General features: G+C 43.8%; 10 protein-coding genes and 1 long non-coding RNA gene across 16 annotated transcripts; 3 read left to right on the top strand and 8 right to left on the bottom strand.

Annotated features, from left to right (window-relative positions):
* Positions 1-1,735: 1,735 nt before the first annotated feature.
* LOC122692348 (olfactory receptor 10A6-like) lies at positions 1,736-2,679 on the bottom strand. Its single transcript, XM_043899908.1, is given in 3 exon segments — positions 1,736-2,365; positions 2,367-2,559; positions 2,561-2,679. Coding segments are annotated over 3 exon segments (942 nt in total).
* Positions 2,680-13,423: 10,744 nt separating this feature from the next.
* LOC122692289 (olfactory receptor 10A3-like) lies at positions 13,424-14,377 on the bottom strand. The gene has a single exon (XM_043899774.1). It carries the CDS (start codon positions 14,372-14,374, stop codon positions 13,424-13,426), a length of 951 nt encoding a protein of 316 aa, XP_043755709.1. The 5' UTR covers positions 14,375-14,377.
* A 9,307-nt stretch (positions 14,378-23,684) lies between these two features.
* LOC122692233 (olfactory receptor 10A3-like) lies at positions 23,685-24,629 on the bottom strand. Its single transcript, XM_043899643.1, has one exon. The coding sequence runs from the start codon at positions 24,627-24,629 to the stop codon at positions 23,685-23,687; it is 945 nt and encodes a 314-aa protein (XP_043755578.1).
* A 5,082-nt stretch (positions 24,630-29,711) lies between these two features.
* Positions 29,712-30,656, bottom strand: LOC122692169 (olfactory receptor 10A3-like). The gene has a single exon (XM_043899513.1). It carries the CDS (start codon positions 30,654-30,656, stop codon positions 29,712-29,714), a length of 945 nt encoding a protein of 314 aa, XP_043755448.1.
* A 10,431-nt stretch (positions 30,657-41,087) lies between these two features.
* LOC122692115 (olfactory receptor 10A3) lies at positions 41,088-42,032 on the bottom strand. The gene has a single exon (XM_043899378.1). It carries the CDS (start codon positions 42,030-42,032, stop codon positions 41,088-41,090), a length of 945 nt encoding a protein of 314 aa, XP_043755313.1.
* Positions 42,033-55,523: 13,491 nt separating this feature from the next.
* On the bottom strand, positions 55,524-56,468 carry LOC122692053 (olfactory receptor 10A3-like). The gene has a single exon (XM_043899268.1). It carries the CDS (start codon positions 56,466-56,468, stop codon positions 55,524-55,526), a length of 945 nt encoding a protein of 314 aa, XP_043755203.1.
* A 13,750-nt stretch (positions 56,469-70,218) lies between these two features.
* On the bottom strand, positions 70,219-73,265 carry NLRP10 (NLR family pyrin domain containing 10). Its single transcript, XM_043915130.1, is given in 6 exon segments — positions 70,219-70,283; positions 70,286-70,300; positions 70,303-70,612; positions 70,614-70,757; positions 70,760-71,065; positions 73,116-73,265. Coding segments are annotated over 6 exon segments (990 nt in total).
* A 9,672-nt stretch (positions 73,266-82,937) lies between these two features.
* Positions 82,938-90,232, top strand: EIF3F (eukaryotic translation initiation factor 3 subunit F). Its single transcript, XM_043903998.1, has 8 exons — positions 82,938-83,438; positions 86,454-86,524; positions 86,765-86,844; positions 87,279-87,416; positions 88,771-88,862; positions 89,240-89,376; positions 89,506-89,619; positions 89,999-90,232. Exons 1-8 carry the CDS (start codon positions 82,982-82,984, stop codon positions 90,074-90,076), a joined length of 1,167 nt encoding a protein of 388 aa, XP_043759933.1. The 5' UTR covers positions 82,938-82,981; the 3' UTR covers positions 90,077-90,232.
* Positions 90,233-110,238: 20,006 nt separating this feature from the next.
* On the top strand, positions 110,239-199,215 carry TUB (TUB bipartite transcription factor). Of its 3 annotated transcripts, none has more exons than XM_043903921.1 (12): positions 110,239-110,491; positions 183,097-183,148; positions 183,623-183,779; positions 186,674-186,817; positions 188,008-188,175; positions 189,350-189,471; positions 189,882-190,079; positions 190,357-190,469; positions 191,380-191,497; positions 193,716-193,814; positions 194,040-194,211; positions 194,672-199,215. In XM_043903921.1, the coding sequence occupies exons 1-12, from the start codon at positions 110,436-110,438 to the stop codon at positions 194,803-194,805; spliced, it is 1,533 nt and encodes a 510-aa protein (XP_043759856.1). In that variant the 5' UTR covers positions 110,239-110,435; the 3' UTR covers positions 194,806-199,215. The 3 variants fall into 3 exon arrangements, with proteins under 3 accessions (XP_043759856.1, XP_043759847.1, XP_043759866.1); XM_043903912.1 differs by lacking the exon at positions 110,239-110,491 and adding an exon at positions 173,740-174,057 and having other exon boundaries at positions 187,951-188,175; XM_043903931.1 differs by lacking the exon at positions 110,239-110,491 and adding an exon at positions 173,743-174,057.
* RIC3 (RIC3 acetylcholine receptor chaperone) lies at positions 199,072-262,619 on the bottom strand. 4 transcript variants are annotated; one of them, XM_043903964.1, is made up of 6 exons: positions 262,411-262,619; positions 227,240-227,466; positions 226,021-226,096; positions 223,728-223,821; positions 215,509-215,657; positions 199,072-204,261 (listed from the first exon to the last, which is right to left on the bottom strand). In XM_043903964.1, the coding sequence occupies exons 1-6, from the start codon at positions 262,532-262,534 to the stop codon at positions 203,864-203,866; spliced, it is 1,068 nt and encodes a 355-aa protein (XP_043759899.1). In that variant the 5' UTR covers positions 262,535-262,619; the 3' UTR covers positions 199,072-203,863. The 4 variants fall into 4 exon arrangements, with proteins under 4 accessions (XP_043759899.1, XP_043759882.1, XP_043759892.1 ...); XM_043903947.1 differs by having other exon boundaries at positions 199,072-204,300; positions 262,411-262,618; XM_043903957.1 differs by having other exon boundaries at positions 199,072-204,300; positions 215,509-215,654; positions 262,411-262,616.
* LOC122694787 lies at positions 243,330-262,210 on the top strand. The gene is made up of 3 exons (XR_006341239.1): positions 243,330-243,505; positions 246,862-246,869; positions 262,199-262,210. It is a non-coding gene; the product is annotated as an uncharacterized LOC122694787 (long non-coding RNA).
* Positions 262,620-288,358: the final 25,739 nt, after the last annotated feature.

Genomic DNA, 288,358 nt, shown 5'->3' with positions numbered 1-288,358 from the left:
TATCTGTTTTTAGATAAGTTTTACTTAATTAGCCCTTATAAGAGTTATGAGAAAGAAATTTCAGGATATCAAGGGATGAGATTCAATTAAAGTTTTTTGTAGTTGTTTCTTTGATGTCTTACCAAGAACACTATTGTACAACATTCATATATTATTCACAAGATTTCAACAACCTGCTAATGAAGTTTCTCTGTTTTGCTTTATTTTGTTGAAAGTTGAAGTAAATCTGCACTATACTCCCATTTTTGGCAGGGGTACATACGGGTATAAAGAAAAAAGTTTTTTCCCATCAAAATCGATGGTTGTGTCATTGGACTTCCCTGGTGGTGCAGCGCATAATAATCTGCCTGCCAAGGCAGGGCACATGGGCTCAATCCCTGATCCAGGAAGATCCCACATGCTGCAAGCAACTGAGCCACCACGCCACAACTACTAAGCCCGTGCTCTAGTGCCCGTGAGCCACAACTGCCAAGCCCATGCGCTGCAGCTTGCTGAAGCCCCAGCACCCAGAGCCTGTGCTCTGCAACAAGAGAAGCCACAACAATGAGAAGCCCACACCTCGCTACCAGAGAGTAGCTCCCACTCTTCACAACTAGAGAGAGCCCGCACAAAGCAACGAAGACCCAGTGCAGTCAAAAATAAATAAATAAAATTATTTTTTAAATGCTTTCAAAAATCAATGATTATTTCATAAAGTGCTCCAACCTCTTTTTTTAATCTCACTTTAAGCTGAAACAAACAGTGGTACTCCTTTGGTGTAGATTCAATGTCACACATTTTCTGTTGTCTTCTAGCAACATTAAAATAGGAAACGAGAACGAGATAGTATATTTTTGCAGTGTCTAATTATTCTTTCTGGAAAAGATATGCATAGATTGATATGATTCATGGATAAAAGAAAACAGGCACAATTTATCATGTTTATATTCTACAAGAAAAAAAATCATATGCTGTTTGACAAATGTTGAGGTGCTGAGGGCATTTTTGCTCTATAACAGAAATTTTGACAAGATTTCTAGACCATGGCTTATAAGTGAAAATGAAATATGATAAATTACTCTCAAAAATAGTAACGCACTAGAAGAATATATTCTAACATAACCAAATGAAGTATAGTTTTGGATTATAGTGTCTGTAGGTCCTTGAATAGAACCAGTGTGGTCATTCTCAATAAGGAGCTGTTTTTTTTCATCTCATGCATGGACATATTTTCACTCAAAAAATAAAAAGCTCATCTCTCTATTTGTTGGTTTCCTGGAGATGAAACTAGTCAGTAGGGCAGAGTGGGCTTTCAGAATCAATACAAAATTGTTAATATCATTTTTTGAAGGTTTGGTAACATTAATGAAAGTTTTCAAACTCAGATGTTTACTCCATGAAAACCATACTGTGAAACCTATTCTACAGAAATTAAAGCAACAATGTTTGTGAAAGTATAAAACTAGTTTCTTTATTTAGCATTCTCTAGAGGAACAAAAAATTAACACACACCCACATGGCCACCAGTAAACAATTTTTTGAAGAAACTGTGTGACACCTAATATTAAGGAGTATTACACATCTATGAAAAAAGAATAAAACTATTAATATATAAAGATGTTCTACTATATTGTCAAATTTGTAGAACTCAAAAATTAAGCATATTCATACCAAGAAATGCAAACAGTCTTTACCATTTATTAAATTTAAATAAAGTCCAGTACTGCAGTAATATCACATAGACCTCTCAGCATAGTCAGAATGTACGTAAATCCACTTTTCTTTGCCATAATTTTATCAAAGCTCTTTTCAGCTCACTGTTCCTCAGACTGTAGATCAGTGGATTCAGCAGAGGTGTTAAAAGTGAGTAAGACAAGGACATCAACTTCTTGGTTTCTGGGGAGTAGCCAGATTTAGGTTGTAAGTAAGTCATACTGGCTGTGCCATAGAAGAGGGTAACAGATGTGAGATGGGAGGCACAGGTGGAAAAGGCCTTTTGCCTCCCAGTGGTTGATGGCATCTTCAGGATGGCAAAGAGAATTCGAATGTAAGACAGAATGATCAACATGAAAGGAAGCATGATAATCAAAATGGTGCCAGTGAATGCATAGATTTCAAACAAAAATGTGTCTGCGCATGCCAGCTCTAGCACTCCTGGAGTTTCACAAGAGATATGATTGATTTCACTGGGGCCACAAAAGGGAAAACTAGAAACCCATGTCGTTTGTACAGTACCTAACACAAAACCCAAAGTCCATGAACCTGTAACTAATTTCATAAAAACTCGTTTGTTCATAATCATTGGGTAGTTCAGAGGAGAGCAGATTGCAGCAAATCGGTCATAAGCCATTGTCCCTAGGAGAAAACATTCAGTCCCACCAAAAAAAAAGAATAAAATACATCTGTGCAAAGCAGCTCACAAACGAAATTGACGTTTTTTCATTGGAGAGGACCACCAGCATTTCAGGCATAATGACTGCACTGATACTAACATCCACCACAGACAAGTTCTGGAGGAACAGGTACATGGGAACATGCAGGCTCTGTTCCAGGGAGATGATGACTATGACGACAGCATTCCATCAGTGTCAGCAGATAAATAATCAAGAAAATCCCAAAGAGCTGCCCTTGGAGTTCAGGAAAGTTAGAAAAGCCCAAGAGGATAAACTCAACCACAGAGCTTTGATTTTGCCTTTTCATTTCAATAGTGGAGCATATTTTGCATTTATGGGCATAGTATATAAATTATGAAGTCACATTTCAATAGCTATGCTTTCATTCAACCCTAGATATTCTTAGGAGAAGATATAAAGAGGAATTCATCCTGACAGAAGTTCAGTTTGGCAATTTTGGAAGGTACCCAATTATTCAAATTAATGAATCTTTTCCCAAAAAAAAGGAGGAAGTGAAGAAGTCTGGCTCAGAAATCTTGTCTGAAAAGTGCAAAATAATATCAAAATTGTTTTCCAACTTGTGTAGCTTAAAAATGAAAATAGTCTTAAAACAACACAAATGTTTTATAAAGTATAAAAGTTAACAACTGGAAAAACAAACCCAAGAAATTTTTTATAACAGTCTAATAATTCAATGATACAGCACAGTCAATTGTTATTTATTATAACTTTTTGTCTAGTGCAAAATCCCTCTTGTGATTCAGTTGAATATGAAAACTCTGCAGAAAAACAAAAAGGGACTTGTGTTTCAGATCTTGCTGCTAAGTCACTTCAGTCGTGTCTGACTCTGTGTGACCCCATAGACGGCAGCCCACCAGGCTCCCCCGTCCCTGGGATTTTCCAGGCAAGAACACTGGAGTGGGTTGCCATGTCCTTCTCCAATGCATGAAAGTGAAAAGTGAAAGTGAAGACGCTCAGGCATGTCCGACTCTTAGCGACCCCATGGACTGCAGCCTACCAGGCTCCTCCGTCCAATGGGATTTTCCAGGCAAGAATTCTGGAGTGGGTTGCCTTTGCCTTCTCCGTGTTTCAGATCTTAGGTGGTCTGTAAATAATGTGAAGTGACTTCAGTTTATTGATTTTTTCATAAACTGCAAAATAATAGTCAATTATCTTGCAATTGGCCTTCATAGAAAATGCAGGGTTAATTCTTTATGGTTCATCTTTGTCATGATGATTTAAGAAAAGTCCAATTTTGATCATTCTGAAATTGTGATTTAAATGTTTTTTCTCTATTTTTTCTCTTTTACTCTCCCTCTCACCAAGAAGTTAATCATTAATTATTCAACAAACACTGATTAAAAAAAAACGCTGAATACCTACCATTTTCTAGGCTCAGTAATCTCAGGTACACAGTTAATCCCACAACTCAACGAAGAGCTGGAAACACTACATAAAATAACATTCTATCCTTGTCTCAGTATTCTCTAAGTCCTAGCTCTGTCTTTGTCCACTGTCCATTACAATCAATTGTCAAAAAGTTCATCCAAGCTTTTCCATAACATCTTACAGAAGAGATATACATATGGATTTAGATTATACATATAAATATGAACTCTAACTCCCTCACTAAAGTATTAACTCCAGAAGTCAAAGATTTTTTTGTTTTTTGCTATACTCACAATGTCTATAACAGCCTCAGGCCCATAATAAATGCTAAACCAACTTTTGATGAATAAAGGAATAAAAAATGAATAAAATCCAAAAAACCTCTAAGGAAAAGAGAGTCTAAAAGGAAAGTACACAACACTTTTGGGAAGCAGAGGTGATAACAAATGCTTCAGACATTCCAGTGAGGTATGGATTACTTCTGATTTGGGACAAAGTACAAAGAAATATAATCATAGAATGTCATCAGTGGGAAGTACCTTAGGTGAGATAAAAAGTAAAAGGAGGAGAGATGACCTGCTCAGAGCAAAGGTTTTTGGTGACAACTTAGCGTCCCATTGAAGGCCTACTGGCCCTTGTGTGGTGACTTGAAAACCATCAGGAATATGATGTGGAACCAAGGAGAACAGAAGGATACAGCAAGGTGAAGACATTTAATGTCTTGGGTGCAGATCAGTAGGACATTAGTAGACACTAGAAGGCAAGTTGATTTGTTCTGAATAAATCATCATTAAAGTTGAATGTCTGTATTAACCATAATAATTATGTTTAGGATATAAAAGTCACCTAAAATTAATAAAATATACTCACAGGATCAAACATTTAAAATAAATTTCTAAGAAAGAATAATGTGTATTCAGTGCCAATATTTAAAAGTGGATGGACTTTGAAATTAGAAAATTCAGAGTATAATATAAATAAAATGAAAACTTTTTAGGACTGATTTTAAGCATGTTGTGGAACAAAGTGTGAGTGGTAAAGAGCAAGTGATCACAGATGTTCCACAATATTCAACTAAGACTATAATGCTGTCTTGATAACTCACTGACACAAAATACTTGAGCAGATCACTCCCTTCTCCAGGTTTCATCCTTACAATGGAAAAAAGTAGGAGCTGGACTTCTTAAACAAGTTTCCTTCCAGTTGCAAACTTCTAAGATTTTATTTTAGTGCATGCAAAATACTTGACACTTCTAATGATTGCCTGAACTTTTCTCTGAAATGAGGAGAAAAATAAATTGGCCAGCATCAACATCAGTTTAATGACTCAAACATTTCATCTGTGTCTAGTGATTCCTGAGCACTGAGACATCACTTCAACAGCATCTGCAACTATCAGCGGGAGATGAACTACAAATGGAACACCCACTAATGAGCACACAGCAGAATTTTCACTTTCTTACCTATTGAATCTGTCAATTTAAAGTTCACACTACATTGTCAGAAGTTTCACCTCTAGTCAAAATCCATCTCCTCATAAATACAACTCAATCATTCAGTGTACTGATGCTAGAACATTATATGGCATTGAATCATATGCCCTGGAGAACCCATCCCTGGAGAACTTGGAATTACTTTGTACATGCTTTCTTGTATTTTTGCATAACTAAAGAGACTTGAACTTGGGCCCCTCGGGTGAGAAAGCTCAGGGTGACTAACCCGGAGCACCACTCCCTCATATTCCTACAGGGGCTAAACACCTCCTTACACAAGAAACTCAATTTCACCAAGACATCTCCCAATAGCAAGTAGAAACAGAGGCTGAAAAAAGCTGTAAATGTGAAAGAAGAGAGTGGTGGGGTAAGAGTGTGAGCAAAGGCAGGTAAAGCAGAGCAGAAGGGTAGTTGGACGGAATGTATGTTTTGTGCAGTGATGGAAAACAAGGCAAGTAGATTGAAGCCTCTTTGTAATAAGTTTGGATGCCAAATCTCCAGCCCTATTCAAGAAACTTTGATCATTTGTACTAGAAATACAGTCACTAAAATATTTTTACCAAAAATGTCACTACAATCAATATCATAGATAGATCTTTTAAACTAGGAGTCAAAAGCTAGAATAGTTTGTATGTTGTGAACAAGTCATTTAACTTCTCTGATTCTATTGCTTTCTCCGTAAAACAAACATAACATTAACATTACATATTCCAAAAAAACATCTACTTCTCTTTCACTGACTGTGCTAAAGCCTTCAACTGTGTGGATTACAATAAACTGGAAAATTCTTCAAGAGATGGGAACACCAGACCCCTTATCTGCCTCTGGAGAAACCTATATGCAGGCCAAGAAGCAACAGTTAGAACCAGACATGGAACAACAGACTGCTTCAAAATTGGGAAAGGAGTACATCAAGGCTGTATATGTCACCCTGCTTATTTAACTTATATGCAGAGTACATCATGCAAAATGCCAGGCTGGATGAAGCACAAGCTGGAATCAAGATTGCTGGGAGAAACATCAGTAACCTCAGATATGACACCACCCTTATGGCAGAAAGTGAAGAGGAACTAAAGAGCCTCTTGATGAAGGTGAAAGAGGAGGATGAGAAAGCTGGCTTAAAGCTCAGCTTCAAAAAGCTAAGACCATGGCATCCAGTCCCATCACTTCATGGCAAATAGATGGGGAAACAATGGAAACAGTGACAGACTTTATTTTCTTGGGCTCCAAAATCACTGGACAGTGACTGAAGCCATGAAATTAAAAGATGCTTGCTCCTTGGAAGGAAAGCTATGGCAAACCTAGTCAGTGTATTAAACAGCAGAGACCTCACTTTGCCAACAAAGGTCCGTCTAGGTTTTTCCAGTAGTCGGGTATGGATGACTTCCCGGGCTTCCCTGGTGGCTCAGAGGTTAAAGCATCTGCCTGCAATGCAGGGGACCCAGGTTTGATCTCTGGGTTGGGAAGATCCCCTGGAGAAGGAAATGGCAACCCACTCCAGTATTCTTGCCTGGAGAATCCCATGAATGGAGGAGCCTGGTGGGCTACAGTCCACAGGGTCACAAAGAGTCGGACATGACAGAGTGACTTCACTTTCACTTTTCTTCAGATATGGATGTGAGAATTGGACCATAAAGAAGGAAGAGTGCTGAAGAATTGATGCCTTTGAATTGTGGTGCTGGAGATGACACTTGAGAGTCCCTTGGAATGCAAAGAGATCAAATCAGTCAACCCTAAAGAATATCAACCCTGAATATTCACTGGAAGGACTGATGCTAAAGCTTCAATACTTCAGCCATCTGATGCGAAGCATCGACTCATTGGAAAAGACCCTAATGCTGGGTAAGATTGAAGGCAGAAGGAGAAGGGGACGACGAAGATGAGATGGTTGGATGGCATTACCGACTCAATGGACATGAGTTTAAGCAAACTCTGGGAGATGGTGAAGGACAGGGAAACCTGTTGTGCTGCAGTCCATGGGGTCACAAAGAGTCAGACACGACTGAGCAACTCAACAACAACAACAACATTACTTATGAGAATCAAGGACTCACAGATCATCCTAAATTGATCTAAACAATTAAGGAGACCACTGGCTCAGTCCCAACAGAGTGAATAGATGACTGAATCTGCAGGCGTAGCTTTTCCAGAACTGGGCAATGTGATCAAAATGCAGCTTACCTTTGTCTACTTCTCATCACTTCAGGTTTTTGGAGCAGGTTCCACCTTCAAGGAAGCTTTTTCAGGACTTCCTTGGTGATCCAGCAGCTAAGACTCCATACTCCCAATGCAGGGGAGCCGGGTTTTATCCCTGCTCAGGGAGCAAGATCCCACATGCTCGACCTAAAGATTCTGCATGTCATGACCAATAAGACCCAGCAGAGCCAAATAAATAGTTTTTATTTTAAACGAAGCTTTCTCCTCCTGTCAGCAATAGGTTTCCAACAACACTTAGAGATTCACTCTATTTAATCTGTATCCAGTGGGAAATATACTATTAATAGTTATTCTAACTGCTTGTGTGCAATCTGTGTTTCTGACACACTAAAGATGAAAATCACTACAAGCAGCACATCTTGGAAGGCAAAACCAATAATCCTGTTATTGCAACAAGGAGAATTAGATGCAGAAGACATGCTACTATACATAGAAAACCCTAAAGACTCCACACAAAAACTACTAGAGCTGACAAATTCCACAAGGTAGCAGGATACAAGCTTCCCACTTTTGTGGGAAAATGTCTGTTCAGGTTCTTTGCTTCTTTTAATTGAATTATTAAGGGTTTGCTATTGATTTGTATGAGCTCCTTATTTTTTTTAATATTGACCCTTCATCTGATAGATGGGTGTAAATATATTTTCCCGCTCCATAGGTTGTCTGGTTGTTGATCATTTCTTTGGCTATGCAGAAGTTTTTTAATTTGATGTTTAACATCAATGAAATTTTGCCATATGTTTTCTTCTTGGAGTTTTACATTCTCAGGTCTTGTGTTGAATCCATTTTGAATTAATTTTTGTGAGTAGTGTAATACAGAGTTCCAATTTCATTCTTGCATGTGAATATCCAGCTTTCAGTATTATTTATTGAAGAGACCATCCTTTTCCAGTTGAGCATCTGGGCTCCCTTGCCAAATAATGTGTTCATATAGGTGAGGGTTTATTTCTGGGGTCTCAGTTCTATTCCATTGGCTTATATGTCTGTTTTTTATGCCTTTACCATACTGTTTTGATTGTTATAACTCTGGAATTTAGTTTGATACCAGGAAGTGTAATGCCTCCAGCTTTGTTCTTCTTTCTCAGGATGCTTTGGCTACTTGAGGTCCTTTGACATTCCATATACATTTTAGGACTGTTTTTTCTATTTCTATGGAAAATGTCATTGGAATTTTGATAGGGGATGCATTGAATTTATCATTTTGGGTAGTATGAACATTTTAATAATATCCATTCTTATGATCCATGAACAAGGCATATTTTTCCATTCATTTGTGCCTTCAATTTCTTTTACCTATGTTTTATAGTATTCAATACATAGATATTTCACCTCCTTGGTTAGATGTACTCAAGTATTTTACTGTTTTTGATGCTATAGTAGATTGGATTTTCTTTACCTCCTTCTCAGATGGTTTGTTCTTCATGTACAGAAATAGAACTGCTTTGTGAATGTTGGAATGGTATCCTGCAACTTTAATGATTTTGCTAATTAGTTATAAGAGATTTTTGCTGGAGTCTTTGAATTTCCCATATATAAGATGATATCATCTGCTAACAAAAACAATTTTACTTCTGCCTTTCCAATTTGGATGCCTTTTATTTATTTATTGTCTAATTGCCCTGGCTAGGACTTCAAATACTGCATTGAACAGAGGAAGTGAGAATGGGCACCCTTCAGTTGTTCTTGATCTTAAATTTCCAACCTTTCTTCATTGAATATGATGTTACCTGTAGACTTGTCATATAAGAACTGTATTATGTTGAGGTACTTTCCTTCAATACTCATATTGGTGAAACTTTTTATCATGAAAGGATGTTGGATTTTGTCAAAACCTTTTTCTACATCTGTAGAGATTTTGATGTGGTTTTTACCTTTCATTTTGTTAAGGTGGTATACCACATTACTGACTTGCATATGTTGAATTATTTTTGCATCCCAGGAATAAATCTTATTGATAATGATGTATAATATTTTTAACATGCTGTTGAGTTCAGCTTGCAAGTAATTTGTTGAGAATTTTTTTTTACACTAATATTCATCAGGGATATGGCTTTTAGTTTTTTATTCTTGAAGTTGCTTTATCTGGGTTTGTTATCAGGATAATACTGACAGGTAAAATGAGCTTAGGAGTGTTCCCTCCTCTTTAATTTTTAGAAGAGTGAAAATTGCCATTTAATTTTTCATTAAATGTTTGGTAGAATCTACCAGTGAAACCATCTGATCTTGGGCTTGTAGGAAAACTTGTAGGAAAGTTTTTGATTACTAACTCAGTTTCCTTACTAGTAACTGATATATACAGATTTTCTCTTTCTTTATGATTCAGTCTTGGTAGATTGTATGTTTTAAGGAACTTTTCCACTACTTCTAGATTGTTCAGTGTTGGCTTAGAATTATTCATAGTAGTCTCTTATAACTCAAATATATTTCTATGATATCATTTAGAAGGTCTCCTCTTTCATTTCTGATTATATTTATTTGAGTCCTCTCTCTTTTTCTTCGTGATTCTAGATAAAGGTTTGTCAATTTTATCTTTTCTAAAAATCAGCCCTTTATTTCATTGATCTTTTCTACTGTTTTCTTATTCCCTATTTCAGTTATTTCTGCTCTCATATTTATTATTTCCCTTCTTATACTAACTTTGGGCTTATTTTGTACTTCTTTTTCTAGTTCCTTGAGGTGTAATGTTAGTTGTTTTGTCTGATATAAGTGCAACTATCATTGCCTTCTTTGGTTATCATTTGCTTGGAATATTCTTTTCCACTTCTTCACATTCAGCCTAGGTGTGTCATTAAAGCTAATATGAGTCTCTTATAGGCAACATATCATTGGATCTTGATTTTTTAAATACATTCAGCCATTCTATGTCTTTGATTAGAGAATTTACATACATTTAAAGTAGTTATCAATTGGTAACTTATTATTGCCATTTTCTTTATTATTTCCAGACTTTTTGTAGTTCCTTTGTTCTTTTCTTCCTCTCTTGCTGTCTCCTTTGAGATTTGATGACTTTTCCTGGTGGCATGCTTTGGTTTCTTTGTCTTAATCTTTTGTGTTATCTACTACAGAGTTGTTTTTTTTTTTTTGGTGGCTATTACGATGTTTACAATGTATATAAGCTTACTATGTATATAAGAAATACAACGTCCTATTTTAAGTTGGAAACAACTATGTCAGTATACAGATATTATACTTTTGCTTCTCTGCTCTCACATTTTAGGTTTGGATGCCAAAGTATACCATTTTTATACTGTGTATCCAATAAAAAATGGTTGTGGTTATAGTTATTTTTAATAAGAGTTGAAAGTGATTCATAGATCATCATTAGTATACTGGAGAATCCGAAGGTTACGATGCACTTAACTTCATTTTTGTTTTTTATATTCTTAGGTTCACACTGTCAATATCCTTTCATTTTACCTTAAAGAGGTCCCCTTAGATTACTAATTCGAATGGTAATGAACTCCCTCATTTTGTTTTTGTGGGGGAAATAAGTCTTCTACATTAGTGAAGGATGTTTTGCTGAGTACTTCTATTTGTCAGTGTTTTCTTTTTTTCTTCTTATAATATTTTGAATATATCATCCCATTCTTTTCTGGTCTGCAAAGTTTCTATTGAGAAATCCATCTTAAGTGGAAAACCTTTTGTGTGACAAATCACTTTCTCTTACTCCTTTCAAAATTCTCTCTTTGTCTTCAAATCTTAACAATTTCATTATAATGTGTCTTGGTGAATTCTTTTTCAGCTCAACTTATTTGGGGACTTTTCATCATCATGAATCTGGCTGTTCATTTCTCTCCCTAAGTTTGAAATGTTTTTAGCCATTATTTAATTAGACCTTCTGTTGCTTTTTCTCTCTTTTCTTACTGTGATTTCTACAACATATATTTCAAGTTATAGTCTCTTGAGAAATTTTGGAACAACAGAGACAGAGCCTGTTGGAAGAATTTGTATTTGCCTGTTTAATGCCCTACTGAAAAGTATACAACATTCAAATATTATTCAAACTAATTTCAAATATTTGATGATGAAATTTCTTTGTGAAAATCCAATCAATTTTATACCTACATTTCTGATTTTAATAGAGGTAACAGCAATTAAAAACTTTTTTTCACAACTGAGTGACAGCTTTGAATGGAAATAATGTATTACCTTTTCATTATCATTCCAAGAACAGAAATTAAGGACCATAAGAGCTCATATGATGTCATAGATTCAATAAATGTTCCCTCTTTATTCACCAATAGAAACATTCAAATATGAAGCAAGCATGAAATGTTTCAAATATTGTAATTTGGGATATAATTCATGCTGAGAAAGACCACACAGTGATGTGACTCAAGAATCATTGAAAATATGCCCAATTAGTTAATCACACTACTTTCACACAATAAAAAATAAAACCACCCATTGTTTATAAACAAAGTGTCTAGAGGTAGTATGGGTCTACAAAAGCAAATTTAATATAAATCTCTAAAAACAGATGCCTATAAGTGAAAAGGTACCAGTACTATCAAGTGATATTTCAGGAAAGTTCCCATGGAGTCCTCTGGTCACCAACATTGGATGAGCATCTTGAAAAATACCAAGAGAAATACTGTTCTGAATTATACCCTGTTTCAGCCCATGAATGAGAGCCATGTCTATCTCCCCCAAACAGCTGCACTTTGTTTACTCACTCATGGAACAGCTTTCACTCCAAAAATGTAAACCTCATCTATTTATTGATCTCTTTAAGCTCTACCGTATTACTGCAACAGACTGGGCCTTCAAGTCTACCTGACAGAATTACAATCATTTTAAAAAGTAATTCTATAATAGCTATTAAAATCTATAAGCACAACTGATCTTCATCCCATCAGGCCCACTTTGAGGAATGTATCATAGAGAAATGAAACATCAGTATATCTGAACATATGCAAGTAGGTGTTCATTGGAGCTTTGTTTAAATGACCATAGCACAGTGATGATTTGGATATTCATATAAAGTAACAGATGCCTTCTGATGCAAAGAACTGACTCATTTGAAAAGACCCTGATGCTGGGCAAGATCGAAGGCAGGAAGAGAAGGGGACAACAGAGGATGAGATGGCTGGATGGCATCACCGACTCAATGGACATGAGTTTGAATAAACTCCAGGAGTTGGTGATGGACAGGGAGGCCTGGGTGCTACAGTCCATGGGGTCTCAAAGAGTCAGACATGACTGAGTGACTGAACTGAACTAATATAGTAACAGATGAACAATTATATTAAATGTCATCAAAAATTATGTATCTATGAAAAATAAGGACAACAATAGATTGTCAAAAGAGAGGGATCTCACTGAAATGTTGTGAAGTAATTAGCCTCCAACTAATAAAAAAAATAAATAAATGAATAATTAAAAAAAAAAAGAGAGGGATCCCTGATATATTTTCAAACTTGGAGAACTTTAAATATATTCATATCAAGAAATGCAAACTATTTTCACCATTATTACATTTAAATAGACTTTAGTAGCAGTGACCAATATCACAGGGCTTCTCAGCACAGCCAAAACGTATGTAAATCCATCTATATTATCTTATGTGAAATAGATCGCCAGTCCAGGTTCAATGCATGAGACAGGGTGCTCAGGGCTGGTGCACTGGGATGACCCTGAGGGATGGGATGGGGAGGGAGGTGGGAGGGGGTTTCAGGATGGGGATCACATGTATACCCATGGCTGATTCATGTCAATGTATGGCAAAAAGCACCACCATACTGTAAAGTAATTAGCATCCAATTAAAATAAATAAATTAATTTAAAAACAAAAACAAGTTACAGACTGGAGAGAAAATATTTGCAAACTATATATCCAACAAAGAACTAGTATTTATAATATATAAAGAACCTTCTAAACTGAACATTAAAGAAGAGATCTCTGTTATTTTTTGTAACTACATGTGAGTCTATAATTATCTCAAAATAAAAAAATTAATTAAGAAAGGTATGTAAATCCACTTTTCTTTGCCATAATTTCATCAAAGCTCTTTTCATCTCACTATTTCGCAAGCTATAGATCAGTGGATTCAGCAGAGGTGTAAGAAGAGAGTAAGCCAAGGACATTAGCTTCTTGGTTTCTGGGGAATAGCCAGATTTGGGTTGTAAGTAAGTCATATTGGCTGTGCTATAGAAGAGGGTAACAGATGTGAGATGGGAAGCACAGGTGGAAAAGGCCTTTTGCCTCCTAGTGGTTGATGGCATCTTCAGAATGGCAAAGAGAATTCGAACATAAGACAAGAGTATCAACAAGAAAGGAACCATAACAATCAAAATGGTGCCAGTGAATGCATAGATCTCAAACAAAAAGATGTCTGCACATGCAAGCTCTAGCACTGCTGGAGTTTCACATGAAAGATGATTAATTTCATTGTTGCCACAAAAAGGAAAACTAAACACCCATGTGGTCTGCACAGTAGCCACTATAATCCCTGAGATCCATGAGAATATAATTAATTTCATGAAAACCCTTCTGTTCATAATCATTGCATAGCTCAGAGGATGGCAGATTGCAGCAAATCGGTCATAAGCCATTGCTCCCAGAAGAAAACATTCAGTCCCACCAAAAAGAAGAATGAAATACATCTGTGAAAAACAGCCTGCAAAAGTGATCATAGTTTTTTCATTGAAGAGGACCACCAGCATTTCAGGCATGATGACTGCACTGAAACCCACTTCCACCACAGACAGGTTCAGGAGGAACAGATACATGGGAACGTGGAGGCTCTGCTCCAATGAGATGACAACTATAATGATGGCATTTCCGATCAGAGTCACCAGGTAAATAACCAAGAAAATCTGGAAGAGCTGCCTTTGGAGTTCAGGAAAATTAGAAAAGCCCAAGAGGATGAATTCAACCACAGAGCTTTGATTTTGCCTTTTCATTCTGGTAGTACAGCATGTGATATTTTATGGCAAAAAATGTAAATTATGAAGCCACAATCCAACAGTAGAGAGTTCAGGTCTCCATTCACCTCAAATAATCCTGGTAAAAGCTATAAAGAGGAAGCTATCTTGACAGAAGTTATTTTGGCAATTTTGAAAAATGACCAGTTACAAGAAATAAACGTATCTTTCAAATATAAAAGAAGAATGAACACTTCTGGCTTATAAATCTTATCAGAATAGCACAAAATAATATCAAAGTTCTTATTTTCTAGTGCAATTCATACACTATGTATTTTGATATTTTAGCATAACTTGAAAGCAAACATAAATAACTTATGTCACATTCCTATTACATTGCTCTCAGTTTCCCCAGTTTTATATAAGCATGAAATCTTATATACTTACAGAAAGTAAAGTATCAAAAGTGACAAAAGAAAAAAGATACCCACAAAAATTTTATAACAACCAAACAATTTAAAGTTACAGCACAGTTGATACATGTTTATTACAAATATTCATAGGTTAAAAATTGTTGTATGTGACTCGGTTAAATGTGACAACAGTCTGCAGAAGCATACAATGGAGGTTGTAGTATTACTTATATTGGATGATCTGTAAACTAAGTGAATAATTGACTTCAGGTTTATTGATAACTTCCTCAACTGGTCATGGCAAATTGCTTTGATACTAGCTTCACCATGGTCCATTCTTATGAACCACGATGACTTAAGAAAAAAACTTAAGTTTTGATAATTGTGAAACAGTGATTTTAAAGATTCTTTCTCCCTCCCTCCCTCCTTTCCTCTCTCTCTCTCCCTACTCTATCACTAGGTTCATCAAAAAGTTCATTTCATTATTTCTTATTCAACAAACACAAAAAGAGCATCTACCATTTTCTAGGCTCAGTAATCTCTGGCAACTTTTGATTTCACAGCTCAACAAAGAGCTGACAACACTACATAAAATAGCATTTGACTCCTGGGTCGGGAAGATCTGCTGGAGAAGGGATAGGCTACCCACTCCAGCATTCTTGGGCTTCCCTTGTGGCTCTGCTGGTAAAGAATCCACCTGTAACACAGGAGACCTGCGTTCGATCCCAGGCTTGGGAAGATCCCTTGAAGAAGGGAAAGGCTACCCACTCCAGTATTCTGGCCTAGAGAATTCCGTAGATTGTATAGTCCAAGGGGTCGCAAAGAGTCGGATACGACTGAGCAACTTTCACCCTTCTAACTTCTATCATTTACATCTTGCCCAACATCTCCAGTGTGAAAACTCCAGGAAGGCAAAGATTTTCTTTTGTTCTTTGTTGTATTCACAATGTCCATAAGAATCCATGACCCATAATATATGCTAAATATGCGATGAATGCAGACAACAGGAAATCGAGACAATGTTTTAAAGGCATAGAGTATCAGAAAGAAAAATAACATCAGCACACCATCCTATTGGGAAGCAAAAGTGTTTTAGACATGTCAGTGAGAAAAACATTACTTCTAAATGGAAAAGGAAAGTGAATAACCATAATTACAGGTGTCACGTGTGGAAGATACATCAGGTGGAAAGATCAAGACGTCGGTGAGACTGAATTGGTCAAGAAAAAGGCATTTGATGACAACTTACACTGGAATCAAGACCTACTGATCACTGTATGATATCTTGAAAACCAGTGGAAGTTCACTGTGTCAGATGAAAAGGACAGAAAACAAGTCTTCAGTACAGATCAGTATCACATAAGCAGACAGTAGAAGGCAAGCTAACTTATTCCTGTATTTGACCTTAATCATACATTAACATCAATGTCTGTATCATCCATAATAATTATATTTGTATGTAAAGATTCTCCTAAATTTAGTAATTTAAACTGCAGGATCAAATACCTAAATTTCTAACAGAGAAAAAAATAATGTGTATTCAGTTCCAAATATTTTAAAGTGGATAGATTTTTAAACTAGAAAATTTAGAATATTATATACACAAAATGGAAAACTTTTAAAGGACTTTTTAAAAGCATGTTCATGATGGAAAGAGCAAATAACCACACATGATCCACATTTTATCTATAACTTAGAAGATCATAATCCTGTCTTGATAACTCTCTGATATAGAATACTTGGGCAGATCACTCCATTTTCTAAGTTCGAGTCCTCCAACTGGAAAGGTAGGAAGTGGACTCATTTACCAAATTCCCTTTCAGTTGCAAAGTTCTAAGATTTGATGATTAGTGCATGAAAAGTACTTACATCTCTAATTACTACCGAAAGTTTTTCTCTGAAAAGAAAAAGGAATTGACCAGCATCAACACCAAAGAGTCTACCAATTCAAATGTTTGATCTGTGTCTGAGCACTGAGACGTCACTTCAACAGCATTTCCAACTATAAGATGAAGATGAATTGTAAGTGAAAATCTAACAAGCACACAGCAGAACCTTCACTTTTGTACCTACTGGCTCTGTCAATGTAAAGCTCACACTACTTTATTAGATATTTCACCTCCACTTAATAGCCACCTTCTCATAAATACAAGTCAGAGATTCTGTGCATTGATGCTATAACATTATACGACATTGAATCAAATGCCCTGGAGAATCCATCCCTAGAGAACTTGCAATCACTTTATACATGCTTTCTTGTATTTTCACATGATAATTAAGGAGGTTTGAACTTGGCCCTTAAGGTAAGAAAGCTCAAGAGGGCTAAACTGGAGCACCACTCCTTTGTATTCCTACAGGGAACAAATACCTTCTCACACAAGAAACTCAGCTTCACCAAGACATCTCCCAACAGGAAGTGGAAACAATGACTGAATAAAGGATGAAAGTGGGGAAAAGAGAGAGTGGTGGGGAGAGGGTGTGAGCAAAGGCAGGTGAGCCAGAGGGCAAGGAATGATTGGATGGACTGTACAGTTAGTGCTGTGGTGGGAAATAAATTAGTATAAGTGGATAGAAGACTCTTCATAAAATAAAAAGCATGGATGCCCTCTCACCCAACAAGAACTTTTTATCTTTTGTAGTAGAAATATAGAGCCACTGAAAATTTTATGAGAAAAATGTAATTAAAATTTATTTCATTGACAGAGTCTTTAAATCAGCAGTCAAAAAATCTGGACTAGCTTGTCCAATTTGAGCAAATCACTTAACTTTCCCGATTATATTACATTCTCTGTAAAATAATAATTAACATTATTGATCTCCACTGCATATTTGTGAAAATCAAGGAACTCAGGGATGAGTCTAAACTGTCTTGTACAATTAAAGCCATTGGTTCAGTCCCAAAAGAGTGAAGAGTGAATGAATCTGCAAGTTTGGCTTTGTCCAGAACTGGATGGTGAGTCTGGAATGCAGGTTCCCTTTGTCAACTTATTGTTGCTTTCCTGGTGTAGGTTGTTCCATTCTCAAGGAGTCTCACCTTTCCTGGCAATTATAAGGCTGCCAACTACACTTAGAGTTTCATTCCATCTAATCTCTGTCCCATGGGAAATGTACCAGTTACTCTGAGGAGAAAGGACTTTCATTACAGAATCCAATCCAAAGAATGTTTCCGTATCTTTCACTATGTGGGATAACACCCTATTTATGAGCCAGTCATGTGCACTAGGTATGGGAAATGCTACTTAATATATGATTCATAACCCATCAATTCCATGGGGGCTTCTGAAATACTGAAATATTCTATTTCTTGCTGTAGGTGAACTCATCAATATGTAGAGCTATGATTTGCACACTTTCCCACGTGTACATTAGAATTCAATCAAAAGTGTGTAGAAAAATTGCAGATACAAGCTAAAGGGGATAAAAAGGAAATAATATTAATATCAGGCTATATCTTAAAGGCAATAGTACTAAGGTGAAAAAAATAATAATCTGGAGATTTAACACACCTTCCTCAATGATTGACAGACAATATAAACAACAAAGACATAGAAATGAGAATACTTTAATAATAAAATTTTTATTTATAAGATGATAATGAGAGAGTAAATATAAGCCAGAAACAACACATTTTATGTGGCTAACTATATTTTCCTCTTAAAACATTTATAAAATATTTACAAAAATTGATTATGTGTCTGTCATAAAGAAAACAATCAATAAATCCAAATCTTGGCATTCACACACATAATACACTTTGCAATAAAACTGCAGAACAACAACCAAATATAGTGAAAGGAAACTAAGGTCTTGGACATTCAGAAATATTCTGACATTATCTTTTGCTAACTCAAAGTTGGACATGAACTATAGACTATTAAAAAATGAACTTTTGAATTAAATGACCAGATTTTCAAGTATTAATGTCTTGAAAGCTTTATTTCTAGTCTTGTCCTAAATTCTGTTCACCTTCAGCATCCCCCATTTCAGGTAGCAGTAGCTTAAATTTTCTAGTTACGCAAACCAAACACCAAGGAGTCATCCTTGAATTCATTTCCACTGCCCGGTCTCCAGCACTGCAGGCAGATTCTTTACTATCTGAGCCACCAGGGAAACCCTTTCCCTCCCAGTTCAGTTCATCGCTCAGTTGTGTCTGACTCTTTGTGACCCCATGGACTGCAGCACACCAGGCCTCCCTATCCATCACCAACTCTAGGAGTTTACCCAAACTCATGTCCATTGAGTCGGTGATGCCATCCAACCGTCTCATTCTCTGTCATCCCCTTTTCCTCCCAACCCATAGTAAATCCATAATCTATCTAAAGTACTATGTTCTAAGTATGGTGTATCAAATTTGAACATTCTCACTCTTCTTAAAAGGGCTTCCCAGTTGGCTCAGTGGTAAAGAACCCATCTGCCAATGCAGGAGATGTAGGAGACACAAGTTCTATTCCTGTGTTAGGAAGATCCCCTGGAGGAAGACATGGCAACCCACTCTACTATTCTTGCCTGGAAAATCCCATGGACAGAAGAGCCTGGCAGGGTACTGTCCATAGGGTCACAAAGAGTTGGACACGACTGAGCAATTGAGCATGCTCTCACCCTTCCTAAAGCTAATATCCTGATCCAAGTTCCTTTTGTCTCCCAGTTGAATTATTGCCATAGCCTTTGAACTTCCCCCTTCTTCCTCCCATGCCTCTGCTCAGTTCAGTTCAGTTCAGTTCAGTCGCTCAGTTGTGTCCGACTCTTTGCAACCCCATGAATCGCAGCACGCCAGGCCTCCCTGTCCACCACCAACTCCCAGAGTCTACCCAAACCCATGTCCATCGAGTCGGTGATGCCATCCAGCCATCTCATCCTCTGTCATGCCCTTCTCCTCCTGCCCCCAATCGTTCCCAGCATCAGGGTTTTTTCCAATGAGTCAACTCTTCACATGAGGTGGCCAAAGTATTGGAGTTTCAGCTTCAACATCAGTCCTTCCAATGAACACCCAGGACTTATCAATCTCCTTTAGGATGGACTGGTTGGATCTTCTTGCAGTCCAAGGGACTCTCAAGAGTCTTCTCCAACACCAGAGTTCTAAATCATCAATTCTTTGACACTCAGCTTTCTTCACCGTCCAACTCTCACATCCATATACGACTACTGGAAAAACCATAGCCTTGACTAGGCAGACCTTTGTTGGCAAAGTAATGTCTCTGCTTTTAAATATGCTATCCAGGTTGGTCATAACTTTCCTTCCAAGGAGTAAGCATCTTTTAATTTCATGGCTGCAATCACCATCTGCAGTGATTTTGGAGCCCCCCCAAAAATAAAGTCTGCCACTGTTTCCACTGTTTCCCCATCTATTTCCCATGAAGTGATGGGACCAGATGAAAGCACCCTATCCCACTCACTGCAGAAGTCAAACTTACAAACATAGATTAAAATCTTTTTCCCTACACTTCCCTGGTGGCTCAGTGGTAAAGAATTTGCCTGCCAATGCAGGAGATGATCTCTGGTCTGAGAAGATCACACATGCTGCAAAGCAGCTAAGCCCATGTGCCAGGACTGTTGGGCCTGTGCTCTAGAGCTCAGGAACCACAACAATTGAGCCCACACGCTGAAACTCCTGAAGCCCCCACAACCTAGAGTCCATGCTCGGCAACAAGGGAAGCCACCACAATGAGAAACCTCTGCACTGAAATGACCCAACACAGCCAAAAATAAATAAAATTATTATTTTTTTAAAAAAAACTCTGTTCCCCCATTGCTCTTGGAGCTCATCTCCATTACATCCTCTTGCTTACTCTCATCCAACCAAGGTCCCTTGCTAGTTTTCAAATCCCCAGCTATGTTCTCAACCCCACAGCTATTGCTTTGCTTTTCCTGAACATGGCCTCTTCCTTTCCGAAATGCTTATTCCCTCATGTCCCTTTGCCCAAGGGGTATCTTCTCCAGGAGACCTTCCCAAAAAAACCTATTTAAATTGAACCTCAAACCCAACTCTAATATCCTGATTTATTTTTCTCCACAATATTCCTCAGCAGAGATACATCTAAATCATGAGGACGGGTTAAAAATAAAAAGATGGAGAAAGATATTCCAAAATGCTAATCAAAGGAAATTTGTGTAATTGTATGATTGGGTTGGCCACATAGTTCCTTCAGTTTCTAAGTAAAATAAAAGACATATTTTTCATTTTCACCAAGAATTTTTAATGAACAACATATTCACTGTTTTGTTCTGTTACCTTTTGCCATTTTTCAGGCGACTTCATAATTCCATCTTCCTGAAATTTTTATCTTTTTGAGCAAAGAACTGTTCCAGGTGCCTTTTATACCCTTCCAGGGAATTGAAATTTTTTCTATTAAGAGAATTTTGTAGACCGAAATAAATGGAAATCTGAAGGTGTAATGTCTGGTGAATACAGTGGATGAATCAGAACTTCCCAGTCAAGCTGTAACAGTTTTTGCCTGGTAATCAAAGAAACATGTGGTCTTGTGGTATCCTGATAGAAGATTATGCATTTTCTGTTGACTAATTCTGGATGCTTTTGTAGAGGGCTGCTTTCAGTTGGTCTAATTGGGAGCAGTACTTGCTGGATTCATCATTTGGTTTTCCCGAAGGAACTCATAATAGAGGACTCCTTTCCAATCCCACCACATACACAACATCACCTTCTTTGGATGAAGACCAGCCTTTGTTGCAGTTGGTAGTAGTTCCTTTCACTTGCCTCATGATCTCTGTCATCCCAGATTGCTGTATGGAATCCACCCATCATTATTTGTTTTAATAATAGAACACTTTAATTACATTTAAATAGAGAATTGGACACACATATATGGTCAAGAAGGTTGTTTGTTTGTTTGTTTGTTTGTTTCACTTAAACTATGTGAAACCCAAACATCAAAGTGATAAACATAAATAAGCTGGTACAAAACATTTTCAATGCCTGATTTGGACATTTTGAGTGTGTCAGCTATCTCCCACATGGTACAATATTGATTGTTCTTAATTAATGTCTTGATTTAATCACTATCAACTTCAACTGGCTTACCCAACTCTAGTGCATCATCCATGGAGAAACCTCTGGCACAAAGCTTCACAAACCACTTTCAACACCTTTAACCTGTCACAGCACCTTCTCCATACACTGCACAAATCTTTTCTCTGCATTTCAGTTGCATTTTACCTTTCTTAAAATAATAAAGCATAATAAGCCAAAAATATTGCTTTTATTCTTCCATCTTCAGTATTGAAGTGACTACACAAAAATTCACCAGTTGTGTTGTTTTCTTAATGCATGCTAATGTGGCAACTATCACAATACAATCTAGCAAAATTGTTCCAAATGAAGTTAAAGACAAGTAAGCACTACTAGAGCCAGCTTGTGGAAAATACCAAACGAACTTTTTTGTCAACCCAATACTGCCAGAAAAAACAAACTGCAGAGCATGAAATATTACTAGGGATAAACTGAACTGAACTCTTCAGGACCTTCTTGGGTATATGAGCCCCCACTCTCCACCCTGTGTGTGTCCCCTGTGTCTTGAAATAAAAGACTTTGCTTCAGGCCTCCCCTAAGTGTCAAAAGCCTGTCTTAACAGTTAATGATTATGAAATGTGATCATGTAGTAACATGATCAGAATAGCTGTTAGACTGAGAAACTGGTAATAATTTGGACTATAAATCAACCACATAGCAGAGTGATTGAACTCCCAGTTTCCTGAAAGATACAGATTTAGTTCTGACACACATTCCTAAGTTGTTTGGATAGAAAGCTGACCCCTACCAGATAAAAACTGTTAACCACAGCACATAGTCCCAAGACCAGTTGACCAGGCTGATGATGCTCAAAATTTCACCTTAATACAAAGAAATCTGAGAATTGAGCACAAACTGATCATGCACCCTCTAGCCCACCTTTTCATATCACCTTAAAAATCCTTCCCTGAAAGCCATTAGGGATTCAGGTCTTTTGAGCATGAGCTGCCCATTTCCTTTGCTTAGTACCCTGCAATAAATGCTGTACTTTCTTTCACAACGATCTAATGTTCACAGATTTTCATTGCTGTGCACTGGGCAAGTGGATCCAAATCTAGATCCAGTAATAGGAAAAAAGAGTCATTTTATAATGAGAAAAAGTTCAGTTCTTCAAAAATATGTGAAAATGCTAAACTTGCAAGTATCCATTAATATGGCTGCAAAGTATATCAATCAATTATTTCTTTATGAATGAGCACCCAAAACTTTCTTTGTCCTATCAATTCTTCACCTTGGGCCACTTCCTAGGTCCCATTTCTATTGTAAAAATACATGAAAAAATACCAAGAGAAACTCTATTTTGAATTATAATCTGTGTGAGTCCATGAAGCAAAACAGGTTGGTCTCAAAACAACTGTCCCTTGTTTGCACATTCATGGAACAAGTTTTCATTCCAGAAATTAAAATCTCATCTATTCTTAGTGTCTGGAATTCCACCCTATTAGTGCAGCAGAGTGGGCCTTCGGGTCCTTCTGAAGAATTTATAGTCACTGTGAAAAGTAATTCTGTAATAATTATTAAAGAAATTTATACTACTAAAATTTATAAACACATATACTGTTCATCCCATCAGGTCTAGGCCTATATCCTACAGAAATAAGATGTTAGTAAATATGAACATATGGAACTAGTTGTTCATCAAAGCATCATCTTAAGGACAATAATCTGGTAAAATTTGAATGTACATGATAGAGGAATAGGCAAATAAATTCCTATATCATATGTCATCAAACTTAGGCACCTAGAGAAAATGAGTGTGAAATCCTTTAGAAACATATAACCTGACATATTTTCAAACTTGGGGAACTCAACAAATTAAATATATTTATATCAAGAAATATAAACTAGTTCATCATTATTACATTAGAGTTTGGTCAGACAGTGAATATATATCACACAGCTTCTCAGCAAGTCAAAATGTATGTAAATCCAGTTTTCTTTGCCATATTTTTATCAAAGCTCTTTTCATCTCACTGTTTCTCATGCTGTAGATTAGTGGATTCAGCAGAGGTGTAAGAAGAGAGTAAGCCAATGATGTCAGCTTCTTGGTTTCTGGGGAGTAGCCAGATTTGGGTTGTAAGTAAGTCATACTGGCTGTGCCATAGAAAAGGGTAACAGATGTGAGATGGGAGGTACAGGTGGAAAAGGCCTTTTGCCTCCCAGTGGTTGATGGCATCTTCAGGATGGCAAAGAGAATTCGAACATAAGACAAGAGTATCAGTGAGAATGGAACAATAACTGTCAGAATGGTGCCAGTGAATGCGTAGATCTCAAACAAAAAGGTGTCTGCACATGCCAGCTCTAGCACTGCGGGAGTTTCACAGAAGAGATGATTAATTTCATTGGGGCCACAAAAGGGGAAACTAAACACCCATGTGGTCTGCACAGTAGCCACTGTGATCCCTGAGACCCATGAGAATGTAACTAATTTCACAAAAACCACTTTGTTCACAATCATTGGGTAGCTCAGAGGATGGCAGATTGCAGCAAATCGGTCAAAAGCCATTGCCCCCAGAAGAAAACATTCAGTCACACCAAGAGTGAGTATGAAATACATTTGTACAAGGCAGCCCACTGTAGAAATCTTCATCTTCTCAGTGGAAAGGATCACCAGCATAACAGGCATAATGACGGCACTGATACCCATATCCACCACAGACAAGTTCTGGAGGAACAGGTACAAGGGGACATGCAGGCTCTGTTCCAGGGAGATGATGACTATGATGATGGCATTTCCCATCAGAGTCACCAGGTAAACCACCAAGAAAACCCCAAAGACCTGCTCTTGGAGTTTGGAAAAGTTAGAAAAGCCCAAGAGGATGAATTCAACCACAGAGCTTTGGTTTTCCATTTTCATGTCAACAGTGGAGCATATATTGTTTTTAAGAACATAGTTATAAAACATATTGTATAAACTATAGTACAAAGTTACAGTCTAATAGCTCTGAGTCAGGGTCTGTAGTCAAACAATCTGGGCAGAAGATGTAAAGAGAAGCCCATCCTGATAGAAATTTAGCTTGGCAGTTTTGGAGAATGACCAATTATTGTAGCTTAGAAATCCTATCTGATATATACAAAATAGTATCTAAGTTTTATCGTAACTTAGTTTATCGTACTAATAGTTTGGAATTTAAATTTAATGTTAAAGTAAGTAGGAATATATTATAACTTAGGTGTCATTCATATAATGTTTCTAAAGGTATCACCTATTTTTCTAATTTTATGTAAATATGAAATTTAAGACCACAAAAATAAAGTGTCCAGGCTCATATTTGCTTGTGCTGATGAGAAAGTTGGGACATAAATGAAACGTAAACGTGGGCCTAGGCTATCGTCATTTCATTCAAAAGGCTCTGGACAGAGAAATATTTAAATATTTTCAAAAATGGAAAAGATAAGACAATTTGAACTTCCTTAAATATAAAATTACAGTAGGTTCTTACTGCTACAGAATCATATACTGACAATGAAACTTATGTTACATATATTTTACCATAATAAAAATGTTAACAGATTAAAATTTTTAATTAAAAATATATTCTCAAGAAGTCACAAAAGGAAAAAGATAACCCACATGTAATTTTATAAAATTTTAATAATTCTAACAAAGATGATATGTAGTTGTTATAACTATTCATTAGTTCAAAATGACTGTGTATGACTTGGTTAAATGTGACAACACTGCAGAAACACACAAAGAGGGTTTATTTCTGAGGTTCCTGCCTTCAGTGATCTATAAGTATGTGAACTTCCTTTACACTTGTTGATTTTTGCTCAGACTGTACCTGGACAAATACATAGAAAATTCATCCAGATGAGAAATTGGTAGGGGGGACAGTTCTCATTGGTACGTCCCTATAATCATATGTTTTAAGGAAATGCTCATGTTTTACTCATTATAAACTTTTAATTTAAAAGTTTCCCTTCTAGTTCCCTTGTGCTGCCCTCTCTTTCTTCCTTCCTATTAAATTTCCCATCAAGGTGTTCAGTTAATCATTAATCATTCAACCAACATTGACTGAGCATCTGCCATTTTTAGCCTCCATGCTCCAAGGCACACTTTGGACACCAGAGCTCAACAGAGAGCAAATCACACAACCTAAAATGGGAAACAGGGCCTCACTCCCTAAGCCAGTAGTTTTAACTCCTACCTCTCGTACCATGCTGTATTTTTTCATTATCTCCTACAGACATTGTATTTACTACTTTTATATATACATCTATACAGACATGGACACACACACACACACACATATATATATGCACAGAAACACAATAATTTTTTCATTAAATATAAACTCCAGGAAGACAAAGATTATGTTTTATACTAAGAATGTCTACAATAGTTTCTGACCCACAACAAATGCAAAACCAATTTTTTCTTGAATAAATGAAAACAAAATTTAGGAAAATGCAGACCCCACCTTTAAGGAATATTCTATCTACATGAAAAGTTAAATCAGTATAAACACTATTGGGGAACAAGATTAATTACAATGATCTTAGAGTTTTCAGTGAGGAAAATGTTAGTCTAAATGAGGAGAGATGAAGAACTACATCACAAGAAGTCAGAGGTGGAAGGGCAATTAGACAGGAGGAAGGCTGACTTACTCAAGTCAAAATGTAATTGATGACAACTTAGCACTACAATGGAGGCCTTCTAGATTTCTGTGATAGTTTGAAAACCAGGGAATGACATCTGTGGGAGATGAGGAATCCAGGAAGGCAGAAGGAGCAAGTGAAAACATAAAATGTTGCCTTGGGTACCAATCATTAAAATATCAGCAGACAGCCATGGTGGGTTGACTTATATATATCTGAATTTGTCTATAGTCTTGTATTAAAATCAAATGTCTCTATCAACCACAGTAATTATATTTCAGTTGTCAAAAATCACCTAAATCAATAAAAATAAGATCAAATATTTAAACCCATTTCTAGTGGGGTAAAAAAAAAGAGAAATGTGTATTCAGCTAAAAAGTTTAAAAGTGGATAAGTGCTGAAAATAGAAAATTTAGAGTATCATATAAACAAAGTGGAAAAGCTGTAAAGAACTAATTAAAAGAATATATGAAACAAAATGTTCATGATGGAAAGAGCAACAAACCATAGGTGTTTCACATTTTTTCTGTAACTTAGAACATCCTAATGCTCTCTTGATTATTCTGACATGGAATACTTAGGAAGATCACATCAACCTTCCAGGTGAAAAAGGTCGGAGTTGGACTTATTTACCAAGTTCTTTCCCAGTTGCAATCTTCTAAGTTTTCAGGCTTAGTGCATTCCAAGTACACATCTCAATTACCCCAACTTTTTCTCTGAAAGAAAAAAGAAATTGAGCAGCATCAACACCAAAGAGTCTTACTTATTCAAATGCTTTATCTGTGTCTAGTAATTCCTGAGCACTGAGGCATAACTTCAATGGTATCTCTATCAGTAGAAGATGAACTACAAATGGAAAACCCACTAACAAGCACAGCAGAAACTTTACTTCCTTACCTATAGACTTTGACAATAAAGTTCACTATTTTGTCGGAAGTTTCACCTCTAGTCAGAAGCCACCTTCTCATAAACACAACTCAGTGATTCAGTGCACTTCACACTGAATCAGAACATTATGACACTAAATCATATGCCCCAGAGAATCCATCCCTGGAAAACTTGCAGTCAATTTGTATGTGCTTCCTCAGGTCTTTGCACAATAGCTAAAGAGGCTTGAACTTGGGCCTTCAGTTGAGAAAGCTCAAGAGAGCTAACCTGGAGCACCACTCCCTCATATACCGATAGGGAACCTCCTCACACAAGACTCAGTGTCACCATGACATCTCCCAATAGCAGGTAGAAACAAAGACTAAATAAAGGTTTTAACTGGGGAGAGAAGAGAATGGTGGGGTGAGGGCATGTGCAAAGGCAGGTGAGCCAGAGGGTGAGGAATGATTGGGTAGAACAAACAGTTTGTGCAGGGCCTCATACAAGCTAGGTCAAGAAGACGGAAACCTCTTTGTAAAAAGCCTGGTTACCCTCCCACCCCCCCTTTCAACCAAGAATTTTGGATCATATGTACTAGAAATGTATAGCCACTTTAAATTGTTTAGAAAAATATCATTACAAACGATTTCAAACAGAACTTTTAAACTGGGAATCAAAAGACCTAGACTTGGTTGTATAATTTGAGCAAATACTTTAACCTCCTGAATTGCATTATTTTCTCAGTAAAATAAGCATAAATTATTGATCTCACTGAGTATTTGTGAAAATCAAGAGCCTAAACTGTCTTGAACAATGAGACCATTGACTCAGTTGCAAAAGAGTGAAGAGATGAATGAATCTGCAGGCTGGGCTTTGTCCAGAACCAGATGATGAGGCCAGAATGAAGGTTTCCTTTGTATACTTCTTGTGTGTGTGTGTGTGTGTGTGTGTGTGTGTGTGTGTGTTGTATACTTCTTATTGCTGCTCTTCTTGAGCAGTTTGTTCCATTCTCTAAAGAAGCTTACCCCTCTTGGCAGCAATGAATTTGCCAACAACACTTTGAAATTCATTCAATCTAATCTGTTTCCAGTGGGAAATGTACCACTTATGCTGAGGAGAAGGGATTTTCATCACAGAATCCAATTCAAGGATCCCTCTCATATCATTCATTATGGTTGGATAACACCCCATGCACAAATGTGTCAAGTTCACCAGGCATAGGGAGGCCTGCTTAATATGTACTTTGAATGATTCATACCTGATCAATCCCATCTCAGGGATCTTTTTTTAAACACACAATCAGGTTTCTATCTCCACAACTCATTTTTGGTAGAAATATGTCTTTTGTCCATAAAGACTCTTTTCTGCAAAAATTTAAAAAAAATTTTAAATGCAAAGGATGTTTTGCCCGTTTACTACTATCTCTGGAGCAGAAACTAGGGACAGTAGGAGCTCCTGTAACACGATTCAATGAAAGAGTCCTTCTCTATTCCCAGTTGTTTAGTCACAAAGTCCTGTCCAACTCAGTAGCAACATTAAAATTAGAAGCAAGCATTAAATCTTCCAAATATTGCAAGATGAGAAATTAATCTTGTTGGAAAGTTCACAAGCTATGGTCTGCCTCAGCAACCACAGAAAACATGCACATTTATTTACCATATTGGTTCCCACAGGAAAAAAAATCATCTATTGTTTATAAGAAAGGCCAACAAAGGGAAATTTAGCAAATGTGTTAAAAACTGGTCTACAAGTGAAAAAAGTATGAATATTATCAAGTAAGACTTTAGGAAGTTCCCATGGAGTTCTCTAGTCACCAACATTGGATACATATGTAGAACAGGAACAAGAGAAATTCTGTTTTGAATTATAATCTGTGTGAGTCCCTTAAGTAGAATGATTTGGTCTCCCAAAATAACTCAACTTTCTTTACATGTTCATGGAATAAATTTTCACTCTAGAGATTAAATCTCATCTGTTTGTTGGTCTCTTGATGTTCCACTTCAATAGTTCACCAGAGTGGGACTTCAGATCAGTCTAAAGGAGTTACAAAGACTTTGAAAAATTATTCTGTAACAGCTATTAAAATCTATAACTACACATACTCTTCATCCCAAGCTTAATTTGAGGAATCTATCATACAGAAATAAAATGTCAATACATATGAACATATGGATCAAGTTTTTTATTAAAGTTTCATCTTAATGACAATAGTCCAGTAACAACATGGATGTTCACAATAGAGGAAATGATGAATAAATTGTTATATCATATGTCATCAAAGTTATATATCTATGAAAAATGAATGTGAATACACTATCTAAAGAGATACATTTCCTTAATATATTTTCAAACTTGGAGAACTCAACAGATTAACATGCTCATAGAAGGAATGTAAACTATTTTCACCATAATTAAATTTAAGTACAGTGCAGTCAGACAAGACCAAATATCACATGATTTCTCAACACACTCAGAATGTATGTAAATCCACTTTTCTTTGCCATATTTTTATCAAAGCTCTTTTCATCTCACTGTTTCGCAAGCTGTAGATCAGTGGATTCAGCAGAGGTGTAAACAACGTGTAAGCCAAGGACATCAGCTTCTTGGTTTCTGGGGAATAGCCAGATTTGGGTTGTAAGTAAGTCATACTGGCTGTGCCATAGAAGAGGGTAACAGATGTGAGATGGGAGGCACAGGTGGAAAAGGCTTTTTGCCTCCCAGTGGTTGATGGCATCTTTAGAATGGCAAAGAGAATTCGAACATAAGACAAGAGTATCAACAAGAATGGAACAATAACTGTCAGAATGGTGCCAGTGAATGCGTAGATCTCAAACAAAAAAGTGTCTGCACATGCCAGCTCTAGCACTGGGGGAGTCTCACAGAAGAGATGATTAATTTCATTGGGGCCACAAAAGGGGAAACTAAACACCCATGTGGTCTGCACAGTAGCCACTGTGATCCCTGAGACCCATGAGAATGTAACTAATTTCACGAAAACCATTTTGTTCACAATCATTGGGTAGCTCAGAGGATGGCAGATTGCAGCAAATCGGTCAAAAGCCATTGCCCCCAGAAGAAAACATTCAGTCACACCAAAAAGAAGAATGAAGTACATTTGTGCAAAACAGCCCACTGTAGAAATCTTCATCTTCTCAGTGGAAAGGATCACCAGCATAACAGGCATAATGACGGCACTGATACCCATATCCACCACAGACAAGTTTCGGAGAAACAGATACAAGGGGATATGCAGGCTCTGTTCCAGGGAGATGATGACTATGATGATGGCATTTCCCATCAGAGTCACCAGGTAAACCACCAAGAAAACCCCAAAGACCTGCTCTTGGAGTTTGGAAAAGTTAGAAAATCCCAAGAGGATGAATTCAACCACAGAGCTTTGGTTTTGTCTTTTCATGTCAACAGTGAAGCATATGTTGTTTTTATGAACATGGCTTGGAAAGTACAAAGTCACAGTCCAATATCTTAAATCCAACCAATCTGGGCAGAAGATATAAAGAAGCGTCCATCCTGATAGAAATTTAGCTTAACGGTTTTGGAGAATGGCCAATTATTGTAACTTAGAAATCTTGTCTGATATATACAAAATAGTACCCAATAATAGCATCAAATTTTTATGACAAATTGAAAGCTAAGTAGTTTAAAAACCTGATTTAGTGTTAAAGCAAATAAGAATATTTTGTAACTTAGATCCCATTCATGTAACATTGATCAAGTTATCATCTATATTCCCAATTTTATATAAGTATGAAATTAAAGACCACAAAAAATAATGTGCCTGGGCTCACGTTTTCTTTTTAGAAAGTAACGACATAAAAAGAAAGCAAATGTGGGTTAGCACTCTCCTCATTTCATTCAAAAGGCTCTGGACTAAGAAATATTTAAAGACTTTTAAAATGGAACAGAGAGACAATTTGAGTTTCCACAGGTATAAAAATTCAATATATACTACTAGAGAAATGTGCACCTAAAAATGATAAATTTTATGTAATGTATATTTTAACACAATATAAAAATTAATAGATTAAAGTTTTAAAATTTTTTAAATGAAAGTATCAAAAGAAGACAAATGGGAAAAGCTACCCAGAAATTTTTTATAAAAAACCTAATAATTCTATGTACAACAAGGGAAACATGTAACTGTTATGAATATTCGTTAGTTCAAAATGACTGTGTATGGCTTGGTTAAATGTGACAGCAATCTGCAGAAATACACAAAAATGGTTTGTTTTAGATGTTTCTAACTTAGGTGATCTGTAAACTATGTAAATTAATTCTAGGGTTACAGATTTTTGCTCAGACTGTTCCTAGCCAAATATATTGGGATTTGCCCAGATGAGAAATTTGGAGGGTCATTTCTCCATGGTACATCCTTATGATCATGATCATTTAAGAAAAAGCCCATGTTGTAGGAATCTTATACTTGTAATTTTAATGAATCCCTTCTCTCACTCGTCCTTCCTCTCTTCTCTCTCCCTATTAAATATTTTTATAAAATTGTGCAATTAATCACTAATTATTAAACAAACACTGATTGAACGCCTACCATTTTTAGCCCCTATGCTCTCAGGCACACCCTGGATACCAGAGTTCAACAGGGAGCAAACCTCACAGCCTAAAATGGAAAATAAGGTTTCACTCCCTAACGCAGAACTTCTAAATCCTACCTCTCATACTGTGCTCTGTTTTTTTATCTCCTACTGATATTCTACGTATAGTTTTATATATAAACTAACTCTTTCACTAAACATAAGCTCCAGGGCAACAAAGATTATGTTTTATATTCGCAATGCCTACAACAGTCTCTGACTCATAGCAAATACTAAATCAATTTTTTCTTGAATAAGTGGAAAATGCAGACTCTAAGAAATGCTATGTTTACATGAAAAGTAAAATCAATATAAACACTATTGGGAAACATGGGGTTTAGACATTTCATTGAGAGAAAGATTATTTCTAAATGAGGGATGAGGGTGAACAACTACTTCACAAGAAGTGGGGGGTAAAAGGGCAATTAGACTGGAAGGAGAGGGGAGGAAGGCTGACTTGCTCAAGTCAAAGTGTATTTGATGACAACTTAGCACTAGAATGAAGGCCTGTGTGTGATGTTTTGAAAACCAGTTAACTGGGAGATGAGGAACCCAAGAAGACCGAAAGATACAACAAGCTGAAGACACTAAATGACACTGAGTACAGATCATAGAATGTTAGCAGCCAGCAGGAGGCAAGTTCACCTATTTCTGAGTTCCATAGTCATGTGTCAAAATCATATATATATATATATATATAATTATCACTGATTCGCATTGTTGCACAGCAGAAATCAACACAAAGTTGTAAAGCAATCTTCCACCAATTTAAAAAAAAAGTATTCAGCTATGAATTTTATAAGTAAATAGATTTTGAAAATTAAAAAGTTTACAGAATCACATAAGCAAAGTAGAAAACCTTCAAAGGACTGATTAAATGTGTATATGAAACAAAATGTTCATGGTGGAAAGAGCAACAGACCATGGCCAATCTATCTTTTCTATATAACTTAGAAAACCCTAACGCTGTCTTGATAACTCTCTGACATGAAATACTTGGGTAGCACACTCCTCTCTGGATCTCAGCCTTCCAGTTGAAAAAGGTTGGGTTAGACTTATTTACCAAGTTCCTTGCAGTGACAGTCTTTAAGATTTGATTACTACTGCATGCAAAGTACTTTACCTCTAATTATTGCTCCAAATTTTTCTCTGAAAAGAAAAAAAAATTGATGAGCATCAACATCAACTGACTCAAACATATAATCTGTGTCTGGTGATTCCTAAGCCCTGAGACAATACTTCAACAGTGTCTCCAACTATCAGTGGAAGATGAACTGAAAACGGAAAACCCACCAACAAGCACACACCTGAACCTTCCCTTTCTTACGTATTGAATCTGTCAATTTAAAGTTCACAGCGCTTTGTCTGAAGTTTCACCTCTAGTCAAAAGCCACCTTCTCATAAACACAACTCAATGATGCAGTGCACTGCTTCTAGAACGTTATATGATATTGAATCACATGCCCCAGAGAACCCATCCTTGGAGAACTTGGAATCACTTAATACATGCTTTCTTGTATGCTTGCACAATAACTAAAGAGGCTTGAACTTGGGCCCTCAGGTGAGAGAGCTCAAGAGGACTAACCTAGAGCACCACTCCCTCATGTTCCTACAGGGGATAAATACCTCCTCACACAAGAGACCCAATGTCACCATGACATCTCCCAATAGAAGTGGAAGCCATGACTTAATAAAGGTTGTAAATGGGGAAGGAAGAGAGCAATGGGGAAAAGGTGTGAGCAAAGGCAGTTGAGAAAGAGGGGGAGGGATGACTGGATGGAATGTATAATTTATGCAGGGGTGGAAAACCAGGTAAGGCAGGGAGATGGATATCTCATTGTAAAAAGTCTGGATATCCTCCCCCCCTCCCAATAAACAACTCCTGATCATTTGTACAGGAAATATAGAGCCACTGAAAATTTTTGAGAAAAATGTCATTACAAATGATTTCAGATAGAACTTTTAAACTGAGAATCAAAATATCTGTACTTGTTAGTATATTTGGAGCAAATATTTTAACTTCCCTGATTATACTACTTTCTTTGTAAAATAATCATAAATTATTGATCTCATTGAGTATTTGTGAAAATCAAGGGACTCAAAGATGAGTCTAAACTGTCTTGTACAATTTAAAAGGTCATTGGCTCAAAAGTATGAAGAGACAAATGAATCTGCAGACTGGTCTTTGTCCAGAACTGGACAATGAGGCTGGAATGTAGGTTCCCTTTGTCTACTTTTATTTCTTCTTTCCTGATGTAGACTGTTCCATTTTCTAAGAAGTTCAGCCTTCCTGGCAGCAATGAGATTGCCAACAACACTTAGGGATTCATTCTATCTAACCTGTATCCAGTGGGAAATGCACCACTTTTGCTGAGGAAAAGGGATTTTCATCATAGTATCCAATACAAACCCCTCCTATATCATTCACCATGCTGGGATAACACCCTTGCATGCACCAATCACATGCACCAGATGTGGGGAAGCCTGTTTATGTACTTTTGGTGATTCATACCCCAGCAATCCCATCACAGGGTCCTTATAAATGCTGAAATGTCCTATTTCCCTGGTGGCTCAGATGGTTAAGCGTCTGTGTGCAATGAGGGAGACCCAGGTTCAATCCCTGGGTTAGGAAGATCCCCTGGAGAAGGAAATGGCAACCCACTCCAGTATGCTTGCCTGGAAAATTCCACAGACTGAGAAGCCTGGTAGGCTACAGTCCATGGGGTCGCAAAGAGTCAGACATGCCTGAGAGACTTCACTTTCACTTTCACTTTTCACACCAGCAATCCCATCACAGAGTCCTTATGAATGCTGAAATGTCCTATTTCTTGATGTAGTTGATGGATGGTAACACAGATGATGTGCAGTTCTGAGATTTCATCAGGATGTAGGGCCATGAGTTATACCCCTTGCTAGGTGTACATGCCATTTCCTGGAGAAGAGGCGGCAAGAATACACATTAAGGCTATTCTACCCAAAGCAATCTATAGATTCAATGCAATCCCTATCAAGCTACCAATGGTATTTTTCACAGAACTAGAACAAATAATTTCATAATTTGTATGGAAATACAAAAAGCCTCGAATACCTAAAGTAATCTTGAGAAAGAAGAATGGAACTGGAGGAATCAACCTGCCTGACTTCAGACTCTACTACAAAGCCACAGTCATCAAGACAGTATGGTACTGGCACAAAGACAGAAATATAGATCAATGGAACAGAATAGAAAGCCCAGAGATAAATCCACGAACCTATGGACACCTTATCTTTGACAAAGGAGGCAAGGATATACAATGGAAAAAAGACAACCTCTTTAACAAGTGGTGCTGGGAAAACTGGTCAACCACTTGTAAAAGAATGAAACTAGAACACTTTCTAACACCATACACAAAAATAAACTCAAAATGGATTAAAGATCTAAATGTAAGACCAGAAACTATAAAACTCCTAGAGGAGAACATAGGCAAAACACTCTCCGACATAAATCACAGCAGGATCCTCTATGACCTACCTCCCAGAATACTGGAAATAAAAGAAAAAATAAATAGATGGGACCTAATGAAACTTAAAAGCTTTTGCACAACAAAGGAAACTATAAGTAAGGTGAAAAGACAGCCCTCAGATTGGGAGAAAATAATAGCAAATGAAGCAACAGACAAAGGATTAATCTCAAAAATATACAAGCAACTCCTGCAGCTCAACTCCAGAAAAATAAATGACCCAATCAAAAAATGGGCCAAAGAACTAAACAGACATTTCTCCAAAGAAGACATACAGATGGCTAACAAACACATGAAAAGGTGCTCAACATCACTCATTATCAGAGAAATGCAAATCAAAACCACAGTGAGGTACCATTACACGCCAGTCAGGATGGCTGCTATCCAAAAGTCTACAAGCAATAAACGCTGGAGAGGGTGTGGAGAAAAGGGAACCCTCTTACACTGTTGGTGGGAATGCAAACTAGTACAGCCACTATGGAGAACAGTGTGGAGATTTCTTAAAAAACTGGAAATAGAACTGCCATATGACCCAGCAATCCCACTGCTGGGCATACACACTGAGGAAACCAGATCTGAAAGAGACACGTGCACCCCAATGTTCATTGCAGCACTGTTTATAATAGCTAGGACATGGAAGCAACCTAGATGCCCATCAGCAGATGAATGGATAAGGAAGCTGTGGTACATATACACCATGGAATATTACTCAGCCGTTAAAAAGAATTCATTTGAATCAGTTCTAATGAGATGGATGAAACTGGAGCCCATTATACAGAGTGACTTAAGCCAGAAAGATAAAGAACATTACAGCATACTAACACATATATATGGAATTTAGAAAGATGGTAATGATAACCCTATATGCAAAACAGAAAAAGAGACACAGATGTACAGAACAGACTTTTGGACTCTGTGGGAGAAGGAGAGGGTGGGATGTTTCGAGAGAACAGCATGTATATTATCTACAGTGAAACAGGTCACCAGCCCAGGTGGGATGCATGAGACAAGTGCTCGGGCCTGGTGCACCGGGAAGACCCAGAGGAATCGGGTGGAGAGGGAGGTGGGAGGGGGGATCGGGATGGGGAATACATGTAACTCCATGGCTGATTCATGTCAATGTATGACAAAACCCACTGCAATGTTGTGAAGTAATTAGCCTCCAACTAATAAAAATAAATGAAAAAAAAAAAAAGAATACACATTAAGAAGGACTATATAAAAAAGATCTTAATGACCCACATAACCACAATGGTGTGATCACTCACCTAGAGCCAGACATCCTGGAGAGCGAAGTCAAGTGGGCCTTAGGAAGTATCACTACAAGCAAAGCTAGTGGAGGTAATAGAATTTCAGCTGAGTTATTTCAAATCCTAAAAGCTGATGCTGTGAAAGTGCTGCACTCAATATGCCAACAAATTTGGAAAATTCAGCAGTGGCCATAGGACTGGAAAAGGTCAGTTTTCACTCTAATCCCATAGGAGGGCAATGTCAAAGAATGTTCCAGCTACCACACAATTGCGCTCATTTCACATGTTAGCAAAGTAATGCTCAAAATTCTCCAAGCCAGTCTTCAACAATACATAAATCAAGAACTTCCACATGTTCAAGCTGGATTTAGAAAAGGCAGAAGAATCAGAGATCAAATGGCCAACATCTGTTGGATCATAGAAAAAGCAAGAGAATTCCAAAAGAACATCTACTTATCCTTCACTGACTACACTAAAGCCTTTGTGTGGATTACAACAAACTGTAGAAAATTCTTCAAGAGATGGGAATACCAGACCACCTTACCTGCCTCCTGCAAATCTGTATGCCCATCAAGAAGCAACAGAACCAGTCCATGGAACAATGGACTGGTTCAAACCTGGGAAAGAAGTACATCACAGCTGTATATTGTCACTCTGCTTATTTAACTTATATGCAGAGTACATCATGAGAAATGCTGGGCTGGTTAAATCACAAGCTGGAATCAAGATTTCCAGGAGAAATATCAGTAACCTCAGATATGCAGATGGCACCACTTTTATGGCAGAAAGCAAAGAAGAACTAAAGAGCTTATTGATGAAGGTGAAAAGGAGAGTGAAAAGCTGGCTTAAAACTCAACACTCAAAATATTAAGATCATGGCATCTAGTCCCATCATTTCATGGCAAATAGAAGAGGAAACAATTGAAACAGTGACAGACTTTATTTTCTTGGGCTCCAAAATCACTGCAGATGGTGACTGCAGCCATGAAATTAAAAGACACTTGCTCCTTGGAAGGAAAGCTATGACAAAGCTAGATAGCATATTAAAAAGCAGAGACATACAAGTGCTCAGGGCTGGTGCACTGGGATGACCCAGAGGGATGGGATGGGGAGGGAGGTGGGAGGGGCGTTCAGGATGGGGAACACATGTAAATCCATGGCTGATTCATGTCCATGTATGGCAAAAGCCACTACAATATTGTAAAGTAATTAGCCTCCAACTGATAAAAATAATTGGGGGGAAAAAAACCTTAAAAAAAAAAAAGCAGAGACATTATTTTGCTGACAAAAGTCCATATAGTCAAAGCTATGGTCTTTCCAGTAGTCATGTATGGATGTGAGAGTTGGACCATCAAGAAGGTTGAGTGCTGAAGAATTGATGCCTTCGAATTGTGGTGTTGCAGAAGACTCTTGAGAGTCTACTGGATTGCAAGGAGATCAAACCAGTCAATCTTAAAGGAAATCAATCCTGAATATTCACTGGAGAGACTGATGCTGAAGCTGAAGATCCAACATTTTGGCCACCTGATGTGAAGAGCTGACTCACTGGTAAAGACCTGGATGTTGGGAAAGACTGAAGGCAGGAGGAGAAGGGAACAACAGAAGATGAGACGGTTGGATGGCATCACTGACTCAATGGACATGAGTTTGAGCAAGCTCCAGAGATGGTGAAGGACAGGGAAGCCTGGCATGCTGCAGTCCCTGGGATCACAAAGAGTTGAACACAACTGAGTGACTGAACAATGACAGCTGTATTAGTTTAAGGTCTACAACTTAAAGCTTTCATACATGTATATATTGCAAAACAATTACCACCAAAAGTTTGGTTGATATCCATCACCTCACACAGTTACAATTTGTTTTCCTTATAAAATGTCCTCTCTTGGTGACTTACAATATACAATACAGTATTATTAACTACAGTCACCATACTGTATGTTACTTCCCCAGACTTTATTTACATCATAACTGGAAGTTTGTACTTTTTCACAACCTTCACCCATTTATCCCCCCCCCACTCCTCAACTCTGCCAATCATTATCTGTTCTGTTTCTTTTTCAGTTATTTTAGGTTCCACACAGAATTGAAATCATACAGTATTTGTCTTTATCTGTCTGACTTATTTCACTCAGGATAATGCCCTCAAGGTCCATCCATGTTGTCGCAAATGACAGGATTTCCTTCTTTTTATGGCTAAACAATGTTCTAGTATATATGTATGTATGTATGTACATATGTATATATCTCATTTTTTATAACTGTTGATAGACACACTTAGGTTGTTTCAGCATCTTGGCTAATGTAAATAGTGCTGCAGTGGTCATGGGGCAGCTACCTCTTTGAGAAAATGATTTTTCTTTCCTTACAATATATACTCAGAAGTGGAATTTCTAAGTCATACGTTAATGCTGAGCTTCCCAGGTGGTGCTAGTGGTAAAGAACCCACCTGCCAACGCAAGAGACATAAAGAGATGAGGGTTTGATCCCTGGGTCACGAAGATCCCCTGGAGGAGGACACGGCAACCCACTCCAGTATTCTTGCCTGTAGAATCCCATGGACAGAGAAGCCTGACAGCCTCAGTCCATAGGGCCACACAGAGACAGACACAACTGAAGCGACTTAGCATGCATGCATGCATTTTAATACTAGGTGCAACTATTTGACTAACTCCACACTGTATTCCATAGCCATGCATCAATTTATATTCCTACCAACAGTGCACAAATGTTTCCTTTTCTCCAATCCTCATCAACACTTATCTCTTGCCTTTTTGATAACAGCCGCTATAATGGGTGTGAAGTGATCTCGTGATTTTGATTTGTAGTTCCCTTGTGATACTGGGAGTTGGTGATGGACAGGGAACCCTGGCGTGCTGCGATTCATGGGGTCACAAAGAGTCGGACATGAGTGAGTGACTGAACTGAACTGAACTGTGATTACTGATATTGACCCCCTTTTCATGTACCTGTTGGCTATCTGTATGTCTTCTATGGAAAATTATCTCTTCAGTTCTTCTGCCCATTTTTTAATCAGATTGATTGTGTTTTCCTGTTGAGTTGTGTGACCTTTTTGTATATTTTAGATGTTAACCCTTTTCTAGATGTATGATTTGCAACTATTTTCTCCCATTCTGTAGGCTGCCTATCATTTTGTTGATGGTTTCCTTTGCTATGCAGAAGCTTCTTAGTTTGATATAGTCCTGCTGGCTAATTTTTGCTTTTGTTGTTTTTTATTTTGATGTAAAATTCAAGAAATGAATGACAATGGAAATAATGTTATACCCCTTTAATACTATCCCTGGAGCAAAAACTAAGGACAGTTTCATGGGAAAGTGGTTCAACAAAGCAGCTACTTTCAAACAGAAATGTTAAGACAGGAAGCAAGCATTAAATGTTCCAAAAGAAAAAAAAGTTCCAAAATTTGCAAGAATAAGAAATTATTCTGGGGAAGATCACACTGTTAATGATGTGACTCAAGGACCATAGAAAATAGACCTAAATGGTTATTCACTGATTTTCTCACAAAAAAAAAAAAAAAAAAACTATTGTATCTATGTAAACAAAGTGTCTGGGGGCAATTTGAACTTAGAAAGGGAAATTTAACAAAAGTTTCTAAAAACAGTGGTCTATAAGTGAAAAAAAATATACTACTAGTATCAAGTGACACTTTAGGAAGTTTCCATGGAGTTTTCTAGTCCCCAGCCTTGGGTGAATATCTGGAAAAATATCAAAGGAAATCCTGTTTTGAATAATAATCTGAGGAGTTCATGAAGTAGAAACTGTTTGGTCTCCCAAAATAACTGGATTTTGTTTACTCATCCAGGAAGCAGGTTTTTCACTCTAAACTGAAATCTCATCTATTTGCAGGTCTCTTGAATCTCCAGCCTGTTACAGCAGCGGAGAGAGCCTTCAGAAGAGACTGAAAAGTTACAATGATTTTGAAAAGTAATTCCCCAATAGCTATTAAGATTCATAAATACACATACTCTTCATCCCATCAGGCCTAAACTGAGGAATCTGTCATACAGGAACAAAAAGTCAGTACATATGAACAAATGGAAGTAGTTCTTTATTTAAATTGCATCTAAATTACAGTAATCCTGTAACAACCTGAACATTTGTGATAAAGGAACAGATAAATAAATTGCTATATCACATCATCAAAGTTGTGCGCCTATATGGAGTTCCCCAGTGGTCCAGTAATTAAGACTCCACCTCCAATGCAAGGGACACGGATTTCTATCCCTGGTCAGGGAATTAAGATCCTATATGCCCTGCAGAGCGGCCAATAAAAAATAACTTGTACACCTATAGAAAATGAATGTGAACATACTATCATAACAGAGGGATCCTGATATATTTTTAAACTTGGAAAAATCAACAAATTAAATATATTAGTATCAAGAAATGTAAACTATTTTCACCACTATTAAATTGAAATAATGTTCAATCTGGTAGTGAATCAATATCACCTGCATTCTCAGCACAGTCAGAATGTATGTAAATCCACTTTTTTTCGCCATACTTTCAACAAAACTCTTTTCATCTCACTGTTTCGCAAGCTATAGATCAGTGGATTTAGCAGAGGTGTGAGCAACGTGTAAGCCAAGGACATCAGCTTCTTGGTTTCTGGGGAGTAGCCGGATTTGGGTTGTAAGTAAGTCATATTGGCTGTGCCATAGAAGAGGGTAACAGATGTGAGATGGGAGGCACAGGTGGAAAAGGCCTTTTGCCTCCCAGTGGTTGATGGCATCCTCAGGATGGCAAAGAGAATTCGAACATAAGACAAGAGTATCAACAAGAATGGAACAATAACAATCAAAATAGTGCCAGTGAATGCATAGATCTCAAACAAAAAGGTATCTGCACATGCAAGCTCTAACACTGGGGGAGTCTCACAGAAGAGATGATTAATTTCATTGGGGCCACAAAAAGGAAAACTAAAAACCCACGATGTCTGCACAGTAGCCACCATGATCCCTGAGACCCATGAGAATATAACTAATTTCGTGAAAACCCTTTTGTTCATAGTCACTGGATAGCTCAGAGGATGGCAGATTGCAGCAAATCGGTCATAAGCCATTGCTCCCAGAAGAAAGCATTCAGTCCCACCAAAAAGAAGAATGAAATACATCTGTGCAAAACAACCTGAAAAAGTGATCCTAGTGTTTTCACTGGAGAGGACTACCAGCATTTCAGGCATGATGACTGCACTGAAACCCACTTCCACCACAGACAGGTTCAGGAGAAACAAGTACATGGGAATGTGGAGGCTGTGTTCTAGGGAGATGGCGACTATAATAATGGCATTTCCCAGCAGAGTCACCAGATAATCAACCAAGAACACCCAAAAGAGCTGCCTCTGTAGTTCAGGAAAATTAGAAAAGCCCAAGAGGATGAAGTCAAACACAGAGCTTTGGTTCTGCCTTTTCATGTCAACAGTGGAGCATATAATGTTTTAAGAACATAGTTTACAAAGTACAAAATCACAATCTAATAGTTCTGAGTCAGCATCTGCATTCAACCCAATCAATCTCGGCAAAAAATATAAAGAGGAGCCCATCCTGATAGAAATCTAGTTTGACAGTTTTGCAGAATGGCTGATTATTGTAACTTAGTAATTTTGTCTGATACATACAAAATAATATCAGAGTTTTATTACAAACACCATGTAGTTTGAAAATCAAATATAGTGTTAAAGCAAACAGGAATATTCTGTAACTTAGATCCCATTCATAAAACACTGCTAAAGGTAACATCTATTTTCTCAACTTTATGTAAATATGAAATTTAAGACCACAAAAAATAAAGCTCATGTTTGCTTATGCTAATCAGAACATAGGGCCATAAGAGGAAAGCAAATGTGGGCTGGCACTGTCCTCATTTCATTCAAAAGGCTCTGAACTAAGAAATATTTAAAGATTTTTGAAAATAGAACAGGTGAGACAATTTGAACTTCCATAAATATAAAAATGCAATAGGTACTTACTACTTCAGAACTGTACACTTAAAAGTAGTAAAACTTACATTACATATATTTTACAATAATAAAAATTCAATGGATTAAAATTTTCAATTAAAAATAACACCTCAAAAAGTGACAAATGGAAAAAGATAACCCACAAAAAATTTTTATAAAATTCTAATAAGTCTAAGTACAACAAAGATGATATATACTTTTTTTAAACTATTCACTAGCTAAAATGACTGAGCTTGGCTTGGTTAAAAGTGACATCTCTCTGCAGAAACACACAAAGAAGGTGTAATTTAAATGTTCCTACCTGAGGTGATCTATAAGTATGTGAAGTGGCTTTATACCTATTGATTTTTGCCAATAGGTCACATATATTGGGACTTGCCAGATGAGAAACATGTGGTGTCAGTTCTCATTGGTGGAATCTTAAGACATAATGATTTAAGGAAAAGCCCATGTTTTACTCACTGTAAACTAGTAATTTTAAGTTTCCCTTCTCTCTCTCTCTTTTGTTCTCTTCTCTTTCTCACCATTAAATTTCTCATCAAGGTGTTCAATTAATCATTAATTATTCAACAAACACTGATTGAGCACCTACCATTTTTAGCTTGTATACTCTGAGACAAACCTTGGATACCAGAGTTCAATAGAGAGCAAACCACACAACCTAAAATGGAAAATAGGGTCTCACTCCCTAAGCTAGTACTTGTAACTCCTACCTCTCACACTGTGCTCTGTTTTTTTCAATAGCTCCTACTGATTTGTATTTAAACATATATTTGTGTGTGTATCACACACTATCTCTCTCACTAAATATAAATCCCAGGATTTCAAAGATTATGCTTTATACGCACTATGCCTATAAGAGTTTCTGATGCATAACAAATGCTAAACCAATTTTTTCTTGAATAAATGAAAACAAAAATTAGGAAAATGCAGACTCAAGTTAGGAATGTTCTATCTACATGAAAAGTAAAATCAGTATAAACAGTATTGGGAGCAAGGGTAATAACAAAAGTATAAGATACTTCAAGGAGGAAAAGATTACTTCTGAATGAGGGATGAGGGTGAACAACTACCTCACAAGCAGTCAAGGGTGGAAGGGCAATGAGTCAGGAGAAAGACAGGAGGAAGGCTAATTTGCTCAAATCAAAATGTATTTGGTGACAGTTTAGCACTACAATGGAGATTTTCTGGTTCTGTGTGACATTGTAAAAATCAATGGGAGTTAACTATGGGAGATGAGAAATCCAAGAAGACAAAGACAGCAAGTTGAAGGCATGTAATGGTGTCTTAAATAAAGGTCATTAGACTATTAGCAAACAGCAGAAGGCAAGTTGACTTCTTTCTAAGTTTGGCTATAGGCATGTACTAAAATCAAAAGTCTATAAATTATTTTTGTTGTCAAAAAACTCTTAAATTAATAAAAATAGACTCTACAGGCCAAGTATTTAAACTAATTTCCAATGGAGAGAAATAACAATGCGTATTCAGTTACAAATTTTAAAAGTGGATAGTTTTTGAGCACTAGAAAATTCAGAGTATCATACAAACAAACATATAAAGAAGGAGAAGAGGGTGACAGAGGATGAGATGGTTGGATGGCATCACCAATGCAATGGACATGAACTTGGGCAAACTCCAAGAGATGCAAAGAGACAGGGAAGTTTGACATGTTGCAGTTCATGGAGTTGCGAAGAGTCAGACATGACTTAGCAACTGAACAACAATAACACAAAGTGGAAGATGAAAAGCATGTATAAAACAAAATGTTTATGATGTAAATAGCAACTGAATATAGATGCTCCACTTAATAACTTAGAGACCCTATTGCTGTCTTGATAGCTCTCTGACATGCAATACTTAGGCAGATTGCTCTCTTTTCTAGATTTTAGTCTTCCAGTTGAAAAAGGTCTGAGTTGAACTTATTTACCCATTCCTTCCCAGTGAAAATCTTCTAAGACTTGATTAGTACACTCCGAATACACACCTCTGATTATTGTCCAAACTTTTTCTCTGAAAAGAAAAGAGCAATTGAATAGCATCAATACCAAAGAGTTTACTGATTCAAATGTTTCATCTGTGTTCAGTGTTTCCTGATCACTGAGATCACTTCAACAGCATCTCCAACTATCAATAGAAGATGAACTGTAAATGAAAAACCCACCAACCAGCATATAGCAAGAATCTTCACTTTTTTACCTTGAATCTCTCAACTAAAAGAGCCTAGAGGATCAAGTGGTGGAGTAGAAGAACTTAAGTTCACCTCCTCTCATGAGCACACCAAAATCACATGTAAAACAACCATCAGTGAAAAAGACAGAAACCTATCACAAAAGATCTTCTACAACTGAAGACATAAAGATGAAACCACAATAAAACAGGTAGGAGGGGTGAACCTGCAATATAATAATGTTCGTGCTACGTGATCAGAAGTTTTACCTCTAGTCAAAAGCCACATCCTCATAACACAGCTCAGGGATTCCGTGCACGGATTCTAGAACATTATATGACATTGAATCACATGCCCTGAAGAACCCATCCCCGGAGAACGTGCAATCAATTCATATATGCTTTCTTGTATTTTTGCACAATAACTAAAGAGATTTAAACTTGGCCCCTCAGGTGACAAAGCTCAAGAGCACAAAACCTGGAGCACACCTCATATTCCTATAGGGAATAAACATTTCCCAACACAAGAGATTCAATTGCACCATGATGTCTCTCAATAAGAGGTGGAAACAATTGAATAAAGGTTTAAAATGGGAAAAGAAGAAAGCATGAAGGGAGGGTGTGAGCAAAGGCAGGTGAACCAGAGGAGGAGGAATGACTGGATGGAGGTACAGTTTGCAGTGATGAGCTATAAATTAGGACAGGTAGATGGAAGACTCTTTGTAAAATGTCTGGCTGACTTCCCACCCCACCTCCCACAAAGATTTTGATATTTTGCATTATTATACTTATTGAGTATACCTGAAAATCAAGGGACTCTGGGATCAACCTAAGCTGGCTTAAACAATTCAGGAGACTATTGGCTCAGTCCAGCAGAGTGAAAAGATTAATGAATCTGCAGGCTGGTCTTTGTCCAGAACTGGATGATGATGCTGGATTGCAGGTTCTCTTTGTCTGCTGCTTATTGTTGCTTTCCTGGAGTAGCCTGTTCCATTCTCAAGGAAGCTTACCCCTTCTGACAGCAATGAGGCTGACAACGCTTTGAGATTCATTCTATCCAATCTGTGTCCAATGAGAAATGTACCAGTTATTCTGAGGAAAATGAATTTTCATCACAAAATCCAATCCAAAATTCCCTCCCTTATAATTCATTATGGTGGGATGACGCCACATGCATGAACCTATCACAAGCATCAGGCATGGGAATGGATGCCTGATATGAGAGTTCCATGATTCATACCCTGTGAGTCCCATCCCAGGGCCTTCTGACATACTAAAATATTCTATTTCTTGATGTAGGTGATGGTAACCCAGGTATGTGCAGTTTGTGAGAAATCATCAAGATGTAGAATCACAATTTATACATGTTCCAGATGTACATTTCAGATACATGCAAGGGGATACAAAGGAAGGAAGATTAATATCAAACTATATTTCAAAATCAATACTAATAAATTTATTTTTAAAAAATCAAAATAGAGATTTAACATATTTTCTCAATGATTGGCAAAGCAAATAAAAAACAAAGGTATAGAAATTGGAATATTTTAATAACATTTTCATTTAATGTGGTAATGAGAGTGTAACTATGGAACAGAAGGAACACTTTCTACCTTGCTAACTGTACATTTTCCTGCCAAAATATCTCTGGGATCTTTACAAAATTGATTATTTGTCAGTGAGGAAAGATCAATAAATGCAAATATTTGATAGTCATACACACAATATACTTTGGAATAAAACTACAAAACAACAATTAGCAAAAAACCCTAAAACTCATTATTATTATTGTTAAAATAATTACCCTTAATAAAACCCAAACTTATTATTGTTGTTGTCATTATTATTATAAAAAACCTAGAACATGGCAAGCAGGACTAGTATAGGAATCTAGGTTTACTCAGTCCTTGCTGCACTTTCCTAGTATGTTCAATTAACCATGCTTTCTTTCCTTTATGCATGTTACCTTAGCAGTGATGAGCAATATACTTAATTTTTTTGCTGTTTTGTGTTTTATCTAAATTTATCAAGAAATAATTGACAAAATATTGTATTAGTTTAAGGTTCATAATTTAATGCTTTCATACATGTATATGTTGCAGAATAATTACCACAGCAAATTTAGTTTAATCAATCACCTCACATAGTTACAATTTTTTTTCTTCTGATGAGAAATTTCAAGATGTACTCTCTTAGCAACTCATAGGTATATAATACAGTGCTGTTAACTATCATCATCATCTTGTATATTACTTCCTCAGAAATATTTATCCTATAAGTTTGTACTTTTTCATTTACCATTTTCCCCACTCCCCCTCAACTCAGCTGCTCACCATTTGTTCTCTGTTTCTCCAAGTTTAGTTATTTTAGATTCCACATAGCAGTGAGATCATACAGTATTTGCCTTTCTCTGATTTACTCCACCTAGCATAATGCGTTTGAGGTCCACTATGTTGTCACAAATGGTAAGTTTTCCTTTTTTATGGCTAAATAATGTTCTATTGTGCATGTATTTTTATGTAAATACCACATTTTCTTTAACTGTTCATCCATTGATAGACACACTTAGGTTGTTTCAATGTGTTGGCTAAAGTAAACAGTGCTGCAATGATCATGGGACAGCTATCTCTTTAAGACAGTGATTTCCTTTCCTTAGAATATTTACCCAGAAATGGAGTTACTGGGTCATATGTTAATATTAGGTGTAATTTCTTTGAGCATCTCCATACTGTTTTCGACAGTCATTCATTGATTTATATTCTCACTAGCAGTGTTCAAGGGTTCCTTCCTCTCCATATCCTCACCAACACTTATCTCCTGCTTTTGATGAAAGCCATTGTAACAGGTATGTAGTGATCCCACTGTGGTTTTGACTTGTAGTTCCCTTGTGATTAGTGATACTGACTACCTTTTCACGTACCTGTTGGTCATCTGTATGTCTACTTGGGAAAATTGTCTATTCACTTCCTCTGCCCGTTTTTTTTAAATCAGATTGGTTGTGTTTTCCTTTTGAGTTGTGTGAGCCCCTTATATGTTTTGAATGTTAACCCTTTACCAGATATCTAATTTGCAAATAGCTTCTCCCATTTCATAGACTGCCTATCATTGTGCTGATGGAATGATTCCTTTGCTGTGCAGTTTTTTAGTTTGATATAGTCCCTCTCGCTAATTTTTGCTTTTATTGTTTTTTCCCTTTTGTTGTCAAATTCAAGAAATCATTGCCAAGACCAACATCAAAGAGATTATCCCTTAGAATTTCTTCCAGGAGCTTTTTCTTTCAGGTCTTACATTCAAATCTATAATCTATTCTGAGTTGATTTTTGAGTTTAGTATAAGATGAGGGTCCAATTTTATTATTTTGCTTGTGAACATCCAGTTTTCCCAATATCATTTATTGAAGAAACTATTCTGTCCCTGTTGTGCATCCTTGGTTCATTGTTAAAAATTAATTGATGACATATGCATGAGTTTATTTCTGGATTCTTTATTGTGTTCTATTTGTATATGTGTCTTTTTATGCCAATGCCCTACTGTTTTGATTACTATAGTTTGTAATATAGTTTGAAATCAGGAAGTGTGGTTCCTCTAGCTTTGCTCTTGTTGATCAGGATTGCCAAGACCACACTTTTCCCAGAGTTGAATATTGAACAAGGATCTATCCATCTCTGATCCATGAGGATAACTCCAGTGGACAATCCAGAGCTCCCTGTTGGGGTGAGAAGACTTTTCCAGGTCTCCTTGGCTGTTGGGGTTTATTCCTGCCCAGTCTTGTTTCAGCATTTTTTTATTTTCCAGATGTTTGCACTCCTAACTCCATTTCAATATCTGCTACCTAGAAAAGCCAGGGAACACAGACAGTACTCAAAGAAGTTAGCCAAAGGAGGCCATAAAATAGGATTTGGTAACTGAATCTTACCATCTGATGGATCTTATAGTTCCCATTCATTTTGTTATGTGAAACATGGACATCTCCTGGCACAACTGAGAAGTTCAGTAGTAAAAGCTTTCAGATGGTGACCTGGAATAATGTAGCCCTGGTGGGAAATGTCTGGATAGTGAAATGATTCAGGTATTGAAAGGTAGGAAGGAAGACGGGTTGATAAATCAAAGAATAATAGAATTATACAGTTGTTACTATATTACTTTGATCCCTGCAGATAGATAACAAAAAGGTGACCGTAATCATCACCGTAGAAAACGAAGTATGAGAGCCAAAGAGTCTTTCAGTACTTCACAAGAACCCACATCTCTTGCTGTGGCCAAGCAGAAAAAGCTAAATCAAATCCAGGGTTTTAAATGGCTAGACTTCAAAGATAGTTCAATGCTTAATCAAGAAATGTCTGTTGTGCCAAGGTTGGAGTTGGAATTGGAAAAAAATCTAAGAGTTTGACATATGGATGGGAAATCTGGATAGATATCTCCAAGGACTTTCCCTCCAAGATATCTCTGAACCTTCTGATGATTGAGAACTTGCCAATCCCTCCCCATTAAGAGCAAGAAGACTACATAAGGTAGATTCAGGAAGATAATCATGAATTACCTTCATCTCTGCTCTAGGAATCCAGGCCTATTAATACAGTTAAGTCATATAAACCCAGTCAGAGACACTAGACCAGATAATGAAAAAAGAGACTGTATCACAAAGGAACTGCAAGATCTAGCTGGCCTATACCAATGGAGGTCAGAAAACCCATGGTACTGGAGCCTGAGGGTACTGGATCAGGTGGCTAGTACTGTACATTAGACTGGAGAAGGAGAGTTTGTTGCCTTGGACTGGAAAGAAAAGAAAGGAAGTTTGGCAGTGAGGAGATCTAAGATTGATACATGTAGATGGACACATAGAGTAGGCATGAAGTGTGATGATCCTTGTGTCCTACATTAACATCCAATCAAGTATATTAAATGATTCAGCCAGTTTCTGTTGGCAACAGCCAAGTGATGGCTGATATGCATGCATGAGTGTTTGTGTGTGTGTATGTGTGTGTGTGTGTATGTATCTGAAGGATATAGGTCTCTAACAAGGTCTCTGAACACATATGTTTAGTTGACTGTCAGCCTGGGGAGCCAGCTTTGAACCCAAAGAGAATGTAGATGGCTCCCCTGAATGCTAGAATAGTGCACAGACTACTCTGAAAGTCAAACAGTTCCCATAAGGAGAGGAATTCAAGAAGATGTGAAACTACTGCTTGTTATGTTTATTACAGGGGAAGTCAAACATCACATTTATGATCAATCTAGACAGCATGTTAAAAAGCAGAGACAAGTGCTCGGGCCTGGTGCACTGGGAAGACCCAGAGGAATCGGGTGGAGAGGGAGGTGGGAGGGGGGATCGGGATGGGGAATACGTGTAAATCTATGGCTGACTCATATCAATGTATGACAAAACCCACTGAAATGTTGTGAAGTAATTAGCCTCCAACTAATTTAAAAAAACAAAAAACAAAAAAAAAAGCAGAGACGTTATTTTGCCAACAAAGGTCCATCTAGTCAAGGCTATGGTTTTTCCAGTAGTCATGTATGGATGTGAGAGTTGGACTATAAAGAAAGCTGAGCGGTGAAGAATTGATGCTTTTGAACTGTGGTGTTGGAGAAGACTCTTGAGAGTCTCTTGGACAGAAAGGATATCCAACCAGTCCATCCTAAAGGAAATCAGTCCTGAATATTCATTGGAAGGACTGATGTTGAAGCTGAAACTCCAGTACTTTGGCCACCTGATGTGAAGAACTGACTCATTGGAAAAGACCCTGATGCTGGGAAAGATTGAAGACAGGAGGAGAAGGGGATGACAGAGGATGAAATGGTTGGATGGCATCACCGACTCAATGGACATGAGTTTGAGTAAACTCCGGGAGTTGGCGATGGACAGGGAGGCGGGGCATGCTGCAGTCCATGGGGTCGCAAAGAGTTGGACATGACTGAGCGACTGAACTGAACTGAACTGAAACATCACATACTCTCTGAGATACTTAAGATGATCTTTGTTCTGAGATAATGAAACTTGTGACAGATGTGTCATATTTGAAGTCAGAGAAAAGTGAACATCCCCTATAACTGGCTATACCAACATGTCAAGAGATTCCTAATATCTTGTGAGTCCCCTGATCCAATCATTTTATTGACATGGACTACATCATGAAAGAGCTGAATACAACAGAGCATTCTAGGCAACTTGGGCATGGATTTTTGAGAAAACAGTTTATTGAACAATCTCTTCCATCCAGATCCCTCTTCCCCTCAGATCCCTCCTAAGATTTCCTCTCAGGGACTGTTCTACTACCAGCTCCTGCTTAACTCTTGTGCCTGTCCCGTCCTCTAGGTCTGCTCTAGGACTTGAGACTAACATCTTACCTCAGACTGCCATCTTCTTATTAGTTAGAAAAGTATTATTTAGCACTTATTCTATCCCAGGCCCTGTATGAAGCAATTGGAACACAGGGGTGAAGAAATTCATATAGTCACTACCCTTGGAAAGCTTGTATTATGGAGTGTAGCAACCAAACAATAAGAGATCACACATTTATTAATAATTATATAAAGAAAACTCAAGCTAATAAAATCTTTATAATGGAAATGAGAGAAGTAGAATCTACAAAATGTATCTAAAATCAGCCAGGCAACTGTAAATTCAGAAGCAAAAAGAATATTAATCCTGTCTTTTACTACAGTTTCAAGTTACATATGTCAAAGTGATACAAAGCCCCCAAGAGGAAAGACTCAGCAGCAGCTCCTCTAAAGTTTCTAAGCCACGTGTGTGGGTCACATGCTAGACTCTCAGGGGACACCTCATAGTCAACCCTGTGGTCATCAGAGGGACCTGTTAGACCCTCACCCATAAGATGTTACCCCAATATAGGTACTTTTCTTCATTCTCCATGTTTTCTCTGCTTCCCACTGTTGGGGAAGGAAGGCAAGTGGAACTCTTCAGAGGTAAGGAAGATGAGGAGGGTCTGTCTTTAGAATAAAACGTGAAAAAAAAAAAAAACAGATTTTATGCTGTGAAGATTAACTTCTTTGAAGCATTTGTCTTACATTAATCCAATTAAGCTAAGAATGTCTGCTCTTCCTCACCTGTGTCACTTTATAGACATTTCTGGCTGTTCTCTTGGCAACCAGGTGCAAGTTATCATGAGGAAAAGAAAATCCCATTTTGATGCATTAAATAAAATTTAATAAAGGACTATGAGGGGAAGGACAGGATATTCGAAAGGTGAGTAATGTGGGTAGGGTAGTTGTGGTTTGGGGAGTCAAGGATGTCATCTCAAGGGAAGAACATATTTTAAGGGGAATATAAAGAAAGAATATGAATTAATCAGTAGCAAAGTGGAGTGAGAAAAACATATCAGATGAGAAGGAAGGCATTTTTTTACCAGCTCCAGGCAAGAATGGGATAGTGACTTCATAAAACTGAAAGCAGACATTGCACCAGAAACGGGTAGATGAGTGGATGACTGTGTGAGTGGGCAGAAGTGTAGCATGAATTAACAGAAAGAATGGGCAGGGACCAAATCAAGCTGGGCTCCATAGCCATGTTAAGATTTTATTTCCTACATATCGCAGAAACCCACTGAGATATTTTAAGCAAGAAGAGACATCCTAATTACATTTTGAAAGTTCACCTTTTTCCTCTCCACACTGATTGTGGTTGGAAATTTTGGTGTCACCTGCAAGGCCAGGAGAGCATGATTTCAAGAATCTTACTAGCTGCCATGAGGTTGAAGCTGGTGTTTCCTGAATTGCTACTTTTTGGAGTAGAATTATAAACTAGCTGTATTTTGTCACAGTTGGTACCAAATGGAGAAACAATGTAACTCTGAAATGATCACATGTGCGATCAAACTTTGCCCCTTACCAGATCAACTTCTATTCCTCCCCTGGGATGGAGACAGAGATAAATGTGACTTCTGTGATCTTCCAAAGTTAGTGATCATCCAGTAAACTGTAAATTCATCAAGGTCAGAAACTGTATTTCCCCGGGCACAGTCTCATTAAAACTCATCTTAACAAAAACTCATTGAATGAATGAATGAGTATATGCCAATGAATGAAAGTGTATGCCAAAAAAAAAAGAACAAAAATCAAAACAAAGCTGTATATTTGGCTTGGGTTTAGGCTTCAGAGATTTTTTTTTCCTAAATGGCCTTATTTAACTGGCCCCTCTAAGGGCTGTGAGAAGGAAACTTCACTCAGAGACAGCATTTGATTAAAAGGACTTCCAAATGCCTGTTTAATGCCTTACTGAAAAGAAGATTATACAAGATTCAAATGTTACTCAAACTGGTTACAACCATTGGATGATGAAATTTCTTTATTGTGTGTATGAAATTCCAATTTCACGGTTTCACACTCCACTTTTTTGGCAGAGGATCTAGTAATCACAAATTATTTCTCACAGCTGAATGACAATGGAAATAGTTTTTATCGCTTATTATCACCCATGGAGCAGAAACAAAAAAACAGCAGAAGCTCCTGTGATATAGATTCAATAATGCACTCCCCTCTGTATGTACGAATAGCAACATTAAAGGAGGAAGCAAGCATTACATGCTCCAAATATTGCAAAATGAGAAATTATCCAGAGGAAAATCAAACCACTGATGATATAACTCAACGACCTTAGAAAATATGCACAAAGTCAGTTCAGTTCAGTTCAGTCACTCAGTCGTGTCCAACTCTTTGCGACCCCATGAATCCCAGCACGCTAGGCCTCCCTGACCATCACCAACTCCTGGAGTTTACTCAAACTCATGCCCATCAAGTCGGTGATGCCATCCAGCCATCTCATCCTCTGTCACCCCTTTCTCCTCCTGCCCCCAATCCCTCCCAATATCAAGGTCTTTTCCAATGAGTCAGCTCTTCGCATGAGGTGGCCAAAATATTGGAGTTTCAGCTTCAGCATCAGTCCTTCCAATGAACACCCAGGACTGATCTCCTTTAGGATGAACTGGTTGGATCTCCTGCAGTCCAAGGAACTCTCAAGAGTCTTCTCCAACACCACAGTTCAAAAGCATAAATTCTTCGGCTCTCAGCTTTCTTCACAGTCCAATTTAGTTTCCCACAAGAAAAAAAAAAAAAAACCATCCTACATGGATAAACAAAGTGTCTATAATCTGAGACTATAAAGGGAAATTTAACAAAAGTCTCTAAAAACTATGGTCTACAAGTGAAGAAAGATACTAACAATATCAAATTGAAAGGTTGTTGCTGAACGATAAGACGCCAGGATTCTTGGCCTCCGGAGGAGACGAATTCAATCCGGGGCCAGGGACGAGGCTGGATCGCACAGAGCTTTGTGTAATAAAGTTTTGTTAAAGTATAAAGGAGATAGAGAAAGCTTCTGACATAGGCATCAGAAGGGGGCAGAAAGAATACCCACCTCCTAGTCTTTAGCTGTAAGTTATATAGTCACTCACAGTCTGTTAATGAAAAGAAAGGAATGTCGTAGAATTTAGAAAGGCACCAGATAATTCATCCCTGGCCATAAAACGATTGACTTGAATCTTGTAGAAGGGCAGATTACCAAACAAACAGTTTCATTTACATAGATTAGGGGAACAATATCTGAGTAAGTAGGTTAGGCCATTTGGCAGAACTTACAGAGTCTGGGGTAAATTAACATAGCTTTACGATAAACATTTCCATAAAAAAATGTATTGGTTAACTCAAGGTTTGAGAATAGTTAGCTTCAGGTGAAACCCGGTGTCATGGCAACACAGCATTTTAAGAGAAACCTCCTTTTAAATTTGTATAGAGAAGGAGAAACATATCACTGGCTTGTTTCCTCCTGCCGCTTAAGAGAGATAAAAATGTCTGGCACTTGCAGCCTATTTCCTCTGTTTGGAGACCCCTGGCCTTCCTGCCTGTTACCCTCTCAAAATGAGACTTCAGGAAGTTCCCATGGAATTCTCTGGTCCCCAACATTGGGTGACTATGGGAAAATATCAAGAGAAATTCTGTTTTGAATTATAATCTGTGTGAGACCCTTAAGTAGAACAGTTTGGTTCCCCCCAAACAGCTAAATTTATTTACATATTTATGGAAGATTCTCACTGCAGAATGTAAAATCTCATCTATTTTTTGGTCTCTTGAAGCTCTACCCTATTACAGTGAGCCTTTGGATAAGTTTGAAGAATTACAATGATTTGAAAAGTAATTCTGCCATAACCATTAAAATTTATAAGCACATATTACATCCATCAGACTCACTTTGAGGAATCTGTCATAGAGAAATAAAATAGCAGTACATATGAGCATATGGAAAGAGAGAGAAAGTGTAAGAGTTAGTCGCTCAGTCATGTCCAACTCTTTGGGACCCCATGGACTGTAGTTTGACAGACTCCTCTGTCCCTGGGATTTCCCAGGCAAGAACACTGGACGGATTGCCACTCCTTTCTCCAGGGGATCTTCCTGACCCAGGGATCAAACCCAGGTCTCCTGCATTGCAGGCAGATTCAATACTGTCTGAGCCGCCAGGGAAAACCATGAACATATGGAACTAGATGTTTATTGAGCCTTCACCTTAATAGCAATAATCCAGTAATATCTTGGATATTTATAATAGAGAAACAGATAAACTGTTGTATTACATGTTATCAAAACATTATCAATGAAAACTCAATGACAACAATCAAAAGAGAGAAATTCCTAATGTATTGTCAAACTCGAAAAACTAAGCAAATTATATATGTTCATGCTGAGAAATGCAGAATGTTTGGTCACTTGTTAAATTTAGTTAGAGTTCCGTTGAGCAGTGACCAAAAACCCCAAGCCTTCTCAGCACAGTCAGAATGTATGTAAGTCCATTTTTCTTCTCCATAATTTCATCAAAGCTCTTTTCATCTCACTGTTTCGCAAGCTATAGATCAGTGGATTCAGCAGAGGTGTGAGCAACGTGTAAGCCAAGGACATCAGCTTCTTGGTTTCTGGGGAGTAGCCAGATTTCGGTTGTAAGTAAGTCATACTGGCTGTGCCATAGAAGAGGGTAACAGATGTGAGATGGGAGGCACAGGTGGAAAAGGCCTTTTGCCTCCCAGTGGTTGATGGCATCTTCAGGATGGCAAAGAGAATTCGAATGTAAGACAAGAGTATCAACACGAAAGGAACCATGATAATTAAAATGGTGCCAGTGAATGCATAGATCTCAAACAAAAAGGTGCTTGCACACGCAAGCTCTAACACTGGGGGAGTCTCACAGAAGAGATGATTAATTTCACTGGGGCCACAAAAGGGAAAACTAAAAACCCATGAGGTCTGCGCAGTAGCCACCATGATCCATGAGATCCATGAGAACATTACTAATTTCAAGAAAACCCTTTTGTTCATAGTCACTGGGTAGCTCAGAGGATGGCAGATTGCAGCAAATCGGTCATAAGCCATTGCTCCCAGAAGAAAGCATTCGGTCCCCCCAAAAAGAAGAATGAAATACATCTGTGCAAAACAACCTGAAAAAGTGATCCTAGTTTTTTCACTGGAGAGGACCACCAGCATTTCAGGCATGATGACTGCACTGAAACCCACTTCCACCACAGACAGGTTCAGGAGAAACAGATACATGGGAACGTGGAGGCTCTGTTCCACAGATATGACGACTATAATGATGGCATTTCCCAGCAGAGTCACCAGATAATCAACCAAGAACACTCCAAAAAGCTGCGCTTGGAGTTGAGGAAAATTAGAAAAGCCCAAGAGGATGAAGTCAAACACCGAGCTTTCATTTTCCCTTTTCATTTCAGTAGAGAAGTGTGTATTGTTTTTATGGACCATGTGTGTAAATTATAAAGTAAAAATCCAAAGCTGAGAGTTCGAGTATGATATTCTTGACAGACGATACAATGATGAGTTCATTCTGGCAAATCAAGTTGGCAATTTTGAGAATGGCTAATATACTGGAATGGGGACTCTTCCAAACACAAATAAAGAAGTGAAGCATTTTGGCTCAGAAATCTTGTTTCAAAAGTAGAAAATAACAGCAGATGTTCATTAGTAATTTTTTGCTAGGTGGAAAATTAATCTTTTCCTTAAAATATACACAGACATTATATTATTTAGAATCTATTGTCTGTGATAATACATTGATGTATGCATCTTTGGTCTTTTCAATTTCATGTTTATATACGAACTATTAAATTAAGTATTTCAAATAAACAAATAACAAAAAACATCTGGAAAAATATTAAATTACTAATTCAAAATTAAAACAAAATTTTGGTGAATATTTACTATAAATGCCAAGGTTCAAAATTAATTTATAATAACTTTCTTTAAAAAAAAACATACAAATAATATACCCCAACAAATACAGAAACACTTAAAAGAGGTTAGATTTAAATGCACTTATCTCAGATAAACCTAAGTAAATTGTTTCAAGCACTCCAGTTTCTAGTCAGAGTAGATCTGACTAATTATACTGAAATTTGCCTGACTGATAAACTTTAGAGGTCCATTCTCCATGGCCTATCCTTACGACCATTGGAGTGACTTTCAAGGATATTAAAAAAAACACCATTTTTTGTCATTCTGATCCTGTGGTTTAAATAACCACTCTCTCTTTCAATCTCTCTCGTTCTCTCATTTCCCCACTACTCTCTACCCCATCATTCACTGACTCCCATCACCCTAGTTTCTTTTCTGCCATAACACTCATCACCAATTGAAATACCACATACTTATTAGAGTTTCATGCTTATTATTTAACTCCTCCTTCTGGGATATAAGCTCCAGGACCACAGGAACTTTGCTCTGTTGTTCACTGTATTCTCAGTGCTGGAATAGATACTAAATGATATAATAGACAATAAACCAATATTTGCTGAATAGATGTAATAATGAATACTAAAATTAGGAAAACCCATGGAATGGGTTTTCTGCCCTTGAGGAATGTAGTATCTAAAGGAAAAATAAATCAAATTCAAAACGAGAGCCCCAGAATGAATCCATGGCTTTTGTAGAAGTTTGAGGCTTCTTGTGGGATTGGAACTACCACTAGATTGGAGGAATGAGTCCAGACTGCCAGTACCTCCAAGATGAGTCCTTGCTTCTCCTGCACTCAGGTTCCCCTGTGTGGTTGGGAGCAGACAAATAACCCAAGACATCTCTTCTGGTTCTGACATGAGTGTTGCTCTGATTAGTTCTTGGAAAACTGCAGCCCTCAAAGCTTCCCCTCCATGCAGATGACACACAAGCTGAAGGAAGACTGGAATCATGGTGGGTGATCATGTAGGAGGCACACATGCCGTCTCAGTCCTGTGGGCGAGCCAGCCCCAGGCAGAGCTGACCATCCTCCTCCCAATCTTCCTGAGCCCCTCTCTGGGCAGAGCACCTCATTCTCCCCTGATTTCCCCTCCAGTCATCCAGACCAACTCTCCCCTGCCTCTAGCATCCTCCTCACTTTTGGACGCTTTGATCTTTAAAATCTGGAGTCCCTCTGGGCTCAGCAAGTTCATCCCTACTTTCACTGCTCCGGCTCACTGTCTCTTTTCCTCTCCTTTCAACATCCCTCCCATCGTTAAATGGTTTCCAAACTGGCTTCTCCAGGTTTTGTAACTTCTCCTCCAATCTACCCCTCATACCCCTGCCAAAACAATATCATCCTCCCTCCCCAAACCTTCAGAGTCTCCTTCTGTCAGTAAAATAAAATGCCTTTTCTCAGCCTGTCATTTAAGGGAAACCAGAGTCAGGACAAGTACTCTAGAAATTTAAAGAGGGAAACACTACTTTCGAATGGAAAAGGAGAGTGAACAGCCATAAACAGAGGATGTCATGGTAGAAGGGCCATAAAGTGGAAGGAGGAAGGCTGACTTGCTGAAATCAAACGTATTTATTCAATGACATATTAGTACTAGAATTGGCCTTTGGAGGGTGCTTTGAAAACTAGCAAAATTTCACTGTAGGACATGAGGAAGCCAAGACAGAAAAACAGGCAAGCTAAAGACATGTAATGTTGTCTTGAGCTCAGATCATAAGGGCAATAGCAGAGAATAAAAGGCAAGGTGATTTACTGAATTTAGCTATAGTGATAAATTAAAATCAAATGTTTGTATCAACTTTAATAATTATATTTTGGATACCAAAAAACTCCCCCAATTAGTAAACTCTACAGGAAAAATAAACTTTTTAAGTATCATTTCTAGTAGGCAAAATTATATATTAGACTCCAGGTGTGTAAAACCAAATGAGTTTTAAAAATAAGAAAATTTAGAGTATATTAAAAATATACAAACTCCTGGGGCTGATAAAGTTAGAAACAATTTTTAAATGTGCTGCCCTCATTTAAAAAAAAAAAACTAAACCTGAATGGTCCATCTTTTCCTTTTAATATAAACTAAAATGATGGCCTAATTCACTGACATGTTCCTCTGACTCTAGTGTTAACTTTCTGTAAATGACCTTGGGTAAATCACTTCCTCCTCTGGATTTCATCTTTCTCTATGACTAGCCTTATTTATGACCATCTGCCACTCCAGCTACAAACCTCTATAAACTGATGATTAGTGCAAGCAATCATCTAATTATTATTGCCCAAACTTATACGTGAATATGAAAGGTGGTGTAGTAGGCATTCTTACCTAAGCACTGATAGACATCTCCAAGTATCGTCGAGAAAAACTGTAAATAGTAAACCCACTGACAGGTACATAAATAGACTCTTCAATTCCTAACCTAATGATTGTCTCAATTTTCATCTCATTTAAACTTATATTTCACTTCTTTAGTTGAGAAATGCTCCCATAAACAAAACTCAGTGATTCAATGCACTGATTTTATATTATATGGCCAAAAAATTGTTTGCCCTAGGAGAATCTTTCTCTAAAGAACTTACTCCCACTTTATATAGACTTGCCCATAAAACTATCCCATATGGACCTAAGAAAATTCAATTGCACAAACTTGGAGCAACATTCTCAGTTTCTACGGGGAATAAACACCTCTTCACTCAAGAGGCTCAATTTCACCATGACCTCCCCAATTAAGAAATACTCTAGTAATGGGAAACACATTAAGTTGATTGAGGTTACTTTGTAGAAAGCCTGGATGTCCTTACCAATATGTTTGATACTTTCTAGTACAAATATGGTAATACTGAAATTTTAATGGAGAAAAAGTCATTCAGATGATTTTATAATTGGGGCTTTTTAACTTGAAATCAAAATAGCTGGAGTAGTTTTATGACTGAGCAAATAAGTAACTTCTCTGCCTCTATTACATTTCTGCTACAATAATGTTACTAATTTCACAAGGTATGTGTTAGAACCAGTGTTCAGTCTATGCTGAAATGAACACCCAAATTATCATGTTGTACACCTTAAATTTTCACACTGTTATATGTCAAATGTATTTCAACAACAACAACATAAAACCTCCCAGTAAAAAATAAATAAATAAAATTGTCATCATTACTGCTGCTATAAATTGAAAATTGTCATTACATTTATATTATGCTTATATTTTATACAATATTTATGTATATTATATGTACAATATATTAACAATTAATATACACTATACTATATTCAATATTTACTATATTTTATAAATATGCCTATTTATATCTTAAATATACTCTTTAATATATTATTTATATATATTTGTATAATAAATTTATTATTATATTTATATGTATATAGTAGTAGCAGTTCCAAGTCTTATCATCTCTCTAAAGTGTTATTATTATATGGTTTTAATTTTATAATTTTTATGAATTTATAATTATTATTTTATAATACTACATATTTTAAAAACTGATGCTCAGAAAAGATAAGTAACTTAACAAAAACATACATACATGTAGAAAGTGTCAGATCAAACATTTGGAACTAAGTCTTTTTAGCTTTCACTGAGTGTCCAGTAAATCACTCTGATTTTCACATCAGTGATATTTTATGTATATTCAACTAGCAACAGTGAGAACAAGTAATTTATATTTATCACTTCTAGGCCATCAGAAATGTTCTACTATCTTTGGTTGAGTTGACTGATTGGAAAAGACCCTGATGCTGGGAGGGATTGGGGGCAGGAGGAGAAGGGGATGACAGAGGATGAGATGGTTGGATGGCGTCACCGACTCGATGGACATGAGTTTGGGTAAACTCCGGGAGTTGGTGATGGACAGGGAGGCCTGGGGTGCTGCGATTCATGGGGCCGCAAAGAGTCGGACATGACTGAGTGACTGAACTGAACCAAATTGATCTTTGGTATGGTTTTGACATGCTTATGACACCAATATAAGTTTTTTTGTTACATTTGATTTTGTCACAGGTAAAATTCCTTCTGAGGCATCATTTCTACCTGGGGAAGACCTGATATATCTCTGTTTTATTGTCTCTGTCCACAGAGTGGTCTGGAAAAGACACACTAAAAGCAGGAAGCAGGAAGAGCTGGGCGACCTTTCTCCCCAAGAACCCACCACCTCAGATATCTGCCAGTCACTTCCCACACGGTAACCATGTCCCAAATGTCACTGGACAGTACAGGCTATTGTCAGGTGTAGCACACCAACCCAATCTCAAAGCTGTGTGGATTTACTTACATAAATTCAGTCTTTTCCTGGCAGTTCAGTTCAGTTCAGTTCACTCAGTCATGTCCAGCTCTTTGCAGCCCATGGACTGCAGCACGCCAGGCCTCCCTGTCCATCACCAACTAGCAGGGTTTACCAAACTCATGTTCATTGAGTCGGTGATGCCATCCAACCATCTCATCCTGTCGTCCCCTTCTCCTACCGCCTTCAATCTTTCCCAGCATCAGGGGCCTTTCCAATGAGTCAGTTCTTCGCATGAGGTGGCCAAAGTATTGGAATTTCAGCTTCAACATCAGTTCTTCCAATGAACACCTAGGACTGATCTCCTTTAGGATGGACTGGGTGGACCTCCTTGCAGTCCAAGGGATTCTCAAGGGTCTTCTCCAACACCACAGTACAAAAACATGAATTCTTCGGTGCTCAGCTTTCTTTCTAGCCCAACTCTCACATCCATACATGACTACTGGAAAAACCATAGCCTTGACTAGATGGACCTTTGTTGGCAAAGTAATGTCTCTGTATTTTTTAATATGCTATCTAGGTTGGTCATAACTTTCCTTCCAAGGAGTAAACATCTTTTAATTTCATGGCTGCAGTCACCATCTGCAGTGATTCTGGAGCCCTCAAAATAAAGTGTCTCACTGTTTCCACTGCTTCCCCATCTATTTCCCATGAAGTGATGGGACCAGATGCCATAATCTTAGTTTTCTGAATGTTAAGCTTTAAGCCAACTTTTTTACTCTCCTCTTTCACTTTCATCAAGAGGCTCTCTACTTCCTCTTCACTTTCTGCCATAAGGGTGGTGTCATCTGCATATCTGAGGTTATTGATATTTCTCCCAGCAATCTTGATTCCAGCTTGTGCTTCTTCCAGCCCAGCTTTTCTCATGATATATTCTGCATATAAGTTAAATAAGCAGGGTGACAATATGCAGCCTTGACGTACTCCTTTTCCTATTTGGAACCAGTCTGTTGTTCCATGTCCAGTTCTAACTGTTGCTTCCTGACCTGCATACAGATTTCTCAAGAGGCAGGTCAGGTGGTCTGGTATTCTCATCTCTTTCAGAATTTTCCACAGTTTATTGTGAGCCACACAGTCAAAGGCTTTGGCATTGTCAATACAGCAGAAATAGATGTTTTTCTGGAACTCTCTTGCTTTTTCGATGCTCCATCGGATGTTGGCAATTTGATCTCTGGTTCCTCTGCCTTTTCTAAAATCGGCTTGAACATCTGGAAGTTCACGGTTCACATATTGCTGAAGCCTGGCTTGGAGAATTTTGAGCATTACTTGACTAGTGTGTGAGATGAGTGCAATTGTGCAGTAGTTTGAGCATTCTTTGGCATTGCCTTTCTTTGAGATTGGAATGAAAACTGACCTTTTCCAGTCCTGTGGCCACTGCTGAGTTCTCCAAATTTGCTGGCATATTGAGTGCAGCACTTTCACAGCATCATCTTTCAGGATTTGAAATAGCTCAACTGGAATTCCATCACCTCCACTAGCTTTGTTCGTAGTGATGCTTCCTAAGGTCCACTTGACTTCAATTTCCAGGATGTCTGGCTCTAGGTGAGTGATCACACCATCATGATTATCTGAGTCATGAAGATCTTTTTTGTATAGTTCTTCTGTGTATTCTGATAGACACAGTGCCTGATGAACTATGGATGGAGGTTCGTGACATTGTACAGGAGACAGGGATCAAGACCATCCCCATGGAAAAGAAATGCAAAAAGGCAAAATGGTTGTCTGAGGAGGCCTTACAAATAGCTGTGAAAAGAAGAGAAGCAAAAAGCAAAGGAGAAAATGAAACATATTCCCATTTGAATGCAGAGTTTCAAAGAACAGCAAGGAGAGATAAGAAAGCCTTCCTCAGTGATCGATGCAAAGAAATAGAGGAAAACAACAGAATGGGAAAGACTAGAGATCGCTTCAAGAAAATTAGAGATACCAAGGGAACATTTCATGCAAAGATGGGTACAGTAAAGGACAGAAATGGTATGGACCTAACAGAAGCAGAAGATATTAAGAAGAGGTGGCAAGAATACGCAGAAGAACTATACAAAAAAGATCTTCATGACCCAGATAATCACGATGGTGTGATCACTCACCTAGAACCAGACATCCTGGAATGTGAAGTCAAGTGGACCTTAGGAAGCATCACTACGAACAAAGCTAGTGGAGGTGATGGAATTCCAGTTGAGCTATTTCAAATCCTGAAAGATGATGCTGTGAAAGTGCTGCACTCAATATGCCAGCAAATTTGGAGAACTCAGCAGTGGCCACAGGACTGGAAAAGGTCAGTTTTCATTCCAATCTCAAAGAAAGGCAATGCCAAAGAATGCTCAAACTACTGCACAATTGCACTCATCTCACACACTAGTCAAGTAATGCTCAAAATTCTCCAAGCCAGGCTTCAGCAATATGTGAACCGTGAACTTCCAGATGTTCAAGCCGATTTTAGAAAAGGCAGAGGAACCAGAGATCAAATTGCCAACATCCGATGGAGCATCGAAAAAGCAAGAGAGTTCCAGAAAAACATCTATTTCTGCTGTATTGACAATGCCAAAGCCTTTGACTGTGTGGCTCACAATAAACTGTGGAAAATTCTGAAAGAGATGAGAATACCAGACCACCTGACCTGCCTCTTGAGAAATCTGTATGCAGGTCAGGAAGCAACAGTTAGAACTGGACATGGAACAACAGACTGGTTCCAAATAGGAAAAGGAGTACGTCAAGGCTGCATATTGTCACCCTGCTTATTTAACTTATATGCAGAATATATCATGAGAAAAGCTGGGCTGGAAGAAGCACAAGCTGGAATCAAGATTGCTGGGAGAAATATCAATAACCTCAGATATGCAGATGACACCACCCTTATGGCAGAAAGTGAAGAGGAAGTAGAGAGCCTCTTGATGAAAGTGAAAGAGGAGAGTAAAAAAGTTGGCTTAAAGCTTAACATTCAGAAAACTAAGATTATGGCATCTGGTCCCATCACTTCATGGGAAATAGATGGGGAAGCAGTGGAAACAGTGAGACACTTTATTTTGAGGGCTCCAGAATCACTGCAGATGGTGACTGCAGCCATGAAATTAAAAGATGCTTACTCCTTGGAAGGAAAGTTATGACCAACCTAGATAGCATATTAAAAAATACAGAGACATTACTTTGCCAACAAAGGTCCATCTAGTCAAGGCTATGGTTTTTCCAGTAGTCATGTATGGATGTGAGAGTTGGACTGTGAAGAAAGCTGAGCACCGAAAAATTGATGCTTTTGAACTATGTTGTTGGCGAAGGCTCTTGAGAGTCCCTTGGACTGCAAGGAGATCCACCCAGTCCATCCTAAAGGAGATCAGTCCTAGGTGTTCTTTGGAAGAACTGATGTTGAAGTTGAAACTCCAATACTTTGGCCACCTCATGCGAAGAGTTGACTCATTGGAAAAGACCCTGATGCTGGGAGGGATTGGGGGCAGGAAGAGAAGGGGATGACAGAGGATGAGATGGCTGGATGGCATCACCAACTTGATGGACATGAGTTTGAGTAAACTCCGGGAATTGGTGATGTACAGGGAGGCCTGGCGTGCTGGGATTCATGGAGTCGCAAAGAGCTGGACATAACTGAGCGACTGAACTGAACTCCATGTATTCTTGCCACCTCTTCTTAGTATCTTCTGCTTCTGTTAGATCCATACCATTTCTGTCCTTTATTGTGCCCATCTTTGCATGAAATGGTCCCTTGGTATCTCTAATTTTCTTGAAGCGATCTCTAGTCTTTCCCATTTTATTGTTTTCCTCTATTTCTTTGCACTGATCTTTGCGGAAGGCTTTCTTATCTCTCTTTGCTATTCTTTGTAACTCTGCATTCAAATGGGTATATCTTTCCCTTTCTCCTATATTTTTCACTTCTCTTCTCTTCACAACTATTTGTAAGGAGGCATCTGAGGAGTCAGAGAGCCGTTATGCTTTTTTGCATTTCTTTTTCTTGGGGATGGTCTTGATCCCTGTCTCCTCTACAGTGTCACAGACCTCCGTCCATAGTTCATCAGGCATTCTGTCTATCAGATCTAGTCCCTTAAATCTATTTCTCACATCTACTGTATAATTGAAAGGGATTTGATCACACCTGAATGGTCTAGTGGTTTTCCCTACTTTCTTCAATTTAAGTCCGAATTTGGCAATAAGGAGCTCATGATCTGAGCCACAGTCAGCTCCCAGTCCATCTTTGGCTGCAAAGAATAAAATCAATCTGATTTTGGTGTTGAGCATCTGGTGATGTCCATGTGTAGAGTGTTCTCTCGTGTTGTTGGAAGAGGGTGTTTGCCATGACCAGTGTGTTCTCTTGGCAAAACTCTGTGAGCCTTTGCGCTGCTTCATTCTGTACTTCAAGGCCAAATTTGCCTATTACTCCAGGTGTTTCTTGACTTCCTACTTTTGCATTCCAGTCCCCTATAATGAAAAGGACATCTTTTTTGGTTATTAGTTTCCTGGCAACCCTTTCCCAAATACTCCCAAGAATACCCAGAAGCATTCACATTTTAACCTGCTATACATCCTCACAAGTTTGTGAGTTGTACAAGAGGTCTCTTTCCTTTTGAGTCCCAGGGAAGGCAAGAGGTGGGGGTGGATTTCAGTGGTAATTGGAGCTACAGCAGTTGATACCTTACTCCACCTGGCTCAACGTCTACCGCCTATTCTACCACAACCCTCCTCCAAATGGGGTGGCCAGATTGAGCAAATAAAAGCACAGGATGCCCAGTCTGAACCTGAGGTTCAGATAGACAACAAGTAATTTTTCAATATAAGTATGTCCCATGTAAAAAAGATATTCATTGTCCATCTGAAATTCAAATTTAACTAGACATCTTATATTTTGTCTGATTCACCTTCCACCTGCCACTCTCAAACCCCACTCTTTCAGAAAGGAACCAAGAGCTGTTTCCTATGTACAGAGTTCTTTCCTTTTGACTATAGCTTTTTCTTTCTCATGGCTCACACCTCCTAGCCCACAAAGGGAAGCTAAGTAAGGACCAGATGAGAAGAGCAGCCAAGAGACTAGAGAGTGACCCAGAGCTTCCTATTAAGAGACCCACTTCCTTTTAAGAGCACACCAAAATCAGATTTCTCTGGTGGCTCAGTGGTAAAGAATGCACTTGCCAATGCAGGGGACATGGGTTCGATCCCTGGTCTGAGAGAATCCCACATACCGTGGAACAACTAAGCCAGTGCACCACAACTGCTGAGCCTGTGTTCTAGATCCCGGGAGCCACAACTACAAAAGCTCAAGCACTCTGGAGCCTATGCTCAGCAACAAGAGCAACCACCACAATGAGCAGCCCCCGCACCACGGCTAGAGAGTAGCCCCTGCTTGCCACACCCAGAGAAAAGCCCACACAGCAACAAAGACCCAGCGTAGCCAAAAATAAATGAACAAATAAAATTGTTTTTTAAATACTCATTAAAAAAGAGAGAGAGCACACCAAAATCACAACTATCTGCAGAATAACCATCAGTGAAAAAGATTGGAACCTACCAGAAAAGACCTTCCACAGCTAACGACATAAAGAAGAAATGAGACCAAGACCCATGGTGGGAGGGACCACCCCCAGCTGGGAAACCCACAAACTGGAGAATAATTGTATCACAGAGGTCTTCCCACAGGAGCAAGAGTTCTAAGCCCTGACATCAGGTTCCCCAATCTAGAAGGTCTGGCATTGGGAAGACGACCCCTCAGGGTATTTGGCTCTGAAGGCCAGGAGGGCTAAATTGCAGGAGCCCCTCAGGACCAGGGGAAATAGAGACTCCACTCCACAAATTCCACACACTCTGGGACTCAGGGCAAGAGCAGTAATTGATAAGAGCCTGGGCCAGACCTACTTGTAGGTCTTGGAGAGTCTCCTGGAGAGGCACCTGCAGCTCGCCGTGGGGACACAGACACCAGCAGCAGCCATATCTAGGAGCTCGTTCTACCCTGAAGGAGGAGCTGACAGGCCGACGCCATTGTGTGGGCTCCTTCCTCCAGCATTTAGAGCCAAGACCTGGCCCCACCTAATAGTCTGGAGGCACCAGTGTTGGGATGCCTCAGGCCAGACAACTAACTGGGCAGGGATACAGCCCCAGCCTTCTGCAGACAAGCGCCTAAAGACCTTCTAAGCCCACTGTTACCCTGCCCACCAGAGGGCCAAGACGTTACTCCACCCACCAGTAGACAGGCACAGGCCCCTCCCACCAGGAAGCTTGCACAGACCTCTAGACCAGCCTCAACCCCCAGTGGGCAGACACCAGAATGTAGGCCAGACCCTCCCCACTGGCAGGGCAATGCAAACTTCAGGACACTTCAGATCTCATCAAACAAATCAATCCTAAAGGAAATCAACCCTGAATATTCATTGGAAGGACTGATGCTGAAGCTCCAATACTTTGGCCACCTGAGGCAAAGAGCTAACTCATTGGAAAAGACCCTGATCCTGGGGGAAATAGAAGGCAAAAGGAAAAGGGGGTGGCAGAGGATGAGATGTTTAGATAGCATCATTGACTCGGTGGATGTGAATCTGAGGAAACTCCGGGAGATAGTGGAGGACAGAGGAGCCTGGCATGCTGCAGTCCATGGGGTTTCAAAGAGTTGGACACAACTTAGCAACTGAACAACAGCTGTGTTCAGTTGACCCCAACACAACTGTGTCAGGAATCACTTCCCCATCTCCTATAATCGGTCTGAAATGGGCCCTGAGATTCCTATGCCCTGCCGCCAGACTCCAGGAACCAGCTCTGCCTGCTGGTAGTCTGGCACTAACCCCAGGCCCTGGTTTCACCTGCCAGTGGGTGGGCAGCAGCCCCAGAGTCTTCAAGACCCTGACTCTGCCCACCAGTGAGCCAGCAGTAGCCTGGGGGCCTCCTAGGTTTCCACAACCTGACACCTCATTATCAGGCCCTGCTTAACAGCAGCCAGCAGCATTCCCACGAGGCAGAGTCTGACAACCAACCAGACTAGAGGCCAAGCAAGCCTTTATCTGTGTACAGTATGTATACACTTGATAGGTATGCAGTATGATATATTGTCTGCTCAGAATCCTTTCCTTAGGGGATCCACTTTTTATTCCCTGTTTCAGGAGGTGCTGGTCGTTCCTTACTCAGCCCATCGAATGTGACCTAGGCCATGAGAGTCGCTCAAGTCAGAGTTCATTGTCCAGACCAAAGAGATTGTTCAAGGCTTGACACCTGCTCAGGGTCAGGTCAGAATCCTTCTCCAACTTCCCTGCAGGAGCTATTCATAAAGACTATTCCCTCCCTGTGGAATTATTGGCTGTAAGAATGGTTTAGGTTGATGCCCCTTGTGGCCATCTTCTCTGACAGATAAGAGCAAAAGGCAACTATATAAAGAGCAACAGAGGGGAAAGAGAGTGGAAGCCCAGATAACATTGTTAGAAAGAGCCAGACAGACCTAACTAGAAACCAGCTTTAAAAAAGAAAAGAAAGAAAATAGTGGGTCTTTTAATTTTTGCTCAATCTAGTTTGATTTGAATGTGAATTCTATGCAAAATAGCATATCTAAACTTCAGTTGGATATTATATTCATTTTTTTAAAAACAGGTATCCTTGTTCCCATGAAAAACCAGCAACATGACTGGGCGCCTGTTTTGTTGTTCCCCAAATCTCTACGACTCTCAGGAGTTGGTCTGCTGAGACCATTCAAACTCTCTAGGGGCCAACACAGACTAGCTAAGTGGGTTCCACTAGCCTCTTCAGTAATCCAGTACAAACTGCTCTTTAATTAAGTACATGTGCACACGTTCAGGCTTCCCAGGTGGTGCTAGTGATAAAGAACCCACCTGCCAATGCCAGAGACATAAGAGATGCGGGATCAGTCCCACATCTGAGTCAGGAAGATCCCCTGGAGGAGGGCATGGCAACCCACTCCAGTACTCTTGCCTGGAGAATCCCATGGACAGAGGAGCCTGGCGGGCTACAGTCCATAGTGTCGCAAAGAGTTGGACACGACTAAAGCCACTGAGCAAGCACACACACACGCATGCAGTTTCTTACACAGATTCTGTATATACGCATAGTCTATGTGTTCAACAGGTATGTATATAATTATCAAATGTGGATCCACCAAACTTTCCGTGTGAAGAGTTCATAATAATTAGTGTCATGGGGTCCCACATTGATCACTCAGGGCTGAGTTGACTTGGATTCATATATCTGAGCACGTCCAACAGCTTTCTGGAACTGGTCCATGTGAACTCGACTTGTGAGGAGTCATAACAGCAATAAAACTGTGTGAAAGGCAAAACGAGGGGTGTCTGAGGGCCCGAGGCAGTGTTAAAGCTCTCAGCTGCAGGGGGGGGACTGCGGAATGGGGTTAGGTTGGTGGTGCCTGGACAGTCTTTGTAGACCTCTGCTCTACACCATGGGCTGAGGTGTGGGAGACTAGAGAGCTACCTAAAGAACCCCAGAACCTGATGGGGTCCCTGACTGAACTTCAATTTCCTCATCGTAAAATGAGGCCTGGCTGGCTTCCCTGGTGGTCCAGGGTTAAGACTCTGCACTTCCAGTTCCGGGAGCATGGATTCAATCCCTGGTTGGGGAAATAAGGTCCCACATGCCAGGTGGTATGACTGATGAATATATAAATAAATAAATAAAAATTAAAAAAAAAAAAAAAAGAGAGCTGGGAACTGACCACATCTACAGCTAGAATTCCCTTTTTCTTCTTTTCTCTACAGAGGGAACCAAAGCCGAAAAAAGAGATTATGAGTTAGCACTTAGAACTGACTGATATTTCCAGAAAGAAAAGTCAGTTAAAGGCACCTCTGGGGATAGTCATGATATGTTATTAGCATGGAGCTAAATCAAGTCACAGTAAACTTCCAAGACTAAAGGTCTGTGACAAGCCTTGGCTTATTTCCAACGTGGAAATTTGAAAAGTTTCTCGAAATTTGTGAAGCCACTATTTATTTAAGCTACAATTGATCACATTACACCACAGTATAGACTGGGCATTTCTGAGATCTCTCTGCCTCTCTCTATCTGCCCTTCAGCCAAGAGCAGACAACCAGCAAATTCCTAGAACCTGACATGCTTTGTAGAGAACATCATTTGCTTGCACAATGTCAAGGGCATTTCTAACTTGCTTCTCATCTGTGAAATAGGAGCTTAAATAACTCCTCTTCTTGTCCTCAGAGAAACCTCTGAGAATGTGGTCAGAGTGTGGTTGTCTCAGCAAGGGCTCTGAATTCCACGAAGCCAGGGTCTGGGTGGTGATGAGAAGGGAGGACCTCAGCAGTACCGTCCTCCTGACTCAAGGGCACAGCACTTCCTCCATGGGACGGGACCTCAGCCTTTTCAACCTCTCTGCCCAAGGGCCCCTGGGGCTCATCATAGCCATCCAAGATGAACTGGGGCCACTCCAGCTGCCTCAGAATCTCTGTGACAGCTGCTTGATTGTCCCTACAACACCAGAGGAGGAGCTGGTCCAGTTTGCCCTCTGCCAGCAGGGCCACACATAAGGACCCACTCTACAGCTCACACATAAGACATCATCAAACCAGCCTGGGTACAGGGTGCCAGTGGTCTAGTCCAGCACCATTTTTCTGGCCAGGGTTATCTTTCCTATGCCAGCCGACCCCTGTAGCGCCACTCTGGGTGGGACCTGGGAGGGCTCTTCTCATGGATCAAATAGAGCCTCCACTGTGACAGAATCCAGCTCCAGCTCCAGCTCCCGGCTGGAGCAGGGAGAGGAGTCTGGGCTCCGTGAGCCGGGCGTGACCACCGAAAGAAGCTGGTCATGGTTGCCACTGATGCCCCCTTCTTGACCCTCCTGTAAGTGGCGCACACGCTCTCGCGTCCATAATCTGTGCTAGACAAGTGGGGTGTTAGGTAGTGAGATGGGAATAAAAAGAAAGTAATGCTGGCCTCTGTCCTTTATTCTTATCTTTTGTGCTCCACTCTGAAGATTATACTTCTAGCAACATGAAGAGGGCCCACTTCAAGTATGTATATGTGAGTGTGTGTATATATGTGTGTCTGTGCATATATGCATATGTGGTGTGCTTGTGCCCAGCTATATGAGTGTGCAAGGTTGTGTTCTGTGTATGTGTGGGTGAGTGGCTGGATGTTCGCACAGTGTGAGTGAATCCTTATTTCCCCACGTGCTCATGAAAGCGTGCTATGGAAGTTTGTGTATTTTTGCCGAGGGAAGGCATCAGTGTGCACCAGCATGTATGTTTGTAAGAATATGTGTATATGCAAAGTCACTGTGTGTGTGAATGTCTGAGTGTTCATGTGAAATGTCCCCATGTGAATTGGTGAGGACAGAAAGAGGAGAAAGGGAAACTGGAGAATGGTGACTTCATAGGAGCCCATTCCTGGTAAAGGTAAGCCAGGTGCTAAAGATAAACCAGCTTCTGAGCAGGAGCCCCCCAACTCCTAGTCTACAGAACCCTCCTGTCTTTGTGTCAGAGGAGCTCTCGGGAGTGAAAGAAGCCTGTGGAGGAAGCACTGGTTCCACAAACCCTCTGTTCTCAACCAGCACCCTAGAAGGGATGGGGGCTGTTTAGGTGACATGCCTGCCCCACCCTCTAGGGGGCATCGGTCCACTGGTTCCTTGTGAGAAGCAGCCTGAGCTGCCTGTATCAGAGAAGCTGGGGAAAAGTCTGAGCCCACTGCTTGAGGCTGCTTCTTCTAGTTAGCAGAAACACCTTCACCAACACCACCCCCAACTTCTAAGCTCCTCATACTTTCTCCTCCTCTAGTATGACAACTGGAGACCGGGAGGGCATTATAATCATAAGATACCCTAGTCTTTCTATTAATCACTCCCTACCCTCCACCTGGCAGTGATCATGAAGCAGGAGATAGATGGGCCCCAGGCTGAGGACCTGAAGTCTGTTCCCTATGGACAAATGTGTACGTATATGCTCGGTCGCTCAGTTGAGTCCAACTCTTGGAATATAGCAACCTCATGGACTATAGCCCCCCCAGGCTCCTCTGTCCATGGAAGTTTTCAGGCAATAGTACTACTGTGTGTTGCAATTGCCTACTCCAGGGGATCTTCCCGACCCAAGAATTGAACCCACATCCCTCCCATCTCCTGTATTGGCAGGCAGATTCTTTGCCACTGAGCTTCCTGGGAATCCCCTGTGGGCAGATACTCCAAGATACACATAACAGCAGGGGCAGAGAGGAGCCAAGTCCTGCCCAGATAAAAGATAAAGAAAATACATATTTCTCAATTCTTGAGGTCAAAGAGACTTTCCCAACTACCCATGCACAGAAAAGCTCTTGGGGGGCTAAAAAGGGAGGGGGTGTTACCCCATAATAGATGGTGTCAACTTTCCCACAGGCCTCTGCACTGAAATCCACCTTGGCTAAGAGTGGAGGGCCCTGAGGTATACCAAATACAGACTCAGAGCCAGGCAATATAAGATGACTGGCCAGAGGAAACCCAGAAGAAATGCCCCATATAAAATACACAGAAGCACAACTCTCTCTGACTCCATCCATGTGTGCCTATTCACACATACTATTTTTACTTCCTAATAAACACTTGTTTCACTATTTTCCATCTCTTTGTTGAAATTCATTTCTACAAAGCAGACAAGCCAGGGCCTTGCCACTAGCCACTGGCCCTCATGGTCTAGTGGTTGGAATTCAGAGCTCTCATTGCCATGGCCTGGCTTCAATCTCTGGTCAGGGAACTGAGATCCTGCTTCCTGTTACTGCTGACCAAGGTCAGCCAAAATCAGTCAGAGCCTTCAGCTCAAGGCCACTAGGACCCTGAGGCACTCGGACTCCCAGGCAAGGGCAGAGGGCAAGAGTGAGAGAAGGCAGGAATTATAGGCTAAGGGAAGGGGAGTCTCTGGAAATACCATGGACCGAGGGAGAGTCCCAGGGCCTCCTCTGTCCCCTGCTGCATTCGCCATCCAGACAAACGTGGTTGAGCTGTCCATGAGTTCCAACAGGTTCATGACCATCGAGACCATGAGCACCACTTTCACAGCCTCCTGGGCTCCATGCATTACTTTAGAGTCAATGTAAATCCAATCTAAATTCATCTTCATGAACTTAATACCAAACCCAGACCCATTACACTCATAAATTTAAATACAAAAATCCTAAACAAAATATTAGCAATCTGAACCCAGTATTGTGTGGAAGAAGTAATATGTAGTAAACAAATTGGGTTTAGCTCAAGAATGGGAGACTGTTTTAATTTTTTTAGTCTATAAATATTAACCTCATTAACAATTAAAGAAATAAAATGTATAATCATAATTAAGCAAAAAATTTTATAAAATTGAAAACTATTCATAACTATTTTGAAGAAACTTTCTTAGTGAACTAGATATTGTAGAGAATTCCTTAAACTCATTAAGAATTGTAGGGAAAAAAAAAAGAATTGTAGGAATAACCTAACCTCATCAAAGGAACCTACAAAAATACCCCCAAGAAACATTATTCAAAAGGGTAAAGATTAGAAAAAGTATTCCCTTTAAAATCGGGAACAAGACAGGCACAGTTGCTATCACCACTTTAATTCTATTGTTCTAGAGTCTGTAGCCAGCACAATAAAAAAAGTGGAGGGGGGAGGACAAAGGCATAATGATTAGGAATGAAAAAAATGAAAGCTATTTTCTGCAAATAATGATTATCTGCATAGAAAAACAAAAAAAAATTAATAGATAAATTATTAAAAACAACAGGTGAATAGAGTTGACAGATGAATAAACTGTTGCACTTTTATGAATTAGTAATAAAAAATTAGAAAATATAGTTATAAGTACAATATCTACAAAAGCAACAAAAATACAAATAACAAAATATGTGTATACTCTACACAAAAAAATTATAAAATTTTACAAAACTACATCAAATAAGACCTAAATAAATTACATCCCATATTCACAAATAGGTCAACTTTATATCACAAAGTTGTCAGTTCAGCTCTAATAGATCTTTAGAGTCAATGCAATCTAAATCCATCAAATTTTACAAATTTATAAAAACAAAAGTAAACAAGTGGGACCTGATTAAACTTAAAAGAGTTTGCACAGCTAAGGTAAAAAGACAACTCGCAGAATGGGAGAAAATAATAGCAAATGAATCAACTGACAGAGGATTAATTTCCAAAATATGCAAGCAGATACAACTCAATACCAGAAAAACAAACAACCCAATCAAAAAGTGGGGGAAAAAACCTAAACAGACATTTCTCCAAAGAAGACATACAGATGGCTAACAAACACATGAAAAGATGCTCAACATCCCTCATTATCAGAAAAATGCAAATCAAAACTACAATGAGATATCACCTCACACCAGTCAGAATGGCCATCATCAAAAAGTCTACAAATGATAAATGCTGGAGAGGGTGTAGAGAAAAGGGAATGCTCTTGTACTGTTGGTGGGAATGTAAATTGATACAGCCACTATGGAAGACGGTATGCAGATTCCTTAAAAAAACTAGGAATAAAATCACCATATGACCCAGCAGTCCCACTCCTAGGCATACACCCTGAGAAACCAAAATTGAAAAATTCACATGTATCCCATTGTTCATTGCAGCACTATTTACAATAGCTAGAACATGGACGCAACCTAGATGTCCATCGACAGATGAATGGATAAAGAAATTGTGGTACATATGCACAAGGAAATATTACTCAGCCATAGAAAAGGAACGCATTTGAGTCAGTTCTAATCAAGTGGGTGAAACTAGAGCCTATTATACAGAGTGAAGTAAGTCAGAAAGAGGAAGATAAATATCATATTCTAATGCATATATACGGAATCTAGAAAAATGGTACTGAAGAATTCATTTACAGGGCAGCAGTGGAGAAACAGACATAGAGAATAGTCTTGTGGACATGGGGAGAGGGGAGGAGAGGGTAAGATGTATGAAAAGAGTAACATGAAAACTTACATTACCATATGTAAAACAGATAGCCAACAGGAATTTGCTGTGTGACTCAGGAAACTCAAACAGGGGCTCTGTATCAGCCTAGAGGGGTGGGATGGGGAGGGGATGGGGGGAGGTTCAAAAGGGAGGGGATAAATGTGTACCTATGGCTGGTTCATGTTGAGGTTTGACAAAAAACAACAAAATTCTGTAAAGTAATTATCCTTCAATAAAAAAATAAATTTTTAAAAATTTTTACGAATTTACCCTAAAACATATAGGAAAGAACAAAAGGCCGAGAACAGCCAAAACACATTTAAAGAAAAAGATGGCAGAAGGGAGGGAGAACCTGCCCTACCGAACACTGAGACATATTCCAAAACTACAGCAATTAAAACAGCCTATTATCCAGATTTCAAGACTTTTTTTTTTTTTTTTTTTTTTGGCTATATTGTACAGCTGGCAGGACCCTAATTCTCCAACTAGGATTCGAACCTGGGCCCCCAGCCGTGAAAGCCCAAAATCCTAACCACTGGACTACCAGAGAATTCCCAAGACTTATTCCAAAACCAGAGATACAGTCATTAATAAATCATTATATTTGTGCAGAATAGACAAAATGGAAAAGGAAAAAAAAAGAGCCAGAATTAGTACCTGAGATTTATGAAACTTTGATATATAAGTATCATGGCAGATCAATGAGGAAAGAAATAGCAATTCAAAAGGCAAAATTTTTAAATTCCAGATAAATTAAGGGGTTAGAACAAAATTTTTTAAAAAATTAAAATATAGAGAAAATATATGCCTATCTTTATGATATTCAAATAGGAAGGATTTCTTAAACCAGACCCCAAAAGCTTTAACCATAAAGAAAGTATTGACAATTTTTACTGCACTACAACCAAGATTGGTTCTTCAAAAAATACCTCATGGGAAGTGAAAGGAAAATCTATAAACTTGCAGAATGTATTTGCAACATTTATGACTGATAAGAGATGGGTATAAAGGTATGTAAGGAAATCCCTTTTAAAAATAAAATAAATAATATGTAAGTAAATAAATAAGCAACCTAATAGAAAACAGAGCAAATGACATGAAAAGATTTTTCATGGACGAAAAAATACACATGGCCACTGACATATAAAGAGATACTCAACTTCATTAGTAACCTGGAAAATGCAAATTAAGCCCACAAGTAGATACCATTAAATATTCATTCAATTAGGAAAAATTAAGATGTGGCAGAGTTCATTCATCAGTGAGTACTTTTATATATTGCTAATAGGACTGTAAATTGGTAAAACCCCTAGGAAAACAAGTTGCTTTAGAGGCTGGAAATCTGGGACCAGAATGCCAACAAGGTCAGTTTCTTTTGAGTGCTCTCTTCCTGGCTTACAGACAGTTATCTTCTCACTATATCCTCACAATGTAGACTTCTTATAAGACCACAATCCTATTAAATTAAAGTCCCAACCTCATAACCTTATTCAACTTTAATTACCTCTTAAAGACCCTATCTTCAGATAAAGCCACATAACCATTGGGGTTTAAGGCTTCAGCAGACGAATTTTGGGAGGCCACACCTGGACAAGTAACACCAGTTACCAGGTGTTCAAGGCCACATATACAGAAGGATGTTTAAAGCAGTGGTGTTCATAATACCAAGAAAGGCAAGCAACCCCATGCCCACTCAATAAGTTGGAAAATAAATTTTGATATATTTAAACAATAAAATATTACACAGCAAGGGAAATGAATGAACTATAGTTAAATGCAATACCATGAATACATCGTAGTGAACTGAGGTTGGGAAGAAAAGATGATTCCAGAAGTTTACTACTTTCAGTATTATACTCTTATAGAGTTCAAAAGCTAGCAAAATTAAAGAATATATTATTTAGTCATATAATTTAAATAAAACCATGATTTTAAGCAAATGATGATGGACACAAAATTCAGGTAAAGTGTCATTTCTCTTTCTCTTTTTTTAGGATTTATTGACTAGCTGCTCTGGGTCTTAGTTGCAGCACACAGATCTTCGATCTTCATTGCAGGATGCGGGGTCTTTAATTGTGATGTGTGGGATCTTGTTTTTTTCTTAGTTGTGGCATGTGGACTCTCCTATTGATAATTGTGGTATGTGGGATTGAATTCTCTGACTAGGGACTGAACTCAACCCTCTTAGCCACTGGACCACCAGGGAAGTCCCTAGATAGTCATTTCTAAGGTTTGGGCAGTGAGGCAATGAAATATTGGGAAGGAAGACATAGTATATATAAAACAGAAATGCTAGAGCCAACCCATCCTGTCTCACAAAAGCCAACTGTTAAATTTTCTGGAATTTTGAGAGCCAGTTGTTAGACTGCTCATAGTTTGCAATTAATCATGCTGGGAGTATATACACCACGGAAATAAGTAGACACTAAAATCAGGGCCGTATTTTTTTTTCAGGTAGCTGGTTGTTAAACACTTAGTAGCATACCACTGTCTGCACCTTGGCATGAAGTCAAGGGGGTTGGCCAGGCTCACTGCTGCTAGAATCTAAGCACCCTGGAGAGGCAGGAGTCAGGGATGGTTAAGGTTAACAAGCCAGAGAAAGAAGCTACACTGACCCAAAACCAGGGGGAGGGAGGGAAGGCCAGAGGCAGGTACAGAAACAAAGATATGAATATCAGAAAGCCAGAGAATCGAGCGAAGGGAATGCCAAGCCAAGAAGACAAGAAGGAGACGGGTCTTGGAGAGCCCTGGAGACAGGCAAGTGCTATAAGCCATGGGTCGCCTGGTCAGGCCGGCTTTTGACAGGGTGACCAATCAGCTGATGGGGTTTGGTTGCTGTAGAACATCCCCCCTGCAGGAAGCCGGTCTGCAGCAGCCACTGAAAGTGCCTCCAGGCAGAGGGCTTTAATGTCACTGAATTTCAGTGTAACAGGAATGTCTCAGGCTAGTGGAGCCTGGCTGAGGAGCATGGCTTCCTGAAAACTGCCTGGAGTGGTCAGGGACCGACTGCTGGTGGGAAGCCACCCACCAGCCTGCCTGGGCCAGTCCCAGTCTGTAGAAGCATGGGGTGACTGTCCACTAAGGAGTAGTTCCTGGGGTCTCTGCCCCACAAGGGCAGCCAGAAAGTGGAAAGTCACTCAGTCGTGTCTGATTCTTTGTGACCCCATGGACTGTAGCTCACCAGCTTCCTCTGTCCATGGGATTTTCCAGGCAAGAATACTGGAGTGGGTTGCCATTTCCTTCTCCAGGGGATCTTCCTGACTCAGTGATTGAAACTGGGTCTCCTGCATTGCGGGCAGAGCCTTTACTGTCTGAGCCACTGTCAGGGAGTGGTTCCTGTAGGCTCTGTCCCACAAGGGCAGCCCAGGTAAGTCCCAGTTGCAGAGTTGAGAGGGCCTGGGGTGCCCCCTTGAGGTTCTCTCATGTTGCTGTTTTTATTCAGTCGCTCAGTCTTGTCTGACTTTGCAGCCCCATGGACTGCAACACACCAGGCTTCCCTGTCCTTCACTGTCTCCCAGAATCTGCTCAAACTCATGTCCGTTGAGTCAATGTTGCCATCCAACCATCTCATCCTCTGTCTCCCACTTCTCCTCTTGCCTTCAATCTTTCCCAGCATCAGGGTCTTTTCCAGTGAGTCAGTTCTTCTCATCAGGTGGCCAAAATATTGGAGCTTCAGCTTCAGCATCAGTCCTTCCAATGAATATTCAGGGTTGATTTCCTTTAGGATGGACAGGTTTGATCTCCTTGCTGTCCAAGTGACTCTCAAGAGTCTTTTTAAAGCACCACAGTTCAAAAGCATCAACTCTTCTGTGCTCAGTCTTCTTTATGGTCCAACTCTCACATCCGAACATGACTACAGGAAAAACCATAGCTTTGACTATAGGGACCTTTGTCAGCAAAGTGATGTCTCTGCTTTTTAATATGTTGTCTAAGCTTGTCATAGCTTTTCTTCCAAGGAGCAAGCGACTTTTAATTTCATGGCTGCAGTTACCGTCCACAGTGATTTTGGAGCCCAAGAAAATAAAGTCTGTCACTGTTTCCATTGTTTCCCCTTCTATGTGCCATGAAGTGATGGGTTGTCACTGAAGCTGGGGCTCCCTTCACTCCAGCCATTACTGGGGTGGGGGATGGGTGCACCAAACTATAGGTCCACCTTTAACATGAGCCTGCAGCTATGACCCTGGGCTTGTCAGGCAGGACTGGCAAGCATGTTCCTCAGGACAGCCAGGAACCCACGTGTGATGGAGAATCTTATATGTCAGTTTTACTGGGGCACAGGATCCCCAAATATTCAATCATATTTTTTTCTGGGTGTGTTTGTGAGTGCTCTTGGATGAAATGAACATTTAAAATTGCTAGACTGAGTAAAACAGATAGCTTTCTGTAATGCCAAAGGCTTGAATAGAACAAAAAGGTTGACCCTCTCTCAGATTAAGTGAACTCTCCTGCCTAAATGTTGAATAAGTCCACGCTCATGCTCAGTCATGTCTAACTATTTGTGACCCCATGGACTGCAGCCCGCCAGGTTCCTCTGTCCATGGGATTTTCCAGGCAAGAATACTGGAGTGGGTTGCCATTTCCTCCTATGTCTCCTGCATTGCAGGTGGATTCTTTACCTGCTGAACCATTAGGGAAGCCCTTGTTGAGCAAGAACACTGGTCTTTTCCAGTCTTCAGACTCAAATTGAGACCTGGACTCTTGCAGGGTCTGGAGTCTGCCAGCTTTGGGACTAGAAGTACACATTGGCTCTCCTTGGCTCCAGCTCATCCACCAAAGATCTTAGGACTTGTCAATCTCCTTAATCACCTGAACCAACTCCTTATCCTAAATATGTATTTCCTGTTGGTTCCTCTGGAGAGCCCTAAGACTCCATCCACTATGTACACAACACATTTCCCATGGTAAGAGGACAGCCCATTTTCTCTCCCCCCATGCCTTCTGCCCTTCTCTAATAAACCTGGACCCAGAGTTTCTGTTTGTATGGTTCAGCCTGCCTAGATCCCTCAATCAGCCACTAAAAAGCCAGCATCTGGATGTATGAATGCCCTGTCCCAGCCAGTCAGCATCCTTGAAAGACCACACCAATGATCCCTCTCCTCCTGCCCCTGAGCAGAGGAAAATCACAAGATTGACTGGATCTTTGAGATCTCTGGGATAAGCTGGGTCCTCAGATAATGGGTCAATGCCTCGGAGGGCTCACTGTCTATCTCTCTTCCTAACACTGTCCATCCCCCAAGGTTGAACTTGACCTTTGCCTGGCCATTCTCACCAGATGGTCTTGCCTCCACTTCCTTGAGAAAAGCATTTGACAGAAGTTCCTGCAATGTCCCTTCTCTCCCCCATTCAAAGTGTCTCTGAATCTTGATTCATCCTTTTCTCTGTCCCTCCAAAACAAAAAGGGTCCTTAAGCCCCTGATATAAAAGTTCCTGAGGGTGCAGTGTCCACAGCCAACTCAAATCTACACATGGAGATAAGGTCCCAAGTTTCTGCATGGTCATTTGGGAGCAGCAACACTTCACTGGAGTGGTTCCTGCCTCTAGTCTTCTTCCCATACGATGATCTCAGGGGACCAGCCCTGGCTAAGGCAGACCGCCCCCCTCCCCCACCCCAGGCACCCAGAAGGCAGGCCAGAGCCCAGGGCAGCCTCTCAAGCAGGTCCCTCATGCCATGCGAGACCATCCCTCTAAACTAGGCTTTTCCCATCTGGTCCTCCTTCCTCCCTTGGAGACAATTAGCCTTGTTCGCACTTGTATATTCAATCTTTCTTTCTCCTCTAGATCCTTACCCTTGATTTAAAATACACTTGAAACTCTTCCAGCCTAAATTGTCCCCATCTCAATCCTGCTGTTCCCTCTGTTACTGCTTTAAGCGTCTTCTTTCCTTCCCAGGCAGTTTCTTTGAGAGAGTAGCCAGCACTCTTACATTGAGTCAACCTGACCCTTCCCTCACTCTTGAATTCTGGCTTCCATATCCAACCCAACCTGGAATCCACTGGCACTGCTCTACAGGGACTGCTAAACATCTATGTCATCAAATGCAAGAATCACTTCAATCATCCAGAGGTTGGCTCTTCACCTGTGTTTGGGGTGTCAGCTTAAAAAATATTCACAACCTAAAAAAAAAAAAAATATTCACAACCTAAAAGTTAAATGTTATGTTTAATTCAATGAGAATTTTTAGGACTTCAAGCCCAGGAGGCAACATCTCAAGCAACCCTGATAGAACTGCTCCAAGGAGGCCAGGCAGGGGGCCAGGTTACACAGTTTTGTGTAACAAAGGGCTGGTAAGTCTGAATAACAAAAGATTTTTGTTAATTAAAGGAAACCAGATATCTCAAGGAATTTAGCACTTTTATTTGTATGGGAAGATGCAAGAGTCTAGGCTCACTGAAATCATTCCTTTGATATGCATCCACCTATCTGGGGCCAGTATTCTGTGTTTTCACATCCTGAATTTCCTCAAGGCTCACAATGGGGCGTGGCTACAGTCTGAGGCTTTTAAATGGCAGGTATTCTTTCCTTCCTAAGTTCCCTCAGGCTCATCAGCTCACCGTCAGTGGTGGCTGCAATCGCTAATGGCTGTGACTTCCTTTGTTTAGTGATATGTCAGGAAATATTCCATTTCTCGAAGGGAATGGAAAGAAAGAATGTACCCAGAATACCCACAGGAGAGCAGGATCATGGGAATTCTAATCACAAAAGGTAGATCCAAGGAGAAAGCAGTTCTTGGGCATGAGAGTCCAGGCTAAGTTCAACCTCACCCACCCACCTTGACAGCTGGAAGCTGGCACTTGACCCAACTAAAGGATTTGACAAGTTTCCTCATAGGCAGATGTTATCATACCCCTCACACAATAAAGGAAACTGAGGCTCAGGAAGTTAAAAATAAAAACCCTCTAGATTGCCCAAAGTTACACAAGGAGTGAGGATCAGAGCTCCTTCCACACGTAGTGTTGCAGAAACCAGTAATCAAGAAATCAAGCACCACACTCGGAGAGTTGGAGAGCTCAGGTTTGTTAAGCCAGCGGGCCCAGAGGAGTTAACTCTCCAAGCTCTGAGCCCCGAACAAAGAAGTTACAGAGTTTTTAGACAGACTACAGTGGACAGCACTAGCTGCCAACAGGCTGGTTTAAACTAAGGCATTTCACACGCGCGGGAACAGCAGTCAAAACGGGGAGATGAATGGCTGACCTTTATATGGACAGGCATGATTAACCAGGATTGCAGGGGCTGGGCAATTGCAAAGAGCAGGACAAGAGTGTGTGAGATAAGCTCTAGTTCCTAGGATTGTAAGTCCCCACTTTCAGAGACTACATGACCTACATTATCCAGACTTTGCAAGGAGCAAACTGAGTTACAGAGGCAGAAGGAGCAGGAGGTTATGTAAAATTTTAACTTTTCCTCTTCACTAATTCATTCTATAAAGTACTTATTTGTTTCTCTCTACTAGAACGTAAACTTTTCAAAGACAACGGTCTTTGTTCTGCTCTCTGATATCTCCTAAAAGTGTCTGGCACATATTCAAATTGTTTAATGAATGATCCACTGTATGGACACCTTAGGATGCAGTCAAGAACAAAGCCCTTTCCTTGATGCCAATTATACCACTGAAGTGCCAGCTGCGACCTTTGCACCGCTCTCTGGCTCCATCTGGTGGCACTCTCTCTCCTCCCCGGGCGGTCCCAAGTTTTCTCGGAACTAGTTAGCTTGGGTCTCGCTGAGTGCGCATCGGACCAAAATCAAAGAGCACAAACTCAGAGCAGGAAATTGTAACTCTGAGAGGCATCGTCAGTAGCCAGTAAGCAGAAGCACTTAGTTCACGTGGTACAGGTTCAGCCTATGGCGCTCCTAATGTTCTCCAACTGGCTCTCTTCCGGTTTTGGCTCCTTCTCTCTCGACAAGATGGCCACACCGGCAGTACCGGCGAGCGCGCCTCCCGCCACCCCATCCGAAGCCCCAGCTGCGGCCTCATCTCCGGCCACGGCCCCGGCCCCGGCCCCAGCCTCAGCCTCGGCTCCGGCTCCAGTGCCGGCCCCGGCCCCGGCTCCAGCTCCATCGCCGACTCCCGCGTCATCCTCAGACCCGGCAGCGGCTGCCACCGCGGCTCCGGGCCAGACCCCAGCCTCAGCGCCAGCCCCAGCGCAGACCCCCGCACAGTCTCTGTCTGGCCCTGCTCTCCCAGGCCCCTTCCCCGGCGGCCGCGTGGTCCGGTTGCACCCGGTCATTTTGGCCTCCATCGTGGACAGCTACGAGCGACGCAACGAGGGAGCTGCCCGGGTTATCGGGACCCTGCTGGGTGAGTGGTCAGGGGAAATTGACGTTCTCTTTTACTTCCCACCTCCTTTTATCTTGTTCCCCTCTATTCTCACTCCCTTGTAGTTATTTGTTGAATAAGTATCGTGTGACAAGTGACTAACATTTTATTTTTAATCTTCGCAGTAGCATTTCGCTTCAAGTATGATTAGCCCCAATCGCCGAAAAATGTGTTCACACCCTTACTGGGACGTCAAAAACCTTTTGACTCCCTAAACCCAAGTGGCCAAGTTTTTTCCTCTTACCTACTACTGGTCTTTATTTTCCGAGTGTTAACCGAGAAGTTTTTTCTAACTAGTTGGCAACGGAGTGGGGACATCTTGTAGAAAGATATCCCTCTCAGCTAGTAAACCAGTTTGGCAAGAACCCATTTGAATTTCAATATTCTGCTTAAACGTCTAAGCCTGATCCTTCTTTCCTCGCTCTGTCTAATACTAGTCACCAGTGAAATATAGACCCCCGTTCCCCCAGTGTAGTCTCTGATTCTTCGTTTGGACACAAACAATTAATACAATACAAATCTATTCTTTGTATTAACCATCACATGGAAAAAATAACGTTTTTCCCTGCCATGTTCCAAATTTGAGGAATGGGTATTTTATGTTAGAGTAAAACCGAGAAGCCCAAAAAGGGATTTCTGACAATGTATTCTTTTCTCTGGGGACTTCTGGTCCCATCAAGTTAATTTTCACTCCATCTTGGTCACAGATATGGGGCACTTTTGTGATTCCACTTTAGTCGCATTTATGCTTTCTCTTTCTTAACCCTTGAACGTGTAATAGTTCCCATTGTAGAAGACAATTGGTGTTTTGAGAAGAGGACAATAGTTGTAGCCAGACTTCTGCAAACATTAGGGAAGTCTCTTTCCTTCAGGGACTTGCTGAAGACGCCTGACTGTGCTGACACCGACTAGGTATGAAGCAGCTGTTGGTTGCTGTCATTCACCACATCAGGCACACTCCTGACACACTTAGAGTGTAGCATTTTACGGAAACTTCAGTTGATCCATTATCTTACAAACATTGCCATAGCTATCTCAAACCAAGCCTTTGTATTCTCTTTGCTTGTTCTCCTTATTTTTTTCCTTTAGGTTCCACTCATTTTCCAGGTTCCCAGGAAAAGTTTTCACTCTGTCCTTCATCTCTCATACCCCCACCCTCACCTCTACTCATAATCTCCCAAAGTGTGAAAATGTTAAGTCTGCTCAGTCCTGTCGGACTCTTTGCGACCCATGGACTGTATGGTCTGTAGCCTGCGGGCTTCTCTGTCCATGGAATTCTCCAAGAATACTGAAGTGGGTTGCCATTTCCTTCTCCAGGGGATCTTCCTGACCCAGGGATTGAACCCGGGGCCTCCTGGTTGTAAGTAGATTCTTTACAGTCTGAGCCACCAGGGGGGTCCCAGTCTCCCACAGTATGCCAGAATTCTGTCACGATGCCCTGCCTTGAGCTTCTGTAATAAATGACTCTTGCATCACTGACTTGGCTCTCAAGAAATACTATTTTATTCTTTCGGCTACATTGGCAGATTTCTCAAATTCACTAGATCTATTAACTAAAGAAACAATTCTCAATTCTCCACCCTAGATTTGTACTCGGTGCCCCCAGATATTGCAGTGACCCGAGTTAGACCAACTGTAATCTAGATTTTCAGCTCCTCTTCCAGAATGGAATCGTGGTACAATGCTAGATGTTACAGAGGCAATGCTTACCGAAGAATGAAGCACAGAATCTGCTTGCTAGGAATATAGAAGTTTTAAGTTAGAAAGCAATTCATGGGACATATTCCATTTGGGTAAATTAAATCACTAGTACCTTTTATGTGCCATAAAACTATTAGATACTTAGAATTCAAAGGCTGATAAAACAAATGCTACTCTTAACCTTAGATTCAAGATGAAGATATACTCTTATATGCAAGTAACTGTAGTATAATGAGACAAATGCTCTAATAGAAGGGTGCCATAATGGCATGCAAATATAGAAGACTTGACTATTTCAGAAGCTCAGAGTGGTCAAGTCTGTTGACAAAAGGTCAAATAAGATAGAGTATGTATGCATATTACTATATATGAAATAAACAACAAGGACTTACTGTACAGCGTAGGGAACCATGGAAAAGAATCTGAAAAAGAATATATGTGTGTATATACAGGTATAACTGAATCACTTTTCTGTACACTTGTAACATTGTAAATCAACTGTACTTCAATTAAAAAGAAAAAGTATCACTGGATTTGGGGATATAGTTTCAGCTAAGAGGACAGAAACCACAGTGAAGTGGGATTAAACAGACACTGATGGGTCGGGAGCATCATTGTAGTCTGGTGGAGAGGGAAGCACCGGAAGCCTAGTGAGAGGGACTAATAGGTTAGGATAAAAATGGAGCAATCAAGGGACTGGGGTTTTTAGTGAGGTCAAGAAACAAGGTAGCAGGAATAAAAATATCAGAACTAGAAAAATAAAAGTTTGTGGTATGATGTTTAGGGTTCACAAGGAGAAGTTTTCTGGATGATGGTAGGGTTAAGATTATGACTGGGACCATATGGCTGCAGGGAGGTCCAGGGGAGGCTCCCTAAAAGTGTGCTCTGAGGATGGGGCTACTCTGTGAGTGGTCTACATAGACACGGTTAGAATCCTCCAGGCAGCTCTGCAGGTGAAATTCTATTGAGGAGGAAATCCAGAGCCTGAAAGACGAAGATCTTAAGAGTGAAGATCTGGTGTAGGACAGGTAGCAGGAAGTGAGGCAAAAGGAGACCCTATGAAGGAAGAATAGACGCTGTTTGCTGATCGTTAAAGAAGAGAGTTGGAGATAACTCTGGAGTTCCATTTCTCTGGAAAATCCAGGTTCCATTGGTGCACATGGCTGAAACTTGGACGCTTCTGAGTCCAGTTTGGATTTTTGTTGTTGTTCCTTGACTTTGAGGAGACCTCTTGAAAGCATTTGGGGCAGTTGGAAGCCCAGGGTTTTATAACACTTGGACCATTCTCTCTCACAGGAACCGTCGACAAGCACTCAGTGGAAGTCACTAATTGCTTCTCAGTGCCACACAACGAGTCAGAAGATGAGGTGAGTGGGGATTTGAGATCCCCATACGGTCTATAGTTATTCGTTTGCCAGACTCTCTGTGAGGCCCTCCTACACCAAGGGTGTCATGCTCATAGCTAGAACTGCCATTCAAAGGGCCTTGTCCCATTTGGACATACTTGCCAAGCCTCTTCTCGTTGTTGGGAGTGGCCTCTTGTCTTGTTCACCCATTTTGCTGTGGACTTGTGGCTTCTTAGCTTTCTTTCCTGCCCTTCTTCTTAGGTGGCTGTTGACATGGAATTTGCTAAGAACATGTATGAGTTGCACAAGAAAGTCTCTCCAAACGAGCTCATCCTGGGCTGGTGAGTTGGGACGGGGGTGGAACATCTCAGTGGTTGATTGCCAGTGCCTTTTGCCACCTGACTAGGTAGCGTACTTCCTTGTTTGGAGACAGGGTATTGAATGTGTATTATCTCAAGGAGCTGGGAATTCTGTGTGTTTTGCTGGCAGTTTTGATCCTGTGAGGCCAAGAATACTGATTTTGAGCTGCAGCTTTTGCTGAGCAAGTCGTTTTTGCCTCATTGGTGACTTAGAGTTTTTCATGAGGTTTTAAGTCAGCCTTGTTTTATTTGATTTAATAAAATTATCAGTGTGCTTTTTTTTTTTTTCTTTCACTGTTGTCCCTGGGGGTATAACCACCACAAGAGTGTCAGGTACCCAGAGACACCCATGCCACCATCCTGCTTAGTGTTGATGTCACGTGTAGACATGAGTCCGCAGCTCTTCTGTTTTCCAGGTACGCTACAGGCCACGACATCACGGAGCACTCGGTGCTGATCCATGAGTACTACAGCCGAGAAGCCCCCAACCCCATTCACCTCACGGTGGACACCAGCCTCCAGAACGGCCGCATGAGCATCAAGGCCTATGTCAGGTGACCAGGGGCTTGGGCCGCAAGGGCATGGAGCCTCCTTCGTCCGTGCTAACCCTGGGTGACACCCGCCTCCACCCCATGCCGGTGTCATCCTTCAGCTTGCACCTTGCTGCCTCCTGAGGAAGCCCCTGCCTCATTCTCGGCAGTTATCCCTGGAGAGGTTTTACTCAGAAAGAAACTGTCCCTGAAGTTACCACTTGCTGACCCTTGCCTGCCCAGACTTCTGCTCATTGCTCATAGCCAGTTTCCAAGGGCAGCCCTTTAGGTATTTGAGCAAGCTTGTTTTTCCTGTCATCTTTTCTAGAAGCTAACTCATACACAGCTCCTGCCGCCGATCCTCACATGGTGTGCTGGCCAGGATTCTTCTCCATCTTCACTGATTTTCTGAATTGCCTTTAGGTTTGTCATTAGCCCTAAAACTGTGCATAGAACACAGGGCAGTACAGGTTAAGAGTGGCTGTCTTTATCTTGAACATGTCCGTCAATCCTGGTTATAGTACAGTGTGAGTGACAGTCACATTGCTCTGTTGGCACATTGAGCTTGCAGGCAACTAGAATGCTGGGTGATGGGGGGTGTTGGGCTGGATGATGGGAAAGGCTGTAGTGGCATGCCAGAAAAGCGGCAGCTATAGGAGCTGAAAGGATGATATTTTCTCCTTGGAATGACGCCCTTTGTTAGTGCGTCTCTTATTACATTTAACTTTGTGCTGTTTCTGTGTCTGACACTGAAGTGGCTGGTTAACCATTGTGTGGTGGGACAAAGGTGGTACATGTCAGTTCTTACAGGCCAGTTATTGTACCACTAAGTTCTAGTTGTTGCCTGATTTCTTAGCCTTTCCAAATATTTCAGACTCCTGCAGATACCATGATAGTGTATAGTTGACTCAGTAAAGGCAGTCACCTTTACTGAGATTAATTATTGCACCCAGTCTAATCTTGATGGACCAGAATAGGTTTTTTTTTTCCAGTGCTGATGAGTACTTTTCGGTCCCAGATGAGACCTGTCCTGTCACTTCTTTCTGTGGGGAAGGATGTCTAGGCACTGAGTTTCACAGGGATATTAGTGTCCTGTCCTAGTCACTGAGATCTCAGTGTGTGAAGTAATCCTATGGAAAAGGGTCCAGGCCCTGTCCAAATGCTAGTCCATTCTCTCAGGCCAAGAGTTTGGTGTGTGGAAAGAGCTAAGGGAAGAAAGTGGCTTGTTCTCTTTAGACCTCTGGGCTTCATCTGGTCCAGCCTTCTCATCTCAGAACCTTGGAAGCCATGCTCTTGATATGACTGCTTTCCTAGCCGGGACCAAACATGGAAACTGCCCCCCGAAGCCATCTGTTAACCTTGACTTCTGTCTCCCCAGCACTTTAATGGGTGTTCCTGGGAGGACCATGGGGGTGATGTTCACCCCTCTGACAGTGAAATACACATATTACGACACTGAACGCATTGGCGGTAAGTGACCTCCCCATTTCTAGGTCCTGGACATTTTTCAAGGGAGGGGATTTCTATATAACAAGGATGGAAGACCTTGGGTGGGTTAAGAGCAACCCTTGATCTAAGGTTTGTGTGGGACTTGAGGAATTATTTGAGTTGTTAGAGGTGGGAAATCATCAGCCCCAGAGGCTATGTGGTCACTCATATAAGACCAAAACCAGCCATTAGCATCCTGGGTGCAGGGGTTGAACTCTCTCAGAAGGAAGAAAAGCTAGTGAGGGCTGAGCAGGGGGAGTTTGGGCAAGCTGACTGAGTCCAGAAGGAGGTAGTTTGAGCTCTCTTTCCTGATGGGATGGCTGAATTCTCTGTCTCTTCTACCCCACCCACTCCCACAGTTGACCTGATCATGAAGACCTGTTTTAGTCCCAACCGGGTGATCGGCCTCTCCAGTGACTTGCAGCAAGTGGGCGGGGCTTCCGCTCGCATCCAGGACGCCCTCAGCACAGTGTTGCAGTATGCGGAGGACGTGCTGGTGAGGATGGGAGGGAAACAGGAGGAGGAGGGCGTGGGTCTCCACTGTGAGACGGCAGGGGCTGCGCTGGCGAAGTCACGGTCTCAGAGACAAAAATTAACGTGCCGCATTGACTCTCCTGGTGCTCAGTCTGGAAAGGTGTCAGCCGACAATACTGTGGGCCGCTTCTTGATGAGTCTGGTTAACCAAGTACCCAAAATAGTTCCCGAGGACTTCGAGACCATGCTCAACAGCAACATCAACGTGAGTGTTGTCCCTGGGCCTCTGGGAGCCTGCACCTCAGCACGTACACGTGTGAAGGGGGTGGGGAGGTGGCCTGGAGAAGGCAGAGGACGCAGGGCAGCGCCTTTGGCCCCCTTGCAGTCCAGGCTGTGAGGAAGAAAGCACAGGTGTTCAGAGATTCTCCTCCTGCTCGCTCTTTGCTTCCCATGGCTCAGGGGTATCAGAGATGAAAAGGTGTTCTCAGGCATTTCCTTTTTGTCTTCCTCCTACTCTTGATCAGCCTCTCCCAGCTTTCATTTGCCAGGACTGCCTTAGCCTCGGTGACCATCATACAGCTGGCCAGCCTTTCTGCTTACTCTCTGCCCAGCCCTGCACTCATCCTGGATTCCTTCTCTTCCAGGACCTGTTGATGGTGACCTATCTGGCCAACCTCACACAGTCACAAATTGCCCTCAATGAGAAGCTTGTGAACCTGTGAAGGGGCCGCGGGCAGCCCTCCTGCCACACTGGGCCCCAGCCAACCCCAGGACCCAGATGGAGTGAAGGAGAAATGGTGTCTTTGTGATCTGAGTCACACTGAGTCAGTCAACTGCTTGTGACTCTAAATAAACATAGACTACCTTTTGTAAGTGAATTCCATCTAATGTGAGTTTCCCTCTGGGTGGAAGGGAAAAGGCAGTTCTGGAGCTCACCCAGGAACCAGGAAGTGAGTACTTTGGTGGAAGCTGGGTCCTGTGTGTGTGGCCTGAATCCAGGTCTGGATTTTTTTATGTCACTGTCTGCTTCATGGTTTAGTGGCCCAGTGAAATAATTGCTCTCATAAAGCAAAAATATAACATAATGGGAACATAAGGGCTGACCAGAGTCTGTCAGAGTCTATGTAAGACATGATATCTGAGCTGATGTGTTTTTTTAAACAGGAAATCTGAAAAGGGTGATTGGGACAAAGGAAGTACATGGAAAATTGCTTAACCTGTTTAGAATCTAAGAAGGCAGGAGCCAGACCACAAGGGCCCACAACCTGTGGAGGTTGGATTTTTATCCGGGAAGTTGTGGGAAGGCATTGGGTAATTAGATTTGGATTTCAGGAAGATGACTGGGTACTGGTGTAGAGGTAGGAGGGAAAAGGAGAAAAACAGAAGGCAGAGAGATAGGCAGAGGGTCACCATGATTGTCGGGAGATGACGCGAGCCCAGGTTCAGGCCGGGCCTTGGGGATGGTGACAGACTTGGGTTCAGGAGGCAGACTCCAAGGAGGACCTGGAGTCAGGTTGACACTTGGATGGTGAGATGGGGGCAGTCTGGGATATTGCCTGGTTTCTGATAAAGGTGACAGAAGGGCTGGTGATATATGAAAACCCTGGCTACTCGAGAGTGGTGGAAGCTGAGGATGCAGAGGTAGGGTTACAGGGTAGTTTACCAAATGGTAAAGTCTTAAATGCAAATAAATATGACTTATTTTGTAAACTGGGGCCACACCAGATGTTTTGAGGAAAGGCTGAAGAATTCAAGTTACGTGTTGCCTCATGTAATACTTAGCAAATGCTAACCAGTGTGCTAAGCAAGAGGTCCTGGTGCCTGCTTAGAACCTGCAGGGGGGCAAAGAGACCATCACTTTGGGAATCATGAGATGTTAAAGGTCGTGGAAGACTTCCAGTTAGGAAATGAAACCTAAGCTGGACTTGAAGAATGAGAAAGAGGCAGATTGAAAAAGAAAAGAGGAAAATAGGGCATTCTAGACAAAAAACAGCATGTGCAAAGGCTTGGAGGAAGACTGTCACCTAATGTTGCTCCATTGTTGCCCACCCTGGCCACAGAGTTGTTGTAAGACAAGAACACTCCTCTGTGCCTGCAAGGATGCTTGATTTTTCTTTTCCCCAGGCTTTGCCTATATGTGCACAAGTTTGTTTTTCCTGTGAAATGTGTTTTCGCACATTCTCCTTGTGGTTGTGCCTGTGCCGGAAACGCTGCAGTGTTTCTGGGTGTGACACCGTGTGTTCCTTGAGTCCTGTGATACCACACTTCCCTGGTTTTCTCCCAGCACCCTTAGCAAACTGCTCCTTCCTCCTCTGATACCCCCTGTCCCATCCCACCCCCAACGAGTTCCATTCCCCAGGGTTCCATCTTGGGCCGTCTGCCTGGAAGAGCTCAGGAAAGCCTGGGACTGATTACTCCCTCTGTGTTGATGATGCCTAGGCTCCAGTGCTGGCTGAAATTCAGAACTGGTTTCCTGGTTCCAGAAATAGTATATCTCTCACCTGGATGTCTCAGAAGCATCTTAAATTCAGCATGTTTCATATTCAGTTGAGTCTCTTCCTCCCCAACAAATCACTTCCTCAGGGAATAACACAACCATGTATGCAGTTGTCAAAGCCCAGAAACCTTGGGTGAATCCTTAATTCCCCCACCCACCATCATGCCTCAAACAGTTCATCACAACTCAGCCATCCTTCTTGCCGTCTGTGATCCTATGATATAATAAATAAATTTTTTCATCCATGTTGCTAGATTCCTGGCATGCAGTTCTTAAACCTGTTGGAACCTAAGTAATAAGACCTATAAAGATAATCTTAGCCCTGACCAGCTTCTTTCAACTGCACCTGAGTTTATGTTAATGGAATGATGTTTGTAAAGCAGCTGGATCACCACAGAATGGGGGCTGGTTGCCAGGTAAATCAGCCATGTGATTGGAGCTTAGAACGTTCAGCTCAGGGAGGGGAGAGGGGCTGAAGTTTGGATCAATCCATGAATGACCACTGGTTTAATCAGTTGTGCCTATGTGATGAGGCCTCCATTGAAAGCCCAGAGTTTGGAGAGCTGGATTGGTGATCAGGAACATGTCCAGGGACAAGACACATACCAGGAAGACAGTGCACATAAACTCCACGGGGACAGGGACCTCTGTGCTCGAGACCCTCCAGGCTTCACCCTGTGCCTCTTCATCTGCCGTTCAGTCACGTCCTTTAATGTCTTCTAACAAAGCAGTAACGGTAGGTAGACTTCCTGAGTTCTGTGAGCTGCTCCAGCAAGTTGACGGAATCTGAGGAGGCGGTTGTGGGAATCTCCAGTTTATAGCCAGTGGACAAGAAGCTCTGGTGTCAGCCTGTACTTGTGATTGGCATCTGAAATGGAGGTGGGAGGGGGACATGGAGGGGAGGCAGTCTTGTGGGACTGAGACTTTAGCCTTAGGATCTGGTGCTGACTCCAGGCGGATGGTGTCAGAACTGAGTTAGATTGGAGAATGCTCAGCTGGTGTCTGGGCATCGCTTGGTGTGAGGAAATCAGCTGCACTTCCGGTCGTAGACGTGTTTGATGTGGTAGTCAGTGTGGAGTAGAGGGAGACGGCTGCCCTGTTGCCCCTCTTCCCATCCGTTCTCACAGCAGCCACACTGCCCTTATAAATCCAACCAGGACAAACCGATGATGAAGTTCATAGGTGTCTGTCTACTGCCAGGGTGAAGTCACACTTCTGCCACAGTCTAGGCTCAGCATGGCCTTGCCTGGCTCTTCGGCTTCATCCGTAAACTCACAGGCTGGACTCCCTTTGCTCTGCCCTCTGCCTGGAATACAGCACCTCTAGCTGGTTTAGTACTGCTGCTCTAGGTTAGTCTAGATGCTGCCTCCTGTTGGAAATGCTCCCGTGCCATGATCCCACAGCTGTCTCCTACTTAGCATCTATCTCACCATTTTGGACTTGTCTGTTTACCCTGTTAGAACGTAAGCTCTGTGAGGGCCAAGGCTGACTGTTCTGTTGGCTGTTAGATACCAGAACAACCCAAACATTCAGTTCTCAGTAAATGTGTGTGACATGAATAAATGAATGGATGGCTTGTAAGATAATTACCTTGAGACACACTGGACATAGTAAGTTCATCGGGGGCATTGGGATCCTGTGGAGAAGGGCCAGAGGGAGGGAGCCCACCAGACAGGTCATTTGTTTAACTCATCCTACAAGTATCAGTATTTTGTGATGTTTATGTGTGCCAGACGTAGTGTCAGAAGCTGGGGATACAGAAGTAGGTGAACCATGTTCTCACCCCCTGCCCCGAGTTTCAGTCTTAAAGTGGAGAGACCAAATAGGACAAAATGGATTAATTGCTATTAAAAAAAAAAACAGGAATGTCTTCGGAAGACACAGTAGAGGGCAGGCTTAAATCTGCCTGAAAGCTCGAGAGGGACTTTAGTCTTGAAAAACGCTGGGAATTGACTGGGCACAAAAGAGGAAGTGCTTTGAAGAAAGTGGGGTAAAGATCAAAATATTACTCAGCTTTATAATGGTCTGTGTATAGGGAGTTGTGTTTCCAAGGATGTAGCAGCCTAGAGGTAAAAATAGAGTTGCCATAATAGCCACAACAGTTTCTGTTACCCTGTCCTCTCTGGGGACACCTGCTTCCTCAGATCCTCCCAGAATCTCAAGTTCTTTGAATCAGGAGTCAATTTTTTGAAATTTCAACTAGATTTTATGAAATGTGGACAGACTAAATAATTTTTTTATGTTGGACATGTGGGTTATTTCCAATCTTGTGCTAACATTCCTTGGTGAACAACTGTGTGTGCAGACGTGACTATCTGGCTTTACACATCTTTGGGGTGATCTGTGTCCCCTACTCTGTGACACATGTTGTCACCCAGGAAGTCCACACAGTACCGCCCACCCTCTGCAAGGAGAAGAGACCTTTGAGAATAAGTCACAGCTTCCACTCGTCCTCTCTCCGCTGTGGAGGGACGGAGTGAGAGGCTGAGGGGACAAGAGGCCATATAACCCCAGCCTCTGCCCTCCACGGGTCCGTAATCACCATAAACCTCTCCTCCGTCAGCCCAAACCAGAGTCCTTGGGTGGAGGGCGGGGGGGGGGGGAGGGGGGGGAGTTGCTTTGGAGAGCATGGGAGGGACATGGAAATCTGCACACGGTTCCCTGTTCTAACTCCAGCCTGCCTCCTCAATTGAGCCTGTGGGCTGCTTGGCTATAAGCAAGGCCTTGGGCTCTGCTGGAGTCCCTGGAGAGGGAATAACTTTAGAGCTTTGTCCCTGGGAAAAGCTGGGCTAGGGAAGTACTGGGAGGCCTTTACAAAGAGGTCTCTGGCAAGGACCAGAAAGTTCTGGATCCTGTGAAGAACATGGCCCATAATCACTGGTGGACCTAGAGGGAAGCGGGCATAGGGTCTTACTGGATTTTTGCTCTGGCCAAGAAGGATTGAACAGATACACTGAGTCACCCCACTTCCTAAGGCGGGGAGTCTGAGGCAAGGCTTCAGCAGGGGGTGGCATCTTGTTTGGCTCTGCTCAGCCTGTTCTAGGCAGAAAGACCATTTCATCTTCCAGCACCCACAGAACTAGAGATGGTCAGGCTGTGCTCCAGCAAGCCTTGCTGTGGCTGTGACATCAGCCATCTGTGCATTTCTCCCACATACTAGCCGTGGTCAGCATTGCCAGGAATGTTCAAACAGGGCCCAGCTGCTGGATCTGAGTTGCTTTTACACTCACTAATGTCTAGGAATCCATTCAAGCTCTTAAAGGGCTAATAAAATCCTGCTTTGTCCCCTTTCTCCCCGATGATGTCTCACAGAAGGGAAAACAGTTGCATTTGGTGCTGATCTAGACTATGATTAGGTCAGTTTGTTCCACGATGGTCCGTCTGGTCCATCTTAGTCTATCTTCTTCCTCATTCAGGCTGCTAGTCCTGTGTTGATGTTTCTGTCTCATGATGATGACCATCAGTTCTGTAACAGTCTCTGTGTCCATGATAACGGACCACTTAATCCCATGAGGAACACTGCTGTAAGGCTGAGGCTTTCTGAGTCATGGCCACCAGAGGGCGCCCTGGCACCAACTGAAGTCTTGGTTGCCAGTTTACAGTTTTCTGAGTAGGTTTTCCAAGGGCCTGGTAAAGAATGAGCACCTGCTTTGGAGAGGCTAGCTTGGTACAAAATAGGTGGCCAAACTCCTGGAGATGCTCCTCTTCATAAGTCTCCTAGGGCCCACTTTCATTCCCATCAGATTGTAATCTACAAATCCTTCTATACAGAAATCTTAGAGGTTCCACTTTTCAGGAGGAGCTCTCGTCCAGGCCCCGACTATCAAAATGAGGTTTCTAGGGCTTTCCACCCAGGGTAAAGAGTGGTACCAAAGCTCATGAGTAGTCCTGGGCATCCTAGGAAAGAGCCTAGCCTGTCAGTGTGTTACTAGAGTTTGGGGCAGGTGAGTGAGGGGCCCTCTCCAAACTCGAGGTTGGAAGACATGGTATGAGGCAGGATCACATCCAAACAGTCCCAGGTGAGACTGTTCAGCTGATGGGGGTGTGAGAGATGGATCGAAGTAAGGGGTAGCTGAGACGCCCCAAATTTGGACCTAAAATGCAACTGGAGAAGGGACCTACTTAGTTTGAGTCCTCTGAAAGTAAAATGTGTGGCAAGGACTTGGGCGGGGGGGGGGGTGGGGGGGGCAGTAGTTGATGGGGAAGGTGATCTATTTTAGATTCCTAGAGTTGTCATTTAAAAAGTACCACAAACTTGCTGTCTTACTCTCGCAGTTCTGGAAGCTGGAAGTCTGAAGTCAAGGGGGTTTATGGGGTTTATGTTTATAGGTTTATAGGGTTATGTTCCTTCCTTGTCTTTTCCAGCTTCTGGTAGGCCCATTTGTCCCTTGGTTTGCAGCTGCAGCACTTCAATCTCTGCCTCGATCGTCATATGGCATTCTCCTTGTGTCCTGTGTCCATATATCCCTCTTGTAAGGACACCAATCATACTGGATTAGGTCTCACCCTACTGAGCTCATCTTAATTTCATGACATCTCCAAAGGTTCTATAGCCAAATAAGGTCACATTTGCAGATACCAGGGCTTAGGACCTCAGCATATCTTTGGGGAAGAAGAGGGCACAATCAACCAATAGTATCCTCCAAGAAACAAGTCAGTGGAGACAAGGACGGGAAGAAATAAAATCTATGGTATTAAGCTGGTCATTTCCATCTCACTGAGAAGCCTCTAAGGAACTATGTAAAATACCCCCTGAGAATTATCCTGCAGAAAGACTTGAAGACTGGGACATTTAACCAGTTCTTCCATTGGCTGAAGAATTTCTTAGGAGATTAACTTCCCCATACTTGCAGGCTGCATGCACAGGTGGACTGGGCATACTTTTCCAGCTAATTAGGAGAGCTTGAAGTGGGATGCGAGCACTTTGCAAAGAGCTGTCCACAGCTGTGCTGAAGTCAGGAAGATTATGGGCTATGGCACAGGGAACCAAAAGTGTCTGCAAAGATAAACCCTTTGCATTGCTCAGATCTGCTCATGACCCACGATAAGTCAGTCCACTCTGTTGTTGACTTTTTTTTTTTACTGTGCTGCACAGCACATGGGATCTTAGTTCCCTGACCAGGTATTGAACCCACTCCCCCTGTATTAGAAGCATGGAGTCTTAACCACTGGACTGCTGGGGACTTTTAAAGGCAGTGGTCAGCTGCAAGCTCTACGTTTAAAAAGGAAAACTTTCATCAGGAGAGTCAGTAGATTAAAGTATAGTAAGTGTAGTTCCCCTGCTGTGTTTGCTCCTAAGCCACTATTAATATTTATCATCTCTTTCCCCCACAACCCAGCCGCCAAAGGTGGTCAGATTGCTTGTCCTGAGGGTGTGAGCCTTTGGCTTTGCCATCATCAGGTGCTGTTGGCTGTGGTTGCCTAGTTGCTGCCATCACCAGGCCTGAAAGCACCAAGAGCCACTCCAACACCCAGGTGTCACCTGACCCCTCCTTGGCCCCATCAGAGGGACTATCCTTACCTCTTCTGGACAGTCAGGGGTGGTCGCGCCCTCAAATATAGCAATTCTCTTTTACCTGATGGTCCACTGGCATGGAGAGCCCAAAATGGAGAACTTTTCTTGTTAACCAGTGGAAGACGTCCCCCCAAGGACCAGAATCAGTCACATAAATGGGGAACATAGTTCCTGCAAGGAAGTCCCTAGGGTGATGATGAAAGGGGTCGATTCTACTTCACCCCTTGACTGCTTGGCCCCATGTGTTCTAACTGCCAGGGACGCAGCACTATCAGCCGATAGCTTAATACATGTACTATATCCTGGAGGACAGTGACCTGATCCAGTGTTGTCATCCCAAAGCTGGCTCCTAGGTGAAGTCTTTGAAAGGGCATTCCCACTTTCCACCCTTGGCTTCCAGGTAATGAAGAATATGGTAAGACCCCTTGTACAGAACCATCGTCACAATCCTTCACCATAAAACACACCCTTCAACTGAGATATCACTCTGCAGGATCCCGGGTTGATAGACATTCTATAAATCACTGGAGAAAACAGCAGGGAAGATGAGTCCATTATTCAGAAAAGCTTTCAGTTCCAGTCGAGACACCCTGCTGCCCTCTGCAGGGTGGCGAGAGTCTGATGCAATCAGCTTCCCCGGTGTTGGGGCAGTCTCCTCAAAGAATGACAGCATAATAAGGATCCAGTCTCTGCAGTGAGCATTCAGCAGTAGCAGTACGCAAATCTGCCTGGGTGAGAGGAAGCCCTGTCTCAGGGCCTAGGCCGAGCTTCCATCTCTGTCACCTTCCCACTCTGTTCGTGGGCCCAAACTCTTAGTCAAGGATAGAAACTGATACCCACCAGACACGTCATTCTTTGCACCTGGTTGTTGAGGGCCCCCTCCTCTGCAACAGACGCTTTCTGATGAGCATTGAGATTCAAAAATCTGCCCAGTCTGAAGCCACTCCTGTTAGTCCATCCACACCCCTTTCCCCCAGACTTCCTTCTCCAGTACTCCAGTCTTGCTTCATCCAGGCCTCTGACCACCCAGTTGAGTTACTCCCCACTGCCCAGAAGTCCATGTGTATTCTCCCCTCAGGCCGTGCCTCCCTACCTGCAAAGCCGATGGCCAAGTGTACTGCCAATGAGAAGGGTTTCTCTCACCACTCACATTTAGCACTACTCCTGAGTGGGTGTGTGATATTGCTGCAGTTCTTTTTTGTTTTGCACATCATATGAAGCCAACCCATCCATAGGCCGAGGCTCAAATTTTTGTCCCCCTATAGCTATGGCAGTTGGAAACACCCCCACAGGTGTGAATGTGAGCTGAGAGAGAGATTGGTGCAATAGGGGTAAGACATGGAGTCTAAACCACCTTTCCACACACTCTGTGAACCTGACCCAAAAGTACCACTGTCATCATACAATGAATCGTCCATTCAAGACTAGTGAACATAATCACCCTGCTAATGACTGGGCCAACTTAACGACTGCTGACCCAGACTACAATGGACATTTCTGGTCATGGTGCCTTGATATCCCACTTTCAAGTCTTTACAGGCCATACCCGGGCCCCATAGCACACCATGAGCTGCTTTTTCAAGTGAGTAATTCTGTGTTGCCGAAGGCATGGCTTAGCTCTCAGACCTAAAAGATCTCCTATTGGAACTTTCCATAGACTCCACTCAATGTCCTCATCTAACACAGAGGCCTCTGGCACTGTTAGACTTTTGGGTCATTGAACCCAAGACTCAAGGCAGCTGGGACCTCAGCTTGAACCTGCTGAAGATGCCTTTCTTGCTTTAGTCCACATTTAAAGCTAGAAGAGATAGTGCATTCTCTGGTCTCATAGAATAAATCCTACCTCCCAAACCCCCTGTCACTCAATAAACTGCCAACATAGTTCCTTTCTAAGGCTGGGTTCTCCAGAACCAGACTCTGAAGCACAAGTGATCTATTAAGGAAGTGCCCCCAGTGATATGATGGTAAATGATCAACACCCGGCTCTTTGGAATGAAAATACAACCTTGATATATGTGTACTAAGGCGTTTCAGTTGTGTTTGACTCATTGTGACCCTATGGACTGTAGCCCGCCAGGCTCCTCTGTCCTTGGGATTCTCCAGGCAAGAATACTTGAGTGGGTTCCCATGCCATCTCCAGGGGATCTTCCCAACCCAAGGATCAAACCTGCATCTCTTGTGTCTCCCACATTGACAGGCAAGTTCTTTACCACTAGCGCCCCTTTCCGTAAATACTTCCACCATGGTAAGTGCTCCCACCATAGCCAATTTAAAGCTTCAGACATGATGTTTCTGAACATGAAGTTGGGAAGAGATGCTAACAATTGGCTCTTGGCTCTGGTCAGCTCCAGCGTGCTGCTGAAATGTTGCTACAGGAGACAAGGAAAGGAGTGTGTGCAGGAGGACAAGGAAGTAAAGCAAGAGCGTGATCTCAAGGTCCCACCGAAGTTAGAGTCACCTGATCCTACTAGCAGGCTCCAGTGTACAAGTTTCACCTCAGTGATACATGTGGCCAAGACTAGGATGGTGTTCTTTCATACCTGTGCACCTATTAACTGTTAGGCAAGAGCCACCCAGCATGGAAGTAAATTCCTAGGTACCTGTGTCTCTATGTAACTTCATAGTATGAAGACAGTCCCCTGAGGAAGAGGCACAGGTGTTGGAGTTTAGAAGCAAAAGTCCATCAAAGCTGTTGGTGAAAGTGAAAGGTGGGCAGGACACACAGAAACAGGAAAAAGGGACCCAAAAGGATCTGAGTGAGGCACCAATGCTGTCTGCACCAACTCACTGCAGAACCATCACTATATCCAAGTTATAGGGAGCATAGCATCAAGGCAAACATATTAGACCAACTCCAGCTGCCCTTGCCTGAGCATACAATCCTGAATCATTGAGAGTACTCCCAAGTCAGTAAATTCTCACCTGTCTAACACTGTATTCCAACCTCCCCACCCCAATCCTAGCCCAGCACCCTCAAGATCTGCTCCTGCACTTCTTCTCCGTGTTCCTACTACTATGTACCAGATAGGGTTAATCAGAGAAGGAGAACGCTTTCTCCAAAAGAGAGTGCCTTACTGAGGTAGTCATCCCTGTAGTAACTGGGGCTCACTCTTAGAAGGAAACCATGAAGAGCCACATAGAAAGGCCACCCACCAGTCCCCCCACTAACTGGGTGTTTGTCTTAGGGTAACTCTCTTATGGGCTTCCCTGGTGGCTCAGTTGTAAAAGAATCCACCCACAATTCAGGAGACCTGGATTCGATCCCTGGGTCAGGAAGATCCCCTGGAGAAGGGTATGGTAACCCACTCCAGTATTCTTGCCTGGGGAATCCCAGGGACAGAGGAGCCTGGTGGGCTGCCCTCTACGGGGTCGCACAGAGTCGAACACAACTGAAGCGACTTAGCAGCAGCAGCAGCAGCAAGCAGATGACACAAAAATTGGGAAATTTGTCAGATTGGGCTTTTGTTCTGTCTTAAAAACTAAGAATACCTGGCAACTCTGGGTCTTCCTTCCACATGGTAGGTACTGAACAGAGAAGTGGCTTCTGTCCTTACAGGAGCATGTTTCTCCCATCAGCCTCCCAGGCAGCCAGCTTCTCTCACTTACATAACTTGCTGGTCCCTATAGCTCTGAAATTTGCCACACTGTGCAATTTGATCATCTTTGTAACCACTCAGAGCTGCCCCAAAGCATCATTAACCTGTATTTGCCAAGAGCCAGGTGCTCAGCAGAATGCTATATACAGCAAGCAGACACTGTTTCTCCCTTGGGTGTTTACAGACTGACATGCACGATCTGCCTCCCAAACAGAACTACTGCTTCTGAACCACATCTTGATGGTGAGGCTCCTGGCACACCCCTAACCTCAGGAGTGGTGGACTGGGACTCCAGAATCACCCATTGTGACTCTGTGAAGGTTTATTTCATTGTTTGGGTAAGGGTGATGGGTGAACTTTCCTATCTGGAGAACGTGTGAGTTTGTGTGGGCCCCCCATAGGCTTCCCTTGTGGCTCAGACTGTGAAGAATCTGTCTGCAATACAGGAGACCTGAGTTCGATCCCTGGGTCAGGAAGATCCCCTAGAGAAGGAAATGGCAACTCACTCCAGTATTCTTGCCTAGAGAATCCCATGGACAGAGGAGCCTGATGGGCTACAGTGCATGGGATCACAGAGAGTTGGACATGACTGAGCAACTAACCAATAACAACTCTTAGACTTCCAGGCAGCACCTGTGCCTGTCCATGCACTGCATTTCCTTCAGAGAAATTTCTGAGCCAGAAAAAGCAGAAACACCAAGCAGTTTCTTTAGATGGGATGCTGGTAAAACATAGAACTCTCCACCACAGCTGCACTGAAATCAGGTAGGTCTGGGGGTGGAGGGCACAAGGTACTATGAACATTTGCTGCAGAGGGCCTGTCTCCAAGAGAATTTTGTCATAACAATCCAGGTATCACTCACGTCTGGGGAGGAAGAAAGCTGCACAAGGCCTCGGAGAGACTTGGAAACAAAGGCAAGATTTAAACTCAGGGTTCCTAAGCTTAGACCAGAGGTACTTTCTGAGGGTCTGCAATCTAAAGCATGTGTTTACCAAAGGGAGAGGGGTTATGGGACACACATTTTTAACAGCAGGGTTGGGTGATGCCACCAGCACATCAGGGGTCTAGGATTCTGGGGTTTTCTGCCCTGGTAAGTAGAGACAACTTAGCGACTAAACAACAAACAAAAGTTCTTACTCCTGCATTGGCAGGCAGGTTCTGTACCGCTAGAGCCGCCTGGGAAACCCGTCATTCAGATCTCAGCTCAAAGGTTACTTCCTCAGGAAAGGTTTTTGCATCCTATCAGACTAGATCCCCAAATCCCACCTTCTTGCACGTATATTCTCATAGCATCCAATACTTTCTTATCACAGCTTTTAAATTTTTTTAATTATAAAAAAATTTTAGGCCTTGCTATGCGCCTTGCAGGAGCTTAGTTTCTTAGTCAGGGATCAAACCCATGCCCCCCTGCATTGGGAGCATGGAGTCTTAACCACTGGGCAGCCAGGGAAGTCCTCTTGTCATACTTTTTAAACACAGTTTCTAATAATATACTTGAATACAAATGTCACAGTAATAAACCTCAGGTAAGCAAAAATATAACTTTCCTTCTATTTCCCTCTTACAAACAGATCTTTAATACCTATTTCTATCAGTGATAGAAAATTTAATCTTTCCAATTCAGGGTAAACTCATGCTTTTCTGGAAGTAACTCAGTCCTACTTCAGTGAATAGTCAATTCAGAATTTTCCTTCTGCATAGAAAGGAGTAAATAGCAATAAACCTCTCTTTAGGAAGATGTGCTTGCAAGGTTGGTGATTGGCTAGCATCTGGGAATTTGGATCTCAGGAGGGTTCCCCCCACTTCCTAATAAGAACAGCTCACTGTCACTAATGTGTTTGCAAACAATATAGTATATGCTTTGGGGATTCCAAATTTTGTTACGTGCTTGGCAAAAGGTGCCTATACAACCAGCCCCCAATAAAACCCCTGGGCGTTGAGTCTTTGGTGAGCTTCTCTGTTAGACAACATTTTGCAGATGTTGTCACAACTTATTGCTGGGCATTTAGCTGGTCCTGTGTGGAGACTCCACTGGGAGAGGACTCCACTGGGAGAGGAGCCATGGGGAAGCTCATGACTGGTTGTCTCTAGGCTTCATCGCATGCATTTTTTTTTTCCTCTGCTGATTTTGCTTTGTATCTGAACAGAAAAGGGCTAACATAACAGGCCTAGGTTGCTCAAACCTTACACATTCCAAAGAAAGTCTCATTTTCCAGGCCTGGTCCTTAGCCTGGATCCTGGGAAATAACCTTTGCCCCTTAGAATATTCTGCCTGTTAAGAGGTTTGGGGCCATGCTTCACCAGTTTGACCACGTAATTTTATCCTAATAAAATGATTTATGTAGTAAACTCTTACTGCTCTGGAGAGGCAGGGAAATTGTCACGGTAGGTCAGTCTTACAGTCATGGCATGTCGATGTGACTTACCCTCCATCATAAACCTTGGCCACCAAGGATTGGGTGAGATTCCCTAGTTGGCACTGTTGTTGCTGGGAGAATGTACTCTCACGGGATTCCACTGGGAGGAGTCACCTACATACTTGCAGGTGATTTCTCTTGCTTCCCCTCAATGCCTTTTCCTTGGACTGACTTTAACCTGAAGCCTTTCACTGTAATAAACCAAAAAACCAGGAGGATAAGAGCTTCTCTGAGTCCTGCAAGTCCTAGTGGATCACAGATCCTAAGGGTGGTCCTTTGGACCCTGACACAGTATCCTTTCCCTATAATAAATGATAGCAGTGAGTATTGTACAATGAACCCTGTGAATTCTCTTAGCAAATCATCAAACTGGGGGTGGTCTTGGGGATCCATGTTATTCTCCATCACCCTTCTTTCCCACACTCCTGAGAAAGAGGGGTTTCTTTATCGTCCTGAACTTTAGGGAAAGGAAAGTATCTGATCCATGAGCATCATCTCTGTAAGAGCTGACTTGTCTAGTTCTTGTGGCCACATCTGTCAACTTTGTTCTTGTTTGCCGCCCCACTGTAACCTCTCTGGTCACCTGATCCATGTACTCTGAATCCTCCTCAGCCAAACATTTAAGCCCATTGGGGTCCTCCAGCCCTTTTAGCCCTTTCATTTCCCTTATAGAAAGCCCAGAACTTTCCATGGGATTTTCTGGTGCCAGATTAAGGAAGTGAAATTCTGTGAGCCCCTGGTTCCAAGACCAGGGGAGCTAGTCTTAACTCACCCATTATTGATATTCCCGCCTCTGGCAATGCATGCTGGGAGCAGGGTACCTATTTCTTACACACTAAGATTCCTACAAACTTCACTGGGGTTTCTGTTTTCCTCCATATTATTCCACCTTGGATTATTTATATCACTATAAATAATTAGAAAGAATGCAATGTTCTTTCTAGTTATCTAGCTACTCAATATTCAGATTAACTTTCCATTTATTTTCAGATTTAACTTTTTGAAAATTCTCAATAATTGATACATTAATTTAAGAGCACTCACAGTTATCATAAATATTGTGATGCAGAGTGATGCAATTATAAATATACATGGTGGAATTTCAACCTATAAAGTACATGAAGTGATTTTTCCTCCAAGTTCTGCCTAGAATGTTTGTCAATATTTGAAAGCAAACATTCAGATGTTAATAATACATCCAAATAAGGTGTGCCTTCTTCATACTCTGGATGTTATATTCAAGTTAGAGGTGATAGGACCCCCACAATCACATGATTGTTGATCATTCACAAGTTCAGGGATGTCAGATGTGACATTTGGTGACCTGGCCTCCAGTAAAGCTGAAGTCAAACTGGAGTTTATACATAGTTCCTGTCACTGCTTTTTCTAGTGAGAATAAAACAAAAAACAAAAGTATAACAAGAACAAAGAGTGTAGGCAGATATTTCTCCCAAACCTTTTTTTTTAATGTCAGACCCTGAACTCCTGATGCTCAACACACCTTTTCATTGCATAAATAGTCAGCTCTTGCAATTGCTCTTGGACTCTCTACCAAAACTTGTAAGAGCATTTTTTGTTGTTGCTCTTGTTGGTTTGTTTACTTGTTTTGGAGCTTGAAGGTTGAACACTGACTTTGACAGCTGTCTTTTCACAGCCAGCCTTGTCTGCTCTCTTGCTCAGGCTTCCAAAAAGCTCACAACAAGTATCGCCCCCATTCAATAAGAAGCAGAGCTATCAAGTGTGAGGTTCCTTACCTGGGAAGACATAAAGGCCTGTTCCTGCCTTAGACAGTGGAGTCAGGGGTGCTAAGAAAAATTACTTGTCAACTTGTGTTGACCTCTTAGATCCCCATCCCCACCCCTCTCTTCATTTACAGAGAGCCCTGAGCACCCAGAGTCGGGTTGAGCAGATGCTCTTGTGAAGATGTTGCTGCCACTCTGCCCCTTTAGGATGGAGAGGAAACAGGCGGAGGTTGATGAGGGAGGTTGTCGTGTGATTGTTCATTTGGGCCTCTGAAGGTGAAGCCACTATTCTGTAAGCGTGAGAGTGGGGATGGTCCATCACCTCTGTAAGGTCATTCAAAGTACCAGTCACCCAGAGATGAGGCCCAACTCTCTCAAATGGACATCTTCACCTCTTGACCTTAGGCATGCAAGTGGCAGGATGACTAGGAAAGAAATGCTGTAGGAGAGTCTACGTTTTGGAATCAGAATATAGATATCTACAGATGATCAGAGAGACCCTGCATTCACACATTTCATTGATGGCTCTGCTTATCTTCCAGGGTTTTTTCCTCTAAAATTAATGACATCATTAAAAATCTAGCCTGTTCTAGATCTAAACACCCAGGGACTGTGTCCATCAGGGCCAGAGTGTTAAAGAGGGGGTGCTGCCTATTAGGCTGACATGGGGATAGCAGTGGGAACAGAAGTTGAAGGAAGAGGATGAAACTTCAAGGCACAGTGGAGGGTGCACCTGGTTCTAGCCAGCAGGCCTTCCTTCCAGAGTTTTATTTTGGAAAGTACTCAACTTGTCTTGGGCTTCCCTGGTGGCTCAGATGGTAAAGCATCTGCCTGCAGTGCGGGAGACCCAGGTTCGATCCCTGGATTGGGAAGATCCCCTGGAGAAGGAAATGGCAACCCACTCTAGTACTCTTGCCTGGAAAATGCCATGGACTAAGGAGCCTGGTAGTCTACAGTCCATCAGGTCGCAAAGAGTCAGACACGACTGAGCAACTTCACTTCACTTCACTTCAACTTGTCTTAAGATCAGGAGTCATTGCCTTACATTGCCTTTCATCCCTGTTACACCAGAGGAGTTTTCCTTCCAGGTGTGGTCTCTGAGATGCCGACTCCCAGGTCCCTGTTCCTCACTTTGCCATGGTGGACCCTTGGTCCTGGGTCCTCTTCTGGATTTCTCTTTGCTCTCCCTGAAATGAGTTGGATGATTTGGCCTTGCCCAACTGAGAGATTCCGCCTTCCTGGAGGGAAGCCAGGACCCCAGTTCCAGGACCACTTTCCTGCACTTTTTCATAGATAGTCCTAAATCCTTCAGCCTATGAAGGCTACACTTTTCTTCAAAATGCAAATAGACTATTTCTAATCTATCTCGGAAGTCTAGCATGGAGGACTGTAATTTGCTGTAATTTGCTGGAGGACTTCCAGGAAAGGGTGTGTTCTCTTGGTCTTTGTTTTTGCATGCGTGCTCTGAACTTCATTTGCAGTCCCCCACAAGCTGCTCAGCTGGCTGTCCTTCTGCTCCACTTTGGCTCACGTGTGGTCTGTGTTCTGCCTTCTGCATCATCCAAGCATCATTTCAGCAAGGTGATGCTGCATACACATCAGACTTCTACTGAAGGCTTACAGGACAGCACCACGGAACAGGAACCAACTTACAGTACCATGTTAGACATCTTTGTTCTTCAGGTGTCCTGGCCATTCCTACCCAGGGATTTCTCATCAGCTACATTCCCTCTTAGACTCTAGCCTTCTGCCATTCTCCCTCTCCATCCCCAAGCTTTAATCCTGTATTCTCTCTCCAGACTTATTCCTCCCACCCATCATTTAGCTACCCTACAATAGCATGTATGTTCCTAATGTCTTACTAAGCAGGGTAATCAGTAGCCTTGTTGTAACTCTTGCATGCAGATGAGCTGAGACCCTTCCTCTCATAAGCAAAAGGCTCATTAATCAGCTTTCAGGGAAAAAGCACCAGCTCCTTTGAGATGAATCCTTCCTGCCTGGCTATCTATGATGTAAAACAGCCAAAATTTCAGAGTGCTCACTAGTTCTGTGTGTCAGGTGAGGGCAGGGCAAAGACAACTTCTCTCTCCTCCATGTGGTCTGAGGCCTCAGCTGGGGAGACTCAAACAGACTTGAAGGGGTAGAGGATGTAATCTTCTGAAGGCTTCTTCACTCATATGTCTGGTGTTTAATTGTTGTAAATTGAAGACTAGGTCAGCTGAGACTGTCAGTGGAAGCATCTACATATGACTTAGAGCTTTTGCTTATAGCTTAGGCTTCCTGACAACATGGCAACCACTTGGAATCCAGACTTTCTTACCTAGTGGCTCAGGGCTCCAGTGAACTGAATGGCCTTTTATTCTGTAACCTCAAAAATCACATAAGCATCCAGAAGCAAAATGAGATAATACAGATTTTAGTTCTCAAAGAGAAGAATGTCAAAGATTTTGTGACCATGCTTTAAGGCTGCTGATGCTTTAAGACTGCTGCATAGCTTCCTCCCACAGAAAGCTCACACACAGCTCATGGTATTGATGAGTCTAGAGCCCTTTCTCTGGGGCTCTGTCAGGCTCTTCTTTCTGCCTAGTCCAGGGTTCCTCTAGGATGTCTGGGATGTAGCTTCCCTACAACTTTCAGCCCTGATTCAGGACAACTGGTTTTGGGCCTCTTGTCTGTACATATTTGGGTGTCAGGACTGGGAGGTGGAGGTTTGGGAGTCCAGTACACCTATTATTGGCTCTTACAGCCACAGAACTCTTGTCTTGTGCCAACAATCTGGTTCCTTGAGGAGGTAGAATATGTATTTATTATTACTACCTCCACAGGCCTCCCCAAGGCAGGTTACAGGGGCCTGCCAGCCAGTGCCGGATGTCAGTGTGACTGCTGACTCAGTTCTCATGGGAGGGGGTGGGTGATGCTGCTTGAGCAAGTCCTCTCTTATCGTGAGAGTCCCTTCTGAGGTCCTATTGCCCTTCCATCAGTCCTTTGGAGAAAAGACATCCTTGGAAGCTTGTCTTATAACACAATGGTCAGGAGCAATGACAGGGTCTGTGATATGTAAGTTAGTCTCTCAGTCGTGTCCAACTCTTTGCAACCCCATGGACTGAGCCCACCAGGCTCCTCTGTCCATGGAATTCTCTAGGCAAGAATACTGGAGTGAGTTGCCATTTCCTTCTCTAGGGGATCTTCCTGACCCAGGGATCAAACTCAGGTCTCCTGTATTGCAGACAGATTCTTCACAGTCTGAGCCACAAGGGAAGCCTATGGGGGGCCCACACACGTTCTCCAGATAGGAAAGTTCACCCATCACCCTTACCCAAACAATGAAATAAACCTTCACAGAGTCACAATGGGTGATTCTGGAGTCCCAGTCCACCACTCCTGAGGTTAGGGGTGTGCCAGGAGCCTCACCATCAAGATGTGGTTCAGAAGCAGTAGTTCTGTTTGGGAGGCAGATCGTGCATGTCAGTCTGTAAACACCCAAGGGAGAAACAGTGTCTGCTTGCTGTATATAGCATTCTGCTGAGCACCTGGCCCTTGGCAAATACAGGTTAATGATGCTTTGGGGCAGCTCTGAGTGGTTACAGAGATGATCAAATTGCACAGTGTGGCAAATTTCAGAGCTATAGGGACCAGCAAGTTATGTAAGTGAGAGAAGCTGGCTGCCTGGGAGGCTGATGGGAGAAACATGCTCCTGTAAGGACAGAAGCCACTTCTCTGTTCAGTACCTACCATGTGGAAGGAAGACCCAGAGTTGCCAGGTATTCTTAGTTTTTAAGACAGAACAAAAGCCCAATCTGACAAATTTCCCAATTTTTGTGTCATCTGCTTGCTGCTGCTGCTGCTGCTAAGTCGCTTCAGTTGTGTTCGACTCTGTGCGACCCCGTAGAGGGCAGCCCACCAGGCTCCTCTGTCCCTGGGATTCCCCAGGCAAGAATACTGGAGTGGATTGCCATTTCCTTCTCCGGTGTTGTCTGCTTAGTTACTGAAAAAAAGAAAAACCTGCTCAGGACAAATGAAAATACGTTTGTCAGCTGGATGCAATAGGTGAGCTGCCAGTGGCAAGCCCTGTGATCCAGGAGGTTAACAGGCAATGCTAGTTTCAAGGGAGTTGACCCCGATCCTTGGATTAGCGTAGGTTGGGCCCCACGGCGGCGCACTCCACCTCCAGGGACCTTGACACCTCCACCTGGACCCTGCCTCAGCCTGTTAGCGCAGCCTCCCCACAGCTGAGGCACTGAAAGGTCCTTCTTAGGCTTCCACGACCTCTGCAAGAAGATTATACCTGTAAATCCCCAAGCCAGGAGCCCGGGGTGGGGGAAGGGAATGGAAGGAGGGGCGGGGCAGAACCACGGCGCGGTCGGTTCTCCCCAGCCCTCCCCACCCAGCGGGCTCCTCTCCCGTAGACACTTGTCCTTGGGCCACCCTCAGCCAGGTGTAGACGAAGTTAAGCCAATATACCTGGGTGTTTTTTTGTTTTTGTTTTTTCCCCAAAGGATTTTGAGTGGTAATGGAGGGAAAGCATAAAGGAAAATAAACAGAAAGCGATGGCCCTGAAGTAGAAGTGTTTACAGAACTTGGTCTTCAGAACCCAAGGGGGACACAATATGCCTAGGGAATCTGGCTGGGTTAGAGGGAGGAAGAAGTGGATTTTCTCTCGGGTAAGGAGGAGGCTGAGTAGCGACAGTTTTAGGAGAAGGGGCACTTCAGTGGTTAAAGGTTTTCCCTGCTGAAGGCATGGGAGCGGGGACACGGCGGGAATCTTTGAAATTCCGAGATAGGTATTCCCTTTCCTGAGAAGGGCGGCAATAGACCGTAACAGGTTTAATGGATAAAGATCCCACGCAGAAGGAGAGCGGGGGTGACATCTGTCCAGGGTGGTCTGTGTTGTCGGGTGTTCATCCCGGCCTCCTACGCCCGCAGAAGGGAAAACCTCTAAGTAGTCCCTGTCCCGGGAAGGTTTGAAAACAGCGGTGCCCTTGTGACTCCGGAAAAGATGGAACGGTTGCTATGGCGACGTAGAGCACACATCGGAAATAAATAAATAAGCAGTTCTGGCTGCAGCAGCCGCGCCCCCGCGGGACTCGAGCGCGGGGGAGGAGGCCCCTGCGGGCCCGGGTCCCCGCAGCCCGCGCGTCCCCGCCACTGGCAGAGCCGGAGGGGGGGGGTCACCCCCTCGGAGAGGGGGGCCAATGGTACAGTCCTCCGCCCGCGCCCTGGCCCGGCCCGCTGCAAGCAGGCGAGCTCGGATCCCCGCGCCGCCGCGGCCGCCACCGCCGCCAGCTTAGTCCGAAGCAGAGTCGGGAGGCGGAGATGGAGGGAGTCAGCAGCCACCGGACCCTGTCCTACAGCCGCTGGAGCTACGACAGGTAGGGCGGGCGCCTGGAGGATGGGCATCGCAAGGACCCTCCGGGCGGCCCTGAGTGGGCGCTCTCCGAAGCTCGCACTTTTGCGGGAAAAGTCGGCCCTCGCGGGGTGAGAGCGGGTGTGATCGCCCAGACCACCCCCCACCCCCAATCAGGGTGCACTCGAACCCTTGAGTATCCGGGACGGTTGAACGGAGAGCCTCGGATATCCGAAGCCGGAGCCGAGCGAGAGTGTCCTCACACTTGCGGGGCAGAACTGTCGGAGGAGGGCTCCGGGGCACTGGGACCCGCGAGCTGGCACTCACCTCCCACCCCTCCCCCACCCCACTCCAGCTGCCCTGCGGGGGGCGATCCGCGCTGAAACAGCGCAAAAGAGCTTCCAGGGACTGCGGGGCGGGGCGGGCCCGCGGCGCGTGGGGCGAGAAGGGGCGCCCCTCGAGTACGGGCCGCGCCCCCCTTGGCACTGCAGTCGCCGCCTGGGTCTGACCCGCAGGGCCTCGGCGGGGACAGGGTTAGCCCAGGGCGGAGTGCCCCGGGTCGCTGTCGGGGACCCGCTAGTCGCTGCCTGCTGGGCGGATAGAGGTGGCAGCCCGAGGCCGCCTGCTGGGGCCCCAGGAGAGGTACCCGCGCCTGCCGGGTTGCCAGGCTCGGTATCCGCCCGGCGGGGATGCAAAGCGGCTGCCGGCGTGGGCGGTTTAGAGCCGCGCTCCCCACGCACTCCTCCGGGAGGAGGGGATCAGCCATCCTTCTGATGAAATGAGAAAAATAAGAGCAACGGAATGAGTCGGTCATAAAGCGGAGTAGATTTATTCTGAGATTTGGTTCTTTCTACCTTTTTCGGTGTGTTAAATGTCACCCCTCTTGTTAAAATGAAGTCATGGTGATGGTAAATGGATTTTTGATGTTTTTGTCAAAGTTCATAACCCCTTGTCAGTCTCGAGAAAGCTGAAGTTAATTGCTCTGATCCGTGGCCCTTACGGTGAGGGCTGGAAGAGAAACTTCCTTAGCCGGGCTGCTCTAATCTCCCTGAAGTCTGTCTTCCTGCCTTCCTCCTCTCTCCTCTGCTTAAAACCTTCCTGCATCTCCGATAGCCCTTGTGTTCAAAGATTCAGAGGAACAGCTGTCCCTCCTGCCTCAGGCTAATTCCCCTGGGACCCCTCCTTCCCTCCCTCCCTGGGTCTTATCTCCCGCTGACCCCTTCCATCTTCGTCTTTCCCTCTTCACTGGTCACCTCCGTTCAGCCTGTAAACCTCTTCAAATCTGTCTTGTCTCCCTCGGCAGGATAGGTGCAGCTGGGTCACCTCTTTCTGGGCTTTCATTGCCTTCTTTAAGGAAAAAGATCAGTCTGATGCAGTTTCCTCATCCACCCTTCATTGCACAGCCCTAGCAATCAGCCTGCAGTCTGCCTCACAATTCCAGTGAACTTGCTCTTTTGAAAAGCAGTGCTGTCTATGGAGATGAACTCTAAAATGATTGAAATATTAACCCTAAAATAACAAAACTTTCCAGCATGTTGTTCAGATCCCAAACCTCACATTCATTCACTTAATCAACAAACATGTATTGAGTGCAAACTAAGGGCCCTGGAGATAAGGATATAAAAAAATACGTTACTTCCTTCCCCGACTTAAGCTCACAGTCTAGATTCTCAGAGAAATACATGGTAGCACATGCAGCAAATGCATCTTGGGACAAAAAAGCATGATCCATCACCCTTTGCTTGGATTCTGTCACTTGGATTCTCTTTTGTCCCTTTTCCGTTCCATTTGGCCTGAACTTCTTTCCCCCGCCAATATCCCTTGGTGCCAAGTGATTGTTGTACCATAGTCTTCTGGAAAGCAAGCTCAAACTCCTGCTATATAATCTGTAACATTAACATGAGATTATTTGTAGCTTAATCTTCCTTAGCCCACTACCACCACGGTAGTAGGTTTTAGGTGGTGTTGTAGTGCCTATTAATTAATTCAACTGTTTAATTATCATCTTTCTTCCTCAGATCTATTTGGCCTCTCAAATGACCTGAGATTTCTGTTAAAAAAAAAAGTTGATGTTACTGTCTGTTGTATAAGAAATTAATAAAATTATCTGTTTGATTTGGGGTAAAAAAGAAATAAAGAAATACATAGTAGCATTATACCAAAGGTCTAATACATATATGGGAGGAAATATTTAAATTAATTCTATATAGTAACTAAACTTTTTTTCCCCCTGCATAAACAAACAAACAAAAGCAGTTAGTCTCTAGAATTACACAGCCTGAATTCAAATTCTGACTCCACCTAGCTAAGCTTAAACACATTATTTTTCCTCTCTGAACGTGTTCCTTCATCTGTAAAATGGAGAAATATCATGAACTAGATGGATAAATAAACATAAAGGCCTTAGCATTCTGACGTAGTAATAAGTGGTACCTATTGCTGGGAACCCCCTGTGGCTCAGATGGTAAAGAATCTGCCTGCAATATAGGAGACCCAGGTTTGATCTGTTGGTCAGGAAGATCCCCTGGAGAAGGAAATGGCAACCCACTCCAGTATTCTTGCCTGGAGAATCCCATGGACAGAGGAGCCTGTTGGGCTACACCCCATGGAGTTGCCAAGAGTCGGATGCGACTAAGCAACTTTCATTGCTGTTTTATTAATAAATATTGTAAACATCTCCTGTGGGCTTCCCAGCTGGCGCTAGTGGTAAAGAACTTGCCTGCCAGTGCAGGAGACTGATGCAGGTTCAATCCCTGGTCGCAAAAAGTTGGACATGAATATAACGACTGAACACGCATGTATTGTAAATGTCTCTTGGGAGCCCTGGTTTTCCACAGAAACTCAGTTTGAAAATCATTATTCTCCTTTATAGGCCCCCCACATTAAGATATTTCCAGGGATCCTGTCCTCAGAACTCTTTTCTTCTCACTCTGACACCCGTGACACCTGGGGAGCTGTGTGAAGAAAACAGGTTCCCTAGCCCTTGTCCAAAGGAACTGAATCTGAATGTCCAAGTATGGGCCCTTGGAATCAATACTTGGGTAAACCTTCCCAGATGATTCTGGTACAGCTGAAACCACTGATATATACCACCCATTTCCATTTTCTAGTTACTACTTCGTTTTGAAAACGTAAGAATTGAATTATTCAAAAAAGTTATTCAATCCTCAAAAAAGCTGTTAAAAGATTACACAATCAACAAATGCAGATAGTGCACAGACATTAAAAGTGAAGTTCAGTGATTCTGTAGCCCCCCACCCCCAACTCCTAGGAGAAAACCACTGCTAACAGTTAACATAAGCCCCCACCCACCCCCAACTCCTAGGAGAAAACCACTGCTAGCAGTTAACATAAGCCCCCCCCCCACCCCCAACTCCTAGGAGAAAACCACTGCTAGCAGTTAACCCTCCCTTTCCAACCCTGTTCTAGCCTCTGTCCCCACCCCATCTTTGAACCTGGGAAGGTACTCTCCATCACATTCCCATTGAAGTTGACCTCTGTGCTGTGTGTAACCTATTCATATAAGCTATTTCCCCCTTTGCTGCTTCTTTTTTGTTTGTTTGGTTTTGTTTTTTGGATTTTTTTGCGGGGGGCCATGTCCATGTAGCTTGCTCTATCTTAGTTCCCTGACCAGGGATTGAACCTGGGCCCACAGCTGGGGAAGTGCTGAGGCCTAACCACTGGACCACCAGGGCATTCCCTCCCCCTGGCTTCAGAGGCCATTTATGTATCAGTTATCCATGCTGTGTAACACATCACTCCTAAACTTAATGGCTTAGGATAGTAACTGAGTTAGCTCAAGATTTTGTGAATCGGCAATTTGGGCTGGGCAGTTCGGCAGTTTTTGTGGTCTGGGCCAAACTCAGCTTCTTTTGGCTATACTGGCTCACATGTTTAGTGCCTTAGCTGTGAAGGCTAGTCCACCTGGGGCCCCTCTCCTTCAAACAGGCTAACTCAGGTTTCCTTGCATACTACTAGAAGGGTTCCCAGTGCGAGAAAAGAAGCTGTAAGGCCTCTTGGGGCCTAGGTTTAGAACGTCACTTTGCCACACTGTTACTGGCCAAAATAAGTCAAAGGGTAGAGAAATAAGCCTCACTCTCAAGGGAGGAGCTGCAAAGAATTCAAGGCCGTTTGTTACAATATGCTACCTACATTTTAAAAATTATTACCTCCCCTTGGTTCCCACCTTCTAAATGTGAGCACACGCCAAAGCTCTCTCTCCTCTTTTCCATTCTGTTCCATTCCATTCTATTCTCAGTTATCAACTCAATGCTTTTAACATAGAAATCCATATCTTCAACCCCAATCTTTTTAATAGATTTTTTAAAAGAATAATTTTTTTGTTGCACCAGGTCTTTCATTGCTACGTGAGGGCTTTCTCTAGTTGCTGCAAGTGGGGACTACTCACAAGTCGAGGTGCATAGGCTTCTCATTGCAGTGGCTTCTCTTGTTGCAGAGCACAGATTCTAAGGTATACAGTAGTTGTGGGTTGTGGGCTCTAGAGTGCAGGCTTAGTAGCTGTGGCATACAGGCTTCGTTGCCTCACAACGTGTGGAATCTTCGCAGACCAGGGATCGAATCTGTGTTTCCTGCATTGGCAGGCAGAGTCTTAACCTCTGGACCACCAAGGAATTCTTCAACCCTAGTCTTTTTGTTGAGCCTAGCCCTATGTCTCTACATGCCTTACATCTCTACATCTCACAACTAAGTCAAGATCTTCAAAATTGGACCCTTCCCTGATAAATCTATATTCTCTATTTAGATTCCCTGATAGTCAAATGAACACCTCAAGACTTTGACACTGACCTTGAACTTTCCAAGTCTAGTCATTTCATCTGTCTGTCCTTACCTCTACAACTGATTATTAGGAAGATAAAATGAGACAATATATCCAAAATAACTGGCACAAAGTATCATTAACTCCATATGTTCTCAGCAACTTGGCACTTGGCTAACTACCTTGTATCTATTGAGGCTCCAGTCATTATCCCTGGAGCTTTCAATGCCCATGTCAATGACTAAACTAGTACTCCTGCCAATTTTCAGATCTTCCTATTCTAGAGGCTTCTCTTTAGTTATTTACAGGATACATTCCTAGATCTTGATACCTGGAATTGCTTGACTTCTGCTATCATACACATGATCATCCCATTCTCTAGGATGATACTATGGTGTCCTTTAGTGCCTCATCTCTGCATATTCTCTGCAGCCCTTTCCTGGCCTTTCTTCTTAGCTTCCCAGCCAGACCACATGAGAGATCATGAATCAGTCACTCCCATCACTTGGTATTTCCTCACACATGCTCACCACTACCCTAGCCCTGTCTGGATCTCTACCCCCCTTTCTTATGGTGGCACTAGGACCCTATCACATAAACTACACAGCTATGCGGGTTGTCCTCACTTTCATGATCTTCATCGCAGCTTGGCTATCTCCATCATCTCTCAATCTTTTCATTTCTCCTGGTTTACCTTCACTTTCATTTCCCACAAGAGCTTTTCCAAAGCAAGACGACTCCCCCTCAAGACTCCTCTCACTTGACCCTTTCCCCATGTCCCCAGACTCTAAGCAAATGATATTGCCTTTGAGAAAAATCGGTTACATCCAGCTTGATCTTCTGTAACTTCCTGCCTCCACATCACTTTTACTGCACTTCAGTCACTCCCTTGTGGGGACTTTTTCATTGTTTCCACATCTTTCTGTTAGAAACCATTCCATGATAAACATCCTTGTTTAAGACAACAATTTTTTAAACTTTATTTTTATTTTATATCTTTAAAAATATTCATTTATTTATTTATTTGGCTGTGTCCAGTCTTAGTTGCAGTACGCGGGGTCTTTGATCTTCCTCATGGCTTGTGGGACCTTCAGCTGCAGTGTGCAAACTCTTAGTTGTGGAATATGGGATCTAGTTCCCTGACCAGGGATTGAACCCAGGCCCCTTGCACTGGAAATGTGGAGTCTTAGCCACTGGACCACCAGGGAAGTCCCAGATAACATTTTTTTCTCATGATTGATTATTTGATTAGAAGAGGGGTTGTTAGTTTCAGATTTGGGGATTGTTGACAGATTTTTCTCCAAAAGGAGTGAATTGATTTGTATTCTCACATTTAGTCACTTTAATGGCACAGTTGTATGATTATCTATCTGTGAGTTTGACCTCCCAGACTCTGAGACTATGTAGTATAATTGTTCAGAATTTGGATTTTGGATCCAAAGTGACCTGACCTAGAAGCCCAGCTCCCTCAATTATTGGTTATGTAATTTTAAAGCAGTGACAGCTTCTACCTACAAAGAAGATAATAATAATTGTACCTGCCTCTTGAGTAGGCCCATTCATTTAATATGTATTTATTGAGCATCTTCTAAATACCAGACAATATTTCAGGCATGTGAGACAGAGCAGTGAACAAAACCAAGTGCTTGGTCCCAGAGTTCTTACTGTCTAGTGGGGGGAGATAGACATAGACCAAACTATTATATATATATATAAAATAATTATAATTATATATAATATTTTGGTCTGTGTTTATATATGTGTGTGTGTGTGTATCAGTGCTAAGTGAAACATGATCTGGTTAGTGTAAAGAAGAAAAATAAAGCAGGATAAGGACAGAGTCTGACCACATGGGGGTTGGGGTGGTAGTGAGTATGCTGTACTATTTAGTGTGGTCAGGCCAACTCTTTCTGATAAGGTGATGTCTCAGCAGAGACCTGAAAAGAGCCAGAGAGTGAATCATGTGGCTAATGGGGAAGAATGTTTCATGGAAGAGAAATAGTGAGTAAAAAGGTCCTGCAGTAAGAAGGAGCCTGGTGTCTATTTGGGATCAGCACAGAGGCCAGTGTTTCCTTGTGCCTCTTTATAATGTGCTATGCTCAGTCACTTCTGTCCTGTCTGACTCTTTGCAACCCCATGGACTATAGTCCACCAGACTCCTCTGTCCATGGGATTCTCCAGGCAAGAATACTGCAGTGGGTTGCCATGCCCTCCTCCAGGGGAGCTTCCCTACCCAGGAATCAAACCTGCATCACTTACATCTCCTGCATTGACAAGCAGGTTCTGTACCAGTAGCACCACCTGGGAAGCCCGTCTCTTTATAATACTTACTTCCAACTCCCCCCTCCCACCAAGTCCTACTCACCCCATCCTCAGGGAACTACTGGTCTGATTTCTTTGCATTTCCTAGAATTTTGTATAATGGGAATCATTCAGTATGTACTCTTTTTTTGGTCTGGTTTCTTTCATGCAGCATAGTTACTATGATATTCTTCCATGTTTTACATGGATCTGTAGTTCATTTCTTTTTGTTGCTGAGTAATATTCCATTATATGGAGATGTCATAGTTTGTTTATCCATTATCTGATGGTAAACGCTTGGGTTGTTTCCACTTTTTGGCTATTACAACTAAAGTTTGTAACTATATAAGTCTTTGTGTGAACATGTGTTTTTATTTCTCAGTGGTAAACACACCTAGAAACAGACTGGTTGGATCATATGGTAGGTGTACATTTAACTTTTTAAGAAACTGTGCAACTTTTCCAAAGTGGTTGTAGCATTTTACATCCCCACAAGCAGAGTCCCAATTCCTCTGCATCCTTTCACAAACTTTGTAGGGTCAGTCTCTTTCATTTTAACCATTCTAGTAGATATGTTGGGCTTCCCTGGTAACTTGGACGGTAAAGCGTCTGCCTACAATGCAGGAGACCCAGGTTCCATCCCTGGGTTGGGAAGATCCCCTGGAGAAGGAAATGGCAACCCACTCCAGTATTCTTGCCCGGAAAATCCCATGGACTGAGGATCCTGGTAGGCTACAGTCCATGGGGTCGCAAAGAGTCGGAGTAGTATCTCATTATGATTTTTAATTTGCATTTATTTACTGAGCATCTTTTCATGTGCTTATTTGTCATCTATATATCTCCTTTGGGGTCCCATTTTTTAAATTGGGTTTTTCCTTTTTGTTGAATTTTGAGATTTCTTTGCATATTCTGGATACTTTCCTTTATCAGACATGTGACTTGCATATATTTTCTCCAAGTCTATGCTTTTTTTTTCCATTCTCTTATGTATTTTGAAGAGCAGAAGTTTTCACTTTCAACGCAGTCCAATTTATCACTTTCTGCTGTTATGGATTGTGCTTCTGGTGTCATATCTAAAAAATCATTGCCTCACTCAAGGTGACAGAGGTTTTCTCCGAAGACTTTTCTGGTTTTAGGTTTAACATTTTGCGTCTGTGCTCCATTTTGAGTTAACTTTTGTATGTGGTAGGAAGTTCATTTTTTAAAATGAATATTCAATTGTTCCAGCACCATTTGTTGGAAGGACTACTTTTTTCTCCTTAATCATGTGTCTATATATTTATTTCTGTATTCTCTGTTCCTTTGATCTTGTCTGTCTTTTAAACAAATTATTTATTTATTTAGTGAGTTATTCATTTTTTTGGCTGTTCTGGGTCTTTGTTGCCGCATGGGCTTTCCTTTACTCGCGGTTAGCGGGGCTACTCTCTAGTTGCAGTGTGTGGGCTTCTCACTGCAGAGGCTTCTCTCGGTGTGGAGCACAGACCGTGGGACCGACGGGCTTCAGTAGCTGCAGTGCATGGGCTCAGTAGTTGTAGCTCCCAGGTTCTAGAGCACAGGCTCAATAGTTGTGGCACATGGACCTAGCTGCTTGGCAGCATGTGGGACCTTCCCTGAGCAGGGATCGAACACGTGTCTCCTGCATTGCCACATGGATTCTTTACCACTGAGCCACCAGGGAAGCCTGATCTTGTCTTTATTGACGCCAGTACCACACTGTCTTAATTACTTTAGCTTTATGAGTCTTGAAATCAGGTCGTTGAGGACCTTCAACTTTGTTCTTTTCTTCTTTTTCAAACCACAGTACTCATCTATTCCTCCACAGTTGTGAAGATTTCTTTCCGGTTATTAACAGTGTTTGTGGTCCTGCCTGGGGCCCATCCCCAACCCAGAATCAAGCTACAAGGCAGATAAAATCCGGTGGTTTCTTGGAGAGTGTGGAGTCAGAACCATGTGAAAAGGATGATTTGGAGATGGCCTCTCATCCAAGCCCTGGAGATACCAGGATGTTCTTTTTTAAGGTTTTGGCTATTCTGGGTCCTTTTGAAAAATTTCACATTAATTTTACAATGAGATATTCAAGTTCTACAAAAGCAAAACAAACGCCTCCTGGGATTTTGTTTAGGACTGTAGATCAATTTGAGCTTCCCAGGTGGCACTAGTGGTGAAGAACCTGCTTGCCAGTGCAGGAGACATGAGATGAGGCTTTGAACCCTGAGTCGGGAAGAGCACCTAGAGGAGGACCTGGCAACCCACTCCAGTGTTCTTGCCTGGAGAATCCCTCGGACAGAGGAGCCTGGAGGGCTACAGTCCATGGGGTCGCACAGAGTTGGACCCCACCGAAGTGACTGAGCACACACAGAAAATGTATGTAACATAAAATTAGCCATTTTGGCGATTCCCAAGTGTAAATTCAGTAGCATCAATTACAGTCACAATTTTGTGTAACCATTACCACTATAGATTTCTGAAACTGTTTATCACCCCCAAACAAAAACTGTGTGCTCATTAACAAATAACTCCTCGTTTCCCTCTTTTCCCAGCACCTCTAACTTACTTTCTGTCTCTATCAATTTGTCTATTGTAGATATTGGATATAAGAGGAATCATACAATATTTTTTCTTTTGTCTCTGGCTTAGTTCACTTAGGATAATGTTTTCAAGGTTCATCCATGTTGTAGCATGTATGAGATTTCATTTCTTTTTTTTTTTAAACAAAATTTTTAAAAAAAAATTATTTGGCTGTGCCTGGTCTCAGCTGCAGTATGCAGGATCTTTAGTTGCAGCATGTGGGATCTAGCTCCTGGACTGGGTATTGAACCCAGACCCCCCCGCATTGAGAGTATGGAGTCTTAGCCACAGAACCACCAGGGAAATCCCTTCATTCCTTTTTTGGCGGAACAACATTCCATTATATGGATATACTGCATTTTATTTATCCATTAATTTGTTAATGGACACTTGGGCTGTTTCACCTTTTGGCTACTGTGAAAATGCTACTGTGAACATTGGTGTGCAACATTTTATTCCAGTCCCTGTTTTCAGTTCTTTTGGATATATACCTAGGAGTGGGGGTTTCCCAGGTGGTGCTTGTGGTAAAGAACCCACCTGCCAATGCAGGAGATGTAAGAGAAGCAGGTTAGATCCCAGGGTCAGGAAGATCCCCTGGAGAAGGGTATGGTAACCCACTCCAGTATTCTTGCCTGGAGAATCCCATGGACAGAGGAGCCTAGTGGGCTACAGTTCATAGGGTTGCACACGACTGAGCAGCTAAGCAGAGCACAGAACAGGTGTACAACATGATGTTTTGATATACATTTCTATTGTGAAACGATGACCACAATCAAGCTAATTAACATTACCTATCACCTTGCACCTCACATAGGTACCATTTTCTTTCCTTTTTCTTTTTTTGTGGTGAGAGCACTTAAGATATAGTCTTTTAGCAAATTTAAGAATTCAACACAGAGTTGATAAATGTAGTCCCCATGCTGATCATTAGAGCTTCAGGATTTGTTCTTCTTGCATAACTGAAACTTTGTACCCTTTAACTAACAGCTCTCATTTTCCCCATCCCTCCAGCCCCTCCCAATCACCATTCTCCTCTCTGCTTCAGTGGCTTTGACTGTGTTTGAGAAATATATAAGTGATACCATACAGTATTTTTCTTTCTGTGCTGGTTTATTTCAGTTAGCATAATGTCTTCCAGAATTTATCCGTGTTGTCCCGAATGGCAGAATTTCCTTCTTTTTAAAAACCAAATAGTATTCCCTTATAGCTATAGATGTAGATATAAAATCTCACATTGTTAGCCATGTATTGGTCCACAGACATTTAAATTGTTTCCATATCTTGGCTATTGTGAATGATGCTGCAATGAACATGGGGGTGGAGATGTCCCTTTGAGATTCAGATTTCATTTTTTTCTGGATATACTCTTAAGTTGGATTGCTCAATCATATGATAGTTCTATTTCAAATTTTTTGAGGAATTTCCATTCCGTTTTCCACAATGGCTATACCAATTTATATTACCATCAACAGTGTACAAATTTTCACTTTTTTTATAATGTTCTTTGAAGCACAACATATTTTCACTTGGACAAAGTTAAATTTATCCCTTTTTCTTTTGTTTATGCTTTAGGTGTCTTATTTAAAAATCCATTGCCAAATCCAAGGTCATGAAGATTTACCACTGATTCCTTCTAAGTGTTTTTTGGCTTTAGAGTTTATACATAGGTCATGGATTTATTTTGAGTTACTTTTTGTATGTGATGTGAGGTGGGAGTGCAAGCTCATTTCTTTTGGAAATCCAGTTGTTCTGGCACGTCTGTTAAAGAAACTGTTCTTTCCCCATTGAATGGACTTAGCAGTCTTGTGAAAAATCAATTGACCATATCTCAATTTTGAAAATTTAAAAAAATCGGTTGACCACAGATATATGGATTTATTTCTGGACCCTCAATTCTATTCCATTGGTCTATATGTCTATCCTTATGCCAGTACCTCACTGTTTTGATTACTGCAGCTTTGTTATAAGTTTTGAACAGGAGACAAGGGAAGGGAAGCAAGACATGACCTGTTCTAAACATTTTAGGAAGAGCTGTGACTCCCAAGGGACTGGCTTACTGAGATGGCACAAAAGGGGCAGAACTTGAGCTTTGGTATTAGACAGGCCTGGTTCAAGTCGCAGCTCCACCTCTTACTAGCTGTGTAAATGGAGCACAGTTAGGGAAAATCCTTCTTGTTTTGGTTGATTATAAAAAATCATGCTGCCACTTGTGAAAATAAAAGAAACAAAGGTTGAACAGTTTAGAAGTATTATCAAGAAGATATTTAGTCTGCTTTAGTCTTAGTTTCCCCATCTGTAAAATGGGGTGATGATTTTCTTATAGTGAAGGGTCTTGTGAAAATTGGATGAGATAATGCTCATGTACCCTTTCAGGTGGGCTGTGGATTAGCAGAAATAGACCACACTCATATCCACTATAGGATTAGACAGAATGAATTTCCTAACTTAATTGGCCTAGAGATTATTGGTGACAAGGGACCATACTGGCTGGGGTCGCCACAGCATATTTTGCTGTTTGGTTCCCACACAGATCATGAAGCTTCTGGTGATACTCTGCCCAGGTGGGTTTCTGTCAACTTGAGAAAGCAGCCAAATTCTTGTAAAAATAGCCTTTTTGTATTTAATGCTTACTTTACCATGCCGAGAGAATGTGACACTAACAAGATATGTTGTTCTGTTTTCAAAAAGTAGGCCCTCCTGTCACAGGGAAAAAAATTAGTCTCTCCTGGTTCTTGAATCTAACTTGATGTCAGCAAAACCACATACTTCTGGTGGGGAGGGGGTGGGATAGGGGATGGGGGAGGGGGGCAGCCACAGCCACGTCTAGATGTTCCTGAACTTTGGCTTTTTCCTCACGGTGTTCGGATCACTTGCACAGTACCTGTGGGACCTTGGAAAAACTCCTTAACTGCTGTGAGCCTCCATTTCCTTATCTTCAAAATGGACATAATAATAGTACTCATCTCATAGCGTTGTTGTGAGGGTTAAATGAGTTAATGTATAGAGGCTTAATGAATGCCGAGTGCTTGGGACAGTGCCTGGCACATAGCAAGTGCTATTTAAGTGTTAGCTGTTGTCATTATGAACTGGCATGTAGCAGGGCTCTCTGCTAATGTCAGGAGTTTTCTGTCCAATGGAATCTGAAAGTTGGGCCATTCCTAGCCACAGGGACAGATGTGGTGACCCAGGCAGGAGAAGCTCTGTGAGGAGAGTGGGCAAGAAAGGGAGGAGGCAGAGATGGGTCAGGAGTACATGGAGGGAGGTAGTCAAGGGGTTACAGAGGCTAATGAAGACCCATTGGGCACCAGTTGAAACCAATTGGATGAGAGGGCACAGCTGTAGGAACTCCGAGCCAGGGGCAGATGGACTTGAGAGTCAAGAACCTTAGCCAGTGCCTGAGGTGTGTGTGACAAGGTTCAGCTTCCCCAAGAAGGACTGGGGCTCGGCCTCACCACTGGGCCTCAGTGGAGAATCCACAAGTACAGCAGGACATGGAAACAGATCCCTCTTTGAGGACTTGGACCCATGCCATCACTGTTGAGAGACCCCTGCAGAGGGATCTGTAAGGATGAGTCAGTTAATCCCAGTCCCCAGTGCTGGTGGGCCAGAATCAGCAGAGAAGCTGGAAGGGACTGGGCCGGAGCAGGGCCGACCAGGCCTGCGGGCTGATCCCTGTAGCTTGTGAGTTCACAGGCTGCTTATTCCAAAATAAGGGTGGGATCCTTCTGCTGTCTATACACGTTTTATGAAGATGTGTTGCACACAGCACTGTTGAGGGAGTCAGGAGTCCAGGATTTGAGTCCACCCCATTCATTCCCATTCTGTCTCTGGGCCAGTCCCTTGGCTCTCTGGGCCTATTTCCCCTGTAGTAGAAGGAGGTGGACTGGGTACTGAAGCACTCTTATAGTTCTGGTGTTCTGTGAGTACATGGCCTACGGCCTCAGTGTGGTCTGTGATTGGGAAGGCTGGGGTGGAGAGAGGAGGAGAGGGTGGGCTGGGATTGTAACCCTGGCCATGGCAGTACCAGCTTAGGGGTCGCTGGGCAGGGGAGGCTGCAGTGGCCACCAGAGGTAGGTGACTGAAGACCTGCTTTGTTCCAGAGCTTTTAGCGTATAGCTGCTGCTGCTTCTTCTTCTTAAGATGAATTTGTAGCTGTGTAAGATCGAGAGAGCTGGACTGGGTGAATCAAAGGTGATAGATGGTCCAGGGGTCAATGGAGGAGAGTTCTGGAGGAGGGTGGTGAGTATAGGATGGCCTGTCTCCCATGTAGCTGGAATGATTGAGGCTCAGGGTGATTAGGGGGTGGGGAGAAGAGTCAGTCATGGCTGAGGGCAAGGACTTCTTGAGGACTTTAGGACTTACTCCCACTCAGGTTTGAAGTCATCAGTCACTGGGGTTTCCCAGGTAGGGTTACTGGAATTATTTCTATTTAGTGTGTGCTCAGTCGCTTTGCAACCCCAAGGACTACAGCCCTCCAGGCTCTTCTCTCCATGAAATTTCCTTGGCAAGAATACTAGAATGGGTTGCCAACTTCCTCCTCCGAGGGATCTTCCTGACCCAGGGATCAAACCTGGGTCTTCTGCATCAGCAGGCAGATTCTTTACTGCTGAGCTACCTGGGAAGCCCTAATATCATTGGATGCATTTAAGCAAAAGCAGAAAGACCCTGAGACAGAGACATATCTGTGACCAGAGGAGGAAGGAAGGGCCTGCTATGCCCACAGTTTGGAGGACAATTGCCAAGCTGGGGCCCCAGGGATAATTCCTTTATCCTGCCAAAATTTGTGGCTTGTCAATAGATAAATGTCAGCTGAGCCCGGGTCCCCTCTGGGAGATTCTGGTCCAACAGGTGCCTGGGTGAGATGCTCATCTGTGCCCTCCATCCCTGTCAGCCCCCCTCTGAGGTCTCAGGCAGATGATCTGGTCTTCTAATGTGAATATGAACAAAAGAAACCCTGCGTGTGTGTATGTGTGCGTGCGCATGGGTCTGTCATGCTTTAGGGAACATCCTGCCCATGCTGTTGCCATGGACGCAGACTTCTGAAGGTAAACCAGGCCAGACCCCAATGGAAGGCAGCATTAGAATGAGGGGCAGAGTTCAGGTCAGGCAACCTTTGCAATCAGGGAGGGCCTGCAGCAGGGTAATGCGGATCTAGGGTTATCTTCTGACCAGGTGCCCCTCCTCAGCAAAGACTTCATCCCAGCCTGGCTGTGCCTCCTCTGCCCTCGCTGGCACTGCAGACCAACTCGCCCTCAGGCCAGGAAGGCCTGGCCCCTCCCTCCAGTCTGGTTGGCCCTGGGTGGGAGGTTCTGGGTGGGGTCCTCTCCTCTCCCACACCAAGTGGCAGAGAGCAGATGCAGCGATGGGTTGGGCTCCACTGGGAGAAGGCTTCTGTAAGTGTGTTTCCCTGCACGTGCAACTGAGTGTGCGCGCCAGGAAGAATGTATCTCGGGTGTGTGCCCGTCGTGCTGGGGAGTGTGTGCACCATGGTGCCTGTTGATGAGTTTGTACATCTTTGCGGGGAAGAATGTGTCACCACCGAGAGTGGCTCTCCCTGGATGTGAATGGAAGTACTGTGCTGGGGAGGATTGATTCTGTGTGGGACTGGCCAGCTTCCTCCCCGTCTTCCCCCTCACTCCCACCATCGTTGGCTCCTGCCTCTGGTAGGGACGATTGGGAAGTGGAGGAAGACGGCTCCATTGCCCTTTGTCTTGGCCCAAGACTAGGCATGGTTGGGCCAGGAGCCTGCTCTGACACGCCTTGCCTGGGCACTTTCTGCGGGGCTGGTGGGCTGTAGAAGCGCCCGCGGGACCCACTGAGCCACTCCCCTCCCCACCATCCCCGCCCCAGGTGCCCGCTTAGATCAAGGTGCAGGTGTGACCGTGGGCGGTGGGGGCCGGGGGCGATCCCCACCCCACCCCACCCCACCCCACCCAATCCCGAAGGAGTCGGAGCCAGGACCCTGCGTCTTCCACGCCTCGAGGGGCTCTGGGCAGTCCGTGGCCGCATCAATGTTGGATGAGCCAGCACTGCCTCTGCGCAGCCTCGATACCATCTTGCTGGGTCTCACTTTTAGTGTAACTGGAGCACCCAGGGCGAGCCGGTGACTCGCGAGCTTCTCTAGACGCCACCTGCGGGATACCGGGCTGGGGTAGGGAGGCTGGCGCAGACTCTGGTGCTGTGTCCCGGGACGGGGACCGGGTGGGGTCCCGCCCGGCCCGCGCTCGCGGAGCTGGGGTCGGTTCCAGCCTGGCCGCTCCTAGGCCCCTGGGGCCCGGTGCCGGGTTACCCGTCCTCCGCGCTCAGGCCACCTCGCCCTCCCTGGGGTGTCATCTGTCTGGTGGCGGCTGCATGCCCTTGGGCCAGTTCAGTCCTCTCCCCCCGCCTGGCTTTGGGGGTTTCCTGCTCGGGAAGGGGCTGGAGGGGCATCAGCTAGAGGGAGAGAGATCCCCCTGGGGAAGGTGGGGGAGTAGCTGCCGCTACGGAGAGCCTCTCCCTGCAGGTGAGTGTTGAGTGCTTGGGCGGAGGGGAGAGGAGGGCAGGACTGAAATCTGGGGGTCCGGGTTGGCCAAGCGTCTCACCACCCTGACCTTCTCTACTCCAGCCCCTGCACCTTAACCCTTGTGACACCACCCTGGCCTCCCCCTGGGTGGCAGGGGAGCAGTGGACTGGTGGTCTGTTGAGCATCTGTACTTGCTGGCAGCCTTGGGGATGAGGCTGATCCCGGGCCGAGTCCTGGGTGGTGGCGAGTGGACCACCTCTCTGGTGGGCAGTAAGTTTTGACTTGTGCAAGCTATGGTCAGCAGGCGGGCAGCCTGTTTTTGTAACTAGTCTGAGGGAGCCCAGGGATGCCTGTTTGTTTACATATTAGCTGTGGCTGCTAATATGTAACCTCAGAGTTGCACACAGTTTGGCTTGCAAGCCTAAAGTACGTACTATCTGGCTGTTTAAGAAAAGCTTTACCCCTCTGAGCTGTCCCCCAGGGCAGGCTCTCCTTCACGCTCCACACCTGTCTTCCTCGCCCCCGACACTTGCATCACCACGCATCTGGCTCACCCCTGGCTGAGTGCTCTGCACACCTGGGAACTTTACTGTGGGGACCGTTCACCTCGTGTCTCCTCACTGCTTCTTTCTCTGGCAAGAGAGGAAAATGACAGGGGGCAACAGGCATCCCAGAGTCAACAGGATATCTGAGAGCTGAGGGTTGAGTGCTTGCAGCACCCGTGCCTGACCCCAAGCAGAAAGTGAGCCCTTCCTAGACCCCAGGAATGAGGTAAGTCAGCTGATGGTAGCACAGCGTCTCCGGGACCCCCACGTCTATCACGGCAGCCAGCTCTGGGGTGGGGGCTTCCTGTCACCTCTCGCTGTGGGCCAGGCCAGGAGCAGGTGACAGACAGGTCCCAGCGGTGCAGTGCGGAGACACTCCTGAGTGAGCAGGTAATTAGAAGGCAGAGGTAAGCCCTGGAAGGAGTCAGGCAGCTCCAGAGAAAAGGCCCCTCCCCTGCCTGCTACCCTATGGCAGACTTGGGGCCCCTGTGCCCTCTTTTCTCTAAGCCTTGAGTCTTCAGAAACAAAACTAAGCCTTTTCCCTTGGTTCTCCTTTGCACAATTGAGTTCAGGGGTCTGTTTTAGGGGAAGGACAGCAGCAGAGAGAAAACGCCAGGGCCTGACAACGGAGCTGCAGTCCTGCGCACTGCCAGTAGGTGGCACCCGTGAGGTACTGGCGCCCTCTGGGGAGGGCCCTGTGTGTTCTGCCTCTTGGCCTCTGTTCACCCTCCAGTTCCGGCCTCAGAGACTGTGGTCACACATTCTCTGAATCCCACTAGGCCTGACCCGCTTTGCCTGCCCCCTGAGGCAGCGCATCGACACCTCCAGACGTTGTAGTTCAGGGTGTTTTACTTGGGTTCTGGGGAGAGGCCATCAGGGACAACCTGCAGTTGTGATGATCTGACATCACCTGCCTACTTCTCCTCCCCAGCAGGGCAGCTTGAGGGCGGTTGATTTTTTACGCCTCTGGGCTGCAGGGCCTGGCACAGCGCAGGGGCAGAAGGTGTTTGGTGGGAGATGACATGCAAACAAGAGAGAGTCTTGCCATAACTGTTCACCCCTGTGGTGTGTCTGGTGCGTCTTTAGTATCCAGCTAGCCTGCTGGGAAGGAAAGGTGCGGGGATTCAAGGGAGGGGGGAATGGAGTGGGGCAGAAGGGGAGGGAGAAGGACCTGGGCGCGAGTGCGCCCTGGGGAGGGAGCTGGTCCCACTCTGCCCTGTGCTGGGTGGGGCCAACATTCTAGGGGTTCTCTAGATGGGATGAGGGGTGCTGAGGAGACACAGGCCAGGGCCAGAGAGTGCTGCTTGTATCCAGGGAGAGCCAACTTCCTGGCTCTTGCCTGGCACCGGGAGCAAGAATGAGCTTATGAGGGATGAGACAGGCTGGGATGGGGTCTAGCACCCGTGGTGGCCTCATCCCTCTCTCCTGGCCCTGGCTCAGCCCATTCCAAAAGCCATTCAGTCTTAACAGGGAACAATTGTGTGGCCCCCCCAGGGGTCTCAGACAGAGGCTTAGAGGGCTACATCAGTACTGGGGAGGTCCTCTGTCCACTATGCAGCTGCTTCTGACAGCTCAGGAAGATGTCAAGAGGGACCCGATCCAACCCAAGGGGGATGGACAGTGCCAGTGAGGTCTGAGGTCTGATTTTGTTTAGAAGCTGTGCATATTGGGTGGACGTTTCTTGGAAGAAGAGTAGGTATTTCTATTGACTGTGTTCCGCAGGATCAGTGGAGGCCAGGCCAGCACAAGGCTTGTACTCTTGGGAAAGGGCTACTTGCAGAATACCCTAACTAAAGGGCTGACACTGACATGCAGGTGCCGTTTCCCTGCCTCGAACAGGCTCCAGAGTGAGACTGGCATCACTCACTGGGGTAATTACTGGTTTGGGTTCGATTTCCATTCAAAACAGTAATCCCAGCCTGAGCTGGTGTCAGATCTGAAGGTTGATTATTAGTAACATTTATCAACAGCCTCTCAGCTTCAGGCAATTACAGCTAATCTGCCATTCCTGCTCCCAACCGTGCAAAACTGCCAGCCTCTTCCCTGCCCGCCCCCTCTGCTCCCCTCCCCTCCACTCTCCTTAGCAGCCAGCCTGAGAGGCCAAGAGATGGGGGCCACCTCTGAGTCACTGTCACTCCCGAATGTAGGGGACCCATGTATGTGCCTGGCATCTGTGCTCCCTAAGAGCAATCTTCATGCTGCAGACTCTTGTAAAAGCTGAATCTGGCTCTATCAGAGCTGAGAGGAATCCCTGCAGTTTAGTGAACCCATGTCTCCTGGTGACTTGTCACATGATGATGTTTTCAATAGGGTCCCTCCTCCCTTCCAGGCCCCAGACTATGGTGAGGCGCTGAGGCCTTTACCCAGGATAATATCTTAACGCAATGATTTTTAAAAACCAAAAGGAATGCAAAAACATCCATAGTAAACAAAATAAAAATTTTAGTAAAGACAGAATCCAGTGACTTCCCAGGCAGTCCAGTGACTGGGATCCCAAGCCTCCACCGCACGGGGCCTGGGTTCGATCCTTGGTTGCAGAACTAAGACTTCACGGGCCACACAGCCAAAAAAAAAAAAAAAAGAGAGGATCTAACCATGGATAGCAGGACTTGGCCTCACTTGCCTCACTCTAATTCCAGCTTTATAGGACCCTGTCTTTGTTTACAATTGTGATATTTTATCCAGGATATTTTTGCATTCATTTTGATTTAAATATAATTTATCTTGATCACTGGGTTTGGGGGCACCTTCTTAAATTTTGGACCCCAGGTGAGTGCCTCCTTCAGCTCACCCCAGTCCTGGCCCTGCTCTCCCACTTCCTGTTGGGCCCCCCACCCCTGCTCCCGTCAGTTCTCACTGTCCACTGCTTCAGGTAGGGGAGGTTTCAACTTACCTCTGAGTGGGAGCCCCTACCATGGGCCATCCTTCCCGGTGCCCCGCCTCCACTCCATCCCTCTGGACCCTGCTTCAGCCTTCAGGCATCTCAAAGAGTGCCTCGAGGTTGCCATGGTAACTGCTGTGGTAACTGCAGGACAGAACACTGCTGGTCTTGCCCCACTCCTACAATCCTGTCCAGGCAGGGACAGATAAGTGCAGACGTGCCTAACAATGTCCCTGATGCATCAGTCTCAAAAGAAGTTAAAAACATTGCTGGACGTGTCTGGAGAGAATAGCTCCTCCCTGGGCAGGAGTGGGTTAAGAAGGGCATGTGGCTAAAGGAAGACTGTGATGAGCTGTTTGTGACAGGAAAACATGGGTATTGGCCAACCAGCCTTCTGCAGGGGGCAGATCGAATTCACTGAAGGGCTTTTGTTTTGCTGAACAGGGCCTCTGAGCCCAGGGACACTTGTCCCCACTGCCCAACCCTCCAGCTGTACACAGCTTGTCTAAGCACTAAATAAATGCTTCAGAAAGATCAATGTTGAAGGGCTGGCCAGGACACCAAATTGTATCTGGACTTGAGGCAGTCATGTCATGGTCCAGACCTAGGTGGTTTGACCACTCAGTGTCCTGATGCTGTCCCAGTGGGAGGTCTGAGGGTCCCGGATGAAATGCATGGGAAGCACTCCCACCCGTGCTGTTCTGCTGCAGCAGGTCCCAGCTGAGGCTCCCTAGCCCTGCTGAGCTGCACACTCTCCAGTCCCCCAGTCTGGCAGTTGGTCACCCCATGCCTGCTCTGCCACTTACTGGGCAAGTCACTTGCCCTCTGAGCCTCAGTTTCCTCTCCTGGGAAGGAATCAATAACAGCTCCCTCCTTTCAGGGATGTGGTCACCAGTAAAAGAGCTAATGTATATAAAAGAGGTCAGAAATGGCCAAGTACTGAGATGGATGTTCTGTGGGGCTCTGCTGGACAGAAGGAGAATCACGGGGAAGTGTGTCTGGGCTTAAAGGGAAGAAGAAATTGTTGACTGCAGGTGGAGGGACTGCTCTGGAAAGAATGAGCATCCTGATGCTGGAGGCACACATGGAGGTTTTATAATTCCATGTCGATCAGCTTAGCTTCCAAAGGGCTTCCGGCCCTAGGAGGTGTGACCCTAGAGGGGTGCAGTCTATCCAGCCCTGAGGCTCCATGACTCCTCTTGTCTGTCCTTCCCCAGTCCTCTCCCGGGGGGTTGTGCCGCTGGGCCCCACAGCCAGCCATAAAGTGAGAATGGCCTCCTTGGAGAAAGCTGGCTTCACTTAGAGTTGATAAGGTTTTTCCTGGTCCACATTCCTATGGGCCAATATATAAACCTGAGAGCTTGGGCAGGAGGGGGGCTACCAGGGATGCTGTGCTTGAGAAAGTGCTGGCCTGAGCCTCAGCTTTGAGATGCCCTTTGACTCTAGCTGCAAAGTTGCATTCTGCCTGAATCAGGACAGAAGACATCTGAAAGAAGTTCCTGAGATGTGGAGGGATGTGGTTTCTGGTTCCAGGTGGCCACACACGTACACTCACCCACCTGGAAGTTGCTGTGTGCCGCATGTCTGCACACTACACTTGTGCTGCCTTCCTGCACTGGCTTTGGAGCTTCGAGGCATGTGTCAAAGTGGAGAGAGCAGCAGACTGAGAGTTGGGGAACCCAGCTCTGACCCCTCCTCCCACTGAGCCATCAGTGATACAATGGGCAGGGTATGAGATGCCTTCTCAGTTGACAATCTGTCTTCTATTCTCTGGGGGCCATTAGAGTTGATAGAATGGACTCATCTTTGCACTTTCCTCCTGGGCCACTCACAGTCTCCCCACAAGTCTGTCTCTGTCTGTTTGGCAGACCTAGGGGCCAAGGGCTCCAGGGTCCCATCAGAAGTGCCTGGTTTTGCAACTAGGCATCATTTCCTGCTCAGGAATTTGAAATTGAAGTCCAACGATTCCTAATACTATTCTAAGCTCTCATTGAAAATCTGAGTATAATTTTTACAAGAGTGTGGCTGAGGATGGATAAGAAAGGGAACAAGTCGAGCTGAAGGTGACGTGAGCAGGAGGTAGAGAGAAGCCTGGGAGCGGAGGAGGCTAGAGGGGCTGGCAGGACTCGGACAGAGGGAAGCAGCTTAGATTCTGCCCTGAGGCAGAATGTGGTGCTTCTGAGGGCTTTAAAGCAGGACCAGGAGGCATGATCAGACTTGCATTTAGAATGCTCACTCTCCAAGAGGGAACTAAGATGGCGGATGAATAGGACGAGGAGACCACTTTCTCCCTTACAAATTCATCAAAAGAACATTTGAACGCTGAGCAAACTCCACAGAACAACTTCTGATCGCTAGCAGAGGACATCAGACACCCAGAAAAGCAGCCCATTGTCTTCGAAAGGAGGTAGGACAAAATATAAAAGCTAAAAAGAGAGACAAAAAAGTTAGGGACGGAGCCCCGTCCCGGGAAGGGAGTCTTAATAGAGGAAGTTTCCAAACACCAGGAAACCCTCTCACTGGCGGGTCTGGGGGAAGTTTTCAAATCTCGGAGGGCAACCTAACTGGGAGGAAAAATAAATAAAACCCACAGATTAGAATGCTCACTCTGGTGCCAGTTGGAGGATGGATTTGAGAGAAGTAAGTTGGAAGCAGATGCCGTCCTGATGCCGAGATCTGGGCAACAGACGAGGAGGCCTTACAGAGGATAGGGGTCCAGGCAAGGGGGAATGGGGAACTGAGTGATACTGGGTCAGTAACCTCAGAAGGGCTTCATGGTTGTCTGCATTGGTCGAGGAATGTGGACAGGGAAAAGAGGAAGCGATGACTGCACCTGGGGGGCTGGATGTGTCACTCACAGAGAGAGAACATATAGAACAAGTGCTCAGAGTCGCAGGAAGTCCCAAGCTATGTACCTCAGTGTGAGGTTTTGCAGGACATCCAGGGGGATGTGTCCAGAGAGCAAGTAGATGAAAGGGTTTGGAGCTTAGGAGGAGGTGAACCCATGATCCAGACATGGATGTTCTTTATGGCAGGGCTGTGGGACTTGAAGCCCTGTGAGGGGATCAGATCACTCGGTACACTCTAGGTGGAGTGAGAGGACAAGAAGCTGAGGACACAGACTAGGAAACCTAGATCCCCCATCAGTTCCTCAGAGGCACACTGTGTGTGTCCCATAGCACAGGGCCTGCCACTGACCCCTAGGCCAGGGCTGACCACAGAGAGGACATCAGTGAATGTGTCTGACTGTGGTTCCCCCAGATGAGGTCTTTGTCCTTAATGTACCTGGATCTGCCAGAGTTGCCATAGTAACCACAAATGCAGGGATACATGGTCTCTGTGTTGTCATGGAAACACTTGTGTGTCCCTCAGTGGCACGGCTACTGAGAACTTGAGGATTCAGTCTGCCCTGAGGGGTTTGGGAGGGAGACTGTGACCAGCAGAGAGGGTTTCCATGTCCTAATGAATCAGTGATGGCGGCTGTTAGCCTGACTGTTGCCACGGTGATGGAGAAAGACACCCAGGTGACTGGTGCTAGCTTCAGTACTGAGCTGGTGAGATAAAGCATTGCAACGGGCTCCAGGTCTTTGTGTGCAGCCTGAACAGGACCAGACCTCAAACTCACCCCACCCTCTGGCTGCCATGGGGACCAGGACCTCTTTGCTTTCTCTTTGGGTTTGCACCCTTTTGCCAAGACAGGGATTTTGTTCCCAGGAGACACTCCCCGGCCCATGGGATCTCAGCATTCAAAGCAACACAGGAAACCTGGGCCCCTGAAACGGGGCCACCGAAGAGATCGGTAAGCACGCAACACCCTCTCCTTTAGCCCATGGACCCCCACCCTGTGTCCACGGCACCCATCATGACTTCCTCCCTTTCAGTCCCAAGGCCCTCCCTTCCCCCACCACATGGGTTCCCATGGCTCTTCCCTCCCAAAATCTCAGGCTCTGGACAGGTCAGTGGGGACCTTTGCACCTCTGCTCACCCAAATCTCAGGGGAATCCTCCACCACGGGTGTGAGGCCTCTGCTCCTGCCCTCTGCCTCCACTGCAGCCCCTACCCCGCCCCCGGGCTCCACTCCCCTGACTTTGGTCATTATCGCCCTCCTTCTGAGCTGCCTGCCTGCTGTCCCGGGCCCCACAGAGCCAGCACCTGCCGATGTCCCTCCAGCTGATCCCACTTAACTCCCACTGGAAGCAGCTGGGACTGAGGCCCTGGAGGAGGCCTTGATGAGTGCCCGGTCTGGCCAGGTCAGGGGCAGGAATGACGAGGTGAGGTACAAGGCCGTGGAGTCACCCCTGCTTTTTGTCCTCAGGCAAACAACCAAGAGGAAGTACTGGAAGGAAGGAAGGGAGATCGCTCGGTGAGCTGGCGGGGAGGAGGGAGCGCTGGCTGGGGAGAGGCCACCGACAGAAGCCTGTGCGGGGAGGATGTGGGCAGGGGAGGGCAGCTCTCTGGCCGTGGACCCCATATGTACTGGGCTCCGTGCGTGGGAAATGAAGTCTGGAGGAAGGTGTGACCCGAAGGGAAGTGTGCCCTCTCTGTGGCTGTCGTGGCCTTGATTTATTCCTCTTGGAAATAAAAGGACCCTCCTGTGGTCCTTTTGCCCAACTCCAGCCTGGTGATGCTGCTGAGAGGGCCCAGGGTTCTGAGCTCCACTCCCCAGCCTGTCCTGGGTCACTCGGCCAGGCGTTCTCAGACCCACACTCTCCCTGCCCTAAGCTGGCATCCCCAAGGCCTGTCTTCACAGTCTGGAGATGGGTCTTTTCTAGGACTCCTGACCAGAGCCTCCTCTGTGCTTTACTGATGGCAGGGTCCCTGGGATATATTTCCTGGCCCAGAGGACAGGCAGGAACAGCTGCCTGTGAAGGAGGGAGCTTGCCTCAGAGGTGAGGCCAGATGTGGGATCCCCTTCCCAGGTGCGATGTGGCTGCCGAGGGTTCCCGGAACCTGCAGAATGCATCTGGTCTTCCAGGGACCAGGCCAGAGACACAGAGGGGCATTTGGGGCTCTGGTTTGCGCCCTCTGGGATGTTGGTCTTGGTACTGATGAGGTCTCTGATGAGCTGTCCTCAAAGAGGAGCTCTGTGGAGAACCATGGGTCTATGGCCCTCTGTCCTCCTTTTCTGCACACGGCCTAAAACCAGGTTGGCTTTTTAGCCTAAAGAAAATCTCATGAAGAGAAAGGTGGGAGGCAGGGGAGGAGACGTGGTGTGTCCCTTGAGCCTACTTCAGAGGCTTCTGGCAGGGGAGGAGGAGGAGGAGGAGGAGGGGTGTAGGGATTGAACCCCAGGGGGCAGACTCTGCTGTATGACGCAAATGAGGCTCGAGGACTTCAGCTCATTTGTCTTCTGCAGCTGGTGCATTTTGAGTGATGTGAGCTGATGAGGCCCCCTCTGGCACCCACCACCCATACACTGTCAAGGCCACAAGAACCTCTGCGATCACCCTTTGATTAACAGCAAAACGGAGGCCTCAGGGCAGGGTCACACTGCAAGTTGACAGCAGAATCAGGACTAGAACCCAGGCGCCCTGCTCATGGGTCTTTCTCTGCCCTGCAGGCCTGGGAGCCAGCCTCACTGTGTAGCAGTCAAGGGGCCTGCTAGGAGTGAGTGGTCCTTTGGTTATGACCTTTCCTCCTGTGAATGGAGGCCCTGAGCTTACTGTGGGCTGTATATCCACAGCGGATGCCTGGTTGGCAGGGACTCCTGGCCTTACCAGGTTTCTGGGATGACTCTTTCTGGGGTTAGGTGCCTTGTTACTTTACCCAGGGCCTCCTCCCACCACCACTACTCTGGCTGTTCCGTGTTGAAAGGCTCTGCCAGTTTCCCTTTAAAGCTGTGTTATTCAAGATGGTGCCAACAAGCGTGGCATTTTGCTCCCAGTAGCCAGTCCTGTGTGGGCTCGTGGGGTGGTGAGTAGATGGATGAGGGAGCCAGGCAGCCTCAGTGTTAAGGCTGAGTTCTGGGGACGTGTCTCTGCAAGTTGGCAATAGTCTTAATTGATGATAAAGTTTGATGGTCCAGCCATGGAAGGACATAGCCAGAATAAAGGAATCTTGTCACAGCGTTTTTATTGCAGGTTCTCCCAGTCATCCTGGGAGCTTCCACGTCCCTGAGGACATTCCTCCATACCCTAGCCTCGGAGTTTCTTCTTTTCCTCAACTCATTGACTGTCACCTTTACTTCAGTCACCCATTACTGGGATCTTATCGTCATGTAAAACTGTTCCATCTCCAAAGTTTTAATCTCTCTGTACCTCCGAGGCATTGGCTCCCTTTGCTCCACTGTATCAGTTCACAGAGACCTTCAGGCTCCCGCCTCCTAGTTTTTTTCCTGGCCCTGAATCCACCCTTGTTCCTATCCAGTCTGGACCCTATGACCTTGCTTCAGCTGTTTGCCGGTCACCACCTGGCCCCTTAGTCTCCCACACCACCCCTAGAACATGGTAACTGACTGTCTTCTTTAGTCCTGACTTACACGGAAGGGGGGCGGGTGGGAATCCCTTCATGAATGGACGCTAGTCCAAATTCACAGGCCATAGCCTCACCTGAGCCCCCAGCAGTCCTCCGGCCTGGGCCACTGCAGGGCCCCCTCAGCTGTTTCTAAGCTCTCCCATAATCCCTCTACTTCTCTATACCACAGTTTCCCCTCTTGTTCCTAGCAGTCAACCGAGGCTCTCTCTTTATAAAGAAAATCTGCCAGGAAGACATTTCTTTTTTTTTTTTAAACTTTTTATTTCATATTGGCATATAGCTGATTAACAGTGTTGTGATAATTTCAGGTGAACACAAAGGGACTCAGCCATACATATACCTGGATCCATTCTGCCTGCCCCCTACCCCACCCCCAGGAAGAAATTTATTTAACCTCTGCTCTGGGCAACATTCCTACATCCATGCCTATCCATACCTCTGGCCCGCATCACACTGAGAGATGGGTGTTCCTCTTCCAGTTAGCCTCTCCACAAGAGATCTGGGGACCCTCCACCTTGCCTCTCCATCCAAGTTCCCCGCTCTGTTGCTCATTCCTTCTCTCCTCTCCTGGCTCCTTCATTTGTAACTCAGTTAAGAAATGAAACAGAAGTACTTTGACTTTATAGCCTCCTCTCTCTCCTGCCCTCTCAGCCAAGCCTATTAAAATCAAAGTCAGTGTTTATTATCTCCACTTCCCCACCTGCTGCTGAGTCTTTAATCTACTACAACCTGGCTTCTGCCCCCATTTCACCACCTGAGCTGCTCATCCTGTGTCTCCAGTGGTCTTGCTGTAAATCCCCCTGAAGCCTTTCAGTGCCTAGTTGACCTCTCAGCTGCATTTGATAGAACGGAGCGCGCTCTGCCTTTAGAAGCTCTCTTCCTTGCATTCCATGACCACACACTCTCCTTTTCCGCCTGCCATCCTGATAATTATTTCTCAGTTTTCTTCATGAGATCTTCTTCCGTTCATCCTGGAAATGCTGATGTGGTCCAGGAGTCTGTCCTGGTCTCTTTTCTCCCATAAACTTGTTCCTGGTGGTCTCATGGATTACCCTGGCTTCAACCTCATCTCTCACTGGTGACTAGAGCTGCTCCTCAGACTAGCTCTAAAAGAAACCTTTTAGAGCTTCTTCTTAATTTTACTTTTTCTTTTTAGTTCTATAAGTTTTCGCTTCATGTGTATTGAAGCTTTCTTTATAGGTACATAAACATTTAAGATTGCTATGTCCTCTCAAGAACTTAACCCCTTCATTAGTAAGAAATGTCCTTCTTTATCTATGGCAGTACTTCTTGTTCTGAAGTTCCATTGCTGCTACTGCTAAGTCACTTCAGTTGTGTCCAACTCTGTGCAGCCCCATCCCTGGGATTCTCCAGGCAAGAACACTGGAGTGGGTTGCCATTTCCTTCTCCAATGCATAAAAGTGAAAAGTGAGTGAAATCGCTCAGTCATGTCTAACTCTTCGCGACCCGGTGGACTGCAGCCTACCAGGCTCCTCCATGGGATTTTCCAGGCAAGAGTACTGGAGTGGAGTGCCATTGCCTTCTCCATTGGTCTGATGTTAATTTAGTCACTCCAGCTTTCTGTTGATTAGCATTTGCATGATGTATCATTTTCCATCCTTTTATTTTTAATCTCTCTGACTTTAAAGTGGGTTTCTTTTAGGAATCATATCATTGTGTCATTTTTATCCACTCTGACAAATTTGAATTTTTAATTGGAATATTTAGAACATTTACATTTACTGTTACCATAATATGGTTGAATTTAAATCTACCATCTTGCTGTCAGTGTTCTATTTGTCACACTTGTTCTTTTTTCTTCTTTTCCTACTTTGAGATTGGCTGTCTCTCATGATTCGATTTTATCTCTGTTCTTAGCTTATTAGTTGTAACACATTTTTGTTTTTCTCAGTGGTTGCTCTGTTGCTGTTCAGTCACTCAGTTGTGTCTGACTCTTTGCAACCCGACAGACTGCAGCATGCCAGACCTCCCTGTCCTTCTCTGTCTCCCGGAGTTTCTCACACTCATGTTCATTGAGTCAGTGATGTTATCCAACCATCTTATCCTCCGCCTCCCCCTTCTCCTCCTGCCTTCAGTCTTTCCCAGCATCAGGGGCTTTTCCAGTGAGTTGGCTCTTTGCATCAGGTGGCCAGAGTACTGGAGTTTTGGCTTCAGCATCAGTCCTTCCAATGAACACTCAGGACTGATCTTTAGGATTGACTGGTTGGATCTCCTTGCAGTCCAAGGGACTCTCAGGAGTCTTCTCCAGCACCACAATTTGAAAGCATCAGTTCTTCAGTGTTCAGCCTTCCTTATGGTCCAACTCTCACATCCCTAAGTGGCTACTGGAAAAAGCATAACTTTGAGTAAACTGACCTTTGTTGGCAAAGTGATATCTCCACTTTTTAATATCCTGTCTAGGTTTGTCATAGCTTTCCTTCAAAGGAGAAAGCTTGCTCTAGGGTTTACAATATACACCTTGTACTTGCCATAGTCTACCTTAAAATGTTATAGTACTGCACGAATATCATAAGAAACTTACAACAGTATACTTCAGTTCCCCCTTCTTGTCTTTTGAGCTGTTGTTGTCATGCATTTTGCTTTTACTTATAAACCCAACTATCAGTTTATTATTTTTGCTTTAAACAGTGAATTATCTTTAAAAAACAACTTTGGGGGGATATAACTTATATACCACATAATTCACCTGTTTATAGTGTACAATTCAATGTGTTTTAAGTTGTGCAACCAACACTACAATCAATTTTAGAGCATTTTCGTTTACCCCATCTCCCCAAAAAACTCATGCCCATTAGTAGTCATTTCTCTTTCCTCTACCCACCCCTAGCCTTGCACAACTGCTGATTTACTTTCCGTCTCTCTGGATTTGCCTATTGTGGATATTTCATATAAATGGAATCATAAGTGGCCTTTTGTGACTGGCTTCTTTCAAACATATCACAATGTGTTCAAGGTTCATCCATGTTGTATCATGTCTCAATACTGCATTTCTCTTCATTGCTAAATGATATTCCATTATCTGGATTTACCACATTTGTTTATCCATTCATTCATTGATGGACATTCACATTTTTCCACTTTTTAGCTATTATGAATGATGCTACTGTGAATATTTGCAGACATGCTTCATTTCTCTTGGGTACATGCCTAGTAGTAGAACTTTTGGAAGACCTTTTGAGCAACTGCCAGGCTATTTTCCAAAGTGGCTGAACCAATTCACATTCCCACCAGCAGTGTATGTATAAGAGATCTAGTTTCTCCACTTTCCTGCCAATACATGTTTTAGCTGTGGTATTGACTAAATAATCATCCTAGTGAGTCTAAAGTGGTATCTCATTGTGGTTTTGACTTATCTCTCCCTAATGACTAATAATGAGTGATAATGTGCCCATAGGCCATTTGTGTGTCTTCCTTGGAAAAAAATGTCTATTCAAATCCTTTGTTCATTTTTTTTTTTAACTTATTTATTTTTTGTCATACATTGATATGAATCAGCCATAGATTTACACCCCATCCCGATCCCCCCTCCCACCTCCCTCTCCACCCGATTCCTCTGGGCCTTCCCAGTGCACCAGGCCCGAGCACTTGTCTCATGCATCCCACCTGGGCTGGTGATCTGTTTCACCATAAATAGTATACATGCTGTTCTTTTGAAATATCCCACCCTCACATTCTCCCACAGAGTTCAAAAGTCTGTTCTGTATTTCTGTGTCTCTTTTTCCATTTTGCATATAGGGTTATCGTTACCATCTTTCTAAATTCCATATATATGTGTTAGTATGCTGTAATGTTCTTTATCTTTCTGGCTTACTTCACTCTGTATAAGGGGCTCCAGTTTCATCCATCTCATTAGGACTGATTCAAATGAATTCTTTTTAACGGCTGAGTAATATTCCATGGTGTATCGGTACCACAGCTTCCTTATCCATTCATCTGCTGATGGGCATCTAGGTTGCTTCCATGTCCTGGCTATTATAAACAGTGCTGCGATGAACATTGGGGTGCACGTGTCTTTTTCAGATCTGGTTTCCTCAGTGTGTATGCCCAGAAGTGGGATTGCTGGGTCGTATGGCAGTTCTATTTCCAGTTTTTTAAGAAATCTCAACACTGTTCTCCATAGTGGCTGTACTAGTTTGCCTTCCCACCAACAGTGTAAGAGGGTTCCCTTTTCTCCACACCCTCTCCAGCATTTATTGCTTGTAGACTTTTGGATAGCAGCCATCCTGACTGGCGAGTAATGGTACCTCATTGTGGTTTTGATTTGCATTTCTCTGATAATGAGTGATGTTGAGCATCTTTTCATGTGTTTGTTAGCCATCTGTATGTCTTCTTTGGAGAAATGTCTGTTTAGTTCTTTGGCCCATTTTTCGATCGGGTCATTTATTTTTCTGGAGTTGAGCTGCAGGAGTTGCTTGTATATTTTTGAGATTAATCCTTTGTTTCTTCATTTGCTATTCTTTGCTCATTTTTAAATGGACTATTTGTCTTGTTACTGAGTTGTCAACGTTCTTTTTGTATTCTAGATGAAAATCCTTAACGAGATAATGATTTGCAAGTATTTCATGTCATTCTTTGGATTGCTTTTCACTTTATTAATGTGTCCTTCACAACACAAAGCTTTGCATTTTGGTGAGATCTAGTTTATCTGTTGCTTTGCTGCTGTTGTTGCTTGTGCTTTTGGCGTCATATCTAATTGTTTAATCCAAGGTCACAAAGGTTTATGTTTTCCTCTGAGAGTTTTATAGTTTTAGCTCTTACACTAAGGTCTTTCATTAATTTTGAGTTAGTTTTTGTATATATTGTGAGGTACAGGAATCCCAGGTTTTTCTCATTTTGGATATTTAGTTTTTCCCAGTATCATGTGCTGAAAAAAACTAATTTTTCTCCTATTGAGCAGTCTTGGCATCCTTGCCAAAAATCAACTGACTGTAAATGTGAGTTTATTTCTGGACTCTCAGTTCTACTGTGTTGATTTATGAGTCTGGCCTTATACAGTCTTGATTACTGTGGTTTCATAGTAAGTTTTGAAATTAGGAAGTATGAGCTCTCCAAATTTGTCTTTTTTCAAAATTGTTTTGGCTGTGTGCTGGGTCCCTTGAATTTCTTTTTTTTAATTTCTATATGAACTTTAGGACCAGTTTGTTAATTTCTACAGAGAAACCAGCTGGTATTTTGATTGGGGATTGTGTTGAATCTGTAGGTCAATTTGAGGAGTATTGCTGTCTTAACAACATTGAATCTTCTGATCCATAAACACAGGATATCTTTTAATTTATTTAGGTCTTCTTTACTTTCTTTGAAAGAAGTTTGTGGTTTTCAATGAACAATCTATACTTGTTTTTAAAAAAATTCATTCTTAAGTATTTTTTGATGCCTTTGTAAATTGAGTTATTCTTAATTTCATTTTTTGGATTGTTCACTGTTAATGTATAGAAATGTTACAAATTTTGTATACTGGTCTTATATCCTGCAAGCTTGCTAAACTTGTTTATTAATTCTGTGGTTTTTAGTAGATCCCTTAGATTTTCTTTATATAAAGTCATGTCATCTGTGAATAGAGATAATTTTACTTCTTCCTTTCTAATCTGGAGCCTTTATTTCATTTTCTTGCCTATTCATCTTGGCTAGAACCTCCAGTACAGTGTTGAATAGATTTGTTTTGATCCTATTGGGAATGCATTCAGCCTTTTACTTTTATGTATGATGTTAGTTTTGGTTTTTCATAAGATGCTCCTTGTCAGATTGAGGAAATCCTCTGCCATTTTTTTCTTTGTTCCTGTTTGCAGTATCTGCCACCCCATCCATTTTTCTGGCTGCTTTTAGGATTTTCTCTTTATCCTTGGCTTTCAACAGTTTGATTATGAAGTATCTTGGTGTAGTCTTTTTCATGGTCTGCTTGAGGTCTTACTACCATGCCGTGTAATTCTGCTAAGAACGGTCCCATTCTCTCATCCATTTTAAAAATGGTTTATATACTTTACTGTTGTTCGATTACAAGCTCCATGAAGGCAGGGGCTATGTCTGTTTTTCCCCACTGTTCTGTCCTCAGCCTGTAGCATATGTACACAGTAAGCACTCAATAAACGTTGACTGGACAATAATAACCATTTCCTGAGGACTTAGTGTGCTACACCCTGAGGACTTACAGTGCTAAGCCATTTACATATATTAACTCATAAAAAGTCGCAACTACCCTATGAGGTAGGTACTGTTGTCATTCACAATATGAGGTGAAGAAACTGGGACACAGAGTGGTTAAGTAAATTGATCTAGGTCATATTGTCATATAAGTAGTGAGGCAAGCTTTCAAAAGGGTGTACCCTTAACCATTGTTGAATGAATGAATGAATATTTTGATATATAGTGTCTACAAAAGGGGACCACAATAGGTAAAGGTATAGCTCCTAAAACAATCATCAGAACATCAGACTTTCCATAATTTTGAGTATCCATACACAATGTTAATAAATGTCTCTCTATATTATATATGTATAATATTAAATATAATAGTCAATTAAATGTAGTAGTTCTATAAGCATTAAGTGTTAAGTAATGCTCACATATAGTATATATCATCACTATTAGCATTGTGATCCTACTGCATGCCAGGTTTTGTGTTAAGTGTTTTATATAAATTGCTTTATTTAATATTCATAATTCAGTGAAATAGGTGTTAGAATCCCTGTGATATAACTAAGGCTCAGAAAGATCAAGCCCAGGGTCACAGAGCTTTTCACAAAGCCGGATTTGAGCCCCTGTCTATTTGACGCCATATCTGTGTTCTTAAGGGCTTTGCTGTACTCCCCTCTTGAGCCCGGCTGAGGCAGGGGCTGCCTTTGGCCCTCCAGGCTCTCGCTCTCCCAGGAAACTCCCAAATCCTAGGGCTTTGTCCCCACTTCACAGCACTCTCCAAGGGGACTACCTGTGCCCCAGGCAGTTTCTCCCAGCCCCTGTCCGGTAGGGAGAGGTGACACTTCGTCAGTTCAGACACTGTGGTGGTCGTCCTGGTCCCTCGGAACCTGAGGGGTGCCGTATTGGAACCCATCCTAGACCAACTAAATCAGAACCTCAGGGAGGAGGCACAGGAATCTGAATTTGTAAACAGCTCCCCAGGTGACTCTCATGTCTGGACTGATTTGGAAACCACTGGCCCAGGCTCAGGAAAGAGGAAATGGATACTCCTTAGGAAAAGAAGTGGGGGCTCTTTCCCAGACCAACTTTACAATACCTTTTAGAAACATGATGGCATCATGTGGTATGAACATATATTGTAAAATAATATTAGAAAACCTTCTAGTAAATTTGGAATACATAAAACAATATAAAGAAGAAACATAAGGTTACCTATAATCCTAACACCTAGAGGCAACTCCTGTTAACATTTTGATTTACTTCTCTTTTTAAACTTTTTTTTGAAGTGTATATTTGTACACATAAAAATGCACAACTATTAGGGACACAGCTTATCATGAATTTTCATAGCTGAACACAGTTATGTTAACAAAACCCAGACCAAGGAACAAAACATCAAGAGCACTCAAGAAACTCCCTTTGAACTCCTTTCTGGTAACTTCTCCCTCCAAAGCAGTTAACAGTGAAAGTTGCTCAGTCGTGTCCAGCTCTTTGCAACCCCGTGGACTATACAGTCCATGGAATTCTCCAGGCCAGAATACTGGAGTGGGTAGCCTTCCCCTTCTCTAGGGGATCTTCCCAACCCAGGGATCGAACCCAGGTCTCCTGCATTGCAGGCGAATTCTTTACCAGCTGAGCCACCAGGGAAGCCCAAAGCAGTTAAACCGACTTCTAACATACTAGGTAATTTTGCCTATTGTTGTTCAGTCATCAAGTTGTGTCTGACTCCTTGCGACCCCATGAACTGTAGCACACCAGGCCTCCCTGTCCCTCACCATCTCCCAGAGTTTGTGAAAACTCATGTCCATTGGATCAGTGATGCAATCCAATAATCTCATCCTCTGTTGCCCTCTTCTCCTTCTGCCTTCAATTTTTCCCAGCATCTGTATTCTTGCTGTGAGAACCCCATGAGCCGTATAATTTGCCTATGATTGATATTTAAATAAATGGACAATTTCTTATCCCCTCTTTGAGTCTGGCTTATTTTGCTGATATTATATTTGTGAGCTTCACCTGTGTTAAGCATGTATAGTAGTTCATTTATTGCTTCTGTATAGCATTTGTGTGACTGTAACACAGTTTATATGTCCATTTTAATGTTGATGGCATTTAGGGAGTTGAAAGTGTTTGGCAACTGTGACTAGTGCTGTTATGAACCTTCTTTTACCTTTCTCTTGCTGCACGTGTGTTTGCATGTCTGTGAGGTATGTACCTAGAAGTGGAATTGCTGAGTTTTACGTTCAGCTCTAGCAGATGCTGCCCAAGTTTTCCAAGATGGTGCTACAGATGCACCTTTGCCAACAGTATGAGTTCTGCTTGTGCCACATCCTCACCGAAACTGTCTTTTATTTTAACCATCCCGGTGAGTGCATAGTGTGTGGTATTGTGGTTTTCCTTTGCATTTCCTTGGTGAATACTGAAATTGAGCATTTTTTCCTTCATGGTTTTTGGTTTTCTTGGCTGCAACTTGCGGCTTATGGGATCTTAATTCCCTGACCAGGGATTGAATCTGAGCCCATAGCAATGAAAGCACCGAGTCCTAACCACTGGACCACCAGGAGATTCCCACCCTTCATGTATTTCTTTTGAATCTTTTACTTTGTGTTCACCTCTGGCAACGCTTAGTTCATTTAAAAAGAAAAACAGAAAAAGAAAGACAGGAGGGGTAAGGCCAAACTGTAAACAAAAGCAAAATCTGATAAAGTAAACATAAAAATCAGAGTAAAGTACTATGTTGTTTTTCCCTTCAGTGAAGTTTGTCAATTAAAAATAAACGCTGTCTGACTTTCAGACCTTAAAGAAAATATATGTTTTGCTGTTGTTCCATCTCTTGGCCCTTTATTCTGTGCTTCTCTCAACCACTTAATTTTCACTTGCTTTACTGACAGCATTTGTATCTTTGGGAGTGGGGGATGCAATTTTATAAACTTTGCACTAATATTCTTCAAAGAGAAGTTATTGTGACAAAGGAGAAACTTAAATTCAGGCTGAGAGAGGGAAGCCTTGGGTAGCCAATGCCCAGAACAAGTTACTGTCATTCCCATGAGAACAGGAGAAGCTTTGCAGAGTGAAGTAGAAGTCAAATTGTGGACACAGCAGAGCGAATTCTAGAAATAAGCTTGTTTTGTTGTGTGCTGCTATGCAGAAATCGTTTGTTAATTGAAAAATGGATTTAAATTTTCTTTAGATGCTTTAGGAAAAAAATCTTCCTGGGCATTATCTGAAAAAAAATAAACAGATTGAATCTATACACAAGACAATTATTTATGTTCATGTGCACATATATCCTTTCCACAAAGTTGTGTAGGCTGACATCTAAAGTTTTCTTGTAGCATGTCTTCCCATATCATTTAACACTTAAAACTTTTAGTGTCTCTAGAATAGAGCTTTTTTTTATGGACTTACTGAAATTTATTTAATCACTCTCCTGTTTTGGTTATTTCAATAGTTTCTGAATTCTCAATGATGAACATCCTTATTGTAAATTTCCATGCTCACTTAGATTACTTTCTTAGAATAGCTTCAGAGACGTGAAATTAATGGCTCAAAAGAGTGAATGTCTTTAACAGTCTCTGATACACCAGTGTGAGACATTTCTTCCGGAAAGAGCATCATTCAGCCATATATGACAGTAGATGACACGCCACCCCCTTGGATGACCACCAACTTTGCACTCACTTCAGTTACAGTATCTCTTGCCATATGAGAAGACTGCTGTTTTGAACCTTATAAAATCTGTTTGGCTTCTGGATTTAGGAACTTGCTTAGAGCAGCTCCTCTACTCTCTACACATGATTAGAACAGTATTGTCTAATATTTTTTCCTTGTAGAAATGTTTTCCACTTTACATAAACCTTAATCCATCTGTTATTTGTTTTTGTGTCTGATATGAAGTAGGGATACACTGTTTTCCCCCAGATAGCAAGTTGATCTCTAAACCATTTGGCAAATAGTGCAACATTTCTTCAGTCTTTTGAAAGGCCATCTTTATCATAAACCAATTTCCTCTACAGACATGGGTCTCTTTCCATACTGCATTTGTCTGTTTGGTCATTCTCGAGCCAGTACCACTGTCTTGGTTATTTCAGAGTTTTAGTACAGTTTGAGAACTGGTATGGCAAGTGCCTTCTTATTCTTGTTCTTTTATAAATTTTTCTTTGATATCTTGGGAAAATTGGCTTATTTTTTCCAGGTGAATTTTGGGATATATTTGTTCAATTAAAACAATTCTACTGCACTTGTGATTAGAATGGTATCAAACCTATAAATTCATTTGTAGACATGAATACCAAAATTATAATACCAGACAGGAACAGAGGATTCATCTCCTTAAATCAGGAGTGTTTGTATAAGTAAGATTTCTTGTGTTTTTTTAGAATTTTAGTATGTTTTCATGTATATGTGAGACATTTCTTGTGACGTTTTTCTGGATATGTGAATAGGCTAGAATCTCTTGTTTTATATATGTAACTAGATGTTTCTGATATGTAAGATAATTATGTAAGTCAGCGTGTCAGAACTGGGGTAGGTGTGTCAGAACTGAAGGATCAGGGTGTATGTAGCCTCATCCTCAGTGAACCCAGGGGACCCTGAGGCCTGAGAGGTAGGGTTTTGCCTCTGGTCAAAAGGTGAATCTGGAGCCCAGAAGTGGATTCCCAGCCTGTGTCCCCTGGAAACCTCCTAAGTTAGATGGAGAGAAGGGCTCATTGTAACTCAGTAATCAGGGAGCCAACTACTGTTGCCATGGAAACCTAGAGGCTTCATCTTCTGGGAGGACCAGAATGTGGAGTCTAGAGAGAACAAACTGCATTAGGATGGGACCAGTCTAGGGGGGGGGAGAGAGAGAGAGAGAGAGTGTGTGTGTGTGTGTGTGTGTGTGTGTGTGTGTATGAGAGAGGTGGGGGAGAGAGAAGGAGAGGGAAACACTTTTTAAAGAGAGGGGTGCCCACCTCATCATTGTCTACTAAGGTCTGGTGCCGTACTCTAGATTGACACTGGGTGGTGCTGTAAGAAGGGGTGTCCAAGGCTGCTCTTGGAGTGAGCTGGAGGCACTCTAGGCAGAAGTGCTAGCATCTGCCCATCATAGGACCCGGAGTCCAGCTGGCATCTGCTGGACGCTGGTTCCTCCTCCCTCAAGGCCCAAAGGGAGGCCCCCACCCAGGCCACACAGACCCTGGGATGATTACAGAAGAGACTGACCTCTCACCCCAGGACTCATCTCCGTTGATAATGGGCTGGGTGGCAAGGACAATGCAGGAGTACACAGGGTGATGGTCAGGAGGAGTGGACAGGGCCTGACCTGCAGATGGAGCTCGGGGTTGGGACAGCCAAGGCCAGCATGTGATTCTTTCACAGCCTCAGTCTGACAAGACTCAGGAAGGGGAGGTCCGTTGAGTCCTGTGAGCATCTGTGGAGTTTGTAGCTGGGAGTCCTGACTTCCCTGCTCGCCTTGCCCCCTGCTTCTGCCCACCTGGGTCCTGAGCCTCCTACTTCTCTGATCCCTCCCTGCCAGCCCAGGAGAGCCTGAGCCCAGAACTAACTGCACCTGAGCAAGGGCCGCAGGCCCCAGGGAGGCTTTCCCCAGGCAGGCATGGGATGAGCTTCTGGAAGCAGGCGGGGTGTCTTCATTTGAGAGGTGGGGTGCTGGGGAGAGAGGAAGGTGGTGAGCTGCTAAGGCCACCCGTGGCGCCCGAGGCTGGGTCTGAAGGACCCAGAAGTGTTGAGCAAGCAGCACTTGTCCATCCTTTCCCTGTCCCCACTCGTCCCTGTGCCCCAGGGAGACCTGACCTCCAGGAATGGAGCTGTGACCCCAGGGAGGCTCCCTCCAGCTTTCCCACCCCTTGCTGTCAGGGTCACCCTCATGATTGATCCGGGAGGTGGGCTTAGAGTTCTGGCAGGGGCTGGGGGAGTCTCCTGCCTTGGAATGTGGGGGTGATATGAGGATGCCTGAAGTATGAGCTCTGTGTGTGGGGTGGCCGGTGTGCGTGCCTGTGCTAAGTGATCATGGGAAGAGATGAGGCAGGGGACGGTGTACATGTGTGCATGGTCTGTGTGTGTATGTGCGGTGGGGAAGGAGGTGTGTGTGGTGTGTCTGGAACGGTGGAGGTATGTGATGGGCTGGTATGGTATCCATTGATGTGTGAAAGGCCTGGAGTGGGAGGCTGACAGGTCTTTGTTGGAGGGTATGCACGTATGAAGTACATGAAGGAATTTCAAGTACATATGCGGGTGTGGGTATTGTGTGTGACAGTTGGGTGTATGGATAGTGGGTGTATGTGCAATAGAGCTGGAGGCAAAATGTTTGTGGAGTGTCCGAGGTGGCGTGTGGGAGGCAGCTGTACACACGTGAGCCTGACTGCCGGAAGAGCTGGCATGTTGTTCCATGTGGCTTGGGAGGGCGAGGGCTATATGTGGATCCAAACCGCCTGCATGGTGTATCCCAGATAGTGTGTGTCGGAGGAGTAATGAAAATGAACTAGCATGTGAGAATGCAGAGTGTGTATGAAGAAGGGACAGGCATTGGTGGCCGTGGTCTTCCTTCTCCAAGTTGAGGAACCTGAAGCTCATGTAGGGAAATAAACATGGCCATATGCCTAGCAGCTCACAACCTAGACTCTTGAGGGTTGAGAGAGACTGGCCCCTCTGGTGGCCGGGTGCTGGTGGGTTATGGCCGGTCACATTCAGTCCCTTAGGGTTGTTGTCCTGGAGCTGGCTCCCACACCCCATGAGGATCAGTTGTACAACAAAGAAAACATTTTGTAAGCCAGCTGCTAAATATAGCTGTTATTGACAGACAATATAAATGTAAAATTAAATTATGTTTTTAAAAAAGGTGATAAATACTCAAAACTCCCCACTTTGTAAGTTTTTTTCCTATGTTGGACTGCATCTTCAGTCCGGCCACTCTTGTGGCTGGTCTGTTGTGAGGCATTGCCTTGTACTCTTCCTTACTCCACATTCAATCACGTCTCAGAATCCCAAGTATTCTTTCCCCAGAAGTGAGCAGATGCTACAATTTAGACTTGGTTTATTCTTTTGTTGATGGTCTAGACTTCAGAAAGGGACGGAAAACAGTTTTGTGAGTGTGGATCAGATTTTCAAGTTTGAAATGTCTGTGGCTGCTTCATTGTCAACAGCACTAACTATTGAACAAATTTTTTTTTTAAGTATTCAAAAGCTGTTTACCAATTCAGCAAAGAAGTCACTCAAATCACTGGTGAATGGCTGACGTTTTGACACATCTTCGTTGTTTCACCATCTTTCTTGTTAAACAAAAATATCAACCAACATGCACATCAGAACTCTACCTGTTTGTCACTGCAGCCATAGGTTGGCTCCAGCTAATGAGGAAAGTGGAAATCAATGAATGCATTGATTTGGGGGACATCAACTGGCCATATGGAATTTTTATTTGTAAATTATGTGCTGTACGTCCTTTATATCAGCAAAATTTATGATAAGCTTATGTATGTAGGCATGCAGACATTTTCTGGAGAGCCGGGTATCAAGCATCGCTGGTTGGAGCTCTCAGTAGGTCCTACCCCCTCCACACACGTCTCCCCTATTGTGCACGAGGTGAGGGGAAGAGGGCAGGTGCAACCTCAGAGACACTGGGAGCCGCTTCTCAGATTTCCAGACAAGCTGCAGGCAGCTCACCACCTCCTCCTGCTCCTGGGCTTTGGGGCTCACCTGGTGGCCCCATTTATTCAGCAATAGCTACCTAAGCCCCTTCTCTGCCAGGTGCTGGGCATTCCCAAGAAACAGGAGGACATGGTCCCTGCCTACATGGAACTTACAGCCCAGGGGAGGAGATACCCAGTCCCAGCCAACCACTCCCTTGAGAGCATGGGGCAGAAAGGAGACCCCTCACCCAGCTGGAGAAGTAGGGAAGCCGGGACAAGCTGGCCTGATACAGACGCTTCTCAGTACTGGGTGCACAGCACCCATGGGATCTCTGTTAAACAGATGGAGGCTCTTTCAGGAGGTCTGGGCAGTCCGGTGCCCAGGAGTCTGCAGGGTACTTGGGTGTGGCGGGGCGGGTGACCCTCAGGCTACACTTGGAGAAGTCTTGATCTGGGGAGAGAAGAGGGTGTGTGCAGAGGCAGAGGGATGAGAAAGACGAAGTCATGCTAGGAAATCTGGAATGAGACTTGATGGGGGCAGCGGAGGGGAGAGGGGGCTGGAGCAAAGTGGAGGTGGGCCATCCTGGAGGGGAGGGCGGGGGAGAAGCAGGAGGCAGAGGGGGCAGCTCACATAGCCTCACAAGGGGTTTGGATTCTATCCTGTGGAATGAGGGGCTGTTGAAAGATCCTGGTTAGCAGAGAGGTGATGTGCTCAGATTGACTTTGGAAAAGTATGGTGCCCTTAGACCTGGCAGGATTGGAGGTCAGGATTCTGGAAGGAGGCTGGAGTCACGTGAGGCCTAAATCCAGAGAGAAGCATGGGGGACAGAGGAGAGGGACCTATAGGAGGGCCTTGAAGGTTGACCTCACAGGGCTAGGTGAAGGACAGATGAGTTAGGGTAGCATCTGGGTGTTTGGGGGTGAATGGGTAGATGGCAGGGCCATTCATGGTGCCAGGAAACACAGGAGGAGGAGCAGGTCTGGAGTGAGATGAGTTCAGTTTTGGACCTGGAGAGCTGGGGTCCTTCTGGAGGGGCCCCAAGACACTTGGAGCTCAAGGGAACCTGCAGGAGGTAGATTGGGAGCCCCAGAAGGTAGGTGGGGGGCTGGGGTGGGATTGGAGAAGTTCCCTGGGAGAACACACAATGAGAAGAGCCTCAGAACAGGTGTCTAGATCCAGTCCTGAAGGGCCAGGAGCTCAGGTGCCTGACTTGGCCTCATTTCTGGAAGAGGTGACCCAGACACCAGTCCCTCCATTTAAGAGAGCCAGAGAGGGGGCTGGAGGAGGCTGGAGTAGTTCAGAACCATGAGCAGGTGACTCCCTTCCACAAGAGCTTGAGGTCATAGCACTTAGGAGTCTCGGAGTCTCAGTTCTAGCTCCAGTCCTAGCTCTGTTGCCAACTTGCTGTGTGACCTTTGGCAAATCACTACCCACTCTGGGCCTCAGCTTCTTTATTTGAAAATGGGAAGGTTGGACCAGACCAGGTGGTTTTCACATGACATTTGAAGCCACAGGGTCACCCAGAACTAACTCTAGGGCATCCTTGGAGGGGGAGGGAGAGGCTGAGGGTGAGGCACACCAGTCCCTGGCCGCCCCCAGCTTCGTCCAGAGCTTTTGTGGTTTCTGTGTTGGTTTCCACCTAGAACCACTGGGTAAGAGAATCCCGAGTCTGTGAAGCCTTATCCACACAGACATTATGGAGACTGAAGGGTAATAAAACATGATGAGAAAATGAAATAGCCTCACTCAGATGCTGTGTGAGTCTTGATGCCTGTTTTCCCATGTAGCGCAGGCATGGTCATGCCCGTGCTTACCCAAGACTCTGCGTGGCTGTGGGTAATTTCAGCAGCTCAACTTACTCCCTCCTCCTGGCCAGTGGGTTGCCAGCCTCGACCATCAGTGCGCCCCCCCCTCCCGTGGGGGTCTGTGTGACACTGGCCCTTCCCCACAGCTTCTGGGGACAACACAGTGTGAGGTTGGTTGTGAAGCAGCAAAGGGCCTCCCTGGCCCTTGATGCTATCTGTCCACTGTCGCTATAAAGACAGAACAAAGATTCTCTGAACAGGATGGAAAACACCTGGGTTCTTCATAAAGTCTGGTCTCCATGATGATGCCCACTGAATGCTGGAGACCTCTGCTGGTTAAGACTTCCCCACCTCACCCAGCTGCCCCCAATGCCCCTCAAAGCTAGGCACTGTCAGCAAACTGGAGGGAGGCTGGACCTAGACCTGTGTGCAGGAGGGAGATGAGCGGGGGTCAGAGATGGGAGCAGAAATGTCCCTAACAGTGCCCGCTAGGGAAAACTCAGACCCTTCAAATCTGTGCGCCCTCACATCCCCGAGAAGCCCATGCCTGGCTTCCCTCTCTCCAGGCAGGGCTCCTGAGCTGTGGAAGGCCCCTGCCCACACCCTGGCTCTGGGATCCTGCCATGAGGTGGTCATCTGGGAGGGGCCAGGATTCATGCCTGTTTGCCCCTTGCTTCTTCAGCCCAAGCTCATGGCCCAGCATGCACCACCCTCCCATTGCTGGGAAAGTGGTACTGCCCCTGCCTCTACCTCCTAAGGCATCCAGATGCCCCAGACCAGGCCACACTGGGCCCCAGGATCCCAGGCTTGAAGACTGTGCCTTTGGGGAGCTCCAGAGTCCCCGGGTCTCCTGCTACCTTGGGAACAGTTTGGAGGAAGAGCTCAGCAGAAGTGGCCTCCTCCCTGTCACCCCCTCAGTGTCCTAGCTAGGGCTCAGAAGCTTGCTCCAGGACCCCTGGGATGAGCCCCCCACCCCCTCCTTATCCCTCCCCTGCTTTCTGGGTTCCCCAGGACCATGGAGGCCACTTCAGCAGTTGCCACTTGGCAGGGTGGTTGGATGCGGGCGGGGTGACGACTCTCGGTGTTTCTGACAACAGGCTGGGGGACTCAAGCACCAATGTGAAGCTGAAGAGAGTCGTGGAGACAGGGGGCATTGAGACCGAGTCTGCCCAGGCCACGCCCGTGGCCGGGGTGTGGCCCTGGGCCTGGGGAGGGTCACTGTTTGAGAGGAGGACGCAGCTTTATAAAATGACTCCGTAAGTATGGCCTGGGTGGGTGGGGCCATGGGCCCCTCTGCCCCACCCTGGGACGTGGGAGTGGACCAGGAGCAGCTGTAGCTGCTTGGGGCAGCCTGGATAGCCAGGGGGCTGCTGGTGTCAGCGACATGCGATGCTGCGGCCAAGGCAGGGGGTGGGGAACTAGTCTGTGGACAGCTAAGGAGCCTAGTTCCTATTTCAGGGGCCTGTGGAGGACCCTCTGAGGCATCCTAGGCTACTGTGCTAGGGCTTTCCCTTGAGGGTCGTGTGGGGGTGGGGAGGCTATGGTCTCTGCTGTGACTGCTGACTGCAAGCTGGCCTTTGGTCCAGATAAGAGCCACATGAACCCAGGAAGACAGGCCCGTGACTTCTTTCTTAGGCATGAGAGGCGCTAGGACAGTGATTTGCCTCATACAGGCCTTTGGAGAGTTTATACATGTTCCCAGGCCCTTTATACATGTTCCCAGGCCCTACCCCCACAGAGTTTTGGTTGGGGCCCAGGAATCTAGTTTTTGAAAGCCCCTCAGGTGATTCTGATGGAGCACTGTAGCTGGGTGAGGACTCATATCCCAGCCCAGTCCTACCATAGGCAGGCCACTGCCCACAGTGCCACCAGAAGATGCTCATGCTTTGACTCTTAGAGACGTTATGGTCACCCAGAATCTCACATGAAGGATGGAAGACCTCTTCAGAACCTCTTCCTGAGGCCCAGAGGAGAAAGAATGGTGCATATGGTGGGCCCTTGAGGGAAAAAGACTAAGGAAAAGAAGGATGAAGCCTGAAAGAATGGGATTCCTGCATCTTAGTGGCTGGAGCCTCATGCCTAGGCTTGTGGTCCTCACAGCCTGCTCAGGGCCCAGGGCACCCAGGTCCACACCAGCTCCTGCACTGCCCCCATCCGGTCGTGAGGGTGAGCCTGACTCCTTCAGCAGAGAAACTGGAGAATGGAGGTTCAAGAGAGGTTATCTTGGAAGGCGAGCATGCCCAAGGATCATTATGGAATTTTGTCAGTAGAGTTCATTTTTTAGTATGTTTAATGTCTTTTGAAAAATGACCTTTAAAAGCTCTCCTGATTAATATGAAGGTTACTGACTTCACTGAATCAACCTGAAAGTAACACGAAGTAACTAACTGAATGTTTGCATGGTGGAGCTGGAGTCTGAAGTGCTGTGAGCTGGGTCACCTCCCATCTGGCCTGCCTGGGGCTGCACGTTCATTTCCCTGACCCCAGGCACGTCCACACCTCCTGGCTGCAGAGCCTCTAAGCTGCTCACTCGACCCAGTTTGCTGAGTCACTTCCCAAGGGCTGAACCTTTGGGCCCTTTCCAATTTCTTGCTATTATAAATATCACTGCTATGAATATCTCTGTACAAATTACTTTCTTAGTATTTTACTGGGAAGCAATCCCCGAGTGGAATCACTAGGTCAAAGGACATGCACAATTTTATAGTTCTTGTCACATATTACTAGATAGTTCTCTGGAAATATTGAATCCGTTTACCATGATACCGATTATGTGTGGCCAGTCTACACAGCCCTCCAGTAGTAAGGTTAATTGTTTTTATTTGTTTGGAGATGTTTTGGGTTTTTTTGTTTTTTTATTTTTATTTATTTTTAAAATTTATTTTATTGAAGTATAATTCATTTACAATGCTGTGTTATTTTCTGCTGTACCACAGAGTGATTCAGTTTTATGTGTGTGTGTATATATATATTCTTTCTCATATTCTTTTCCATTATGGTCTTTTGCAAGATATTGAACATAGTTCCCTGTGCTATACAGTAGGACCATGATGTTTATCCATTCTATGTATGATAGTTTGAATCTGCTAATCCCAGATTCCCAAACCATCCCTCCTCAACCCTCCCTCCTCGTTGGCATTCACAAGTCTGTTTTATTTTGTTTTGACTTTTCCTGTCTTGCCATATTGGTTAGGAATGGTGCTGTAAAGTTGTTCCCATATGTATTCCCATAATGACCGGTGGAGCTGGGCATTCTCTGAAGGACCCTACGTACCTGATAGGCAGGGATTATGGTGGGATCAGTCCTGAGTCAAAGAGCTAGACTAGGGCTGAGAAATGGAAAATGTTGGTTTTCTAGACTTCATCTTTCTGCCCCCTGCGGTAGGGCACCTGGACCACAGTTCCACTTGCTCTGAGGCTGAGTGATGGGTGACTCATAGCTGCCTGCACCAGCTGTGGCCTTCTGGGTGCCTAGATTACCATGTTGTGCTTGTGGTTGTGGTCCTGGGGTTAAACTCTGGGCTTTGTAATCGACCTGCCTGTTGTTTGATCTCAACCACCACTGGGGAGCTACACCAGGAGTTTGTCCACTGCCTATCAAGCCAGGGCTTTGACTGTGGCCAGCGAGGCCATCTGTGTAAGGCCAGGAACGTTTGTAAGATCTGGGCTGCCATGCCTTGGCTGAGCTTCAGGCTTGACGAGTTTGGGACAGTCTTAGGGAGCCTTGACCCACATCAAGGTCTAGCACTAAAGCCTGCAGATAATGTCGGGAGGGCTTGCCAGTGATGTAAGGGGCTCTCAAGACAGAGACTGTGAGGTTCGAGGGCATGAAACCCGGTGATGGCAACGGAGTGCTGTGGTCATTGTGGGCAGGGCCACAGGACACCCTGGGATCTCAGAGTGAACAGGCCGGAGGGAGGGAGGAGAATAAGTCCAAGCAGACCTGACTGGTGGGCAGCGGAAACTGGAGTGTGAGGCTGGCAGTCACAGTGTAAAGTGCTGAGAAAATCTGAGAACGCAGAGTCACACATGGACATCCAAGGGTGTCCCGGGTAGGATGGAGTTACAGGGCAGTTTGTGAGCCAAGGGCGTCTAGGAGTTCCTGTACCAAGGGCCTGTCTGTGATGAAGCAGGATGCTGGGGGAGGGGAGGACACAGGGCCAGTGTGTGATACAGACAACAAGGGCCGGCCTCTTGGAGGGCAATTGGCAGAAGCTGGCCAGGGATCAGTGTTCCAGCCCAGCACCTGAGTTTGGATCTACTGAGGGGAGGCCTGGCTCATGGACATGGGGCTGAGGCGGGGAAGCTGGGAGCTGTCCTGGGCTCTGGGTCCTCCGGCCTTTGGGCCGGAAGCGAATCTCCTTTCCCTCTCATTCCTGGCCTGATGCTCATGGATCCAGGGCTTGGATGGGGCTGGAGCAGGTGATCATGGACAGGGGAGACATGGCCCCAGGACCCCCAAATGGCAACTAGACAGAGCTGAGAAGTGGCTTGGTGCAGCAGAAATGCGGATTCAGATTCGGATAACCTGGTCTGATCCTGGTGCTGTGTGTTTCTGTGTCACCTTCATTTACCATCTCCCACCCTCAACTTCCTCTTCTGTAAAATGGGAATATTCATTATAGGGTGGTGGAATTACAGAGGAATTCAAAAGAATTGAATTAGAAAGGAAAGTGCTCAGCACAGACAGTTGTTGCTCAACAAATGCTGGTTTCCCTCCTTTTGCTTCTTTTAGCTTCTAGAGCAGGGCCCTGTGTGTCTCAGGTGGGCATCTGCCCTCAGCAGGAGGGCCCGGGGGGAGGGGCTGGGGGAGGGGAGGGGGCAGCATGTGCGCTGGCAAAGCTCTGGAGCAGAGCTGGAACAAAACCTCAGCTTCTGGGTTAATCTGACCTGCAGGTTATGGTGAGTTTAGCCCAGTGGATTGTTAAATCCTGGCAAATTTCTGAGCCTCTGTTTCCTCATCTGAAAAATGGGTTTATTAACATCTCGAATCCAGAATCACATGAGGAGTCACAATGATACGTGGAAAGCACTCACACCACTCATGCACATAGTAGGTCCATTCATATGTGAAGTGTGGCTTCTGTGACTGCTGACGCCTCTGTAACCCCAGGGTCACGGAGGGAACAGAGTATATGCATGGTGGTTAGCGCTCCAGCTGGTGCTGTGGCTAATTGTGGCTAATGTATTGCCCTAGAGTTGGCTGAGGAGGGAGGACGCAGCTGGATGCTGCCTTGAGGCTCTGGGACCTGTGGGGCTCCAGGGTCCTGCCAGGGGCAGAACAGGCCCTCAGCGGTTCTCTCTCACACCCAGTGTTCCCAGAGTGGCAGAGCCAGCAGGTCTGATCAGGATTGGGCTGAGGTCTTGCCTGGCACGGCACGGAACCGCCTTTCCCCTGCAGGAGCATCACCAGAGGCAGGCAGCATAGTGAAGAAGGGAGTCAGGAGGGGCCCAGCATGGGGTCAGGATGGGAGCGGGCAGGCAGTTCTGTGCAGTCCGGAGAGAGCTGGGTTCAGTCCCTGGATGGGCCAGCTGCCTGTGCCCAAGCTCTGATCCCGGGCTTGGTCCATTATTGTGCACAGGGGACCAGGGGATGGACTGTTCTTTGGAGGCAGGAGGACCATGTAGAGGATCCAGACATCTGGGGAGAGTCAGGCTGAAGCTGCTTCGGGCTTCCTCCAGGACCCCCCTGCCCCCCGCTCTGGGCACCACAGCCCTGGAGCAAGAGGATTCCAGGGTCCTGAATCCCAGGCTGTCACCTGCAAGTTGGAGATCCAGGGCAAATCTAGCCTATGTGACTGTATCCCTTTCTGGAAAATGTGCTCGGTTGTCAGGTGCTGTGCTTGTAGCCTGAATCAGACATGATCCCTGGGTTTGGAGTCCTCAGTCTAGGAACTAGCCTGTAAGTTACACCAGTAATAACTGCGGGTGTTCGGGGACTTCAGCAGTGGTTACAGAAGCGCGGAAGGGGTGTGAAGCCCCTGCACAGGCCCCGCCCCTTCCAGGTGTGCAGCCCCTGCTCCTGGCAAATGGCCCTCAGTCCCTTTCCCCCCAGGACACCCCTGGACCTGCCTGGACCTGCCAGGATCCTCTGGGTAACCTGTGCAGCCCATCACCTCTCTGCAGCACACACACACTCACACATGCACAGAGCCATCACTGCGTAAAGATAGGACCCCTCCCTGTCTCTGTCGCTGCCCTTCATCCTGAACCTCTCACTCCGGCAGCTCCACTCTGATTTCCTGATCTGATTTCTCTGTTCTCCCAGTGTCTGGCTGCGTAAGATACTGGTTTGTCGATGGCCTTACCCCACCAGTCTTACACTAACCAGGTCCTGCATCTCTGGCTCGCACCTCTGCCTCCCCCTTCCTCCAGCAAGATCTAGGAACTGTCCCTCTTGATGGGGCACTTGGGAGTCAGTGCGATGGGGTGGTTGATGGGCTGTCCTTTCCCAGTTTCCCATCCTGTTCAGCCAGTGTCAAGGAGTCACAAATTCCCAGGTTTGGACCCTGTCTCTGCTCCTTCCTAGCTGTGTGAACTCGGGCAAATTGCTTTACCTTTGAAACCTGTTTCCTGGTCAATGGGAACACTGATAGTACCTCCCTTGTAGGGCTTCCATAAAAACTCAGTGAGACCCCGTAGATGCAGTTTTTAGCACCAGTGCCTCTCACATAGTAGATGTTTAATAAACATTAGCTTCTGTTATTACCTTGTGGCTAAGAAAATATATGGAGTAGATAGGAACGATTACTTACATACCCAGCAAAGAAATATTGATCTTCTTTGTTCCAGCACTGCCCTAGGTAATGGGGATAAACTGGGGAGCAAAGCAGAGGAAATCCCTGCCCTGGGAGCTTTCGCTCTGATGGTTTTCACCCCCACAAAATCCCGCTGTTGGGTCAGCCTCTTCTCTGCCTCTTCCCCTGGGGCAGCCTCTCTGCCCTCTCTCCCTCAGCCTCCTCCCTCAAGACTCCCTGAACTCATCTCCCGGCCCATCCTCTGTGTATGCTCTTCCACTTACCCAAAATGCGTGTCCTACAGACATGCAAACCTAGCATATCTGAACTGGAACTCACATGTCCAACCCCCCTCCCACACCTCTTCTCCCACTGTGTTTCCTGTAGGGATCCCTGCCCCACCTCCAGCTATTCCTCCATCATCTTCATTGTCATCATCGCTTCTCATGGAGCACTACTATGTCAGGCACTATTCCAAAGGCTTTCATTTATTAAATCACTTAATCTCCCGAAATCCCTAAGAAATAGTTGCAATTGTTTGCAGATAAGAAGACTGAAGCCAAAGTGGTTACATGAATAGTTCAGAGTTCCATGACTCTAAATGGCAGAGCCAGGATTATTAGCCAAAAAAAAAAAAAAAAAAAAAACCAAAATAAAAAATACTCCAAACACAAAAGCTTGAGGCAGCCTGGCCTCAGAAGCTATCTCCAAAGGCTCTGCTTTCCCTCCGGTTGTGCGCCCTGCCCGGAGCCCTTTCTCAGTGGGCTGACCTCAGCTGTGCCACTCACCCTGGTGCCCCTCTCAGCCAGAGGCCAGGCCCCTCTCTTCTGGGCTTTTGAGGAGCCCACTCACTTGTATCTCTGCCTCCCTCTTGCTTCACCCCAGACTTTGCTCTAAGGGCTGCCTGTGATCTCCCTTACAAGCAGGACCATGTGTCTCCCCAACTTCCTGTTGCTGCTAAGAGATTCAAGACCTCAGCCTGGCCCCGAATAACCTCCCCATTCATTCCATACACCACCCACCCACCCCAGTGCTCTCCTGCCTCCCGTGTCTCCCTCACTCCTTTTCATTAAACCTCTCTCCAGCCTTGAGTGGTGCCTCTGCTGCAAAGCTCTGCCCGACCCTTGGCCAGACTCTCCTGCCCACCCCTGTGCCCCCACAGCGCTGGACCCCACTGGTCCAGACCTTCATTCTGCTCGGAATGATCACTTGCTGTGTCTGTGTTCACCGGTGTGCTCCAGTGCCCTGTGATTCTCAGAGGCTGGCACCGTCTTACTCATCTCTGGGTGCCAGAGACTAACAGGGCTCACGGCAGAGGGAGTCTCAATGCTCAGATGAACAGAGCCAACCTCCAGAGTCACTCAGCAGTTTGGGTCAGGAAAGGTCTGAGGGTCTTTCTTTTTTTCCCATCACGTCCTGCAATAGAAACCAGAGATGGGGGATGATTCCCCAGATTGTCAATCCCAGAAGAAGGGCGGAGCTGGAAGGGCCAGTGGAGCTCATCTGTGTTAATCCTTTATTTTTGAATTGTTGGACTGAGGCCCAGAAAGGGGAAGACCCAGTCCCAGGCCACTCATCAGTGAGAAGTTGTGGCTAGAATTCAGATCCCAGCGTACTTCCTGCTTTGCTGAACTGTTAGATTTTTTTTTTCTTTGCTCTTTCTCTACATAAACTGCCTGCTGTGGTAACCCCAATTTCTTCCACTGAAAATCAGCCAAAATCTCAAGGCTCTGGAGTGTTTCCCTCTCCTCTTGCAGATAACCCCATGTACACTTCATTTTATACAGTTGTCATCACAATTTTGCATTCCTATTTTCTTATTTAGTACTTTTTGGGTGATATTTCAGTTCTTATAGAAAATGGGGTATGTTTCTGGGTTGCTTGTCTTTGTCCACTGAAATTTCATGTTGGATTCCTATCTATCAGTGTGCTGTTCCAGTTGGTGTTGCTTTATAATATATTTCAACATCTAGTGGGACTGGTCCTCCTCTCATTAGCCATCATTATCAGAATTTTCTTTGCTTTTCTTACTTACTTTTCTTTTCCTCCAGATAATTTTTACCTGGGTTATCTAGAGGAATGAAGGGCAGGAAAATAGTTTATCCCAGGCTACCCTAATCTTGGGCATCAACACAGGTCAGTTGAATTGTGCGCTCAACTCCCGGCTCTGAAAATGAAAAAGAGGCCCATTGATTGGGTGAAATAGGCAAAAAGGGAAGTGGTAACACCAACTCCCCTTGCCACTGCCCCTCACCTACCGTCCTGGGAGGCAGCGCGGGATGGCCGCACAGTGACAGATGTGCTCCCTCAGGGTGGGTGTAGCTGGTGCTGGTGATCACTCTGCACTATGGGTTTGCCTGAGGCCAGGAGCCCATTGGCAGCTTCCTGTGTAGGGTGTGGAGTCGGGGGAGCAGGCCCAGCCCACGCATCCTCTGAACCTGCACCGCCAGCCCTGCAGCCTTCCCACCTCCTCAGCGGGGTCCCAGTCTGTCTGCGCCCTTAGCTCTCTGTGCTCTGGTGCCGCAGTCTGCCTCTCACTGCCCACTCTCTCAAACTTGATACCTCAGAACTAACACCTCACCTCTTATTAGCCCAGTTACCCTTCAAAACACTTGAGGTACAGAATGGACACCTAATTTTATCACTGACCCAACTGCTTTGTAAGACAAAATTTAGGAACCCTCTTTGTTAAAAAAATTTTCATCTTATGTTGGAATATAGTTGATTTATAATGCTGTATTCACTTCAGGTGTATAGCAAAGTGATTCAGTTATATATATATACATATATCTATTCTTTTTCAGGTTCTTTTGCCATGTAGGTTATTACAAAATGTTGAGAAGAGTTCCCTGGGCTCTACAGGAGATCCTTGTTGATAACCTGTTTTTAGGAACACTGCTGATTGGCACTAGTCAGCAAGGCAAAACGACTGCTTTGCCTTTCTTGTCTTGGAAGCCTGGTTCACAGACCATCTTGGCCTGTGTCGTCCTTTCCTCAGGTCATCATCTAAGGGAATCTTAAGAAATCACTGTACATTATCAAGTTTCAAAATTCCCTTCAATTTTTGCTTTGAATTAAGTGAAGTCTAATTTAGGAAAAATTACTATCTTTAAAATACTCTTCTTATCAGGTAGGAATATATTAGGAATCTCCATTCAAGTTCTTTTTATAAATCTCAACTATATTGCATAAGTTTCTTCATATGGATCACAAATAAGTTTCATTAATATTATTTTAAAACACATAATCTTTCCATTGTAGATGAGAGATCTTTCAAGCTGTAAATGATTATTATTTTATAATAATAATAGAAATGTTGACTATTTTCTTTTCATCTTTTTATGTGGTGACTTTATTGAACTTTCTGATTCTAGAGATTTTCTCATTTATCCATTTTAGTTTTCTTAAGAACCCAGTACAGAGTGCCATTTGCAGTAATGGAAATTATTACAGGTTTGACCCCTGGGTTGATCCCATTTGCCACAATGTAAATTATGACTCTACTTTCTAGTATAGTAGACTAACAACTATTATAGGCTAATATATAGTCTAATATAGTAGACTAATGACTGAAGAAGAACTAAAGAGCCTCTTGATGAAAGTGAAAGAGGAGAGTGAAAAAGTTGGTTTAAAACTCAACATTCAGAAAACTAAGATCATGACATCTGGTCCTATCACTTCATGGCAAATAGATGGGGAAACAAAACAGTGGCAGACTTTATTTTGGGGGGCTCCAAAATAACTGCAGATGATGACTGCAGCCATGAAATTAAAAGATGCTTGCTCCTTGGAATAAAAGCTATGACCAACCTAGACAGCATATTAAAAAGCAGAGACATTACTTTGCCAACAAAGGTCCATCTAGTCAAAGCTATGGTTTTTCCAGTAGTCATGTATGGATGTGAGAGTTGAACTATAAAGAAAGCTGAGCGCCAAAGAATTGATGCTTTTGAACTGTGGTGTTGGAGAAGACTCTTGAGAATCCCTTGGACTGCAAGGAGATCAAACCAGTTAATCCTAAAGGAGATCAGTACCGAATATTCATTGGAAGGACTGATGCTGAAGCTGAAGCTCCAGTACTTTGGCAACCTGATGCGAAGAATTTACTCACTAGAAAAGACCCTGATGCTGGGAACAATTGAAGGTGGGAGGAGAAGGGGATGACAGAGGATGAAATGGTTGAATGGCTTCACCCACTCTATGGACATGAGTTTGAACAAGCTCCAGGAGTTGGTGATAGACAGGGAAGCCTGCTGTGCTGCAGTCCATGCGGTCACAAAGAGTTGAACACGACTGAGTGACTGAACTGAACTGAATGACTGTTCCTCAATGTTGCCTTCAGGAACTTTTAAAAATTGAGGTAGTTTGTTTGGCTCCATCCCAACTAAACCACCACCCTAGGTCTCAGCAATAGAGCCTTGAATTAGAAGCAGGGAGGGTGGGGAGTAGATTCTAGACCTAAGAGACAGCCTCTGCTGAGGTTGGGAGAGTGTGAGCCTGGCTTGTCAGAAAGCAGACCAGTATGACTGGAGAATGGAAACTTGATCGGTTGTATGGACAGTTAAATGTTTTTTTTTTTTTTTTTGGTCTGCAAGCCCGGGAAGTCAGTGAAGGATTTAACGCAGCAGGTGCAATGGTAGATTTGCATTGTGGAGAGATCACTCTCGGTGCCATGTGAGAACAGACTGCAGGAGAGCCAGAGGGAAAGGGGGTGCAGCGCCTTATGTAACAGCAGCTAACTCATACATCTCCTTACAACATGCCAGGCGCTGTTCCGAGTGGTTTCTGTATATTAACTATTAAGTCTCCAAGTACACAGAGAGTTTGTGGCGAGCCTGGTTTGAAGCCACAGATCTGGCTCCAGAGTGGACACCTGAGGCATACATGGTGACCCCATGTACCTCGGATGAAGTAGCATGGACCAGGGTGGTGGCATTGGAAATGGTGAGAAGATTGATGGAGGGGAACAATGGAAGAGATACTTAGGAGTTAATAGCCACAGGACCTGGTGGATTTCATGTGGTAGGGTGGTGGGAGGAAATATCATGGTGCTAGTTTTTCCTATGTACTTGTGGTCATTTGGAATTTTTGTGGGACTTGTCTACTTTTCTACTGAGTTATTTGTACATGCTTATCACCTCTACTCATTTTCTGGGGAAGGAAGGAATTCAGATCCATTGCCAGGGTGCATTCTGCATCTCCCATGTGTCTTCTGGGTGTGCGGCCAGGTGAGGGATGGCCTCTGCTCATTATACTTTTGCTTAAGGGTGTGAGAGCGAAGTGAACCTGCTCTGAGTGTTCCCTACTCACCCCTCCCAGGGCATTTAGAGTGGGAGGTGAGAAATGTGCATCTTTTTCATGTAAATTGTCAGATGGGACCCTGGATACTGGACCTCCAGTGATATTGGGGGCCTTAGACATTATCTAATCCAGTCCCCTCATCTTACAGATTGGTACATAGAGGCCAGGAAAACTGGGAAGAGATTTGTCGATGGTTATGAAAGGAGGCCGGGGATTTAGATTCAGGTCTCCCAACATCCAAGACATTAAAAGTATCTTTGGATGAGCGAGGATGTCAGCCAACAGCGTCAGCAAGTGTCCAGTCACCTGCTCTGGTGGGGATCCCCTGGAAGACTCTACTGTGTGTGAGAGCCAAGAAGTGGGATGGGGCAAAGTAAAAAACAGGTTGGGTTGAGCCAGAGAAATGGGTACCCATCACCCATGAAAACCAGACAGGCTGAGGTGTTAGTATGCAGAGGTGGGACCAGCAGGGAGGCCTGTGGGATTTTGGATCAGGTGTTACAAGAAGCTGGGGAAGAGTGGAGGGTGACATAAGCTAGAGGAACACGTAACACCTCTCCGAACTCTGCCTGCTTGGGAGAGGAGAACTTTGAAGCCCATTCTGAGGGCCAGCCCAGCTTGCCCATCTCCAAGGAGATCCCAGAAGTAGTGATGAGTATGAGGGCCTGGACAGGGCCAGCTGGCCTGAGAAAAATCAAGCCAAAATCCAGGGCCTCGTCCTGCTGAGCCCGGCCCCTCATTCCCTGCCACCTGCCCCGTGCCAGCCTTAAGGCCATGGAAGGGGCTGGCTCTGCAGCAGCAGGGAGATGGTGCCTGCAGCAGAGATGTGAAGGAGGGTGGCCTGGGAGGAGGACTGAGAATCAGGGAGAGAGATGCAGAGAGGCTGGAAGCAGCCTGGAGTTGGAGAAAGGCATAGGTGGGTTCTGCCCCCCCAGCCCCACCAGCCCTGGGCACTCTCTCACTGAGGAAGTCTACAAGGAGCTGCCCAGAGCTCGGAGATGCTGAGGTGGAACGGCTCTCTCCTCCCCGCAGAGCCCAGGCAGGGCAGCAGCCACTGGGACTGCCTGTTCTCATCCTCCTCTGAGATGGGCCCACGCCCCAAAGCCCAGGCTTCCGCCAAGGCGAGTAAATCCTTGCTGTTGTGACCACCCATAGAGCTTATGCTTCCTTTCGTGTAATAGCTCCTCAGGGTTGCTGTGAGCAATCAATGAGATAATACAGGTAATGCTCAGCACAGTGCTGGCTCCACACCAGGGCTCAATAAGTGGAAGCTCTAATTGCTATGTGTTGTCACATCTCCGTGGTGCTTTGGAACACAGTGATCGCAGGTTCACATTCCTTCTCTGCGTTCAGTCTCACACACCCAATGTAGTAGGCAAGATGCGCATTGTCCCCACATAACAGATGAGGAGACTGAGGTGAGCCCTGCAAGTGGTGCTTGGCTACCCGTGAGTTAGCAGCACAGAGAAGACAAGAATTCAGTTCACGTGTGGTGTGTTTTCATTGCTGTGTGTTTCTTTTATAAAACGCAAGACTTTTATCCTTATTTCAGAGTTGAACAAATTCTAATCACCTTCTTCTGTCTCCTAACAGCCCTGCTGTAAAGAGTTAAAATATCAGAGAAATGTGTAGCGCTGGAAGGTAGCCTTGGAGAACATCCCACCCCCTGAATTTCTGGAGGCACAGAAAGGCAACATACTCACTCAAAGCCACACAGCATATTGACACCAAAGCCAGGACTGGGATTCTGGGTCTGGTGTTCTTTCTTCTATACCTGCTGCCTCTATAGATCTTGGGGACTTTACTCTCCATTTCAGAGATGGGAAAACTGAGCCAGAAATGTAGAACAGCTTCATTCCAATCCCATGGCTTTTTCCTTAGAGGACACTGCTGCTTCAGTGACCTAGTAGCTTTAGAATCTGATTAGAATTTGTTATTTATGAACCATTAGCAGCAAAAGAGAAGGGCCTTGGAGCAAAAAGATGGTATGTTAGGGGTAATAAACTTTGCCAATAGTTTAAATTGCATTTCAGGGTCTGATTCCTCTTGCTAGAGAAATGGGTTAGCAAATTCAGAGTAGGGTTGTTTAAAATGCATCTCACATTTTAAATAACCATGGTTTTCTTAGATGAGGGGGGAAAAAAAACAGGTCAAAACCGCAAACTCATAGGTTTTCTGAAAGGTTACAAAATAAAATGTTCTTTGCTGGAGGATATAAAGGCAGTGGCTCTCTGTTTGACAAAGCAGAGAGCTCTGCTAGATAAATCTTGCATTATGAACAAATGAGAACGTGCTCCCTCTCTTCCTGATCAGCTTAATTCATTGTTGTTTATCTGCAAATTCAGTAACACTGATAAAATAAACCCCTCCTGCAGGCTGAGCAGGGGCCTGGGCCCTCCTCCTCAGAACCTTTTCCTATTTCTAACCTCAGCCCCTGCTCCTTGGATGCCCTGTGTGAAAGTGGGCAGAGACTCTGTGCCTTGGCTCTGGGTCCCCCAGCCACACCCCACCCAGGTCTGGGTCCTCAGAGCAGAAGATGCTCAGCAGATCCTCAAGGCGGAGCTGGTAAACTGAGCCAAGGGCAGGTATTAAGCATCCTTCCCACACTTCCCCACCCCCTCCAAGATAAATCATTTTATACCTGGCTCAAAACTGCAAGGATTTTTAATGCCCACGTGGACTGGAGGGCGGCCACCTGGGTGCCATCTTGGTAACAGATCATACTGCATAGGACGATTAAGGATATTTCAGTTGTACAGCTTTAAGAATATTACTTATTAATTCACTAAACCCGTTGTGTACCAAGTGTTCATTTACTGTCTGTCTCCCCAGCCACACTGGCAGGGTGCTGTCTATGCTATGGAGGGGTCAACAGGAGAGCTAAGGAACCAAAAGCTAGAGTTAAGAGGAAGCCAGCACCTGGAAGGTAGTCCTAGGGTGGCTTTGCTGATGGACTAGGCTGTGTCTTTCTCACCCTGGGCAACTTTTTCTGAGACCATGTGTGCATATTGCCAGTGTGGAGCTTCTTTGTAGGATATTATACTTTCCTACAATATTGTATCTTACCTCATAAACCTGTTCCTCTGTTACATTCCTCCTAAAAGATACTTAGAGATCCATCCTGTGAATGTAGACTCATTGATCTAGCCAAGTCCCAAATGACACACATTTTGTTACCCCACACCCGTCCCCCCCAATTCCTGCCAATTTCCCCCATAGAAATAAAGTTGGGATGACTATCTCTGTACATAAACTTTGGCTCCAGTGCGTGTTTCTCTTGGCTGAATTTCTAGGACAGGAATTAGTGAGTCAAAGGGCTAAGCCTTATCACTAGGTTTTCTCTAAATGATAGCCATTGAGCTGTGGGCTCTAGAACTCTGTGCTGCCTGAGTTTGAACTCTTTCACTTGTTATCTGTGGGCCTTTCAGCAGGTTATGTAACCTCCGGTTTCTTCATCTGCAGAATGGGGATAATAATAGTACCTACCTCATAGTGTTGTTGTGAGGATTAGATGAGAGAAACCATGTGTAGCTGTTGGGTTGAATAGGCATGACTCATGAGATGGAATCATAAAGCCAACTTTATTTTTGTCTCCCATGGTCGCTTTAATTTTATTCTTCGAGGCTGTTTTCCCCCCAAAACCTGAAGGTAAGTCCCATGACTTTTCTGGCCATTTCCAGGTAACCAAAGGTTGTCCAGTCAGTCATTAATATGTTCTATCTATTGTGATTAAAAAAATCTTTGAACTCCAGAGTAACATCAGCTTCTCTGTCCACCCCAGCTTGCTTCAGGCTAGGTCTTGTAGGCGAGGGTTCACTCAGCAGTTCTGACCCTCTCCAGGGTCCAAGATGAAGGTACAAAGTGGGGAGAGAGGAGAGGAAAGTTCTCCCTGACTGATATGATAATTCTGATAAGCTGGTGTCACACTCTCTGGGCTATCTCTCTATGTGGGGTGTTTTAGTGGATTCTTGGCGATCATTCCATCACTGGGGTGTCTCCCCAAGTACAGCTCCTTTGAGGTGGCTGGTGCTTCCGCTCTATGACTCACCCTATGGACCCATTCTCAGGCCTTGGGAAGGTAGCTGGACTCACCCCCTCCCCCAATGTGGCCTCCCTTAACAAGGGGGCCCTCTGGCCTGGGATCTAAGACAATCACACTTGTTCCTTGTGCTGGGGCCCACACTGTATCCATCACCCCACTAACCTGAGAGCACAGGCTGACCCTGGGGCAGCAGCACCCTCTCAGCCATCAGGGCAGGTGTGACTCAGATGCCCCAGCACTGTGGCCCCATACTGGGCTTCCCTAGTGGCTCAGATGGTCAAGAATTTGCCTGCAACACAGGAGACCCAGGTTCAATTCCTGGGTTGGGGAGATTCCCTGAAGGAGGAACACCCACTCCAGTGTTCTTGCCTGGAGAATCCCATGGTCAGAGGAGCCTGGTGGACTACAGTCCATGGGATTGCAAAGAGTTGGACACTAAGCTCTCATAGGGGTTTCCATCAAGCTCTACCCTTCAGGTTGGAGATGAAGGACATAGTACTCTCCACCCTTGCTACTTAGGGCTCACTGGACCCTGGGGGCTCTCCCTAAAATTCCTGTTGAACCTCCCAACAGCCATTTTTTTTTCAGCCTGTTTTATTTTATATATATCAGAGATGTGCCAGCTAATGATACAGCCTCTTTTCCATGTCACATTTGGTGGCGTCCCACCTCACCCTGGAATGTGATATCTATTACCTCAGAGCCTCAACTACATAGTTCCATTTCATCACCCTTTTGCTTTTATGAAACACACAGAGGGTGCCCAGCATAGAGATAGTCTATAAACACATAGAGGGTGCCCACAAATGATAGTCATGTCCGACAGTCTTATAAGCACTCATTTACACTGACTTCCTCACCATTACATTTGGTTTTCTTCCTATTACTTTGTTTTATACTTTCTGAGTTTTGTGTTTCCTTTAGACTATAATCATTTTTTTCTTTTTTTGGCCGCACTGTGCAGCATGTGGGATCCTAGTTCCCCAATCAGTAACGGAACCTGCATTCTTTGTCTTGGCAGCACAGAGGCTCAACCACTAGACCACCAGGGAAGTCCCTAGACTGTGATCATTTCTGTTGTTCTGAATATTTTTTTTTTTGTTATTCTCTTCTGCAGTGATTTGGAAAATAGACATATTGCTTTTAATTCTATGAGTGGTTACTCTACATTTTTTTCACAGACATCAGTAAGCCCGTTTCTCTCACTTTAATCATGCGTAATGGAGCAGTGGTCTCTGTATATTCTGCAGTTTGAATGGGAATTTCAGAGGGCTTCTCTGGCTGCCCACACATGTGCTGCCGTCTTGCCATGATGTCTGCCCCACGGCTTTGCAAAGCACTGGTCGCTGGTGTAGGGCCTCTTGTCTCTGCCCTGGACTTCCCCATCCACCATCTAGCAGGTTTCAGTACCTCTGGGCTTCCCTCTCTTTATCCTCCATCTTGTTCCCAATTCTCTCTTTCTAAAAGGTACACGTGGGCAGGTTGTTGTCATTGTTGTTCAGCTGCACCCCAGTCATGTCCAACTCTCTGCAACACTGTGGACTGCAGCACGCCAGGCTTCCCTGTCCCTCACCACCTCCCAAAGTTTGCCCAAGTTCATGTCCATTGCATTGGTGATACCATCCAGCCATCTCATCCTCTGACACCCCCTTCTCTTCCTGTCTTCAATCTTTCCCAGCATCAGGGACTTTTCCAATGAGTCTGCTGTTTGCATCAGGTGGCCAAAATACCAGAGCTTCAGCATTAGTCCTTCCAGTGAGTATTCAGGGTTGATTTCCCTTAAGATTGACTGGTTTGATCTCCTTGCTGTCCATGGGACTCTCAGGAGTCTTCTCTAGCAGCACAGTTGGAAGGCATCGATTCTTTGGTGCTCTGCCTTCTGTGGTCCAGCTCACAACTGTATATGACCACTGGGAAGACCATAGCCTTTGACTGCATGGACCTCTGTTGGCAGAGTGATGTCTCTGCTTTTCAACACACTGTCTAGATTTGTCATCACTTTCTTGCAGAGAAGCAGTCGTCTTCTGATTTCATGGCTACAGTCACCGTCCACAGTGATTGGATTACCCTTGGCTTAAAACCCATTAGTGGTTCCCCATTGGCTATAGGATAAAATCCAAGCCCACCAGTCAGGTGCTCTGAGGACCATGTGATCTGGTCCTACCTTAACTTTTAGGCCATTTTGCCACACCAAACCACTCACCTACACGCTACCACATTAGGTGATTTGCACTTAGATTTTCACATGCGTTGGTCACAGATTCTCATATCCCTGCCTTTGCTCATGTCATCCTCTCTGTCTAGAATGCCCTTTGGTAAAAGAGCCCAGAACCATGCCAAGCCAGTCATAGACTCTCAGGAATTGTTAAACGTCACCCATTCCTTCCTCATCTGTCTATCAAAACCCTCCTGGGGACTTCCATTCCTGACAAAAACAAAAACTTGCCTCATCCATCAAGGCCCAATTCAACTGTCATCCTTTCTTATTCTCAGGGAAGGCTTATCCTAACCTGACGTCCCTCCCTTCAGAATCATTGGCTGCTCCCAGCACTTTGTACACCTGGGCTGTGGTAGCGGCACATTGGTGCTTTTTGTCTCTCCTGCCAGACTGAAAGCTTCCTGAGAGCAGGGTTGAGCCTGACACCTGCTGAATTGCTGCGAGGACCCTTGAGCCCAGTTGGGTCGAGTTGATGTTTGGTCGATTGCACTGTCTTCCTCAGAATACAAGGTTTCTGTGCCAAGCTATGAGGCTGGGAGGACACCTTGGGACTTGGTGCCCAATCTGGATCAGTGTTCATTTATTCTTCATATCCTTTTGCTTCCAAAATTGACGCAAGGTGGCCCACACTCAGACTGTTAAATTAGGAACAGAAAATTTATGATTCCACATGGAAGTAGCAAGGTGCCAGCATGCTCACCTTCTTCCTTAAGTGAATGAGCCTTACTGAGGGGAACTTGCGCTGGGGTCCAGGTGGGTGGCAGCTGGTGAAGGTCTGCTGCAGGTTGTTTCTGTCCCCGGGTATTCTTTCTCTCCCTTGACAAACCATGACCATGTTTGAAAATGCCTAACATGCCATGAGGAGAATTTAAATTCACAGCAAATACCTCATCTTTGAGGAATGGGACAGGTGGTGAGGGAGGCGTGTGGGTTGCTCTGTTTCAGTAGAGGTACCCTTGTTCCTGGGCTAAATTTAAAAAGCTTAGGTACTTCTTCAAGGGTCACCGTACAGCACAGCTGTATTTTAACCACAGCTTAGCACAATATTCTTCTCATGCCTTTCTGGAGTGGTTTTTTAGTAGAAGCCAAGGGCATACGCTTAAAATGTCAACCAGGGACGTCATCTGAGCAGCAAAACCCATCACCAGTTCTGAATTGAGTGTGAAACTCACACACCCCTGTAGAACTCACAGAAGTACATGCTTAGATCCTCCTCATGCATACACATAAGCATCTCAACTAAGAAATGTTCTTGTGCAGGCTCATTCTGATTGCAGGGACACCTTACACACACATGTGCACACACACACTCATGCATACATGGCACACAGCCCCTCTGGCTCCCCCACATCCCATGGGTGCACACAGCCTTCACAGAAAGAGACATGGAGAACTGTCTTATTTCTGCACCTCACTCTGCCTCCCTTAGGACAGAACTTAAAAGTGTCTATTTAATAGATTCAATTACTCCAGGCTCCTGAGACCTTCCAACTTGATTCTGATTGCTTTAAGGTGTCAGATAATTTGGGAAAAAAGGAGGAAAGTAGCCTCAAGTCTTGAAGAGGCAGTCTTCTCAGCTCATCTCTGAAGTGGTTGGTAGCTGCTGATGGTCTGGAGGGTGGTACTCACCTCTTGCAGTGTTCTGTCCACAGGTCCTGACAGACAGAGGCCTGGGGTAGTGATTTGCTGTGCTGCCTTGGTCTCCAGGGCAGGGACCAGCCCCTTTCTGCAGCCCTTCTTAGGAACCTTAGGAGTGAAAGCACAGGCCCAGGCCAAGGGTCCCAGCAGACAAGGAAACCGCCCTACCTTCTGCCCCCTGCACCCTACTCTGGGGTGAATTTTTTTTTTTTTTTTGTCTGCTCCCTGTTCTCATTGACAGTGATAGCTCTTGGAGGTTGATAAATAATCAGAGGTCACAGCCTTTGGCTAGCGTTGATGCTGCACTAGACAGAGATGGATCTGACTGCCCTGTGCGCCAGAAGCCTGAAGAGGGAGGCGGCGTGCATATGTCTGTGTGTGTGTGTGTGTGTGTGTGTGTGTGTGTGTGTGCGCGCGCGCGCGCACTGCAAGAACTGTGATAGGCAGGAGGAAGCTAAGGACAAGGGCTGTGGGCACTGGTGTGTGGATCCTGGCTTCACCACTGGCCAGGTGTGTGACTTCGGGCAAGATCTGTCTTCTTGATGCCTGTTTCTTCTGCTATAAAATGGGTATAAGAGCACCTACCACTGTGTGGTTGTGAGAATTACACGAATTCTATAGCTGGCACCTGATGCTAAGCAAACGCGCCCCCCCCCCCCGCCCCCCACCCCTCCCCTCCGCCAAGATCCTGGTTACTGTTTTTATAGTGGGGGGAGTCCTGGGTTGGGGGCTCCTGGTTGTGGACCCATGGGCGGCAGGAGGGGCCCTCCTATATGGGAGGACAGCGGGCTGCCCTCCCACGCTCTCGCCATTAGCCAGGCAGTCACGGACACGCCCCTGGCCTGGCTGGGGGATGGCTGTGCGGAATCCAGGATGCACGTGAGGACACCCACCTGCAGTGTGGAGACCCCCTCCGCGATCCCCGGGTCTCCCCCAGCTTCAGCCAGCCCTGCTGTGGATTGGCTGCCTTTCACCTCAACACGCTTTGAACTCGGTGCTCGTCACAGCCAGGACCACTTCAGTGCTCAGAGACTGTAAGGTTATCTTTGTTGAGAGGTTTTGCCTCCGTTTAAGTGTAGTCCTTAGGGCTTTGAAAGACAGAGATGCTGGGTCCTTTTCAGCTCCATCTCTGGCAGCTTTCTGTCTTTGGACATCTTAGCCTTCCCGAGGCTTTATTCTTTGGGAAACAGCAGCAACTACTTGCCTCTCAAGGCTGCTGTGGAGATTAAGTAATATAAAAATTAAGGGCTAAGGATGCACTAGACCATGCTCGGGACCTGAAGGTCCCCTTGGACCTCTTTCCGTCTTTGGGGGCATCATTCCTTTCCTACACAACTGGATCCCACCCCCTACTTCTCCTCTCCCTCACCCCATTTAAGCAAGGGTTTCCCATCCCTTAGCGGAGATAGTTCAGGTAGGTAGGTAGGTGTTCCAATTATCCCCGTTTCACAGAAGGAGAAACTGAGGCTTGGAGGTCGGGGACCCGACCAGTGGTAGCGCCTCTATTCACCCAATGTGGACGCAGGCGCTCTCACTTGCGCGGAGCCAGGGGACCCGCGCTTTCTGCGAGGGGCCGGGGGCGTTTGGGACGCCGGAGCCGGTCTGGGGGTGGGGTCTCCGCCGGGGGCGGGGCGGAGCGAGGGGGGAGGGAGTGGGCCGCCGCTGCCACGCCGAGGCCCGGCCCCCGGCGCCGGCCCCAGCCCCTCAGGCGGCGGGGGGCGGTGCGGGCGACTTCTCCCGCCTCCACGCGCGCGCACGCCCGTGGCGGCCCCGCGCACTCAGCCGCTTCGCCCATCGCGCCGCGCAAGCAGTCGTTCTCCGAACCCGCGGCCGGGGCCCTGGCGTGTAGCGCGGGCCTCGGCGGGGCCCAGCGCCCCGGCCCGGGAGGATGCGGCCCTGGGCGGCCCGGGAGCTGAGCAGGGCCCCCGCGCCGGCCCTCAAGGGCCCCGGCCTTCCGAGCCGCAGCTGCCGCCCCGCCCCCGAGAGACATGACTTCCAAGCCGCATTCCGACTGGATTCCCTACAGGTACGCGGGCGCCGGCCCCCATCTTCACTTCCCCCACGGGGCGCGGGTCTAGCTCACCACCCTTCAATGCTGAAGGCTCGGGGCAGGGTCGAGGGTGCTGGGTCGGGATGCCCACCACTCCGAACTCCGGGAGCAGGGCTGGTTGCGAATGCAGGGCTGGGGCGCAGGACAGCTGTACCCTCCCCAACTGGCCCTACCCTAGGGGCGGGGGTTGGAGGAGCTGGGCCTTCCTACCCCAACTTTGGGCGCCCCAGTGAACCCGCCTGCTCTGCCCTCCCCACTTATAGGCCGGGGTTGCTGGAAGAGGCCAGTGCTCTGGGCCTGTATGGGCCTTGTTGGGGCGGGCAGCGCCATGTGGTTGCCTGGGGAGGGAGTTGACCGTGCTGAGCCCTCTCCTAGGCCCAGCATACTGGTCACACACCAGTATAGCCGCGTGCACACACATACATCTGCAGACATGCACCCATAGGACGTCCACTGGACCAAAGAGGCTCCTGCTGGTCGGTTCACACACTCAAAGAGCGTGAATTCCTGGAGACAGTCATTCTGAACCTAAAGTACAGGCTGCTTCTATATTCATGCACCATGTATTGCTGCGCGCGTGTGCACACACACACACTCACTGATTCTCAGGCTTTCACAGGTGCACTCCTGCCTATCTGTACACACACACATCCTGTATTTGGGGGAATACCTGCCTCCCACTACCCAGACACAAGTACCACTGGTATCTATCAAAGACACAGAAATCCACTTAATCCACTAACTGGTTTAAACACTTGGATACAAACCAACTCAGTACATGAGAACTGCCTTCACATGCACAAGAGAACGAACCTAGGAACCCGGGCACACACAGGGAAGCATGGCCTGCCTGTGTTCCCCGATGCTGTGGTCTGTCCCAGGGACAGTTGAGTGTTCACGCCTGTGTGAAGGTTGGTAGGGTGGGAGGGGGGAATCTCTGGGGCTTGCACAGGTGCAGGCCTTTCCCCATCCACTCTACTCCATTCTCTCCATTACCACTGGAAAAGAGCTCATCGCCATGGCAGCGCCAGATCCTTGGTCACCCATTGGCTCCTTGGTTGCCATGGGCTACGGGTCTATCTCCAGGCCTCCCCTGAGAGGCATGTGTGTAAAAGGGGTGCTGGACTTCTAAGGTCCACTATGTTCTTGCCAGCCTAGGTGCACATGCTTGTGGCTGGCAGGCACAGACTCCAGACCTGCCTGTAACACAGCCTGCTCTTAGAGACCTGATTCCAGTCACTGATAGAAAATAATTCTGACAGGGCTCTTCGATGAGTCTGTCCAGACAGCATCCAAAATGGAAATCAGCTGAAACTGCCTGAGGCTTGTTAAAAGCAGATCCTGCTACAAACAAGCACCCGTCACTGGCCTGAGACTTCACAGTTTTCTCTTTGAGAATTGTTGTGGTCTCTAATCTCAGCTTCTTTGGGGGCTTCAGGGCTTCCCAAGTTAGAATTTGTGGGTGTCCCTCCCACCAATACACACACATCAACCCAGGATTTCCTGTGGACATATGCAGTCACACTGCAGTCTCATATAGACCAGGAGACAGTCCCATCAGGGGACTGGGGCTCTGTACTCAGAAGGGTTGTCACTCCACACAGGGCATCTTGGCTGGGGGTACAAGTATTTTCTGGAGCATCCTGGCCTTCTTGACACCTGTATGCTGAGGACTTTCTAGAAGACACTGCAACCCACAGAGTATCATTAACCTCTTCTAACCACCCAGCAGAGATGCCTGGGCAGTACCTGTGAGATAGAGGCCGTGAGTGCTGTGAAAGTACCTGCCCAGGTGCTGATGGCAGGGTGTTGGCCACAGACTGATTTACGAGGAAGGGAGAAAAGGGGAAGCGCATGGAGCTGGGATGTGATGGTGTGTTTAGGATCCGCAGGCTGGGGACCAGGCCAGATCATGGTTCAGGGGAGCCTCTCCCAGGAGCCAAGAACCACAGCAGCTTGTGAAGGGAGCGCTCAGGCCTTAGAGAAAGTCATCCTCATCCTGGGGAGGTGAGCCTGCCTCTGGGGGAGAGGGCACTAGGGAGGTGGGGCTATCTCCCGGAGATGCTTAGTCTTCCCACGAGTCCCAGGCACTGGCATCCTGCAGAGAGGGATTTGGCACTTGCCCCAGCCCAGGCCCAACCACCCCATCCCCTCATTCCTTTCCTGAGCCCACACACTCCATCTGGAGCACAGAATCCTGCCACCCTGAAGCCCAGCCCCGAGGAACATCTTGGCCCCCTTGTGGCCCCGCCGTCCCATCGCTCTGCCACCCTGCTTTCTTGTTCTGTGGCAGGGAGGGTAGGTGTCTAGCTGGGGTTGGGCTGGAGTTAGAAGTTGTCGGTCTCTCCCGCCTTGCTGGGGTCTTTCTGAGCCTTTGTGAGCCTAGGAAAGCACTGGACTTGGGTGTAGACTTCCAGAATGAGGAGATATGGCTCAGAGGAGCAGATGCAAATTGCCTTTTGCACTAACAGGGCTGCTGATCACAGCCACAGCCACATGCCTGCCTGATCACAGAGGAAACTGGGGCAGAAGGTGGTGAGGTGATGCACTTTGGAGATGAGGAGGAGGGGCGAGTGTGCACGTGCTTTGGTGTGAGGTTTCCCTTGTGTCACAGCATGTCGGAACTGGAAGGTATCATCTGGCTTGGGGACCAGAGGTGGGTCGATATCTTGTTAGCTCTCCTGGTGGGGGTTCTGCTGCCTCAGTGGTGGTTTGCACCTGCATCGCCCGGACCTGGCTCGTTTTCTTTGAAGCTGTGACAGCTGGTGATAATCTTCTTAAGGGTAATTGTGACTCAATTTGTAATGATCATGGATTAACCTCACATTCTGACTTAGAAGGGAGTCATTTAGTTTATAAAGTGTAACAACTGTTATAACTTTTTGGTTGTTTTACCCCCATATTATTACTACTACTGACTTCTATCTGCCATTCTTCCTTCACCTGTGTTCTTGAGTGTTTACTGTCCCTGGTTCATGATTTTACGTCTTATGGGCTGAAGGAGGAGCAGTGAGAGTCAGGAAAGCCTGCTGCCCGCAGGTGTATTGGAGGAAGGGAGTGATGACCAGCCCTGTCCTCTGTGCTCTATCTGTGCCATCCTGTGGCCGCCGCCTGGCGTCTCCTTCACCGGCCGTGAACTCCTGGAGAGAGGGGAGTGCACCTGAAGAGCAACCATGTGCCTGGCATGACCCTGCATGGACACAGTGCCCACCGCTTTGAATCAAAGTGGCATTCCCAAGTAGACTGTAGGACTTCCTGGCTTTCCTGGCCTCACACCTGGCTTCTCAGCACCCCTGAGGACTGCAGTACTCTCCCCTCACAGTGGGGCTTCCTGAGTGCTACTGGCTAAGCACAGTTCTAGGTCAGAGAAGAATTTCAGGCAAGAAGGGCCCTCACAGACTGCCCAGTCTTCTGTGGGAACGCTCCCCTCAGCATGCCTGCCAGCAGCCTCACTTCCGATGGACGAGACCGTTAGAAAACTCTCCCTTAGGGTGAGCCTACTCCTGTCTCTGGGTTTCCCCTCCTCTTGTTCTGTGTGTTAGTCGCTCAGTCATGTCCAGCTCTTTGCAACCCCATGAACTGTAGCTCCTCGGGCTCCTCTTGTCCATGCAGGCAAGAATACTGGCGTGGTTAGCCATTCCCGTCTCCAGGGGATCTTCCTGACCCAGGGATCGAACGCAGGTCTCCTGCATTGCATTACTCTGTGAGCCACCAAGGAAGCCCTTCCCCTCCTTTTGGCCCTCATTAAGATCCTCCTGCTACTGCACTTCTCACTGCTTCCTGGAGAGAGGAATGACTGCTCATTAGGCGAGGCTCCTGACTCGCTCAGTTCTGCCTCAGGTGCCCGGACTCTGGCCCGCTGCTTTGCCTCTGGCCGCAGGAGGGAAGGGCAGACCCTCTGCCCGTAGTTCCACAGGCAGTTTCTCTCCTCTCCCACCCCTAGTGTCTTTGGGAAGTCTTCCTGCCGCTGCCCGGGGTGGAGGGAGCAGGAGCACAAAGCTGACAAATGATTCAGGGGGCAGGGAGCCTGTGGATGCGCTCAGATTGGTCTCTGCCCTCCTCCACCTCCTGGAGCCGCAGGCAGGGTCCTGGCTGTGGCCTGTCCAGATGTCCAGCATCGAGCAGAGTGAGGCTGTTATTTCCTCACAGTGGACCTCTGCCCTCCAGCCCTTACCACCCCCAGGGGATGGCTTTGATACTGACCGCTCCCCTCAAGGCCTCTGTGAGCAAAACTGCAGTCTTTCATCAGGCTGATGTCAAGCCCTGTCTTCTGCATTCTGCCTGTGTGGGAAGACGGGGTGTTTGGGGACCCACCTGTAAGATTGGACCACTTCCTGTTAGGCTTCTAGGGTCTTCTGAATGCACACTCTCTTAGTGAACAGTATTTCTTCTACTTTGTTTCACCTGTAAGTCTGCTCAGAGGCCTGCCTTGTGTCAGGTCATCGAAAAACCTGCTAACCAAGAGAAGCATGATGCTCTTAATAGAAGCTTCCTTTGATGATGACATGACCGATTATCCAAAACCTTTATCCATCTGACTGACCTAGCACACCACTTACGTGGCTTCGTCCTACCCACATGGTGGTGTCACTGGTCCCTGCAGCTGCATGCAGAGGCCTGGCTGTACTGTCCTCCCGTCTTGTCTGACAGGCCCGAGGACATGTGCCCTGACTTACCAGCATACTTGGCCTTGCTCCTAATGGTCACATCCTGTCTAGATATTCAGTTGACCCCTTCCACAGTCTTGCCTGGGGCCACCCTGTTCTGCACACTATATTTTCCCGCATCTGAACAGAAGACTGTGCTTGCATGCTTCCAGCCTTAGAGCAACTTCTCAGTTTCTTTTTTGTTCTTTAGAGATCACAAGCTCTGACTCCTGGTCTCTACTTGCATGGCAGAGCATTAGAATCACATGTGTCGCTGGCTTTGAAAAAGAAAAGTGTGAGGTGGGGGATTGATTCTGGGGCAACTTCCCCAGCAGGTCTGAACTATCAAGTCAGGGCTGAGTGCCCCCAGCAGTTGGGACTCACCTGGTAAGTTTGGGAGCCGGTGGCTGGCATGGAGAAGCCTCATCCTGGGAGGGTGAGCTCTTGTGAGCAGTGTGGCCCTCTCGCTTCTGGGGTTGCCTCCACCGTGTTGCCCACAATGTCCCAAGCAGCCACTGGGCAACAGAAGCCACAGGTCTGGACGTGCTGGGGAGTGGGGAGGTTCCAGCATTGGGCACAGAGTTCACAGCCAAGCAGGTGGTCTTTCCTCCCCAGACAACACACTTGCCTGACTGCCAGAGTCCAGCAGGGGCAGGCCCCGCTGTGACCGAGCGGGAGGAAAGGGAGCAGGGGGCAGGGAGTGGGCACAGAGACTGAGTCTGCTCCGAGGTTGACCTGGCCTCTGGTCGGCTCTGTGGATTAGCTGGAGAATGGAGGTGGGGTCTAACGAGAGGGGGGACCTGGGTTCCTAGCGATGTTAGCCAAGTCTGGCTTTTCCAGCCCCTGGAAGAAGTGTCCCTGACCCTTGCTGTCATGCACGGTTCGCTCTCAGATATCTGTCCGGCAGCTTTGAAGAAGCCGGGGGATGTGGAGGGGCCGTCTCCTGGGAGGTGAGGGGGTCACTTGATTGGCCTTGGGCAGAGCAGATGGATGGATGGACACTGCAGACCAGGTTTCTCTGGCCTTCACGAGCCAGGGGCCAGTGCTTCCCCCGGCCTCTCTGGTGACCATCGTGAAGGAGCCGCCGGGGTCAGCTGGAAGACCCATCCATCAGTGCCCTGTCTCCTGTCCGAGTCTCCTGGCGGGGCTGCAGCTGGCAGCCTGGGCTTGGCAGTGATTCCATGATTGGAGCCCGAGTCATTAAAAGGCCATTACTGTCTCCTTTCATGGTTATCGTTTAGTGCTGTCTAGAATAGAGGCAGGAGGAGGCAGGCCGGGGAGTGAGGAAGGAAGATGCCTGGGAGAGGTTCTGTTGGGAGGCAGGGCTGTCTGGGGGAGGTGCGGGGGGAAGGACTGGCTGGGCTGCTGTCGGGGTGAGAGAGGAGCTCTGGTTCTGCCCTCCCTGGAGACGGCCATCATTGTTGTCATTGTTTAGCTGTGTGCAGGGGATTCTTTGTTATTCACCAGCGACAGATGCTGTGCGCTCCGGATACATTGTTGTCAGGCAGAAACACCACCCGCTGCCAGCTGGCTGGTGCCAGGTGATTGTGGTCCACCCTTTGCCTTTGTGGCTCTCAGGGAAGCACCCTGCTGCCCCGCACGGGCGGCTCTCAGAGCCTCCTTGTTTAGCTGGATTTATTGTCGACCCTCCTGGATGGGTCTTGCTCAGCCAGGCGTGTTCTTGCTCACCAGACACATGTTGCTTCTCCCCAGTTGCCGCCCCCTGCCCTGCATCCCCCACTCCCCTGCATCCTTCACTCACACAGCGCGCCTGGTGGGGAGGTGGAGGGGGGTGGCTCTCCAGGCACTTCTGGGGTATCTGAGTTTCTGGAATTTCTTCAGAAGCCTCACCCTTGCGTTCATCCGTCTTTCTCTGAAGGCCGGTGATTAAGTCCTTTCTACCTGATATCGTACTTGGTGCAGCTCTTTGTCATTCTCCCCCTTTGGGGGATGGAGGTGGGGACAGAGGAAGAGGAAGTGATGGAACAGAGTGGAACGTCCATGGCAGTGGAGCAGATGTCCTCCCCACGTGGATGAGGTTGTTGGGGGCGGGGGGACACTGAGCAAGGAGGCCACGGTGGCAGGAACCACCGTTTGTCAGTTGAGCCCGCAGTTTGGAGGTGGCATTGCCGATGTGAGCTTACCTCTCAGCGGGATGTTGCCCTTTCATGTTAGGTGTCAGCTCCTTGCATGGTGTCAGCACCATGGAAATCGTCAACTGTGTCCTGCTCAGCCAAGCCCAGGGCCAGGGATGACCTAGATGACTGGCTCGCGTCATCCCAGTGAGCCAGGAAACAGCCTCTCCTGCTGGCAGGAAGGGGAGGCAGCACGGCCTTGCAGAGGTGGCAGACATGCCTGAGATGCAGACTGCCCCACGCGTGCCAAGGCGCAGAGCGTGGCGAGCGGGGCACAGCTGGCATTCAGGCCCCGCTGCCCCTCTCGGCCAGGCGCACAGAGCCAGGCTGGGCACCGTGGCCACGAGGACAGTGGTGTTGACACCCTGACCCTTTGAGGCTGTGTGCTCTCGTCAGGCCATTGGCTGGAGGCAGAGAGACAGGAGGAGAGTTAGAGCCTCTGGACCTGGCCGGCCTCCCAGGCATCCTGCTCACCTTCTGCCCCGCCTGTCCCGTGTGCGGCCTCCTGTGACGGGACCCTCGCTGTCCCAGCCCCTGGGATTTTTCAGAGCTATTCCCTGTCCTCTGGGCCTGGCATTGCCCTTGGGGAGGCCCATGTGCAGCTGCGTGCTCTTAGGCAGGTGGGCTCTTTTAGGTGGACTGAGGCCTTGACTAGAAGCATGTCTGAGTAGTGTGTTCTCCTGTGCCCTGGCCACTGAGGGTTTGGTGAATGAGGCTGTTTTGTGCAGGGCCCCAGATCACAATCGGGCTCTTCTTGTGTGTAGAACAGTCCATGGGCATCGGGCAAGTCCTTCCCAGATGTCAAGTAGGTAGGACAGCTGCTAGGTCAAAATAGGCAGTCTTCACAGGTCGTGGCCAGGGAGGTGGTGAAGCCAGAGGGCTGGGTGGTGGGCCATCGGCCATCCGTGGACTCCCTGCCACCCCCTGGCCAGGCCCCCTGTAGCACAAACAGTGTGCTGAGCTGAAAGGACATTTCAGGTCAATGATTGCTCCAGCTGGGAAGGGCTGCTGCTGTCAGGAGGAGGTGGATCGCCTCACCTTGCCTTCAGGGTGATGTGACCTCCTTACATGCGACTGTGTTCAGCTACATTCAGGACACCCACCTCTGACACGGTGTCTGCATGCATGCATATCCAGGTATGTGCTTACACATGTTGACATGGGTCCACACATTTGGACATCTTCCAGTGTGCACACACACATGAGATCCTCCTACCGCCTCACACACAAACCCGGCACACTTGGACATACCTGTGGAGGCACCCACATAAGGTCTGGTTCAGGGCAGGCTCCAGAATAAGGGGGCCAGGGCAGCCTGGGGGTTCCCAGAGCTCATATCCTCAGGCTCCAGCCCCACACCATGCATCTGGCCTGACCTTGGCTTTATAGGCTTGGGTCTAGGTCTCATACTTGTGTCTTAGTCTAAAAAGAAAACTTAAGTGGTTGGCGCTCCCTCTTTATGCCCTGCCTTACTTGAAGGCAGGGCCTGTCTATGTGAGATGAGGCTGCCGGTCCCACGACCTTATTAGTTAGGGATTCAAGGATTTGAGGCCCTGCAGCTGCTTGCACCATGTAGGTGGCCAGGGAAGGACCCAGCAGCTGGTTGCTGGGCTGTGCCTCGATGAGCTGTGTCCACCCTGCAGACATCTGCACCCAGCCCTCACTGTGCCCCAAGGGACTGGTTGATGTTTCCATTTCACTCTCCAAAATGAGGGGTTCTCTTTACGTGGGGCGGGGGGCTGGGCAGTGTCAGCATATCCACTTTACCACCTGGAGAGCCAGGAGTTGGCCTTGAATGGATGGCGAGAGTCTGCCCCAGAAGACCCAGCTTCCACCAGAAGGATGGAAAGATGGAGGCGTGGAGCCGGAGGGGCAGGCCCTTGGGTCTGAAGCCCCGCCTTGGGCCCGGCTTGTGACTGATGCCGCTGGATCTCAGTCAGGCCAGGCCCTAATGGGCCCAATGGGAAAGTTTCCTCCTCAGTTTACCTGGGCAGGGTAGACTGGGAAGTCCTTGGGCAGCAGGGATCCCAACAGGAGGTAAGTCCCTGAAGTGGCAGAAAGACGGCTCGTGTCTTTATGTCTCTAGGCGGTTCCCAGAATATAGCTTGACCCTTCTTCCCCGTCTCATGCCCAGCAGCCATGACGGGAGGGGCTTAAAGAACCCAGACGTGCCGGGAGAGGGCTCTGGGTGGTCCTCGTGGGCCGGCCCTGAGTGCCCCTCTCTCCCCCTGCAGTGTCTTAGATGATGAGGGCAGCAACCTGCGGCAGCAGAAGCTTGACCGGCAGGTGAGTGAGGCTGGAGCCGGGTGGGAGGGCGGTCAGCGCGCGCCATCCAGGCCGGAGTCTGGACGGGGTCTCCAAGGGCAGGGGTTGGGGGAGCCGTCCTCCTTCCTGGGTGATCCTGTGTGGTGGAGAGAGGGGGCCCTCCCAGGAGAGAAGTGGTGAGCTCTCTCCTTCACCAGCTTGGCATTAGCACCACCCTGGCATCTAGGGCTCCTGTCGGGAGGCAGCTCAGGTCATTGTGCTGTGACCCTGTCAGGCAGCTACCTGGACTGACACTTGCCTGCTCCCCTTGGACCCCAAGTCCTGGGGCACAAGGATGCGAGGTCAGAGTGGGCTATGGACCCCACTGTGACCTCTGGAACCACACGGAGCCAGAAGGGCCTCCCTACCAAGTCCCCATCTGGGCACCTTCCCTTGGGGAGGCGGTCAGCCCGCTCAGGGCCCGCCAACCCCTGTGTGTGTCCACTGCCTCTGTAGCGGGCCCTGCTGGAGCAGAAGCAGAAAAAGAAGCGCCAGGAGCCCCTGATGGTGCAGGCCAATGCCGACGGGCGGCCCCGGAGCCGGCGGGCCCGGCAGTCGGAGGAGCAGGCCCCCCTGGTGGAGTCCTACCTCAGCGGCAGCACCAGCTACCAAGGTACACCCCACCCCGGGGCTGCTCACGGGGCCCTTGGGGACTTCCTGCTGACCTGGACAGGCGAGGGCCCGTCCTGTGAGGGGTGCCCAGGTGGGCGGAGGGCTGGGACAGGCGGAGGGAGGCTGGGATCTGGAGCCTGGGGTAAAGCTTTGTGGGCCTGGGACTTCAAAAGCCCAGGTTTCTGATCTGAGACATTTCCCTGAAAGCAGGAGGCAGCTCCCAGGAGCAGAACAGTCTGCTCCTCGCCAGCTTTTGTCTCTCGAGAGGACTCTATCTCACATGCTGCCCACCCATGCCTCTTGTCACAGATAGACAGACACCTGTCGCCTCCCCTCCCTGGGTTCCCCAAACCCTCATTGTGCCCAACTTCTGGCCTGTGGGTCCCTGCACGGACCCGTGGTGACCAGCAGCCTCCAGCTCCTAGCTGTGTACACACTGGTTCTCAGCGGAGTCCCCTGGGAAGGGAATTCTCTGTGGCTCTTCCTGGGGGCGGGGACACCTCGATTTCACCCCAGTGCTCAGGACCCTCCTTCCTGCTGAGGACCCCAGGCTGGGCAGCGGGTGGGCCTCTCTGAGCCTGAAAGGACTGAGACTCAGTCCCCACTGCCCCCTGCTGGTGGCCAGTGATCACGGCAGCGCCTCCATTGAAAAGTGACTTTAAGAAGGTTGCAGGCCTCTGGCTTTGCAGTTGGAAGGAAGCGACGTGCTCCCCTCCTTCTCAGCTTCCTCAGGATGTGTGGCCTCCAGGCACTTCAGATGACTTGTAGTTGCCTTGCCTTGAGGCTCCTTCACAGTAATGCCCCCGTGTATGCTTCAGTTCAGCACCTGGGCCGCAGCTGATGTGTCTGCTCCACCTGAGAGGCCCTTTAGAGAAGGGGACAGTCTGGGAGGCAGCCCCAGCTGCTCCGCCTGGCACTGGCCCCCGGCTCCAGCCTTACCTGGCAGCCTTCCCCTCACTCTTTGTCCATGGGTGCTGCCGCAGTGTCTTGCAGAGAAGGCCCCCGACATTCTGGGTTTGGTGGAGTTCAGTCTGTATCTACTGGAGCCCGGCATCACTGCCCCAGCTCTGCCAAGCCTGGCACCTGGCCATCTGAGGCTGCCCGTGGCAGGGGAGCCTGCTCTGGGGACTTCAGGCCCTGCCAGTTTGTGCCAGAGCCAACATCTTGAGGCGTTGAGAGGAGAGTCTGGCAGGTCACATCTGTGCAGTTACTTTGGCAGGGGTTTCTTGAGCACCGACTGTGTGCTGGGCCGGGCCAGGCCTGCAGAAAGACGGCAGCAGCTCTGGGGTGCATGGCCAAAGTCAGAGACAGAGCTTCTGGTCGTGCGGGTCACCTGCTCACTTGTCACTATGAGCGAGTCACTTACCCTCTCTAGGTCTGTTTCCTTCCCTGTAAAGTGAGGAAAGTTCTGTCTCAGGGCTTTGAAGGTTGGAGCAGCTATGGTTTGTTGCAAGGTCCAGCCAGCAGAATGCTGTCCCCTGCCCAGCCTCCGGACCAGGCAGGCTGAGGGCAGCTTCTCTGGCCCAGGCTTCCCCAGCTCCAGGAGGCTGCTCACCCTGCTGGCCTGTGTGGGATTCGGGTTTCCAGGAGCCACGCCCCCTGCAGCCTCGCTGCCTCTGCCCTGCCCTCTGCTGGCTGTTGGTGTTAAATACACAGGGCTCATTCCCAGAGAAAGATGTCAGAAAGTGCAAGTGTTACTTGCACTTTTAGTTGCCCAGTCCTGTCTGACTCTTTGCGACCCCATAGACTGTAGCCCGCTAGGCTCCTCTGTCCATGGGATTCTCCAAGCAAGAATACTGGAGTGGGTTGCCATTCCCTTTTTCTAGAGGACCTTCTCGACCCAGGGATTGAACCCAGGTCGCCTGCATTACAGGCAGATTCTTTACCATCTGAGCAACTAGGGAACTCCAGAAGATGAGATAAATCAGAGCCAGTATTTTATCCCAGTGGAGTTTTTGACCCACTGGCTGTGTTCATTCATGTTAATATTTATTGAGAGCCTGTTTGGATTAGAGGCTGGGGGTCCAGAGTGAGCACAAACTGATGCAGTCTCTGTTCTCTCATGGCCCTTAAGATCTAGGAGGGGAGAGAGGATGAAACAGACTGTCATAGGTGTGGGTTGCGGAAGGAAGCCAAGCTCGGCGAGTGGATGGCAGAGTAGTGGCCAGAGCAGGGTTTCCCCGAGGAGGAGCTGGACCTCGCAGGATGATGGATGTTAGTGGGAGTGGGGGCTGTGTTGCGAGGGCAGTCCAGGCAGTGAGACAGCGAGAGCAGGCCCATGGCAGGCAGGAGGGAATCCGGGGCCTGCCTGGGACCTGGGATACCCAGGAGGTGACAAGGACACAGTTAGGCAAGGGGAAGGCCGGGCTTGCAGGAGGACGTTGGTCATCATCTTAAGACCAGTGAGAAACCACTCAAGGGCCTTGACAGATTGGGCTTCTGATGCCTGGAGAGGGTGGAGATATCCAGCGGTGGCCCTTCTGAGACCTTCCACTTGGCAGGCAGCTCTTGGGATCCATTTATTCTCCTGCTTCAAGGGCTTGTCCCAGGAGAACAGTGTAGTCCCTGGGGTGCTCGCCCTCACTCTGGTCTCTTCTGGACATTGCAGCCTTTTCTGTCTTCACCCACCATCGTTGGTGACCCCCGTTCTCGCAGACACACTCCCTCCGCCTCCCCGACTGCTCTCCTTCTGGGGTGGTCACGGTGCAGACCAGGCTGTTGACTTTATCACCCTGTTGGGTTGGGGGGTGCCACCTCCTTCCAGCCTGGCCTGCCCTGCGCACCTCTGCCTGGAGGGATGATGGTACAAAGGCCCTGGTGGGGGAGCTGGGTGTGTTGTGCTGGAGCTCTGGTCTCACCTTGCATGCATTTCTTTCTCTCTCTCTCTCCGGCTAGTTCAAGAGGCCGACTCGCTTGCCAGTGTGCCCCTGGGAGCTGCTCACCCCACAGCACCAGCCTCAGCCAAGAGAACCAAGGCGGCCGCTGCGGCAGGGGTCCAGGGCGGGGCCTCTAGGAAGGAGAAGAAGGGGAAGCACAAAGGTTGGCTTGCTGTCACTGCCCTTTCTTCGGGATGCCCGGCCCCCACCATGGGGCTGGCAGGAGTCTTGTCCTCCAGACTTGGGGGTGAGGGGCTGGGTGAGAGGCCTCGGGGAGAGCCCCGACTGGCACTCAGGAACCCCCAGCTGGCTCACAGGCCTCCTCCCACTCACATGGGACCGGGCTGGCCCGTGGGCATGGGCAGGACTCTCCTGCTGCCCCAGGACGTGAAGTCCAGCTCAGCTGTGGCCCAGGAAGCCACTCCCCGTCCGCCCGAGCACCCTTCACCCTGATCAGGACACTCCCTGGGGGCCTCAGTGTCTCCCGGGCGGCCTGTCTCCCCCTTGGGCAGTGCTCGGTGGTCTTGTGGGCTTCCTCACTTCTCCAGTCCCATTTCCACCCTCTTGGCCCACAGACCAGTCTGTTCCCTCTGTTCCTGCCTCTCCAGAAAAGATCCCTGGAGACCAAGGCCAGTTACAGTGGCCCTGCCCTGAGTCCTGTCTCTGCTGGCCACCCTATCTCCTCAACTCTTGTTCCTGGGAGTGGCTTCCAGGCTTCCGCGTCATGGTCGGACAGTGGTGTGTTGGGTCTGTGGAGCTGACCGTGGCATTTTAGGCCAAGCCCAGATGTGGGCCAGGCCTCGTTTCTGGTCCCGAAGCTGTGGCAACTTGGGCAGGAAGGTTGATGGGGGAGGTGGGAGCCCCTCCATTTGGGAAGGCGAATGTATGCCGACCTGTCTTTTTCCAGGGGCCCTGTGTGTTTCACTGATGTGTGTGAGTCTGTGTGCGTGTGTGAGGGAGAGAGAAGGCTGGCACTGGCGGTACAGAGCTGGCCATGTCCGAGCTGAGTGGTGGCCTCGCTGTCGGACCCAGCCTCGTTCTCCCTCCTGTCCTGCTCACCGTGTAGTTGGAGCTGGCTGCCGGCTGCCTAGGGACAAGAGGCATTTCAGTCCCCACCTCGGCCACAGATGTGGGGGAACAGCAGAAGAAATGGAGCCCGTGCCCCTTCCTAGCTCACCCACTGTTAAGAGGCTGAGAGCAGTCATTCATTTTTTTAAAAAATCGGTTTTGCAAATAAAGTTTTCAGAGGTGCGCCTGTTCTTCCCTCACCCTCTTCCTGGACACCTGGGGATCCAGGCTGCCCCGCCCCCTCCGCACCCCTGGATGGGACTCAGGAGTGTCCATGGCCTGCAGGCTCCGGCGGGTCAGCAGCATCGGCTGAAGACAAGTCTGAGGCCCGAGGCCCTGTGCAGATCCTGACTGTGGGCCAGTCCGACCAGGCCCGGGACGTGGGGGAGACGGCCGCAGGTGGCGGCGCACAGCCCGGCGGGCAGGACATCCGTGCCACGATGCAGAGGAAGGGTGAGCCCCGTGGGGGTCCAGAGACACCCCCCAAAGCTCAGCCCCAGGTTCTCAGATGCACCTTTCTCAGGGAGCATGGCCGTCCTGTGTCTGTTTCAGCCCCTCCCAGGCCCTGGCAGGGGGCACACTTGGAGACCAGTGAGCAACTTGGGCAGGGACCCCTGAGAAGGCTGCATTGAGGGAGAGAAGTGTGGCTAAAGGAACCCAGACAGCCCACAGCCCAGCCCTGGGTCCCCATCCCCGTCTCCTGCCTGCAAGGAGGCCCAGGTTTGGGGACAGGTTTCCTTTCCCTTTGGTCCATTTGAGAAAGTTATTTCTTACGAAATGTCCCCACTGAGCTAGAGGGAGCAGGGCCAGGAGGCCGAGAGGCAAGGCAGACCCTCCCAGGAGACCTGCCGCCCAGAGAGTGAGCTCTGCCCTAGGGAGGTGGCGGAGGGACAGCCCGCAGTGCACACGTCCTGAGACGTCGCACAAGGGACAGCCTCCTGGAGGAAGGCTGCTGAGGCTGGGGTGAAGATGTGAAGGCATATAGACGTGGCAGGTTTTGGAGAGGATGGTAGCTCAGTTGATAAAGAATCCACCTGCAATACAGGAGACCCTGGTTCGTTTCCTGGGTCAGAAAGATCTCCTGGAGGAGGGACTGGCTACTCACTCCAGTATTCTTACCTGGAGAATCCCCACGGACAGGGGAGCCTTGGGGTCACAAAGAATTGGACACGACTGAGCGACTTTCACTTTCTTGGGAGAGACTTGGTGCGCCCCGAGCATCAGGCTGAGTGAGGAGTTGGGACTTTTCTCGAGATTTTATAGACTTGGCCAGCCAAGGCCTCCAGTAGACTTGAGGCCAGAGACGGAGGCTCCCAGGCAGGGCCAGCTCAGTTCAGGCCTTGCTACCCAGGAGACAGGGCACCCTGGCTGCCAGACAGTGAGGGTCTGACAGCTGAGGCTGGGAGGGGGGCTGCACCCGGGGACAGTGACCAGCCCCAGCTCACGTATGCACTGGAGAATGTCCTAATGTGCATCTGAATGTGTGCGTGGGAGTGTGTGGATGCGTGTGTGTACGTGCCACTCTGTGTGTGTGGTGTGTATGGGTGATTTGGAGCCAGTGAACGGGTGACTGTCTGGGTGTGCCTGTGTGACCGCTTGTTCCCTCCCACTCCTCTGCCTGGCCCAGGCATCTCCAGCAGCATGAGCTTCGAAGAGGAAGAGGAGGATGAGGACGAGAACAGCTCTAGCTCCTCCCAGCTCAACAGCAACACCCGCCCCAGCTCTGCCACAAGCAGGAAGTCCACCAGGGTGAGTGAGGAGCTCTGCTCAGTAGGAAGGCCGACGGCAGTCTCGCCCGGGTGGGAGGGGAACAAAGTGAAGTGATGCAGAGTTGGCGTGCCTGTCAAGAGCTGCTTCCCCCGGGGCTCTTCTGTCCTCCCAGTCTTCAGTCATTCTGGAGGGCAAGGGAGCTGGTTGGACAGCATGGCTTCTGAGAGCCTGCCTGTTCCCTCCATCCCCACCCTGGGGTGCTGAGCTGAAGGAAGGGCTAGGAAGCCAGCTGCTGGCCCAGGGCCAGGATCTCTGTGCCCACATCACAGGGTGCAAGCCCTGTCTCCCTCCACCACCACCACACGGGGGCAGCTTTGGATTCCAGACCACCAACTTCAGCAGCTCGGGGTCCCTGCCTGGAGCTCAGGCTCCTCCTCTCTCCTGGGTAGGAGGCAGCCTCGGCCCCCAGCCCCACAGCCCCCGAGCCATCAGTGGATGTTGAGGTCCAGGATCTCGAAGAGTTTGCCCTGAGGCCGGCCCCCCAGGGGATCACCATCAAGTGCCGCATCACACGGGACAAGAAGGGCATGGACCGGGGCATGTACCCCACCTACTTCCTGCACCTGGACCGCGAGGATGGGAAGAAGGTGAGGTTGGCTTGAATGCACAGTTTGACCCTGTGGGCTTAAGGTCCTGGGGGCTGGAGTGGGACTGGAAGCCTCAGCTCGAACACTGACCTGCCAGTTCCCCCAAAGAGACAGAAGCCTGTGTGCCCTATCGGTGCATACGTGTGCACACGTGTATGTTCAAGAGCTGAAGCGAGGGGGATCACTTGTGTGAGTGAGGGTGTGTGAGTGGTCCTGGGATTGCATGTGGACTAGAGGCTGGGCCTGGAACATGCTTGACTTTGCTCCACTCCCCAAGGTGTTCCTCCTGGCGGGAAGGAAGAGAAAGAAGAGTAAAACTTCCAATTACCTCATCTCCGTGGACCCTACTGACCTGTCTAGAGGAGGGGACAGCTACATCGGAAAACTGCGGTACCAGCATGCCCTCAGGAGGCCAGCAGGGGTGGGGCAGGCAGGGGCAGGCTCTGTAGAGGGCAGCTCCTGCCCCTGAAGGTCAAGCGTCAGATCCTCTCCCAGGGTCCTCTCTGTCCATCAGATCAACCGCAGGCTCAGATCTGTGCTAGCCTGGAGCCAGATTGGAAGATAAGCCTCACTCATCCTACCCTAAGCTACTCCCAGGCAGAGGGAGTACAGGCCCCCTAGGCGGACAAATCAAACCCCAGGATGTCAGGGATGATGTAGGCCACCCTGGAAGAGCCGCCTTGGTCTCATGGTCAGTGCCAAGGGGCAGGAATGGGCCCTTGAGGGAAGAGGAAGCAACCTTGGGTTGGGGCCAAGGCTCTGAGCTAGGCCTCAGGTGAGGGAGGGTGTGCTGAGAAGTGTGGCAGATTCAGGAGCATAAGTCAAGCTTAGAGCTGGAGTTGGGGCTGGACCATAACTCCCAGGCTGAACGGGACAGAGCGGATCATCTCCACCCTCCATGGGGTGCCGAGTCCCCTCTGCAGTCTTGCCAGGTGCCCCTCTGGTAGCTCACCTACCACGAGGGGAGCCACTCCAGTTCCTCCAGGGAGAGTTTCTGTAGCACTCCAATTTACCTGAACTCAGCTGAGATGCCCTTTGATTAAACTTGGAGCAAGTCGAGGCCCTCTGTCCACGAAGCGCCTTCTGAGATGATTCTGTGAACAGTGTACCCCCAGGTCCGCTCCTGGCCCAGCCCAGAATGCTTTGTAGGCACCATGTAAGACAGCCTCTGAGCTGCTCTCTGCCCACAAAGGTCATGGAGGTCCCTTCCAGTCTTTCCTCCGTAGGACAGCCTCTGAGCTAACTCCCTGCCCAGGGACAGAGGGTGCACGACCCTACACTGATTGTGTCTGTCCTTCAGGTCCAACCTCATGGGCACCAAGTTCACCGTTTATGATAATGGAGTCAACCCTCAGAAAGCATCAGCCTCTACTTTGGAAAGTGGAACCTTGCGTCAGGAGCTGGCTGCTGTCTGCTACGTGAGTCGTGGGCCCTGGGTCTCTGGGCTTCCAGTTAGACATGACACTCAGGACTTGCTGCCTGTCTGTGGCCTATTCCATCTACTTTTATGGGCAGACAAAGAGGTGCCGTGGGGTGGCCCCTGCCTGGGACAGAACACAGCTGACCACCTGCCTGGCAAGTTCTGGGAATTAGGGCTGCCTCTCTGCAGCCCAGCCTGGATGCCTCCTGGGAAGGAGGAGGCAGGAGGCCTGGGTTCATGTTGGCGCAACCCTCCAGTATTCAGGTCCAACCCTCCAGTATTCAGGTCCTAAATGGACTGTAAGGCCCTTCGCATAATCATCTCACTGAATATTCAACCTAAGAGCTTGAGGCGATCTTTACTATATAGATGAGGAAACTGAATATCAGAGGTTGGGTCACTTGCCAGTGTCACACAGCTTATAGATACCGAACTGGGATATAAACACAAGGAACTTCTCCATCTAATTTCAAAATGAGGGACTGGTACCATTAACTTGGGACTTCATAGCTGTTTCGTATGATCCAATGGTGCCACCTGCTGGTCAGCTCTGGGGAGGCAGTCTGAATCTCTTCAGGTGGTACTTAGCCCCAAGTGCCATTTGAGGCACTGAGAGACAGTAGTGAACAAAGATACACCCTTCTGGGGCTTGAACGCTGAGTGGGGGAGGTAAGCTATAAAATAGCTATGTGACATTCAGAAAACTAAGATCATGGCATCTGGTCCCATCACTTCATGGCAAATAGGTGGGGAGACAATGGAAACAGTGAGAGACTATTTTTGGGGCTCCAAAATCATTGCAGATGGTGACTGCAGCCATGAAATTAAAAGACACCTGCTCCTTGGAAGAAAAGCTATGACCAACCTAGACAGCATATTAAAAAGTAGAGACATTACTTTACCAACAAAGGTCCGTCTAGTCAAAGCTATGGTTTTTCCAGTAGTCATGTATGGATATGAGAGTTGGACCATAAAGAAAGCTGAATGCTGAAGAATTGATGCTTTTGAACTGTGGTGTTGGAGAAGACTCTTGAGAGTCCCTTAGACTGCAAGGAGATCCAACCAGTCAATCCTAAAGGAAATCAGTCCTGAGTATTCATTGGAAGGACTGATGCTGAAGCTGAAACTCCAATACTTTGGCCACCTCATGCGAAGAACCAACTCATTTGAAAAGACCCTGATGCTGGGAAAGATTGAAGGCAGGAGGAGAAGGGGATGACAGAGGATGAGATGGTTGGATGGCATCACTGACGCAATAGACATGAGTTTGAGTAGGCTCTGGGAGTTGGTAATGGACAGGGAGGCCTGGCGTGCTGCAGTCCTTGGGGTTGCAAAGAGTCAGACACGACTGAGCGACTGAACTGAAGAAGGATAAAATAAAGCAGGAAGAGAGCTCAGTTCAGTTCAGTCGTTCAGTTGTGTCCGACTCTTTGCGACTCCATGAACTGCAGCACGCCAGAAGAGGAAGAGGGCCATGAATATTCTTTTAGGAAGGATGGCAGGGAGGGCCTCACTGAGGTGGTGCTTGGATAAAGGCCAGAAGGAAATGAGCGCCAACCGTGCAGGTGTTGAGAATATGGTGAGCAAAAACGCTGGCATGTCAGGGGAGCAGAAGGAGGGCAGTGAGTGTAGCGGAGAGTAGGTGGTGAAGAGAGCGGGTGACGGGGCCATATTTCATGAGGCCTTGCAGGGTGAGGTAAGACCGTCATCTTTTACTCTGAGTGAACTGAGAAGAACGACCTGACTCACCAGGACTGCTCAGCACTGTGTGGAGAACCGATGACAAGGAGGTGGGGCGGGGGCTGAGGAAGTGAAGAGTCCAGCTGAAGGCTGGTCCTTGCTCTTGCTGAGAGATGGTGGTGGTTGAAAAGTGGTTGAATTCTGAGTATAACCTGAAGGAAGGGCTGACAGCATTTGCTGATGGGTTAGAAGTGGTATGTGAGGGTGGGGGGAGTTAAGTTACGACTCCAGGTAGTTTGAGCAGATGGAAGAATGGAGATGTCATTTACTGGAGCAAGGAAGATGGTAAGCGCAGCTTGTTTGGGCAGAGTGGAGATTAAGGAGTCGATTCTGGACATGGTGAGCTTACAGATGCCTCCTGTACCTTCGAGTGGTGATTGACTAGCTTATCTTTATCCCGTCCTCCAGTCTGTCCAGCAGGTAGGTAGAGTCTTCAGATGGCCAGTATTGAGCGAGCTTCTCTTTCTCTTTCTCAGGAGACAAACGTCCTAGGTTTTAAGGGGCCGCGGAAGATGAGTGTGATTGTCCCGGGAATGACCATGGTTCATGAGAGAGTCTCTATCCGGCCCCGCAACGTGAGTCTCCACCCACCCCACCCGCTTTCCCTGTTCTCCCAGCCCCTTCACGCGCTTCTGAGGGCACAGCTCCAGCGGGTGTGTGTGTGTGTGTGTGTATAGACAACGTGAGAAGCCCTGGGGGTCTTAGGGAGATCTAAGGACCCCCACCCTGGGGCAGATCATTCTCTGGGGCGGTCATGGGGCCGAGGCCCGGGCCTGGCTCAGCTGAGGCTGTCCTCCCAGGAGCATGAGACGCTGCTAGCGCGCTGGCAGAACAAAAACACTGAGAGTATCATCGAGCTGCAAAACAAGACGCCCGTCTGGAATGATGACACGCAGTCCTATGTACTCAACTTCCATGGGCGCGTCACTCAGGCCTCGGTGAAGAACTTCCAGATCATCCACGGCAATGACCGTGAGTGTTTCTGCCCTGACCCATGACGTCTGCGTGACACCGGGGCCCTTAGCTTGGGATTTAGCCCACTCAGCCCTGCCTGTAGAGGTCAGAGTTTAAGGACATGGGTTATTCCGTTAGTAAAGGACTTTCTAACCTTAATGACTGGGAGGCCCTGGAAGAACCTCCTCTGGAGCCCTGACCCTAGATTCTGTGCTCACGGCAGAGTCTCAGGCGCGGGACCCCCCTTTGAATGGACTTCCTCTCTTCTTCCCCATCTCCTGGTGTGTGTCTGCGTCTTGTCACCTGTTCCATATCTCCTACTACTTCTCCCATTTGGTCTGTGCTTTACCTCCTCTGGGATTCTCCTGGCATCTCTGCTTCTGGCCTTCTCTCCTTCCTCTCATGACTGGGTGTCTTGTCTGTCCTTCCGCATCCCTGATCTGCCCTTCTCTCTGTCCACACTTCTGCCTGGCTCCAGCGGACTACATCGTGATGCAGTTTGGCCGCGTAGCAGAGGACGTGTTCACCATGGATTACAACTACCCGTTGTGCGCGCTGCAGGCCTTTGCCATTGCCCTGTCCAGCTTCGACAGCAAGCTGGCCTGCGAGTAGCGGCTGCCTCGTGCCCTCTGGGGTTGCCCAGCCTGGAGTGGAGCTGCCCGCCTGCCTGCCTGTGGAGCAGCCCCACCGACCCCCTGTACATAGGCCCCCTGCCAGGTGAACCTTTGGCTCGGTGGGCCCCCGGGCTCAGCCATCTGGGAACTGGCTCCTCTGCCTTTGCTGCTGAGGCAGAGGAGTGGGGGGCATGCGGGGACCAACGCAAATCCTTCCCGTGCCCCCACTCTCGGGTTAGTATCCTGCTGCAGTCGTGTTTGCCAAGCGGAGCAGCCTCTTCAGCCGGGGAGGTGGGAAGAGGTGGGGGGGGAGAGGAAGCACAAGGCAGGGCTGCCGCGGCCTAGCGTCCACTCAGCCCGGAGTCAGATGACCATGGGGCCCCAGCAGTGTGGGGCTCGGTGAGTGTGTGTGTGTGAGAGAGTGCGTGTGAGTGTTGGGGCACATCAGCTTTACATAGCACAGGCTTGGGTAGCTGAGCCTGGCCCTTAACTGAAGAAAGTCTTCGAGCATCAGCTGGCCTCCGCCAGGCCTGGGAGGAATTGGGGTGGAAAGGTGAGGGGCAGGACCCTGTCAGGGTTGCAGAGCCCCGCTGTGGCTACGGGAATTGGCTGGCGGCCTGGGGTTGGGGCTCATTTGATTTCTCTAGGATTTCTTAGTGTGCGCAAAGGCAGCAGGAGGCCGGCCCCCAAGGCCAAATGTCTTAGCAGGTAGGGCCTGTAGGATCCGTACAGGCTGAGCATACAGGTGGCACGTGGGCCAGGGCTGTCCAGCAGCCCTGCCGGCTGACCCAGGGAACCCCAGGATGAGCCCCAGACTGCACACAGGTAGGTGTGCCTGGGGCTCCTGCCTGGCTACAGCTCCCTGCAGCCAGCCTAGGCTGTGGCCACTGAGGGCGTGTGTGTAGTTGTGAGCTGGGAATGGGAAAGGGTGAGGAGAGCGGGAGGCATGTTAGAACCACAAGGGATCAGACGTGGCAGGACCGACCCTTAGAGATCACCTAGAAGATGGACTTGCCTGGGGTCACCTGGCTGGTTAAGAATTTGGATTTCAGTTCCCTTCATTTCCTTGTTCCCACCATCCCCCCAAAAAAACTCTCTCTGGCCTTCCTGGGGTGCAGTGTGCATTCTCACGCACCTGATTCCAGACTTAGAAATGTCAAGAGGTGGTGAAGTTGAGACCTTTTCAGTGGGAAACCGGGCAGTTCCCTGCTGAAAGCTGTCTGGATTTTGCATGTCCATCTGACCAGGACTGGCCTGTCTGGCTCCCCCCACCCTGAGGGCAGGCTTTAGCAAGGCTGCTGCCCAGTTTTCTATCCAGGTGGTTGTGAGTGGCCTGACCTCTCCCCCTGCCGCCCTCCCCCTCGGATGGCACCATCCACGCTGCAGACTTGGGAACGCGTGCATGTGTGTCATTCGCCCTGACAGAGGCTGCCGGCCCAGATGGAGATCAGAAATCAGTGGGAAACAAGCGAGAATTGTTCCTCACTTCAGAGTAGATGGATGTCCTTGGAAAGACTACACAGAAGTTGGGTTTTTTTAAAGTCATACTTTAAACATGTTAGCAAGGCCCCGAGTGAGGTGGTGCAGCTGTTTTGACTTCAGTGGAACTAGGCTGTTCTCATTTCCTGGGAATCCAGGTTTTCACCTGTTGAGTGCTTAAAGCGAGCCCTCCTGTCCTAGCAGGGACCTGGCCACACCGGGGGCTTCCGTCTCTGGTAACATCATCTGGTATCTAGACCACTCTGACTTGGGACCTTCTTGAGGGTGCTGGAATTTTCTGTCCTGGAGCAGGTCCACTTCCCAGGGAAATACTGTTGTGCTGTCCTCCTTTCCATAGTCCCAATTTGGCTCTTCCTGTCTTGACTTTGAGAAGAGAGACCTACTGACATTTGGAATGACAGAAGCTAGATGACCTCAAATGTCTAGTCAAGCTGTTTCTCTGGGTCAGTGATTTTAAGGTAGAAAGGTTGATCCGGGATCTTTGAGAGAGGGAGGATCCTGGTGGCAGAGTGGAGAATTCATCAGACATACAATGGAAAATGTGTCTCCTGCTCACTCCTCTAGTACACAGAGGATGGGTTGATGAGTGTTTCATTAGGATCAGGAGTGTGGCCTGAGAGTTCCAGCCTGGCAGTGGCAGAGGGTGATTCAATGACAAAACCCTCTTTTAGGTACTGAGTGACAGGCAAGAGCACTCATCACCTGCTGGAGACCCAGCCTGGCAAGGTCTTTTTTAAGACCCCATTCTGGGTGATGCTGGTTTTCCTTAGCCATGGGCCCAGACTCCTAAAGCTGCTGGGACCCCTGGAGACCACTTGGGCTCAGTCTCTCCCCCACAGTAAGAGTCCTTGCCCTTCGTATCCACTACCCAGGTGATCCTTGGTTGGGCAGGGAACTTGGTGATGGAACAAGCATGCCCCAGGGGCGTTGGGTAGCTGGGGCCTTAGGCAGCTCCTCTGTAACTGCTCCTGCCGCCAGCTCCTCCTGGGGCCACACCCCATCTCTTGCCCCACACAGTTCTGCAGAGCAGTAAGGTTCACATCCCTAACTCTTCTCCAGTCCTGGCTTTTCTTTCCTTATGGCTCTAAGGTGCTCTGTGTCTGTCTCTTTGTGTGTATTTGGGGCCAAGGGCAATCGGTGAACAATCAATTAAGGTTTCCTATTATGATCATATTTCTGTGGATGAATAGGAAAGGAATGAGGATGTAGCTATGATCACCTGTGGATTTTGTTCATTCATTTCATGCCCTTTGATCAGAAAGCGTACCTGGGAAAGTACCAACTCCTTCTCCAGAGGTTCTGCTTGGGAAGACACTATCCAAAAAAGTGTAGTTCTTCAGTTTCCACTCTGCATTACCTGGAGAAATTGGTGTGTTGCACGCGTGTTTTGGATGAATTTGAACTTATTGTAGTTGAATGTGCCTTAAAAATCATGACACTAATTCAGAACGAGCATGTGAGGTCCAGACCCATGCTGAGGACAGGTGTTAGAAGCCAGGGAGTGTTATCGTCACAGGCTAGAAGAGAACCTTTGGGGCCCGCCTCCTGCAGTGACAAGAAGGAACAAAACTGTAGAAGCAGATGTCTTTTTTTTGCTCTAGAAATAGTGGGGCATTTACCTCAAAATGAATTTACCATATATTCAGAGGTAGTTCTGAACTTAACAAGCCACAGTGATGATTTCAAACTAAGATGCCTGTGCTTTCCTTACAGCAAGTGAGGGGGGTGGGTCCACGGCTCTGTTAACGCAAGCACAAATTCCGTCTCCAGGGTGGGGTCCCTGGCTTTCCCTTCCTGTGGGAATACTGGCCTTCCCTTCTCTACAGTTCCTCACCCCAGCTGAGATAGCCCTGTGACCTCAGGATGCCAGGGGGCGCTCAGAGCACATGTTTCCAGAGAGCTGAAGGAGGCTGCTTGCTCTGATGCCCAGCACTGAGGGGGGCCTGACTCCTTGGCACTCAGGGCCCAGCGCCGGGACCCTACACTGCCCTGGGCCCTGGCCTGTGTAACTGGAGCGGCCCCCAGAACAGGCCAAACTATGGGCTCTTGTTTTTGAGTTTATTGGTCATCTGTCCTTCCATGCCTCTAGTTTTGCAATTTTTTTTCATCGCAGGATATGGGGGGAAAAGTCCAACAGAAGTTATGGGACAGGTTTGGTTTTTGAATTTTCCAACCAGGCTGAGAAGCAAGTTGGTCTTACAGAAAGCACTACTGCACTTAGTAATCAAGTGATTTTGAGCAAACCATGTGATTTTTCTAGATCTGTTTTCTCACAGAATAAGATTAGACTGTCATAGCTTGCGGTAGGATTCGGGGTGAATGAAAGTTGGTCCTTGCTCATCACTTTCTGGCTCATCACTGTGCCTTTTTTCTTTCCTGAGAAAGATGTCACACCTCTTTCCTCTTCTGTTCTCTTGTCCCTCCCTGCTTCCCTCTCAAGATCCAGGCAGAGCTGGAAATTAGGCTGAGATCCAGAGTTTCCTAGAGAGTAACAGAGTGACTTAGAAAGGGAAGCCCAACTCTGGCCTCTTTAGTCCTGCATTTGGTGACAAAGGGGACTTAGAATGGTGACACTTCTCTTGCTGAGAGCATACATTTAGCCAGTTTGCATAATGCCTAGAATGTGTATGTCTGTTTGCACAAGACTGTCTTTTCCTATTTTGGAGTGGTCAGACATTTTATTTTTGTTCAAAATTATCGAGTTTTAGACAAACTTGCAAAACTGTGCTTTTATTAAGTGATCTTTTGAATAAACTCTTTGGTATTCTGGAGCAAATGTATTTATTTATTGGTATGTGCAATGACAAAGTTGGTATTTTCCCATGTTGACATTATGTATGTTGTAGAACTTAATGTTTGTCTAAGTACAGACCATATATCAACAAATTAAACTTGAACTGTTTCAACACTGCTGTGCACTTTTTTCCCCCCATGAAAGAAAAAACATGTTTCTTACCTAGAAGTTTTTTTCTACAACATTCATTCCTTCTGCCCTAAGAGCTCAGGGAAGGGCAGGAGGGTGGTGGTAACAAGGGGATCATAGCTGGTTTGGAAACAGTCACCTGTGGGAGCAAACTGTCTTTCCTCTGGCTGTGCTCCTCAAGTTTAAAGATGGTCAGAACCCCACATGCAGAGGCTGGGAAGGGCTGGAAGAAGGGTAAAGACAGGAGGTACTAAACTAGCTCATCCTTTGCAGGCTCAGCTGTGCCGGCCGGAAGAGCGGGCTGCTGCTTCCTAGTAAACCCTGTGGGCCTGGTCCCAAGGAACAAAACAGGGCTGTGGAACTGGAAAAAGGTGGGGAAGGCCAAAGTGGTAGAAATAACATGAAGACCCAGACGCTGGGTTCCTCTAGCCATATGCAGAGCAGTCTGACCTGTTTAAACAGAACCTGGACACACTACACGCTTGGGAATTTTCTTTTCAGCCTGTGGCAGATCTGAAGTCAAGAGGAAGGGAGGCTGCAGTTATGCCTGACAGCTACAGGTCTGGTCCTAGGTGGGGAGGACCAAAACTGAAGTCACCCAGTGACTGCAGGACCTGGGCTCTGGGGCATTCCTGGCAATCAGGATAGCCTTGGAGTGTCAAGTCCAACAGCCCAGCAGCACAGGAACTTGGTGAGTGCTATGCTGTTGATGGCACTGGTCTGAGCACCCAGGACAGGCTACACCCTGGACAGATCCTATACATAGCATCTCATTTCATCCCAACAGCTCTGCAAGGGGAGAGCTTCCCAATTCAAAACTGAGGGAACTGGTACTTAGAGAAGTTAAGGAGTAATCTAAGGAAAAGGAGAAATTTGGCCTATTTAATTTGTTTAAGAAAATGGGAAAGGAAAAACCTAACATTAGGTACATTTTAGAAAGATTTGTATGAAAATCATCAACGCAAAGTCTGTGATACTTTGTTTTTCTCATTTCTGGGTAGCTGACATGTTCAATTTTCCTCTGGAATATAGTCTGGGTTGAGGGAATTTAATGTGGTGATGAGTAGTGTTGGTTTATTACCCCAGATCAAGAACCTACCTGGACTGTGGCCTCTCTCCATGGCTTTGCCTCTGGGAAATAGCATATGCAGGACACTACTATGATAAAAAGGAAAGAGGATTTTGTAGTTTAGTGATCAGGTTAAAGATGATCTCTTCAACAGCTCTGGACAGGGTCCATGGAGAGTCCTGGTTGATAGCTATTATCCTGGTGTAATTATTATTAAAGCTCCCTTTTCCTAAAGTGTCCCAGTTTGGACTGTAAGTCGTTGGATAACCCAGGCCATGGAAGGTGCATGGGGTGCTCACAGGCATCTCTTCCAGAGGCCGCACGGGCCTCCACTCCTCACTGCAGCTCTGTCCCTGGCTCCCGAGCTCCCACAGCACTGGTCCTGGAGCTAGGGAGATGCCCTGCTTGTGCTCCTGGCCTGACCAGGGAAGGGCATCTCCAGGCCAGATCACCCACCTGAGTTACTAAGCATGGCCCCACATGATGCAGTTATTTCCTAGGCCAACTACCTGACCCCAGAGGTATGACTCTGCTCTACCATGGTGCCCAAAAGTCACTGCAGACCTAGTGCCAGGGGACTGATAAAGTTCTCAGCCCAGATCAGTTCTGGAGAAATGAAGACCACGAGAAAAGAGATGACAAAAACCAGGCCCATGACTTTGGTCATCCTGGGCTGTATATATAAATATAATCTCATCCCTGAAGAACAACGTAATTCTGAAAAATCCAAAAAGGACTGCCTAATCTGAAACAACTGAAAAGTAAATTTTTTAAAATATAAATACATAAATATTTTCCTGTTACATAAGCCCACCAAGAATGAGGGCAGCAAGAATCATCATGAGGTCTCAGTACTTGGGGCAGGAACTGTTTCTACAAGCCAATTTCGCCCAGAGATGAACATTCCAAATAAAGAGTTGGTTATGTGACACCTTACATACCAGCCTCAAATATCAAAATACCTGAACATCCATTTACTTTCACACCTCACTGCTCTACCACCACTCTTTCTGCCAACTGTATCCTTTCTCTTCTTTGCACTTCTGGAGAAGTTCATAGCATCCCTCAAGATCCATCTCCTCTGTAGAGTTTCTTGGAAGTACTTTAGCAAAAGTGACCTTTTCTTCCTTTGTGCTCATATGGATTTGGGTCCATATCTCAATTATAGCACAAAATCTTGCACAATAAAGTAGCTACGCTTGCTGAGTGGTTATCCTATATGAGATAGGACCAATGCTGTTTTATAAGCACTGATGATTTCACTTAATCTCTGTAACTGTGGATTTAGTCCTCATACCCTGTAAGACCTGGGCTCTGACTCCCCACCTTTAGCGATGAGAAAGCCAAAGTTCTCAGGGTTAAGGAGCTGGCCAGATTCTACAACTAGAATAGACAAGGATGGAACTGTGACCAACATTTCTCTGCCTGCAGAACTCACCATCTTGAGCCCTTTTACAGTTTACAGTTCATTTTAAAAAATAAACTGGATAAGGCTCTCATATTCAACTGTTTTTTCCTCAAAGGCAGGAATTAAGCAGTGGTCTACAAGATGAATAAATGAGAGAATAAGCAGAAGGAAACAAATATCCACCTCTAATAAGGGAATCATATCCTAAGGCAAAAAAGAAACTTGAACCAGAGTCCCAGAACTCTCCTCATAAATCAGCCCCTCACTGTGATGAAGAGAAAGAACATGGCAAATAATTTATCGAAACAGGAAAGAGCACCTACATTATTTTTTACCTTCAGCATTATATTACATCTAGATTGTTCTCAGTACATTTTAAACTCCTTTCTTTACAAGTGAATCTAATGTTCTACACAGAGATAGATACAGTATGCTTTCTATGGACTCAGTCTTCATTGCCTTTTCTCTGTAGTCATTAACAAGAAATGCATAGCTGTAGCTGACACATCATCTTAATATGATCCTGTGACAGTAGTGTATATGCTTATATGTGATCTAACAGTGATTAAATTATTTTCTTGGTCTCTGACTCATTCCAGGTATAGTGGAACTCTAAAAGCCAAGTCCACCTTTATATGATTTCTTAGTTTTCAAGTCTTCCACATTTCGTGGTCCTCGGGAATGTGTCCTCTTGAAACTCTCAGGTCTTACCTGTAAACTGAATTCACTCATCCTTACTATACAGAATACATCTTACCTCAAGGAGACACATGACCAATGGCAGCTCAGAAATTAGACTCTGGGTTTGGTCACAGTCCTCCCTGTCCTACCCTACCTCCCACTTTACCCAACTTTCTCAATAGACTCAGATATCCAAATACGGAACACATGGTCTGTTCCCAGGCACTGCTGTATTGGGTCCCTGCAATATAGGGACCCAATGGCTTGGGTCCAAGGTCCTTAGACCAAGGACAGCACGTGGTCTACAAGTTCAATCCTCCTCGTTTCTGTTTTAATTTGTTGTAAGAACAAATTCCCTAGAGGACACACATTCAGAAACAGCATTTAAGCAAGGACTGCCTGTCAGTACATGGGTTTACTCTCCATCAGCCACTCCTTGGCCTTGTGAGCATCTCATGGCAGGACCTCCACCCTTCAGCAGCCTTTCCTGGAGCTTCAAATCTTGGCTCCACAGGGCAAGGACTAAAGTCTCTATCTCAAGCTTCCTCTGGCCACGGAAGACCAGAGGTATGAAGGTGCTTCTACATTGGGCAGTTCTGTTAAGCAGAACAAGGATAAAGGAAGCTAGAGATCCAGGCATTATTAGAGAAAAACTGTTTCCTGGCAAGCCTGTCCCTGTAGAAGGATATGGCCACCCACTCCAGTATTCTTGCCTGGAGAATTCTATGGACAGAGGAGCCTGGCAGGCTGTAGTCCATGGGGTCCCAGAGAGTCAGACACAACTGAGTGACTAACACTACTACCACTATTACCAGCAAGCCTCTAGGCTCATTCTCAGGTCAATGGGAGTCTTCTATGCTGGAGAAAAGCGGAGGTTTGAGGCAGCCTCGGGGCTCTGCAAAAGGCCGTCACTGTAACAGGCTCCTCAAGAGGCCCTCGCTGTAAGTGGCTTCAGCTCAGGCAAGAGTCCCCGCTCTGGCCCTACCATTCCCACAAACAAAACGTTCTCCTTCTTGAACCCAGCAGATCACTAACCTGCTCAAGGCCCAAAGAATAAGGCACCTTGGACTCAAATCTTCACTCTTGCAACCTTAAGTCCTCATCATGTGTAATGTGATGTTCGTCACAGGTAAACCATCTGTTACTTCTAACACGGAGAGTCAAACCTCTGCCCTGAGTGGTCCCATCTGTAATTATGATAGATCAAAAATTACTCAGGGGATCAAATCTCTGGTGGAGCAAAGGAGGAAGAGAAAGAGGGAGGCTGTCTTGTGTTCATACTAATTTCTATGATGTTTTGTAAGGTGACAGGTGTGCAAGCACCAGGAAGGATTTATGATATCCATGGTAGTGGCCTGATTGGCTATGATACTTAAACACGGAGAATGAAGTACAGGGCACAGGGCCAAGGATGAAATCACAGAGGAGAGAAAGGTCACCTTGGGACTACAGTAATGGTCCTAGAACGACTGTTCTCACTCTAAACCCTGGGGATGCCGCTTCCTCAGCATGCCACCTGGATCTGCTTTATCTGCACTGATGCCTGACCCTGCATCTCTCAAGTCATAGGGCCACACTTCATTGGTGGTTTCCTCCGGCTCACTGTAACTGTTTGCACCAAATCCAGCATTCTCTGCCAAGACGGCGGGATCCTCTTCTTCAGGAGACCAGCAGGAACATGGTTCTGGCTCTAGGTCACATGAGGTAACAGAATTATCTTCCTGAGCTCTGGGCTCAGTAGGCATTGCCCAACCCACACGGTCTGATACTTCCTCTTCTAGCACTCCCATTCTTTCAGCCATTTCTTCAGCAGAGGGCTCTTTTGAGTCAGGGTAATCCACCAGGATGGTTTCTTGCCTATGCTTGATGCAATCTGAAAGGTCATAAATTGGATAAGTCTCTTCGGGATAACCTAGAGAAAAAAGTAGCACAAAGGTCTTACAAAGAATGTCTCTTCCAAATAAATAGTGTCTGGTTCAAAGAGGCTTCTCAGGCAGCAGCCATCCTATCCCAACAAATCCATTCAAGAAATCTCTAAGAGGACTGACAGTTCTCAAGTTTCACTTGAGCAAATTCTTGGCGATCCAGCTGACTGTCCACCAGCTCTATGAAATACAAACTAAGTCAGCTGAAAATCCCTTCTCAAGTTCAGGGTGCTTGGGGCAGAGTGTAAGTCTCACACCTCAAGCTTCTGCAGTAGTGATGAAGATTAAACAAACAACATGATCCTCAGTTTAAAAAAAAAAAGTGCCAAACACCAGATGGAGAGAGCATAGCTCAAGGCTAATGTTTATAATTTCTATTTGGAACCATTTCCAAAGCTTCCCAGGGGCGGGGTGGGAGTGGGGGAGGAGGAAAGGAATGTTGAGCTCTTTGAAAAATACACCACAAAGCCTTCTACTAAGCAAAACAATTGAAATGGCTTGCAAGTGTCAGAAATAGAGCACACTTTAGCAAGACATGCCCAAGATCCCCAAGGACAAAGACTGCATTTTGAGAAGACAGAATTCCCATTGTTGGCTTCTTCGTCTTCACGACAGGGAACAAAAGAAAACAACAAACTGGTAAACAAAATGAATCCCAGCAATGATAATGAGAAAAGAGAAAATGTTGCCAAATTAAAGAATGAAATGAAATAAATCTGTGTCAGCCAAGCCGAGCCTGAGCAGCAGATGGGCCGTGCTGGAGCTCATATGCCGGTGCTGGCAACAGCAGCCGTGCTCACCATACAACGCGAAAGCCAGAGAATTCAAAACCCATTTGCACATTATGATAATTGGCAAGTTGAACCCTAACATAAACCATTTTTTTTTTGCCTACAAATTCTGAAAAGTTGGGGTCTTTTTTTGTGCCATGCACAGTGTGGAGACACATTTTTACAACATTTATGATCGGAGGGAAAAAAAACAGTCAAAGTCACACAGGCTTATTGTAGAAAATCTGAAAAACCCAGACAAGTTTTAAAAGAGAAAACAAATCACCTAGAATCCCATCACTAATAACAATGTGTTGTACTACCTCTGGCCTTTTTATCACTGCAAGTGATATTTTTCTCTTTTTTAACAAAGAGGGATCATACAGTACATAAAATATTGTACCCAGATTCTTTTCCTTCAACATTATATCATGAGTACTTCTTCATATTATTAGGCATTTAAAAGTTGGCTGCAAAATATCCCATCATACAGCTACATAACTGACATGATTTACCATGCCCCTTCTGTAAGACATTCAGATTCTTTCCAATTTTCCATTATAAGTTTCATATTAGTTAAGATCTCTGAATATAAATCCATGTCCATTTCCCTATTTTTTTAAGATAGACTTTTAGAAATATGAAAACTAGACCAAACGGGAGGGACATTTTAAAAGCTTTTTTTATACTCTGCCAAATTACTTTCCAGAAGAATGGTATAAATTTTTAGTCCTACCAGTGATATAAAAAAACTGTCCTCCTCCTCACATCCTCACCAGCACTGTAGTAGTGTGTCAAGAATCTCGCCAATGCAGCCTTAGTTTCCAGGCTTAACTTACTGCGGACAGTATGCTGGGTAAACTGGAGCTTAGCTACCCAAGGTCCTCACAGTCTCTTTGGTCAAAGGCAGAGGCTGGGGAAGTTAGCTCTAGTTAGCTCCTAGCCACTGAATGCTTAAGAGTGAAATCTGTTTTCTGGCATATTTCTGCCTCTCCCTACACCAAGAACAAAGCTTAATGTTGGAATTTCTTGACTATCTGCCTTGGTTTAAGATGGGGAAGCCTGCTGAAGAAAATCAAACAGTGACTCACATAACTACTGGAGTAGCCCATATCAGCCAACGTACTGGTTACCCAAGAACTTCATTAAAAACATAAGCAAGAAACAAAAACTCACTGGTCCTACGAGGAAGTCAGCAGTCCAAAACGGGAACCAAAATAAGCAAACTAAAGTGAAAGTGAAAGTGAAGTCGCTCAGTCGTGTCCGACTCTTTGCAACCCCGTGGACTGTAGCCTACCAGGCTCCTCTGTCCATGGGATTCTCCAGGTAAGAATACTGGAGTGGGTTGCTATTTCCTTCTCCAGGGGATCTTCCCAACCCAGGGATCGAACCCAGGTCTCCCGCATTGCAGGCAGACACTTTAACCTCTGAGCCACCAGGGAAGGTCAATCAGCTTTTAACTGACATTTCCAGTAATATTCAACTGGTTATTGTATATATAAAACCAATCAGGCTTCAATATAAACAAAGGAGCAAACAGAATATAAGAAAGAGCTGTCAGAAACTGAAAATCCTAATTGCAAAAAAAAAAAAATTAACCTGAATAAGGACGAAAAGAGTAGGTTGAAATAGACATGACTGAGAACCAAATTAATATATTAGAAGTTCAAGGTGAAGAATTCTCCTAGGACAAAGATAAATATGACAAAGAAATGGAAATTATGAGAAAAAAGATAAGCTGCACAGAAGACCTACCCAAGATCCAATCTTAGAATTATTACAATTCTACAGTGAGAGGGCAGAGTAGGTTAAATGGGAGCAATAATCAAAGAAATTATAAGAAAATATTTTTGAGTTGAAAAAAAGTCCCAAGTCTTCAGATGGATAAATGCTAGGTAAAAATACTTTGAAAAATCCATACATTAATACATAGTCAGATATATGCTGATGAACTTGTACAAATTCAAACTTTTAAGTATAAAAAGAATATGAATTTCCAGACAGAAAACAGAAACTAGCTAACCAAAAACAGGTTGCCCATTGAGAAAAAGAATAAGACTGGGATAAAAGTTATCATTTTCAACATCAAATGAAAGTAGAGAATGAAGCAATGTTCTCAGACTTATGAGGGAAAACGGCATGATCATATAATTTTATACCCATCCAAAAAATTATTTGTATCAAAGTGAAAAGTTAAGTCCAATACTTAGAAAGCCCTCTCTTCTATTTTGGGGGAGCTGGGGGAGGCCTTAAGGAAGTATTCTGACAGATACAAAAATTAATAAAAGTTTAAATTAAAGAAAGAAGATACTGTATATAAGAAAGTGGTAAAAAATGAAATCTATAAGAATTATCAATGTAAAATAAATAATTATTGATAATGTGGTTAGAAATTTAATGACATTGTTAAATACTTAGAAAAGGCTAATATCTTTAAAAGCTGCATAAATCATTTGGAGCTAAAACTCTACATAATTTCAACAAAACCTAAGTAGTAGGTAGAAAATAAATAAGAATAATTTTACCTTATTTGGGAACAGGTTATATAATGAAGATTTGCAATTTGGAAGGAAAGAAGTAATTCCATTTTTCATTTCATTGATTACTACTGAGAATGAAATAATTTTTCTTCTGTTTTGTAGCCAGTTGAACTTTTTTCTTTTGTGCACTGCATAGCTAGGTGGATATCAGTGTTTCCTAAATTAGTTGTAGAACTTTTTATATATTAAAGATATCCGCTTCTTTGCTGATTATATTTGTTACAAGTATTTTTCCAATTTTAATGTAGGCTCTGAAAACTTTTCGACCTTGTCTGATCTACAGAAAGTAAAAGTTTTATGTACACCATGTAAGTTTTATGTTATGCTATCCTCTCCCTTATAATTTCTTGCATTGCTTTTTTAAATGAGTTTATCTTATGTTAATTGTAGATTGATGTGTAGTTATAAGAAATACAGAAATCCCATGTACTCTAGTTTTTTCTAATGATAAACCTTACAAAACTATACACTATAATATCACAGCCAGGATGTTAATACTGATATAGTCAGTATACAGGAACATTTCCATCACCACAAGGATCCCTTATACTGCCCTTTAATGGCCACACCTACTCCCTCCTGCCCCTAATTCCCTCCTTAACCTCTGGCAACTACTAGTCTGTTCTCCATTTCTATAATTTTGCCATTTCAAGGCTGTTACATAAATAGAATCACATTACATAATAATCTTTTACAATTAGTTTTTTTTTTATTCAACATAATCTGGAAATTCATCCAAACTGTTGCATTTATCAGTAGTCTATTCCTTTTTATTGCTATAATCTTTCCCAGCCATCAGAGTCTTTCCAATGAGTTGGCTCTTCGTATCACGTGGCCAAAGTATCAGAGCTTCAGCTTCAGCATCAGTCCTTCCAATGAATATTCAGGATTGATTTCCTTTAGGACTGACTGATTTGATCTCCTTGCAGTCCAAAGTGAAAGTGAAGTTGTTCAGTCATGTCCAATTCTTGGCGATCCCACGAACTGTAGCCTACCAGCTCCTCTGTCCATGGGATTTTCCAGGCAAGAATACTGGAGCGGGTTGCCATTTCCTTCTCCGGGGGATCTTCCCAGCCCAGGGATCGAACCCAGGTCTCCCGCATTGTGGGCAGATGCTTTACCATCTGAGCCACCAGGGAAGCCCTGCAGTCCAAAGGGACTCACAAAAATCTCCAACACCACAGATCAGAGGCCTCAATTCTTTGGCGCTCAGCCCTCTTTATGGTCCAACTTTCACATCTGTACGTGACTACTGCAAAAACCATAGCTTTGACTATACAGACTTTTGTCAGCAAAGAAATGTGTCTGCTTTTTTAATATGCTGTCTAGGTTTGTCATAGCTTTTCTTCCAAGGAGCAAGCATCTTTTAATTTCATGCCTGCAGTCACCATCTACAGAGATTCTAGAGCCCAAGAAGATAAAGTGTGTCACTGTTTCCACTGTTTCCCCTTCTATTTGCCATAAAGTGATGGGATCGGATGCCATGATCTTAGTTTTTTGAGTGTTGAGTTTCAAGTCAGCTTTTTCACTGTCCTCTTTCACCTTCATCAAGAGGCTTTTTAGCTTCTCTTCACTTTCTGCCATAAAGGTGTTATCTGCATATCTGAGGTTACTGATATTTCTCTTGGCAATCTTGATTCCAGCTTGTGCTTCTTCCAGCCCAGCATTTTTCATGATGTACTCTGCATGTAAGTTAAATAAGCAGGATGACAATATACAGCCTTGACATACTCCCTTCCCAATTCTGAACCAATCCATTGTTCCATGTCCAGTTCTAACTGTTGCTTGTTGACCTGCATACAGGTTTCTCAAGAGCCACAGGTAAGATGGTCTCATATTCCCATTTCTTTAAGAATTTTCCAGTTTGTTGTGAGCCACACAGTTAAAGGCTTTAGTGTGGTCAATGAAGCAGAAGTAGGTATTTTTCTGGAATTCTCTTGCTTTTTCTATGATCCAGCAGATGTTGGCAATTTGACCTCTGGTTCCTCTCCCTTTTCTAAATCCGGTTTGTACTTCTGGAAGTTCTTGGTTCACATACTGTTGAAGCTTAACTTGAAGGATTTTGAGCATCACCTTGCTAGCATGTGAAATGAATGCAAGTGAGAAAAACACAGTATGTCTCCCCATTTATTTATTAATAGATCTTTGATTTTTTCATTAGTGTTGTATGGTTTTTCAGCATGCAAATCCTGTACATGTTTTGTGAAATTCACACCTAAGTCATTCATTTTTTTGAATGATTACAAAGTTTTCATTTTGATGCCACCATGTTCATTGCTAATGTACAGAAATACAATTGATTTCTGTATGTTTATCTACCTCGCTGAACTCATTTATTAATTTTAGCTTTTAAAATAGATTCCTCAGGGTTTTCTATCAGACCATCATGTGATCTGCAAGCAGGCCTTTTATTTCCTTTCCTTTCTTCCTGTACTACCAAGAACTTTCAGCACCATGCTGAATAAAAGTAGTCATCCTTGCCTGTTACCAATCTTAGGGAGAAAGCATTCATTGTTCACCATTAAATATAACATTAACTGTAGGTTTCACAGATTCTCTTTATCAAGCTGACAAAATTCCCCTCTTGTCCTAATTTCTGTTTTTATAATGAACAGATCTTGCACTGCTTTTATGCTCAAGAATTTTTTTCCTGCTAAGAGCGAATACCTATTCACAACTATTTTTTTTCTAGTTTTTAAGGTTCTTCTCCTCCATCCTTAGCTATTTAATATACGTAGGGTTATTCTGATTTTAATATGTATGCTCTTACTTCTGCTCTGGCAATAATGAAGGCATGAGGATTCCCCTGTTAAACAACTAGAAAATCAAATAAAAGATATGAAGAGCCAATTTTCAAACATTACATAACAAAAGTAGTCATGGATCCTGAGAAAAGGGAAGCCCGTGGTCTCACAGAGCTTGGAAGGCAAAGTTCAGGGAGACCAGAGCAGTGAGAATATATAGGGAAAAATACTGGAAGGAAAGGAGCTTCGCAAAGAGAGCTCCAGAGATCTATAGAGGGGACTCCTAATGTTGTTAATTGTGTTCGGATCTGTGCAGATATGGGATAAAACTAACCAGGGCCAGGAAAATAAATGATAAAAGCATTAGGCCTGTAAATTTCTGGAGCTCACACATGGCTATAACAGTTCACGTCCTTACCAGCCAAAGTGGAAAGACCTTGTGAAGCATCACACAGAGTCCAGAGAAAGATGCTGCTTTACTAACAGGGCTAAATTAGCCACGGAATAAAAGTTGCTTTGGACCCACTCTAACAAACCTTAAAAACAAGCACTGAAAAAAAAAAAAACAAGCACTGAAGGATCCAACTGATTTCTGGTAACTTAACTGTGTATTAGAAAGAAGTCCAACACTAAAGTACTAAGACAAAATCTAGCATTCCACAATGTAAAACTCATAATACCCATCATCCAATCAAAATTTACCAGGCATGCATAAAGGGCAGGAAATGAGGACCCATAACAAGGGAAAAAATATCAGTAACTAGAAAGAGATCTAGAAATGACACAGAAAATAAGATTAGCAATCAAGTCTGTTAAGAAAGCTGTTATAAATATGTCTCATATGTTCAAGAAGGTAGAAGAAAATATGAATATATGATAGAGATAAGACATAAAAAAACCCAAACAGAACTTCTAGAGATGAAAATACAATATCTGAGATTAAAAACACACTGAATGAGACTTAGAGCAGATTATATACTGTGGAAGAAAAGATTAATAAAGCTGAAGACATAGGAAAACGATCCAAAATCAAGCATGATGGAAGCAAAAGACTGAAGGGGTAAAAAAAAGAGCCCATATGTGACCTGTGGAACAATGTAAAAAAATCTAACAAACATGCAACTGGAGAATCAAGAGAGCACAGAAGCTCAAGAGAACTATCTCATGAATGAAACAATGACCAAAAATAGATCAAGGATCTAAGCTTCCACCTTAAGAAACTAGAAAAAGAATGTCAAACCCTAAGTAAGCCATAGAAATCAATGAAATAGGAAATAATAAAAAACCCGAACCACAGTATAGTTCTTGAAAAGATCAACAGTGTTGATAAACCTCTGATCAGTCTAATCAGGAAAAAAAAATTACAAAAAGGCCCAATTACCTATATCAGGAGAAGAACAGGACACATCCTTATAGATCTTACACATATTAAATAAATAGCGGAATATTATAAATAATTTTATACTAATAAATTTGATAATGAGAATAAAATACATAAACTAATTGAAAGATACAATCTATCAAAGTTCAGTCAAGAAGAAATAAACTGATATAGTGCAATTCATGTTAAGAAATTAAATTCACAGTCATATAAGTCTTGCCACAAAGAAAACTCTAGGCCCAGATGGTATCACTGGAGAAATCTGCCAGACATTTAAGGAACAAATAAGTAGTCCTACACAAACTCTTCTTTACAAAAAAAAATCAGTATAATTCACTAACTTAAGTCACCAAAACAGAAAAATAATAAGATCAGTTCATGTGATTAACAAAAAGCATTCATAAAATCTCAATACCTATACATGATGAAAAACTCTCAGCAAAGCAAAACCAGAAGGAAGCTTCCTCAACTGAAAAAGAACATCCATGATAAACCAAGAGCTCACATCATATTAATGGAGAATGTGTGAGCACTTTCTACCTAATATCAGGAAAGCAAGGATATTTGCTTTCACCACTTCTATTCAATATTGTGCAAGGAAGTTCTAGCCAGTGCAGTAAGCCAAGAAAAGGAAAAGACCTATAGATTAAAAAGAAGTAAAACTGTCTTATGTAAATAATTTGAGACTGTCTACATAGCAAGTTTAAAGAAATTTAATCTTAAAAAATCTGAAGGAAAAAAAAAAGAAGCTACTAGAAGTGTGTTTAAGAAAGTCACAGGATACAAGATCAGAAAACAAAAATAAATTGTGTTTCTACACAGATAGCAATAAGCAATTTAAAAAATTTTAAATATCACTTATGATATAAAAAATATGAACCTTAAGGATAAATTTACAAAATATGTATAAGACCTAAATACTGAAAACCATAAAACATTGCTGAGAAACTAAAGATCTAAATAAATGGAAAGATAAAAATGTTAATGGATTGGAAGATTCAATATTGTTATGATGTCAATTTTTCCAAATTGATCTAAAGAATCAATACAATGCCAATCAAAATCCTATCAGGCTTTTTTTTTTTTGTAGAAAGTAACATAGAGCCTCTTGATGAAAGTGAAAGAGGAGAGTGAAAAAGTTGGCTTAAAGCTCAACATTCAGAAAACAAAGATCATGGCATCTGGTCCCATCACTTCATGGCAAATAGATGGAGAAACAGTGGAAACAGTGGCAGACTTTATTTTTTGGGGCTCCAAAATCACTGCAGATGGTGACTGCAGCCATGAAATTAAAAGACACTTACTCCTTGGAAGAAACGTTATGACTAACCTAGACAGCACATTAAAAAGCAGAGAGACATTACTTTGTCAACAAAGGTCCGTCTAGTCAAGGCTATGGCTTTTCCAGTAGTCATGTGTGGATGTAAGAGTAGGACTATAAAGAAAGTTGAGCACCGAAGAACTGATGCTTTTGAAGTGTGGTGTTGGAGAGGACTCTTGAGAGTCCCTTGGACTGCAAGGAGATCCAACCAGTCCATCCTAAAGGAGATCAGTCCTGGGTGTTCATTGGAAGGACTGATGTTGAAGCTGAAATTCCAATACTTTGGCCACCTGATGCGAAGAGCTGACTCATCTGAAAAGACCCTGATGCTGGGAAAGATTGAAGGCAGAAGCAGAAGGGGACGACAGAGGATGAGATGGTTAGATGGTATCAACGACTCAATGGACATGAGTTTGAGTAAACTCCGGGAGTTGGTGATGGACAGGGAGGCCTGGCATGCTGTGGTCCATGGGGTCACAAAGAGTCAGACACGACTGAGCGACTGAACTAAACTGAACATAACTGATTTTAAATTTATATGAAGGGCCCAACATTACAAAAATAATTTTGGAAAAAAACATAGTTGAAGAACTTGCCTTACCAGATTTCAAGACAATATAAAGACATTGTGATATTAGTATAAGTATAGACACAAAGATCAATGAAACAGAACAGAAAATCCAGAATACACCCACCTATACATGGTTAAATGATTTTTCCATTTTCCAAAAGGGAAGGGTTGGTTGATTTCCAACCAACACACCAAGATAATTAAATATAACAAAATAAACTGGAACAATAGAATATCAATATGGAAAAATATTAACCTCATCCTGATACTGCACACCATATATAAAAACTAAAAAACAGATCACGGGCCTAAAAGTAAGAGCTAAAACCATACAATTCTAGAAGAAGGCAGAAGACTTTGGTAACTTTGAGTAAGGCAAAGATTTCTTTTTTTTTTAAATTATTTTTTTTTTTATTAGTTGGAGGCTAATTACTTCACAACATTTCAGTGGGTTTTGTCATACATTGATATGAATCAGCCATAGATTTACACGTATTCCCCATCCCAATCCCCCCTCCCACCTCCCTCTCCACCCGATTCCTCTGGGTCTTCCCAGTAGGCAAAGATTTCTTAAAAGCTCACAAAGAGAGTGAATCATAAAAGAGAAAATGATAAACTAGACTTCATCAAAATGAAAAAAAAAAATTTCTGGTCTTTGAAAGATGCCACTAAGGAAATTAAAAGGCAAATCACAAATTAAGAGAAAATATTTGCACAATTCATAACTGACAACTTATATCTAGAACATAGAAGAAAACTCTTGCAACTCAGTAAGAATATAACCAATATAGTGCAAAGTTGGCAGCCCAAAAGTTTCTAAACTAGTGAATGGAGAAACAAACTATACCCAGACAACAGAACACTACTCTGCAATTAGAAGAAAGAACTACTAATACACTCAACACATGCAAAAGCATTACACTTAAATCAATGAAGCCAGAATACAAAAGAACATGTGCACCCAATGTTCATCACAGCACTGTTTACAATAGCCAGGACATGGAAGCAACCTAGATGCCCATCAGCAGATGAATGGATAAGGAAGCTGTGGTACATATACACCATGGAATATTACTCAGCCATTAAAAAGAATTCATTTGAATCATTCCTAATGAGATGGATGAAACTGGAGCCCATTATACAGAGTGAAGTAAGCCAGAAAGATAAAGAACATTACAGCATACTAACACATATATATGGAATTTAGAAAGATGGTAACGATAACCCTATATGCAAAACAGAAAAAGAGACACAGAAATACAGAACAGACTTTTGAACTCTGTGGGAGAATGTGAGGGTGGGATGTTTCAAAAGAACAGCATGTATACTATCTATGGTGAAACAGATCACCAGCCCAGGTGGGATGCATGAGACAAGTGCTCGGGCCTGGTGCACTGGGAAGACCCAGAGGAATCGGGTGGAGAGGGAGGTGGGAGGGGGGATCGGGATGGGGAATACATGTAAATCTATGGCTGATTCATATCAATGTATGACAAAACCCACTGAAATGTTGTGAAGTAATTAGCCTCCAACTAATAAAAAAAAAAAAAGAACATGTGCAGTATGACCCATTTATACAGAAAAGATAAAGCCAGAGGGACAGAGGTAGTTCAGTTGTTGCCAGGGCAGAAGGGGATTAGCAGCAAAGGGGATGGTAACTTTCTGCGATGATGGAAATATCATGGCTATTTCTTGACTGTGGTATGATTATACAACTCTACATATCTGCAAAACTTATCCAACCACACACTTAAAATTGATGAATTGTGTATATCTTATACCTCAGTAATAAAGCTGATTTTAAAAATTCTGTTAAGATCTCTTTTCTGGGCTGATGGTTAACAAAGAAAGAAGAAAACACTGTTTACCTTCCCAGTCCTCCATATAAGGGGCCTCCTCAGCTTCTTTCTCTGGAGTGGATCTATCAATGAATTTTCCTTCTTTCATGACCCTGGTGATTTCTCGGAGCTGATGCAGCAATCGTTTTTCTTGGTCAGAAGTCACAGTCTGTGCTCTGCTTAGAAAGAGCAGACAATCCAGCTAGTTAGTAGTAAATACTCCTAGGCAACGAACATAAACATGACTATGATCTGCCTGGACTCTAGAACTGGAAGTTCAATAGCAACAGATAATTACTCTAGGAATTGATTCTGGAACTGCATAGATGGGGACCAGAGATGTTAGTTCAATGTTTTGATTTTATAAATAGGAAAACTAAGGCCTAAAACAGAGCAAGTGATTGTCCGAGGTCCCAGAATGATTTAATGTCAGTTCTGGGACAAGACCCCAGATGTCTCAGCCTTCAGGTTCTTCCACAGTACACCTCACTGCCCCGATTCCCTATCCTCAAGTGATTTCACCATTACTTACATTACTCCATTTACTACAAGCCACTTTTCTCTGAAGAAATGTCATCAAAAGAAAATGTGCTGGACCACTTGCCTCAATGAGGGAAAAATATGCTACTAGGCCGACCCTAGAATTGCCAGGCTGAACCTCCTTGTGCAGAAATAAAGACATATCCTAAAATGTGAGAGCTGGATCATTCTGACAAATCATCTAGACCAAAGGAATTGGGGAAACTGAGGCCCAGGAGAGGAAATTATCTATTTATTCACATTGTTAGTTAGTGTCAGCACTCTACCTAAAACTAGTGTCCTAACTTGTAATAGCATTCGGTGCAATTCTTGAAGCACAGTGCTCAAGTTCCACAGTTTAGAAAACCTGGATGTGATCCCCTCATTCAGCTGTGTTGGCTCTGGGGAAATGCCTGCATGAGTAAGATGAGGCTCAAGGACAATATGTGACTATTTGAGAGGGAAGCGCTGCATCGTATTGACAGGCAGGCAAAGCCCTACTCAGAACACTGAGAATTGTCTGCTTTGGGACCAGTTTTATCTACTGGTTAACAGAGGCTATTTATTCTCTTAAAACCCCAAAGCACTCGAAGTCAATATAACACTCATGAAGATGAAAGAAATGATATATTCTGTACCAGCCTCATGGAGGTGTCATCAATCTTTCCCAGTCCCAAGCCTATGTTTCTTTTTACATTTAACCTACATTATGTTACCCTTAATGACTAACAGGGAAGAAGAAAAAACTGCTTCTCCTGTCAACATTAAGATGTTAACTGAGGCAACTGTAGGTGCAACATTTTTACAAATCTCAGTGGGAGGAAAATAAAACCCCAGGAGCTCCACTTTTTCTACAATAAATGGTCTCAAAGCTATGAACTGAGGAAAGCCTGTCTGTTCTACATGCATGTGAACAGCTGCTTGATACTTTCCATCAGCAGAGGAGTCCTGACTCATCTTAACTACTCATCTGTTCTATAACCCCTAACTCTTATTGTTATGACAACTCATTTTGTGGGAGGCTTCTGGGGTAGCTGGGTCACTCTTAGCTCAAAGAGCCTATGTAATTATCACAACATGTTGCACATGTTACTTCTCTGGACTATACTTAATACATCCTGAATTTTACTGAATGCAACAGTCTTGACTTTGTTTTCTAATTCATGGAAAATCAGAGCCCTTAATTAAAAGGGATATGGGTAGGCTAAGAAAAGCAGAAACAGAAGAGAGCAGCTTTCTTAGAGAATTCCAAACTAAAGTGTCCTCAAGTGTACTCAGGGTCTCTATCATGCATTAGGCAATTAATCATGGTCCACTTTACATCTTCTGAATTTATTGCAATAGCACTTTCATGGATTCCTCATTGTCTCAATTTGGTTTGATAATCCTGGATGTCAGAGATAAGTTCACTACAGTATAGGCACACTGCCATGAACATTTTAACTGCCCAATAAATGTGTTAGCTTGACTGGTCCCCACTTCCTCACCGTCCATTTTCTTCTACCTCCCTGAAATCTGGCTGCCACTCCATCATTTTACCAAACCTTGTGAAAATCAATGACCACTTTATTTTTTTCCCCCTTTTGTCACACAGCACACAGGACCTTATTTCCCCAACCAGGGATCAAACCTGTATTCACTACAATGGAAGCATGGAGTCCTAACCACTGAATCACTAGGGAATTCTCCAATGACGACTTTACTCTTAAGTCCAAAAGTCTTTTTATCACATTTCATTCTTCTTGACTTCTCTGTATTACGGCCCATCTTCTCCTTGAAATGTCCTCCTCTTACAATATGGTTTTCCTGAAGGCTCAATCCTAGGGCTCCTGTTTATCCACTCCTACAGGCATGTCCTGAGGAAGCAGAGCCAATTCACAGACTAAACCATCACTTCTACATACATGATGCTCAGACTCTACCTCTAATCTTGACTTCTTACACAAAGGCCAGTCTCATAACTCCAGTTACCTCCTGGGCATTTCCACTTGGAGGCCTTGTCACTATACTAAAGTTAATCTTAAATTCACCCTTTAAAACCATGTCTTAGTGGCCCAGGATCATTAGCAACTGCATGAACAGGTAAGCTAAGTGAGGTTGGCTATGGCTGATTCCAAGACGTTAGAAAAATAAAAGGTCAAGTTGGGAGATAACTCAGACCTTTGAATGCTTCAAAACTCCGAGAAGTCATCAAGTTCTGAATCCAAGAGTTACACAGAATGAAACAGTTTCTTACAACACCACTCAAATGAGAAAAGAACCCAGACCAGCAGAAGACTGCTGGCAATGGCCACATGACATAACATGCTTCAAGGATTTGGTAATCTTATCTTTTCCTCCTCTTACTCCCAGCCAAATGGACACTTCCAAACTTGTGTCCTTTGTTCTGACCACAATACCCCAATTTACTATTGCTGCTATATATCATACATGGACGTTCTGTTTATTTTTTTTTCTTTTCAAACATATTATTTTGTATTGGGGCAGAGCCGATTAACACTGTTGTGACAGTTTCAGGTGGACAGTGAAGGGACTCAGCTGTACATATATAATACACGGATGCTCTGATGTTTCTTCAACCATACTCAAAGCTGAACTCATGACTCATATTGCCAAGCCTTCTCTTCATTCTTCTGTGCTTTATCTTGGTTGATGCCACAATATTCCTACCAGTTTGGACTGTATTCTGGATTATCAGGGAGGACACAATGCATTTATGAAGGTCCTTAAAAGTAGAAGGGGGAGGCAGAAGAGGCTAAAGTCTCAACTCACTGTTGCTGGCTGTGAAAGTAGAGGCAAGAGTTCATGAGCCAAGGAATACGGGCAGCTTCTAAACTCTGAAAAAGGTGAGGAAAGATTTTACCCCAGAACCTCCAGAATGCAGGGAAAAGTCTGGCCTACACCTTGATTTTAGCCCAGTGTAGGACTTCTAACATACAGAACTGTAAGATAACCATGTATGTTGTTTTAAGGCATTAAGATCAGGTTAATTCATTACAGCAGCCACAGAAAACTAATACACACTCCTAGAGCACATCTTTTCTCTCTGAGATGCAGGGCCTTACAGAGAAAATAATACTTGCAAATGACAACCATAGAGGGTTGTACAAATCAAAAAAGTGCCAAAAATATTCCAATTGTTGCTGAAAATGTCTGCTTCAAAGTACTTTCTTTACATCCACCTCATTCAATCTTTTAACATGTGCAGACACTGTCAAATGTGCCGGCATTAGGAATGCAAGTCTGAATAATGAAAATTCCCTGTTCTCAAGGTTATAAGGCATTAAGGAAGACAGAAAAGTTAACAGAAGATAAGGAAGTAACATGATGCTTACAATATCCAGTAAACATAGGTGGCCTGGGAGCATGTAGGAGGAACACCTAACCAAGTTGTGGGTCCAGGGAAAGGCTCGCAGAGGAAATGATGACTAAGTTGAGACCTCTAAGACAATTAAGAAATAAGATAAGTGTCTGTGGGGAGGGGGTTGGGGGCAACAACCAAGCAGAGGGAAAAAGTATATGCAAAGTCCTAGAAGCAAAAATGCACAGGTACTTCAGAGGAAAAGCAAGTACTCAGTGTGGCTGGATCATAGACATGGAGAAAGAGCAATGGGGAAACATAAAGCAACTGAGGTTTGCAGAGCCCAGACTACGTAAGTCATGTAAAACATTCTACTCTTAATCAAAAGCAACAGGGACATAATAATGAAGGGTTGAAAGAGGTAATCCACTGGTTTGGAAAGCAGAAAGTGAAGCGAGGCAAATTAGAGGAAAAGAAAGCACATGAGATAGTTTTGACCTATGTCAAAAGTAAAGGCATTCTCAGGACTTCCCTGACAGTCCAAAGACTCCATAATCTCAATACAGGGGACCCAGATTCAATCCCTGGTCAGGGAACTAAGATCTTACATACCACACAACATGGACCAAAAAAAAAAAAAAAAAAAATTAAAAGACACCAATTTCTTTAAGGAAAAAAAGTTAAGGCATTCTCCATTTGCTCACTCATTCTTCCATTTCAACTAATACTTTTCTAAAGCCTACTACTGTCCTGTGCTAGGCACCAGGAATAAGAAGGATAATTCCTGCCCTGGTAGAGCTTAGAATGTTTTGCAGGGAGACACTTATTAACCAAGAAGAAATGACAGGACAGGTAATTAATGAGATATGAGAAGTTAAGAAAAGATGAATCAAAGATGACATTTAATTTCTCTTTTGGACAACTAAGTAGCTGGTGGAGCTGTTTGCTGAGATGGGGAACATTACAGGTAGAATAGGCTCATCTGTGGGTAGATGATGAGCTTTGTTTTGGATGTTCATTCAAAGGACATTTACTGTCTGATGAGGAAAAGAGCAGCTATCTATGTGACATGTCCTGTAGAACCCTGAATACAAAGATCAGGAAAGGAAGAGAAGGAAGTCAACAGGGAGCAGGTAGGATTTACTCTTCTACTATGGTAACTACAAATGCTTACCTCAAAAGTGACTATATACTCTTTCAATGGCAAGTATTTACTTAGTACCTGCTATGTGAACGCAGTGAACAGACAAGAGACTAAGCCTGTCCTCAAAGAGTTTATATCCCAACGATGCCTGCCAGAAATGTGTAGTCCCACATACATATTCAACATGCCTGCCAAAGTGTCTGCTGCCAGAGGTTGCACCCTCATGTCTCCTCTTGGGGCACTCCATGCTTCTAGGTAAATAATTACAGCTGCACATGCTGCTCCAGGAAGGAAATTCTGCTGATCACAAGGATGAAATAAGGACACTTCAATTCTGGTTTCCAGATCCTTTCCTTAGTCTTTGTGTCCCGGGACTAGAGAGTTTGCTTAAATCAGACATAACATGGCATAATACCAACCTTCTAGGAGGCCTAATTATTTTAAAACGTGTGCAGACTTATATTGCTCACAGGTGAAAGCTTTCTGAAGTTTCATTGGATAGTATTATAAGCTTTTCCCATATTCTTTCATAAGCACTAAAATAAAGTATTAGAAATGGCATATATTGGGAATTTTAAGCAAAATCTTACAATTACAGAGTGATATTATATAAAAGGACTTGGAAGGCTGCAAATGAACATGTCTTCTTTGTCTTAAATCCTCTCCTTGACCCCCAGAAGCCTGGCAATGTGACAAAATATTGATCTGATAGAAAAAGTACTCGGTTATTTTGGGCTCTTCTAATAACCCTAGAAGCACAGACTTGTAAAAGAACAAATGCTACAGAAACTAAGGTTAAAGGATTTAAGTATAAAAAAGACAAGAATATAAAACATGTAGCTACCTAGGCCTTGCAATTTTGAAGGTGTAAGACCCATAGGGCCAACCTATAAGGATAAAAGGTTTTAGATTAAGGAGTTTCAGAGAGAAAGTCACCTCCTGTGGACTGGAAAATGAGATCTGGGAAAGGGAGACACAAGCTATGCTCTCTTGAGTGAAAGGAGAGCTGATCCCTGGTTCCTGACAGGTACTGTGGAAATATTTTACACAATCGTTGCCATGTGGCAGTGCAATCCATGTGTTCTCAGAGAGTCCCCACTCCAGCATCTGACAAGGAGTAAATAATCTGAGCTAGGACCTACTGCCCCAGAAACAGTGATGTGGCACAACTCCATATGCAGTGGTGATGGCAGGGTGGTGGAGGAGACACACAACTCCTCTGCTTTTGCACATGAAATGTGGAGACACAATCCTGGCTGGCACAAAGAGGATAGACAGTAGTTAGGAATCACAGTACCACATCCCTAGCTTGGACAATGGACAGATGGGATGCATGGTAGCATTATGTGATCTGAGCTAAGGGAGTCTGAACAGCAGTGAGTAATATCTTCAGATATTATCTGAAAATATCTTCACGTAGTTTTTTATCCCAAGGCCCAGTAATTGGGTCTCCCAGGTGGGAGGCCCTGCCCACAGACACTCACCGATTGTTTTCTGACCCTTAGGTGTTGCCTAGGGCTTCAAACAGACCAGGCCAGGGTATGATATTTTCTGAGGCACAAGGGTCTATAAAAGTCTGGTACTTGCCTACCCAGACTGAGTGGTACAGGGCAAGGGCAGAAAAGGCCAGAAACATATAGATGCACAAACCAGTTTAGTGACATTCATATGAAACACTGAAATAGATAATGTACGTAAAGTATTTAGCTTAGAGCTTGGTTCTTAGTAAGTGCTAATAACACCAAATAGTATTACTCACTCACACAGATATATTCATGTAAAGATAAGAACACCTATCTTGACTGCTCTGGAGAAGGCCAGATGGTCACTTTGCTTTCTGGACCAAAAGAAGGTCAAGGGTGCTGGGCCCAGAGAGGCAGGGATCACTCTTATAAAGGTCACTTCAGCAGCAATGTAGACATTGCAGGGAAAAGCCAAACCAAGGGACTATAATTTGAAGATGTTTACTCTTTTTTTTTTTTTTTTTATTTTTCAGTGGGTTTTGTCATACATTGATATGAATCAGCCATAGATTTACCATTGCAACAAAAAGAATAAAATACTTAGGAGTATATCTACCTAAAGAAACAAAAGACCTATACATAGAAAACTATAAAACACTGATGAAAGAAATCAAAGAGGACACAAACAGATGGAGAAACATACCGTGTTCATGGATTGGAAGAATCAATATTGTCAAAATGGCTATTCTACCCAAAGCAATCTATAGATTCAATGCAATCCCTATCAAGCTACCAACGGTATTTTTCACAGAACTAGACCAAAGAATTTCACAATTTGTATGGAAATACAAAAAACCTCGAATAGCCAAAGTAATCTTGAGAAAGAAGAATGGAACTGGAGGAATCAACCTGCCTGACTTCAGACTCTACTACAAAGCCACAGATGTTTACTCTTTTCATATCCAGCCAAAGATGGGCAAGGCAGGAGCCAGAAAGCAGGGAAAAGAGTACGGAGCGCTAATAGCACCATGGATGGCAAACAGAAGGGGCCAAGGTAGAGCAGTTTTCTGAGGCAAAGACTCTACACTGAGCCCCTGGGTCTACAGGAGGGACCTTTCAAGACATCCTCCTGCATGGGACCTCCTGCATGCCATTCACCCCAGTTTCTACTCCATCCTTGTCAGAAGGCCTAGCGTGAACCGAATCCCTCTTTGTCCTCAATCTCACATTCTGGTTTCTCCTCTCTAGCCTTCCTACACCCGTGTTTTCTTAGTTGATGCCCACTTCCATTAACCCCCAAAGCCACCGTTTCAGATCCTCAGACAGCCTTGTAGCGAGAGGAGTGTGTCTTCACCGTGGGGCATCCTAAAGGGCTAGTTTGGCTCCCGACACCTACTTCACGCATCCAGTTCTGTTCTGGCACAGTCAATATAAAACAAATGCCTACTTTGAGCATACTTGGGCTCCTTGCATTTTGTCTCCAACAGAAAGCACAGTATTTAATAATCTTGTTTTACTTAAGATAATGCCATTTTTAGACAGCTAGGAAAATGACTTCCTTAAAACGCAGTCATTTTACCTTGTGGCATCCACTCACAAATTTACTCACTCTCACAATAATGTTGCACAACATAGAACATATACTCTTGAAAATGACACTTGAAAGTGTGAAAATGGAAATGTTAAATGAAATATGTAAATGACTAATATGATAACAATGATATAAAGTGAAAGCAAGTGGGCCAGAAATCAAAGAAAAATAAAATTTTGAATTAACTCTCTAAATGGGCAACAGTCTGATCCCTGTTATGTGAAAACATACCTCTCACCATTAGGCCCCACTCTGTTGATTAATTTTTCCATGGCTTCCTCTGTTTCCTTCAGTTTTTCTTGCAGTTGAACAAGCTCAAAATTGGCTGAAAAATAAGCATCAATCTGAGAACCATCATATACAACTCCTTAAGCTCTTTTCTGAAACACAGCTGGCTGTGACACTCTACAATAATCCAGGCTGGTCCCGAGACTCAGAGAAGAGACTGACAGTCTGCAGCTAATCCAATCAGTACACAAAGGGTACTGAGGTCTAGGTACCAAGATCTAAAGGACACACGTTTAGAAACTGATGAATAAATCACCCTCTCTTACACACAGAAACACAGCAGGACCCGCCAAAGAAACACCTACAAGTGAAAAACACAGCCTTACACAGTCAGCCAAGAAGAAATGAAGATAAACATCATCTTTTTAATTCAAATAATACTTGAGGATGAAGTACCAAATCTGGTAAAGGTCTTCAGAAAAGGTATTAAAGTCTTGAAATGAGCACTATTTCATCTGTACCTAAGATCTGAAAACATAACGAAGATGACAATTTAATTCTTCAAAAGGAAAATACTTGAACTAGGGCTGACACATTCCTGGCCCCAGGTTTCCTACTTCAGTCATCTGTGGTTGAACTGTGTAACCTTGCCCCCAGTCTTCTCAAGAAAGGTCAAAAGGAGCACATCTACTGAAACTAATGTTAAGGTCCTAAAAGTAAAATAAAAAAGTAAATCACTCAATCAGTACATGAAATAAACTTTAAAGCAATAGGAAAATAAAATGTTGTTCATGTCTTTCTGTTTCATATCTGAGCGTCATCCTACACAGATATATTTAGAGGGTCACTATAAAATATAACATTTCAAAGGCTTTTTAGTACTTTTATAACCTATTCTTCTGCATCCAATTAACATCTGTGCCACGTAAATGCTTGGGTTATTTTTATTTTGTGTATGATTCAAAATCGAAGTGGAAAAAATTGATACAACTGCTACTATATCATAAGACAGCTGCTCTTAGGAATTCATTTTATTTACTTCTTTCTGTTTTAAATGCATTATGTGACATTATGAATTTGCTACTCTTTAGCTCACAAATACTTTTTTAAAATTTTATGATGTGTTTACCATCACTTTTGGTTAGACACTATCTCAATTAAGAATACAGCAAGGATTGCAGTCACTTAAATCTGAATATTTAAGATTTCAGGATGCAGAAGCCACTGGGATATCTATTTTCACAGTGAATCCAGAGTAAATGCAAACAGCAACTATGGCTGAGGGCAGATGCTTTAGTGGTGCAGACTTTCTTCATTTTGATGATGTCTTTCTTTTAAAAAACCCCTGATGAGGCTTCAGTATCCACAGGATAGTTTGGCCTCCACGGCCGTCAACAATACAGCTTAACTGACCTACTCTTCATGCCTTCTTACGCACAGCTGCCCCATTTCAGGCTGTGTCTTACTCAAGCTCCCTATCAGGCCTCCTCCACAGCTAGACACGATTTCCCAGAAGGCTTTCACCACCTCCCTTTTTTCTAGGTAATAAACTTTTCACCAGTTATATTTTCCTAACATTCATCCTAGACTATAAATTCTCAGAGCGAGGAGCCATGCCATATACATTTCATTTTTCCAGAGAGCACAGAATATGCTAGTTGGTCCATAAATATTTGATGATCATGTTTCAAGAGTCAGAATATTAAACTCTATCCCTAGATCTAATAACTGACTTTGGCAACTGACTTGATCTCACTGCCTCAGTTTTCCTCTATGTGAAATAAAGATATTTGCTGCCAATACTCTGAAGTCTGGAAATGACAAGAAACCCGTCCTAAGTGTAAAATATGAATTTGTAATATATGTTAACAAAAAAATGAACTGACAGTTCTGTACTTTTCATAACAGTCTGTCCCTTAAAAGCCCAATATCAACATGGAAACTTTTGAGAATTCCCAGTGTGTGTGCGTTAGTCACTCAGTCGTGTCCGACTCTTTGCAACCCCAAGGACTACAGCCCATCTGTGGAATTCTCCAGGCAATAATACTGGAGTGGGTTGCCATTTCCTCCTCTAGGGGATCTTCCTGACTCAGGGATCGAACCTGGGTCTCCCCCACTGCAGGCAGATTCTCTACCATCTGAGCCACCAGGGAAGCCAGCTAAGGTAAAAACACCATCAGATTAAACTGGGACAACTTTTGAGAAATGCTTTTAAGGCATATCCACAGATTGTCACTCGGTTGCTTTACAGCTGTCTGACTCAATGAAACTTATGAAATACCGAAAGGGCACTTACTAATTTTCCTGTGGGTATTTCCAGGTGTGGCAGTAGGGCACTTCCGATCCTCTGGAGTACTTTTCCCCCTTGAGAGCTGAGAAGTGAAGGAGGTACAGCACATCAACAGCAGCTCAGAACCTCAAAGTCACGGAACCCCTCATATTAAATGGGAAAAAAAAAAGGTTGGGAGAAATCAAATCAAACAGCAACATTAGAGAAACATCTCAAAAAACAAAAGCCAACAGAAGGTTGCCAAGTAAAAAATTACTGAGGCACAAGAAAACACTCTCTTCACAAGTCATGTGCTTTGCCCGTGCTCACTGCAGACTCAACCTGGGCTGCCAGTAGGGCTGCTAGGCAGGGGAAAGTGACCTCGTACTCTAGTTAGGAGGCAAAGTGAATCTGCGTCCTCTGCCTGCAGTGCTAAGGCCCGTGGCCTGCCTAGGCATGGAACTTAATTAGGAGTCTACTTTCAAAAGGACCCAAATCATGTCTCCTCAGAGCTAGGAAATATCAGGCTTAGTTTCAGGGTGTGGCAGTTCTGTTTCAGGAGAATCACTACTATTAGGATTTCCCTGGTGGTTCAGATGGTAAGGGGCCCGCCTGCAATGCAGAAGACCCGGGTTCAATCCCTGGGTCAGGAAGATCCCCTGGAGAAGGAAATGGCAACCCACTCCAGTATTCTGGCCTGGAGAATTCCATGGACAGAGGAGCCTGGCAGACTATAGTCCATGGAGTCATACAGTCAGACACGACTGAGTGAATTACTACAACTGACGTGGTGTTGGCATGGTCACTACTTGGCCTCACAGTGATTGCCTGGAAATCACAACGCCAACCTTAATGATAAAGTTCTTCTTAGAACATCTTTAAGCCTTTACAGCTTGCAAAGATGCCCAGTCAAGAAAAAAACCAGGTAGGGCAGCAAGAGGGTAGGCTTTGAACTTTATTGCTCAATAGATTAGCAATTAGAAGGATCCAGATTCAAGCCCTGCTTCTACATTTTCAGTTGTGAATTCTGGGGCAAATTATTTGGGTTCTGAGTGAAGATTTTCTCATCTATGAAACTGAGATAACAGCTATCTTAAGTATCTTCTAAAGAACAGGCAAAATTTAAAGAGATGGTAGATTTGAAAAAGGGCTCCGAAATACAAAGGGTTTTAATGCTGACAATGATTCTTATTATGATGATAATAGATTTTCATTGATGTAATACAATCAGGATGATTCCACTTACCTTAAACAGAATGTACAGTATATATAAAAAAATTCCAAAACCATAGATGGGAATAATTTGCCCCATCAGGCCTCTTCCACCACTTCCTCCTCCAGCACCTCCGCCTGATCCCTTGGCCTTTGCAAAGGCTTCTGCGAGGTGAGACCTCTGGAAACGAGCCCCAGGGGTCTGGCCATCTGAGGGTGCCTGCTGCTGATGCATCATAGGTGGAAATCGACCCAACTTCCCTGAGAAAATAGATTAATCAGTCTTTATTTCTTCTACTATTTTAAATACAGCTATTTTGAAACACGTCACATACTGAGATACAAATAACAGAAGCCAACTCAAACAAGTTTAAGAAAAAACTGGAACTTAGATTATAAGGATATACAGGTATCACTAGAGTATCACACAGATAATAAATACTATGTGGCAATCTCTAGCTGTTCACCAAACCCATTTTCTCTTCCTTTTTTGGTCCACAGGTAGATGACATTTTTCAGCTTCCCATACTTAAATGTGGCCATGTGACTGAGCCCCAGGCAAAGCAATGTGAATGAGAGGTGCCAGCTCAAGGCCTGGTCTATACAACTTCTCATGTATTGAATTCTGTGTTCGTTTCCTTTCTTCAGGCTGGATGCTGACACCTAAGGAGGCATTTGGGAGTCAAGTGTTGAAAATGGCAGAGCCTCTATCAACCCAATTTCCTGAATAACTGTGTGGCACAGAGCCTTCCACTGTCGCCATCCCACCAACTTAGCACCATCTGGACCTGTTCATGTGAGTAAAAAATAAACTTCTATTGTGTTAAGGCCATGATATACTTTGGAGTCTATCTGTTAGAGCAGTTAGCCACTCCAACTAATACACGTAAGGAAATGCAATATACATAATTTTGGTCTCAGAAGAGAACACAACTGGAAATTGGAAAGCCATGGGGATTCAAGACAGCTCCTCTCACATTGTACCTCAATCATTCTCCCTCTCTGTGGGGCCAGAAGGCTTTTTTCCCTGTTACTTTGTTTTTTCTCTGTTACTTTGTTACTAGCTTCTCCTTGAACATGAAGATGTTCACCCCCCAAACCCTTCGATTTGCATGTCCTTCAAGGGGTCAGCAGAGATTGGTCATAATTCCAAATTCCCTGCAGGAAGATTTTGAGGGCTCAGCTTGGGTAGGTATGTGGCACTTTCTAATCAGCTGCAGCTGAGCAGACAGGATTCATGTGCTACAAACAGGGTCACAGGGGCTCATCTCTGTGGGTGGAAGAACAGGGCTTAGAGAAAGGAGCACACATCAATTTTCTCACGCTGTTTTCCTCCATTGAGGCAGCCAAACATTAACACCATCAAGCCTCCTCCAAGTCATAGGTGAGAAAGAAAGGAAGGACATCTCTTCAAAAGCCATGTAAACAGGCTTCTGTGGATAAATCAGTGACAGAAAAGACTAAGGAGCAGAAAGACTTCCTGATTCAGGCTCTGAGAATACAGACTATATGGTAAAAAAAATACTAGTGGATTTGATTTCAATAAAATGGTGGATTTCTGTTCAATAAAGAATACCATGAACAGGGTTAAGATAGATGACAGACAAGGAAAAGCTTTTGCAGCATCTAAACTTGACAAGGGATTAAACCTTTGGAATAGACAAGGAATTCCTACAATTTGATATGAACATCAGAAGAAGCCCAATAGAAAAACGCCCAAAAGATATGAGTAGGGAACTCACAGAAAGAGAAGCTCAAACGGTTAACAAGTATATTAAGAGATGATCAAAGTAAAACCAATAAGAAAAATACCAATTTAAACAATGAGATAGCACTATACCTATCAGAGGGGCTAAAATCAGAATGGTGGGTAATGGCAGGTACCGGCAAGATGTGGGAGGCAAGCACGCTTGTGCACTACAGGTAAGAGTGCAAATGGAGGCAGGCATTCTGTTAGGTGATATGGCCGTACTTAGCGATGTTAAGGGTATATCCTATGATCCAGTGATCCCACACTGATGGATAAGTTCCAAATTCCCAGATAAGGCTGTCTAAATCTGAATTCAAGCAATAGGCTTTATAGACCTGTGTGAGAATGTTCACTGTGATGATGTTGTAATAGGCAGCCTGAAGGAACTTTGATCTCCATAACTGTTAGAATGTAAAATCAAAATGGAATAGATACAAACATGGAATTCCATGTAGCTTTCAGAAAATACACTTTACATGAACCTACAGAAGCATGAACATATTTTTAAAAGCACAGCACTGAGCTAAACAATAAATAAGCAAATACCATGTGTAAGTTAAAGACACACCATAATTATACTACATATCTTTCAAACAAATATGTAGGCATAAGAACATAAAACAGACACATCAGAGTGGGCGCATGTGAATAGGAGAAACGAACAGGCATGTAGACTGAAGGTAAAGGATTAAAAAGAAAATAATGGAATAAGAAAGCAAGCTTGCAATGATGACGTTAGTCAGGTGTGATTAACTGAGGACTATCTTTAAGTCAACTTGCTGCTCCTGAGGTGAGAGAGAGGGGTAGGCAGGCAGAGAGTGAGACAGCGAGCCACTGGCCAGGAGCTGCCCACTGCTTTGTATCTTCTCTCAGACAAGCTCCACCCCAATAACCCTCTTTTCCCTCCTGTTAATGACTTTGGAGGACATGGAAACTGTGAGAAGAAATGCTTCTTTTTAAGAGGAGGTCAGCAACAGAAGCACAGCTTCAGACAACAGACGAAAGACAGCAGGTCACTGCCCCTCGTTCCGGGTGCGGTGCTCATGCGCACACTCGCTCAGTCGTGTCCGACTCTGAGACCCCATGGACTGTAGCCCGCTAGGCTCCTCTCTCCATGGGACTCTCCAGGCAAGAATCCTGGAGTGGGTTGCCATTTCCTCCTCCAGTTGATCTTCCCAACCCAGGGCCCGAACCCAGGTCTCCTGCATTGGCAGGTAGGTTCTTTACCACTGAGCCACCTGGCAAGTTTATTCTGGATGCTGGTGACTGTTTTGCTACTAAACTGTCAAGGATCTTAATAGCTTAAATGGTGACTACTAGCTTTAAGGCTATCATGCACTTTGAACAAATACTTAGCCAGCATCCCCAAAGCTAACCATCTTCTTGAGTGAATCTGATATATCTGGTGGTTAGTGTAGATTTACTATCTGTAGTAATATGTTGTTGAGTTCCATCTTACTGTACTGAGAACACCATTTTCAAAACTTGGCATAAAACAAAATATAAAAAATTAAAACCAAGTAATGGCACAAAAGGCATTATTTTGCATTTCTAAAATTGAAAAATGATGATGATGCTAAACATCACACATTTCCCTCCCCCCAAAACTTATATAGCTCCATCAACCAAGAAGATGTACTGGACAGTTATTATTACTCTATACTGTAGGTAGGAAAGGAGGAGAGCCATAAGTGAAACAGAAACAATGGTTCCCACATGAAGCAAGGCTTTTAAAAAGTAGTATACCCAAAACAAACAGCAAAAAATGAACAGAGTATCATGGATCTTATTACCAGACAAACTAAATGTTTAAGTACTGAAAAGGATGCCAAAAAAAAGGAAAGGAGTCAGATGGGCTCAATCACTGGCGGGAATGAGATTCAGAAGAGAAGAGGAGCAAAAGCACAGTAGGAGAAGAGGAGTGTGAGCAATGAGAAAAGGACGAGAACAAAGAAAGAATGAACAAGGCCAACTACCAAATCCTTTCAGGGAAGTAACAGGAGACAAGGAAAGCAAAGCACGTAGATTAAATGCTAACTTGTGTCACATGAATTTAATACTGTGGGTCTAGGATCAGGGAAGTGATTTAACAAGAAGGGTGTTTGAGGGGGATTATTCTAGCAGTTGAGTAAAGACCAAACACAGAAAGAAACCAGGGTCTAGAAAATCAGCAAGAAGACAGCTATACCTATAGAAAGGAAAGGATGGATCCAAGGGCTTTTACCTTATAATGATCTGCAGTATTTAACAATGAATGAGGGGGACAGTTAAGAAAATTCGAAGGTTGGTTTAAGATACCAAGAGAGAACAAAGAGGAAAACTGAGAGGGCTTATGGTTAGGGGAAGACTGAACACCTATTTTCACATGTTCAATTCTAGGTGTTTGTGGCACATCCAGAGGAAATATTTATTTGATTGTAGTTAGGCTTGAGAAGAAACTCTGAGCTATCTAAATGACATAGCTAATAAATAAAATTAAGTTGAGTGAACAGTCCCCATGCCAAAAAAAGGTGGAGGGATATGTGAAGTTATGTGCAAAAGGAGCAAGGAAAAAGAAAACCCTGAGCTGGTCAAAGGCAGCCAGAAGCAAACCAGTATCAGAAAAGTCAAAGGAGGATAGACATGAAAGCAACTGAGAAATCTAGAACAAACTGATAAAAGACTAATAATAGCTATCCCTGCTTTTAGACACAACGTATCCTTGGGAAAAGGATGGCCAGCATATGAAATCTTGACTGTCCATCTGTTTGGATAATAATGGCAGTAACAGAAATCAATATGATACAAAGGATCATAGAAACTTCAGAGTCAGAAGAAGCCTTAAAAGCCATTCAGTCTTTCAAAAAGCGCTATGAGGACAAGACATCCATAGAAAAGAATGAGTTGGACCCCCTGCCTCACACCACATGAAACTTCTAAAAATTAACTCAAAATAGAGACTTAAATATAAGAGCCAAAACCATAAAAGTCTTAGGAAAAAAACATAAACATAAATCTTTGTGACCTTAGATTAGGGAACATTTCCTTAGATATGCCTCCAAAAGCACAAGCAACCACGGAAAATTAAGTGGACTTCATCAAATATTAATGCTTTTGTACTGCAAAGGACACCATTAAAAAAAAGTGAAGACAATCCACTAAATGAAATAAAACATCATATCTCATAAAGGTCAAGTATTCAAATATATACGAAGAAGAAATGTAAAGTAAATAAATCTACAATCGGATACAACTTTATACCCACTAGGATGCTATAATCAAAAAGACAAGATAATAAAAAGGGTTGGTGAGGATGTGGAGAAAGGAACTATCATACTCAGCTGGATGGGAATGTAAAATAATGCAGTTGCTTTGAAAAATAGTCTGGCAGTTCCTCAAAAAGGTAAACAAAGTTTCCTTACGACCCAGCAATTCTACCCAGCCTCTTCAGGCTGCTGCTGCCAGAATGCCACCAAAATGTGCTTACACAAAAAATTATGTACAAATGTTTAAAGCCAGCATTATTCATAACAGTAAAATGTGCATCAACTGATTAATAAACAGATTTGCTATATCCATACAATGGAATCGTACTCAGCCATATAAAAGGAAAGAAGTACAGACACATGATACAGTATGCATGAACTTTGAAACCATAATGCTAGGTGAAGGAAAAAAAGTCAGTCATGCAAGACCACATATGATTCCATTAATATGAAATGTCCAGATTAGGCAAATCCATAGAGACAGAGTAGATTCATGGTTGCTTGGTGGAGAGAGGGAGGGAGGGTGCAGAGGGAGCAAAACAAAGTGACTGACTATTATTAAAAACCACTGATTGTGCAACACAGTACGTGAATTATATCTCAGTAAAGCTGAAATTTTTTAAAAGAGCCATCTAACCACCTATGTTCAATACCCTCAACTTCCCTTAAGCGGTGGTCCTGACTCTGCCAAATACCAAACAGAAAACTCAGTATGGCCCCCAGGAAGCCCATGCCACCTCTGTACAGCCGTGACTGTTAGATTTGTCTTCTTTATATTGAGTTAAAGGGTGAGTAACGGGAGGAAGAAAGGAAGTGTAATACAGGGGTTTAAAAAGCAACACTGAAGGATGTGGCCGGAAGTAGAGAAACATAATAAAATTGATTTTAAAGGAGATTACTGGTGTTTATGGGCTTCCCAGGGGGCGTTAGTGGTTAAAGAACTTGCCTGCCAATGCAGGAGACTTAAGAGACATGGGTTCAATCCCTGGGTCAGGAAGACCCCTGGAGGAGGACATGGCAACTTATTCCAGTATTCTTGTCTGGAGAATCCCCATGGACAGAGGAGCCTGGAGGGCTACAGTCCATAGTGTTGCACAGAATCGGACATGACTGAAGCGACTTAGTGTGCACAAACTGGCGATTACAATTAGAATCAAAGAAGCACTAAAAGGACTTCCCTGGTGGTCCAGTGGTTAAGACTCCCTGCTTCCATTATGAGGGGCACAGGTTTGATCCCTCGCTGGGGAGCTAAGACCCCTAGGAAAAAACACTGAAAAAGTAGAGAATACTATTTTCAAAGGCAGGAGGGGGAAATGACATCAATGGAAGAGATAAGCTAGATGGTAAAAACATATTTTATATCCCAGGAGAAATCTGTGCATTTTATATTCAATGTAACATTTTACATATTTACTACTGAACACTTAACAGTATGCCAGACACTGTGCCAGACACAGATTAAAATAAATAAAAAGAACTTCTGTATTTAAAGAGATTATAGACAAGAAGTATAGTTACAGCAACATGGTAACGTACCACAACTATCAAGTTCAATGGCTTTTACTCAATTCTCACTCGTAAGGTTCCTCTGCTACACAAGAAAACAATCACCACAGTCATTCAATAAATACTGGATTGATCTGAACAAATCTCTCAAACTTTCCTGCCTTAACATCCGTGGCATATCACTCTCCTGATCTTGGGCCACTGACTTGTCCGTCAACCTATTTCTTTCCATTTCTTTCACCTGTTCTTTAATCCTCTCTCCTCAAGATTCAGTTTCATCTTTTTTCCTTATTTTTTTTTCCTTTGGTAAATTCATTCATTCTCAAAGCATACATTATAATTTCCAAAATGTACAGGCTCTAGTTCTAACCTTTCCTCCAAGCTCTTACCTCTTATCTCTGAATCCCATTAGTACATGTCTTTTGGTGTGTCAATCAACTCAAAGCTATAAAATGAAACCCGTTTTCACCTTTCAAAACCTGCTCTCCTCCTGTATTTCTTTTCTTTGTAGAGTCAATTAAGCTTTGGATCTATATCCCCTGCCACCTGTAACCAAAGGTACACTTGGGATGGCAGGCTAAATTCAGAATGCTGAATCTGGAATAGATTTTTCCATAAAATTAACTGTTCTCAACAGGGAGTAACCTGACCTCTTGGATCTTGGTACCACCATATTTCTTAGAACTGAACAGCCCAGGATGCCTAAAAAGTCAATGGCAAGCAAACACTTGGAGATGTCTGGTTGAAATGATTTTTTAAGAAAAAAATTCAAAGAAAAGACCCCAAGTATACAAAAAAAACTATAGATGATAATACATGAGCACTTGTATTACTACCTACCACACACATGTTAACTGAAGCCCCTTGTGTCTCTTCCTTCCACCATCGCTGAGACAGCCACATCTCTGAATTTAGTTCTTATTATCAGAATGTATGCTTTTAGGCTTCACTATGCAAGTATACCCGGAGAAGGCAATGGCAACCCACTCCAGTACTCTTGCCTGGAGAATCCCAGGGACGGAGGAGCCTGGTGGGCTGCCGTCTATGGGGTCGCACAGAGTCGGACACGACTGAGCGACTTAGCAGCAGCAGCAAGCATACATCCATGAACAATATACAATATTGTCTGAGTATTCTAAAACTTTATATGATGAATGGATGGTGGTTGTGTAACACTGTGAGTGTACTTAATGCCTCTGAACAGTATACCTAATGGTTGAAATGATAAATGTCATGTATATTTTAACAATTAAAAAAACCTTTATATTACAGTATCACACTGTACTGATGTTTCTGCAACTCTCTTTTTTTGCTTTTTCTGGGTGAGGATTAATATTTTGACCTAGAAATGTAACCAGATTGATACACGTAGCTCTAGTTCATTCATTCACTCAAACTGCTTTATAGCATCTCCTTATATATCTATATCACAATTTTCCACTATTATAAATGTTACAAAATATTAAACATTACTTTACAGCTACAATATAGAAGAATTTTTGGATTTTTAAAGATTTGTGGATTTAAAGATTTGGTGGTTTACAATGTCATGTTAGTTTCAGATATACAGCACAGTGAATGAGTTTTATACATGTGTGTGTGTGTGTGTGTGTATATATATATAAAAACACATATATACACATACACTTTCATATTTTTCCCTTATAGGTTATTAAAAACTATTGAGTATAGTTTCACGTGCTATACAGTAGGTCCTTGTTGGTTATTTTATATACAGTAGTGTGCATATATTAATCTCATATATATAGCAATATATACACAATGAAATATTACTTGGCCATAAAAAAGAATGAAATAATGCCATTTATAGCAACATGGATAAACCTAGAGATTATCACACTAAGTGAAATAAGCTAGACAAAGACAAATATCATATGATATCAGTTATATATGGAATCTTTAAAAAAGATACAAATGAATTTATCTACAAAAGAGAAACTCAGACATAGAAAAATTTATGGTTACCAAAGGAGAAAGGGAGAAGGAGAGGGATAAATTAGGAAGCTGGGATTTGCGATTTAAAAAAAAAAATGCTTTAAAACAAACAGCTAGAGAGATCAGAACATTAAAGATGTTAGAACATTAAAATTGCAGACCTTCCGAAATAGAAAACAGCTGTGTTTCCTATCTCTATATGTACTTAAGTATTCTATAAAGTGGACTTGACTAAATCCCAATTGTTTATTGAAAGCTTTCCCCATATTTAGGTTTATTTAATTATTAAAATTTCACTTAGCAAATCATTTAAGCTTGACTAAAAACTTAATGGATTTTACAGAGTGAAGCTCTACTTTCCCTTGTTAATAACCAGCCCCACTGCTAAAAACAAAAACAGAAACTCTAGCACTGTTAACAAAGAGCTTTCTGAAAGCAACATTAAACCATCTGCAGCATTTCATTCTCAGGGCAAATAAATCAATAAAGAACTGGATGTGTTTATATTTCTGATTACCGCAATACAAGAAAGGGCTTAATGGCCAGTCCTTTAAGATATGAAAGCGTCTCCCTAAACACTGAGGACATTCTCGAGGCCATATTTAATTCAGCATTACTTAAGGTGGCAGCTCCAACAATAGCTGACTGTTTCTTTCTCACCAGTCTCCTCAGAGGGCCCATCTTGTCACATTTCCCTCCTTCCTAACTCTACTTTGCTGACCACTGTCTTAATGTTTTCTGCCTGTTTAATCAGATTTTCTTCTTCATCTCTTACCAACCTCTCCATTCCCAATTCATACTACATATAACTAAAGGAGATACTTGTGGGTCTAAGCTGCTTAGCATAGGGTCTGGTCCACATACTCAATACATGTTAACTATTACTCTTTGTTATCAGAGTAATCTTCCTGAAGCATAATTCTAACTAGTCTTGCCATATCTTTGATCAAAAGCTTTCAATGGTTCCCATTATCAACAAGAGACTGCATCGTGCAGGAGGAGGCAGAGGGAAGTAAAATGAGTACCACCATTTCAGTCAGAGATTCTCACTGTGCATCCAACATTTGAGCAGAGGTTAAACCAACCTTTCTAGAGCCAATTTTCATCATCTGTAAAATGGCTATCATGAGACCGACTTCTTGGAGTTGTTACAAGGGTTACAGATTAAATAAGACAACATATACAAAGCACCCAGCACACACAGTAGGTATTTAACAAATTCTGATCTTCCCTCCTTACAACCTGAACTCCTAAACAACCAAATCCCATAATCTAGCCCAAAAGTACTTCTTCACACTTCTTTCCCATTACATACTCCCGATTCAGCCAAACAAGACTTCTCACCAAGCTCTGAGCCTTCCTTCTGATTTCTTGCCTCTTAGCCTTTGCTTATTCCAATGGTTTTGCTTCTCCCTCCAACTTCACATACCTAAATCCAACCTATTCTAAGCCCAGGCCAAATGCTGCCGTTGTCCCTGAAGCATTTTCTCTTATCATCTCCATTGCTAAGAATACACTGTCTGAACTTCTTTAATTACACTTTTAACACCTGGCCTTATTCAAGAGTTATATTGAAATTATGTGTCTTATAGCTCCTACTTGAATGGACTGGAACAGAAATGGGTAACAACTCCCACTAAGTACCATTTCTGCTCAACTTTAGTTAGTGCTAATTGAAACCTACAAATCACATCTGAGAACAAGAAAAGATCTGGTGTTGCTACCAACTGGCCTGGCACTCACAGTTAGCTCTTGGTATTCTCTTAAATGTAGGCAATTTCAGACATCAACAGCAGACAAGGCCATTCTGTGACCATGACGGATCAAGGTAAAAAAAAAAAATAACATTCTGCAATCTGTCTGAACACACACAAAACATGAACACTGCCCAAAGAAATACATATATATATATATATATATATATATATATATATATATCTCAAACAGCCCCTATTCCTAGATGATGAGTGATTGCTGCCACTTTGTTAATTATAGCTATAGCTTTTCTATAGACTGCTATCTTTACGTAAACTCTACTAAGACACCCAGTCACAGAATTTGCCCTACTTTCTGACAGCACCCAATCCATAGCAAAGACCCACGTCCTTGAACCTTCTTAAAAATCACCTAACACAAGCCTCAATCTCTATAGTAAGACTTTCCTAACACTCTTCTTGCTGAGATACTGCGTGCTTCATCACGGTATACATCTTCCTTTGCTGAACAAGTAATAAATCCAATTTACTCAACTACAGGTGCACTCCTGGTGCCCTGGCTGGAGGATCAACTATGAACTTCTTGAATAAAAGTCTAGTATTTTCTTTATGCCTACAGGGCATGTTTTGGGTCTCACAAGCTGTACACTTTGTTGAACTGATCTGAATGACTTATACTATGACTGTTGGCCCTTTCTGGAATCTCAAGACCCAGCCCAGTCACTCTCAAGGCTAAACAATCACTTCATTATCCTGAGTGTTTTCAACTTCACAGTTTTGAGAAAAGAAAACAGCAGTCAGGGCGACTGATCAAGGTGCGCCACACCCACACACCTCTGAGTTTTTGAATTTAAAAAAGTGTCTAATTCACATGCATTCAGTCTCGCAAATTGTCTCCTCTCTTCTTTGTGTATGCTTTCAGAATAGATGTCTGATGTTTCCTTAGAAGAACAAATAAGTAAGGGACCAAAATAATTTGTATCAGGCACTTAAAATTATGTGTATATGTCAATGTTATATATGTACATAACATATGTATACACAAGATTAAGAATCAGTGAGTAGGACTCACTTGAGAACACGGGGACAAGAGGAGTCTGAACTCTTACAGAGAAACAGGGATCCTGAGGAGGGGATGGTAAGGAACCTTGTTTATAGGCATTCAAAGTGAGATGCTCAATGGAAAACAGGCAGGCTGGGTCAGCAGGAGAGATACCAGGTGTGACATTACTGTTGAGCGCCACGGGCCCCACCCAGTGGAAACGAGGGCAGGACTCTCTCGAGGTCAACTCTAGCACAGACACAGCACTCTGTCGTTGTGGAAGACTTCAAACATTCTGGCCCCTGTGCAAAGTCTTAAGTCAGCTAACTGGGAACAACTGACAAATCCCTGACCTAGTATGCTGACATTTTCATGTTCCACAGGTATGTAAGATGAGTAGGAGAATGGCTATTATGGCTAAAGAAGAAACTGGTTGATGAAATGAAAGGAGAACCATAGGAAAAAGAGACCATGTCATCTTAGAATTTGTGGCAATAATGTAGGGGTTGTATGGTACAGGTTCTAGTAAGGCAGAATTGAGAAGTCCTAAAAATAAAGCCATGTAGTTCCATGGCAAGAAACTCTAAAAAGAAAGCTCTTGAAATGCACTTTTGCTTGGATATTTAGAAGAGCTACCAGTACATCAGATGTACTGGTAGCTCTTCTAAAAGAACAGACAGAAGATCAATAGAAGAACACACAAGAAATCAGAATGAAAGAGTAGCAAGACTTGGAAGAACCATACGAGGAGGCCAAGGTTCAAAATAAGTTTACAAAAGGGCTAGCAAAAGCAAAAGGGGTATTTTGAGAGTGAAAATACGAAATGTATGTGGAGTTTTGGATAGACATGTACACACTGCTATATTTAAAATGGATAATGAGGACTTACCACATAGCACATATAACTCTGCTTAATGCTATGTGGCAGCCTGGATGGGCGTGGAATTTGGGGAATAATGGATGCCTCCACACATACGGCTGAGTCCCTTCACTGTTCACCTGAAACCATCACAACATTGTTAGCTGGCTACATCCCAATGCAAAACAAAAAGATTAAAAAAAACTACAAACAATATGTGCTGGAGAGGATGTGGAGAAAAGGAAATCTTACCACACAGTTAGTGGGAATATAAATTCATACAGCCACTATGGAGAATACCATGGAGATCTCTTAAAACACTAGGACTAAAACTACCATATGACTCAGTAATCCCACTACTGGGCATATACTCTGAGAAAACCACAATTCAAAAAGATATATGTACCCCCAATGTTCATCGCAGCACTATTTACAACAGCCAGGACATGGAAGCAACCTAGATGTCCACTGACAGATGAATGGATAAATAAGATGTGGTACATATATACAATGGAACATTATTCAGCCATAAAAAGGAATGAATTTGAGTCAGTTGTAGTGAGGTAAATGAATCTAGAGCCTGTTATACAGAGTGAAATAAGTCAGAAAAAGAAAAACAAGTATCTCATATTAATGTATATATATTTTATCTAAAAAAACAATATGGATGAACCTATTCACAGGGAAGAAATGGAGATGCAGGCATGGAGAATGGACTTATGGACACAGCAGGGGAAGGAGAGGGTAGGACCAACTGAGAAGGCAGCACTGACACATACACACTATCATGTGTGAAATACATAACCAGCGGGAAACTGCTGTGTAACACAGGGAGCCCAGCCCATATACCTAAAACTGAGCCACCTTGTTGTATGGCAGAAACCAACACAACATTATAAAGCAATTACCCTCCAATAAAAAAAGAAAAAGAAAATGCAAATTTACCTGATAATAAAATGTAAGGCTGAGAAAGCAGAACTTTTCAACCTCTATTTTACTTCCACATTCTCTATCAAAGGATATGAATTTGGCGTTAAATGGAAGAGAATTAACAATTATAGAGGGGAAAAAATGTCCCAGATGGGTGAGGCAAATAAGTTCAAGCCATTCACTAATTAACTTCCACCAGGAAGACTGGTAAAACTTGCAAATAAGGTCACTGAACTAAAGAAAATTTTAGAAATTAAACTGATAAAAATTTTGAACGAATGGCAATAGATAACTATTGTTCCAGTGTGCAAAAAGCAAAAGGTGGACAGTGGACTTTTCAATTAATAGAGAAGTGAATATATTGTGTAGCTCTTGGGCTCAATTCTAAAAATGATTCTTCCCTTTTTTATGGAGTGGACATGAGAGGGAAGAAACTTTTTTTCTGGTTGTAAAAGAAATGCATACCTATGGAAAACTGAGAAAATACAGAAAAGTATAAATAATGACCACCTATAATTCCTAAAATAACCATTGTTAAAATGTTGATCTGCTTCTTTCTTGTGACTATGCATAGTGAACACAACTTTACTTTTTATTTATAGTATACAATTTTTGCATATCATTTAGAACTTGTCATGAGGAGAAGAAAGAAAAAGGGAGAAAGAAAATGTACTAAAAGAAATTATGGCTGAAAACTTCCCAAATCTAAAGAAGGAAACAGATATCCAGGTACAGGAAACATAGAAGGTCCAAAACAAGGTAAACCCAAACAGATCTACAGCAAGACATATAATAATAAAAATTTCAAAAGTTAAAAATAGGATTCTAAAGGTAGCAAGAGAAAAACAAGGAGTTAATTACAAGGGATCTCCCATACAGCTATCAGCTTATTTCTCTTCAGAAATGTTGCAGGCCAGAAAGGAATGGCAAGATATATTCAAAGTTCTGAAAGGGAAAAATCTGCAACCTAGGATACGCTACCAAGCAAGATTATCATTTAGAATCGGACAGACAAAGAATTTCTCAGATAAGCAAAAACTAAAAAGAACACAGCAATACTAAACCTATCCTAAAGGAAATATTGAAAGATCTTCCCTAAATAGAAATGAAAAAAAATAAATAAATAAATAGAAATGAAGTTATAAATATATAGGAAAGACAAAAATCACCTAAATCACTTATTTAGGTCATATGGAAAGCAAATCACCTAAATAAGCCAGTACACGGGGAACTCCCTGGTGGCCCAGTGGTTAGGACTTCATGCTTCCACCACCTGGGACCTGGGCTTGATTCATGTTTGGGGAACTAAGGTCCTGCAAGCCATGCAGTATGGTCAAAAATTTTAATTAAAAAAACTTCAATATTACACTTTAAAAAATAGATAAACAAATAAGGCCAGTGTACAGATTTTTAAAAATTCAAAATTTCTGTGAAAGTGATGATAACCACAATGAAGAACAAAAGGACGAACAAGAAGATGTACAAGAAGATATGAAAAGCATAAAATGAGAGGGGAGAGTAAGAAAATGTAGATTTTTTTTTCATTTCCTAGAGTGTATCTGAGCCTATATGACCAGTCTAAAGCACACAGATAAAGGATGGAATAACATACTTGAAAAACACAGTAACTACAAAAACATAACACATTCACAAAAACCAAAAAAAAAAAAAAGAGAGAGAGAGAGAACTGAAGTATAATGCAAAAGAAAATCAAACCACAAAAGGAAAGAGAAAGAATAAATATAAAATCAACAGGAAAATACAGCTTAAAATGCAATAAATTCATATTTATCAGTAATCACCTTAAATGTCAATGAACTAAATGCTCCAATCAAAAGACACAGAGTAGAAGACTGGGTTAAAAAAAAAAAACAGCTACAATATGCTGCCTATAAGAGACCCACTTTAGGGAAAAGAACACAGACAAAATGAAAGTGAGGGGACACAAAAGATATTTCATTCAAAGAGAAATGAGAAGAAAGTGGGAGTTACACTACTCATATCAGACAAAACAGACTTTAAAACAAAGGCCACAGAGGAATATAAAAGACATTATATGATAGTAAAAGGATCAATACAAAAAGAGGACTTTACACTTGTCAACATATAGGTACCAAATACATAAAACAAATTCTAACAGACATAAAGGGAGAAAATAACAGGAATACAATAATAGTAGGAGATTTTAAAACACAACTCACATCAATGGATAGATCTTCTAGACAAAAAACTCAATAATGCAACAGAGATCCTAGATTATACAATAGAGCAGTTAGACTTAGTTGAAATTTCCAAAACATTATATCCAAAAAACCAGAATACATATTTTTTCCAAGTGCACATGGAACATTCACTAGGACTGAGCACACAGTAGGGCACAAAACAAGCCTCAACAAAGAGTATAGAAATTATCTTAAGCATCTTGTCCAACCACAATGTCATGAAACTAGAAAGCAACCACAGAAAAGAGAAATGAGAAAATAAACAATTACACAGAGACTAAAAACAAGCTACCAAAAACCCAATGGGCCAATAATAAAACCAAAGAGGAAATTTAAAAATATCTTGACAAGTGACAATGAAAACACAACCATACAAAATCTGTGGGATGCAGCAAAAGCAGTTCTTAGAGGAACATCATAGTGATAATCAGGAAATTCATAGCGATACAGGCCTTCCTCAAGAAAGAAAAGTCTCAAATAAACAACGTAACCTTTCACTTAAGAGAATCAGAAAAAGAACAAAATCTAAAGTCAGTAAAGGAAGGAAATAAAGATCAGAGAGGAAATAAATAAAGTAGGGATTAAAAAATTGAAAGAAAAAAATCAATAAAACCAAGAGCGTGTTCTTTGAAAGGATAAACATAACTGACAAACCTCTGACCAGGTTCACTGAACAAAATAAGAAATAAGGAGACTTAACAAATAACACTGCAGAAATACAAAAAACCTTAAGAGAATACTTTGAAAAATTATATGCCAACAAATTTGACAACCTTGGAAAAATAGGTAAGTTTCTGGAAATAAACAGCTCACCAAAATTGAATCAAGAAGAAACAGACAATTTGAGCTGACTAATCACTAGAAATAAAAGATAGAATCTTTAAAAACTCTGTACAGCCGGGCGCGGTGGCGCGCGCCTGTAATCCCAGCTACTCGGGAGGCTGAGGCTGGAGGATCGCTTGAGCTCAGGAGTTCTGGGCTGCAGTGCGCTATGCCGATCGGGTGTCCGCACTAAGTTCGGCATCAATGTGGTGACCTCCCGGGAGCGGGGGACCACCAGGTTGCCTAAGGAGGGGTGAACCGGCCCAGGTCGGAAACGGAGCAGGTCAAAAACTCCCGTGCTGATCAGTAGTGGGATCGCGCCTGTGAATAGCCACTGTACTCCAGCCTGGGCAACATAGCGAGACCCTGTCTCTTAATAAAAAAAAAGAAAAAAAATAAAAACTCTGTACAAAACAAAAGCCTGGGACCAAATGGCTTCACAGGCAAATTCTACCAAACATATGAATAAGAACTTATATCGATCCTTCTCAAACTCTTCCAAAAAACTGAAGAGGAAGGAACACTCCAAAAGATATTCTATTCTATGAAGCCACTATCATCACCCTTATACCAAAACCACACAAAGACACCACCAAAAAAGAAAATTATAGGCCAATATCTTTGATGAATATAGATGCAAAAGTTCAACAAAATATTAGCAAACCAAATTCAACAACACATAAAAAAGATCATATACCACAACCAAGTGGGATTCATCCCAAGTTCACAAGGATGGTTCAACATACACAAATCAATGTGATACAGCAAACAAATATGAGAAGACAAAAACCACATGATCATCTCAACAGATGCAGAAAAAGCATTTCACAAAATTTAATATCCGTTGATGATAAGAAACAAAACAAAACACCTCTTACCAAAGTGGGTACAGAGGGAACATACCTCAACATACTGAAAGCTACTTATGATAAACCCACAGCCAATACAACGCTCAGTGGTGAAAAGCTGAAAGCCTTCCCACTAAAATCCAGAACAAGACAAGGATGTCCACTTTCACTTCTTCTATTCAACACAGCATTGGAAGTCCTAGCTACGGCAATCAGACAAGAAATAAAAGGTATTCAAATGAAGGGAAGAGGTAAAATCGTCATTATATGCAGATGTCATGATATTATATATATTAATAGAAAACCCTAAAGACTCCATACAGGTTGACAAACCTGTATGCAGGTGAGGAAGCAACAGTTAGAACTGGACATGGAACAACAGACTGGTTCCAAATAGGAAAAGGAGTACGTCAAGGCTGTATATTGTCACCCTGCTTATTTAACTTATATGCAGAGTACGCTGGGCTGGAAGAAGCACAAGCTGGAATCAAGATTGCTGGGAGAAATATCAATAATCTCAGATATGCAGATGACACCACCCTTATGGCAGAAAGGGAAGAGGAACTAAAAAGCCTCTTGATGAAAGTGAAAGAGGAGAGTGAAAAAGTTGGCTTAAAGCTCAACATTCAGAAAACTAAGATCATGGCATCTGGTCCCATCACCTCAAGGGAAATAGATGGGGAGACAGTGGAAACAGTGTCAGACTTTATTTTTTTTGGCTCCAAAATCACTGCAGATGGTGACTGCAGCCATGAAATTAAAAGACGCTTACTCCTTGGAAGTTATGACCAAACTAGATAGCATATTAAAAAGCAGAGACATTACTTTGCCAACAAAGGTCCGTCTGGTCAAGGCTATGGTTTTTCCAGTGGTCATGTATGGATGTGAGAGTTGGACTGTGAAGAAAGCTGAGTGCCGAAAAATTGATGCTTCTGAACTATGGTGTTGGAGAAGACTCTTGAGAGTCCCTTGGACTGCAAGGAGATCCAACCAGTCCATCCTGAAGGAGATAAGTCTTGGGTGTTCATTGGAAGGACTGATGCTGAAGCTGAAACTCCAATACTTTGGCCACCTCATGCGAAGAGCTGACTCGTTGGAAAAGACCCTGATGCTGGGAGGGACTGGGGGCAGGAGGAGAAGGGGACGACAGAGGATGAGATGGCTGGATGGCATCACCGACTCGATGGGCATGAGTTTGAGTAAACTCCGGGAGTTGGTGATGGACAGGGAGGCCTGGCTTGCTGCAATTCATGGGGTCACAAAGAGTCGGACATGACTGAGCGACTGAACTGAACTGAAAGACTCCATACAAAAACTAGAACTGAGAAATTCAGCAAGGTAGCAGGACATAAGATTAACATGCAGAAATCAGATATATTTCTGTCAACAATGAAATATCAGAAAGGGAATGTAAAAAAAAAAAACAAAAAAAACCAATAACTTTCAAAATTGCACTCCCCAAAATAAAATACCTAGGAATAAATCTAAGCAAGGTGGTGAAAGATTTACACACTAAGAGCTATAAAACATTAATAAAGGAAATTGAAGATGACTCAAAGAAATACAAAGATATCCCATGCTCTTGGATTGGAAGAATTAATATTGTTAAAATGGCCATACTACCCAAAGCAACCTATAGATTTAATGTTATTCCTATCAAAGTGACATTTTTCACAGAACTAGAACAAATAATCCTGAGATTTATTTAGAACCATAAAAGACCAAGAATTCCCAATGCAATCTTGAGGGAGAAGAACAAAATAGAAGGCATAACTCTCCCAGACTTCCGACAATACTACAAAGCTACAGTAATCAAAAAATCATAGTATTAGCACAAAAACAGACACATTGATCAATGGAACAGAATAGAGAGCCCAGAAAGAAACTCGTACACGTATGGTCAATTAATCCTCAACAAAGGAGGCAAGAATAACGGGGGAAAGACTTTCTTCAGCAAGTGGTATTGGGAAAACCGGACAGCCACATGTAAATCAATGAAGTTAGAACACATTCTCTTACCATACACAAAAATTAACTCAAAATGGCTGAAATACTTAAACATAAGACATGACACCACAAAACTCCTAGAAGAGATGACAGGCAAAACACTCTCTGACATAAGTTGTATCAATGTTTCCTGAGGCCAGTCTGCTGACCTAAGGCAATAGCTGCTGCTGCTGCTACTAAGATCACTTCAGTCGTGTCCGACTCTGTGCAACCCCATGGACTGTAGCCTACCAGGCTCCTCCATCCATGGGATTTTCCAGGCAAGAGTACTGGAGTGGGTTGCCATTGCCTTCTCTGCAAGGCAATAGAAATAAAAACAAAAATAAACAAATGAAACCATACCAAAAGAAACCATAAATAAAACAAAAAGACTACCTACAGAGTGGGAGAAAATATTTGAACTATAGAAATCCCACTTCTAGGCATATATCCTGACAAAACTCTAATCCAAAAAGATACATGAACCCTATGTTCACAGCAGCACTATTCACAACAGCCAAGACAAGGAAGCAACCTCAGCGTCCACCGATAGATTAACGGATGAAGATGCGGTCCATACACACAATGGAACATCACTCAGCCACTAGAAAGAATGAAATAATGCCACTTATAGCAATGCAGGTGGACCTACAGATTATCATACTAAGTGAATTCAGAAAGGGAAAGACAAATACCATATGATATCACTTATAAGTGGAATCTAAAATATGATACAAATGAACCTATCTACAAAAAAACAGACTCACAGACACAGAGAACAGAGTTGTGGTTACCAAGGGGGAGGGTTGGGGGAAGGATGCAGTGGGAGGCTGGGGTTTGCAGATGCAAACTATTACACACGGAACAGATAAACAAGGTCCTACTTTATAGCACACAGACCTATATTCAGTATCCAATGACAAACTGAAAAGGAAAAGAATATTTTAAAATGTATATACAGGTATAACTGAATCACTTCGAAAAGCAGGAATTAATGCAATATTGTAAATCAACTATACTTCAATTAAAATAGTCTCAAAAATAGGTGCACAGTATCAGATTCAAATTTAGGTATAACTAATTCTGTATTTGTATTGTCCACCCTGTTTATAAATCAGTACCACTGCTTTAGTGATTCCAGAGAAATTGATATTTTCTCCCCTTTGATTTCAAAGAAAAACAAACCTGGCCACAAAAAAAAAAAAAATACTTCATGAATATAACTTACTGGAATCCTAACAGTCTATCATATGCATGCACAATATGAGATGCAGCCATAAATAATAATAAATGGGAACCCACTCAAGTATTCTTGCCTGGGAAATCCCATGGACAGATGAACCTGGCATGCTACAGTCCATTGGGTTGCAAAAGAACTGGACACGACTTAGCAACTAAACAATAATGGTTTATAAATGTTAATAGAGGAAACCATGATCCTTGGGAGCCAATGTTCATTAATTTGTTTAATTCTCTAATTCTTTAATTTATTGATTAAATTCTTTAATGATTTTCTACTGTGTGCGGGCCTGATCTAAAGCTGGAGATACTGCAGTGAACAAAACAGAAATCCTGACCTTCATGGAGCCTCCTATCTCAACCAGAAAAGAGATGATACACGAGGTAATGATAAATACTAAGAGAAAAAATGAAGCAGGTAAAGGTATTGGGGGAAAGTAAAGATTTAGCAAGAGTATCCAGAGAAGGCTCGGGAGATGTCTTTTAAGTTAAGACATAAATAAGATAAAGGAAGTGCACACAGCTGTCTAAGGAAGAGCATTTCAGGCAGAGGAAACAACAAATGCAAAGGCCCTGAGGTGAGAGCGCACCTGGAATGTTCAAATCATAGTGAGGAGGACGCCAGTGTGGTTAGAGCAGAAGGAGAAAGCCGGCAACGCAGAAGGAAACAGAAGAGGATTAAGTAGGCCTTGTGGGTCGCGTACAGACTTTGTCTTTTCATCTGAGTGAGTCAGGAAGACACTGGAGGGTTCTGTGGAGGGAGACTTAAGCTTTAACAGGATTAGTATGGATTCTATGTTGAGAATACAAAGAAGGGGGAAGAAAGGAAGCATGCAGAACATAATGCTATACTGGACAGAATAAGATGGAGTAAAGCAATCAAACCAACTGGTTGAATGATTGTACACAAATGGGTTTCAAAGAACAGAATGGGGTGACCTTAAGAGCAGTTTCAAAAGACTGACAGATTTTTTTAGATAATGTGAATGATCAAGAAGATATGCTAATCACTATCAAGGGAATTCATGAAAAAAAAAATGAGGCAGTGAGAGAAATTTGAATACTGATTTCATGACATTAACGAATTACTGACTTTCAGGTCCGATAATGATATTGCACCTATATTTTAAAAAAAAAATTTTTTTTTTACTAGTTGGAGCTAATTACTTCAAAACATTTCAGTGGGTTTTGTCATACATTGATATGAATCAGCCATAGATTTACACGTATTCCCCATCCCGATCCCCCCTCCCACCTCCCTCTCCACCCAATTCCTCTGGGTCTTCCCAGTGCACCAGGCCCGAGCACTTGTCTCATGCATCCCACCTGGGCTGGTGATCTGTTTCACCATAGACAGTATACATGCTGTTTTTTTGAAACATCCCACCCTCACCTTCTCCCACAGAGTTCAAAAGTCTGTTCTGTATTTCTGTGTCTCTTTTTCTGTTTTGCATATAGGGTTATCGTTACCATCTTTCTAAATTCCATATATATGTGTTAGTATGCTGTAATGTTCTTTATCTTTCTGGCTTACTTCACTCTGTATAATGGGCTCCAGTTTCATCCATCTCATTAGGACTGATTCAAATGAATTCTTTTTAACGGCTGAGTAATATTCCATGGTGTATATGTACCACAGCTTCCTTATCCATTCATCTGCTGATGGGCATCTAGGTTGCTTCCATGTCCTGGCTATTATAAACAGTGCTGCGATGAACATTGGGGTGCACGTGTCTCTTTCAGATCTGGTTTCCTCAGTGTGTATGCCCAGAAGTGGGATTGCTGGGTCATATGGCAGTTCTATTTCCAGTTTTTTAAGAAATCTCCACACTGTTTTCCATAGCGACTGTACTAGTTTGCATTCCCACCAACAGTGTAAGAGGGTTCCCTTTTCTCCACACCCTCTCCAGCATTTATTGCTTGTAGACTTTTGGATAGCAGCCATCCTGACTGGCGTGTAATGGTACCTCATTGTGGTTTTGATTTGCATTTCTCTAATAATGAGTGATGTTGAGCATCTTTTCATGTGTTTGTTAGCCATCTGTATGTCTTCTTTGGAGAAATGTCTGTTTAGTTCTTTGGCCCATTTTTTGATTGGGTCATTTATTTTTCTGGAGTTGAGCTGCAGGAGTTGCTTGTATATTTTTGAGATTAATCCTTTGTCTGTTGCTTCATTTGCTATTATTTTCTCCCAATCTGAGGGCTGCCTTTTCACCTTACTTATAGTTTCCTTTGTAGTGCAAAAGCTTTTAAGTTTCATTAGGTCCCATTTGTTTAGTTTTGCTTTTATTTCCAATATTCTGGGAGGTGGGTCATAGAGGATCTTGCTGTGATTTATGTCGGAGAGTGTTTTGCCTATGTTCTCCTCTAGGAGTTTCATAGTTTCTGGTCTTACATTTAGATCTTTAATCCATTTTGAGTTTATTTTTGTGTATGGTGTTAGAAAGTGTTCTCGTTTCACTCTTTTACAAGTGGTTGACCAGTTTTCCCAGCACCACTTGTTAAAGAGGTTGTCTTTTTTCCATTGTATATCCTTGCCTCCTTTGTCAAAGATAAGGTGTCCATAGGTTCGTGGATTTATCTCTGGGCTTTCTATTCTGTTCCATTGATCTATATTTCTGTCTTTGTGCCAGTACCATACTGTCTTGATGACTGTGGCTTTGTAGTAGAGTCTGAAGTCAGGCAGGTTGATTCCTCCAGTTCCATTCTTCTTTCTCAAGATTACTTTGGCTATTCGAGGTTTTTTGTATTTCCATACAAATTGTGAAATTCTTTGTTCTAGTTCTGTGAAAAATACCGTTGGTAGCTTGATAGGGATTGCATTGAATCTATAGATTGCTTTGGGTAGAATAGCCATTTTGACAATATTGATTCTTCCAATCCATGAACACGGTATGTTTCTCCATCTGTTTGTGTCCTCTTTGATTTCTTTCATCAGTGTTTTATAGTTTTCTATGTATAGGTCTTTTGTTTCTTTAGGTAGATATACTCCTAAGTATTTTATTCTTTTTGTTGCAATGGTGAATGGTATTGTTTCCTTAATTTCTCTTTCTGTTTTTTCATTGTTAGCATACAGGAATGCAAGGGATTTCTGTGTGTTAATTTTATATCCTGCAACTTTACTATATTCATTGATTAGCTCTAGTAATTTTCTGGAAGAGTCTTTAGGGTTTTCTATGTAGAGGATCATGTCATCTGCAAACAGCGAGAGTTTCACTTCTTCTTTTCCTATCTGGATTCCTTTTACTTCTTTTTCTGCTCTGATTGCTGTGGCCAAAACTTCCAACACTATGTTGAATAGTAGTTGTGAGAGTGGGCACCCTTGTCTTGTTCCTGATTTCAGGGGAAATGCTTTCAATTTTTCACCATTGAGGGTGATGCTTGCTGTGGGTTTGTCATATATAGCTTTTATTATGTTGAGTTATGTTCCTTCTATTCCTGCTTTCTGGAGAGTTTTAATCATAAATGGACGTTGAATTTTGTCAAAGGCTTTCTCTGCATCTATTGAGATAATCATATGGTTTTTATCTTTCAATTTGTTAATGTGGTGTATTACATTGATTGATTTGCAGATATTAAAGAATCCTTGCATTCCTGGGATAAAGCCCACTTGGTCATGGTGTATGATTTTTTTAATATGTTGTTGGATTCTGTTTGCTAGAATTTTGTTAAGGATTTTTGCATCTATGTTCATCAGTGATATTGGCCTGTAGTTTTCCTTTTTTGTGGCATCTTTGTCTGGTTTTGGAATTAGGGTGATGGTGGCCTCATAGAATGAGTTTGGAAGCTTACCTTCATCTGCAATTTTCTGGAAGAGTTTGAGTAAGATAGGTGTTAGCTCTTCTCTAAATTTTTGGTAGAATTCAGCTGTGAAGCCATCTGGTCCTGGGCTTTTGTTTGCTGGAAGATTTTTGATTACAGTTTCGATTTCCTTGCTTGTGATGGGTCTGTTAAGATCTTCTATTTCTTCCTGGTTCAGTTTTGGAAAGTTATACTTTTCTGAGAATTTGTCCATTTCATCCAAGTTGTCCATTTTGTTGGCACAGAGCTGCTGGTAGTAGTCTCTTATGATCCTTTGTATTTCAGTGTTGTCTGTTGTGATCTCTCCATTTTCATTTCTAATTCTGTTAATTTGGTTCTTCTCTCTTTGTTTCTTAATGAGTCTTGCTAATGGTTTGTCAATTTTGTTTATTTTTTCAAAAAACCAGCTTTTAGCTTTGTTGATTTTTGCTATGGTCTCTTTAGTTTCTATTGCATTTATTTCTGCCCTGATTTTTAAGATTTCTTTCCTTCTGCTAACCCTGGGGTTCTTCATTTCTTCCTTCTCTAATTGCTTTAGGTGTAGAGTTAGGTTATTTATTTGGCTTTTTTCTTGTTTCTTGATGTAAGCCTGTAATGCTATGAACCTTCCCCTTAGCACTGCTTTTACAGTGTCCCATAGGTTTTGGGTTGTTGTGTTTTCATTTTCATTCATTTCTATACATATTTTGATTTCTTTTTTGATTTCTTCTATGATTTGTTGATTATTCAGAAGCGTGTTATTTAGCCTCCATATGTTTGAATTTTTAACAATTTTTTTCCTGTAATTGAGACCTAATCTTACTGCACTGTGGTCAGAAAAGATGACTGGAATGATTTCAATTTTTTTGAATTTTCCAAGACCAGATTTATGGCCCAGGATGTGATCTATTCTGGAGAAGGTTCCGTGTGCACTTGAGAAAAAGGTGAAGTTGATTGTTTTGGGGTGAAATGTCCTATAGATATCAATTAGGTCTAGCTGGTCCATTGTGTCATTTAAGGTTTGTGTTTCCTTGTTAATTTTCTGTTTAGTTGATCTATCCATAGTTGTGAGTGGGGTATTAAAGTCTCCCACTATTATTGTGTTACTATTAGTTTCCTCTTTCATACTCGTTAGTGTTTGCCGTACATATTGCAGTGCTCCTATGTTGGGTGCATATATATTTATAATTGTTATATCTTCTTCTTGGATTGATCCTTTGATCATTATGTAGTGTCCTTCTTTATCTCTTTTCACATCCTTTATTTGAAAGTCTATTTTATCTGATATGAGTATTGCAACTCCTGCTTTCTTTTGGTCTCCGTTTGCGTGAAATATTTTTTTCCAGCCCTTCACTTTTAGTCTGTATGTGTCTCTTGTTTTGAGGTGGGTCTCTTGTACACAGCATATATAGGGGTCTTGTTTTTGTATCCATTCAGCCAATCTTTGTCTTTTGGTTGGGGCATTCAACCCATTTACATTTAAGGTAATTATTGATAGGTGTGGTCCCGTTGCCATTTACTTTGTTGTTTTGGGTTCATGTTTATACAACCTTTCTGCATTTCCTGTCTAGAGAAGATCCTTTAGCATTTGTTGAAGAGCTGGTTTGGTGGTGCTGAATTCTCTCAGCTTTTGCTTATCTGTAAAGCTTTTGAATTCTCCTTCATATCTGAATGAGCTCCTTGCTGGATACAGTAATCTAGGTTGTAGGTTATTCTCTTTCACTACTTTCAGTACGTCCTGCCATTCCCTTCTGGCCTGGAGGGTTTCTATTGATAGATCAGCTGTTATCCTTATGGGAATCCCTTTGTGTGTTATTTGTTGTTTCTCCCTTGCTGCTTTTAATATTTGTTCTTTGTGTTTGATCTTTGTTAATTTGATTAATATGTGTCTTGGGGTGTTTCGCCTTATTTTTAAAATAAATTTTGTTTTCTTATGCTTTAGAGATGTATACAAAAATACTTAAGGATGAAATGAAATCCCATTGTCTGGGATTTGCTATTTGCATAGGGGGGAAAGTAAGTGGGGATATCCATGATACAAGATGATGGTTGTTGAAGCAGGAGGATGTGGAGTCCTCTTATTATACTACTCTATTTACTTTTTCTTATGTTTGAAAATGTCTTTAACAAAAAAAGGTTTTTTAAAAATCAAGAATGATATATAGCTGAGATGGTAAAAACAAATACAATGAATGAAACAATAAATGTTCTGAAGAAATGTCAAGAGGCTAGAATTCTGGATCAAATTGAGACAAAATGCAACAAGGAAGGCTATATCACTCTATTTGGTTCCAAAACACCAAGAGAATGTACAAAATGGACAAACCTATAGGAGTAGCTCCTTTAAAAAAAAAAAAGAAAGAAAGAAGTTTAAAATTCTAATACACAGCAAAATCAGCAAGTAACACCCACAATCTAAAGTAACCCCCAGGATGTATTAATAGAAGTAAAGAGTTTTAAAAAGGGGGATATGCGTTTAGTCACTAAGTCAAGTCCAGCTCTTTGCAACCCCATGGACTGTAGTCTGCCAGGATCCTCTGCTCATGGATTCCCCAAGCAAGAATACTGGAGCATGTTGCCATTTCCTCCTGCTCCAGTATCTATCCCTGGGTCAGGAAGTGAGTCTCCTGCACTGGCAGGCAGATTCTTAACTGCTGGAGCCACCAGGGAACCCCCTAAAAAGGGGGATGGGGCACACAATAGGCTGCTCTTCCATGAGATACCAGGCTTACACTTGCTATTGTTTGCCTTCTAAGAGGGCCATACTTAGATACTTGAAACTATGTCACATGAGGAATGGATGTGGGACCTAGGGATGTCACGTAGGAAAAAAGATGGAAAAAGGCGATGTGATACTAGTCTACAAATTTCTGAACTCGTTGCCTTTCCCCTTTAATCTATTTTGCTTCATTACTATTTTGTAAAGGGTGTCACCATCTATATAGTCACCTAAGCCAATAAGCTGAGAATAATTCAAGATGCCTCCCTCTGTCTCAAATTCCACTTCTAGGTAAAAATGTCTCTTAAAATTCTTCCTGTCCCTCCTGTTCAATGTGGACACTTCCCCTGCTCCATTTACTCCTCCTTCCTCCAGTATCCCTATTTCCCTCTGGGAACCACTCCCAACTACACAGTGGGTCAGCATAGTCTTTCTACCCAGAGCACTGCAAATAACTTTACTCAAGTCAATAAAATGGATGGATATATTAGCTGGAACTACTGGGAAAGAACTGGGGGTGGGGGGATAAAAGTGAGATGGGAGAGAAGGAAGAGTTCAAAAGAAAAGAAACATTCTTTCTCTGAACTATTAAATGTGAGGTAATATCTGGAACTGTTGCAACTATTGTTGCTACACTGAGAGACAGAGCCAACATGACAAGAAACCCAGAAGTAAAAAGAACAAAGAAAACCAGACAGAAGTCCTGATGGGGTTGTGAATCTCTGGATCAAACCAACAGGAGGCCAATCTTAACACAAAGTCCTTTCATGTGCACTAATCAACACATCCTCCTTTAAACTTGACAACTCAGCTGAATTTTCTGTTACTTATCACTAGAATCCTAAACTGAAGGGCCCAAAGACACTGGCTTAATGATGTTCATGATGTCTCAAATGGACTACTGCAACATTATTTTCCCTGAAGAAACCCTCACTGATACAGCTTCTACACTGTTGTCAAGATGTCCTTTCAGATTTAAGTTTCTCTTCTACTAACAAACTCACAATGGCCTCACCTATCTTTAGAATAATATCCAAACTCCTTAAGTATGGCATGAAAAAGAATCTTTACAATTTGGCAGCTGGTCTCATCTCTTACAACTCTAAAGCTATTTCAAAGCTCTGGGTGTTGATTTTGCTGTGTTCCCTCTGCCTGAAATATTCTTCTTAATCTGGCTAATAAAAACACGTTAGAATTACCTCCTCAATTTAGTAAAAAAAAAAAAAAAAAAAAAAGCAAGGTTTTAACATCCAAAAAATCAATTATGTTATGTATCATATCCATAGAATGAAGGACAAAAACCCCATGGTCACTTAACAGACAGAAAAAGCAATTGACAAAATTCAATTCAATCCCTTCATAATAAAAATACTCAACAGACCCCCTTTTTAAAATTCTTTAGTTCTATTAATGCATCCATAGCTAGCAGTATCCTTAATGGTATGAAAGCTTTCTTAAGATTAGGAACAATTAAGGATGTTCACTCTTCACTATTTCTATTTGACACGTCCTAGAGGTTCTAGCCCCGGAGAAGGCAATGGCAACCCACTCTAGTACTCTTGCCTGGAAAATCCCATGGACATGGACGAAGGAGCCTGGTAGGCTACAGCCCGTGGGGTCACGAAGAGTCGGACACGACTGAGCGACTTCACTGTCACTTTTCACTTTCATGCATTGGAGAAGGAAATGGCAACCCACTCCAGCATTCTTGCCTGGAGAATCCCGGGGACGGGGGGAGCCTGGTGGGCTGCCATCTATGGGATCTCACAGAGTTGGACATGACTGACGTGACTTAGCAGCAGCAGAGGTTGTAGCCCAGGCAGTTAGGCAAGAAAAAGAAAAGGCCTGTAGGTAGGAAAGAAAGAAGTAACACGATCTCTGTTTGTAGACAACATGATCATTTACCACAGCCAATAAACAATTCAGCAAGTCTACAGAATACAGTATTAATACACAAAGACTGTGTTTCTAAAACTGAGTAATGAATAATCTTAAAATTAATAAAATAATTCAATTTACAATAACATCAAAAAGAATAAAATACTTAGGAATATACTTAACAAAAGAATTCTTGTACACTGAAAACTACTGAAAGTCGCTCAGTTGTGTCCGACTCTTTGCGACCCCACAGACTATATAGTCCATGGAATTCTCTAGGTCAGAATACTGGAGTGGGTAGCCTTTCCCTCTTCCAGGGGATCTTCCCAACCCACGGATTGAACCCAGGTATCCCAAATTGCAGGCGGTTTCTTTACCAGCTGAGCCACAAGGGAAGCCCAAGAGTACTGAAATGGGTAGCCTATCCCTTCTCCAGCAGATCTTCCCAATCCAGGAATCAAACTGGGGTCTATTCATTGCAGGCGGATTTCTTTACCAACTGAGTTATCAGGGAAGCCTGAAATCAATTAAAGACCTAAATAAATTTTTTAAAATCCTATTCATAGATTAAAAGACTTATTGTTATTAAGATGGCAATACTCTTCAAAATGATTTAGATTCCACACAATCAAAATCCCAGCTGGTTTTTGCAGAAATTGACAAGCTAATCCTAAAATGTGTATGGAAATCCTGAGCCACAGCACTCAGAAATCAATCTTGATAATAAAAGAACATAGTATGGAGACTTAACAATTTATGATCTCAAATTTTAACTACAAAGCTTCAGTAATCAAGGCAGTGTGGTACTGACATAAGGACAGGTATATATTCTATATCTGATTTTTATCAATGGGACAGAATTGAGACTCCAGAAATAAGCTCTCACACTTAGTCAACTGAATTTCAACAAGGGTGTTAAAAAAATTCAATGTAAACAGAATATTCTTTTCAACAAATAATGCTAGGATAACTGTATATCCATATGAAGTTGGACTTTTCCTCATATCAAAAGCAAAAATTAACTCAAAATGGATCAAAGGATTAAATATGAGTAAATACTATAAAACTTGAAGACATGGGCATAAATCTTCATAACCTCGGATCTGGCAATTATATTTTTAGATCTGACACCAAAAGCAGAAAAGAAGAAGGTAAATAAGTTAGACTTCATCAAAATTAAAAACTTTCCTTAAGAGGACACCATCAAGAAAGTGAAGAGTTGAAGAAAATATTTGCAAATCACATATCTGATAATGAACTTGTAACTAAAATACATAAAGAATTCTTATAATTCAACAATAAAGAAACCCAATTTAAAAATGGGCAAAAGTCTGAACAGACATTTCTCCAAGTTGTTACACAAACGGCCTATAAACACATGAAAATATATTAAAGTTGTTAGTCATCATGGAAATACAAAAAAAAAAAAAAAACCCACAATAAGATAGCACTTCACACCTGTTAGGATGGCTATAAGAAAAAGGCTGGCAATAACAAATGTCAGAGAGTATGTGGAGAAATTGGAATCCTCACACATTAACGGTGGGAATGTAAAATGATGCAGATACTTTGGAAAACAATCTAGCAGTTCCTCAAAACTGCTCACAGAGTAATAATATGAGCGAAATTCCACTCTTAGTTCCAGCCACACTAAAATGTTCACATTTCCCAAATGCATATATTCAAGAGAAATGAAAGCATATATCCACACAAAAATGTGTACACAGATGTTAACAGTGGCATTACTCATAATCATCAAAACCCCAAATGCCCAACTAATAAATGAATAAAATGTAGATGGAATATTCCACATAATGGAATATTATTCAGCCATGAAAAGCAATGAAGCACTGATACACGCTACAACATGGATGAAACTTAAAAACATGCTATGTGAAGGAAACCAGTCACAAAAGATCACACATTGTATGATTCCATTTACATGAAATGCCCATAGCAGGCAAATCTATAGACAGAAGATTAATGGTTGCCTAGGAAGCTCCAATACTTTGGCCACCTGATGCAAAGAACTGACTCATTAGAAAAGACCCTGATGCTGGGAAAGACTGAAGGCAGGAGGAGGAGGGGACGAGAGAGGATGAGATGGTTGGATGGCATCACCGACTTGATGGATATGGCTTTGAGCAAACTCAGGGATTGTTCTGAATGAAGGACAGGGAAGCCTGGTGTAGTTCATGGGATCACAAAGAGCCAGGCACAACTGAATGACTCAACTGAACTGAAGGCTGAAGGGGTAGCGGTGGGGCTAAAGATGGCTAAAGATGGTTTGGAGGGGGGCGGGAATGATAAAGTGTTCTAAAATTGATAGCAGTGATGATTGCACAACTCTGTGACCACGCTAAAAACCAGTCACACGCTTTTTTTTTTGCTTACTTTTTTATTGATGTATAGTTGATTTACAATATTATTTCAGATGTACAGCACAATGATTCCACATTTTGCAGATTATACTCCATTATAGGTTTTTTACAAGATAATGGCTATAATTCTCTGTGCTATACAGTATATCCTTGTTGTTTATCTATTTTATATTTAATACATAGTAGTTTTCATCTGTTAATCTCATACCCTTAATTTATCCCTCCCCTCTTTCCTCTCCTGTTTGGTAACCACAAGTTTATTTTCTATATCTGTGGTTCTGTTTCTGTTTTGCATACACATTCATGTTATTTTTTAGATTTCACATATAAGTGATATCACATAGTATTTGTCTCTGACTTTTTTCACTAAGCGTAATATTCTTAGGCCCATTCATATTGCTGCAAATGGCTACTTCTTTTTCTAAAATTTATTTTTAATTGGAGCATAACTGCTTTACAATATTGTGTTGGTTTCTGCCATATGCCAACATGAATCAGTCATAGGTATACATATGTCCCTTTCCTCTTGAACCTTCCTCCCGCCTCCCACCCATCCCACCTCTCTAGGTTGTCAGAGAGCACGGGGTTGAGTTCCCTGTGTCATACGTAAATTTCCACTGGCTATCTATTTTACATATGGCAGTGTATATATGTTTGCATGCTATTCTCTCAATGTGTCCCACCCTCTCCTTCCCCCATTGTGTCTACAAGTCTGTTCTCTATGTCTGTGTCTCCAATGATGCTCTGCAAATAGGTTCATCAGTACCATCTTCTAGATTCTATGTATATGCATTAATATATGATATTTGCTTTCCTCTTTTTGACTTACTTCACTCTGTAAAATAGGCTCTAGGTTCATCCACCTCATTAGAACTGAGTCAACTGTGTGTCCTTTTATGGCTGAGTAATATTCCATTGTGTATGTGTACCACAGCTTCTTTACCCAAGCATATGTTGATGGACATCTAGGTTGCTTCCATGTCCTAGCTATTATAGTGCTACGATGAACACTGGGGTACATGTGTCTTTTTCAACTATGATTTCCTCAGGGTATACACCCAGCAGTGGGATTGTTGGGTCACATGGTAGTTTCTTTTTTTTTTTAATGTGGTAAGCATATGTTTCATTTTATTAAAATGCATTTACCAAACTGTTTTCCAACGTGGTTGTACCATTCTACATCATTACAAGCAATATGCGAGTTTCAGTTGCTTTGCATCCTCATCAGCACTTGGTATGGTCAGTGCATATGGTAGTTTTATTCCTAGTTTTTAAAGGAACCGCTATACTGTTTTCCATAATGACTGTATCAGTTTACACTCCCACTAACAGTGCAAGAGGCGTCCCTTTTCTCCACAGCCTCTCCAGCATTTATTGTTTGCAGATTTTTTGATGATGGACATTCTGACCAGAACTGATTCATTGGAAAAGACCCCGATGCTGGGAAAGAGTGAAGGCAGGAGGAGAAGGGGACGACAAAGGATGAGATGGTTGGATGGCATCACCGACTTGATGGACATGAGTTTGAGTAAACTCCGGGAGTTGGTGATGGACGGAGAATCCTGGAGTGCTGCAGTCCATGGGGCTGCAGAGTCAGACACGACTTAGTGACTGAACTGAACTGATTCTGACGAGTGTGAGTTGATACCTCATTGTAGTTTTGATCTGAATTTCTCTAATAATAAGCGAGGTTGAGTATCTTTTGATGCAGTCACACAGTTTCAACACATGAACTGCATGGTATGTGAATTATATCCCAAGAAAGCTATTACCAAAATAAAAAAAAAAGAAAAGGGTCTTCTCTTCCATAACACTTTTCTTGAGACACCAATAAAACCAACCATTCTAACATGTGTCTCCTCCTTTCCCTGCAAGGATTTGAGTACCTGCAATTGATACTTTTTTGCACTTATTCAATGTTTTTTTCCCCTATACTAAACTGTGAGTTCCTCAAGCCAGGGATTTGGCGTTTTTTTTTTTTAAAGAATTAAACAGTATTTATATACTGTGTGTAAGCTATGTTAAAGGGTACATCATTAATATTTGCTAAAGACTATCTTAATGGCTGTCATGTGGAAAAGGGACAATGCTCATTTTATATATGCCAATGGGCAGAGATGGAAGCTATAATGACACAATTTTAAGACACGGATGACATGAATTTTCAAATAATCAGGTCTATCCCTTTCTGCAGAGCAGGGGTTTCTGGATTCTGTGGTTTCTCTGAGTTGATACTCAAATTCTTGATGTATGTACAAAAAGTATGGGCATTTTTCCTCGGGGAAAAATCAATAATTTTCATTAGATTCTTAGAGGGATAATGGTTAGAGGTTATAATGGATAACCCAATGATGGTTAGGAATCACCATTTTTAAAATGTCAGTGTACCAAGACAAGGATTTTAGTTAGCAAATTTCAGTTACTGGAATACATCATTTAAGGTAGGCTTTTACATAGATTATGGTGGCTCAAACAGTAATGAATCTGCTGCAATGTAGGAGACCTGGATTCGATCCCTGGGTGGGGAAGATCCCCTGGAGAAGGGAATGGTCACCCACTCCAGTATTTTCGACTGGAGAATTTCATGGACAGAGGGGCTATCTGCAGGCTGCAGTCCATGGGGTCGCAAAGAATTGGACACGACTGAAAAACTAACACTAACTTACTTTTACCTAGATTATACTACTTTGGTAATGAATGCAAAAAGAGCATTTTATTCATTTAAAAATACTGACGGTCCAGTATATGCCAACTGCTAAAGAAATGGCTTACACTCTACAAAGCAGAGACGAGACAAAAAAAAAAAAAAAACCAGTAAAATATATAAGAAAATGTCATTTGATACAATAACGCCTTCAATTGAGAAAATAAAACATGGTGGAATAGGAAATTATGAGAGTGTAAAGAGTGACTTTAGTTAGAGTCATCAGGGGAAGTCTCTGAAGAGATTACATTTAAGCTGAGCAATGAGAAGGGCGCCGAGGAACTAACATTTCAGGAATGAAGAGAACAGAAACTGTAAAGTTTCTAAGGTTAAGAACACTATTATTACTTGAGTTCTTAGGAGAAAAAGCCATCTCTGATCGTCTCTCTATACAACATTTAGAAGAGTATCTCCCACCTGCATTGAAGAGAACTTATTCAAGACAATTCAGCATGATGAAAATTTAACATGATAAGACACTATTGTAAACGAATCTTTAACTGCTTAGGGTCATCGTGAATTTACTCTTCATCATCATCAGACAAAGTGAGTAAAACCTTTAGAGTTTTGTAATAAGAGAAAAGAAAAAAAGAAAAAGAAAACTCAACAAATGAGGTAGTTTGCTTTTTTTTTTTTCCAAGAAGTTTCTCCCAGGGAGATAATTTTACAAACATAAAGACTATCAAGCAAAGTCTATGAACAGAATTCTGGGTTGGATCTGCCCTTCACCCCTAGAGCCTGGTGTTTTGCATTTCTTGTATTTATAATCTATGATGTACAAGAGGGTGGAGTTACAGTCAATGTGCACAAATCAGAGGGAATTGAGTTCAAGGAGCTGTCCAACATCAACAGGTTGAATACTAGTGGAAGCACGAAAACTGTAAAACCGTGTCTCAAAGATGTTATACAGACAATTTCCAGAAGAAAGTTACCAGAACTTCACAATCTACAGAGAACTGTGCTAGTTCCTTCTCCTAGTCTTTGGCAGTCCTGCCCTGTTACACTCACCCATTATGCAAACGCCCCAGAATGCAAACCACAGGGTGGATTTTTAACCACCACATACATCATGCCAGTAACAAAGGATTAACAAATACTTGTTCAGGTAACGGGACACAGAATCATGTTCATCTCAGTAACTGAAAATCGGATTGTTAAAGTCTTCAAATTATATTTACGAAGGCACAAAAAGAGCCTGAAGCAGTGAGCACTCGACACCAAACTGAAAATACACAAGAAATTAAGGTTAACAATACCCAGTCCAACTATTTCATTAGAAAGCACGAGAGAAAGCACACGGACACCCTAACAAGGGGAATTCAAGTGGGAGCCCTCCTGACTCAAAGCGCTTGGGCAGATAGTTGACTAGTTGAGTTAGGCCAACGAGGGGAAGGGGTGAGAGCACCCGGAGAGAGCGTCCAGGCTCGTCTGCGCGCGCTCCTGCAGGGGAAGGCCTGGAGGGATCTGGTCCGGCCGCTGCCCGCTGGGGCCAAGAGGACCCTAGCGCTTGGCACCTCCCAAACTCCGCGGGGCCGGAGACCCCCCGCGGCCCTCCCTCCAGCAGGGATCTCGGCGCTCGAGCTCGCCCTGCGGCTCGGGGTGGCGGGCCCGGCCCGCGCCTACCTTCGGGCGCCGGCGGCGGCTCCTGCCGCTTTCCGCGGGACAGGAAGGCCTTGGGCAGCAGCAGCGACACAGCCAGGACGAGGCCCGAGGCCAGGGCCACCCTCTGCACCGTGGAGTACGCCATGACCGCCCACCCCCGCCGCAGGTGCGGGCTCCCGCCGGAACCGGAACCGCAGCGCCCGCGGCCTCCGCCGACCCCACCGAGCGCTGCGCGGACGGCGCCGCGCGAGGGACACGCGAGCGCGGCGCGTGGGGCTGACTCGCTCCTCCCGCGCGGTCCCCAGGTGCGCTGAATGGTACCCGCGCCCTCTCATTCGTACCAGCTAGAAACTCCTCCCTGTAACCCACGCCCACAGGGGCGTTCTACACCTAAACTACGGTTGGCCGCGCCCTTCCTTTCATCCCCATCACTACACTGCTCACTCCCCTCCTCAACCGCCCATCAATTAACTGGTTAAGCTTCCAGCCCCTCAGGCCTCGCGCATTCATTCTCCATCTGCAGCCCAAGGTGATAATGCTAAAACTTAGGTGTAATGCGTTTAAAGCTCTCCATAGCTTCAAATCTTTGAAAAACTCCCCTTTATTCTCATATAAAGGTCCAACTGCTTTCTGTGACCTCAAGGCCCTCCCTGATCTGGCTTTACCAATGCACCGTTCAAACTAGATCATTTGCTATTTCCCTAACATATTTCTTGCTTTCCGGGAATCTTTGCTTTATCCTGCTCACACTGCCTGGAAAATTCCTAACACATCTCCACTGCTAAAAACTTCTCTGAAGAATAGCTGAAAGTACTGCCTTCATGAAACATTTTTAGCCAGCTTCTCCTTCCTCTGTGTCCCCACAGTCCTTGTCACTGTCCTTATGAATTTCTTTAACAAACATTCTTTTGGTTCTTACTTGGTATCAATCACAGAAATGGCACTACAGAGTCTGATGAATAACATAGGTTCCCTGTAGGGTAGATAATCATAGAAACAAGAAAATGCAGCAAGTATTCCGGACTCTGGATCACTCAGTTCACTGAAAGGAGGAGAAATAAGGCAAGAGCTTCTGAAAGTAGGTGAAATTAGAGTGAGTGTTTAAAGAATGAGGAAGTTACTAGGCAGACAGGTGAGAGGAGTTCGAAGGATAGTCCAGGAAAAGGTTGCAAAGAAAGCAAAGGCATGAAAGCTTGAAGCTTCCTTATGTGCTGTGAAAACTATTAGTAATTCATTTTGGTTGTAATTCATTTAGGGTCAGTGACATAAAGTGATAAGGCAATATAAGCAGGAACTAGGTTATGAGAAGCTTAGATATAATTCCCAGTTAAATATGGCAGATGAAGGGCTTCCCAGGTGCTCCTAGTGGTGCAGGAGTACCACTATGGTGTTCGTGCCAATGCAGGAGATATAAAAGATGCAGGTTTGGTCCCTGGGCCAGGAAGATCCCCACGAATAGGAAATGGCAACCCACTATGGTATTCTTGCCTGGAAAATCCCATGGATAGAGGAGCCTATAGTCCCTGGGGTCGCAGAGTTGGACACAACTGAAGCAACTTCATGTGCACACACTCATGGCAGATGGAGCACACACATTTATCTTTGCTTTCTCCAGACACCTCACAAAAGTGAAAAAAAGTGTATCAACTAAAATACTAAAGAGAAGGGAAAAACCGTGACAGCAGATAAAAATGTCAAAGTTTCTATAAGATGCAACATTATCCAATAGAAATAAAATGCCAGTTACTTATGTATTGGGTTGGTCAAACACTTTGTTTGGATTAAAAACCAGAACAAAATTTTCAGTAAAGCAATAATTTAAAATTTTCTAGTAGCCACACATTTAAAAAGTGAAAATAAACAGATGGAATTAATTTATTTAACCCAAAATGTCCCAAATATTATCATTTCCACATGTGTAACACTAGTCACTCACATTTCAATGACTTAGTAGCCATATGCCTAGAGGCTACCATATTGAACAGTGCGGGTTTAGAGAATAAAAAGTGAAGTGCCTACAGAGAGAAAGACTCTAAGAAGCAAACCAAGTTGACTTTCAGAACCTATAAATTCTTAGGAATTGAAAGTACTGAGTTCCTTTAAAGGCAAAGATGTAGAGTGGGATTGAATGAAGAAAGATTGGTTGAAAGTCTGTGAAGAAGCAGTTGATATCCTCCAAGTCCTCAATTATTGCAGCCAGGGGGATGCCCCTGCTAGCATCACTCGGGCATCATCATTATTGATGTCATCAATAGTACTAAAAGTTATTGAGCTTTTCCTATTGTCCAGGTATTTTTTATATCATGACAATTGATTCTGTTAACTTTAAGAAGTAAGAAATATTATTATTTACCCACTTTACATATGAGAAAACTAAGGAACAAAAAGCTGAAGTGACTTGCCCACAACTGCACAATATACATTGGAAGCTTTTATTTGAATCCAGGCAGGCTTACTCCTGGAAATGGCAACCCACTCCAGTATTCTTGCCTGGAAAATCCCGTGGACAGAGCCTGGTGGGCTACACTCCATGGGGTCTCAAAGAATTGGACATGACTGAGCACACATGCTTACTCCAGGACTTGCCTTCTTTAACTACCAGTTTTGCTTTCTGAAACCAGAGAAGCTCTGGGCTCACAGAGAGCAGATGCGTCTTAGGAAGATGATGACTGATAGGATGTATCTTCTAAGAGACACAGAGGAATCTCAGATTACCCCAAATTCTTGCTTGGGTGATTGGATAGACATTGACTTCATATAACAAGATTTTGAGAGCAGAAGAATCAGATTTGTGAGAAAGATGAGTTCAGATTTTGACAAGTTGAGTTTGAGGGTCCATGAAGTGTCCAGGTGGGCTTCGCAGGTGGTGCAAGTGGTAAAGAATCTGCCTGCAAATGCAGGCAAACTTGTGGATCCAGTCCCTGTGCTGGGAAGATGCTCTGGAGAAGGGCATGGCAACCCACTCCAGTATCCTTGCCTGGAGAATCCCATGGACAGAGGAGCCTGGAGGTAGCTATCCAGTTGGATAGATGGGTCTGAAGCTCAGAAAAGATGTTTGGACTGGAAATAAAAATAGAAATGATCAGTCCATCAATTGTAAATGAAGTCTGGGAGAAGATGACATCAGCCAGAACGCTCATGTAAATGATAAGCCACAGTGGAAACTTGGGTTACACCCTTTTATTGAAGTTACCAAGTATTATGACAAAAGTGGGATGGAAAAGAAGACAGTGACTTAGGTGTTAAAGTTGAATGAGAGAAGACACTGGAAGGTGACAGGAACAGAGAGTATAACGAGCAGTCAGATGACCTTCTCTTTAAGGAGTTGTAGTTGGTTTTTAGAGTAGGTGTAGCAGTGGTGGGGGGCTCTCCTGGTAGTTCAGTGGTAAAGGATGCAATGCAGGAGATGTGGGTTCGATCCCTGGGTCAGTACGATCCCCTGGAGAAGGAAGTGGCAACCCACTCCAGTATTCTTGTCTGGAAAATCCCATGGAGAGAGAGGCGTGGTGGGCTACAGTCCACGGGGTCACAAAGAGTCGGACATGACTTAGCAATTAAACAACAAGCAATGGCCGCAGTAACCACTCAGAGGCATACTTCTAAGTGCTTTATGTACAAAAATACATTGATGTTTATACAGAACTTACTGAATATATGCCAGTTCTTATCAGTAACTGCATGCATGCAAAGTCATTTCAGAAGTGCCCAACTCTTTGCGACCCAATAGACTGTAGCCCCCCAGGCTCCTCTGTCCATGGGATTCTCCAGGCAAGAATACTGACATGGGTTGTCATGCCGTCCTCCAGGGGATCTTCCCACCCAGGGATTAAACCCACATCTCTTAAGCCTCCTCCATTAGCAGGTGGGTTCTTTGCCATTAGCACCACCTGGGAAGCGCTATCAGTAACTACTTGGTCTAATTCTATTGCTTATGGTTTTACACTCAGAACAAACTTTTTTCCCTTTCACCTGCAGTCCCACTGCAGAGGAACTTGTAAATTGTTCCCTAGCAGCTCCTCCTATGTTGCTGGAATTCTTACCTTCGTGATAACTACCTTCCCAATACTCCTGATTTACCTCCTTTCGTCTTTCTTAACACCCAATTTCAGAACAGAAACAAACTGCTCATGGGCCACAAGATCCAGGGAAGAGAACCTACCTTCCTCTGACGTGCAGTAAGTGGTTAAGAGGGGCTCTCTCAGCCTTAGGCCCCAAAAGAGGGGAGCTCTCTTTGCCTCCTCCTTGGAATCTATTTCCATTCTGCTTTGTGATGATCAGCAGGGCTCCCTGATATGAGTCCCTCAAGGCCCTGCAGCTGGAGACACTTAACTGTAGCTGCTTCCAACTGAGCCCGCCTGGGGAGCCTGAATTGTTCCTCCATGAGGGACATCAAAAAGTCACTCGGCCTTAAGTCATATTCATAGTCATTGATCATAGCCTAATGTTTAGCCTGCTGTCAATAAGCTGTTGACTTACTTCTGTGACTTATATTAGTGATTTTCAAACTTGATTTTTTTTTTTTTTTTTGATGACAGATCCTGAATCCAGAAAGCACAGTAAGGAGAAAGTTTGGGAAGTCAAGGATAGGAGATGGAGTCAGAGTGAACTATGTGCTCAGCAGTACACCATTAGCTCTGTTTCTCTGGGGAACTTTAATACAGTGACTTTGGCTATTTCTGAAAATGTAATTCTTCTATTTTTGAGGCTTCTTTGTCCCAGGGGAGATTCCAAGGCTGTACCTTGGCCTCTGAAAACAATTTTAAAAAGAGCCCATAAGAAACCATGCAAAAAAAAAAAAAGAAACCATGGCAGCCCCACTGTAGAGTCACAGACCTTATTAAAGGCAGAAATCAGGGTGGTGAGCAGGGAAGTGAGACCCAAATATCCAGAACACTGAGCAGAAGGGAGGAAGGCATGTAACTCCAAAGCACAGAGTGGAAAGGCTAATGGAGGCAGGCAAGAGATGGGACAGGACCCACGGGAGAGGCTATATTGGACCAGGGCCTTGAGAGATGGATGAAATTTCTATCAGGGATAAGGAGATTTGATAAACACCTTTTGAATACTCTTTCTTTGTCAGATGTTATCCACATTGAGAACCTCATTTTCTCAATGTTGAATCCAACAAACTGTATTTCCCCTGGCCACTGGGGTGCAGGTACGTAACTCTGTTTCCCAGTCAGATGAACCCAGATTTCAGTTTGGAAGTTATCTATGAGAGGAAACGTCAACAACAGCAGCCTGGGCTGCTTTTTAAAATATGTATGTGTGTATATATATGTATCATAATGTATAGGTATGTCACACCTATACATTATGATACATATATATATACACACACATACATATTTATGTATATATATATATTTACTTACTTGGCTGCTTGGGATCTTAGCTGCGGCATGCAGCATCTTTCACTGTGGCATAGGGGCTCTAGAGCGTGCACTCAGTAGTTGCTGCAGGTGGGCTTAGTTGCCCCATGGCTGATTTTAATTTCCTGACTAGGGACTGAACCTGAGTCCCCTGCATTGGAAGGTGGATTCTTAACCACTGGACCACTGGGATTGTCTCTAGGCTGTCTTTTTTTTTTTTTTTTTTTGATGGCTGTAGGTGGTAGCAGAAGAGGATATTCCTGCAGTTGGTGGGGGCCCTATGTAGCTTCTTAAAGACAGAGCGGTGGCCCTGCAGGTTTGGGGCCAGTGGCAGCTCCCTTTCAAGGTTAGTTCTGTGGAGTTATTTCCAGCTACCTCTGGGGGCTATTCCAAACTTCAGAGCACCAGTTTTCTCACCTGTGAAATGGAGTCTATGTCACCACCCTCCCCTTTCTCCCTCCTGTGAGCTAACACACGTGATGGAACCTGGAAGGCAACTATATGTGAGACAAAAACAGCAGTAAGAGCTACAGCTCAAAGTAAATCCAGTGAAAACAAATTGGAATTGGGAAAGGGTAGATGGTTTTGCAGGGAAATGGATAGGGAGGAAGCTTCTAGAAGGCCCATATTCCTCACCCTGAAGCTTTACCCAACTGGGGATGCATAGGTAAAGGTCAAGGGCATGAAGATCCAGACTTCCTGGTGGCGAGGGGTCGAGGTGAGAGTGTCCTTACTGCTTTGCTATCGTGCTCCTCACTGGCCCCTGCCTCTGGTGACACAGAGCAGAAAGAGGTCACAGTTGGATACCTTGGGCCTTTCTGCCTTCAATGAGAAGAAATAGTCTTTGGCTTCAATTAATTAAGCAAACTGATAGAAATTCCCCACTAAAGTCACACTTTGCATATCCATAATCTGTGCATTACATTTTCTGTATACTTTACCCCTGGGTAAAAATTGGTGAGCATTTAAATGCTTCCTCACATAATCTTGCTAAAGCACACTCTTGCCTATAAATATTCATGCCACTGCCAAAACATTTGCAGGCTTTCCCCAAAGGTGAAATGTGTGTAATGTACTTTGTCTTCTGGGTATAAATATTATCCAATACATTTTAGTTAATATGAATACACTAATTATTCCTGTAACCCTTTTAAAAAGGGTCATCTTCATGATGTGAATTTTTAAAAAATGTAATTACAGTAATTGGATACTTAATCTAATTAAAATTTGCTTTATCTTTAATGGGAATTTTTCTAAAGAGGCAGAACGACAATTGGCTTTTTGATAATGACTGTTTTCTTTCTACAGGGAGATCAAGTTGGTGAAAACTGGCGAACCAGGCAGTTTTGTGTCTGTCAGTGACTTTCTCCTTACGACTTGGTCCTTGAGTAGTGAATGGCTTTTGGTAACTGAAGAGGATGGAGGAAAGGACCAAGGAAACCTTTCCCATTCCAAGAGCTGAAGCTCCTCACCTTCCTAGGAAGCAGCCCTCTGCTGGCCCTATGTCTGGTCCATCATGGGCATGTGACCTAAGCCAGCTAGATCAGGGTTCCTCCAGGGCTTGCTGGACCTGGAGCCGGAAGAGAGGCAGCTCCACACTGCTCTGGGGGCCATGGCACTGGAAGGAGTTGTTGTGGATATCACAAGTGTGCCACTAAATCCCTTGATACGGTGACTCTTGAGGTCATCTGCTGAAGTTCCTATACATCATTTGGGTATCTCTGTGTCTCTCTGCATAAGGCCATTCTCTGGCTTGGGGAGCAAGCTAGGCTTGCTAGAGAGCTCCCATTCCCAGAGCAACCCTCAAACAATGAAGGAAAGGAGCTGGTAGGTAGATCCATGTCTCAGCCTCCTTGCTCCAGGTGGACAATCTGAGGTGTTCTCCACACATTCCTTCTGAGGCCTCCCAGTGGGATTGGGCTCCACTCCAGCTGTAACTGCTCATCCATACATCCATGTGGGAGCTGTCCTCCTTTGTCTCACTTCCCCACTCCCTCATGATACTTCTTGAGATCATCTCCCCAGTAGAGCAGTGCACCCAAACTCTTGCCTTGGGGTCTGCTTTGGGGGAGCCCAAACTAAGATAGATGCACGGTTGGAGTTTCCAGGTAACTATTCTCCACTGTGTGGAATAGGGTTGTCTGAAGGAGGAGAGTGAAACCAGAGGAAATGAGAAGAAACGGGGTGGATAGACAGAACTTGGTGGTGTTGAGCCTGGTTCTACCCGAGGACTCTCCTTGCTCCTGCTCCTCTGATTTCTTGAGCTGTCCTGAACCCTTCCCACCATATCTACCAATATTTTGGTGTGTGTTCAGCTTGCTTGAGTTGGCCTTCCATCTCTTGAAACTGAAAGTATCATGACTCTTGCAACCAACAAGTGACTTTGCGTGCAAAACATTTAGAATAGAGCTTGCTTCAGTTTAAATGCTACTACCATGACTGCTACTATTATTATTAAGTGCCTATAATTATTATTCAAAGTCTAACCTGCTTCCAGAAATGCCCATGGCTCAATGACCTAGAGCCTAGAAGGGAGTCATAAAGAAGTCAGTTTAATTCTAGCTAATTCCCTCTCTTTTGTCTTTTTTCATAATTTGATTGGATTGATGTCCACTTTCTCTCTCACTGGGAGTTATTTATGTAATCAATAACTATAGCCTTACTGTCTTCTTATTGATCACTAACAACAAGCAATTAAATATTATTCTATTTTTTTAAGGATCACATTGGTTTTGCTGTCATTTTGTTTCCAAATCTGAGTGGCTTAGACAGACTTCTCAGCATGAATGCCCAGTTAAGCTTCAAGTCATGGCAGCTCTGACTGGCTGCGTGGTTACAGTAGGACTGACTGTTGAAAGCCCCATCCGCCAAAGAAACATTTTACACTGTGTTTTATGATTGCACTGCTATAAAGACAAATATATTAGTGTTATATATTAAGACACTTTGGGAACTTCCCTGGAAGTCCAGTGGTTAAGACTCCATGCTTCCTGGTTGGCAAGCTAAGATCCTACATGCCAAGCAGTGCATTCAAAAAAATATAAAGACACTTTCTATCTAAAAATTCTTCTTTCCTTCTAAGAGAAATTAAAACATTTTAGTAATGTTCAGTTCAGTTCAGTCTCTCAGTCGTGTCCAACTCTTTGCTACCCCATGGACCACAGCATGCCAGGCCTCCCTGTCCATCCATCACCAACTCTCGGAGTTTACTCAAACTCATGTCCATTGAGTCAGTGATACCATCTAACCATCTCATCCTCTGTCGTCCCCTTCTGCTTCTGCCTTCAATCTTTCCCAGCATCAGAGTCTTTTCAAATGAGTCAGCTCTTCGCGTCAGGTGGCCAAAGTATTGGAGCTTCACCTTCAACATCAGTCCTTCCAATGAACACTCAGGACTTACCTCATTTAGGATGGACTCCTAAAGGATTGGATCTCCTTGAAATCCAAGGGACTCTCAAGAGTCTTCTCCAACACCACAGTTCAAAAGCATCAATTCTTCGGCACTTCAGCTTTCTGTATAGTCCAATTCTCACATCCATACATGACTACTGGAAAAACCATAGCCTTGACTAGACGGACCTTTGTTGGCAAAGTAATGTCTCTGCTTTTTAATATGCTGCCTAGGTTGGTCAAAACTTTCCTTCCAAGGAGTAAGCATCTTTTAATTTCATGGCTACAGTCACCATCTGCAGTGATTTTGGAGCCCCCCAAAATAAAGTCAGCCACTGTTTCCACTGTTTCCCTATCTATTTGCCATGAAGTGATGGGACCAGATGCCATGATCTTAGTTTTCTGAATGTTTAGTAATGCAGCTGCTACTTTTTTTCTGTTTTCCATCACATATAACATGTTTTAATTGTATCAAGCATCCTAGAAGTAAAATGTTGCCATTTTTAGAAAAGTTGCCAGCAGATGTGTGTGTGTTTTGGGCATGGCAGAAGACTTGATCTTGACAGAGGAAAAATGCTTCCATGAAACTTTTGGTTAGGCACAGGCAAGGCCCAGAGGGTAGTCTGAACTCCAAACAATGAAGACCAAGGGGCTTTTCCGAATAAATTCAAGTGGTGTTTTCTTTCAATGAGAGGTTGCTATATTGTAAAATTCAGGACTCTTTCTGGTGGCCCAGAGACAGGAATTTGATAGCCTCAGGTCTGGGTAAAAGAAAACAATGTTTGAAGGTTGGTGATTTGTGGAGGAGCTTGGGTTAATAGAGAATTAGCTGGGAAAGAACTCCTGGGATGGGCAATGCCTGGTAGACAATGGATTTAGTATGGTGATATCCTAATTTTCCTCCTGCATTGATTCCTCTTATGATTTCTTCAAGCCTTTAGAAAAGTCTATGACATACCATGTCTGTGTCATTGATGCTTTGAGCAGGGACATGTCATTTTGTAAGGCCAGGGCAGAGGTAGCAGCATTTTATCAGGGGAGAATTCTAATCCCTGGTGGCTCAGTGGTAAAGAATCTGCCTGCCAATGCAGGAGACTCAAGAGATGTGGTTTCGATCCCTGGGTCTGGAAGATCCCCTGGAAAAGGAAATGACAACCCACTCCAGTATTCTTGCCTGGGAAATCTCACAGACAGAGGAGCCTGGCAGGCTGTAGTCCATGGAATTGCAAAGAGTCGGTCACAACTTAGTGACTAAACAACAACAGCCAAGGTGACCTGAAGCACTGTGAATGGAGGGCTGCAGGCTACTCAGCAGAATGCAGAGAAGCAGGCTGCAGTGTGTCTGGTCAAGAATGCACTTAAGACAAATTCTGTTTCTCCCAAATGCATGGGAGGATGGTGATCCCTCAAGGGAAGAGGCCAAGAGAGGGATTAGATCCTGCTATGAGGTTAGGGGTCCCAAGCAGCCCAGGTTCATAAATATCCTCACCTTTCTTAGCACATCTCCTGAGAGTCTCTTCCAGCTACATTGGCCTCCTTGCTGTCACTCACGTGTGCCTGGGCACTGTCACCCTGAACCCTTGCACTGTGTTCCCTGCTGGGATGGTCTTGCCCCAGATATCTGCATGGCTTGACCCCTCACCGCTTTCAAGTCTATGCTCAAATGTCACTTTTATCAGTAAGACTTTCCCTGGCCAATCTTTTTAAAGAAAAACACTCCTTAGCCCCTGTTCTGCTTTATTTTCCTCTATGCCACTTGTCTTAGTCTTTTCGCGCTGCTGTAAGAAAGTTCCAGAGACTTTGAAACAACAGAACTCTATTTCTCACAGCTCTGGAGATTGTAGCTCTGAGAACAGGGCCTTGGCCTTGGCAGATTTGGTGTCTAGTGAGAGCCTGCTTCCTAGTTCATGGATATCTGTCTTTTCTGTGTTCTCACGGGGAGGAAGAGTCAAGGGACCTCTTTGGGGGTCTCTTTTATAAAGGCACTAATCTCACTAATGAAGCTCATCACCCTCATGATTTAATTACCTCCCGAAGTCTCCACGTCCAAATACCATCACATAGAGGGTTAGGTTTCAACATATGAATTTCAGGGGGACATATTCAGTCTATGAGAAGGGCACAGCAACCCACTGCAGTAATCTTGCACGGAGAATCCCATGGACTGAGGAGCCCGGCGTGCTACAATCCATAGAATTGCATAGAATCAGACGTGACTGAAGCCACGGAGTGCATTCAATATCTAACATCAACTTATCACATTCTTCAGCTTTTTAGTAAATACTTTTGGTTGTCTCCTGCCCTCACCTCTAGAGTACAAGTTGCATGAGGGCAGGGAGTTTGCTTGCTTTGCAAGTTATGCTTGCTTGCATAACCAGTTTCTAGAACAGTACCTGGCACATGGCAAACTTCAGTAATCTTCGGATGAATGAATGAAGATGTGTTTTGGGAAAACTAAATTGACTGGAAATCAGTTTATATGCCTATTATATACCAGTTGAAAACCACAGCTGAGTAAATAAAGTGGTAACAGGTTTACACGGAATGACTGATTATCCACATTCTCATGTTTGACTTAAATGGTGTATATCATGCTGTGGCTGGGGTGGGGGTTAGGGGGCATGCGTGCATGCTCAGTCATGTCTGACTCTTTGCAACTCTATGGACTGTAGCCTGCCAAGCTCCTCTGTCCACAGGATTCTCCAGGCAAGAATACTGGAGTGGGTTGCCATTTCCTGCTCCAGGGGATCTTCCCTACCCAGGGATCAAACCTGTGTCTCCTGCATTGGCAGGCAGATTCTTTACCACTGAGCCATCCAGGAAGCCCCGTGCTGTGGCTGGGTGGTTTATAACGATGTTCTGTAGAAATTCAGGTGCTGCAGGGCTTCCTTCGATGAGGGTTCTGAATTTTATTTTTAAATATATTTTTAACTATTTGAGAATAGAACAGACCTGAATGCAGTATACATTAAATTTGAATACAATGACAATTTCTGATGTGTTAATGAGCACTGTCAGGTTAACTCATTCAAAAGAAGTATAGCCTGAGGATAAAGATTCTTCATTCTTCTGCCATTGATATAAATGTATTTGGACTTCTTATAAATGTGTTCATAAAAGATGATAAGTTTGGAGTTCTTCATTTGTGACACTTTATTCAATAAGGAATGCAAACAGATAACTTTGGTGATTCTCTATTGAAAAAAGTTTTCTACTGTTTACTTTCAAGCTTCTGAAACAGGTTAATTGAAGATTATCCTGAGGTTGTAAGGTGAACTTAAAATATATTGTCATTTTCACTACATTCCTCTAGCATCAGAATGTTCTGACTATTATGTGATCAAAACAAAAGGCAGAAATAAATTGGGTGCCAAAACTGGTAAGTAGCAGAAACTCTCCTCAATAGCCCTTGCTTTCAGTACTTTTTGAAATTGTAATTATTTGGGTGGTCTTCTTTTGTTTTTGTTTTTCTTATGAAACTGATGCAGCTATGTGGATGGATAAACTATTGCCACCACAAGGCTATAATCTCGTGTTTTTATAAAGTCTTGGTCCCTATAGATCTTTATACTCTCCCTCACTTCCTGGGTTGATACAGCTGTTCATTTCCATCAGGGCTTTGAATGTGGAAAACTGAATCATGGGTTTGTTTGTTTGTTTTTAAAAATTGATAGATGTAAAATTCACTTTTGTTGCTATGAGTTTTTACAGGTGTGTGTGTGTGTGTGTGTGTGTGTGTGTGTGTGTGTATGTGTGTGTTTAGTCACTCAGCTGTATCTGAGTCTTTGAGATCTCATGGACTATAGCCTGCCAAGCTCCTCTGTCCATGGGATTCTCCAAGCAAGAATACTGGAGTGGGTTGCCATTCCCTTCACCAGGGAATCTTCCCAAACCAGGAATCGAACCCAGGTCTCCCAGATTGCAGGTGGATTCTTTACTGTCTGATCTACCAGGGAACGTAGATTCTTATAACTACCACCTCAGGATACAGTTCCAGCATTCCAGAGAATTCCCATGTGCTGCATCTTTGTTTTCAGATCTCACTCTATACCTTCTCCCGGCAACTACTCATTTGTTTTCTGTTTCTATGTTTTTGCCTTTTTTAGAATGTCTTATAAATGGAACCAGGCAGTAATCTTTTGAGACTGAATTCTTTCACTTAGCCAAATGCATTTGAGATTCATCCAAGTTTGTGTATCATAGTTCATTGCTTTTTGTTGCTGAGTGGTATTCTCTTATGTGGATATAACACTTTTTAGCTATTCACCCATAGAAGGACACTTGAGTTATTTTCAGTTTTTGGTGATTAAGAAATGTTGCTATCAGCATTTGTGTACGGGTTTTTGTGTGAACATGGTTTTCATTTCTCTATGATGAATACAAAGAAATGGGATTCTGAGAAACTGCTACACTAGGTTTTCCAGAAGGTGGAATTATTTTGCTTTTATACCAGAAATGTGTGAGAGTTCTAGTTGCTCCACAGCCTCATCAGCAGTTGGTATTGTCAGTTTTTCTCTTTTAATTTTATCCACTCTAATCTGTATATATTAGAGTGTCATGATATTTTGAATTTATATTTATCTAATGACTAGTGGTATTGAAAGCACATCCTTTCATGTGATTATTTGGTAAAGTGTCTATCTAAAACTTTTGCCATTTAAACAGTTATATTGCTTTCTTATTGTTGAGTTTTCAGAATTCTTTTCATATTCTGGGTACAAGCCATTTACCTGGTATATGATTTGCAAATATTTCCTGCCAACCTGTGGCTGATATTTTTCTTCTTTTAAAAGTATCCTTTACAGAGAAAAAGTTTCTAATTTTGATAAGTTCCAAGTTATCAATATTTTCTCTTCTGAGTTGTCCTTTGGATTTTATATCAGGAACTCTTTGCCTAACTCAAGTTCAAGCAGATTTTCTCCTTTGTTTTCTTCTATATGTTTTATAGTTTTATGTCTATGTATATTATCTATTTTGAGTTCATTTTTTATATGGTTGCTTTTAATTCTTGACATGTCAAAGTGATCATTTGTTTTAATTGTTTGATTTGCTTTTTATTTTTAAATTTTTTTTTAATTTATTTATTTTTTATTGAAGGATAATTGCTTTATAGAATTTTGCTGTTTTCTCTCAAACCTCAACATGAATCCACCATAGGCATACATATACCCCCTCCCTTTTGAACCTCCCCCCATCTCCTCCCCATCCCACCCCTCTAGGTTGATACAGAGCCCCTGTTTGAGTTTCCTGAGCCACACGGTAAATTCCCGGTGGCTATCTATTTTACATATGGCAATGTAAGTTTCCATGTTACTCTTTCCATACATCTCACCCTCTTCTCCCCTCTCCCCATGTCCATAAGTCTATTCTCTATGTCTGTTTCTTCACTGTAGCCCTGTAAACATTTTTCTAGATTCCGTATATATGCATTAGAATGTGGTATATATCTTTCTCTTTCTGACTCACTTCACTCTGTATAATAGGTTTTAGGTTCATCCACCTCATTAGTACTGACTCAAATGTGTTCTTTTGTATGGGTGAGTAATATTCCATTGTGTATATGTACCACAACTTCTTCATCCATTCATCTGTTAATGGACATCTAGGTTGCTTCCATGTTCTAGCTATTGTAAATAGTGCTGCAATGAACAATGGGATACATGTTTCTCTTTCAATTCTGGTTTCCTCAGGGTATATGCCTAGGAGTGGGATTGCTGGGTCATATGGTGTTTTTATTCCTAGTTTTTTAAGGAATCTCCATACCGTCTTCCATAGTGGCTCCATCAATTTACATTCCCACCAACAGGGCAAGAGTGTTCCCTTTTCTCCACACCCTCTCCAGCATTTATTGTCTGTAGACTTTTTGATGATGGCCATTCTGACCACTGTGAGGTGATATCTCATTGTAGCTTTGATTTGCATTTCTCTAATAATGAACAATGTTTTCAGTTTTTCATGTGTTTCTTAGCTATCTGTATGTCTTCTTATAAGAAATGTCTATTTAGGTCTTTTTCCCACTTTTTGATTGGGTTGTTTGTTTTTCTGGTTTTGAGTTGTATGAGCTGCTTGTATATTTTGGAAATTAATCTTTGTCAGTTGTCTCATTTGCTATTATTTTCTCCCATTCTGAGGGTTGTCTTTTCACCTTGCTTATAGTTTCCTTTGCTGTGCAAAAGCTTTTAAGTTTAATCAGGTCCCACTTGTTTACTTTTGCTTTTATTTCCATTACTCTAGATTACACTACAAAGCTACAGTCATCAAGACAGTATGGTACTGGCACAAAAACAGAAATATAGACCAATGGAACAAGATGGAAAGCCCAGAAATAAACCCATGCACCTATGGGTACCTTATTTTTGACAAAGGAGGCAAGAATATACAATGGGGCAAAGACAGCCTCTTCAATAAATGGTGCTGGGAAAATTGGATAGCTAATGTAAAAGAATGAAATTAGAACACTTCCTAACACCATACACAAAGATAAACTCAAAATGGATTAAAGACCTAAATGATTTACTTTTTTTAAAGATAGGGATTTTGTTTTTATAAAACTAATACATGTCTATTTTAAGAAACACTTCAGGGTACAAAGAAGAAAGCTAATATCCACTCCAAACTATGCTGCTTGGAAATAACCAGATTTCGTTGAAGAAGAGATTTCACCTTGTTTATAGCCTGATTTATTAGACTTTCATCTAAGGTTTTGGGGTTATATGCTTAAGAAAGCTTTCCTCACTTTAAGAATTTGAAAAGCATCCATCCATGTTTCCTCTTGGTACTTTTATGATTCTGTGCTCCACAGTTATATTAGATCCATCTGGAATTTACTTTGCTAGTTGAATGAGGCAGGAATCCTGCTTCTTCTTCCCATCCTCCTTCCCACCCACTCCCAAGAAAAGACTAGCTAGTGAATGAGCTCTCTTTATTGAATAACACAATATTTTAATCATTGATTCAGAATGCTGCCTTTATTATAAATGTACATATATGTTTTGACTTCTCTCTGGACTCTCCATTCTGGGCCAATACTGCTGCTGCTGCTGCTAAGTCATTTCAGTCATGTCTGACTCTGTGCGACCCCATAGACAGCAGCCCAATGATCATCTATTATGCCAGTAGTGTACTGTTTTATTTACCAAAGCTTTATGTTTTATTTTCTGGCAGAGCTGATTAATTCTCTTTTCTCTTGTTATCCAGAGTTTTACTGCTTATTCTTACAAATATATTTTTCCAGATTAACTTTAGAATCATTTTCTAAACTGATTGTTAGCATTGGTATCACAATTAATGTATCAATTCATTTATTAATGATTATCATCTTTATAAAATTAAATTTTTCCAGCCAAATACCAGTATACTATTTGTATCATTCATTCTGGTCTTTTAATTCCTCAGGTGAAGTTTATAGTTCTGAATATTTCCTCTTAAATGTATTTCTTTGTTGTTATTTGAATGTGAACTTCTCCCCAGTGTTTTTCTTTAACTTGTTTTTCACATAGAAAAAATATGATTTTATATGTCAATTTTCTAATTGTCGCTTACCATTTTTGGTTTCCATTGAATTGTCTGGATTTTTCATATTGTTTAAAAATAACCATAATTTTACCTCTTCTCTCCAATCTTATCTTGTATTAATTTCTCTTGGCTATTTGTATTGGTCAGTTTTTGCCCCCAAAGATGGTGGAGTTGAGGGAACTTGGGCTCAGCTTTTCTCACTAGCACACTAGGGAGACAACTAACTGCTGAACAGCTACTGATGGAAGGACTGGAGCCTGCCCCCAGAGATGTTCTGCATCCAAGAATATAAAAAAGAAACTACAGTGGGATGGTAGGAAGGGGTTCACTTGCAATGTGGTCAAATCCCATACCCCCTAGGTAGGCAATACACAGGCTGGAGAAGAATTATATTGCAGACGTTCTCCCATAGAAGTAAGAGTTCTGAGCCCTGTGTCATGCTCCCCAGCCTGGGGGTCTGGCACGGGGGAGGGGAGGAACCCTCAGGACACAGTGGCTTTGATGGCCAGCAGGGCCTGATTAGAATTGTGGTGCTAAAGGAGACTCTTGAGAGTCCCTCAGACAGCAGCGAGATCAAAGCAGTCAATCCGAAAGGCAATCCACCCTGAATATTTGTTGAAAGGACTGATGCTGAAGCTGAAGCTCCAATACTTTGGCCACCTGATGCAAAGAGACAACTCACTGAAAAAGACCCTGATGCTGGGAAAGACTGAATGCAGGAGGAGAAGGGGGCGACAGAGGATGAGATGGTTGAATGGCATCACTGACTCAATGGACATGAGTTTGAGCAAACTCCAGGAGATGGTGAAGGACAGGAAGGGCTGGCATGTTGCAGTCCATGGGGTCACAAAGAGTCGGACACGACCGAGCAGCTGAACAACAGCAATCCCTGGCCTGTAGCCAGACTCCAGGAACCAGCTCTGCCTGCCAGCAGTCCTGCACTAACCCCGGGCCCTGGTTTACCTGCCAGCGGGTGGGCAGCAGCCCCAAAGTCTTCAGGACCCTGACCGCCTAGCAGTGAGCCAGCACTAGCCCCAGGTCCCCAAAGTTTCCACAACCAGCCACGTTGTGGTCAGGCCCTGCTAAAGAGCAGCCAGCAGCATGCACAGGAGGCAGAGCCTGGCAACCAACCAGACTAGGGGTCAACCAAGCCCAGCAGACCACCCACACAGTCAGCCCAGCACAAGAGATGGACCCACACCGCCCTCTCAGGGGGAAGTGAAGTCGCTCAGTCATGTCCGACTCTTTGTGACCCCATGGACTGTAGCCCACCAGGCTTCTCCATCCATGGGATTTTCCAGGCAAGAATACTGGAGTGGGTTGCCATTTCCTTCTCCAGGGGATCTTCCCAACCCAGGGATCGAACCCAGGTCTCCCGCATTGCAGGCAAACGCTTTCACCCTCTGAGCCACAAAGGAAGCCCAACCCAAGAGCATATAGCTTGGGGGATAAGATGGGGGTGCACTGCTGGGATGTGTAGGATGCCTCCTACAGAGTTGGCCAGTTTTCCAAAGAAGAGAAATAGAACTGACCTACCACAGACATAAAAATACAAATAACAACTTAGAATGAGGTGGCAGAGGAATATGCTTCAGATGAAGGAACAAGATAAAACCCTGGAAGAACCACTAAGTGAAGTGGAGATAGGCAGTCTGTTTAAATTAGTCTATAACTGCACAACAGTGTTAAAAAATAGTAGTGATAGAGTATATTCTGGTCTTATTTTTAATTTGATAGAAATTATTCTGTTGTTAAACAGTAAGCAACATTAAAAATGATGCTAACTTTTAGTTTGAGGACATATATCTGGATGTGTTAATATGGTAAATTGTATTTTCTAATTTAAAATCACACTTGCATTTCTGGCATGCATTTCACTTGATAATCGTGTAATATATGCTAAGTTCTATTTGCTAATGTTTTATTTAAGATTTTTGCTTTGTTATTCAAAAGTGAGATTAATCTATAGTTGTTTTTGTGCCTTGTCCTATTTTGCTATCAATAATTTATTATCTTTGTTACAAATAACCTGGAGCTTCCTTTTCTTTTTATGCAGTGGAACAGTTCAACTCCAGAATTATTTGTTCCTCAGAGGTTGGAAAAAATTCACTTCTGAAACTGTTTGTGTACATGCAAGTGTGTGTATACATACAGGAGAATCTCTTTTTTGACAATTTTCTCAATACTTTCTATGATTATTAACACATGGTTAGTCAATGTTTATAATAGCTTCTAGAAGTAATTTCACAACTTTAAAAATGTATTAGCATGTAATTGCAACATTTGAAAATTATAATTATTTTCATTTTCTACTTATTTGTGGTTATTTCCCTGTTTTGTGTAGTATTTCTTTTAAAATCTGATTATTTTATTTTAGTCTTTTTGTCAGTTGGGCAGTTAATAAGTTGTTCTTAATGAATTAATTTCTACTTTTATTATTTTCTTCTTGCAACTTTTCTTAGGATGTTTTTTCCTAGTTTGTTTAGTTGGATGCCTAAGTCATTTATTTTAATTGCTTCTTGTCTACTGTTTAACATGTGGCTGAGACAGTGCTCACTGGAAATGTATGTGCTATTCACCTACATATCACAGAGCCCTTGAAGTTTGGTTTCAGCCACTTGATTTGCAGCTCTAGCCGATGGACTGTGAGCACAAGTGATGTATGTTTAGTTTGAACTGAGCCAATATGTTTTCTCCCTCCTCTTCTTTATGCTTTTACCACAGTCTTGTAGGCCTTGTATTCTAGGTGGCTCAGCTACAAGGCAAAAATCCTGTAAAAAGCCTGCATCGCTAAGTAACTGAAACAGGCAAACAAGAAATAACCTTTATTGTGTTAAACCACTGCAATTAGGGGGTTTGCCTGTAGTACTAGCTTTTAGTTGCTTATCTTGTCCAGAAATGTGTTTAAGGCTATGACTCTTCCTCTGAGTATAGCTTTAGACATATTCAAATGTTTTGATATGCAATTAAAATACTGAATTTTTTCCTGCTCAGACATACATGTCCCATTTGCTCAGACTCACAGCTGCAAGACACATCTGCTTAGCTTAGTTCTTCAAATCCCAGTCTGGCCAGAACTTTAGGTCCTCCCTCCACTTAAGTCAGTCTGTAAATGCAAACTGTGATAGCCGTGCAGACCTCTCCTGAGCCTGCTGCTTCTGTGCCTAGTTGCTTCTGCTTGAATGCCCTGCCCTGCCAGGTTACCAGTTTGAGGCTCCATCTCTTCTTCACAAATCTGCTTCTTCTCCTTTGGCCTTGGCATTTTCAATCTATGTCTCTGGTGACTTGAGGCTTTCCTATAGACTGCCTTGGATGTGGCTCATTCCTTCAGATGGCTTCAAGCAGCTGGTGCCCCAGCCCAGCCCGGCCAGCTCAGGAAGGAGGCATGTGGAAAATGCCATCCTCAGGTTTCCCTGCAGACTGCCATCCACTCTCATTCCTCTTCCTTCTCATGCATTCTCTGTTGGGAGCATGCTGCAGTGAGTAGGTACTTGGGGAGGTCTAGGTGGTCCCAGCCCTCAGTCTGGTATAATGACAGCTTTCTGCAGCCCTGGAGGGGGCCCCGCAGGGGGATGGAGACAAGAGTGCTGCAGCTGCCACCGTATTCACAGCTTTTCAACAATCTGTATTCTTGGGCCTTTTCCTTAAGAGGGAGTGTGAGAATACATATGATTTATAATGTAAACAATATACACTGACAGGATGGGAATGAATAAAAGATGAATAAATAAAAGCACAGGAATAAATAAGCCTCCCACCTTGGCCTTGCTCTGAGCAGCAAGGAAACCAGTAGGAACTCACAGCAGGACAGGGCAGTCGGCGGTGGCTGCTGCCTCAGCGTTCTTACTCACCAGCAGGCTAGGAGGCCTCCCACCTCCTGTCCCAGAGCCCCCTGTCTTTAAGCAGTTCCTACAATAGGAGCTGACCTCTTCCAACTGGGGCAGGCTGGTGCACAGAAAAAGCCCAGGACAGACACAAACTAGCATCACAACCTGAAGTGGGTCAGCAGCCCTCTCCTCTGCTCCCCTCCAGGCCTCACTTTCCCGTCCATAAAGGCAAGGATTAGACTAGATGTCCTCTGAATCCTTCAGGAAGGTGCTCTCCTAGCTCTTCTTATCCAAAAGCTTAGTGTGATGGACCCTGTTTCTGGGCCTCAGTTTTCCCATCCATAAAGTGGGGGTTGTGGGAAGTCTCAGAGGTCTCTTTCCTCTCTTCCCTGCTCTACTGTGTGGCTCTGACTTCCCTGGCTTCCTGGCAGAGTTCACAATCGGGGGCACACTCTGCCCCACCCCTCCTGGCTTCAGGTGCAGTTGGCTCTGGAACAGGCCTGGACCTGTGGCCAGGCAGCCCGTGGGCTGACTGGAGGCAGTACATCCTTGCAGGCTTCCCTCCAGACCTATGACAGGTCGAACCCTGTGGCCCCCTGCCCCTTGCCTGGCCTGGGCTGGCATGACTGAGGGGACAGACATCATCTTCTGCCCGAGGGGACACGTGCCCCAGAGCTCCTACTCTGAGCCTCTGCCTCCGCGCTTGAGTGTGAATCCATCCTCAGGCAGTAACTATATAAAGTAAGGGGCTGGGGGAGCGGAACCCAAGACAGACGGGTGGGTACCCAGAGTGGGTGTGAGAGACGGTTTGGGAGGCCAGAGGAAGCAGGCAGGGAAGCTGGGACTTTCCGGCTGGACTGACAGGTGAGAGGAGCTTTCCTAGGATGTGACTTCTGGCTTGTGCTCACGCGCAGGACAGCCCCGGATCACTTCTCCGTCCTCCCAGCAGATGGCGCTGTGCGTATGGGAACCAACGCAACAGTTTCTGGGATCGCCAGCCAGCAATTTTGCAGGCAAGAGGGCAGGAAGAGGACCACTGTCCCTCTTGTCAAAAAGCTGAATAACCAGTTAAGGGGTCTTCTATCCTGCTTAAGAGACACCAACCGCCCTGGTGAGCTGCTCAGGGGAAGCTTGTCCAGGAGTGCTGAGCCCAATGATGGAAGGTCCCTTCTCTCTCAGGGGTCAGCCCCACCTGCCCTGCCCAGTGCTTAGGCGAGTGTGGGCCTGAGTGGGGTCAGGATTGGCCACAGGCCTACAGGGCACCCCCACTTATGGGAAGCCTGCCCCTGTGTGCCAGCTCTGTGGCTGCAGCTCCATCCCAGCCCTCAGATTAAAGCTTCTTCTCCCTGTCCATCCACTTCATCCCGTCTCCTAGTCCTGAAGTGTGGGTGGGTCATGGGCCCTTAGCCTGTTCTCAGGAACCCCTTCCTTAGGCACAATCTGTATGTCCCCCATCGTGCCCTGAAGAATGGGCCCAGAGAAGCATTCAGTGCCTCTTGTTGTCCTGCCCCTGGAGCCCCGCACTGGCCCCCAAGGCTGGACCGGAGAGGAGGTAACAGATGAGCAGTGGTAGAGTCCATCTGACTTTGAGGCCTCAGATGATGGAGGATAAGCTTTTCTCTTACTCAGGGGTCTTTAGTGCACAAGGAACAGAGCATCCAAATAAGGGAGGCCAAAAAGCAGGGTATCTCTATCTTCTAGCAACTCAAGGACAGAATGCTAGTGGTGCAAGGTGTCAGGAGGCTGGCCTGGGAGGTGTCAGGTCCCACGTGGCTGATCTGCACATTCCTCACTGTAAGGCTCCATCACTAACCCTGTGTGCCTGCCTCTCCTCTCCCACACACCATCTGTATGCCCGCGGAGTTTCCAGCTCCTCTCTACTTGCACTTTCTGAATTTCCACTTGCCTTAACCCTCAATAGCCCTTCAGGACTCCTGACCCCGCACTCTACTGCAAGGCCTTTCTGGATATATCTTTTTACCTTCTTACTCATGCTACAAAGCAATTTTCTCCATATTTTATAATCCAGATTGCCAAAAGCATCTCCTGGTCAGATACCAAAGTCTTGTCCAGTTGGCCGTGTCGGAGGTTACACAGCACAACACTTGCTGCCTAGAGGGGGTGATATCAGACACTGGGATGGCATGCAAAGGGGCTGCTTATGGTTGGGTGAGGGGGGCCCTGCCCAAGAGTGCCTGGCTGAAGGGGCAGAAGGGGGCTGACATTCCATCCACACTCTTGAGCAAACCATACAGCTTCGTATGGGGCTGCATCAGCCCAGAGGAAGGAAGAAGACGGTGCCTCCAGCTGAAGAAAAGTGGCTCCGTCAGATACTGTGATTAGCACATAATCTTTTTATCACTTAGGACAATGCATCTCTTATTTATTCTCCATACCACCCTGTATCAGCAAGCTTTTGCTGCATAACAAATCAACTCTTTCTGCTGTGGACTGAATGTTTCTCTTCCAAATTCACATGTTGAAGCCCAATGTGCCCAGTGTAATAGCATTTGGAGGTGAGACCTTTGAGAGATAATTAGGTCATGAGAGTGGAGCCCTCATGATGAGATTGGTGCCCTAATAAGAGGAGTCACAAAGAGATGACCTCTCTCCCGCGTGTGGGGTTATGACAAAAAGGCACCCACCTACAAACGAGAAAAAGAATCTCATCAGGACCCAAGTCAGCCAGCACTTTGATCTTGGACAACTCAGCTTGCAGAACTGTGAGAAATATGAACTTGCAGTTTGAGCCATCCTTTCTCTGGTCTTTTGTTATAGCAGCTCAAGCTGACTCAGACACTCCTCCAAATCAGTGATTTAGAATGGCAGCCACTTATCATTGCTCATGAGTTCTTGGGTTGGCTGGGTGTTTGTGATGATTTGCACCTTGTTTAATTGATCTAAGATAAACTTCTTCATATGTCTGCCCTCAGCTAGAGGCTTAGCTATGGGCTGGATAACCCAGGATGGCATCACTGGCATGGCTGATAGTTCTGCTTCTGGACATTGGAAGGCTGTCATTTGAGGGAACAGGGGCAACTGGGCTACATGTCTGTCATCAGCTAGTAAGGTACTTGTCCACATGGCTGCTCAAGTTTCAAAGAAATCAAGTGGAAGCATGCAAGGTTTGGTCTAGGCTCAGAATTCATACAATGTCTCTTTTGCCATATTCTTTTGGCCAACGAGTTACAAAACCACCCCAGATTCAAGGGTTAGGGAAAAAGACTCTTGGTGGGAGGTGCTGCAAATCACATTTCAAAATGGCAACTAGAGGACGAATGTATAGCCATGTTTACAACCTACCACACATCCCGACTCTGACCATGAGCTCCACTGCAGGCAGAGAGATGGTGACCAAAGGGGACCTAAGCATAGCCCAAGGGAGCCCTTATGCTCAGAAACACATGCAACTGCTCCTAAACCTTGTATTCAGATACAGTGTTTTTAGATGTTGGCTTAACTGGGTGTCAATGGTGGGAAAGGAAACCAAGGAGATTTTTTTTTTTTTCACTAAGTGCTTCAACTTTGCTCTCACAGTTCATATACATGAAATTCTCATAGTTGTCAATGGCTCCTTGAAACTGATGCCCCTGAGAACACATGCTTAGCCATCATGGGGGTCGGGTGAGAAACTCTAATATCTATGGGGACTCACTCAATACCCTGGCCTCTCAGTGTCTCCACCTCCTTCCTTCATCTGCACATCATGCCATCCCTCACCTACACACTCCTTCTCTACAGCCACACTCTTAACCTTGCTCTTACTCCAACTCCCTTACTTACTGAAGCTTGTTCTCTAGTATTCGTCTCTGACCATAACCTCATATTTTGGGGTATTCACATGTCCTTGCCCCTGCTTCTACTGTCTTGGTCCTTATTGTGTCTGGCAGCTCTTCAAGTCCTTTTCCTAGAAGTCTTTCAGTCATATCCTGGTTTTATTACCTCTTGATCTTTCCAATGATCCATCACTTTTACCACTGTCTTGCCAACACACTTAACCCCACTGACCTCTGTTTTCCCACTGCCCTTGTTACAGTTCATGGATGCTGAGTAAGTTATTGAGTAGGACTAAATTTCTTTCTTCAAAAGACCCTTAGTAATGACCGAGGGGACTTCCCTGGTGGTTCAGTGGTAAAGAACCTGCCTTCCAATGCAGGAGACATAAGAGACACAGGTTCAATCCCTGGGTCAGAAAGATTCCCCTGGAGAAGGGCATGGCAGCCCAATCCAGTATTCTTGCCTGGGAAATCCCAAGGATTCTGGCAGGCTACAGTCCATAGGGTTGCAAAGAATTGGACATGACTGAAGTGACAGCACACACACATGCACAGTGACCTAGATCTGGAGGTTTGGGGCCCAAAGAAGGCAAAGCTCTCCATCCTGCTGTCCTCCAGGGATTAGCTATTCCTGCTCTGGCATCCGTGCAGCCATCTATCTGGGCCTCAAGCAAACAGCCTGGAATCTGAAGCCTCCCTCTTCACCAGCGGTCTCCTCCAGACTGCTGTTATCATCACTGTGTACAATGTTGCTGACAACCCAAAGGGAGGGCAATGCACAACACCAGTATCTGCTAATCAATCACTCCCTTTTGAAATACTACCTAAAACGGAAACAAAAGCTATAGTATGCTAAGTACATCTATTTCTTGTTATTTGAAGCCATTCAGTTGCATATAATTATGTCTTCACGGACACTTCACAGCCTTTTGCAGGTGATCTGGAGGGCGAATCTAGATCCAGGGAGGTGGTACCTCTCCTAGCTGAAGCACACATCTCATGGAATGATGGTTCTTCTCACTCTATCCTCCAAAAAGACCTAAGTTCTATTGCTTTGCCCTGATAGGAAGCTTTTGGGTTTGTCTGCTCTCTACTCCACCCCTCCAGCCATGTCTGATCTGTGTTTAACTCCTGGAGTGAACCTAGTGTGGGGGGTCAGACTGGGAGAAGAGAGTGTGAAGAATCACAGTCTAGCACTCAAAGGCTCGGCAGGACCCGAGCAGCTCCTTTCCTGCACACCATCCTGATTCTGGAGCCTCAGGCACCCCTGCAGTCAGGCCTGGATTTATTCATCCATTTATTTAATCAGCATTATTGAGCACACAATATGCACCAGGTTCATTCTGACCACTCTTGTTGATTGAAATGTGAACTACTCGTGGGAACATTTTGGTAAAAGGTGAAGTATCAGAGTTGGATGCCTACAGAATCAGAGCTCTTGGTCATCCAAAGATGGCACCTGGCCCCACTGACCTGCTCCGTAATCTGGGTAAATTATTTCATTTCTCTGTGCCTCATTTTCCTAATGTGTAATATGTAGAGTAATAACCACAGTAAGAATCAAATGAGATCTGAGGTTGAACAATATGAAATTGCCACCAGCTGGCTCTTTTGAACCACAAAAACATTAATGTCATACAGTTTTAACTTAACAATACACTTCGCACAGGACTTGCTACAGAACAATTGTTAGTAAGTAGTACCTTCACTTCTTATTTTCCAGAAGGTACAAGCTTAACAGTGGGTTCCTTTACCTCAACTGTTTGTCTCTGCTGACACTTGGAGATGAAGCTCTTTCTAGCACCACCAGGAAGGTTTTGACTCAAAGTTTACACACTCAGTGGATTTGTTTTACTCAAGACTGGGGACAATCACCTTAGATCAGGCAGTGACTGCCACAGCTAAAGACTAGCCAGGGAGCTGCCTAACTGTGTCTCGGAGTTGACATTCCTTTAGGTCTTATTCAGAGCGGTGCATAGTTAAATATAAAGTTAACTACTAATGCTAATTAATATCCTCAATTATTTTAAGAGTTGTATTTCCAGGAAATCATAATGGAATGGGAAGTGTCTCTACACTTAATCACAGA

This window comes from Cervus elaphus, chromosome 1 (assembly GCF_910594005.1).
Source record: "Cervus elaphus chromosome 1, mCerEla1.1, whole genome shotgun sequence".
NCBI classification, from domain to species: Eukaryota; Metazoa; Chordata; class Mammalia; order Artiodactyla; family Cervidae; genus Cervus; species Cervus elaphus.
The sequence above is the reverse complement of the archived record's forward strand: the minus strand, read 5'-3'. Positions and strand labels throughout refer to the sequence as shown.

Excerpts from the sequence above, each read along its gene's own strand:
- LOC122692289 (XM_043899774.1), bottom strand. The coding sequence starts at position 14,374 with ATGAAAAGGCAAAATCAAAGCTCTGTGGTTGAATTCATCCTCTTGGGC.
- LOC122692233 (XM_043899643.1), bottom strand. The coding sequence starts at position 24,629 with ATGAAAATGGAAAACCAAAGCTCTGTGGTTGAATTCATCCTCTTGGGC.
- LOC122692169 (XM_043899513.1), bottom strand. The coding sequence starts at position 30,656 with ATGAAAAGACAAAACCAAAGCTCTGTGGTTGAATTCATCCTCTTGGGA.
- LOC122692115 (XM_043899378.1), bottom strand. The coding sequence starts at position 42,032 with ATGAAAAGGCAGAACCAAAGCTCTGTGTTTGACTTCATCCTCTTGGGC.
- LOC122692053 (XM_043899268.1), bottom strand. The coding sequence starts at position 56,468 with ATGAAAAGGGAAAATGAAAGCTCGGTGTTTGACTTCATCCTCTTGGGC.
- EIF3F (XM_043903998.1), top strand. The coding sequence starts at position 82,982 with ATGGCGCTCCTAATGTTCTCCAACTGGCTCTCTTCCGGTTTTGGCTCC. Across the intron at positions 86,845-87,278 it reads AACGAGCTCATCCTGGGCTG|GTACGCTACAGGCCACGACA; the intron begins GTGAGTTGGGAC and ends TCTGTTTTCCAG. Across the intron at positions 87,417-88,770 it reads AGCATCAAGGCCTATGTCAG|CACTTTAATGGGTGTTCCTG; the intron begins GTGACCAGGGGC and ends CTGTCTCCCCAG.
- TUB (XM_043903912.1), top strand. The coding sequence starts at position 174,020 with ATGACTTCCAAGCCGCATTCCGACTGGATTCCCTACAG. Across the intron at positions 186,818-187,950 it reads GAAGAAGGGGAAGCACAAAG|GCTGCCCCGCCCCCTCCGCA; the intron begins GTTGGCTTGCTG and ends CTGGGGATCCAG. Across the intron at positions 193,815-194,039 it reads TCTCTATCCGGCCCCGCAAC|GAGCATGAGACGCTGCTAGC; the intron begins GTGAGTCTCCAC and ends CTGTCCTCCCAG.
- RIC3 (XM_043903947.1), bottom strand. The coding sequence starts at position 262,534 with ATGGCGTACTCCACGGTGCAGAGGGTGGCCCTGGCCTCGGGCCTCGTC. Across the intron at positions 227,467-262,410 it reads GCCGCCGCCGGCGCCCGAAG|GGAAGTTGGGTCGATTTCCA; the intron begins GTAGGCGCGGGC and ends CTATTTTCTCAG. Across the intron at positions 204,301-215,508 it reads TTATATGGAGGACTGGGAAG|GTTATCCCGAAGAGACTTAT; the intron begins GTAAACAGTGTT and ends TTTTTTCTCTAG.